Source organism: Leguminivora glycinivorella, chromosome 2 (assembly GCF_023078275.1).
Source record: "Leguminivora glycinivorella isolate SPB_JAAS2020 chromosome 2, LegGlyc_1.1, whole genome shotgun sequence".
NCBI lineage: Eukaryota > Metazoa > Arthropoda > Insecta > Lepidoptera > Tortricidae > Leguminivora > Leguminivora glycinivorella.
This window is the reverse complement of record NC_062972.1, coordinates 9,799,289-10,026,665: the sequence shown is the minus strand read 5'-3', so window position 1 is coordinate 10,026,665 and position 227,377 is coordinate 9,799,289. Positions and strand designations below refer to the sequence as shown.

Below are 227,377 nucleotides of genomic sequence, written 5' to 3'. Positions count from 1 at the left end.
TAAAAACAGAGTCGCACCATAAGGGTTCATTTTGGTACGGAACCCTAATAAAAGCTCGGTGTCAAGTTTTCTCGAAACTGTTTAAATTGTATTATCTTATAATATTTTAGTGGTTTCGTTGCCATAAACAAGGCAGTTAGTCTGCCAGATTCCGCCAGCTTAGCACCAAGATTTTTAAAGATTCAGGAGATGCCCGAATACTATTGGTTGAAGTCAGTTTTGTAATTTGGAAAAAATAATTTAATACCGTGCTTATTGCAATACATCATTTTATACACCATAATTTCATAATTAGTTCACAATTCGAATGAAAATTTATTTAAACGATATAAGCTTGACCAATATTCGTATCTCAAATTAAATTGCCTGATCATTTATAAATATGTATGTAAATATTAAGCACTATAGACGCACCACGCCAGTACGTCAGATGGCGACTGTATAAGTACCTCCCTATCAAATAAGTAAAAATAAGATGGATATCGATTTGACATAGCGCTATAGCGTTATTTATTTGGATATGAAACAAACGGTCATACAAAAATATTCATACAGTTTCTTCTCTTTATCTAGACATATATTTTCCATTTTTCTTTAACAAATCTTTATAAAAAGCAAAAAGAATACCTATTTAACATATATTAGTTATAAAAGAATTTAATACTCACGTCTATTTTACCTGTGTGTGGGCAGAGTTCCATTCGTATTTTACTTATTTCCACATCTGACAGGCTTTCAAAACTTTACCTATTCCGTTTATGATTATTGAAACTGAACCTAAATATTTGAATTTTATCTGAAATTATGAGTAAGTTAAAAAAAATGTTATGTTAAAAAAATACATAAATATATCATTATTATTTCAGGTTTTGGATGATGCTCATGTAGGTATATTTTGGAGTATAAACCGCCTGTGTTGTGTCTAAACTAGGTATGTACTAAGAGCAAGTAATACACGTATGTATAGGTAAGCGAGCACATAAGCAGCATTTATGTATAGACTTTATACTTGTATTATTATTTAGAAAGAGCGTTATTAGATACGCGGACAGTTTCGGGCGCTTGAGTGTTGTTATTATAATTGAAATCTTCTTTTACATTGTAACTACCTATCTCCGCTATAACGTTCAGACTGAAGGATTTTTGACAAAGAGTGGCGTGAAAAGACGGAGGCATGGTATTGCAGATTCACGAGTGAAATGGCACATCTGTTACCGGTTCCCTCGCTCCCCTGACTTGTAATAATGGAATTAACGAGCTGGTTATGAACAAACGGCGTCTTCATTTCCAGCAGCCCGTTTATTCGTCCTTTGCCCTATTTCACTGCCACTCCATTTCACTGAATAAAATAATGGACTCGACATTGAGTTCATTTCAAAGGTCTCCTTCACGTCTGCGAAAAGTAAGTGCCAACATTAATACGATAACAATATACCACCTCTGTAATGCGGCATAGGCCGACAATTTGGCTTTGAAGTTCTATCGGAAATGTTCATTTCGAATTCAGACTCCGTACTTCATCTGCATATAGCTACATAATTTACGCACACCGCAACAAGCTATTCTGTGAAAATAACACGTAATTTACCAAAACAATTCCAGTTTAATTATGTTTACAGAGAGATATATTAACCAGAAAACAAATCGAATTTACGCTGTCACAGGGACAAAATCCATTCACTAAATAGCCCCATCTCGTATAATGGGAGCGACCCCGTAATCCAATTAATTAGCAGCGAGATGAAACTACACGCTAGTTGCACAATATACATCTCCGGGCCGTCCGCTGCCGCCGCCGCCGCCGCCGCGCCTCCCGGCTCCTTGCACCGGCTTCTTAGATAGTGTAATGGAGGTGCTCAAAAGTAACATGACCTGTTTCAGGCCACTACGATTCCCTTGCGTGTACTGGCACACGACATAAAACCAACACGTTACAATGAGACGAAAGAGCTTGGGTTAAGAAATATTAATTTTTATTAAAAGTTCTCCCTCATATGTGTGTGATCTCCTCCTCATATGTGCTATGTGACAGTGAATACTATCATAAGCAGATATTGTGTACCTGCTAAATTTCAACCGTTACAACTGTAAACAACTTTTTACCGGATAGAAGCATATTTTTAACAGACTACTATGTAAGGTTAACATTAAAATTTAACTTTCTTTTATTTTATATTGGTTGGAATAACCAAACCAATAATAACTAACAGTCAAGCAATAAATTGAAATATGTATTTACTACGGTAGCAGCTTCAATAAGCTCAGAAGGCCTACTCAAGTTGGTTTCGCAGAAAAACAACGAAAAGCTCTCTATCTCTATCAGACTCCCGGAAAAGCGATAGCGATTGTCACTTGCTGCAAACGGTTGTCATCTTAACCAAGCCCCCAGCTGAGTTATAGATCGTTTAGCGCAAAACTGTAAATCAGCGTAATCCGGCAAGTGTTCGACAGACGTACCGCGGGCGGCTGTTTGTCGTCGATGTCCTTCAATAAATCACCGACCCTTGTCCGCGAATACACAATGGACAACGAGTCAAAATGTCAGGCAAACCCAACAGATCCTGCGGCCGGGTGTATTACGCAACAATGCAACAAACACTTGACAGTCTTTGTAAACCACGCCACGTCGGTGCTGGAAACTTGATTGCTGCCAGCATATAAATATCGATTTCTTGTGTTCGTCTAGCCATACATCATAATCATTTTGCAGAAGCTATCTATCATGCCTGAAAACTGTCAGAGATGTTGTAGGTACATCGAATTTATTGAGTTTGCTGCCCGCGTGAAAGTTGTATTATCGAATATACACTTGTGTAAAAAGTCGGCCTTCATTTGTAGAATAAGCAAAAAATATTAAACAAGTTAAATAAATGTTTAAATAATTATATAAATATGTTGTAGTGAAATTACAACTTTTTTTAAACAATACATACTAGAATAATCGTAATCCATCAACATTTAAATATAAAAACCTTTTTTTTAACTACGATATTGTTCATTTTGTTTTTGAAAGTTTATCTAACACAAATCTAACATACTGGTTTAAAACTAACATACCGCATTTTGATGGATGGCTTTTTCTAACTAAGAAGTTTCTAAGTCTTCGGAGTTTTGCTCACTGCTGAAGTACGCCGCTAAACTTTCACTGCACTCAGCGGTTCTTGATACCGGGAGGGTTAATCGATTGTCTTTGTCTAGAATTAAGTGTACCAATAATTAGAATTGATAATTAATCACCGATTCATAAAACATAGGTTTTATCAATTATAGGTAGCAGTAAAGTTACTGCTATCCGAATGCCGTGGTGATTATGCGCAATATTGTTTTACTAATGTTCGCTTCCACTCTTCACTGTTATTTTGAAATATTTTTTAACCCGACGTAAAAACGACAGGGTGTTATAAGTTTGGTGTCTGTCTGTCTGTGTGTGTGTCGGTCTGTGGCATCGTAGCTCCCGAACGGATAGAGGATGAACCGATTTAGATTTTGTTTTGTTTTGTTTGAAAGCTTAATTAGTCGGGAGTTTACTTAGCCATGTTTAATGGAAATCGGTCTACTACATATGTCGGTTATTTTTTATTTAAATTTTGTGGTTAGGGTAATAAACATGGAACTAACTGTACATATGCTTGTTACCTAAAAATGCCTACCGACTCGTGTCACTAGCCAAGTATGCAGCTCAGCAGAAAGCGTGCAGTATAAAATATTTATAATTCGTAGCAGTTTGAGCCGTTATAAATTGAGTGGCAGTATTGTGAAGGGAGTTACGGCTGCACTATATCCACGGAGCCAGCGCTTCACGCTTCATTGGCTCGGGCGGACTGCGGCGCACTGGAATCTACCTATCGCACAACGTGCCCTTGCATTTTCATTAATGTTGATGTCATAATACCATGCACAGGGGAGCTGGAATTAGTAGCAAAATACAGATATCTTAACAAAACGTCTGGAATGATGACTTTTAAGTGAAGGCTTAGTCTTTGTTATAAAATAAATTAATTAGGTGGGTACTATCTAATTTTAAAAAATGGAACGTATTTATAATCCAACTCGACGTTGGCAATATATTTCATTGTCACAGATTTATTTGATAGTATCAATATGGTAGTTGACATTATCTATTCCTGAGGGTTTTGTATTTTACAATCGAGATGATGAGAGAGTTTAGGGATATTTGAACAATGCTTGAATGTTCATATTGTAGGTACTTGTATTTAAGTTAAAAATGAAAATAATTCACAAACATTCTTGATAAAACAAAAATCTAAAGAATCTGGTTAATTACGTATATAAGAATAAATGTAATAGCTATTCATTTTCCAAGCTGTTTCTTTTATCTCAAGGAATAATTAACCTACTCCAAAGTTAAGTCAATCACGAATGTTTAACTCGATTTTCTTTTAAGGGACCTATTACATGCCGCAGGGACCATTTTGGGGCTACAATCTAAATTGCTCTGAGGTAAAACGAGTCAATTTAAATGTTAAAAGAGATTCATTAAAAAAAAATTGACATTTAAACGACTGACCAAAATTTTAATTTCCCAACTTGGACTAGACGATAAAACTAAATGTGCGCATATTTTAAATTAGATTTTTTCTATGTTGATCATAAAATTATTTTTTTTTTGAAAATACACACGACACTAACAACTGACGACTATTTAACAACTGCACGCAAATCCACACGATTAAATTCACTTCAATGTCGATGTACAGTCAGCATCAAAAGTAGCGGATCAAATAACGCTTTAGTGAATAACTACCAATCTCTAACAAAAAGATTCGTGTATTCGTTCTAACAAAATGTATTCAGGATGCCAAATGATATTATACGAATAATGACAATAAAAAAACACAGCTGCGCATAGTACCTACTTATACATATTACATAATTATTTTAATTTGTATCAATATTTTACTCGTTATAAGGTATTCAATATTTCTCGTAAACGACGACGAAGAATTTTTCCTCTCGGGTTTCTGGGCAGTTCGGGAACAAACACCACGCCGCCTCTCAGTTGCATGTACGGCGATACCTACACATTAAAAATGTTAATTTGATGATATAAAAACCTCTTAATTCTTATAGGTATATCTTATGAAGAAAATTTGGATCACAATTAATGTATGTATTTAAAAATAAACATATGTCTGCTTTTTACAAAAATAACAACTACTCATTCATTTAGGAATCAAGAAAAATGAATTGTTATATTTGAGGAATATTACTTTTGGGTCTGGGCGTCCGTGCACTATTAATTTTGCCTTATATGAGCAGCTATATGATGAAGCCTGGGTTCTACGATTCGGTTCCTGCGCTGTCCTACTTAAAATAATGCAAGAGGTAAGTATCAAACCTCTGCAGACACGTAGTCGATGAGCTCCTGTTCGGATACGCTAGCTCCGGGTTGCCTCACGACGAAGGCCGTGGGCTCCTCGCCGATGTCGCCCGCCGGGTTGCCCACGACGCCCGCCTCACGGACGCCCGGGTGTAGTAGCAGGATCGTCTCCAATTCTAATGGAGCCACCTGAAAGTTGATAATCGAGGAATATTTTATATTTTTTATGCCAAGAAATTATTTGTCCAATAGGTGTTACGAAGGGTAAATGAAAGACGAGCCATCCTGAAAACGATTGAAAATAGACGCGGAAAAATTATCGGACATTTGATGCGACACGACCACTTTTTTATTACTATTCTGGAGGGACGGATTGGACGTAAGAGAGGTCGAGGAAAGCCCAAACGCAGCTACATGGACCAAATAAAAAAAAAGTAGGGGCCGTGTCGTATCAAAGTGTCAAAGAGCTGGCACAGGATAGAAAAAGCTGGAAAATACTCCACCGACAAGAGATTAACTCTTAAGTTTATGATGATGATGAATAAATTTTAGTTCACTTAAATGTGTAGGTTCCTTAAATTTTCTGTTTTTGATTCGAATTTAGCAATTTGACTCGAAACCTCCAGAACCGCTGAAATTGCTAGTTTGTTAGGAGAAGCTACGCGATACCAACGGTAGACTGGTTTCATTATTAAGGTAGGACGAGTAGGTGTACTCATAGACTGAATCGGGAAAAGGAATATTTATTTGGGCTATGAGGTTATCTGAGGATACTAAATCTCTTTTGGAGAATGCGTAGTTCATAGTTTAAGGCCAACCACCACTAGTTTAAATAATTTACGAAATATCAAATTTATTTAATAAATTTAAAAGTGGAAAATGTCTGCCTTGGGTGAGACTTGAACTTACGGCCTCTGGACCGATACTCCAGCGCTCTGCCAACTGAGCCACCAAGACTTCAACCAAGCCAGCGAAATTTTTCACCACTAGTAAATGGGACCCGTAGCGACATCTACCGTAAGAGTGTTAAACTTCTTAAACGGCAACCGGAGTTCCAAGTCATATTGGAAATTCACCAGTTACGATGCGCTAACCATGCTAAATTTTTAACTTCTGATTAGCAGAAACGTCTGCAATCGATGCCACTAGGCTTTGAATAAATTTAAAAGTGGAAAATATCTATCTTGGGTGAGACTTGAACTCACGGCCTCTGAATCGATACTCCAGCGCTCTGCCAACTGAGCCATCAAGACTTCAACCAAGCCAGCGAAATTTTCCACCGCTAAGGTTAATGGGACCCGTAGCGACATCTACCGTAAGAGTGTTAAACTTCTTAAACGGCAACCGGAGTTCCAAGTCATAATTGGAAATTTAGCATGGTTAGCGCATAGTAACTGGTTCAAGTCTCACCCAAGGCAGACATTTTCCACTTTTAAATTTATTCTAAGCCTAGTGGCATCGATTGCAGACGTTTCTGCTAATCAGAAGTTAATAATTTAATAATACCTTGTTTCCGTCATATGAGATTATTTCCTTCAGCCTATCAACAATGTAAAAATATTTGTCTTCGTCATAGTAGCCCAAGTCTCCAGTTAAGAAGAATCCCTGGTCATCCAGGTACGTCGAAGGCTCAATACCAATGTAACCTTTCATAAACACGGGGCCGCGCAGACATATTTCTCCTCGCTGGTTTGGGCCTAGTACCTCGCGCGTTTGTGGATCTACAACCTGTAATATTAAAAAATATCAATAAAACAATGAGGTTTGCTGCCAATTATAAGGCTTATATAGCTGTAAGTATTAGTATTTTATACAATCGTGATACAATTATACTTACAGAGCTTTTCAGTCGAGTACCATGTTTAGGGCACGAAGCTTGCTGAGTGGCCTAATAGTACGGTACAAGAGTGAACAGCTTAATTATATCACTATTGTATATAATACTTTTTCTATGAGTCATCATCTTCATCATCAATGGACGAACAATATCATCATTCAAGTTAAAATAAATGTTAATAGCGTCGTTCACCGTTGTATCAGCATCGAATTTCCTGGCAACCAATTGTTTGTAATAACTCTCTCTGATTGGTCGATAACGCGATAGATAAAAAAAATGTGTTTCAGATGCAGACAAAATTGCCAGGTATAGCAAATTAGTATAGAATTTTATGAAATTCTATTTTTGAAATTATTACAGTTAACTAAAGAGAACTGTAATGAGATATTATAGTTGACTAAGTGTCAAAGACTATCCAATACTAATACTTAAGTCAGCACTTATAGTTTAGTCTGTGGTGTCCTAATTGACAAACAAGTAGAAAAAAAGCTCCATCTTGAGCCGAACGGTATCGCACGCGACGATGGCAAGCGCCCCGACGGGATGACACTCATTCCATGGACGCAAGGAAGGACGCTTGTGTGGGACGCCACCTGTGTTGACACGCTCGCGCCGTCCCACCTACAGGTGACCTCCGTCAAGGCGGGAGCTGCGGCTACAACGGCAGAACGAAATAAGCGGCGCAAATATGCTGTCCTCGGCGAGGGCTATATATTTGCGCCGTTCGGCGTAGAAACTTTAGGACCGTGGGGGCCCAGCGCGAAACATCTTTTTAATGAGATAGCTCAGCGCCTCGTAGACGTCTCTGGTGACCAGAGGGCTGGCAGCTACTTCGGCCAGAGATTAAGTCTGGCCATCCAAAAAGGTAACGCTGCCAGCCTTCTGGGCACCATAACCTGTAGTGACGACTTAGGGAGTTTTTTTTATTTATAAGTTAATTTTAAGTTAGTACATAGTTTAGTTTAGTTAATGTATTTTCTTTATTGTATATATTTTTTCATGTGTTCTGCCTACCCCTTTATGGGATACAGGCGTGATTGTATGTATGTATGTATGTATGTTATTATTTTATTGAATAGAAAAAATTAAAGTCTTCGGCAAAAATTTTAATATTTGAAGCTAACATTTGTTTTAAGTCATGATGAACAATAAACAACAACGAAATGATTAAACGCCGTGTATTTAGACATCTATTATACATATTATACTTACACTGTGTGGTAAAATGTGTACTGATTTAAACTAACACGATTTGCACTCATAATTTTAGAACTAAGTGTTACGCGTTAAGTTCCGTTTAGCTCTAAAATTATGATGTGGTAAAATAATTATTGAAAAATGAGAAATAAATAAGTTTTTCATAAAAGACATGACTAAATTATTGTACGGTCCCTAAATAAAGTAAGGTACCTATGCTATACGTATTATTTTGCCAATAACTTCAACTAATCTTTGCTCATAAATCGCCAGTTATTTTTGTCGACTAATCTCTGACTCGATGTTGTAGGTAGCTATTAGTCGGCTTTTCCTACTAGTCGATACATATCAATACAATATCCATACTAATATTATAAATGGGTAAGTGTGCGTGTCTGTTTGTTTGTCCGTTCTTCATGGCAAAACGAAGGGACGAATTGTCGTAATTTTTTAGTGGAGATAGTTGAAAGGATGGAGAGTGACATAGGCTACTTGTTGTCTCTTTCTATCGCGAGCGAAGCCTCGGGCAAAATCTAGTTATCTATATGTCGCAGTAAGATAGATAAAGCCGTTATATAGTTATAACCCTAGGAATATAATTATACGTCGTAACATAGTTAAACGAAAGCGATTAATTGCTATCTTACTAGGAATATAACTATAATACGTTACTAGTTTAGTCATATACTTATATGACTGGATTCAGTTTAGTGAAATGATTGTAGGCAGGAGTGCGGCGGTGCGGCGGAGGTATAGTTATAACCCTAGGGATATAATTATATGCCGTAACATAGCTAAACAAAAGCGATTCCTTACCATCTTACTAGGAATATAATTATAATACGTTACTAGTTTAGTTATATAATTATATCACTGGATTAAACTTAGTCTAGGGATATAATTATAATACGACTCTAGTTAAGTAATATAGTTATATTACTAGATTAAGTTCAGTAGTATAATTGCGCCTTTCGCCGCCATAAAATTACCGGGATTTCCCGGGAACACAAGAACCGGGAAATACCGGGAGCATGCCCTAACTGTTACGTTTTAACTAATATAGCTTGGATTCGTTTGTTTAGTAACCAAACCTTGTGTACTATGTTCGATACAAAATAAACCTTGTTCTAACGTCAGTGACGGTGTTGTTATTCCAAATCGTCCCGCTATACGTATTATAAAACACTGATTTAAACTTTCACTATTTTTACACATATTTAAAATTGCAAACGGGACTTAATACATAGTAATACGCGATTAAGTCCCGTTTGCAATTTTAAATACCGTATTATAATTATATTCCTAGTAAGATGGTTATGAATCGCTTTTGTTTAGCTATGTTACGGCATATAATTATATCCCTAGGGTTATAACTATACCTCAGCCGCACCGCCGCACTCCTGCCTGCAATCATTTCACTAAACTGAATCCAGTCATATAACTATAATTATGACTAAACTAGTAACGTATTATAGTTATATTCCTAGTAAGATAGCAATTAATCGCTTTCGTTTAACTATGTTACGACGTATAATTATATTCCTAGGGTTATAACTATATAACGGCTTTATCTATCTTACTGCGACATATAGATAGATAAAGCCGTTATATAGTTATAACCCTAGGAATATAATGATACGTCGTAACATAGTTAAACGAAAGCGATTAATTGCTATCTTACTAGGAATATAACTATAATACGTTACTAGTTTAGTCATATAGTTATATGACTGGATTGAGTCTAGTGAAATGATTGTAGGCAGGAGTGCGGCGGTGCGGCGGAGGTATAGTTATAACCCTAGGGATATAATATGCCGTAACATAGCTAAACAAAAGAGATTCATAACCATCTTACTAGGAATATAATTATAATACAGTATTTAAAATTGCAAACGGGACTTAATCGCGTGGGACTTAATTTACTATGTCTTAAGTCCCGTTTGCAATTTTAAATATGTGTAAAAATCGTGAAAGTTTAAATCAGTGTTTTATAATACGTATAGCGGGACGATTTGGAATAACAACACCGTCACTGACGTAGAACAAAGTTTATTTTGTATCGAACATAGTACACAAGGTTTGGTTACTAAACAAACGAATTCCGCACTACACTGCTACAATTATACTACTGAACTTAATCCAGTAATTTAACTATATTACTTAACTAGAGACGTATTATAATAAAATTATATCCCTAGACTAAGTTTAATCCAGTGATATAATTATACAACTAAACTAGTAACGTATTATAATTATATTCCTAGTAAGATGGTTATGAATCGATTTTGTTTAGCTATGTTACGGCATATAATTATATCCCTAGGGTTATAACTATACCTCAGCCGCACCGCCGCACTCCTGCCTGCAATCATTTCACTAAACTGAATCCAGTCATATAACTATAATTATGACTAAACTAGTAACGTATTATAGTTATATTCCTAGTAAGATAGCAATTAATCGCTTTCGTTTAACTATGTTACGACGTATCATTATATTCCTAGGGTTATAACTATATAACGGCTTTATCTATCTTACTGCGACATATATATACAATATTATCTAAATTACAGCCGTTGATATCTATTGAATATATGTATAAATGCGTATTATTTAGGTACTTACTTTTAAAGTTATTCCAGGAGATGCCATACCGACACTTCCTACTTTGGGGCCCTTGGTACCCCAACTCTCTGACGTAAGTTCGCCTGATTCGGTCATACCGTATCCTTGTAATAATTTTTTAAGCGTCGGAAACCTATTGACAATAAAATTTTAACTCTTCTTGAAAAAACATAAAATCATGGTATATAATTTTGCTTATTAATTTTAGACATAGTACTTAACTCTTTTAAATATTCTACGGAGATTTAATTAATCAAGAGGATGTCCGACCGGCGCGGCGGTGATTAGTGAAAAGCAAGTAGCGTTGAGCGAATTTTTTTTACGCGCGCGAATGGTTCCTTCCAGAAAAAGGACTCACTCATTAGCGGTAAGCTATTAAAAACAAATCTTGTGTTTTAACGTAATTAACATGGACACAATTTGTTGCATGAAAAATATAGCCGGTTGCTACTTTCGCTTTCGCGCCGCTGGTCATGGATGTAGTTATAAAAATTGTTTCTGAATAAAATGTTGGTGACATTTAGATAGACAACCATAATGGAAATTGCGGTTCAGTGAATATTTTACTAGAATCACCTTCTTTTGATAGCTTCAATCGTTCTTCCATGCAGGGGTGATGAGCGACAGTAGATAATTTTTAATGAACTTATATCATACCGGTCTACTTGTTCTGCTTTAGATAAGTAACCAACGAGTGATGGTACCAACATAGTAATGTTTACCTGAAATTCATAATTTTTTTAGACTATCGTTAATACTAGTTTTCAAAATTACTAATAGTTATGGATCGGTGCACTTTAACAGATAATTTAGCCATAAAATGTTACTAGTGTCTACCGATTGGTACTTATTGTCCCAGAGCTGTAACCTCTTTTTGAACCTCTAAGACCTCTTTTTGATACATGACAGCGTCCACAAAACATAAACTCGTGTAACCTAATGAAATTTTAAATAAAATCCTGTAATAATATTTAAAAAAATCAAGTACTTAAAAACAATATTTCGCTTACTTTAAACATAATCTAACACATGTTACATTTTTGCGGATCTTCGTTAGTGAGTATTTTACGATATTAATTTATAACGCAGGATTTACTTATTATGTCATTTATCATTCATTTTTATTTTTAAACTAGTGCTGTGGCAGTCTGTCATTTCGATTCAAATGACATTTCAGTAAGTTAATAGAAATCGTATATTTGTTTAAGCGCCTCCTTGTACATAGGGCCTAATCGATTCAACCAATTCGAAATTAATCGTTAGATTTGGCAAACGATACGTCTTAGCCACATCGCAACATACTTCAAAACAAATGTGGCAAAAATGTGAACTTACAAATCCGGGACAATAGTAAGTAATGTATTACCTGACATTTCTGAATACTTTTCAAGAGGTTTTCAGGTGTAACACTATCCACGTAGACAACTCTTCTTCCCAAGGAAAGGAACTTGTAAGTCATGAAGGTGTCGTAATTATGATACCATTCTCCGAATAGAAACATAGTTTTTAGGGATTCGTCTTCGAAACTGTAAATAACAACAAAATACTTACAATATGATTTTCGTTCTTAAACTGGTGCCAAAATATTACTTCATCTGATTTGTACCAATCGCACCTTCTATTTCAAGTATTTATGTACTTAATTATTTACTTACTCTTTTGGTAAACTATTTAAGATGCAATTTAAATGTGTTAGTTGGACTCCCTTCGGCATACCAGTCGTACCAGATGAGTACAGGATAAGAGCGGTATCTGTTTGTCCTTGTACAGTAGCTGGCTCAAAAGTGCTGACATTTGTTTGTTTTGTAAGAAAAGTCTTCAAAGATAATTCGATATCATTGCTATCGTCAAAACAAATAAAATTTTCTATAAAATCCATTGTTTTCAAGACGTCTTCATATGTTTTCCAAAATAATGCAGAACAGATGAAATATTTTGGTCTGGTCAAATTCAACTTGTGCTTTAAGCCGGCTGAAAACAAAACAGGTCATTTAATAACAACCAAAACATCTTGTAAACCGTACAAAACTAGCCTTTTCTTAGATTGGGAGCCGACGCTAAGTTTTAATGATTATACTGATTACACGTTATACAAAATAAGAAAGAGGCATCAATCTCTCACAGAAATGGACATTAAAAACTTGTTCCATTTTATTTATTTATACGTCGAAACTAATTGAAATTCAGGTTTGAATTTCAAAATATACAAGTACAATGCATGTAGTATTAATTTTCTATTTTCTATTATTCTAGAAAATTAAAAACACAAAATAATGTAACATCTGTTATCGCGTTCTATTTTTAGTTATACCAAATGGTTTGTATAATTTTACCGACTATTATTTACCACGGTAACAAATGACACATATAATTGAAGATAGTAATCGTAGTATGCTGACCTCTTCCACTTTGTAAATCATATGGCGTATAAGCTGCCCCGCTAAAAACAACAGCTACGGCGGTGGGAATGAACAGTACTCGTTTTTCGCTGCCAATGCCAACAGTATCACCAGTCTTCACTCCCAAGTCTGTTAGAGCAACTGACAGGTCTACAGCATATTGGGTAAAGTCCTTGTATGTTATAGCCTCCCCCGAAAGAGCATTTTCCTAAAAAAATAAATAGACTATCTAGTTGAATTCTAGGATGAAACGATAACACAGGATTAAGTACAACGAACGGGATTATACACATTCATCATATTTACAAAATGTAACACGGTACTCTACGGTAGAGAAGTATAGGTACTGCTCGCTAGTCCCGGTTTCTTTTTTTTAATCATAAACATGAACATTCAAAGAAAACGTAACCAACTGAAATCACAACTCTACAAGATTATAGCCATTCAAAGTTGAGACGCTACGGGAGCGAAAATGCTAAAATGGAAACTAGAATAAATAAAATTATCGAAAAAAAATGTCCATTAAGAACAACTCAGTTAAAAGATATTGCGAAATAGTACATTTCAGTACAGATGGTCGTTTTTTTACGCACTAGTTCGAGAAGTGGTTTATTATATGCCAGGTCGAAACTTCGGAGGTTCATCTGTACTGAAAAACATCGTACAATACACGTGCGAAAAGGAAATTCGTAACTCGTGTCGATTTAAAACACTCCCTTCGGTCGTGTTTTAATTTATCGCCACTCGTTTCGAACTTCCTTTTTTACGCACTTGTATCGTAATAGTATCGTAAATGTGATGAAATAGTACATTTCGATACAAGTGCGAAAAAGAGGAAGTTCGAAACGAGTGGCGATAAATTAAAACACGACCGAAGGGAGTGTTTTAAATCGACACGAGTTACGAATTTCCTTTTCGCATGTGTATCGAACGACGTTTTTCAGTACAGATGGACTTCCGAAGTTTCGACCTGACATATAATGAACCACTTCTCGCACTAGTGCGTAAAAAAAACACCATCTGTACTGAAAAATCTTTAAAATCGAGGTTCCGTTCTCGACTGTTTCCTCCTTCAAAACTTATTTATACGGAACGAAATTTGAGAATCTGAATAAAAATGAAATAATCTGTGAAGGACCGTTTAGATTTTATGGCTGATTGTTACCGATCTTGAGTATCACCACAGAATATATAATAGTACAAGTAGTATCACACCTTTTTAACCGCCGCCTCAAATCTCTCAAGGAAGGTGGTTTTCAATTCGTCTGTATGTTTTTTTTTTATGTTTGTTCCACGATATCTCCGTCGTTACTGGACCGATTTAAAAAAAAAAAATTTGATTGAATGTATATGCATACAGATTGGTCCCATTTTTCTCAGATTCCAGTTCTGATGATGGGATCCTGGAGAAATCGAGGGAACTCCTCAAATCTGAAAGGCACACATATGGTGGTTTTTGTGTTTTTAAAGGAACAGCATGCATTTACGTCCGGAACAGTGACATTTGGTGCAGTGGAACTGCTGATGATGGTCAGAACGGAACTCCTCAAATCTGAATGGCACACTTATAGTGACTTTGGTATTTTTATAAGAACAGCATGCACTTACGTCCAAAACAGTGACATTTGGTGCAGTGGAACTGCTGATGAAGATCAGAACGGAACTCCTCAAATCTGAACGGCACACTTATAGTGACTTCGGTATTTTTATAAGAACAGCATGCACTTACGTCCAAAACAGTGACATTTGGTGCAGTGGAACTGCTGATGAAGATCAGAACGGTACTCCTTAAATCTGAACGGTACGCTTAAAATGACTTTGGTTTTTTTATAAGAACAGTTTGCGTTTTCGTTCAGAACAGTGACATTTGGTGCTGTGGAACTTCTGATGATGATCAGAACGGAACTCCTCAAATCTGAACGGCACACTTGTAGTGACTTTCGTATTTTATAGGAACAGCATGCATTTAAGTTCAGAACAGTCACATTTATTTGTTAGGATATTTGTTCTCTTTGTTAATATGCTTACATATTGAGTTTTCAAATTTTGTCAAGCTCGATTTCTTATAATCGGATATCGGATTCATGAGGAATTGAGGAAACTCTTCAAATCTTAACGGTATACGTATATTCATTTGTGTTTCCATCAAATAATCAAAGATTTATATTAAAATCAGTTTTAAAATATACGTCCACATTTCTACATAGTCCAACATTCGCAAGTACCTTTCACCAGAACCCCAAAAGCGGCGGTTTTTTTCTTAAAAATTATATTTTTAAGTATTCTGTTGCGTCATACTTACTATTTTTTTAAATAGTTTGTCGTAGATAGTTTTTTCGATTTTTGTAATTTCACTCTTAAACTCGTTAAATTTCCTGATTTCCTTTAAGTACCTAGGTAATGTAAATTTTCTTAAATAAAGAACTAGGTGTCTTACTTATAGACTTACCACGGCCACTTCGTTAGTTTTATACGCTTGTTTTAGCCTCTCCAATATGTATTTGCCGAAATTCAAGTGCGCCGGTACTTGAACATTTTGATCTCCGTAAACGTAATTGATGTTATACGAGTACATTGTGATAAAATTTTAATATTTAAAGAATTTATTAACTCATACAGTCTGCGAATGCAACTGCAGTTGATAGAAATATATTATAACAATACTTTCGTTTGCTCCTTTATATATTTATTCGTCTTAGGACGATAAAGAAAATATTATTATTATGACCAGAGGTATCTTATTCATTAACAACTTGTTATCTCTGTATAAGTCAATAAACCTTTATTGTATTCGTTAATTAATAAGGTTATATGTAGGTATGCGTAGGCGTATTTTGCTTATAAAATTTTATACCGGAACGAATCAGGTTTGTAGGAAAACATGTCATTGTTACAACAACCCGTTATCTTATTTATTTTGAGAGAGGTATTCATGTACCTACACTGAGAGAAAATACAACCAGTTTTCATGTTCGTTCAACAAGTTTTTTGGTTAAAATAGCGCCTACGTGCTCTTTGGTTCAAACAACAAGCTACTTGTCATTTGAATCGGCAATATATTTGAATCAACAAGTCGATTTTATAAAAACAACCTGACACATATTGTTTTAAACATACGTTTGGCTGATTCAAACGGATAAACCGCAACAAGTCGAACTTGTTAAATTCACAATGCAAATTTCTCTCAGTGTAGAAATAAAAAAGTCGTATTGTAACAAATCCGTCACGGATATGAGTGTGTGGGGATAAGTGATACAGAACTTGTCGCCAACGGGATCGATATTGCGAGTGTTGCAAGTCCTACTATTGACAATGATTAATTATATATTTGCCTACCTACACATAGGAATTTGTTCAAAAATTTACAAAGCGATAAAGGCAACTCGTTAGAAAATATTGCATAAAAATTCTCTGAAGTCGGGGTTTTGTACACGACCAATTCCTTGTCAAAACTTGATATTTACTTACCACTGCTACTTCCCTCCTTTCGGATGCTTCTTTTAGCCGCTCCAAAATGTATTTGCCAAAACTCAAGTGCGCCGGTACATGAACATTTTGGTCACCGTACACGTATAAACTGTTGCTAAGCATTATAGAAGGTTGCAGAGCACAAGTACGTTGTCAAATGTATACTGAAGCAATAGAATACTACGCTTTATATTACAAGTACATATTTCTGCCCATCGAATGTTAACTAATTAAGAATGATAACAATTACTTATTGAGATTCATAACAATTTGTCTAATGTTGTTCATTTAGAGACAAAAACAAATATTTCAAATCTCATTTGTTAACTATACCTAGGTACCTAATTAATGACTGGGGTTGGCAACTGTCTAGGTTTGTTTAGATGTTGCCATCATATGTTATTAACCGGCTGAAGAAAGCGTTATTTGCCTTCTGTAGATAGGGTTTCAAAATAATTAAAATGAATATATGTAATATACCTAATGCCCTTTTTAAAATTAAACTATAACATTTTTTCTAAAGTTATTACTCAATTTAACTATTGCAAATCACCTGGGTACCTACACATACAGATGACAGGATTGAGTGAAAGAAGCTAGTGAAGGCCTCTGTCCAGCTTTGAGACACTAAAGTACTAAGGCTAGTAAAAATGGACAAATTTGTCTGGGTGAGCCTTTAGAATCAGAACTGCGTTCCAAGCTTAAGGACTCCGCTTTGATTCGCTCGCTTGGTTTATCTTTGCTACTTTAAGACAATAAATAAATAATTTGATAATTTAGAAGTCAGCCTTTAGGTACTGCAAATAGTATTTTATACAGTTGTGTTATAATAGTGAGCTTTCCAGTCAAGTACCGTGTTTAGCGTTCAGCGTTCTTAATACAAGGATAACTAAACCATGGATTACCAACGAGTAAAAAAATACGAATAAAACGGATTCAACTTTTAAAGCCGTAAATTGCTAAGTATCGATTGGCCCAGACAGTAAAGGGCACTGCACCGAGATTGTTCCATGTTACCTATTAATGGGAATAGCGGTCTCGGTTCTGTTCGAGTAGTTACTCGTTCACATTGTCAGACGTGAGTAGAGTTGGCAAAATAACATGCTACGTCACTTATGTGGTGTTTAAAAGACCATATTTTGTTACAGTATTCACAAGCTTGATAAAATAACGGCCGGTTACAGGCCAATTAAGACATAAATTAACTCCAAAACGATATTACAAATATAAGTCGACATTATAACGAATTACCTGTGTGGTGACGGGCTAAGAATTTTACCACCCCCTTTCTTCCCGTGGGTGTCGTAGAAGGCGATTATGGGATATGGGTTAAATTGTGGTGTAGGCGAGAGGCTGGCAACCTGTCACTGCAATGCCACAGTTTCGTTTTCTTTTAACCCCTTATTTGCCAAGAGTGGCCCTGAAGCTTTAGTAGTTTCATGTGCTCTGCCTACCCCTTTATGGGATACAGGCGTGATTGTATGTATGTTGTATGTATGTATGTATAACGAATTAACCACTTTAAACTGTGAAGTTTTGTACATGGTCATGTTTACATTCACTAGGCTAGACCGGTAAGCCCGGGTTTTTCTGGAACGTCATCGCTTCGGACTTCTGTGAGTCAAGCGTCGGTCTAGTGCAACCGGGCTGAAAGTTTGGAAGAATGGTAAAATGATGATGTTTTCAACAGACCCGCTACATTATATTCTTGGCGTACCAATAAAGTTAACCTTTCCTATTTATACACATACATTCTGGTTTTATGTGCTGTTTGTAAATTAAGAAGATATTAACGTACGGACGAAATCCTATTTCCTTAGTTTGATCTCTACATTCCGAAGAAGGTTTTCACTCAGTTGATTAATATTTATGTAGAACAAATAAAAATCTTTGAATCTTTGAATCTTTTACTGACACTACATATTTTTTTACTATTGTAAAAAATTAGGAGCAAAAATTCATTGCACGCATAAATAAAAACTCCTTCATGTTAGAATCGCTCATCCACTCTCCTCTTAACGTAAAGCTCGATTTCAAGTTGTAAGTATATTTAGCATATACAAACTGTTTTCAAAGTAGTTTTACTTAATTGTGGGTAGATAAATACTCCAAAGTTCTTAATTACACAGGGCAAGGTAGACCAATTAGTACCTAAAATTATTTATAAGAACTATAATTATGTCAACACGAGTAAGTGAAAACCATCATTATTTATTGACATCAATTGACATTATGTTGAATTTTTTCTTGCATTTTCTTCTTTATTATAGAATCTCGTACAAGCTTATGAATAGTTTAATTAATTAAATACTGATACTTTAAAGAAAAAAACGTCTTTGCCTTTGGCTAGTCTGTGGTCAAGAGTAAGCCCATTTATAATAATAATAAAAAAAAAAATACAAAAAAAATGTCTTGAACAAAAAATATTAAAAAAGACCTATGACGCTGGGCATTGGGCAATGAGTATACCTAAATGTCTCGCACTTAAAGCATTTGATTGGTTGACAAGCCATTTGTCTAAGTGGATTCCCTTTGTGGGCAAGTGGAGAATGCTCGCGTGCAAGAAATTCTAGCTCGATAAATCTGTCTCTATAGTACAGACACATTAGTGGACTCTAGATACAGGCTGCTGTGGCAAGCGTCCAAAGGCACCTTACTTCTCATTAGCAATTTTCAATTTAGGTACGAAGAAGATAGTGTTAAAAATATTAAGTACGTACTTTTTACGAAGAGAATTTTCTGAGTCTTGTTGATATCTGATTGATATATGACACTTTGACCATTCATATTTTAAGTTTCTCAACCATATACGTACAACCTATCATATTAGTTACATCTATCATCTCTGCATTGGATACTTAGAATTTTTAGTATCAACCTATAAAATAAATTAAACATGAAAACTCGGCTACCGACTATATTTAATTATTTCTAAAATCGAAGTATTATATGTACCTATATATTAGAGGTCTTCTAAAACCATTATATAGACGATTTCACCTTTCAAGCTATCTACTGGACTTTGAACTTTACCTGTAGACCTTTGACGCTACTGTTTAAACATCTGTTATACTCTGCGACTCTTTTTGCTGGTGTAGGAGCTCAGAAAAGGTCAAATAAGGCATTGAATGAACAAAAAATTGTATTTATGGTACATTATAATTTGTTAAAAAAGTCTTCTAAAAATAATTTTCATGTCCTTTAGCACAATTCATCTTTATGTCCTTGAGGTGTAAATATTTATAAAGTGGAAGAATCTATATTTTTGAAGCAGGTAGGGGTGTGGTGGAGTGCTAGGTTCAGTTCAACGATGTTTAAGGTTATTAATAATATTAATAACTGTTTAAATTTAGGTTCTCTCGGGAGGTTCTCCCTCAAAATTGACATCTAAAATTTTGGTGTCTCTCTTCTTAAATCCATCCTTGGGACCTTAAGACCAACCCTGAGAATATCTCTTTTTCACGCCACGCCGTATTTTTAAACCTACACAGTACACTATCTGGTACATAATATATGTCCTCCAAATACTGATCTTTACTAAATACTGAACGAACCTGTAAATTTAATTTCTATTCAATTTAGTGTACTAGATACAGTCAGCTCCGTTATGATAGTTTAATTTAGTAAACAATAGTTGGAAAGTGTGATAAATTAAATCCGTTTTCTGTCAGGCATATTTTATTTAATCATTTTGGCAGTTTTCTTTTAGTGATTATATTACAAAAGTCTAAATAAATTAACTAGACAGCAGTTTCTAATTATTCTAATACACATTTACATTAGAGCCAAATATGAACATAATCCGAAACTGCATAATTAAAAACATAACATTTACACAAGTCTACTAAAGCGAAGAGCGGTAGGATATGTAGGCACAGACAATATTTCCAGAGTTCAGTGTTAATACTACTTCTTCAATGCAATGTACTTACTAAAATCTATTACCTGAAGCACTTATGTATTGTATAGGTACAAATTGTCGTTGTAGTTCAAAGCATTTATACAAAATTGATTATTAAAATTAAACCTACAAGCTACCACACACACATTAACATGTTTGATCACAGCTCACGTGGGTGTTATCATTCATTCAGGTCATGACACTTACTTTAATAAACAATAAGTAATGTCACATAACAGTATGATTTATCATTTGGACAGTAACATAACAAAACAAAATGGGCGCTTAATTAAATTATTAATAGACATAGGTACTTGTATGGGATGAGCAAATTGTCTCACAAGGAATGTGTTAGCCGTGTAATTGGAAACACGTCACTTTATACGGCAATTTTCGGGAAATCCAATCCATTCTCATCGATCTTGAATGTATTTATATCTCACGTCAAACTTTGTTATACCTATACTAACCAATGTGAAAAGCTTAAACTGGACGCTCGCTCGTTAGTGGCCTAGGTTCCAATTGGTTGACTGTACTTAAACATATGTACATACGTACCTACTTCTGTAAGTATAGATAGAAAAATCGCACAGCTGCACTTCTAACTTTTCTTTGCATAGAAATGTTACTGTATATTCATGAAGCTTGTATATAAAGACTGTACACGATAAAATCCGGCCATACATAATATGGCAAATCTTATAATAGAAAGTTAATTTTCAAGCAGGACCGTTTCCATATAATTTGTGGATATCAAATATCAACCTACAAATTAAAGATATAAACATACCATAACGTTAGTTGGTCTATGAATTTTAGCAGTGTATATCTCATGGTACCAATATTTTTTTGTACACTGTCTTCTGGCAGTCTTTACAAAACTTTCCTGTTAAAAAGATTTTTTAATGTTTAATTATATTAGCCAAAATATACCTGATGATAATATACTGATTCCACAATAGTAAACATTTTTCTGATTGTAATAAGATTATGAAAGTTCTGAGGTTTTCTAACTTTGCTGACCGACTTTTTGACACTTTTTGGCTTTCCCATACAAAAACTACTTTCAGTGCTTGGAGTAGAAAGCCTTCCTGACTCCCAAATGTCGAAATGAGTTACAATAACTATTTTTTTTGGTATGATGACATTCTAATGCGTGTAAAGCGGCTTTTAAAAATATAACTACTATTGTGAAAAGTGGGATAGGAAGCCTGTGAAGAGTGTCAAAAAATGCTGGACAAAAAATGAAATGTACTATGGACTGTATTCGGCGAAAACTCACACATACTCATGCATTACAACGAATAGCTACTATTATTACACAGTTTAAGATATACTGGTTAATAAAAGTACAAACATTACTTCAAAATGTGGATTGGCCGGATTTTATCGTGTACAGTCTTTATATCATCGTCCTGTCTAATGTGATTGTAAGGGCCTATTACATTTTTTGCAAGTTATGAACAAAAGCCTGGATCTAAGGTGTCTAAGTTTAAACTGAAATTTTTTTTTAGGGAAAATCTACCATAATATCCTATAACGTCGCCGCGCGTGCAAAATTCGCTATGTGATTTTTAACGATTTTTCGTTTTCAATGCCATTTTAAACCTTATTTCCAAATACATATGCTCCAAAAACAGCGTCGAGCTCATTTCAGTATTACAGGTTTTATCAAAAGTAGGTATGTGATGCCCATACATTGAATGTTCCTCCTATAATCGCTAACTGCAATAAATCACATAACTACATTATCTTCTTATAACAGCAGTTTTGGAATTGCGCCTGCTATGTGCCTTATGACACATAGCTAAATTTATGGAAATATTGTATAAAAAGATGTGTTAGATGTTTGTGCCCGATTTGTACAATCTCATACACAGCGATAATTTTGTACTATTTGTAGAAATCGTGAATGTTTCCAGATCGTGTGTTTTGCGTCACATAGCAGGCTTTTCTTATAAAAATCTAGCCTACTCTCTTAAAACTTGTTTAAATGGTGTATGGTAGGTGGGTTTGTAGTCAAGTATAACCTCTATAAATGAGACAGAGAGTGTAGTTTCCCTTTTTATTGAGACAATTTATTAGTGTTTAGTATAATGACAAATTTCGTGTAGGGTTCAGTGCGTGTAAACGTATATTACAAACTATCGAAATACGATAAAGTTATGCTAAGTAACTTAAAAAAATAGCAATTGATTTAACATTGCATTGGTAAGACATCGTTTTGTATGAAATTTTGTGTGATAAGATCTATCTATCCTTTCTGGAAACATTTTAAAATAAATAAATGAAAATAAAATGTTTGATAAATGAAAAAAAGCTGACTTGAGAAATCACACAAAGTTTTGAGTGACAAAGATTTTTTATCGTTTTCGGATAAAAAAAGAAAAATGGAACCCTTACACAATTATGTACTTTCTTGTCAATCCGTTTATCAATTTGTCAATATTATTTATTTCGGAAAAACCCTATACTCAAGTGTACTGTACCGTTCCTTGAAGCTGTAAAAAAACCTTATTTCTAAGTAAATACAACATAGGTTAATTGAGTTGAAAAAAAATCTACACTCTCAAGGAAGTCAAAATTAATAGGGTACTTCCGTTTGACCTAAACTATGAAATTTGGAAAATAAATCGTCTTACACCATACATGATTATTAATATAGTTGTGAGAAAAAAAATAGTAAAATATACACGTAACCTTCGGTGTTCGAGCCAGACTAGCATTATCCGGTTTTTTTAAGTTAAAAAATGCATATTGAAATCCTATTCAATACATAAATGTTTACATAATACCACATTGAGCAACTTTGTAACTGAAATAACCTCCTTTCATAAAAATTAATGGAAAAAATATATTATTATAGTTGTAATATATTGGTAGTAATATATTAATTTAATCGAGTTTTTTATTATAGTATTGTGTATTAAGCTTATAGTATTAAATCGTGTTTTTTCTGAAATAATTAATTCGAAAATGAATTGCTAAATTACAAATAAACAACAACATAGTTAATTCAAATCATATGATTAAATAACCATGTGACGATAAAGTGCACAAATTGTATTTTGTTCCTTAAGAATAAAATCTAGTTAAGTGATTGTAAGACACATACCGGTTTTTTACGACTCAAATTATAATAGCTATGTAACATATTTATGAAAAAAATATTTTTTAACCTTATAATAACTGAAATAAAATTTCAAGTTATTTCTTAATGTATGCAAAAGTGAAAATACTTATGCCATAAAAATATTGATTTATTTATGTTCAATAATTGCCGAAATAAACAGTTTTTTGTGTCTCCTGTAAAGTAGGTTAAAAACACATAGCGAAATTTGCACGCGCAGCGACGATAAATACTTCGTTTAAATTTCAATGGCCTACACGGAATGTGGTGTGCAGAACGAGGACAAACTTCTTTGGCACACTGTTTAATCGAATTGCTACAAATTATGATCTGTTCAGCGCATTTGTTTATCTTTTGGATATAAGCTTTCCACAAACCATTTTTTATAAGAGTTAGTTTTTCTTCCTGCTATTAATAAACTCTGAAAAGAGCATGTTAAGAATTTATCTCGCACACTGTTTTAAAAAGCTACCCTTTTGTGGTCGTAGTTCTGCGCACATTCTATTCGGTATTTTCTCTCCTTACACATTGTATTTTTTTAAATTTTTGGACATTTTGTTTGAAAAATGTTTTTGGCGCGATAATTTTGCATTCATTATTAAGTATTTAAAACTGTGTGTACGTTTACACATATAGGTATACACATATAGGTAATAATACGTGGTGGAGGATTTTTTAGAGGGATTGTTTAAAAACTTTCTCTCGGTAAATAATAGGTAATGGAAGGTGCATGAACTGTTAACCATAGATGTTAACTAGGACTACCTACTGGGAAACGAAGACGCTGGCAACCTGTATTTATAAAAAACGTAAACGTGGAATAGGTAAATATTCAATTAATAAATTAATTGAATTTTAAAGCTTAATCGTACAAAATTCGGCATTACGTTTAAATTAAGATCAAAACTGGAAAAAGGTGTGTGTTGAATATGTTAATTAGATAAATGTTATTACAGCAGCATCCCAGAGCTCCTTTAAACTTTCAATGGACATCCTGAAATATTGATACGCACGTATCCAATTTAGGTATAGGTATATCGAAAACAAAGTGTAACTGTGTACCATAAGTATAAATTAACGAAATACAATACGTACTTATTGTCTGTTCAGCTCACGAGAAAAGAGACAAAGATTTTTACGGTTAATTTAATAATGTGAAAGTTATAGTTATAGCTGTTTAAGTACAAATGAATCATCAAGACAGTTTACAATTTCTTAATGTGTTCATCAGGTGAATGAAACAAATACAAATAAATACGTAAATTATACTGCTTCTCCAGACATTAGATGAGCTTTCTTCGTCACCGAAACCTGTCAAAAATAAAACCATGTTAGAATCACGTAAAATGTTTCTCATATGTCACGGTAATTTTAATTCAATTGTCATCATCCTCCTTGCGTTATCCCGGCGTTTGCCGCGGCTCATGGGAGCCTGGGGTCCGCTGCGACAACTAATCCCAAGATTTGGCGTAGGCACTAGTTTTACGAAAGCGACTGCCATCTGACCTTCCAACCCGAAGGGTAACTAGGCCTTATTGGAATTAGTCCGGTTTCCTCACGATGTTTTCCTTCACCGAAAAGCGACTGGCAAATATCAAATGACATTTCGCACATAAGTTTGGAAAAACTCATTGGTACGAGCCGGGGTTCGAACCCGCGACCTCCGGATTGAAAGTCGCACGCTCTTACCGCTAGGCCACCAGCGCTTTTTAATTCAATTGTATGTTATAATATTCAAAAGAGTATAAGATACAAGTTTTTTTTTTCAATCATAAATGGGCTTACTCTTGAAAGCCTATAAGGCAAATACGTGGCCTAAGATGGAATGAGCTCGCCCAAAAGATCACCTGTTCACCCTAGATTTGAAGGTTGCCTTATGGGACGGACGGAAGGTTATATTATGGGCTCGGACATATAGCAGCCGGCAAGGAATTCCACTCTTTGGCAGTGCGCATAAGAAAAGGAGAAGCAAAGCGCTTCGAGTGAATTCGCGGAATATAAGTAAATGCCCTTACGGAACTAACTTGTTCCGTTTATTGTCCTTTGAGTCGTCGGCAACCCGAACCCTCCTTAGAACTTGCACACTCCTTTTTACTGTGTACTTAACACAGCAAAAGGGAATGTACAAGTTTCTAATGGGGTGGCAACGCGTATGTGACACTGTTTGAGTTGCAGGCGTCCATAGGTTACGGTGACCGCTTTACATCAGGCGGGCCGTATACTTGTTTGCCACCGACGTAGTATATAAAAAAAAAAATGAAAACATATGATCTTTATATTTAAATTTTCCTTTGCATTGTAAGTTTATGAAAAATTGCTTAGCGTGATAATTATCGCACTAGTGCGGTAAAACACCGCCATATATACTGAAAGATAATAATTACCATATGTCCGTATTTGTTCACCGTAGACTTCTCCTTGAAAGTTGGAACTTACAGCATCATTGGAAGCAGAGTTTTCTTGACGTCCTGTAATATAATAGTCCATTACGATACTAGTGCGAAAAAAAGGAAGTTCTAAACGAGTGGCGATAAATTAAAACACGACCGGAGGGAGAGTTTTAAATCGTACAAGTTACGAATTTCATTTTCGCACATGTATCTTACGACGGTTTTCAGTACAGATGGCCCTCCGAAGTTTCGACCTGACATATAATGAACCACTTCTCGCACTAGTGCGTAGAAAAAGCACCATCTGTACTGAAATAATACATTACGATACAAGAGTGCTAACTCGGTCATCACACACTAGGCAACATGTATGTCTAAAGTCCTAATACTCGCGGCTTCATCGCCTTACATATATTAGCAATTAGATATAATCTTAACTCGATTGTGTGTAGTATCCTAGAATTCCTACATTATGAGTTTAATAGCAGTTTAATATTATCACGTCAAATTATATATCACGTAATGCTTATAATATGATACCTACCTTTTTTCTTGAATGTTTGGTTGTCCAAAATTACTTTTGGCGTCGTGGAAAACGCTGAAGGTGGCGCCGGTATTTCTAAAATACGAATAGGTAAATTAAAATTAATTATGAAATTCCGCCATAATAATCTACTAATTAACTTAAATGTTCATTTACCGTCCAATTTAATAATGCCGTCAGTCTCTCCTAGAGAATTCTTGGCTATACACTTGTAGAAGCCAAAATCTTCCTTGGTAATGTTTCTTATCTTGAGCATCATGAACTTGTTGTAGCCGCTGTCCATGGGAAAAGCTTCGTACTTGCCACCTATAATTTCCATTTCTGCTTAAATGGTAAATCTCTGTATCTTACAATTTTGATGAAATTCTAGGAGTTTGTGTGATAGTATTGGGTGTATTGTGTAATCATAGTTGAGTATGGTAATCACTAATCATAAATGTTAAACTGACTTTGATAAGAAAAGCTTCAGTAACCTTCCATCTACCGTCTAAACAAAACGTATGCATTTTACTTCATCAGTATTACGACTTTAACTGCACCCACAGAGAACAGTTTGCTTTTTAACTACCTAGTTTTACATTTAATCAAATTGTTTGGTGCGGGAAATATTCCAAAAAGTTCCTATGTGTCGATAAAGCGCAATTCACAGTCGTATTTCATTCAGTAACTTTCTATTCAGCACGAGTGAATAAATTCGGGACGCTTCGATTCAGCTTCCATCGATACAAGAGAAACTATTTTCATTATGAAGCCATAAATCAAGAACACAATCGCGCCATATTGTATTTGATATACTCGTATCTAAATGACAATATGTTTTATACGAATAACGTGGGGTTAATTTAGATATGCACGAGTGGAAGCGTGTGATTTCAGAAGCTCGTGTTTGTATAGCGGCGTGTATTACCAGATATGATCATATCTCCCCGGTCGGTGGTCCAGTAGTTTATTGAGGAGGGGTATGCTTCGGTGTGACACTCCAGGGTAACATCTTGACCTATGTATGCTCCTTCCAACTGGTTTGGTATTGATAACATCGGTGGAACTAAAAATATAATAGAAAATTAGTAACCGGTAGATTATGTACAGAAAGAAAAGAATCATGTAAGTAAAACATATATTTTCTTTGCATATAGTTTCTATAGATAGACTATCGTATCGATCGTTCACGCGATCGAGCATTACTATCTTAACTTGGGTACTATCCCAGTAATTTTAGGGATCAAAAGCATGGCGAACTGAATAATCACATAATAATTCCTTCATGAGACTTTAGTATAGGAATGACACAGTGAAATTGTTCCGAAAGGGTCGGAATATACTCACATTGCACCATTAGCATAATTCGCTTGCTTATGGACGGCGGCACCCCGTTCGATGCTATACATAGATACGCCCCCATGTGGAGTCGAGACACCTTGGCTATGGTTAGGGTTTCTCCGTCCACAACGCTTACTGTTGACAAAATCATGATTTGTTTTATGAAACAATATTTTCGTTATAATTGTTTTGTTTGTACATTTGACCAACACGATAAAGTCTCTCAACTTTGTCTTGTTTTTGTTGTTAATAAAAGTAAACATTTATATTCTTGTAAACCCATATAATATTGTAAAGGAAGAAACAATAAAAAGACATCTAGGTACGTATTCTTTATTATTGTTCTCCTCAGGCAGGCAAGCATGGTCACGCGATAAATGATAAAACATCAGGACGTCCCTATCGCACTATTTGTAAGTGCAATAGGGACGGCCTGATGTTTTATCGTTTATCGCGCGACCATGCTATCGGTGCTGATAGACAAGCACGGTCGCGCGATAAATGATAAAACATCAGGACGTCCCTATCGCACTATTTGTAAGTATGATTGCCTGCCAGGTTTTTCTATTTAGTTGTTGGTGTAGGTACACAGCCCGTCATTAAAGATGATTTTTGTTCAATTATTGACTTCTGGATAGTTACATTTCATTGGGAAAATTTGCGAATCGCTTGTTACGGGTGGCTAAATCGTCGCCTTTATTTGTGTGTGCAATGATATTGTACTTTCAAACATGTACATTTCTAACTTGCCTGGGATATGTACTAAAATTAACTTGTGCAACTTTGTCTTGTGACAAGCCATAACGCCCATAATGTTTCAATTTTAGAACACATAGATAGGTACATAAAAACCATCTGTAATTATCACAGGTTACAAAACAGCTTAGATGCATTGTTTACCTGATTCTCCATTATAATTGAAGTCCTGGCCATCTTCGCGGCGCCACATGACGTAGGGCTCGGGGTAGCCGCTGGCGCGACACACCAAGGTCACGTCGGAGCCCTCACGCACCACCATGTCCGTCGATGTCATGTTGTCGATGATTGATGGCGGCACTAAACAATAACAAATTGTCTAAACCTCACATAATTACGACAGAAAACCGATGATAAAGATAAGACATTGAATGTCGTTTTTGTGTTTCAGTCACACAAATAAAGTTATTTATGCTGTTCATAATTACTCCTGATATAAATCTACATGGTGACGGTATTTTAATAGACATTTAAATAATAGCCAATCAGAATAAACTAATTAGTGAATAAAGATCTTGACCACGCTAACTTTGCAGCATGAGAATTCACACAAATCTCTCTAAACTCCATACAGGTACACGCACCATTTTCCATGAAAACTTAGTGCAGTACGAATCGAGAATCGTATACAGATGTAGTAGGAAGAGTACAAGACGTACTGACACTGTCTGAACAAGCAAGACAAATACGAATATATCCGGAAAAATACGAAGAAAAATCTGTTCGCACTATATGTTTACATAGATCTTCACGAGGCCTTGTCATATCATTAAAGGTAAGAAAATTGACAAGTACTTATGCAAGTCATTGACGTTATCATACATTACGAGTACACCGTTTGTACAAAGTAACGCGTGGGTTCATAAGATGGGACGTAGGTTTGCAATTAGGGAAACTTTAAAGGCAACACCTAATCTATTAAGTTTATTAAAACTTTTACATGTAGTTTTAGATGTGACAAAAGCAATGTCATTCTTACATAGATAGACTGATTTCCAATAAGTAATAGTATATTGTGCAACAAGGGAGGTAAGGGGGATTTTGTCAAGGAGTGTTAATAACTCGCGACAGCCGCAGGCTGGAGAGAGTAATAGACACGAGTTTACAAAATCCTTACCTCCTGAGTTACAGACAATATTTTTTATCACATTTGAGAGGAAAACACAGAAAAAAAAATCATAAGGCAAAACCTTCAATGAATGGCGGTGTTGTGCTGCTCGTTGCTATGGCAACGCGGTCAAGCGCAAATCGAGATGGCCGTCACAATTTCCTGCCAGATTGCAAATTATAACGATTTATCTACGTGAAATTTACGAAATAAATGTAAAACACACTGAAATAATTGTAAAACATAAATAAAATGCATTTTTCATAACGTATAATATTTTTTTATAGCTTAATAGTCAAATTTTAGTGGTGCAAAAAAAAATCCTTGGCTGATTGACACATCCTTTGCCTGAAGTATTATACGGATTGTATTAATTTTTAAAACTAAATCCATTATTCCCTTGGGAATAAAATAGTACATTATTCTTCAGTACGTAGACGCAATGAGACCTTTAAACAGCAAATGTGATGAAATAGTACATTACGATACAAGTGCGTAAAAAAGGAAGTTCAAAACGAGTGGCGATAAATTAAAACACGACCGAAGGGAGTGTTTTAAATCGACACGAGTTAGAGAGTCGAAACTTCGGAGAGCCATCTGTACTGAAAAACGTCGTTCGATACACGTGCGAAAAGGAAATTCGTAACTCGTGTCGATTTAAGACACTCCCTTCGGTCGTGTTTTAATTTATCGCCACTCGTTTCGAACTTCCTCTTTTACGCACTTGTATCGAAATGTACTATTTTCTACTTGTCGACTGTAATCTGTCAATTAGGACGCCACAGGCTAAACTATAAGTGCTAACTTTTCAGTGTTGGATACTCTGTGGCAGTTCCGACTCAATTATAATAAGCTCATTATAGTTGACTTTAGTTAACTGTAATAATTTCAAAAATAGAACTTCATAGAATTTCTATACTAATTTGCGATACCTGGCAAATTTTCCTGCATCTGAAACACATTTTTTTTATCTGTCGCGTTATCGGCCAATCAGAGACGGTTATTACAAACAATTGGTTGCTAGGTAATTCGATGTTGATACAACGGTGAACGACTCTATTACCATTAATTTTAACTTGCATGAATGATGATATTTCCGTCCATTGATGATGAAGATGATGACTCGTAGAAAAAGTATTGTATACAATAGTGATATAATTAAGCTTTTCACTCTCGTACCGTACTATTAGGCCACTCAGCAAGCTTCGTGGCCTAAACATGGTACTCGACTGAAAAGCTTTGTATTATATCACGATTGTATAATAGTACATTACGAAGGGAGTGTTTTAAATCGACACGAGTTACGAATTTCCTTTTCGCACGTGTATCGTACGACGTTTTTCAGTACATATGGCACTCCGAAGTTTCGACCTGGCATATAATGAACCACTTCTCGCACTAGTGCGTAAAAAAACACCATCTGTACTGAAAAATACTATTTCATTACCCTCACACACTAAATGTGCTAACAAGCAGGTGGAGCGTGAGTTATAGAAAAAGCGTTCTCTAGTTATGAAATTTCTAGTACTGTACTTTTTTTATTCTACGTCCGTGGCAAACAAGCATACGGTCCACCTGATGGAACGCGGTCACTGTAACCTATGGACGCCTGCAACTCAAGGAGTGTCACATGCGCGATGTCAACCCATTAGAAACTTGTACACTCCCTTTTGCTGTGTACAAGTTCCAAGGAGGGTTCGGGTTGCCGACGACTCAAAGAACAATAGACGGAACAAATTAGTTCCGTAGGTCCTTCCGTCACCGTCACCAGTACACCGCACCTTCGTTGAGTTCTGGCAGCCTTACTCACTGGCAGGAACACAACACTAAGAGTAGCTAGGTATTTGGCGGTCTTCTGTAAGGCGGAGGTACTTCCCCAGTGGGCTCTGCTCTAGATTCGATCGATATGATATCCGCTGTGCTGTGCCCTACCACACAAAGCGGTACTTAACTTTTTACATCTATATAGATAGTTTTTACATTGTGTGTGATGAAAAACATCATGTAACTTGGGGCGTAAGAATATTGCAAACTCGAATCTTTAAATCGCGACGGCTTGCCGGAGCTCCTGACTTCCTCTGGTTAGCAATATTCAACTTCCACCTCTTGTTGCACAATGTACTATTTTTACAGGCGTTATTCACTTGTGCCTTGTAACAGGATACTTAGTGAAAAATCAAAGCTTGAAGGATTTTAACATCAGCTTTTTCTATGGTAACTGTATTTGAGTAATCCACTTCTTATATATTAAGAAAGCAAGTCTAATATTTATAAGCATTTTGAATTAGATATATATTAAAATATATTTCAGATTTAATAATGATTACGGAATCTTGGAATTAATTTTAGCTTATTAGAAACTACTCAATTACGCATATTAGGTACCTAATGGAGTAATATCAAGTTGAGGTTTAGTGTTGGAATTTTCATAATGTTGTATTTTTGTGTATACCACAAAAATACAACCTGTTTTTATTGATTTCCGTTAACTTTAAGGGAAGGTGCTTTGCGTCAAATACAATTAATTACTCTAAGAAACTAGTGTCTTAACTCGTACTGTTAGCTAGTTAAAAAAAATCCTATTATAATCCTAGTATTATTTGTTATGACATGTGCCGTCAGATACTTGTCACTAACTTCCATTTTATTCTTAATGATTATGATTGTATGAAAACGATAAAAATATACAGGGTGATTCATGAGTCGAGAGCAGGAGTGAACAGGGTACTGGGGAGGGTCACACTGAGCAACTTTCATAATGGGGCAACACTAAATTGTGATATATTTTTTTCTTAACTATGACTTAATTGATAGTTAATCATCAATTAAGTCATAATTAGAACGTAATTGATAATTAGCTATCAATTAAGTACTTATCAATTAAGTCATAGTTAAGAAAAATAATCACAATTCAGTGTTGCCCCATTATGAAAATTGCTCAGCGTGACCCTCCCCAGTACCCTGTTCACTCCTGCTCACGACTCATGAATCACCCTGTATATGTATATTTTTTAATTTAACTCAAACAAAAAAAGTGATATACCTGGAGGTTCCTGATAATGATAAATAATGCACTTAACGACGTATCGAATTTAACGAAAAATTAAAATAGAGCACGATGCATAGTTATATTTAATGTGTTCTAAAATGCATGATTTTTTTCTTTTAACGCGAAAGCAATATAGACAATGGTTTTCTGACTCTGGGTAACCGAACTGGCAGACAACATCGTGTGTAATATTACACGAACTATTTGGAGCCTCTAAAAATAGTAAAACAAATATTTAACATCAATTTAAATACTAAATCAGTGTTAGAAGTTAAATAGGCCAAATCATATTCATACAAATATGTAATTATTGGTAAATTTTATATGACAATTTTACTATTGGAAAGGTACACTATTTGTGAAACCCTTATGGTAAAAAATAAATAAATAAAATGTTCTCTGTAAAACTCGCCATGATCCTGTTTTTCACAGTTTTCCGCCATTTCATCTTAATCCTTAAATAATTAATAGTAAATCATAATACTATTTTTTTATTATTTATTAAAAACTAATAAACAATGAATAGTAATTAAGTAATAAATGTGACTTTGAATAGTTACATATAATTTACATACTCATTTAATGAACTTATAAGCTAGTATTATGAAATTCTGAACGCTTAAAAATTCAAAAAGAGGTGCTTAGCATGCGCGTTCGCTTCGGGACCAAAACATTTGACGACCGGTATGGCCCAGTGGGTCTAAAATCTTGAATACTTCATTCGTGCTAGAGAAATAAATATCTAGGTATAGTCATGAATATATCTTCATACTAAGAATCGTACCTCATTTTTTTAGCGCCACCTATTAAATACTATCATAACTACACTGATGATGCCTACAAATTATAATTTTTTTCAAAATGTGTATTGACGTCATAATATATCATGATATTAAAATCAAGAAGCATGTCATTTGTTCTTATAAAATATAAAAACACGCAAAAATGTTTAGGAAAAATATGATTTTGGCCATTTCCAGGCTGCAAAACAGCGCCAGCTAGTTTTAAGAGGGCTTTCATGTGAAAAATAGTGAAATCGCAACCGAGCGTTTAATCAGCTTTCCGAGTAGTTTACAAATATATAACATATTATAGGACTTTTTCTACTTAGTCTAACATAATATAAGAAAATGTCCAGAAGTTGCAATAATTGCGACGGGGAAGGCTCGTTTTCAAAAAAATTGCCAAAAATATAAGGCATAAGAGCAATTTTAGTAAACGTTGCAGATTAATTTTGTACGAAAATAACTCCGATGTGATGTAGATTTTCAAAGAAATTGTCACTTAATGTTAGGTAATTTCTGAAAAAAATTTAATTCGTCTTAGCCTTGTTTACTCTTTTTTAAAACCTTATAATAAAAATGTAGTCTGAGAAGTTTGTAGTACAGGATATACGTATTATAAAATTACCAGTTTCAGTATTCCAAATTGTCCAAATTTTACAAATAAGATCGACTAATCCAGCGCTATACGCGGGTTTTCCTAAACGTGCATCAGAGAAAAATTCATAATTAATTTACTGAGTTAGTTTTCTAAAATCCAGTCTGATAAGCATCAAGATGATAAGATGCTCTAATTGAAACTTGAATTAAATATATCTATTGGAGTCAGAAACAACTGACAAAAAATAAATATCTACAATATTGATGGAATTATTCGGATTCTTGGTTTAGCAAATGCTTGCGTAACAAATGCTTAAATGAAAACTTACTTGGCTTTGTCTGTCTTGGTATTATATCATCCTTTATTATACATTGTCTGTCCCACAACACAAGCCTTGAGCTTAACGTGGGGCGTAATCAATCTGTGTAATGATATCCTACAATATTTATATTTATTTATTGATATCCTTACCGAGACGTTGTGCTTTTTTGTTAGTTTTTTTAAGACGTTAGCCAAAGAAACAAAAATGTCAAATATTTACAAAACAACATTGTAGTAACTAAATTAAAACTAAAAATGCTCCAAAAGCTAAGCTAAATTAAAGTACTTATCTAAATTGGCCCCATTTATAGTTATCACTGAACAACACACTGAACGGAAGAGATAGTTGCAAAATAATGAACTTCAATCCATGACCGTCCTCATGATATCCGGACACTATTCATTGCAGTATAAATATAAGGGGGAGGGTCCAATAAAAGTTAGTTTCACTTTTTTCAAAATAACACTAGGCACAATTTACTAACTAAAATTAATTTTAATCAAAATATGTAAAAAAATGTCATATCTTCAATTATGGAACCGATAAAAGGAAAATAGTGACGACATTTTTATGGAGAAGCGGCTGTCTCCAAGTGCTCAAATGCGCGTTTTTAAGATTCTTAGCAAACAACTTTATTATGATGTGTTGCTGTCCAGAGGCAGAGTCTTATTTCGCCAGCAGTGTAGGAAAATCTAGGCTTTGAAAATATATGTAGGGATGTACTTACCAACGACCTGCAGGTATCCCTTCCTGGAGCGCATGGGGTCGGTGTTGATCTGGCACATGTACAGTCAGCTGCAGAGAAAAGTAGACCCCCTTGCATACAAATTTGTATGGCAGGGAGTCTCCTTTTCTCTGCAGCTGACTGTACCAGCCGCGGTCCACCTCCTGCACGCTCTTGATGTGCAGGTACCACGAGCGGTGGTCGTTGTACGACAGGCTGATGCGCGGGTTCTGCGTGATGATGTTGTGGTGGATGCTCAGCGTCGTCTGCGTGTCAACGCGGACCCAGGCCACCTGCCATGGTTTATATATACAGATATACTCACCAACTACCTGCAGGTATCCCTTCCTGGCCCCGTAGCCGAATGGCATTTCTCCGACGCCAAACGAAAGCGATACGCCGCTGGCTCTGTCGCGCCAATACGCAAGCGCGATAGAGATAGATATCTACTAGCGCTTCGTTTCGTGAGCGTTTCGTGAGCGATTGTGCCATTCGGCTAGCCACCCTGGAGCGCATGGGGTCGGTGTTGACCTGGCACATGTACCAGCCGCGGTCCACCTCCTGCACGCTCTTGATGTGCAGGTACCACGAGCGGTGGTCGTTGTACGACAGGCTGATGCGCGGGTTCTGCGTGATGACGTTGTGGTGGATGCTCAGGATCGTCTGCGTGTCAACGCGGACCCAGCCCACCTGCCATGGTTTATATATGGTTCCCCTTGTTTTGGCATAATTTTACAATCGAGAATTCTTTTTGGCATAATCTATATTGGCATAATTCACCTTTCGCATAATCTGTTATGGCATAGTATAGTTACGCATAATTTGTCTAGGCATATTTTTGTTTGTCCGAATATATTTCATGCATAAAGGTTATTCGCCGAATGGTTTTTATGCATAAATTATTTCTGCATAACATGGTTTAGTGGAAATTTACTACGCAGAATTTTTATCATGGGTAATACTACTATATTAATGTTGCAGTTCTAACCTAACCGAAATTCTTGACAAAATGTTTTATTTGTTGAGGTCGCAGTTCTAACCTAACCAAACCGACTCTCTTAACAGCATTTAGTATGGGTGGATATTCTGATTTTAAGAAATATGCCAAATACAATTATGCGAATTAATTTTATTCATAAAAACAATCGGCGTAAACAGAATTATGCGAACTTATTTTCGGACAATGTGTTATTCGTATTATTTTCGATTATGACAAATAAGTTTTCTGCCAAATTAACATTCGGCGAAAATCGATTATGCGAAGTCTGTTATGCGAAAATCGTTTCGGACAATTAAAGTTATGCCAAATAGAGGGAACCCGGCATATGTACCAGCCGCGGTCCACCTCCTGCACGCTCTTGATGTGCAGGTACCACGAGCGGTGGTCGTTGTACGACAGGCTGATGCGCGGGTTCTGCGTGATGATGTTGTGGTGGATGCTCAGGATCGTCTGCGTGTCAACGCGGACCCAGGCCACCTGCCATGGTTTATATATACAGATATACTCACCAACTACCTGCAGGTATCCCTTCCTGGAGCGCATGGGGTCGGTGTTGACCTGGCACATGTACCAGCCGCGGTCCACCTCCTGCACGCTCTTGATGTGCAGGTACCACGAGCGGTGGTCGTTGTACGACAGGCTGATGCGCGGGTTCTGCGTGATGATGTTGTGGTGGATGCTCAGAATCGTCTGCGTGTCCATTCGGACCCATGCCACCTGCCATGATTAAATAAGTCAGAGACTTTCACTGGGTGATACTTATTTCTACCTTGTGAAAGATATCGTCACTATACTTTAAAAAAAAACTTGTATCTTCGTTTGTCAATGAAAAGAAAATTGTAGTAAGTATGTATGGAATGCATATAGACATACTGCGTTTTAACTTTGAGGAGCAGCGTGAGATACGAGATTTTTTCAAAGTAGTGACGATATACAAGTACATTCTGAAATGGACGCACTCTTAATGGTATGTGGAAATAGGATTATTATCACAAGCCAAATCTTACTCTATTTTAAAATACGGGTATTACCTACTTCAAAATTAAAGCACTGTTAAATTTTCTTACATAACAACAACAACAACAAATCAAAATATTTGTTATAAATAATATAGTTGCGTTTGTTTACATAAGTTATGACCGTTAGGCCTGATTTAGACGGCGTGCAAACTCGCATGCGATTTTAGTTACATTGCGGGCTGTTTAAGTTACATACAATTTTGCACAGCCGTCAATACCGCAATGTAATAAAACTCGTATGCGAGTTCTCGTACCGTCTAAATGGGCTCTTAGGCCTGATTTAGACGGCGTGCGAACTCGCATGCAATTTTAGTTACATTGCGGGCTGTTGAGGGTACATACAATGCCGTACCATGTCATAGAATACGACTTGACCAATGACCACCTAGACGCGACACTTTCAGTGTAGACTTTAGACCTTTGTTTTATACTTTTTGTAAAATACTAATAAGTTTACTTTTAGCACTATCATACATTGTGTTTGTTATGTTTAAGTTCTTATTATAGATTTTTTTTCATAAACTTTAATTGTCCTAGAATAAAATCATAATTATTGTATAAAACTATCGATTAAAACTCGTATTAGGGCGTTTTCAGAATTTGGGACCCCCCAATTAGCGTATGTTCTCAACAAAAATTAACTCACTGTCAGTTTTGTGACGATAATTAAGCATGAAATTTCTATAAAAATATTGTTTTTGTGTTAATTACATAAACTTTGAGCGATAATCTACATTCAAAATGTGAAAAAAGTAAATTTTAGTCATATTTTATGCTCAATTGTCGTCACAAAACTGACAGCGAGTTAATTTCTGTTAACAACTTACGCTAATTGGGGTGTCCCAAATTCTGAATATGCCCATTAGAAGTGTATGTTCATAACTATAACGTGTAATAAACATTTATCTTTTATGTATTGAAAACAGAATATAATCACAATTCATCATCCTCCTCCTTGCGTTATCCCGGCATTTGCCACGGCTCATGGGAGCCTGGGGTCCGCTCTGACAACTAATTCCAAGATTTGGCGTAGGCACTAGTTTTACGAAAGCGACTGCTATCTGACCTTCCAACCCGAAGGGTAACTAGGCCTTATTGGAATTAGTCCGGTTTCCTCACGATGTTTTCCTTCACCGAAAAGCGACTGGCAAATATCAAATGACATTTCGCACATAAGTTCCAAAAAACTCATTGGTACGAGCCGGGATTCGAACCCGCGACCTCCGGATCGTAAGTCGCACGCTCTTACCGCTAGGCCAGCGCTTATTATACTTTATTACAATTATTACCTACATGGCATGTCTGCGCGATAAATCTATGATTTCGTTCGACAAAATGGCGGCGATAGCATCGCGTTTGAGGAGCGCGTCCCTTCATTAAAATAATTACTTTAATGAAGTTATATCAAAATGGCTTGTCTACTATCCGATGAAATGTGACACTATCACTTTTTAACCGTCGCCTCAAATATCTCAAAGGAAGGTGGTTCTCAATTCGTCTGTATGTTTTTTTTTTTTTATGTTGTTCCACGATATCTCCGTCGTTACTGGACCGATTTTGAAAAAAATTTTTTTGATTGAATGTATATGCAATATGCATACAGATTGGTCCCATTTTTCTTAGAACCCAGTTCTGATGATGGGATCCTGAAGAAATCGAGGAAACTCCTCAAATCTGAAAGGCTATGGATATGGTGATTTTGTATTTTTTAAGGAACAGCATGCATTTACGTACGGAACAGTGACATTTGGTGCAGTGGAACTGCTGATGATGGTCAGAACGGAACTCCTCAAATCTGAACGGCACGCTTATAGTGACTTTGGTATTTTTATAAGAACAGCATGCACTTACGTCCAGAACAGTGACATTTGGTGCGGTGGAACTGCTGATGATGGTCAGAACGGAACTCCTCAAATCTGAACGGCACGCTTATAGTGACTTTGGTATTTTTATAAGAACAGCATGCACTTACGTCCAGAACAGTGACATTTGGTGCAGTGGAACTGCTGATGATGGTCAGAACCGAACGCCTCAAATCTGAACGGCACACTTATAGTGACTTTGATATTTTTATAAGAACAGCATGCACTTACGTCCAGAACAATGACATTTGGTACAGTGGAACTGCTGATGAAGATCAGAACGGAACTCCTTTAATCTAAACGGCACACATATAGTAACTTTGGTATTTTTTTAAGAATAGCATGCATTTAAGTTCAGAACAGTGCCGTTTATTTAGTTATGTTTGTTAAGAATATTGAGTTTTCAAGTCAAATTTTGTCAAGCTTCGATTTCTTGTAATCGGATTCATGAGGAATTGAGGAATCTCCTCAAACACGCAGAGACTGACTGAGACAATATAAGTCCATGGACTTGTTCGCAGCGTCCTCTCTAGTACATTATACCTCAATGCCGTTAATAAAAAAGTTTACAAAAAACAAAGAGTTGTAAATTTATTGTAAAGAAGCCGTTAAATGAAAAAGTTTTGCGACAAATTTCAATGGTTTTTACAAAGCCATCTAATTTTAAACTGTTTATCACGTTGCACCTACATAGATGTCACGTTTTTATTTAATTATACCAAAGAGGATTGAGTATTATAGAGAGTTACTGTCGAAGTAAAATGTGTAATCACAGTGCATAGACTGCCATCTCTTGACGGCATCTCTTGTAATTTTTCCTCAGTCACCCGTTGACCACGAACGCTGTAAAGTATTCGAAACGTCGGGATGAATTGCAAATTCATTATACGCGATTTAATCCGTTTCCATAGTTTTATTTCATTTGTAAAAACAATTAATAAGAACTTAAGAATAAATACTGTGTTCTCTCAAGAGACCTTTTATTTACTACTACATACAAATTACTCGCTGCTATTAATAAATTCACTAAAAATATAAGTATTCTTTAATATATGTGAGAGTGTTGGTTAGAAGCTAGGTTAGCATTCTTTCAATACGTATGCATTTTTGCTTTCAAGCGACCACTAACGACTGATACGGAATCACAAAAAGTGGTAGCGGTTTTTAACCGACTTCAAAAAAGGAGGAGGTTCTCAATTCGACTGAATGTTTTTTTTTTTTTTTTTTTTGTATGTATGTTCCTCGATATCTCCGAGAATTGTGGACCGATTTTCAAAATTTTTTTTTGATCAAACGGGTATAACTCCGAGATGGTCCCATTGGCACCAAGTCAGGGTCTGATGATGGGATCCTGAAGAAATTGAGGGAACTCTTCAAATGTTATAGGCACATGTAATGTTTTTAGTGTATTTTTCAAAGGTAAACCAGTATTTACGCCTGATGGTAATAATTTTATGTGGCTGAGCTGATGATGGAAGGTCAACTCCTCAATGGTTAGGAGTTAAAGGATAATTCTTTCACTAGTGTACATATATTCGGACTGATACGTATAATATCAATAGGAACCACTAAAAATCAACAAATAAATAAACTTTTTTAACAAAAAATAAAACCGCCTTCAAAAATAAGCGCGTTACAAAACACGGAGAAACTAAAAAGCAAAAAATAATAAACCTTTGAATTCAGATTTCTTATCGTATTGCAATAATCTAAACATCTAAATTATAAACAAATCAATTATTTTTGGAGTCGGTGCCAGCCTGCGTATGGTTGGGTGGGGCAAACAGGCAATAGCAAGGCGACGAACAGGTCTGGTATCGACTACAAAAATAATTGATTTGTTTATAATTTGGATGTTTAGATTATTGCAATACGATAAGAAATCTGAATTCAAAGGTTTATTATTTTTTGCTTTTTAGTTTCTCCGTGTTTTGTAACGCGCTTATTTTTTTATTAATTGGATGCTCGCTTTCTCACGTGACAACTTCCCTTGACATACTTCATTTACAATTACAGTCTGGCTAAAAAAGAGTAGAAATTAAAAAGTGGCAAGTGGTAAAACATTTGTGTCTCATCTCATCCCTTTCAAATCAGTATTTGAGAGAAAGCGGGACGACATTACGATATTGCCACTTTAAAATTTCTGCTCTTTTTTGCCAAGTTATAGTGACAACCATGAGTTTTTAATATCAGAATATATATTATGATATTACAAACTCATTATCAATATTAATAAAGTTATTTAAAAGAGTAACGTCAGGAGAAATTACAATGTTGAGCGCCGCGAAACGGTTACATTCTAGAACCAAATTAACCAAAAATAACATATCTACCTACATTCTACGTGAGTTTTATTTACACTATCGAGAACGTATTATAAAACATCAAATACTAATGATAGAAATAAATCCAACCCCTTTTTGCCAAGAGTGGCACTAAAACTTCGTAGTTCTTGTGCTCTGCCTACCCCTTTATGGGATACAGGTGTGATTATATGTATGTATGTGCACTAATGATAGATGCTGTGTCTACAACACACTCTAACATCAGTCGTGACTGGTTTGAACTATTAACCTTGACATAAAAACGGCACCTACCTTAAACCCTCGTAAGTTATCGACGACACAGGCGAGCAAGGCGTCTCTGCCTACTGTCACCGTGACGTTCGGAATTGGCTCGGCGAACCTCGGATACATGGATTCTGTAAATAAAATAATCAAGTGAGACTAGGTAAGAGATAAGGTACTCGTGACAATATTTATATACTGTTTAAAATATCCTGGGGATGATAGGCGATAAGACGAATATCTCAAAGCTATTTAGGTAGTTAATTATAATACCTACGACTAAGTGCTAGTTGCAAGTTTACCCATTCCCACTGGGCTGAATGATGTTTACGTCAAATTGTGGTTTAAGGACAAGAAGTGGACATGCCTTAAAGCGTGGTAACTACTAACTTACTAAAAGTTTTATCACTACATAGTAATACTCCCAGTATTATTATATTTTTGGATTCCTCGATACGCTCAAGATTTCATTATAGAATCGTTTGCTTCGTTCAGGATTTAATGTAGGGTAAAATCGGGTTAGATGACGCGAGGGGATACGTGCCCCACTACCTAAAAACCTAACTTCCAAATGTCGCATCAAAGAAATAATACTTTTAAAGGAAGCGCGGAATGCACGCGCGGTGACTGTGCAATGACCGCACATAGGGGTATTTCACTAAAAAAGCTGGCCATTAGTGGATATAAATAAGTAAAAGTAAAAATAAATTAAAATAGCATATTTTGATTGACACAATGGAATTACTCATAAAAATGTATATAAATAATTTTGGCCAGCTTTTTTAGTCAAATACGTGGACTCGAATATGTGGACCGTTTAATATGTTCGAGACGCTCCGAGCGTTTCGAGTCGGAGGAAATATAGACTCGAGACGCGACGAAAACATAGGCCAAAGTTTCAAACTTAAGTATTTGATGAAGCATAACTTTTGAAATAGTTATAATTTTAGTCCCGTTTTGAATTATATCGACACACAGGTTAGTTAACTACATTTCTGGGTGTTTTTAATTGCTTTATAATGTTTATTTTACACACAGGTGACAGGTTACGGGGACTATTTGCGACGCCCGGATGCTTCTTCGATTGAAGGGTAAAATTTATAAATCCATCATCAGACCTGTCGTCATGTATGGATCAGAGTGCTGGGCCCTAAAGGTGATGGATGAAAAGAGATTGCATGTAACAGAGATGAGAATGTTAAGATGGATGTGTGGCGTGACAAAAATGGATAAGATAAAGAATTAGTATATAAGAGGAAGCCTGAAAGTTGCACCGATAGTAGAAAAAGTAAGAGCGAATCGTCTGGCATGGTATGGGCATGTGATGCGAAGGGATGAAAGTCATGTGACGAGAAAGACATTGCGAATGAGTGTGGAAGGAAGTAACGGGAGAGGAAAACCGAGGAAAAGGTGGATGGATTGTGTGAGATGATATGAAGCGAAAGCAAGTGAATGATGAGCAAGGATCGGACAAACGCCCGTCATTTCGAAAATGTAACCCTGTTCCGTACAGCAGAGACTTCCTTATGTTAATAAAAAAATTGTAAGTGTTTTATAAATTTATTGGACCATATAATTTATATCCGTTTATTGTCGTGAAATTCACACTATTTCCTGTATTTTGACGCAAAGGTTTGCACAGTCAACTCAGCTACCCAAAGCCTTCCCGCGCACGCGTGCAGTATCGTTATGACAATGCGTTGCCATGGTTACAAAGCCAAACGATGCGTTTTCATTTTTTTCGATACTGCGCGCATGCGCGGAAAGCCGGCGGACGCTAGCTTTGGGGAATAGACTTTTATGTAGGGTTTTAAAGATCTATGCACGACCCTGTAAATGACGAATAACAGTTAGATGACTTTCAAACTCTACCGACGTTTTTTATTGTTTAACATAAAACGCTTTTTAATCCATACAAGAATTTAAAACATTTACCTAGTTATTTTAAATTGTTAACTAGTTTTCTTAATTTTATATTAATTATTTGAAATGTACTGGATTTTATACTTTCACGAACTGTCACGTCACTGTACTGTCACGAAAATATTTCTAGTTTCTACGTGCATGCTGATAAAATATGCTGTGTTAACTCCCACATTTTCAATACCTTATTCTTGGAAATTCATAATTATAATAATTTAAATGGAAGGTTTTTACTTTTGTATAGATGTAAGATGGTGTGGGTATAAATTTATTTGAGTTTCATTAATATAAAATCGTATTGCGGTTTAATAAAACGGTGCGCTCTTAGCTGGGCGACATATTTTATAGGAAGAAGATGTATACATAAATTATAATAACAACTAAACCTTCAGACACTTGAAGCATTGTACTTAAACAATTTTAATTTACACATATTTCTTCTCCATTTCATTGTCACCTTCAAGTATCAAGGTGTTTATTAAACTTGATTTATTTGCTATCCATTGAACTATAGAAGTTTTATAAAATAAAACTTAATAACCTAATTAATTCAGTACCTATACCTAGGTTATAAAAGTAATTATAAGGCACCAAGTTATTTCTCTGTATCCAATTACACAATAAAACATTCTGAAACAGTTTTTTTTTAAATAAATGTGGTGTTTACAAAATAGTCTCTTTCAGTCCCAAAGGAAAGAGTCGAAAGATATCAAGCGATCGCCCGGACGCGTTCACATTATGAGGCGGGAGCGTTTGATATTAATTTCCGTTTTCCGACGATTGATGAAGTACAAAAGTTTAGCACGTGCATTCAATATTGAAGCAGGCGTACAAATATTTTTGTATTTAACGTACAATTTATTTACCACCTACTGAATGGGGATGAACTAGAAGAGGCGATGGCATATTAAAGCCAGTGACAACCAACGACCCAGTGGCACCTGACTCCATTCTCAAAACTATATTTTGCCGATGCAAGACTGGGTGTGGGGTGCGATGCGGCTGCCGAAAAGCAGGAATTGCCTGCTCCAGTGTCTGTGGTGTATGCTCGGGAGCATGCACTAACGGAGCTCCCATCGAAGTAGAGACGGAAGATAGTTAGGATTTTTATTTATGAATTTATCCCATCAAAGCAATACTGGGCGGTCGTGATGCTTTGCTCGTCAAGTCAGCTACAATGTGATCGGATCGCTGCGCGAGACAAACTGAGCGAGCGCTGCTGTAATGTCGTTCAACACCCCTGCTGGGGTGTGAGTAGCCCCTTCCGCGCTGGGCGCTGTGAGGGCTGTATCTGGTCGCGCCCCATCCTTGTGGGGCGGTCTTACGTCGACGTTTTGAGGACGACTGGGATGAGCGAGCGCCGGCCGCGCGGAGGCTTATAAAGGGCTGCGCGCGCGCGCGGGGTAAGTGCGTTGTTTTCACATTATCCGATCCGATATCGGAAGTAGGACCGATATCCCGTACATTTAAGGCGCCGTCTTGGATTTTTGCCTTTGAAATCCTTCCGACATCCGATATCGGATCGGATAATGTGAAAACGCAGTAAGGCGGGCTGCTAGTACCGGGCTTATTGAGGAGCGCTTATAGCTCATACTTTTACTACGCGCGTTGGTTTCTTTTTACGTTGCATTATAACACGTTTATGTGATATAGTTTTTGAGTTAGAAGGGGGTCAAATGTGGCTCCAAACGGTTCGTGTAATATTACACACGGTGCTGCTTGCTACTTTTGTTACTTGAACCTGGCTTGACACTCTACCGCGTCTCTATAAGAATAAACGTATTGTTCATAAACAAATGAGTTTATTCCTTTATTGTCCATCTTTTCCCTTCCATATCTCATGAACGATTGGTCCCAGATAAAAAGTGTATAAGACTTTTTTGTAGAGAATTTTATGAAGATTACTTGTGTTTCAGAACATTTCTTGCTATGTGCCACAGTTTAAGAGTTATTCGCGAAAAACTAAAAAAAGGGACCTTTACACCCCCCTCCACCCGTTAGCTCCTCCCCTACCCATCAGTACTTTGAGTATGTGGATTAGAACACCATTCCCTACAACTATGCCAAAATTCGCCTATACACGAATTATTTCCGCCGACGGACAGTTAAATGTCTTCGTTAGGCGTGCTACGGTATTGGTATAAGTATCCGTGACTAATTTAGTAATTTAGTGACTAATTTAGTAACATCTTTTTTAGTAATTTCATCGCTAGTACCAGCTATGTCTACTGCTTAGTTTAAAGTCTTATAGTGTGTACAGTGTCTTATCCTTAGTAGGTTAGTCTCTGTAAGGTACCTATTTATCAAAATTTATTTCTTTAATACTATTTATTGATTTCACAATATTTATTGATTGATTGATTTTCTATTTATTGTCACAATTTCGTTTTCTTTCAACCCCTTTTTGCCAAGAGTGGCACTGAAACTTGAGTAGTTCATGTGCTCTGCCTACCCCTTTATGGGATACAGGTGTGATTGTATGTATGTATTTATTGATAAAGATACCGCCAACTATACTTTTCTAAATCATTTGTGTTGTTGTGCCTTATAATTGGCCGCGAAGTATGACGTTTCAGGTGCAGCTAGGACAAGAGGTCGATGATGGAATTTCACACAAACATTGCAGACCTAGGCCGGCAAAGTCCTCTTTTTAGGGTTCCGTAGTCAACTAGGAACCCTTATAGTTTCGCCATGTCTGTCTGTCCGTCCGTCCGTCCGTCCGTCCGTCCGTCCGTCCGTCCGTCCGTCCGTCCGCGGATAATCTCAGTAACCGTTAGCACTAGAAAGCTGAAATTTGGTACCAATATGTATATCAATCACGCCAACAAAGTGCAAAAATAAAAAATGGAAAAAAATGTTTTATTAGGGTACCCCCCCTACATGTAAAGTGGGGCTGATATTTTTTTCATTCCAACCCCAACGTGTGATATATTGTTGGATAGGTATTTAAAAATGAATAAGGGTTTACTAAGATCGTTTTTTGATAATATCAATATTTTCGGAAATAATCGCTCCTAAAGGAAAAAAAAGTGCGTCCCCCCTCTAACTTTTGAACGACATGTTTAAAAAATATGAAAAAAATCACAAAAGTAGAACTTTATAAAGACTTTCTAGGAAAATTGTTTTGAACTTGATAGGTTGAGTAGTTTTTGAGAAAAATACGGAAAACTACGGAACCCTACACTGAGCGTGGCCCGACACGCTCTTGGCCGGTTTTTTAATTTCCAGTCACTGATATTTGTGACATTTAAAAAATAACTATGCCATTTATACGTGCGGGGCCTAATACAAGTTCGACAGACTCTAATTCTATTCCCTCTATCCCTTTCACATCGTCATATAAAAGAAAGAGACAAAACTATTTAAATGTCATTTAACTATATTAACGGTTTAATAGACCCTTGAATCGATCATCACACAGAACGCGCCAGACCAAACCGCCGTAGCCGCACCTAAAACGTTCGCGGCAAGACTGAGAAAATTAATTTATTTTGTATAATTGCACTCACACAGCGTGCATCATGGTGAAATATATGAGACACACATACACATAATACATATAAAGTTTTTATTCTTGTTGGGCCTTCCAATTTCCAACAATTTAATTTATTCTTTTTGGGCTCAATCGTTTCATATTGAGCTTTTATCTAATAGCTTTTATGTAGAAGTGAATAATAGACTTGTAAATTTGTTACACACTTTTTAAAACTCTTATGATTATAAAATTGTATAATCCAAACCCTATATAAATAAGTCATCAAAACACACTCGTACATCAAATCGAATTGTGTAAAGATACAGTGAAACCTGGTTAACTGGGACCTGGATAAGTGAGAAACCTCTTTAGTTGGGACCCAAGGTGCGGTCCCGACACTTTCGCACCGATTTACCTCTATTAGTGAGACAAAACAGACCTCTATAACTGAGATTAGCCTTTTCGATTTTATAGTCACATTTCCCTCTATTAGTGAGACAGAGTGAGTATTTTACCTCTGTTACTGAGACTATATTTTAAATGTATATTAACTTAATTGTTTGTTAAGAATTTTATAGGAATTTACCTCTGTATCTGAGATACAGTCAATCTATGACCTCTGTAACTTGGACTTCATTGAAAATCTACTGCCATATTTTTGATAATTCTTAGACTATCTTTAAATTACGCGATTGATCCTTTGTGTTCAGGTGAGTTTAAGGGTTTTCTTGGTTATTTTAGGTACTTAATTAAAACTAAAATCTCGATAAGTAACATACAAATAAAAATACTTTCATAATATGTACCTGTAAAAGTTGTAAGACACAATGACGTTAGTCGTATATTTTATTTAAAGACAAGGCTTCTTTACTTTAAGCAGTATGCAACTAATAATAACCATATGCAAAACACCTTATTTATTACCTCTATAACTGGCATACCCCCTATTCTGGCCTCTATTAGTGATACCCTCTGTACATGAGACAAACATTTTATTCTGCCTGTCTAACTGAATACCTCTTTAAGTGAGATAAATTTTGTCGTCCCTTGAAGTCTCACTTATCCAGGTTTCACTGTATTATCAATAATGATAAAATTTATCCACAAAGCAAAACGGGACTTATGCCCAACAGTAGTTAACCTACGAATACTAAATTGGTCCAGTCTTTAGTACCTAATACCTATATGTTTCATGGTATATAAAATATGCACAAACCAACAATCCTCCAACACTAATTCTGGTGTTTCGGGTGTCCATGGGCGGCAGTGATCGCTTACTATCAGGCGACCTGTCTGCTCGTTTGCCTCCTATTTCATAAAAAAAAACAAGTCGTAGCGGGTAAGTAATACGAGATATAAGAACGTATCGTATATTACTTATAAAATATACGCTCACTTTGTATAAGCTTGTTCAGCATAACGTTCACTGGTTATAATGCTCAAAATCGATAATAGCAAATAATCTAATTTCGAAGTGGATAATGTTTATTCTCTATAATATCAGTGTATATAAAGATTAACGTATATAACGTTAGGGAGACCTAATGTTTATAAGATATATTAATCAATTATTCTAACATCAAAAGGTGTAATGTTCATAATATCTAAGATCTATGTTTATAACGTTTGGGATACCCAATATTAATAACATATATTTTTCAATTAATCTAACATCAAAAGGCGTAATGTTCATTCTGTGTGTAAGATTTTAAATGCATAATAACCTAACTTAACCCACTTTCTTAGCAACAGTTTTGTGTGCGGGTCGCAGTTCTAACCTAACCTAAACCTACTTTCTTAGCAACAGTTTTGTGTGGGGGTCGCAGTTCTAACCTAACCTAAACCTACTCTCTTAGCAACAGTTTTGTATGGGGGTTGCAGTTCTAACCTAACCTAAACCTACTTTCTTAGCAACAGTTTTGTATGGGGGTCGCAGTTCTAACCTAACCTAAACCTACTTTCTTAGCAACAGTTTTGTGTGGGGTCGCAGTTCTAACCTAACCTAAACCTACTTTCTTAGCAACAGTTTTGTGTGGGTTCGCAGTTCTAACCTAACCTAAACCTACTTTCTTAGCAACAGTTTTGTGTGGGGTCGCAGTTCTAACCTAACCTAAACCTACTCTCTTAGCAACAGTTTTGTATGGGGGTCGCAGTTCTAACCTAACCTAAACCTACTTTCTTAGCAACAGTTTTGTTTGGGGGTCGCAGTTCTAAACTAACCTAAACCTACTTGCTTAGTAACAGTTTTGTGTGGGGGTCGCAGTTCTAACCTAACCTAAACCTACTTTCTTAGCAACAGTTAAATGTTATATATGGAGAACGGTATGGTGTATAAACTGATATTAAGCTAATATTATAATCGTTATATTAAGTAATGTTATTTATGGTGGACGGTATACTTAGTGTATGGTATCTAAACTGAAATTAGCTAATTTAAATATTATATTAAGAAATGTTATGCATGGTGAACGGTATCCGTTGTGTATGGTATATAAACTGAAATTAAGTAACGTAAACGTTATACTAAAAAACGTTATGTGAAACTAATATTATGGCAATTCAGCGTTATTTCTTACAAAAGTATTGATGTTGGTGTTATATCTAACGTTCATTATTGCTGCTGAACGTTAGTAACATGAAATTATATATATTAACGTTATATCTCGTGGGACGCACCCGTCGTAGCTATTCAAAGTATGTAAAAAAAAGTCTCTCGCTGACGCTTGTCGCGAACGCTTCGCTCATGGGCACGGGCGGACGGGGCCGCGACGCTGCCGGCGCGTCTGCCGGCGCCAGCCCGCTCGCGACGGGCAGGGGTGCTTGATTTATGCTCGGCCCGCCAACGACAAATAGCGGTTTGTCGCGATATCACTCTCTCACTTCCAAAATAACGAATCACAAACATCACGCTAAAAAACTCACTCAGTCTGAAACATTCAGCTTAAAATTATTAAGCGAAGTGACCCTCTGATTGAGACAATAAGTAGACCTCTATATTTTTATTCACAAGTAGGTAGCATTGTTTGGAGTGCGCTATATCTCACATATTTTTTATGTTCTATTATCGGAAGTCCTTTATTGACCTGAAACTCTACTAAGTACTCTTAAACTCTGACGCTCACAAAACTGCACTGATACCAGAAAAATTAAGTAGTTAGGTTTGGTAGGCACCCAAAATGAACAAAACTAGAAAAACATGAACAAAAAAGTATGGGCGATAAATTTTGTATCTAATAAAATTTTCAATAAAAAACATGAGTCTTATGACAGTTATGACTCTTATGAGTTACATTGGTAGTAGTAAAAAAATATTAATCAAATAGTATGAGGACAGAAATTATGAAAAGTGATTATTATGAATAATTAATTACAAATTATTATGTAGTTTAAAAAATTAGGAATTACATTTTGAAGGTTATTTTGTTTGTTTGTGACCCCCTTGTTTGTTAGGACTTAATGGATAAGTAAAGCGTGCCAACCTACTTAAAATCTGTTCTCTCATCTGCGTGCAATAAATAACAATGTGTGTGGGAACACACAGGTGACGTATTCACTAATGCGTTGAGCCGAGCGGGATTTGTGATTGGAACATTTGAATATCTGATCTTGAATGGATTGAACCCAGTTTTATAATCGATTTTCAAAGAACTTTATTTTCTGCCTTTTTCATTGTTTAGGTACTTTATCAAGGCAAAAGTTCTGTCGCTAAGTTTTGATTAATGAAATTTAATACAAAACTTTTAATAATGAAATATAACTGTTACTTGAATGGTTGTTTTTACTTACCAAAAAGTAATAATAATTTGCTTTTAGGTCACGAATTTATTTATAATAAAGTACCTATTACTTTAGAGTTGTCATTAGACGCAAATACGCCGCTGGATTGTAATAAATGTATTTTACAAAAGGGAGTTAAAATAATCAAATATTCTATTATATATTTAATTATTTTGACAAGTCTCTATCAGCAAGATTTGACAAGTTTTTTAGAAGATATATTAGATAATACCCATCAAACCTACTGGTACTAATTAGTACCTGTCACTTTCTGATTTGAGTTAAAAGTAGATTTGGTTTTGTTTTGGTGGTTGGTTTGGAGAAAGTGGATAAGTTTGTTTACCTGGGGTCGCTTATTTATAATGGTGGTGGCAATATACAAGAGATATGTCGACGTGCAGGAATGTCCAAAGGTGCAATGGCTCGATTAGAGAAGCTGTGGAAAAACCGTGGTATTAAGATGCAACCAAGGTACGGCTGGTGCAAGCATTGGTCTTCTTCATCTTTATGTATGGCGCTGAAACTTGGAGCTTAAAAACCCTAGATAGGAAAAAGATTGATGCTTTTGAGATGTGGTGCTGGAGACGGATGCTCAGGATCCCATGGACTGCTTTTATAACAAACGAGTCAATACTGCGAGAACTGAATATCACCAAGCGGCTCTCAACTATTTGTCATGAGAGAATACTCAGGTTCTTCGGGCATATCAGGGTGATTCTTGAAACTGTCAATTTTTTTCCATTTTAAAAAGTACCCGTGACACTGAAATAGATCATCAAACTATTTTTTTATCATTATAGTACCACATAATCTAACTGGGGCATGAATGCATTTTTATTTAAGGTTAGTAGAATTAACTTTTAAAGAAAATCAAAGACCTGAAACATCATTACCCTGGTGCATCCATTCGTCTTTTTTTGAGTAAACTACTACAAAAAGAATAAGTCAGGGATTGAAATCAACTATAATTTTAAGTGAAATCGTTACAGCATTAGTTTATGATTTCAATAAAAAAAAATGGTTCCTGTGTTTACTGTATTTTCTTGAGCATCTGTAATGAAAGGTTTGTCCGGAGCTTAGCAGTCATTCCCTTGGTGCCTCACTAAACAACGTGCATACCCCTACTTAAACACTTTTCTAGGCTTTGAGCCCACCGTGCCTAATAGGTAAGCGTCCGTAACGCTCCCGACACCACTGGGAGGGGACATAACAAGTTGTAAGAGTTCTGAGCTATGAAGGTAATTATATCATTTCCCTGGCTGTGGTTCACTATGATTAGCATTATCCTGTATTTTTATATAAAATGAATTACTTGCAATAAGCTTAGCGTCTTTAGTGATAATGATTGTATATGGATGACTGCATGTATTGATTATTTAGCTATCTTCATATTAATTACAGTTTCTGCAAAATCGACAAAAACATAATTTTTTTCTTATTCCCCTGGTTCTCATTCCCTTGGATTTTAAACAGGGTACTTATAATTTTCCTAAGCTTTTTGAACTAAATTAATTAAAAGTGATGCCTATTCGATAAATATGCTTATTATTAAATATAATTTCATATTTTATTACAACTATAAAGAAATTTGTTTAAATAAAATACGCCAAGGGAATGACATCAAGAATCGAATTCTCAAGAATGACCCATCATGCGTTCTAAACAGCACACTTTCCAAAGGAACATTATGCTCGGCAAAGTCGAAGGCCGACGCTCCAGGGGTGGAATACCGCTAAGGTGGGCTGAGACCGTGAAGAAAGCTTGTGGTTCCATGCAGATGGCAGTCTATATGGCCCTAGACCGCGTCAAGTGGAGAGAAATCACTGTTGGTCACGATCCTCAGCCATGAGGGAACGACTGAGAAAGAGAGATTTGGTAAAACGTGAAGGTACAGTAGCAACAAACTCCGTTCAATTCACATGTATTTTTATGATAAAAAAAATATCCCGCTTTTGCGTTCTACACGATTAATAAAAGCTACTCAATTAGCGTGTAGGTATTTTCGTACCTATTTAAATTATTACGTTTTCAATATTAACTTGAATTTAGCAACAAATTATGTTTAATTACAAATATGGTAACTAAATTATTCAGAATTGAAAGAGCTTTTAAACAATATACATAAATAATAAGAATTTTGTATTACAACCAGGGAACAAATCAAATTATTTTATTGAATACTTTTTGATTTGTTTTACAATTTATATAAGATGTATAGATGGCAGCACCATCTCTCTCGCTAAATCGTAATCCTGCAAAGGATTCATATAGGAGGTGCAAGCACTAATTGCTCGCCCTTAGAGTTGGTCATAAGGCGCCTAGCCTTATCAGAGATAACATACACTTGAGAAATTTCGTCGGGTACCACGGCAGGCGGGTGGTCTAGTGGTAAAGACGTTAGCCGCGTAAGCTGAAGACCCGGGTTCGATTCCCGGCTCGGCGACCAGTGGGCCTTGTCGTTTTCTCTTTCGTGTAATTCAATTTATAATTTTGTATTATACCCATAACTTCATTATCAATAAAAACCTTTTTAGCAAAACCTAATTGTGTAATCTAAGTATAAAATAATTCCTCTTATGTGCCCCTATATCGATTATGTACATATCAGAAAATTGGACTTACCGTCGGGAACTTCTATAGGCGCTACTGACACTACATTTTGCCCGGTAGGTAATTCCCGACCTGCAATTAAAATTAAACTATAATGGCACTGATAAATAACGGACATTTACTGTTATTACGGGTCAATTTCAGTTTGGTAGTCAGTTAGCAGATTCCAAATACAGTTAGTCACGTTCAAAAGTAGTTGGAGCATTTAGGGACATTATCCAATTAAGAAAATATTACAATTTGGATAATTTGTCGAAGTATAATAGCGTGAAAAAAGCTATCGTTATAAGTTTCAATGTAACCACCATAATGTGTCACAGTTAGAAAGTTCAGTACAGACATAAAGCCTGTTTTATGACTACGTGCAGTAATCAAGTTTATAATGGTACCTACTGTCATTACTTTTAATGAACTTTGGTGTTTCAATGTTGCTAAAGTAAATAAGTAAAATGTTGTTACTTTCCATCATACTCAATTTGCTTGAGACGCAATCAATTATTTAATAGAAGGGATTTGATTCAAGAAATATTACATTATTAATAAATTTATGTACTATATTTTACATTGATTGGAACAATGTCTTACAAGAACATAGAACTTGTTCGAGGACCACAAAAACCGACGTAGACTCCATTGAAAAGAGCCATGCTTTTAAATTATGATAATGATTAAGAATAAAACAATATAAGGTACAGCGGGGCAAATCTCGACTGGGGGGCAAATGTAACTGGTAAATTTTTCCATGTTTTACAATGTTTGCATTATTAAATAGAGTGTCCACATCCTTACTCAGTAATGATTTCCCGTCTGCTAAATCGACATGTGAATTAGTTTGACGATAAATAAGAAATTCTCGACGTGTTACGGAGGCATACTAGGTATACATAATTATTATACGTCATTTACTGCGCTTATAAATTGATAATTTATCATAGAAAATGTCTGCAATCATTCGATTTCTGTCCAGTTCCTAACTTTAGAACGGATATACAATGACGTATATTTTTATGCAAAGTACACCATTTCAGAATGGCTTATTTTATTTTTACAATAGCTTGCGTCAATATTTTTGATTTCTGTTCAATTTCTTGAAAGGATAAAAACACGTTGTTGGAACAAATTATTATAATACACCGATGTTGACATAAGATACACCGAGCACTTAATATTTATTATTTTTGTTGATCGATAAAGTATAAATAACAAGTCGATCACTAAGCGTGTTCAAGTGTTAATGGTGAACTATGTATGTCTAAAATAGGTTTATTGAGGCACAAGGTAATTGTTACTGTCATCCCCTGCTATTTTAGGTACCTGATATGGTTTTCGTGGGGGAGTACTGAGTATCTAGCCAACGTCACAAGCGTTTATGCTCTCCCTTTCGCTTTTCTGTAGTGGCGCGACAGAGCAGACAGCGTGCCGACCGCCACGTGGCGTCAACGATTGTCAGTGTGGCTAGGCCGGCAGCGCGTATCAGAACATTACGGGTACCGCTGACAGGCTCACTCGGCGCCAGCGACAGGATTGTTCCATTATCGTCGAACGGATGAATAATTGACACTTGCAACTATGCTTTCTGGAGGAGACGATACATCTTCCGAAGTGTATACGTATATAAAGTACATAAAACATTTCACAGACTATGTTTTGTCGGTTGCAAAAAAAAAATCAATTTTTTAAAGCAGTAGGTATATAAAATAGTAGTTTATTTCATTAAAATTGTATGCCTCATATTCGTGTTATCGTTGTAAATATTGTGATCTTGTAGGCATTTTGATAATTCACAGAAAAATTATCAGGTTTTGAAGATATTAATAAAATTCTAAGTTAGCATGTAATAGGTTGACACGTTTGCTATTTTATTAGGAACGCGCTTCGAAAACGTGGCGATCGTAAAACCGCTTAGCGCCATAAATATTAACGATTATGCCCCAAGTCATCAGTAACGAGTGGGAATTAATAACTTACCACAAATGACGACGGAAAGTTAAATGAGGGGTCCGTTCCATTACATCAAGTTCGGTGCAATTATTCTGGTGCTCTATGGTCGGCAATTAATTGACCACAATTTGGCTTCAAACAGTTAAATTTTATTGGCATACAATTAATATATTACTTGGATATATTCAGTTGCACTTCGATTTATGGAGAGCAACAAACCTCTGCGCCTTAATAAAATTAGATGGACAATAATATGTATGTATGTATGTATAAGCTTTATTGTACATAAAGGAAACAAAAGAGACACAGTTACAGAGTCAGTAATATACAATGTAGGCGGACTTATCCCTTAATGGGATCTCTTCCAGTCAACCTTTGAGGAAATGAGTAGAAGCGAATTAACGATGAGTGACGAATTCAAAAATGTACAACCACTAAAAGAATTAAATGCAAATTTTGTATACACATGGTAACAAATATATACATATACAATTACATTAATACACCAATATATACATATATAATAATATAATAATAAATAAACAAATACTCATAAAATATATATTTATATAGGTACTTAGACCAAAAAGTATATGGATATTAATTCGAACCACAAAGCAAGACGACAATAAAAAAAAAATAGATAAAAATTAAAGAAAAAGAAAAAGAGAGAAAAGAAAAAAAAAAACAATCCGATAAAAAAAAAAAAATTAAGTGTCGGAAAGCCATAGTTTTTAAGGTTATTCTTGAGTGCTGCTACAGATTGGGATTGCCTCACGGACACCGGTATCTCATTCCACAATTTAGCGGCATAGACAGAAAAGGATTTTCTGTATGTCCGCGTCTTATTTGTTTACATGTTGTAGCTGGGCTCCACGTCACAGCCTTGCACGGATATTTAAAGTAGGGAGGTTTAAAAATCCCCTACTGGCAACACTCCTCAGTTCCCCGATCCATACCGTGTATCCCGATATTCATATTCGTTAAAAGCTTTTTTTTTTTTTTTGTATGGGGTGGGAATTTATTGGGAGGGTTATTAATAATCGCGTCGAATGAAGCTACTCATATAATTATGATCGAACTTCACGTACAGGTAAGTTCGTTTGATCATTAATTATATTTCCTAGCTTCATTCTTAGCGATTTGTTTACATGTTGTAGATGTTGAGAGAAATAATATTAATACAAAAAAGAAAAAATATTTCAACATTTTATTTCGAAACGAAAAAATAAACTAGGTATCTTATTTATATTTAGCATTATTAAACAATTTTAATTAGTGTGTGAAGTACAAGACAGAACTGCTTGAGCAAATTGATTTTTGTGGTCGACTGCAATTTCCCTATTATAGAATTTAGCAAACACGGAGGAGGACGGAGTCCAACCCGCCGTTTTTCGAATCACATCTAAGCTTATGCCGAGCGAGTTGGCTCTGGATGTAGCCGCGTGCCGGGTGCTGTGTGCACCGAATATGGTGGTATCTAAACCACTCTGTTTTAGTGTGTCCAATGGCTTAGTCGCTGGGATGATAATTTCGAGTGAGGTCTTCTGTAACTAATGAATAAATTGTCATGATCACCTGACCGCAGAGACCTGGTTTTGTTAATGTAAGAAATCAAACATCTCGCTGGACATATATTTGGATTTTGATCAAAAAATGGCAATTTTAATAAAGGTTGTGTTGAATTTAAGCGGGATGTTTTTATTAGATCTGGTATCCTAATTAAGACCTCTGTATTATCTATAATACTAACATTATTTAATTTAATCAAGGTCAAAGTTTGCACTCTATGTGCGGTTACAAGTGCCAATAATGTTGACAACTTTTTTGATAAATTTTCTAAATCAAGTGAATCATTCGGCCCTTTATTTGATAAATAACGAAGAACAATACCAGGGTCCCAAGTTAAATCATATTTAGGGGCAGTCGGTCTTAGACGAAATACACCTTTCATGAATCTTTTAATTCGCTCGTCTTCTAGATATGCCGGACCTAACAACAAAGAAATCGCAGACTTACTTATGCGAATTTATTGTACCATATTGAGCACCATTTTCATAAATAAATGCTAAAAAATTTATAACATCGGTAACAGACGGCTTCAAATAATTTATACAATGATTATTGGAGTAAATTAACCAACTCTTTAAACAACTGTCATATTGCTTGTAAGTATTTTCTGAAAGGGATGACATTATAATCTCTATGGACGTATCGTTCAATAATTTCTGTGATAACGATTTCCGGACAATTTCACGGCAACCAATGTAAGCGTCTTGTTCAAGTTGTGGGACAATCTGAAAGGAGATTTTAACAAGTTAGGATTTGGTTCAAAATGTATGAAACTCGACGTGGCAATTTTTCTCAAAATTGGAAACCAGGGCTGAGTAGGCCAATATGGCACAACCAAAATTCCTACGGCTTTATCTAATATAATTTTCTGTAAGGTTTTTAATATGATGGAAAAAGGTGGAAATGCGTAGAAGAAGGTATTATTCCACGTGATTGTAAATGCGTCTACTGCCCAGGCGTCTGGGTCGTTCTTCCACGACACATACCGGCGGCACTTAGCGTTGCTTCGGCTAGCGAACAAATCTATTGTAGGATAGCCGTAGGTATTTACAATCACTTGAAAAGCATCATCACATAACTCCCATTCTGTATCAGTAAATTTTTTGCGCGAAAGATGGTCTGCCTCTATATTTTCATGAGTATTTATATAAGACGCAAATAATATTATTTTTCTGTCTTCACACCATTGCCAGGTGTCGCGACATATGCTATTTAAATGTGGGTATTGAATACTGCCCATGCGATTAATACAAGAAATGGCAGTAACATTATCAATCCTTAGTAACAATTCACAATTTGACACGTGTTTTGCAAATGTCTTTAAACCTAAAAAGGCAGCTATTAATTCTAGGCTATTAATATGCATGTCTTTTTCATTATCTTTCCAAAAACCGTAAACTTCCTGACTATTACAAAATGCTCCAAATCCGCTTAAAGAAGCGTCTGAAAAGATCTCAAATTTAAATTTGTTAAATCTAAAGGGATTGTTGGACCCTACATTGTCAATCCACCAATTAAAATCATCTTTAAATTTACTAGGCAACGAGATTACTTGATCGTAATTTGAGTTTTCTAAAAGGCAAAGATATTTATGTCTTTCAAATTGTTTAGTGTACAGCCATCCATATTGGACGGCTGGGCAGGCGGATGTCAGGAGTCCGATAAACGCGGCAAAGTCGCGTAACTTGCATTTTGTAAGTGATTTAAACTTAATTGATTGTTCTAGTATTTTAGCTTTCTTATTCTCTGGGAGACTAAGTGTCATGTTCACTGAATCAAATATAAATCCTAAGAATTTGCATTGCTGTTTTGGTGCCAAACAGCTTTTCTCAACATTAATTATGAACCCGAGATTTTCAAGCATATTTTTAGTAAAAGTTACATTCTCCTGACATTCTAAGTAAGTTCTACCAAAGCAAAGTATATCGTCTAGATAGATAACTGACATGTAACCATTTGATCTCAAGTTTTCTATAACAGGTTTAAGCAGTTTAGTGAAAACATATGGCGCAGTACATAAACCAAAAGGAAGTACATTAAATTTATATAACTTATTGTTATATTTAAACCGAAGAAACCGTTGGTGATGTTCATGTACAGGGATTAAAAAATATGCGTCTTTCATATCAATAGATGCCATAAAACAATTTTTGGTTATTAGTTTTGACGCTGTCCTATAATCCTCCATTTTAAAATGTTGAGGTTTTATAAATTTATTTAAACATTTTAAATTTAAAATAAACCTTTTGTCGCCATTTGGTTTTGGAACAAGAAATATGCTTGATAAAAATTCGTTATCTACGTGATCACATTCTGAGATAGCCTGCATTTTTAACAATTACCCTATTGCTTTAGAATATTCAGTATGCTCAGTATCTGATTTCGGATAAACACTTGGAGCATCAGGACGAAAAGGTGTACAAGTGAATGGAATTTTATATCCTTGTAACCATGATAAAACTGTCTGATCGTCCGTGATTTGTTCCCACTGTGAAAAGTAATATCGAAGCCGGCCGGCGTACGCTACCTCTGCGTCTATCGTCTCCTGCTCCTCCAGGCCGGGCGCTCCGCGGTCCCCCGTCGTTGAGAGCCGTGGCCGTGGCGTGGCTCGCTGCGCTGCGACTGGCGACTCCTCCCGCTGTACGAGTAGTCGGCTTTCGGCCTTATTTTCCGAGGCGTCGTCTTCCAGTTTAAACGATTATTGCCATTGTAACGATCCGTTTTCACGAAGTTATTTATGTGAAATTTGTTGGAACGAAAATTTTTTGCTTGTTTCAGGTCGGCTCCGGACTGTTTTATTGTTTTTGCAGATTTTAATTTCTCGGATACATTATCTCCAAACAAAAACTTGTTGCGCTTGGTTTCGCTAAGTACATCTTTCATATCAGGGTTAATCGCTGAAATGACGAATCCGCGCCTCGTCTTAGTATCCGAACAGTGGCTATCACACAGGAGCCTGCAAGCGTCGCTAATCGGTTTCAAGATCTTGGTGTGTTGTTCTTTAGCAATTATTAACTCGGCCGCTTGATTAAGAGCGGCAATCGCTATGGCGATCTGATTTTGTTTCATCATAATGGCGTTGTCTCGTTTTACCAGATTTTCCGCTAACGCCGTTCTCACTTCCGGATTCAGCAATGGCGCAACTAATAAATCACAGTTTTCAGGAATAAGATAGGATTCAGTTAATTTATCTTTAGTCTCTTTGACTAACCCTTTATCTAGAATCTCTTGCCATCTCGATGCTAAATCTTTATGTGTCGGTTTCCCCATTTTTATTTCTGATTTCGGTGCGTCGCCTAACACTTCTAGAATCTCATCATCGAGATCTGTAGAGTCTTGTGTGTTCACAGGATCAGAAGTCGAAGGCGCATTAGTGACAGTTGGCGGCGCGGGCGCGGGCGCGGGTGGCGGCGGTGGCGCGGGAGTCGATGGCGGTCGAGGCGCGGGAGTGGGCACGGGCGCGGGCGCGGGCGCCGGGCCCGCGCGACGCGCGGCGGGGATGCGAAGGCACATAAATCACCTCGATCGAGGTTTTCTGACACATCGCTATCTGATCCTAAAACAATTAGTCTGTCTTAATACGCGTTATGCGACATCAGTTCTGTATGTATTTTGTGAAAGAGATAGCCCTGATGGCGTCTCGCATCACACATACAAAGTAGGGATTAATCATTTAAAATATATGACAGAGATAGCCCTGTTGGCGTCTCGCATCATAATTGGACATTTTTGCGTGAAAGAGATGGCCCAGTTGGCGTCTCGCATCACGAGTGAACACTAGCAATTTCAATATGTGCAGGCTTGTGTAGCTTACGAGCTACTTACACACTTAACATCATTACAAATTACTTTATACGATATGTATAATATAAAAAATAAAATATCACCATTATGAGGGTATCATAACATATAAAAAGAAAAAAATATTTTTTGAGGGTAGGTTATTGACAAACTCACCTTCATTTTCGTGATCAGAATGAATCATGATTCTTTGTCGCTTGGAATTTCGTAGTAATTGTAATTCCAGTAATTTAATCTTCCTCCTGATGTTGTCATTTTCTTCACACATTTTTCGTTTCGACATGGTTGATAACAACCAGCTAACAGTTTTTAAAATAAAATCGTGTGACGTGCGAAGGCTATGAGCACGGAAGCACAGAATGAATATCGGGATACACGGTATGGATCGGGGAACTGAGGAGTGTTGCCAGTAGGGGATTTTTAAACCTCCCTACTTTAAATATCCGTGCAAGGCTGTGACGTGGAGCCCAGCTACAACATGTAAACAAATCGCTAAGAATGAAGCTAGGAAATATAATAAGAAGTACGTAATACCTGTCTTAAAACAGATTAATGTAAAAAAAATCTGTAGGTAACTTTCCCTTCTTAAATAATTGGTAAACAAGATAAGTAGGTATCAAAAATTGTCTTAATAATGTAATTAACACTCCTAGAATAAGTATGTTTATATTATTTTAAAGTGTGACTTATGAATTGTCGTACATTGGCCTACTCTATGGTACTGTTTTTAACGTGCGAATGTTGTTTCTGTATGAATTGCAGGTCGCAAATCGAAGGGCATCCCTCCGGCCTGACCGGGTCACCAAGAGGGTAAACAGCGCTTTCACTTCAATTTCCAACTTGTCCATAAGTATATTAAGTTTGCCGAACACCTATAATCACGAGTGGATAGTTTCTAGTCTTGAGCATTGCTATTTATGATTACATTCAAAGTTTGACTATTCCCATTTGCCTGTCTTTTGAAATCTTAGTTTGAAAAGTGATGTTTGAAAAACAACCAATCGTGTAATGGCAACTATGAAAATGAAGTACTTAGTAAGTATAGTTGCCACAATATTGTTAAGTGTTTTCCCTCCCTTTTCCCTTGCCGAAATTTAAAATGCTTCTCTTACATTAATTCACTCACTGTGTTAATTTATTACTATGTTTTATGTGAGTATTTTTAGATCAAGTTTATACATATAGTGTTACACACTAAAAAGAGAAACGTGAGCACTTAATGGACGTATATGTTGCTTTGGCTATGGTGACAATGACTTTTCAGCTTTATCTTAGACAACGTCGCTTAGACGGTTTGTTTATATCTTGCCTCAAATCGAGTTCATCTAGCGCATATTCAATGAAAGCCTATTCTTATTTATTTATTTAAATTTTATTGTACAACCAAAGAAACATGTACAAATGGCGGACTTAATGCCAAAAGGCATTCTCTACCAGTCAACCATTGGGTTAAACAGAGACATATAATTATGTTGGTGCAGGAGAAATAATAGCTAACAGAAACAAATATAATCGTGACATCAAACATAAATGTACAAAACTAAGGTTGAAGACTAATACTGTATATTATATTCTTACTGCTGGGAATTCCCCTTTTTCCGATGAGAAGGTAAGAAATAATAGATCTTGCTCTGCCCTTGGGTTGCCGCCATTCCAGGTATGTATTCCTTTTGTTAAATTTGTTTTTACGGAATTAGGAACATGAAAGTTTGGATTTAATTCAATAAAAGGTGATATGATTGTTATTTATTATGCCGCTACACGTCGTAGCTGATTAGCAGAGTAGTAGTAGTAGTAGTAGTAGCTGAAGCTGAACCTATCGAAGAACAGACAGGTCATAATTTTAATCGTGTATATTGTTGGACACAACTTTTTTATCAATATGTACCTACTGCTAATAAAATAATTTAACCTTAAAAAACTGGCATTTACTTATGAAAAAATATAGGCTATTAAGTTAGGACAGCTTTATTTAAATAATTTAAAGACCGCTGCTATTACAGCGAACTGATTTATGAAAAAAGTTTTACAATCTTCAAACCAATTTATGAAAAGTTTCTTTTTTGTTTTACGTGCCGAGAAAGAAAGCCGGACAAACTGACTTCATTAGGACGGGCAATACACTCTTTGGAGTAATTAAGCAGTCATTGATTAAGTTCCGACCACAACTCTGTAATAGACCTAGAGGAATTACCGTCCTTAATTTCTAATTATTTGACACTTTTACACACTGGTTAAAGGTACCTGACATAGAGACTTGACGGGCTACTATTTTATGTGATACTATGGTCGGATTAAGATAATTTCGAATATTTGTATGTATTAAGATGTATGATTTGCTTTGTTTCATAAGTAAAGGATTGTAAACGTTGCGTTAAAGTTTGAGTTGAAACCTACTGTAGTAAATGGGACTGGAATCGCACTGCTCGGCTCAAACTTCCGTACCGTAACACTGTTATTTAGAGTTGGTTATGGTTTTTAAGGTTCCGTACCAAAAAGGTACAAAAGGAACTTTATGGCGCCGCTCTGTCTGTCTGTCTGTCACATTAATAAATATCTCGAGAACTACGTATGATATCGCTTTGAAATTTGGAATACTTATGAACATCGTTAACCTCTACAAATTGATAGTATTATTTTTATAAATTTATTAATATTAATTACAGAAAATGGCCAAAATGAAAGGGGGGCAAACTGTAAATTTCAAGTAACTAGGTCAAATGGGGTATCGTTAGAAAGAGCTCAAATTGTACATATCAAAAATATTTTTTATAATTTTTTGGTTGTGGAAAAAAATGTTAATTGAAGTAAAAAGTAAAAAAAAAAAAACAATTTCAACACTCTTGTGTGTTTATTGTACCTATATTTTTTAACAAAATAACAATAAAATTACCTGGTTTGAAATAGAGGCAAAATGGTTAAAATCGCTTCACGCAATAAACAATTATTTAATAAATAGCATCTTCCATACTAGCTCGCGCGCATTAGTTTACTCAATTTGCCGATAGATGACGCTGTACGTTGAACGCTCATTTCCTACATCGCGTTTTTCCTGATATAATGAGGTCGGTTTAGGAGCGTCCTTGCGACATGTCGTAAGTCGTAAACTATTGAAGTCGAATAGTCTTGATTTTATTTGGACGTTGTCTAACAATAAAATTGTATATTAAAATATTACTTGTTATGTGGGAAATTGAGTCTTGAGGGATTTAGTCAAGTCTGTAGAGTTCTATGAATAACATTTTGATGATTCAACCATTGAAAGTTTGTACGGAACCCTCGGTGAGCGAGTCCGACTCGCACTTGACAGGTTTTTTTTTATTTAAACACTCTCTATCTGACCCGGAGCCGACATAGTGTGGTCACCCTACATGATACATTTGTATGAGAAAAGTTATGTCTGAATATCTTTAAAACCAGACAACGAATATAAAATATTAGATGGTGGATATTTAGTAAAAAAATTTACTAAATGTTGAAGTACTTTCGAGTGTCTGTGGTGCTACAAATCTTAAGATATTTACATTTTTAACATTCTCAAAACGTGTGGACTGAGTGAGCACTTACAAAAATTTATTATAAAAAAACCCACGTTAGTGGTTCGTTTTGTATTTTACAAATTCCCATTTCACTTTTACTAAACTATACACATATAATAGCGGTCTAAATCTTATGTTTTTCATCAAAATTCGGCTTTTCAAAAGTGTGAGGATTGAGTGAGCATAAGAAACTATTTGTAAAAAATTAAATACGTCACTAGGTGATCTAAAATTTATAGAGGTAAGTTGGCATATTTTTTACTAAATGTTAGTATATAAATATTATATGTTAAATGAATACATTCACTGTTTTCGTTGGTAGTTTGTGAGAACTGAGTGAGCACATGTTAATGACTGTATCTTTTGATTTATCTTTTTACAAATTCAGAGATTCGTTTTACAATTGTTTTAGAACTTTTACTAAATGATCAGCATATTTTTTTTTATTTTCGGAAGGTGCTCACTCAATCCACACGCACACCTCTCTATTTAGGTCTACGCAGTAAATGAAATAAGACCTATTTATCATGCAGAGCAATGTTTACTTTCCTCAGAATAGTAAGATTTTATTATAAAGATGCACCTATAAATATTGCCAGGCACTTTTAACGTATTTTGCAATATCAATTTATTTTATTATGATTTATGATGTATATGTTCATACATCTTAAGAAATAGATAGGTACAGTACAGTAGCGGAAAATAATCTACAGCATTTAAAAAAATACTATTTGGGCAACTTAAGGTTCATTTTTAAAACAATTCGTACGCCCGAGTTATGCAGGGTAGCTCTGTGGGCCTCAAATAGTAAAATAATGACTGAGTGTTCGTTATGTGTAATGTCTCTAATCCGCATCAGGTTCTCGTGGCTCCCCACGGGCCACGTGCAACGAGTCCTAAGACTCGTAAGTATTCAAATATATATTTGTAATGATGATCCAATAAGTAGGTAGGTCAAACGTCGGTCGTAAATGTATGCCTCATCTCAGTAACTTATCTGTCTATAAAATTTAATCAGGTATGCATTGTTACCGTAATAGCATAACAAATTAATTTTCCGGGTTGACAAAACCTTAAAATTAAATTATTATTTGTTATCTCAAATTTTAAACAGATCTATTAGCATTATAAACATCGACGTCTTGTGAGAATTTAGATTTTTTGTACGAACAAATTAGTTGGACAGTTTTTGTAAATCATTTAATTTATGACATTCGCGATAAACAATGTTTAATGAAAAAAGTTCTTAAATATTTTTTTTTCACGTATAGCTGATAAAAAAGATTAGAGAGAGATTATTATCTAAAGTTGCAACCTTGTGTGTTGCCTTTGATTTAAAATACTTAATCCATCATCATAATCCTCCTTGCGTTATCCCGGCATTTGCCCCGGTTCATGGGAGCCTGGGGTATACGTAAAATACTTAACCCATAAATTTAATTTTCTTCCTTAAATGATTTCGATCGCGATATGTCTCATTATAGCATATTTTATGAGAAAAATTACAACTTTCATAGTAATTATTAACATTAATATTTTTATATCAGGTTAATCAGGTAAAACCATATAGGTAGGTATTACTTTGTTATTTCATCACATCTGCAAAGACACCTGAAAGACGTGTCTCATCTCTTGAATATCAGACACGTGCAGTCGATATTTAATTATACTATAAGTACCTACCTATGTATTGTTTCTATAATCGTGGGTGTCTATTAATGAATGCTTTGTCAAAAATTAATTTCATCAGGGCTTTACGAAGTAGGTATTAAGTTAAGGCACTGACAAAACCGATATTAAAATTATTTGAATAACGTGGGTGTAAGTATATAGAAAGTAAACCAATATCTTTTGTTTTATTTTTACCTAGGTTGCTATTTATAGACTAATTAATCTCTGAACATTAGAAATTGAAGAAAATCTAATCAGTCTTGTCAAAACTACTAAGGAAGATCAGGAGGGCGATTTTTGAATCTCGCATACGGGATTTTGTCACTAAAATACCGGTTGAAAACGGTGACTTGCTTATTATTTTCACTGACAATTTTCTGAATTCGAACGCGTGAGACTCAAATATCGGCCCGCTGGTATTAAATACTCTCATAATATTATGAAAGTGTGTAGAGCGAAAGTGGTTTGTCAGAATCGTAGTAAAATGGAAATCCGTAATCTCTGCCTACCCCCCTGGGAAACAGGCGTGATTGTATGTATGTATGTATTTTTTATTCTATTGCCCGGATAAACTACGGCTGTTAGGATAAATTCGGTCGGACACTGGCATGAACCAGACAGGCGTTGTCTGACCACACTTTTTTAGGGTTCCGTAGTCAACTAGGAACCCTTATAGTTTCGCCATGTCTATCCGTCCGTCCGTCCGTCCGTCCGTCGGATAATCTCAGTAACCGTTAGCACTAGAAAGCTGAAATTTGGTACCAATATGTATATCAATCACGCCAACAAAGTGCAAAAATAAAAAATGGAAAAAAATGTTTTATTAGGGTACTCCCCCTACATGTAAAGTGGAGGCTGATTTTTTTTCAACCCCAACGTGTAATATGTTGTTGGATAGGTATTTAAAAATAAATAAGGTTTTACAAAGATCGTTTTTTGATAATATTAGTATTTTCGGAAATAATCGCTCCTAAAGGAAAAAAAAGTGCGTCCCCTCCCTCTAACTTTTGAACCCTATGTTTAATAAAAAATATGAAAAAAATCACAAAAAAAGAACTTTATAAAGACTTTCTAGGAAAATTGTTTTGAACTTGATAGGTTCAGTAGTTTTTGAGAAAAATACGGAAAACTACGGAACCCTACACTGAGCGTGGCCCGACACGCTCTTGGCCGGTTTTTACTGTCTTCGATAACTTCTATCACACTGCAAGTTTCCTAATAATCAATGTGGTAATTTTTAATGACATTTTCCACCACGTTTATGCCAGTTTGAAAAATTGGTCCCTTTAATTCCGCGGCTCATCAAGGGCACTTGTATGAAGCTACTTAGTGGTTTTGTCTCTTCACAGCAATCATTTTCTATCTTATGAGGTAGGATTTCATGCAGTCGGCCACCGGACCATTAGTACTACGAAATCATTCTGAAAAACACATTGCCTCATAAATAATTTATATCAAGGCCGTCAATGGCGACTTCAAGTCCACTTCTTTAAATGGTGAATATAATCTTATGGTATATGATATGAATATTAGAACAGAAAAATATACATAGGTAAATAATACCTACATAAAAAATTGTGTCATACAAAAAAAAGGTTAATACTAAGTATCAGTATCAGTACCTACTAGTGGCAGTATTTATATGAATAAAATGCTATACACATAACAACTAACAAAACATCAGTGGACGAATATATAAACCTTAAATTTTATGTATGCACATAATATGCTTATTTCATTTATAAAGACATATTGACCGGGATATAAACCGTGATTACCTTTTCAATTTTTTATTGAGGTCCCGATATTTCGACACTATTGCATGCATCACTATCACGGGAAACTGAAGACGGCGGGTGGATGTAAAAAAATCAAAAACCTAATCACGGTTTATATCCCGGTCAATATGTCTTATGAAACTAACCGTGAATCATTTAAAACTTTTATTTATAAAGTTGATGACTTTCTGTGACCAACTCAGTTACATCCAAAGTCCCCTTCGCGAAAACCCCTAATATTTTGTCTAACTCGATGCGTCAATCAGAATCAATCCCCTAGCATATCTGAGAAGCAGAATTTTACCCATCGCTAATGTTTATTGCAAAGATAAAATACATCCATAACTGTCATGGCCGCTAGGGATGACTCCGGATATCCGTCGATGCGTCACGGCTAAGCCGGCCCCCGTACATTCTGTTTGTGATTCTGCCCCTTGTTAACTGAGTTATGTTATAGAACACAAGTGCTTCTCGTCTGCGACCCTCTGAATAAATCTTATACTTGAAGGAGCGCGGAATTTATTTCCTTGATAATGTTTGCTTAACCAAGAGCAATTTTTCTTGATTGCTTAATATATACAATGCAGGCTATATACCTACTATTATAAATACTACACAGTCAGAATAATAATTAGGTAGTTATCATTTTGCAAGTTATGGAATTCAGATTAAAAAGGAAATTTATTAAAATATGACCAGTGCCAGATCAATCCAATGATGTAAATTCACAAAGGTGTGGTGTGACCCTATTTTACCTAATTCTTACTGAATAGTAATTTGTATACTATATAAACTCACACCTAAATGTAGGTATGTTCCACAACGAATTTATATGCACAATTAAGATAACAACTAAGAGGAAATAAAGAAAAGAAGAAGTAAGGGTATCAGTACTAGTTGGAAGATTGCCCATACAACTAATAGCACAACTATGCGGCGCCAGGGAGGCTATAGGTTTATGTAAGCATTTTTCGTGTCGGTTATATTTTGAACAAACATGACAAGCTTAACAACTGATTATTGATGTTACCGTTCATCATAAATATACTTTAATTTCCCATCACCATGAAAACGAATTGTGCTTAATATACCTAACACTGTATGCCAACATTTAAGATTGACTTTAAAATGATAATATATCTTAGTTAACTTCTAGGTATACCTACTTATACATATATTCACTAGTTTGTATATACGAGATTACGTCTTTGTTGTTTGAGCTTCCGCTTTTTTATTTATTTTTCTAACTAGTGGTAGGTAAACAATAGTTGCGAAGTTGTTCTTTTGTCTTTTATCATTTTTCGTTACAAAATAAGATGATTCCTACTTTTCATTACCTTTTAAAACAATTCCATTTAAACTTTTTACAAGTTGTCGGTAAAACTCAATAAAAATGCTAATTGCAACTCACCTGTCGTGCTGCTGCATGAAGTCAATAGCGCTATCCATATGACACAATATAAACGTATAAAAAGAGTCATCTTGGCATTCACATGAGTGGTAGTTGTCATCGAATTCATCTATGTGTTTGAGTGTAAGCTCGTGTCGTGGTCGTGGTAGACGGTAGGGCGGCGAGCGAGCGTCCCATCTCTGGGAGGGTTCGGGAGGCACTGCCGCGGGGTGCCGTGCCGTGCCGTCGCTCCCGCTGTCGCCCGGCACCCGGCGCCCGCGCCCGGCACCCGGCACCCGGCACCCGGCACCCCAGCAGATAAACAAGGGCGCGAGAACCGGGAACAGGCAGACAAGCCGTCTCGCTAGCCATCCAACGGAGATTTGTTCTGGACCGAATATTGTTATAAGACAATGCGATTTATGTTAATTCAATCATTGAATTTTCTTGAATCCCGTGACTCCTTTTCGAGATATTTACATGAAAAGTTAAAATAAATGCACCTTCATCATCATAGGTATGTTTTAAAGAAGCATTGAGAAATGAGATCCAAGTTTTATATTAAGAACATGCAACTTAGTAGACTTCCGCGGTAAAGAACAGAAGGATTTTAACCAGGCTTTTCTGAGACTAAGTTCTGAGACTATTAGTTTTTAGTTGTATGTTATGTTTTCTTTAATTTAGTTTGACGATGCATTTTAGTTTGACGATGCAAATAACTATTCGTAACCAAGTTATAAAAATATAGCGTTAAAAGTGGAACTGGCACAAGATGATAAAATTAAAGAAACCCATAATATTCCTGTTAGCTGGATATCATCCACCACAGCTATGAATCCAGCAGCCTGCTAAAGCCAACGCTCTTCAAATCGGGTAAAAAACTTAATTTAACGAAGTCTCATAGTATTCACCTATTAACCGGAATGGAGGGGTAAAGGGCTTTTAAAGGAGGGGTAAAGGGCTTTTAAAATTAATATTGATTGGAGAAGAAAATACGTTCTTCGCATTCGCTTTTCTCGTCATATACATTTTGGATGCCAATTCCTGGTCCACACCTCCTCGTGGTCCCTCCGGTAACTGGAATGAGTAGTAGATGAACGTATGTTGGTTTACTACTGATTCCAGGCAAACGTGGCAGGAAGATAAACTCGCCAAGACGCACTGGCCAGCGTGGCGTTTTAAGGCTATAACCTCTTCATATATGAGAAGTACGCAAAGGACCCGGCCCTCAGTTCCCAGCGGCCTCTCTATCTCAGGATCCGGCAGCAATCCTGGTAACGGTTTGGCAGGGGGTGCTAAGAATCTCTGGAAGAGATCCGGCTGCCACTCAAACACTAAATCGACGACCCTGACCCTGGCGTGTTACAATGCCAGGACGATGCGAACGGACGACCGATTACTTCAAGTGCAATTGGCACTGGACAATATCAAGTGGGACATGATAGGATTGTCGGAAGTGAGAAGAAAGGGTGAAAACTTGATTAAGCTCAGTTCTGGTGACCTATTCTATTACCGAGGTCCCGAAGAACGTTGCTATGGGGGCGTTGGATTTCTTCTGCACAAAAATATTTCTTCAGCAGTCAAAAATATAAAGAGTATCTCTACTCGCGTTTGTTTTGTAGTACTAGAGCTCAACAAACGTTACTCCATCAAGATTATCCAGGTATACGCTCCCACCTCAAGTCATCCTGATGAGGAAGTAGAATCGTTTTATGATGACATAGAAAAAGCCATTGAAGATTGTCCGTGTCAATACTTCACTATAATAGGCGATTTTAATGCGAAGGTTGGACAACAGCTGTTTAGTGAAAAATCTATCGGAATGTTTGGTCTTGGGCTCCGTAACAACAGGGGACAAACCCTAGTTAATTTTCTTGAACGAAGACATCTTTACGCAATGAACACTTTTTTCGAAAAGCGCGCATCAAGAAAATGGACATGGGCGAGTCCCGACGGCAAAACTAAGAACGAAGTTGGCTACATTGTAAGTTCTCGCAAAGATGTAGTCACTGATGTGACCGTTCTAAAAAACTTCAGAGCTGGGAGTGACCATAGGCTGGTTAGAGCAACGTTGAGGTTTAATCTAAAGAAGGAGCGCGCAAAGATGATTATCACTCCTCCGAGATTTTTCAGGAAGGACACCGCTCTTCTTCAGGAATCGTTCCGGCTAGACCTCCAAAACCAATTTGAGGGGCTGGAAGAACAGAGCCTCGACGTTGACCATATTAGTAGTCTGTTAAGTAAGGCATTAGTTGAAACAGCCGATAAACATCTTGGAAAAATACAGAAGAGCCGGGAGAAAAAGCTGTCACCTGAAACGCTAGCGCTGTTGGAAGAAAGAAGGCAAATGAGGCATGCAACCATGCTAGACCAGAAACAAATTGAACGCATCAGTAAAATAATCAGTAAAGGTATAAGAAAAGATTTACGTAAATATAAAACTAAAATGATTGTCAGTACAATCGAAGAATGCAGAGGTCCAAAGGTATTTAAAAGGAAACTAAGAACAGGTGTCAAGGAGATAGTAAAATTGAAAGATAAGGATAACAATTTGGTAACGGACCGAGACCAAATTATTAAGGTTGTTCAAGATTATTATGGCACACTATATTCATCTTATTCAGACGCATTGCACATACCAACACTTGATCCTAGAGCACCCCCGACTCCATTTAATGATAACGAAAACATACCACCAATAATAGGCAGTGAAATTAGAAAGGCATTGTATCAAATGAAAGCCGATAAGTCTCCTGGTGAAGATGGCATTACATCGGATCTCCTTCGCGCCGGCGGTGACCCCGTCATCAGTATCCTTGTAAAACTGTTTAATCAGGTTTTGCAAGGTACTCGCTCACCAGAATCCTGGAAAACTGCCACAGTCATCATTTTACATAAAAAAGGAGATATTTCGAAACTCAGTAATTATCGCCCCATAAGCCTCCTTTCTCATACGTATAAACTCTTCGCAAAAGTCTTATGTAACCGTCTAACCCGTAACCTCGACGAATGCCAACCTCCCGAGCAGGCTGGTTTCCGGAGCAGATATTCTACGATCGACCACATCCACGCAGTAAAACAGTTAATGGAGAAGAGCCACGAGTACAATCGGACCCTGTGCATGGCTTTCGTAGATTACGAAAAAGCCTTCGACAGTGTCGAGCACTGGGCCGTGTTTGACTCTCTCCATCGCTGTTCAATCGATAACCGCTACGTGAATGTTCTCCGGGAATTATATAGCTCGGCAACAATGCAAGTTCGGCTTCACAGACTCAGTGACCCAATATCCATCAAAAGGGGGTGCGACAAGGGGATACCATTTCACCCAAGCTTTTTACGGCGGTACTGGAAGACGTCATAAAAACGCTTGCATGGGACAAAACTGGTATCGATATCCATGGTGTCTTCTTGTCGCACCTGAGATTTGCCGATGACATTGTATTGTTTGCCGAGTCCCTGGAAGATCTCCAAGACATGATTGAAAACCTATATCATGCTTCTATGAAAATAGGTCTTAAGATGAACATGTCCAAGACCAAAGTTATGACGAACATCTCTGGTGAATCGATCCCAACTATTATGGTGGGGAACGAAGCGCTAGAGATGGTCAAACAATACGTGTACCTTGGACATGTTATATCTTTTGACAAAACACTTCAAGAAAAGGAGATCTCCAGGAGAATCCAGCTCGGTTGGGCGGCATTCAATAAACTTGCGGATATCCTCAAACCCACTGACATTCCACAGTGCTTGAAAACCCGTCTCTTTAATCAATGTGTCCTGCCCACCATGACCTACGGTGCCGAGACATGGACGCTCACTAAGAAGGCTGTGCATAGGATACAAGTAGCACAGAGAGCCATGGAGCGCGCCATGCTCGGTATTAAGATGCAAGATCGAGTAAGGAATACCGAGATCCGTCGTCGCACTAAGGTGCAAGACGTAGGTTTCGTTATTACTAAACTAAAATGGAGTTGGGCGGGACATGTTGCTAGGCAGAGTGATGGCAGGTGGACCAAAATGTTAACGGAATGGTGGCCGCTAACAAATAGAAGAAGTGCCTGGCATCCGTTGGCTCGTTGGGTCGACGACATCCGAAAAACTGCGGGTCACAACTGGATGAGATTAGCCCAGGACCGGGAGAAGTGGCGTACTAGAAGAGAGGCCTATGCTCAGCAGTGGGCGATAAAAGGCTGATATGATGATGATATGATGAATAGATCATTTTTACAGGGTTAATTTATTTTTTATCGTATATAACTTTCTGTATAGAAACACAGCTTTTTTTATCGCATAGAACGTTTTGTGCCAAAAAACAGTTCATTTTTTTATAAATAAATAAATAAATCATAAAATGATTTTAAGAAAATATTTTTAATATCGTAAGGAAATATCAAACCTGTTTTTAACCCCCGACGCAAAAACGACGGGGTGTTACAAGTTTGACGTGTCTGTGTCTGTCTGTGGCATCGTAGCTCCCGAACGGATGAAAAAATTTAGATTTAGTTTTTTTTTGTTCGAAAGCTGAGTTAGTCGGGAGTAATCCTAGCCATGTTTCATGAAAATCGGTCCACTATGTTGGGGGCTTTTTCAAAATTGTTTGTTCATCAAAACATATTTTGTCCATCTTAGTTACCTAAGGTGCCACATTTCAACTTACTAGGTTACTTATGTTTTTATTTAACATAATTAAAAAATGTTATTAAGGTCAGTGCGGGAAAGACAGGCATAGTTTATTTGAAATAAAGTTTGAGTGAATTAACAAATATTAATTTAGGGCCAATCAAAGAGGGAGATGGAACCTGGAGGCGCAGGAAAAATAGAGAGCTGGAAGAGCTAATGGCGGCACCTAATATAATTGGCGAGATCAAAGCCACACGACTCCGCTGGCTCGGCCACCTGGAAAGGATGGGAGAGGATCGTGGTGTGAGAAGAGCATATGTGGGCCACCCGGGTGGAAAACGTCCGCGTGGGCGTCCCAGATATCGCTGGTGCGAGGAAGCCCTGAAAGACCTGTCCGCACTCGGTGTACCCAACTGGCGTGAAGTGCCGCAAAATAGGGCAGAGTGGTGATCTCTTGTGTCGGAGGCCAAGATCCTTTTTGGGTCGCTGAGCCAGTGATGTTGTTGTTGTTGTTGTTGTTGTTTATATTTTAGCTTTTATAATACTTTGATCAATTAAAGTAAACTTATGTAATAAAAATCACTTTTTTAATGCTCGGTGGGTTGACCGTCCCCATGCGCCGAGTAAGGGAAGACCGTCTAGTGCTCGTTTTCGCGTAATTTCATATGGGAATAAATATCAAAATCATGTTCATTGTTATACAGGACGGCCCAAAAATTCGTTGACAAACGTTTGTATAATTATTTTTCTGTCTTTACACGAATGATTGTCCTACAAATGAAAATGTGAAACCTCAATAATTTTTGATTTTTGGGTAAAATTGTGGCATAGGCGAGAGGCTGGCAACCTGTCATTGCAATGCCACAATTTGGATTTCTTTCAATCCCTTTTTGCCAAGAGTGGCACTGAAACTTAGTAGTTCATGTGCTCTGCCTACCCCTTTATGGGATACAGGCTTGATTATAGGTATATATGTAATAATTTTTGACCAAGTACATCGAATTGTCTTCAAAATATCCTCCTTTGGCTTTGAAGTACAAACGCAAATATTAGAACAAAAAAATAACGATATGCCGCTGCACCTCTAGTATGACTTTCGTCTAACTTATTGCACGTATAGCTTGTAAAATATTTTAATTTTTAATCAATAAACGGGCTAGCGTTTTCAGATTGATTACAAACCATAATAGTTTTAAGTTAGGTGAATTTACGTACGGGGCCCCGATTTGGGCGGACCGGCTGTCGAGCGAGAACAAATCCCTGCTCCGGCGGCCGCAAAAAGTAGTGGCCTTAAGAATCATTAGGGCCTACTCGACGGTATCTCATGCGGCGGCGTGTCTCCTTGCCTGCACTCCTCCGTGGGAGCTCGACGCCCAGGTCTTGGCGGAGCGGTACACGATGAGGATGGAGGCACGAACTCGAGAAGAACACTTGGACCCAGAAGTGGCAGAGCGGGCAGACCGAGAGGCTAAGCTCAGGCTCCGAGAGCTATGGGAGGCCAGTCTGGAGGATAGTCCGTATGGAACACACACCATAGGGGCAGTCCTCCCATATATAGAGGAGTGGCTGAAGAGGAAACACGGGGCCCTATCATATAGGGCAACGCAGGTGATGACCGGCCACGGCTGCTTCGGTCATTACCTGCACAAGATAAAGAGGGAATTGGGGCCCCAGTGTCACCAGTGCGGCGACCCTGACGACTCGGCCCAACATACGCTAGAGGTGTGCAGTCGCTGGGAGCAAGAACGCCGTGCTCTCACGACAGCAATAGGAACGTCAGACCTCTCGCTGCACAGCGTCGTTGCGGCCATGCTCCGCAGCGAGAGGAACTGGAAGGCCGTCATCTCCTTCTGTGAGGACATCATCTCGCAGAAGGAGACAGAGGAGCGAGAACGCGAAAATGCGGCCGACGCGCCTCCGCATCGGCAAAGACGTAGAGGGAGAAGACGCGCGCAGTTTGCAACAAACAGCGCTCTCCCTCAATAGGGCCAGTGGGTTGGGGCCCACACTGCACGGCCTTACACGACTGGGGGGAGAATCAGAAGCGTCCCTGATTATCCCTTCCTTGGTGCGGGTTTTCCGGCCTAATGCCGGGAAAGACGGGGGACATTACGGAAGAATGAATGTGCGAGCCCGTAATGTCCCCATACAACGTCTGAGAGGGTGCGACGCCGGAGTGGGGTTTAGTGGGTATTCTCTTTCCTCCCTCTCGCTAGGAGAGGGAGCTGAATGAGTGAGTCCCACATACCCTCCCCAACATGGCCTTCCCCACGGCCGGGGAGAAATGCGTAAAAGCATTCCCCACTCCGTCAAAAAAAAAAGGTGAATTTACGTAAGTACCTGAGCTGCAACGTATCGAGCTTATGAATCTGGAAAAAATGTCTTTACACAATTGGTCTACATTGCAAAACTTACGAAATGGACATGAATGCTGTTGAAATATCCATGGTGAACGTAGAAATATACAATATATATAGGCCCAAAAAATATTTTCGGTAACTTCGATATTTTGGTTTATTTCAACATTTCCCTTTTCTTTGTCAACGTAATTTTGGGCCATCCAGTATTCGGTGGGCAATGTGATAGATGTTAAAATAAATAACGTTGATATTTTCAACATATCAGCATTTTCTATTTATAAGGCAAGACCGTCATATCGTCACTACTTTTAAAAAAACTTGTACCTTCGTCTGTCAATGAAAATAAATTGTAGTAAGTATGTATGGAATGCATATAGACTTACTGCGTTTTAACTTTGAGGAACAGCGTGAGATACGAGATTTTTTTAAAGTAGTGACGATATGTCCCTTAGATGAGGTTGATAAGCTTCTTTTTTCAGGTCCAGACAAAAGCAAAGCCGAAACTTACAATTAAAATTAACCTACAACACCCGTTTACACTCACTCGGCTTATTTCCCATAAAGCCTAAAAAAGGTAGGCACCTTTTTTAGGCTAGGTACTCTTATATCTCGTCGGTCTTTCCGACTAGGCACAATTTCGAAGTTACATATTTCAGAACATAAAACAATAAATTAAACGCTTTTTAAGAGCATTAACCCTTAAATGCATGATTTTTTTCTTTTAACGAGATATTAATATATGTGATAGACAATGGTTTTCTGACACTGGGAAAAAAAAATTAAGATCGATTTTTATACTAAATTAGTGTTAGAAGTTAAATAGGCCAAATCTTATTAATATAAATATAACGTAATTGGTAAGTTTTATTTAAAAAAAAATACTACTATTAAAAAGGTACACTATTTGTGAAACATTTGTGATAAAATGTTAGATCTTTCCAGAGCCAGAATCACTAAATGAGGTATTAATATCGATACAAAACCTCGAATCGAGAACATCACTAGTGTTGTTGATTTTCATAAAAAATATGGCGGGGCAATTAAAACTACCAAATAGTCGAAATTAGCCTCCATCGCAATTTAAGGGAGGCAATTTAAACTATCGCTTAAATACTATTAAAACATGAAAATCAAAAGATTGAAGGACATACCATACAAACATATTTAAAACAGTTTATAATTATGCAACTAACTGTAGAAAAAAATGTTAAATCACATTAAAACCATATTTTTTATGGAATGTTTGAGAGGCTGTCTCTCACGCGCCTATACTACCAATTTCATCGAAAACTTCACGGTCGTGTAGATCAGAGATCATTAGGACTATCAACACCATCTACGGTGAAATGATGAAAGAGCTTATACGCTATCTGGACATATATGGAACTACAGTAAATGATGTAAAATATAGAAGATATTTCGATTAGTTACAATTGCCCCGTAGTTACTATTACCCCGACTGACCTTATGGAAATCGCCCCCATTCGGGAACAAATATTTGAATGTACACGGAAAGAAATCACTTCAGACAACACATACATTTATTACGGTTTGAAAGGAGCGATATCTGTAATTTTAGTAACCACACTGACTATTTTCGAGTACATGTTTTTTTAAAGTGAGAACAAAATTGGTTACATTCATAAATACGACGATAATAGAATATATAGTTCATTAAAAGCTCTACTTTTGAAATTAAATTTCTATTTGGGCCTATCATTTGCACAGGATCATCGGCCGAACTAATAGCTAAAATCCGTGTGTGCCAAAAATACCGATATGTTTAATCTTATAAGTTGTTAAACTGGTAGAGATTTGTAAAATTTTGGGTTATAGTCTGCTTCATTTAAACTCCGAACAAAATTTCATAAGTTTTTGTTTAGGTGGATTTTGAGTTTCTAAAGTGTCTCCAAAATCAATGGTCAACGACATGGCTGCTGCGTCACGAGTTCCATGTTTCTGAACTTGTCTAGATATGAAAAAACCGGCCAAGAGCGTGTCGGGCCACGCTCAGTGTAGGGTTCCGTAGTTAGTAGTTCAAACTAATTTTCCTAGAAAGTCTTCATAAAGTTCTACTTTTGTGATTTTTTCATATTTTTTAAACATATGATTCTAAAGTTAGAGGGGACACGCACACTTTTTTTTGCTTTAGGAGCGATTATTTCCGAAAATATTAGTATTATCAAGAAACGATTTTATAGTAAACCCTTATTTTTAAATACCTTTCTAATAATATATCACACGTTGGGGTTGGAATGAAAAAGAAATCAGTCCCCACTTTACATGTAGGGGGGGGGGGTTAACCTAACAAAACATTTTTTTTCCACTTTTATTTTACCGTTATTTTACCTGTCGGCGTGATTGATAAACATATTGGTACCAAATGTCAGCTTTCTAGTGCTAACGGTCAATAAGATTATAAAAAAAAAAAAAAATCCGATGACGGACGGACGGACGGACTGACGGACAGACAGACATGGCGAAACTATAAGGGTTCGTAATTGACAACGGAACCCTAAAAACGGCGTAAAATATATCTCAAGATTGCATAGTTATGCGACCAGGTACGCTTTTCTTGTGAATAATTCTACTATACACATCTAAAGTCCAGGATTTCGTGTAGCTAATGGAGTAGGTATGTACCTACCTCCACAATTACTACTATGTAGGTTCAAGTTCATACTTACTAGTCGGTATGTAGGTAGGTGCCGGGGGAATAAGAGAAAGTCCTTTGGAAGGGACATATCGCCCCTGGCACTGAGCCTTCGAAAACTATCCCCCTGTTACTATGTAATTTAGTAAATATAAATAGGTACATATTGAATAGTATTTTGTGCAACAGGTACCGTATAATGCATACGAGTGTATAAGATTATTAAATGGAAAAAAAGGTTTGCGGGGGCAACAGGGAAAATAATAACAAACGTTATAATAGTATTTTTTCTACTCGTCGACTTTAATCTGTCAATTAGGACACCACAGACTAAACTATACGTGCTGACTTTTCAGTGTTGGATAGTCTTTGACACTTAGTCAACTATAATATTTCATTACACTTCACTTTCGTTAAGGTCAGGTGGCGTAAGGGAAACATACTTCATTTTTAGGGTTCCGTAGTCAACTAGGAACCCTTATAGTTTCGCCATGTCTGTCTGTCCGTCCGTCCGTCCGTCCGTCCGTCCGTCCGTCCGTCCGTCCGCGGATAATCTCAGTAACCGTTAGCACTAGAAAGCTGAAATTTGGTACCAATATGTATATCAATCACGCCAACAAAGTGCAAAAATAAAAAATGGGAAAATTTTTTTTATTAGGGTATCCCCCCTACATGCAAAGTGGGGGCTGATATTTTTTTTCATTCCAACCCCAACGTGTGATATATTGTTGGATAGGTATTTAAAAATGAATAAGGGTTTACTAAAATCATTTTTTGATAATGTTAATACTTTCGGAAATAATCGCTCTTAAAGGAAAAAAAAGTGTGTCCCCCCCCTCTAACTTTTGAACCATATGTTTAAAAAATATGAAAAAAATCACCAAAGTAGAACTTTGTAAAGACTTTCTAGGAAAATTGTTTTGAACTTGATAGGTTCAGTAGTTTTTGAGAAAAATACGAAAAACTACGGAACCCTACACTGAGCGTGGCCCGACACGCTCTAGGTCGGTTTTTTATATTTTATATGAAGCTCTAATAACTTTATTTTCCCCTCACTAGCTCGGAAACGAGCTAGCTGAAAAACGAGCAAGTGAAAGGATTCTATAGTTGAACCACGAGCGAAGCGAGTGGTTCGAGAATAAAATCCTGAACTTGCGAGTTTTTTAACACACGAGAAGTAAAATACATTTGCACCCGAGTGTAACACAAAACTTTTCCCCTCACTATAGCGAGGGTTTCGAATAAAAAATGCGTTTATCACTACTTCCAGTAGTTCCACAGGTGGTAAATCATCTTTATTACTAGATTCACCTACTTTATCAATTTTAAAGCAGTTAATTTGACTTTATTCAAGGTCAGATTACTTTACCCACTAGTGGATAAAATGAGTTTTTACCCGCTGGTATTAAAGGACAAAACACGTGTTTCCGAGCTAGTGAGGGGAAAATAAAGTTATTAGAGCTTCATATAAAATATAAAAAATGAAGTATGTTTCCCTTACGCCACCTGACCTTAACGAAAGTGAAGTGTTAATGAAATATTATAGTTGACTAAGTGTCAAAGACTATCCAACACTGAAAAGTCAGCACATATAGATTAGTCTGTGGTGTCCTAATTGACAAATTAAAGTCGATGAGTAGAAAAAGGAACATTATAAAGGGAGCTGTACCTAAATAAATTCCTGACAAATAAGTAGGTATAATATATTTAAAGCGTTAGAACTAAACTGTTACCTAATTAAAATTAAATATATAGATCAAAACATTTTAACTTACTTGTATCTTATCTATAAACTTTCAGTGACTTAAAAATAAACTTAGCCGATAAGTTGATTGAGTAAATCCGCAAATCAAGAGCAAAGACATAGTAAATAGACTCCTTGACCTAGTTGCCTGAGTGGAAACTGCGGCCGAGAAATGGTACTTTATTCCCGGATAGGTAACCGACGGAGAAAATAATGTTTTCTTTTTACTTTTTCTAGGAATATATACTGAAAGATAATTGAGGAAAGATTAAATTTCGTGGTAAACTGTTTAGAATAAGAAATAAAAATCATATTAACCGTAAAGAAATCTAAATTTATAATGGAATGATTCATATACTCGTTCTTACTTAAAAGAAGATGAGTATAAAATATGCCAAGTAAATCCCGAGAGGTTTTTAACCTGCACGAAAGTAGGTGAAGTTAATTTACGTTGCAAACCATCCATCTGAATAACAAAATAACAATACAAGAAAATGATAAACACCACGGATTGTTTGTGGAAATACAATCGTTTTACATTACATAAAGGAATATAAGCATTGCACTGCATAATGGGTGTCTGTGGAGTGGATGTTGAGTGTTATTGCGATATCATGCAACGGTCGCCAGTGTCGCGACACTGCTCTCGGACGCTTGACACAACTGTTGTGGGACCACTGCATTGCAATAATGCTCTTCTTAAGTACAGTCCCCTTGCTAGAAGATTTTTGTCTCGTATTACTGGACTGTACGTCGAAGGTCTACTTTAATCTGTATAATTATTTTTTATTAAAGTCAAGGTATCAATTTACAAAATTAAAGAAGGAAGTCAATTTTATTACATTTTTGATTATGTTTGATTGCATTCTTTCATCAATGTCACTCCCATGAGCTTTAATAAGTTACTCGATATCAAAAACGTCACAAATTACTTTCATTATATGGAAAAAGTTAATAAAAACCCCAAATTGTTACTTGATTATAAGAGCCAAAGATTACACACATTTTCCGTGGTAGCCAAAATAACGGAAAAGTAATGTTTTCTGAATTTGAAAGTGATTCTACTAATTATACCCATTATAATTACTAATATGTGTAACGGTAAGAAAATATAGAGTCTAATAATACAATCAAATGAATAAACAAACATAGCCACTCTTTGGAACTCTTCTTCGGGCCTATATATACCTAGTATAAAATTTCGAATGGTTGGATTGACCGACTCATACAGATTTTTATTGTCTACAGGATACTAGGGCAAAAATCTTGGCAATCTTTATGAATACGCTTTATTCTCTGATCAAATAGTGGCTGGGGGGTCATCCGGCTGCCAAACAGCCACTGAGTCGCCGCCGCCGCCGCGAAGTCGCGTCGCGGACCGGTTTGTTCACCCCGAAATGTAGGATAACGACGTTTGTTACGAGTGTTACTACCACTCTGCGTCAGCCTTTTAACGTTGTTTTGCAGCAGATAATGTGTTTAAAGGAATAGCACGTTTGTGATTAGTTAAGTTTATATGCAATTAAAAACGAGCTCGAGACATGTAGTTAAAAAGCAATGCCTTCTTAGGGTTACAAACACAGAAAAAACAGCAATTAAGATGAGCTACGAAGAACTTCCGAACTTTGACATTTTATGATGGGGACTATTTTGTGTTATTACCCATAATCTATTTTAAATATTTCAAAACATAACTAACCCCTGAAGATATAAATATAAATATTGATACCTGTTGAATATAGCCACGCCACGGAGTACATAATTTGGCTGCTCAGAGTTCATTTACATAGCAGCTTTTATCCTAAAACGGATTCCCGTCACGTTCACTCCATTAGCTGATTTACAATCGGAAATGGCCAGAGAATAAATGCCGTATTTAAGAGAAAAATTTGATTCCTTCCTTCCATTTCAAGGAACAACAATTTGCTATTATTCATCTTCATTGCAGAGTACATTTATGTTTGCGGATGATGACAAGGTGCCAGGCGGAATTATGTTTACATTTGAGGCGAAGTAAAAATCCGGCAGTGTTTTTACGTCAAACATAATCTTTCACAGAGAAAAACGACTTACTTAACATAATCTTTTAGAGAAAAAACCGACTTCTCTAAACAATCTGAAGATGCTTGTTTTGTTGATAAAAAAACACCTACCAGGTATACCTAGGTAGGTAGGTATACCCATCAGGTATACCTTCAGGTTTTTAAGAGTTCCCTCAATTCTTCAGTAATCAGAGCTAGGTTTTGACAAAATCGGGTCCTATCGGTAAAAAAAATCATAATCGGTCCCGAAAAGGTGGACATACTTATTATGGAGTACCTAATAATCATTCTTAACACTAAACTACCGTTAATATAAGTTATAACTATTATGGTTACTAACTAACGCAAAGCAAAGTTACTTAAATAAAGCAAAGCGACAGCGCTACCTACCATAATTGTGTTTGAAATTAGATAATACGTTTTTATTATAACTATAATATTTCACTTAAATGAGTAACTTAATATAACTTTGAACTATGACCAATCGGAATCTCCTTTTGATTTGCTTGACGTTGATTAGCTTTTCAATCGGAATTCAATGCCAACAGCAATTATTATTAGTTTACTATTCAAAGACATGTATTTACTGAAACTATTGCACCTACCTACCGACACTATAATTAGATCCTTTCAAAATGCAAAACGAACCGAGGTGCCCGAAACATTCTAGTCACGTGAAACAGGGCCCGCTCAGTTGTTAATTTTCCTGAATGCGTCTCACTCGTGTCGGTAATCGAACTCGAAACTTTATGAGTGTGCTATCAAATACACGTGTCTATGGACGACGGGAGTGGATAGTTCTACAACGAAGTTACCTATACAAGACAATAAACATCCTTGATTATGTAGCTTTCAAGTCGTATATTGAGAGACCACTCGACTAGTGGAAATGGAGATACACAGTTATTTAACTGATTGAGAACTTCGTCGAAGAAGTCGTGGGAAGTGTGAGCTATCATTTAATTGGGATGATATTTGAGATGTCACCTGTAAGTGATTTTAAAATCACTTACAGGTCTAAAGCGATTAAATAATTATCATTATTTTACGACCTTTCGCCAGATTGCACAGGCCGTGAACACGGAAGACTGATATCCTAGCCCAGCAAAGTGTCAATAGAGATTAAATCTCTATTGACACTTTGCTAGGGTAGGTTTTTGTTTTTAAATTTTAAAAACAAAAACCTACCCCATATGACGTGACGACCGGTTGCCCGGACCGGGATTCGAACCCGGGACCCGCCGCGGTCCCGGGTTCGAATCTCGGTTCCTGAGTCATGGATGTTTTCTATGTATATAATATATAAGTAGTAATTATATATATATATCGTTGTCTGAGTACCTGCAACACAAGCCTTCTTGAGCTTACCGTGGGACTCAGTCAATCTGTGTAAGACTGTCCTATAATATTTATTTTATTTATTAATTAATTTAGTTTATACACCGTGGGCCTGAATAACCCGAAAGATTTTAACAGTGTATTTCTGGCCACATTTAGAGACTACATTTAATGTCATATAAACTTTTTAGAATATCGCCTAGTTTACGAGTCATTACCAATTGAAAAAAAAAAATGTTCGTATTGTTTTACTCAGTACTAAAAGCCTTTTTAACGGCGTTGATGAAATTATGGAGAATAGCCTCGCTATGCTCATTGATAAGTAGTGTCAAAAAGTGAAAAGTAAAAACTTTCAAAAATGAGGTTTTTAGAAAAAAAACGTTAAAATTCATTTTAAAGGCCAGTTTTATGAATAACATTTACTTTTTTATGTGAAAATACATTCAAAAACAGTAAAAAAAATTTTTTTTCCAAAAATTCTAAAGTCATTTAATACCTATGTATTCCTTGTTTGTTTTTACATCAAATATGCCTGGTTAAAATGTTTCGGGTTATTCAGGCCCACGGTGTATAAATGTGCGCCTTAGACAAATAAAATGGCCTACCCTTTTCAGTTTAGTGCTTTTGTTAGTAACTTAAAACATGTGTGCAAAACGAGAGAACTTAAAGTCATTATTGGAGTGAGTTAAAAATGTAAGTACCTACTTACCTACTAGTATGAGGGAAATTTGTATGGTTGTGAATTTTAGATGAGCTTGCGTTGGTCCACAGTTTGTCCTCAGGGTCACACCCAAGAATTCCTATGAAAGTCTGATAGGGAAGGGAAGGTAGGCCCTCTGCTCTCCTCTAATCCATATTGCAATTCGAGTGGATATGACGCCCGACTTTTAATCCGGGGATCACGGGTTCAAGTTCTGACTTGCCTTGTGATATATGAGTACTTATTTCGAAACTTAAGTGCAAGATATAATTTGATTAGTTTTCAGTGAAGGGAAACATCGTCAGAAAATCTGCGTACGCCTGAGTAGGAATTCAAAGGTGATATCCACTATCCGCATTAGGTTAACGTGGGGAATATAGACCGAGCCCTTTCATGCACGAAACGAGGCCTGTGACCAGGCCTGTAGTGCGATTTTTAAAGTAGCCCTCATTTAAGTTCTCGAGCGCGATAAATACTCATGTTAAAAAAGAAGATACTTAGACATAGACAACCGTATCGTAATTTTGTAACCGTATAAAAATTTCAAACTTAATCGAAATAGGACGAGATGGCCAGTAATAAGTAATTCCTATAGTTGGTGGAACTTCCGTCTACTAAGTTTCCATCCTGTATGAAAGTTGGTAAATCAGCAAGAAAATGCAGATTGAAGGAAAGCTATTTCCAACAAAACGCTCCGCATCGGCTCAGAAATTGGTTCCTCTTTTCGCTTCACTGCCCGAAGAAAGTTGCTGCGCTACAACCTATTTTTATTATTTCGTTCCTGTTTCTGTTGTCTGATAGATGTTTGATTTTAATCTCCGGTACAATTTATTGAGGTATGGCATGAGAAAAAACGGCTTGTTCTAGAAGTATGGACAGTTCTCCGAGTCTTCTACATTAAACAATAACAGTCGCACTATGTTATGACAGTAGGGAGCTTTAATTACTTACATATTATCGGAGATAGTTGAAAGGAATGGCGAGTGACAAAGACTACTTTTTGTCTCTTTCTAACCCCCCACTTCCCTAAAATAAGGAGTGGAAGTTTGTATGGAGCATTCCGCAATTTTCGAATTTAACGCGCGCCGCGGGCAAATGCTAGTACATACTAAATAAATATAGGTGTGTTATTATTTATTGCATGTGGTTAAACAGAGAAAAGCTAGTAATAAATGATCAGGTAAGCTAAAATGCGTTAGCACTGATTGAGTAGCATGTTATCATAGCAATATCATTGTTTTGATAAATATTAAGCAGCCTGAATTTATTCATGTGTTTTGCTTAAAAGGAGAATGAAATATAAAATTGTCCCAACTCAATTTCGTTGTTCTCTTGAACAGACGAAAACCTTATCTCTCTGCCTTTATTATTTTCCAAGTCCGTCCGCAATATTATGCGAGACGGCACGGCAGATGGATCAGAAAACATAAATCTGACGTCTAAACATGTTTGCGCTGAAAACGCTTACTCTTAGAGGATTTTTCTGGCCTCTCCGCATTAATATTGCCGGTTTTCCTGTCGCTTTGGCACTCGTTACACTAAGTGATATCGACTGTAATTTACCATTCACTTAATATCTACATGGAAAAGAAACCATGCAATCAATCGAGAAGCAATTTTTGCCATTATAATATACCAACTTTTATTTTACTACTTATAAGTGGATGGTGATAAGCAATAATGTGTCAACCCACAAAAACTAAAAAAATGAGATTTTAATGCCATGTTATAGCTGGATTTTTAAACTTCAATTTGCAAAAATGACCTTTTCGTTTTGAAAATTTTCACAATCCCAAAAGTAGAAAAATAGGTTAACACACTTTAATGTGTCAAGAACCTTAACTTATTATAGTAATTGGCAGAAGACATATTTAAATTACAATAATGTGTTATGAGGGTTGACTCATTATTGCGGAAATCACATTCCGCTAGTTCTGTTTTAGCACAAGCGGTGTAAAGGTAGGTGTTCCTAAAAATAGTGTTTATAATAAGTAAACAAGTAGTAATTAAACAAATTATTAGCAAAAATATATTCATTATTGCGGTTTTCAAGTGTTAAATACTACTGGTGATAAAACTGCGGTATTTATAAGGTGTAATCATACTTTTTTTACGGAATACGTTTTGAGGTCAGTTTTCCAAAAAACATATAGTAAAATAGCTTATTTCTGTCTTTTTTTGTCATGTATTCATTTTAAATGCCAAATGCAATAATTTACATGTATTCACATTCAAAAATAATGTTATTTCTATAATTAAAACGATTTTAAATAATTTTTTACACTTGACTCATTCCTGCAAAACGCAAAAAATGTCATAGTTACCCACTATGAGACTTGAATGATTATTGCAAAATGATATTTTATTAGTTGTTTTATGCTACGACCCGTGTTATAAAACATAAGTCATTATTGTTAAATTATATTAGGGTCATAAATTGTTCGTTTTTTGGTGTAAGTACCATGACACTATATTGTAAAATATAACTGTTCATATTAATTTATGTTTGAATAAGTTATGACTCAGTCAGTTAGTATATTTTTGCACATTAATGGTAACTTCAGTACGAAATTTAACATTTTAAGTCATGAATGTACATATCCGTTACTATAATTTCCATACATTTTTGCTATACGTGTTTATATAAAAATGTAATATAAGTTACTAAATAGATTATGTGCCTTTATTTGGCTACCAGGGCGGTTACCATGACTTTTTGATATTTTACTGTCACGGTGAGGGTTGCGGAAAATTATTATATATTGCGGATATTTTATTTTTTGTTTTTGTACAAGTCATGAGTTATTCATGATTTAAGAGCCCGTCACGATGGGTAAAAATTCAGTATCTGTCAAATTACCCCATTTACACACACTAACGCACGTCACACTCACCAACATACTTTTCGCACACTACTGCAATTTACTGGAAGAGGTCAGTGACCTAAGTGAGAAGAACTTAAGACAGGTCTATAGTTTCACTGAAGATCAGTTGTAACGTTAAAATCCCATCAAAACCAAAAAAGGGAAATATGAGCCAAGTTCAATATTACATATGCCTTGGTTGTTGGCGTCAACGACAAAAGCAGTGAGATCTAAACGGGTGCCAAGTTCAATGGCAGTCCTCAAAATGTTTTATGACAATTGATGACATAAAATATCATTTCTTATAACTTTTATAATAGAATAGAATAGAATTAATTTATTCGTTAACACACACACAAAATAAACGTTACAAATAATAAGACATAAACAAGAAGGAGATCCAACGAAATGGTCTAATCTTCCGATCAGACCATCCGGTGAAACAATCACGACAGGCACATATGTATGTCACAAATATCAATATAAGAGCCAAATTTAAGACGTTTATGTGAAATAGTTTTTGTTGTGAGGACGCCCATAGAGGCTCCAAATAGTTCGTGTAATATAACACACGATGTTGTCTGCCAGTTCGGTTACTTGAACTTGGCTTGACACGCTGCCGCGTGTTTAGATTGCGGACAGTGTCAATTTAGTGTTACTATCTCACACGAATTGACTCCGATTATTTTTCAAAATAAATTTGTGCAAACACCATATAAAATCAAAACAACTCTGGTGTAAAAAACAGTGCTTCGTTTATTCTAATTATAAATGGTTAAACCCTTTTCCGAATGAATTAAAACAATTCACTGTTCCTGATCGGTTTAGCCATTATAACATCCGTTATAAATGCACTGAGACAAAGGTTGAGGTTATGTATGAACAGAGGTTGACAGTCAGTTTACATGTAAAATTGTTGCCATATATAGAATTCATCATTAAAATAATAATTTTCAAAATTTAGTTAAAGTTGTCTGAATCTAAGGTTACGTGCCCCGTGTGCAAACACCATTTAAAAATTATATTGAACGTAAGAAGTTAAGTCATACAGAACAATTTTGTGATAAGATAATATATTATTACAATTAATAATTTCGCCATTTACGTAAATAATCGTTTATAGAATATAATTATAATGATTAGTTCTGTTAGTTTTTTCATACGCCACACTGAATGTCTCTTCGCGAAAGAGAATGTTACACACACTGACACACTAAATAATGTGACCAGTATAATGAAAATTAAGTCCAACGAGTTAAAATTAATTTTAAAACTCTTTCATTTTAATAAAGTTTAGAAGACAAAAAATACCTATATTTCTTATCATTGTATTAAAGTTACATATATTTTTTTATTTCTCAACAATAATAAGTAGTAAACAACACAAAAAAAAAACGATTTTAAACTGAGACTCTTTTAGACGTGACGATATTTATTTACCTTATTACTTTTGAATACATTCATAGCACTGGCAATCTTTTTGTATCCGTATATGATTTCCAGTGTCAAAAACAAATGTCATTGGAGCAAATTTGGCGACACGTCTGCTCCGAACGAGCCCGATCGGGCGTCTGACTCAATAGAAGCTGTTCGCAGTTTTGACGTTTGTATGGAAAATTTACGAAAGTTTATATTCAACATTGATTTTATTCGTTCTCTTTGTAAGGAAAAATATGAAAAGGTAATAATTCTGTAGTCCAGTTATCTAGCTTATAAAATAACATTTGTAGCACAGCCTTAACTCCCTACCCAGACGTGTAGACACACCCTCATACACACGTCTGTGAACGCCTTAACATTCATACACTCACCATTCATCACATTCACTCAACCAATCATTCACACACCTCGCGTGCGCCATATTATTTCAGTCCGAATCCGTTTGCCTTTGAAGAAAGATGTAAGGTCGCGACCTTACAACTACATGTAAGTGTCCTTCTCCTAGTTGTTTTGCGTAAATCACGGGACCCCTTTGACCATCCCCGGTTATACGTGGCGCCCAGCGTTTGGATTCGTGTTGCGAAATAATTATCGGGAATCGCGTATTACAAAATGCCACCCAAAAAAGATATGGCCGCCGCCGATTCAATTTTGGAATCCAGTTCGAAAACAAAAATTTTGCCTTCGACGTCAGAGTCAACATTTAATTTAACAATGCCGCAAGAATACCTAACAATATTGTTGCAACAAATGCAACAATCGCATAACGAATTATGCGAGAAGTTAGTGACGGCAACTTAAGCGACATCATCGCATCAACGCGACAACACTTCGCCGGTTGCAAACTCAGCTTTAGCGGAGCTGAAGATTCGGTAGAAGACGCGTTAGAAGTTTTCCTGGACGGCATACAAACATACAAAGACTGTGCAAACATTTCTGATGAAAATGCACTACGCGGATTGTCATTTTTGTTCACCGGACTCGCTGCAACATGGTGGAATGGCGTACGTAAAAATGTCAAATCATGGGACGAAGCCATTACCGACTTGCAACACGCTTTCGGCAAACGAAAAGCCCCTTTCCTCATACTTCGAGAGATATTTCGCGAAGAACAAGGCGATGAGAAAACAGAGATTTTCATTTGCAAAATTCGTGCATTGATAGCTCAGCTGCCATATTCGCTCGAAGAACAATTTCAAATTGACATGGTCTATGGTTTATTAAACCGTCGGATACGGAAACGAGTACCCCGCGATGACATAAAGTCGTTCAACGATCTATTACGAAAAACTCGATCGGCCGAAGACTCACTAGCCGAAGTGAACGAGAAGAACGGAACGACCTCCGTGAACACATCGAACGTCAACGCTGTCAATGTCCGAACTGTCAATCGAAATATTGGAAATAACGACCGGCTTTCTGAAAATAAAACAACGTTTGCTGATAATAAACAATTTAAACCGAAATCCAGTGCGCGACAAAACACTACCAGTGAAAATAAAGTGCAGAACAATACGAACCTTGACGCGAAATCCAAACAAAGTCGTTTTTGCAATTATTGTAAGTTATTCGGACATAATAAAGAAAATTGCAAATGGTTACTCGCGAAACGTTCTGACGCGCCAGTTTCTCCTTCGGACAACAGTGACAATACAAAAAGTGAAAAGTTTTCGTGTTACGGATGTGGATCACCCGGCGTGGTTCGCGCCAACTGCCCGCGATGCAAGCAAGATTCGGGAGCTGCAGGAAGCAGCACGAATGCCGCATTCTGCGCATTCTCAACCGAAGATCCAAGCGCTGTGACGGAGCCTACACCTGTCGATATGTGCGCGCGCGAGACACACACACACATTAACACACTTTCAGATACATCAACTGATGAACTTCTACGGGAACAAGTCGACAAACCGCGACCTATTCTTCCCATTACCGTCTGTGGACGTGAGGGTCGTGCCGTCGTCGACACGGGTGCGAAGAGGAGTGTTGCAGGTGAAACCTTGTACAAATTAATGAAGAACTGCGGTGAGTCATTTACCTCTTCCACTTTGAATATTAGATATGCCAAAGGGCATTCCGAAATAGAAGATATACTATCTGTAAACACTATTGTCACGTTAAAAGGTAAAGCCATACCTATGAATTTTATAATTTTCCCTGAAGCTACCAACAATGAAACTTTGTTAGGCATAGGCATGGACTTCATTTTCAAATCAGGATTACAAACTGATTTTGATAACCATACCTGGAGCTTCAATGGTGAACCTGATATCCAGTATGAACTGCAGTATGAACGCGAACCTGTAGCCATAGCTACATGTAAACCAACCGAGACATCTCAGGCACTTCGAGATAATGAAGGTACTTCACTCAATAATGAACAACGGGACAGATTGTCTTCACTCCTTACCCATCACCGGGATACTTTCAATCTAGGGGGAGAGCCAACCACTTATGCTGTCCATCATATTGAGTTGATTAACAAAAATGTAAAACCTATCTCTGTACCACCTTACAGATTACCAGAGCCTAAGAAGGAGGCCCTGCGAGTGGAACTTGAGAAGATGCTGAAGGATGATGTCATCGAGGAGTGTGAGTCTCCATGGTCCGCTCCCGTGGTTTTAGTACCCAACAGTGGCGGGGCGTGAAAATTTTCATTGGTAAAGCCGGAGGGGTTTTTGGAATCTGTTTTATATGGACTTCTACAGATACTAGAGAATTTTAGGGAACCCGTTGGGAATCGAGTTGTATCGACGCTCCGCCACTGGTACCCAAGCGTGATAATACTATCAGAGTCTGCATCGACTATAGGAAACTGAACCAAGTCACCAAGCCTGATAGATACCCACTTCCGAGAGTGGATGACATACTACATAGTACTGGTAAATTCAAATACATATCAACCTTAGACTTACGAGCCGGTTACTGGCAGGTACCAGTCGCAATGGAAGACCGTGATATAACCTCTTTTGTGACACCACTAGGAATGTACCGCTTTAAGCGTATGCCTATGGGATTAAGAAACTCTGGAGCTACATTCCAAAGACTGATGGATAGATTTCGGTCCAACCTTCCCAATGTAACAATACTGGCTTATCTTGATGACGTCCTGATCCTCTCAGATAGTTTTGAGAAGCACCTCCAAGACCTGGAAGCTGTTTTCCAGAGACTCAAACTATTCAAGCTGCGAGTGAACAGAGAAAAGAGTACATTTGCCTGCGAATCAGTGAAATACCTCAGACACATTTTGTCAGCAGAAGGGATTCAACCTGATATCGACAAAACTAAAGCCATCAGTGAGATGAAGGAGCCACAGAATGATAAACATCTGAAGACTTTCATCCAGACTTGCTCCTGGTTCAGAAAATTTATACCAGACTTTGCGAAGATAGCAAGACCACTGACAATGTTACTTAAGAAGAACCAAAACTGGATCTAGGGAGAAGATCAAGCCAAAGCTTTCCAAGAGTTGAAGAAACGCCTGACATCCGCACCAATACTACGGCAAGTTGATTATACCTTACCTTTTACACTTAGAGTTGACGCGAGCGGATACGCCTTAGGAGCTGTGCTGCTCCAAGGAGAAGGCTATGACGAACGACCAGTGGAATATGCGAGCAGATTACTCACGAGCGCTGAACGGAATTATTCGACTACAGAACGCGAAGCTCTTGCAGCCATTTGGGCCCTTGACAAGTTCCGTGGGTACATCGAAGGCTCTGAAGTTACCCTTGCCACTGACCACCAACCATTAAGATGGATTTTGACTCTTAAGACACCTACAGGACGCCTTGCGCGATGGGCTCTGAAGATACAGGCCTATAACCTGAAAATCGAATATCAACCCGGAAATAAGAATGTTGTTGCCGACGCTTTGAGCAGACCAGTATGTGATGACACTACTAAGGATTCCTGTAATTTATGCAGTGTTATAGTAGATATACCACACATGTCACCTACCGACCTACGGAGCACACAAGCGGAAGACCCAGAAATTTGGAAGATTGCTAAAGATTTCGAAAACAACAACATAGAAGCTGCTACACACTGGACTGAAAAAGGTTATTATATGTCACAGGGAGTGTTGTATCACTTTAACCCTGACGTTGAGAGCGAAGATCCTCAACTTGTCATACCACAGTCCATGAGAAAGGAGATTTTGAAGGAATTACATGATGCTCCTACAGCCGGACATAACGGAGTTGAAAGAACATATCAGCGAGTGAGTCAAAGATATTATTTCCCTGGTATGAAGAGATATATAAGCGAATACATTAGAGACTGTAACGAATGTCAGCGCTACAAACCATCCAACTTGAAGCCTGCAGGGTTACTACAGACACCTGTACCAGCTCAGAGATTTGAGGTACTAGCAATAGACCTATTTGGACCTTTGCCTACTGGAAGTAAGGACGAACGATGGATTTTTATTATAGAGGATACTGCAACTAAATGGGTAGAACTCTTCCCATTAACTATAGCAACTGCAGAAGCTTGCGCCAAAACCCTGGTTGAAGAAATTTTCCTCAGATATGGTTTTCCCAGGAGAGTAATATCAGACAATGGTGTACAGTTTGTGTCACAAGTCATGCAGAAAGTCATGCACACCCTAGGAATAGAGCAGAACTTGATACCTCTATACCACCCAGAAGCGAATCCGGTCGAGAGGAAAAATAGGGATTTGAAAAGTCAACTGGCTATCATAGTTGAAGGGAACCACACTAACTGGCCTAGCGCACTACCTGCTGTACGCTTCGCCATGAATAGCGCCGTTACTCAGAGCACCGCGAAGTCGCCTGCTTACCTCGCCTTCGGGAGAGAGATGCGATCACCGGTAGAGAACAGACATGACCTGCGAGCTGTTATCCAGTCAGAGAACTTTATACCTCAGATAACACCCTACCTGTTGAAGCTCAGCGATGATCTCATCAAAGCTCAAGAACATAATCTACAACAACAGGAACGCAGGAAGACTTACGCAGATCAAAAGCGTAGACCCCATGAAAACTATAACATAGGGGACAAGGTCCTTTTAAAAACACACGTCTTAAGTAACCAAACAAAGGGCATAACTAGCAAATTTGCGCCCCGACGTGACGGACCATACATTATTTCTAAGATAGTCAGCCCGACTACTTATATATTAGCAAACAATGGCGAAACTGTTGGTAAATATCATGTGTCAGACTTGACTACATACCATCAGAAGAGTGGTGATGAACCTGCAGAACCCATCATGCCACAAAGGAAGAGAGGTAGACCGCCCAAGCGAACACCTACTACCCCTACTACTACTCCACCTGCAGCTGGTGAGAAGAAGAGAGGCAGACCACGCAAGAAGCAACCTGTGTGTCGGCCCATGGGCGAGGACGTCCCCATGGCCCGAAGGGGGAGCCTGTAGCACAGCCTTAACTCCCTACCCAGACGTGTAGACACAGACACACCCTCATACACACGTCTGTGAACGCCTTAACATTCATACACTCACCATTCATCACATTCACTCAACCAATCATTCACACACCTCGCGTGCGCCATATTATTTCAGTCCGAATCCGTTTGCCTTTGAAGAAAGATGTAAGGTCGCGACCTTACAACTACATGTAAGTGTCCTTCTCCTAGTTGTTTTGCGTAAATCACGGGACCATCCTTTGACCATCCCCGGTTATACATTATTTTAAAACTAAAACACGGTCGTACATATTCAAATTTATGAAGATGCCGACAGGGGCCGACCGCATTTTAGTTACAACTTTAAGTAAGTATGTATCTTAAATTGGAAGTGTTTCCTGATTTGTATTACACACTATTTTGCTTACACATACTTAAAGTTTATAATTATCAAGAAAGCCTTTTGTAATTGCCATTTCATTCGAAGTATTTTTAGACAAATATTGATGTCGTTTCACTTCCATTTACTGTATTTTAGTAGCATGATAACACACATGTAAACTACTGAATTTTTAGTTTAGGATATAAGTAATGCGACATCAATTTTAGCAGCCTAAAGTATACAAAATTGAGCTCAGCTCACTCAAACGTGAGCACTATTTGCGGGTTTTCTTAAACTAGCGTCAGGAAAAAAATCATAATTAATTCAGAGAGTAACTTTTCCTTGATGTTAACTACTGATTTTGTAGATAAGAATACGCGCTGTTTAAAACAAGTGCTTTTCTTATCAATAAGTATATACTGAAACTAAAACCGGACGTAGAAAACTACCAATTTTACGATTTTCTACTTTTTGATATTGACGGCCTCCTGAGTCCATTTCTTAGCGTAAAAAATATTTTGATTAATATTTTTGATAAGTAGTTTATTTTTTCTGGATAAAAGATGATTATTTAGTTTTTGTAACGATTTTTTGTTGAAAAAGCACAGATAATTTAAATATCTGTCTAGAAATGATCATTACTCTAATAGTTAATTTATAATATTTTATGCAAAAGGCGTTTAGAGGAGGTCAAAAAGATGAGTGGCGTGGGTAAAAATCTGAGGCAAACCCGAAATTTGTTATTAAGACGCCACGAGTATTTTTGAGTCAGTTACTTTTACAACGACCATGCACTTCGTTTTTAATAGTTTTCTTGAATAGCTCTCGTGAAATTCACACCGTTTCCTGTATTTTAATGCAAAGCTGCCCAAAGCTTTCCTGCGCACGCACGCAGTATCGTTATAACAATGCGTGTTCATGTTTACAGAACCAAACAATGCGTTTTCAGATTTTTCGATACTGAGTGCACGCGCGGAAAGCCAGCGGACGCTGGCTTTGGGGTATAGACTAGACTTTTATGCAGGGTTTTAAAGATCTATGCACGACCCTGTAAACGTCGAATAACAGTTTGGGAGTAGAAAAAAATAATAAAGGTTTGATTAACAAATATAGTGGGGAAGTTTATCGACAAAAAGAGGCCAAACCTTTTTTTTCTTGACCAAAGCATGAAACTTGGCACAGTTGTTCCTTATATCAAAATAAGCCGATTAAGATCGGGAGCCTTCGGGAGCCTCCCCCCTGGGGCTCGGGAGGGGGGGTCAAAGTACCGCTTCACCCGGCTTGCTTTGAAAAATTCTAACATACCCCGTTTAGTTCATAGGTCATGTTTGGTATCGTTTTCGAGTAAATCAATAACGTAGAATTCGTTTTTAGTACTAAAATTATAATTTAATGGTAAATAAAATAAAAAAAAATAAAAAAATTGAAATTTTCATCCATGATTTACAAATTCAGTTCATCATAAATAACAAACTGTTTGCTTTTTCTATAAATAAAAAATAAGAATTGATAGCCTATTTAATATAGATTATAAAAAATATAACTTTTATCCACCTTTACTAACGTTAAGTTCCACAAAAAAATTACTTTAAGACGCGCGGCGTCGGGACGCCGCGAGCGTAATTTTAAAATGCCTTTATTTTAAAAAACTCTATTAGAACCCGTTTAGCTATTAGGTCATGTTTAGTATCGTTTTCGAGTAAATAAATAACGTAGAATTTAGTTTTGGTACTAAAATGACCATTTAATGTTAAATGAAATAAAATAAAAAATTCTGTGAGTTGCAAATTCAAGTCACCATAAATGTCAAACGGTTTGCTTTTCTATAAATATAAAAATATGATATTAAAGCCTATTCACAAAGGATAGTACGCGTTCACCTACGCGAGCTTAGACTGTGTGCGGGGAACGCGCCTCTTTCATATATTTGATCGCCAGTTTCAGAGGTGTGTTAATGCATAAATAGAAAAAGATTCATTATTATTGACTCCGGTGTCGACAACGGCAACACTCGGGTCGGACCACACGATCTAAAGACCGACTGTACCTGTTATTTATTCATTGTAGTGAATCCTGTAAGAAATTTATATAATAGTATTTTATACAATCGTGATATAATACAAAACTTTTCAGTCGAGTACCATGTGTAGTACGGTACTAGAGTGAAAAGCTTAATTATATCACTATTGTATACAATACTTTTTCTACGAGTCATCATCTTCATCATCAATGGACGGAAATATCACCATTCATGCAAGTTAAAATTAATGTCAATAGAGTCGTTCACTGTTGTATCAACATCGAATTACCTAGCAACCAATTGTTTGTAATAACCGTCTCTGATTGGCCGATACCGCGACAGATAAAAAAAATGTGTTTCAGATGCAGGAAAATTTGCCAGATATCGCAAATTAGTATAGAAATTGTATGAAGTTCTATTTTTGAAATTATTATAGTTAACTAAAGTCAATTATAATGAGCTTATTATAATTGAGTCGGAACTGCCATAGAGTATCCAACACTGAAAAGTTAGCACTTATAGTTTAGTCTGTGGTGTCCTAATTGACAGATTACTCATACTCATACTCATACTATACATTCCCTTCACAGAGACATAGCTGGGTACATATGGAACTGCATAAAGAAGGCTCTACCCACTTTATGCAGTTGCATCGGTGTTTGCAACCTGATTTACATTTACATCTTTTAACTTCTAAGCATATACTGGCCACTTCAGTATTGCCTGACTGGGATGGAAGGAAGAAGGAGACGAATGGGTACCACACTACCCATTCGTCTCCTTCTTCCTTCCATCCCCAAGAAGACGGACTTGGCAAATTTTGGTGTGGCACCAACGCCTGACTCCAAACAAGAACGCCCTGAGTCCCATTTCTCAAAACTGAAAGTTACAAGTTACAAGCGGAAGTCTCTTTGCAACTTGTCATATTAGACATTGACAACCAGTTGAAAATTGTAACTTGTAGCTTCGAGAAATGGGCCCCTGGTACACTGTGCGCAGTATATGCTGATGCAAGGCAGCCTCTGAAGGAGGTATGTGCTCCAATTGTCGATCTTTTTTGGTACCTAAAGAGGTAGGTACTTCGACCACTCATTCACCGTTACGCAACGACTTGGTCTGAATCTGAAACAATATGTGCATTATCATTTTAGAGTCTACAACTATCAAATTACAACTTTTTGGTGGATCACGTAACCTTCAGTATTACCCACTTACGTTACGTATCATACAAAATTATTACAAACTTTAGTAGAATCTGATTTGCCTCTGATATTGCTCCATCTTGTAATAGTTTGACACCTTGGGTGGCCTGGCTAAGCTTCAAAGCCAAAAGAAAACGTTTCTAGATTAGACATAGTATGGGATAGGTACGATAAACGCAGCTTGAAACGATCAACAAAGGAGAAACATGGCCACCCAAGGCTTCAAACTATTACGAGATGGAGCAATATCATAGATAGGCTAATCAGATTCTACTAAAGTTTGTAATTATTTTGTATGATAGGTAAGTGTGTAATAGTGAAGGTGATCCACCAAAATGTTGTAATTTGATAGTTGCAGAATCTGTTTAAATAAAATGACAATGCACATATTGTTTCAGATCAAGGGTCCTTACGCAGCAGTGAATGAGTGAAGGAAGAACCTCTTTACTAGAAAAGATCGACACTTGGAGAACATACCTCCTTCCGAGGCTGCCTTACTTCATCATATACTGCCATTTGTCTAAGACTGGGGCTAAAGACATGCCAACCACACCCTTGCTGCCGACGCATTAGGACACCACGGACTCCACTGCCAGTCTAGTGCTGGCCGAATTTTGTGACACGCTGCACTTAACGATTTAATCCGCAAGGCTCTCGGCACAGCGAACATACCGACAACCCTCGAACCTGTCGGCTTGTCAGCAGCAGACGGAAAGCGGCCTGATGGTTGCTCGCTTTTGCCTTGGTTTCTGGGACGACCCTTGGCGCGTGACCTGTGTGGATACCTTGGCTCCGTCCAACGTCTAACGTTCGGCCCAGAAACCAGGGACTGCTGCTGCAAAACGCCCAGTTTAAACGCGCAAATATGCATTTTTAAAAAACAACTACATATTTGCGGCAATTGCATTTGAAACATTTGGACCATGGTCATCAGACACCAAGCAGTTCGTGAAGGAAGTTTTCACCAAACTTGTCTGGGTGTTTGGTGACATACGCATAGGCTTTTACATCATATTTTTTATTTAAAGAAAAAGCAAACAGTTGACATTTTTGTTGACTTGAATTTGCAAATCATAGATGAATATTTTTTATTTATTTATTTACCATTAAATTATAATTGTAGTACCAAAAATAAATTCTTTGTTATTAATTTACTCGAAAACTATATCAAACATGACCTAATAGCTAAACCGGGTCTAATAGAGTTTTTAAAATAGAGGTATTTTAAAATTACGCTCGCGGCGTCCCGACGCCGCGCGTCTTAAAGTAATTTTTTTGTGGAACTTAACGTTTGTGAAGGTGGATAAAAGTTATATTTTTTATAATCTATATTAAATAGGCTTTCATATCATATTTTTTATTTATAGAAAAAGCAAACAGTTTGTCATTTATGATGACTTGAATTTGTAAATCATGGATGAAAATTTCAAATTTTTTAATTTTTTTTAATTTTACTTACCATTAAATTATAATTTTAGTACCAAAAATGAATTCTACGTTATTGATTTACTCGAAAACGATATCAAACATGACCTAATAGCTAAACGGGGTCTAATAGAGTTTCTAAAATAAAGGCATTTTAAAATTACGCTCGCGGCGTCCCGACGAAGTAATTTTTTTGAGGAACTTAACGTTAGTAAAGGTGGATAAAAGTTATATTTTTTATAATCTATATTAAATAGGCTATCATGTCTTATTTTTTATTTATAGAAAAAGCAAACAGTTTGTTATTTATGATGAACTGAATTTGTAAATCATGGATGAAAATTTCAATTTTTTTATTTTTTTTTATTTTATTTACCATTAAATTATAATTTTAGTACTAAAAACGAATTCTACGTTATAGATTTACTCGAAAACGATACCAAACATGACCTATTAACTAAACGGGGTAAGTTAGAATTTTTCAAACCAAGCCGGGTGAAGCGGTACTTTGACCCCCCTCCCGGGCCCCAGGGGGAGGCTCCCGAAGGCTCCCGATCTTAATCGGCTTATTTTGATATAAGGAACAACTGTGCCAAGTTTCATGCTTTGGTCAAAAAATTTAAGGTTTTGCAATAAACTCCCCAGCTATTTTCTCAAAATGGTTGGCGTGTGGGTTGACACATTGTTGCTTATCAGCATCCAAGTTACATTTATATATGAAATAAAACTATGGAAACGGATTAAATTGCTCCGCGGTAATCGAAGACAATATTATACATTTATATAGTATATTTTTATTGGAACATTAAAAGCTCAATTGCATACTTATAACATCCCTAGACTATAAAGGGTATTTTGCACTTTGTCAAACGATGCGTAACGTTACTGAAACTCCCCCAAACTCCATTTCAGGCGCATTTTATTTCGCTCCAAAAGAACTTTAAAAAGGAAGTGAACAACTCATGCATTCATTTTATCACCTCCCCTTACGTATTTATTAGCCTTCATGCTCATAACGGCAGTTCTCACTCTGGGGGTTTTGTCAAATCGTCGGCATTCCTTGCCCGCGCCGCGCATTCTTCGCACGTGCCCGCGCCGCCGGCGATACACCAAGTCCTCGATACAATTAAATATGCAAAATATTACTAACTTCTAATATCTAAATAACCCAAAGTAGATTGTTCTTATTCTATGTATTGTTAAATTCCTGTATTTTAACCAAACCCTGAGTCCCTACTCACAGCAGAATCATACATCATCACGTAGCTTGAGAAATTAGGATAAGTTAGAAAGACTTTCAAGCGTCTGGAAGTTACGGCTGGAAGAAATGGTCAGGAAATGATACTTATCAATTCCTAATATTATTTTATAACATATACACCGTGTTTTTTTTTTTCGATAAATTCGACACGTAGTTAGGTTCATTATCAGAAACCATCCTGTATATCACTTTTAGTTAAATTCGCAAAAAAATTGTTTTCATCATTTTCATACATAAAAAATGAATTAATCAGTGTGAGAGGCCCTTAAGAATCACAATCAAGTCAGTGTCAAGTGATTGATGACGGCACATATCAAAACAAATAACATTACCAAGTGGTAAAGGCTGTCACACACCTATGCAGTAATTATTTTTAACTCGATAACCGTAAGAGTTAAGATGCTAGTTTCTTAGAGAAATTAATTGTAATTGATCTAAAGAAGCTTCCCTTAAAGTTAACGGAATTCAATAAAAACACGGTGTATATATATATATATATATATATATATATATATATATATATATATATATATATATATATATATATATATATATATATATATATATATAGAATTCAAGGAAAGTTCGTGTTTAAAAAAATCATATAGCAAAAACCGCCGACGGGCCAAACTAGCTAATATGCAGACATTGAACGTCGATACGAACTCTACATTACCTATCCCAAAGTTTCATCCTTTGTTATTAGGAGTTCACTTTAGGTAACTGTAATAATTTCAAAAATAGAACTTCTTACAAGTTCTATACTAATTTGCGATACCTGTCAATTTTTTCTGCATCTGAAACACAATTTTTATCTATGGCGCACGTTATCGACCAATCAGAGACAGTTAAGTAATTACAAACAATTGGTTGCCAGGAAATTCGAGGCTGATAGAACGGTGAACGACGCTATTAACATTAATTTTAACTTGAATGATGATATTGTTCGTCCATTGATGATGAAGATGATCACTCATAGAACAAGTATTGTTTACAATATACAATAGTGATATAATTAAGCTTGTCACTCTCATACCGTACTATTAGGCCACGAAGTTTCTGGCCTAAACATGGTACTCGACTGAAAAGCTCTGTATTATATCACGATTGTATAAAATACTAGTTCAAAATGTTCACTTTAGTAAACGGGTGAACAAGGCCAAAGTGGCTCAACGCATCACAATATCCATAACAATTTAATTTCTTCAAGAGCAAATGCAAATCAGCGGGTAAAGATACAAATCAGTAGGGGAAAATCGCATTTTTTGCAGTAAATCCAAACAACGCAGAACACGCAGTTAGTGTCCGTGACGAGCGGGAACGAATGACGCCGCATTTTTCTCGCTAACTCCCGTCGCCTCTGCAATAAACAATTCATGAAACCAGAATGCTCACCGCTAGTAGGGAGCGGGTTGTCTGAAATCGTTCGGAACGATAGATTTTTTAATTGTTCCGTGACATTTATAGTTACAGCATTTATAGGTAGGTATTACTAAATATATTATTTATAATATAATAATAATTATTTTTTTATCAAACAGAAACAAAATGTTAATGTAGATAATAAATAATTAGTAAATAAATCATTTTCACCACACCAAACTGCTAAAGGTAGTGTTGTTATAAGACTAGTCTTGAAGACTTTTAAACCTTAAAGACTTGCAAACCCTAAAGGTTCACGCTTTAAAGACTCAAGCGTTAAAGGTTTTAGCTCAGAAACGGTTCAGAACCTTAACGACTCAAGCTTTTTATGAGCTCTTAAGAGTGAGTCTTTAAGACTCGGGCTTCATAGAGAGCTCAAGCCCCCTAAACCTCGAAGGTCTGTGTCAAGCTTTAAGAGCTCAAACAACGAGCTTTATAGGCAGATAGTATTTATTTTTAACTCTTAATTTGACGTGTCGGTTTGGTAGATTTTAGGGTTCCGTACACAATGGGTAAAAACGTAAGTCTATTACTAAGACTCAGATATCCGTCCGCCCGGTCACGTCACCACGCTGTATCTCATGTATCTCAGGATACTAAAAAGTACGGAGCTCTTAGTGGGTGAGTCCGACTCGCACTTGGCCTGTTTTTTTACTTCTGTTTACCTTAGGATCTAGTTTATTAAAAGCTCTTAAGACTTAAATGCTACAAACCTTATAGACTTAAACCTTCAAAGCTTAGGAGTCTTTAAAGCTTGAGGACTAAAGACTCGAGGATTCTGTGCTCGTAAGCAGCAACACAAACTTATAAGGTTGAGGCTTATTATGGTCGAGGCTTTAAGCGTTAGGGGTTCGAGGCTTTAAGACTCAGAAGTCGCGACTCGAGTTTTGTAGTTTACGCCTCAAAGCTTAAATTCACAACACTAGCTAAAGGCCCTCTTAATACTTCGAAAACAAATAACAATTAAAACTGGCCGGTAGAATGTAGGTATATATAAATGAAAATTTTGAATCATAAATATTTAATAAATTGATGGATTTATTTAATTTGATGTATTACAGTTAGTATTTTATTTGTGTTGGTGTAGTGAAAAATTTTGTGTTTCACTCAGTGTCAAAATTTATTTAGCCTTGAAACCCTTGTAACACTTAAGATTCCACATTTATAATATTAGAATATTTCGCTTACACAGATATCAATATTGGCACGTGCGGTTAAACAACAACTTTGCGTCTATGTAAATCAAATAACTATTCAATATAAGTAGAGGGAAAATGAGGATGAGGTTATAAATATTTCTGCGAAATCTGTCTGTACAATTTCATTAATTTTTTATATAGTTTTAGTAAATAAGTGTGTAAATCAACTCGTTTTCAACTTGACCCTGTTATAGTCTGACCAAAAAAAAGAGTAGAAATTAAAAAGTTGTACATCGTATCCCTTATGAGCAGGGCAAACTTTCATGCCGATGACATCAATTTGACATCACGCTGCTTATAGGATGATTCAAATAATTTTAGTGTAATAATGAATCATTATTCATTAATCAGTTTTTATCATGTACAAATGACTTCAAAAGTAAGCTATTCATACGTGGAATAATTAATACCTACTTGATACGTGAAACGAAAAGGAAACAATTTGTTTTGTTTTAATAATTTATTGAAATATAGTAACAAACATAATTAATAAAATGAATGTAAAAAATAATCAAATAATTTAATTTACTTCCACGTCTCAAGTAAGTAGGTATTAATTGTTTCACGTATGAATATATTAGTTTTGAAGTCATGATTAAAATGATTGATGAATAATGATTAATTACTAAATAAAACTCTTGAATAACTACTATATGCAGCGTGACGTCAAATTTATGTCATCGGCATGAAAGTTACGGGCCCTGCTTATGAGGAAACGCAACGACACTACGATGTTGCCACTTTTTAATTTCTCAAAACTCTTACTCTTTTTGGTCAGACTGTAAATAGGCCAATTGTTAACAAAAATTAACTCGCTATCAGTTTTAAGTGACGACCATTAAGCATAAAATTTGTCTAAAAAAACCGGCCAAGAGCGTGTCGGGCCACGCTCAGTGTAGGGTTCCGTAGTTTTCCGTATTTTTCTCAAAAACTACTGAACCTATCAAGTTCAAAATAATTTTCCTAGAAAGTCTTTATAAAGTTCTACTTTTGTGATTTTTTTCATATTTTTTAAACAAATGGTTCAAAAGTTAGAGGGGGGGGGGACGCACTTTTTTTTCCTTTAAGAGCGATTATTTCCGAAAATATTAATATTATCAAAAAACGAACTTAGTAAACCCTTACTCATTTTTAAATACCTATCCAACAATATATCACACGTTGGGGTTGGAATGAAAAAATATATCAGCCCCCACTTTACATGTAGGGGGGATACCCTAATAAAGCATTTTTTTCCATTTTTTATTTTTGCACTTTGTTGGCGTGATTGATATATATATTGGTACCAAATTTCAGCTTTCTAGTGCTTACGGTTACTGAGATTATCCGCGGACGGACGGACGGACGGACGGACGGACGGACGGACGGACGGACGGACGGACGGACGGACGGACGGACGGACAGACAAACATGGCGAAACTATAAGGGTTCCTAGTTGACTACGGAACCCTAAAAATTTATTTTTTTCACATTCTGAATGTATATTATAGCTTAAAGTTTATGTAATTAACACAAAAACAATATTTTCATTGAAATTTCATGCTTAATTATGGTCACAAAACTAACAGAGAGTCAATTTTTGTTAACAATTTTCGCTAATTGGAGGGTCCAAATTCTGAAATTGCCCAAATACGATCGTTTTTCCAGTAGTGACTTTTGTAATGTGAATAAACACTACGATAAAATTCATCTTACAGAAATAAATGTTTGTCACGAATGTTTCTGAGGGTTTAAGGAGACCCGACACTTATCCATTGGGGTGCACAAGCGAACTTATGGTAATATATCGTTGGTATTGACTGAAATGTTTTCTTCTAGGAAGTTTATTCTTATTTTAAATACAAGTTATTATTTTGATCTGGATGTGTTGAGGAACTTACTGATATATGAAATTAAAAGTGACCCACAATTAAAAGTCAAATTAAAAGCAGGTAACCCGCTGATGAATTGAATCATAAACTAATTTATGCAATCTAATTGTACGCATCTGTTGGGCTTCCGTGCCAATATTGGCAGAAGCTATTGCACGGGCATTCCAAATAGTTTTTGGTTTGAGTCCTGCCACCTTTACCTTATTTTTATATTTTTTCTTTAATTTTTATATCCAGATCAAATTCATAATGTTAGATATTTCTAATTAATATACAATTGAATTTTGCATAGGTATATACAGAAAAAAACTATATTTTTTATACTACATTTTTTAAATTAGAATAATATTTATTTTAATATTTTCAAATTAAACGCAACGCAAATGAAACAGGGATATTTCATTTTTTAAAATCAATTTAAATGTTATAGATTATGTCAAATGTGTAGGTATTTAGTAACAGGATTTTACGACCACGCTAGAGATCAAAATAATAATAATATAAATTTATTACGTAGGTACGAAACGCATGTGGCGGAGGGGTGGTAAACCATATAAAAAACCGGCCAAGAGCGTGTCGGGCCACGCTCAGTGTAGGGTTCCGTAGTTTTCCGTATTTTTCTCAAAAACTACTGAACCTATCAAGTTCAAAACAATTTTCCTAGAAAGTCTTTATAAAGTTGTACTTTTGTCATTTTTTTCATATTTTTACGCACTTTTTTTTCCTTTAGGAGCGATTATTTCCGAAAATATTAATATTATCAAAAAACGATCTTTGTAAACCCTTATTCATTTTTAAATACCTATCCAACAATATATTACACGTTGGGGTTGAAAAAAAAATCAGCCCCCACTTTACATGTAGGGGGAGTACCCTAATAAAACATTTTTTTACATTTTTTATTTTTGCACTTTGTTGGCGTGATTGATATACATATTGGTACCAAATTTCAGCTTTCTAATGCTAACAGTCACTGAGATTATCCGCGGACGGACGGACGGACGGACGGACGGACGGACGGACGGACGGACGGACGGACGGACGGACGGACAGACAGACATGGCGAAACTATAAGGGTTCCTAGTTGACTACGGAACCCTAAAAATGGGTCTCCCTACTGCAAAACATCCACAAATACATAGGATTACAGTTGGCGCGCGTGCTTCGTTTTGGGTTCGAGGGCAAAAGAAATTGAAAGGTATTCTGCGTTCCTTTTCACAGCTCGCGAGAACTTTAAAGCAAAGGAAGGTACACACAAACGTAATAGACGTAGGTTATAAATATTAAATATAAATATTATTGGGGTGCTACTCGTATACTTGGCCTACAAGCTCGACTCGACGTTGCTCTCGTACTCGTCGTCTCGTACTGTATAGACATAATTATCTTATTTCAATGGGTAGTTGCTTACGAAGATTCCATTTTGCATTTGTATTTATTCAGTGTTTTGAATAAGAGAGAAGGAGAGCACTTAATCAAGTTAATGGCAGCAGAATTAGATATAGGTAGAATGCACGGATCGAAGAGCGCGCCTGAAGCATTTTTCTGTGACATCTTATAAGTTTAGTGACATTATTTTGTTTCTATGTGGCACAGTTTGGAAGTTTTTAAATTGGCTGCCCACCTTTGTTGGTATTAACTTGACAAACTAAAATGGACATAAATATCAAACAAAAGATTTATGAAGCGCTCCACTTGTGAAATTAGTCACTCTACCGCTACGAGTATTTAGTCCAGTACGAGTAGTTTATCCAAAAGAATTAAAGTAAAAAATTCAGTCAAAAATATTCCACGAATCACATAGCATACAAAGCAGATGTACTCGTAAGCGGGGTATTTGAAACTGAAAAAGAAACTAAAAGGAATGGATGATTTACAAAAAGTTTTGTAAATTTGTGATTCCTCTCACAAAGTAGCTTGTTTGCTCGTGAAAACGAGTAAAATGTACCAAATGAAGGCGGTCAGTGCTCGTTGCCGTTGGCCGCCATCCAGTGCATTGATTTAAATCTGTAAAAGTAACCTGACTACACTCTAAATTTTCATATAGGTTTGTAGTGCTTATGTAGGTAGACGAACTTAATATTAAAACAAACGCATTGCCAAAATGTAAAATCAATAAACTATGTTATTTATGTTTACGATAATGTTCGCCATAGTCTTAGACGTAAATATTTACTTGGTATACCAATCCCTTTCTCTCTTCCAACTAGTGTGTGCCATATTGTGGTGGGGTGAGGTCTGCTTGCCGTGTTTTTCGCCTCCACTTCGCCCTATCCTTGACGTCGTCATCGGATACTTTGCACTCAAGCATATCTTTCAGCAATACGATACGATGTAGCTACCTACTTAATACTCGGTACCAATTATGATAATTATATTTTTTTTATTTATTAAGTAATTACACTTAACTACTACGAGCTACAAGTTAAGGTTCATATATACCTAGCAAAAATTATACGTAGGAGTAAGTAAACATAACTTTATGGACCATATTTAGGCGACATATAATGTAGAACCTCACCTAGGTACATACTAGTACGTATAGTCGTATACGTACATTACGCTACGTACTAGTCATGCGCAAGTTTGAATTTTACAATTTAAATCCCCAGTGAGGTTTTATTAATATTATTGTAAGAATCAGACACCGTGTCATTCTCATTAAAGCTATATAATGATATGTTCATTACTTAATGTGCAAGCTACGTTTGGTGTTCCTCGTCTTGAATGAAGCCAGGTATTCACACCTTTCCTTTCTCTAATGATGTTGAACGATGCGACACTGTCTGGATAGATAGTAAAGGCCATCATGTCCGTTATTAAAAAAAGCTGGCTTCCCCATTCATGGCTCCTCGCGGTATAAAAGCATCCTATTAGTTATTCAAACAGTTTTGTACAGGCGGTTCGACTCGGCGTCATTGAAGCGGCTTGGATAAATTATCTACAGTGATAGCAACTTGTTAGACTGTACAAGATTTGCATTAGATATCAAATTAAATACTTGTAACACAAACATAATGTAATGAAGCATATTTATTTCGTAAAAAAAACTTATTCCCATTTTATTTTCCACTACCATTAATACACGCATATCTAGAAATGAAATCCTTCCCATCGATTTCGACCACGGTCACTTTGACTCCTAGTCATTTCAGCGCGCATGCGTACGAAAATAACTATGAGCTCTCGCGCACACTATTGGGGGCAGTTGCGGACACTATATTAGCCACGAAGTTTAAGTGGCGGGCTTTCAGCTCGATGTTTAGCATAGTTTATAACTATAATGTGTACATGCTATTTTTCAATTTCCGAAAATATTGTGCATGTCTTTTTTTAACCCAGATAACCCTAAATGCAAAAAATCTTACCCCCGGATTTTTTGGGATATTTTGGTATATTGTCACTTACCCACTAGAAAAAAAAAAATAAAAAGAATCGGTTTTATAACACCAGCCCCTCTAGCACAACTTGCCTTGTCGCGCGCGAGTCCATACATGTAGTCGCGCTTGATGTATGGACTAGCGCGCGACAAGGCAAGTTGTGCTAAAGGGTCTGGTAGGGTTAATTAAGCGGAAATGAATCGAATGTAATTGTGAGCGGCAATATTCCAGATAAAATACTCTCTACTTACTAAAATACTCTCTAATGTCGGTGCATCAATTTAATAAAAGTGGAATGCGTATCAAAGTGAGTTGCGGAATGCGAACGGCTATTTTCTCTAGCGGCAACAGTCAAATGAGCCCTACTCTTTTGTGATAATATTATTCATTAATTGTGGTCATTAGTCAGGAACCTAGTGGAAGATATAATATGACCATCGAACAGGTTTTTTTTCGTACTTACGTTGTTGGCAAACAAACATACAGCTGCAGCTTACCTAAGGCGGGCAATGGCTAAGCTTAGGCCTATGGACACTCCAACTCCAACACTCCGCACCCTCGTTGAGTTCTGACAATCTTAATCACCAGCAGGACTGCGACAATACAAAGTTGAATTGTGCAAAACGTTGTAAATCTGAGTATTATATTTACTTCTGTAGACTTAACACGCATTTGATAATAACGTTGTTTATCTGAGTACATATATCTTACTTTCTATATGAAATTTCCGCCCACTAACATGCTAATACGAGCGAGATGCAAGGTGGATCGCGCACATGCTAGCGAATCACGTCACCTTATAACAAAGTTAGCTTTATCTTTTAAGGAAAACTTAGGTACCTACAATGTCCAATTTTATGTTTGGCAGTGGCACCCGAGTGAAGCCGGGGCGGGTAGCCAATTACCTATAAATGATAATAGACAACGTTTCAAAATTTTCAATGCCCCTAAATCGAAAACCATTTCGAGATATATAGGTACGCCTGTAGATCACAAAAATATATTTTTTAATATTTATTTCCGCAGTATTAGTAAAAATTCTTAAAAATAGTTTAAAGGGGAAGTGACGTCACATAGCTGATTAAGAGCTGCCACAATAATCAAAAAAATCATCCGGTTGGGATGTCACTTGAGTTTGTACACTTCACTTGACTGTGACACTTATCACCGCTCGTAGTATGGAGATTAAAGGTAAGGAGCGAAAGCTTTAAGTATCAGAATTGCACATGTAAAACCATAGGTGGCGCTGCAATCGCAGGGTTTGACAATCTCTTAGCCTTCGCGGTAGTAACCTCGCCTATGAAGCTGAGGTACCGGGTTCAAATCTTGATGAGGGTTTTTGTATTTCTTTCTACAGATCTTTTTTCCTTATTTTATTATCATCCAAAAATCTTGTTTATTTAAAATTAAATTTATGAGAAAATTAAGGAAATTTCATTCTCAAAACTTACAACATTACCTAAGGTGGGGCAAATAATATAAACGGGCTTATCATGAATAAAACATTAACTAAACACAATTAACATATATAAAAAAAATGAAAAAATTAAAACAAAAAGACCACTGTTCAGCGTCGAACCTGATAACATCTGCATACGAAGCTAGCGCACTACCACGGGACGACGTCTTGACTTACTCAACTTGACAAAATCAGCCTACAGTCTCAATAACGTGTAATGTCATTTCATGTCCCTAGCGACATTTCCTAGCGGAGAAATTTGTAAAAGATCAGTTTACCCCTTACGGCCGGTCATTTTTGCGACTGTTATACTTCGACAGATTTGTTTCCTTAAACTTCTACGATCCATAGCTCGTAGTTATACAATATTTGTCGTTAGTGACACTTGAGAGTCGGACATCTCGGACTGTTTAAGCTTAAAACTTTTTTTTTAGGAATTATTTTGTCGTTTTCTTAGGTGTATGAAACAACACATGTGACGTCCTTTAGTTGATTCTTGACTTTTGTAACTTACCCTCTTTCTGCTCGAAGTAGTAATAAAAAGGGATTTTCACATTAAAATATGTAGCAGGTTTATGGAAAAATAAAAAAAATATGTGTATCTTTTAATATTGAGTTAATAGTTACCTAACAATAATAGTCTATATTCGTATTATAAATAGCCTATCTTATGACTTAAAATAAGTAAAGAGAATAAAAAATATGAAAGGTTGTCAATTTCACATATTCAATTATTTTGTGATTCAAGTATGAACGTTATAAATAAAATAAGACTGCAATTACTGGAAAACTCAGTAAACAAACACGCCAATCAATATCGGCCAGGCAGAGCCTTCACAAACAATCTTCCGATAATAATAGGTAACTAATATCACGGGAATGGATACACTAAATCGCTTCGCTCATGCCTGCGTACGGTCCAGGAAAATAATTAGACTTTCGGGAAAAATATAAATAAAAAAATATAAAGTTTTTGTTTCCTATATAGGTAAAGTTAGGTGCAAAACTGAACCGTTTTTTACTTCTTTGAGATGTATCTTAAATTTATATTTTTTGTTTCCTATATAGGTACAATTAGGTGCAAAACTGAACCGTTTTTTACTTCTTTGAGATGTATCTTAAATTTTTATTTTTTGTTTCCTATATAGGTACAGTTAGGTGCTAAACTGAACCGTTTTTTACTTCTTTGAGATTAAATAGTCGTAAGTAAGGTAATATGTTAACAGTATTTTTTTTTTCGCACAACGTATCAGCATTGCGATACTACAGCGAGGAAATGTCGCCAGTATCCTTGGTACAATTATTTTAGACATTAGTTAGCTTTTAAGTTTAGTCTTAGTTTCTTATACATATAATTATGTAAATATGTTCATGTAAATTGTTTTTTTACACGTTAAGGATAATTTTTGTAATCGAGGAATTTTAAAATAAGATTTGTTTTTATTATACCTAATATATGAATTAGGTCTGCACCACCTTCTATGTTTGGGAGGTATTAACATAGAAGGAGAAGACTTTATATGTATGTTTTTTATTTTTGTATGACTTTCCCATGACGAAACAATGGTGTAAAAAAATTCCCACTTTTGTCAATTTGGGAAGACTGCAGTGCATCAAATGTACGCGTTAGAGCAATCAATGTCTTAGCTACGACAGCAGTTTAAAATGATGATCTTCTTAATAAAAACCCGTTTATAAAAAAGAAAAACAACAAAATCACGTGGCCGGTTGGCTGGATATCTGACACGAAACTAATTCCCACTATATTTTAATCCGGAAAATACAAAGGAGCCCAATTTGCATAAACCTCGACTGTTTGTTTCATGCCAGAGCTATATCCGCTTTACTGGGGACTGAATTCTGTACGCAATTTATCTGTTTGCAACACGCGGTGAAGCCTCTTTTGATAGCACTTTTTGCTATCACGAAACTGTAGGCTTAACAGAGTTCTATCCAGCCAACCATCGTGCAACGTTTATTGCCTCAGAACAACAATGGAACGTAGGAATTGATTTTATGTTGATACAGATATGATAAATAGGTATACTACCTCCAAAAGTATTGCATTACTAGTGGTTGTTGCTGGGTCAAATAACGGACATAAAGAGACCTGTCGGACGTTCAACTTTATGTTTTCATGATTCTTGTAAGCGGGACATGAACACTTTTGGCATTCAGATCCTAAGAGAAGACCTGAATGGCGTCATGACATTAATGTCGTTATATCGCATCAGGACAGTAACTGGCTAGAGAATCTAAAGCATTCTTCGTGCGCTACCACCTTCTGCAGACTCACGTTTTGCGTGTGGCTGTTGTGGCAAGAAGTGCCGCGCTGCTATAGGACTAGCTCTATAGCCATCAACAAACGCACAAGCGCTGCCAACAAACATTCACAAGAAGTGCTGTGGCCAATTATGATTTTTACAGTTTACGAGTATATTGTGTTTTGTAACCTCCTGTAATTTACACGACCTTATCCAATTTTGTAAGTTAATGTTCCAGCTAAATGTCACAAATTGCCTGACTAGCTGTTGCCGGCAACTTCCGTCTCGTGGATTTAACTCCCAACACGATTTATTTCCGGGTACGAATGAATTAATATGTTAATAATAAAACGATCCCAATACAAACTTTCATGCCTCTTTTATCCCCCTTAGGAAATACATTTTCAAAAACTCTTTATTTATTTTTCAATTAAGTATTTGTATCTACAATTTACGTAGTTTCTTCCCCTTTTTAATACCCTCAGGGGACGAATTTTTAAAAAGCCGAAAACTAGTTTTCTGTATTACATATTTACTTAAACTAAACCTTCTTTTCACGAAGTTTCAAGGTCTTAGGTTAAAATAAAACTTATTCCTCGCACAAACTTTCATCCCCTTTTAAACCCTTTTAGGCAAGGATTATATTATATTTTTCGTAGTTTCGGCTCTGTGGATAGTCATCAAGTCTTCACTAATTACATGCCAGGCCTAGCCGAAGTGACAATTGTTAACGCTACGTGTCTGAGCAATACAGGAAAGCCAGCTATGATAAATTGACGAACCGTAAGCGATTGTGACGTTGGCTAGGTACTCTGAGCTACTATGCGTTTTTGATTGAAGGAGAGTCACTATTTACTCTGATAGTTCCGATGTTTTCGTTTCCACAGCACTTTAGATATATTTAACTTCGAATCAGGCCGATTGTGAGCTGCGAACTGAAACGATGGATAGTATTTAAGTATAATAAATTAGATTTAATTATTGATCAGATAGGTACATCTTAGAAATTATATATAACCCAATAGTAACCGAGGAACAAGACAGAAAAATATATTTTATTAGGTGGGTAAACCTACAAAATATCCACCGATATACAAAGAAAATGGGTCGGATTGAAATCAAAAAACTTCTGTCGTATTTCAAATCTTTTAGAATTTCTATCGTTGTCATTTAACACGCGATATAAGAGTTGTTTGGACGTGAGGAATCCCGAGGCGTTTGTGAATATTCATGTTTCTCGACAAACTTCGTGAAACTTGAACGAGAACTTTTCATACCTACTTTGTTTTGTTGTGTCATCCACAACTACGGCTATGATAACGGGGAGCTTTTTTAGATGTTTGATTTTATTACTATCTACATAAATTGACGCCTTTTATACCTTTTATATCTATCTACCTCTTTTATCCACTGCATTACAATACATTATAATATTTATAATTGACGAAATAAAAAACTTAATTATTTGTTACTAAATTGATTATTCGAAAATATTCAATATTTTTGACAGTATTTGTTAAAGTATTCTTATTCCGTCCACTTGCAACTTTTAAAATAATCTTTCTAACCGTAGGTAAACCGTAAATCCTAATAAATTGTCTAGATGTGGTAACGAGTTCGCGGTGCAGTCTCTGCGGATACCTATTTTATTAGATTTACTGAAGCGTTTATCTGCTAAAGGATTATTTACTACCATTTTCTTGTTACTAGCGTACCTAACGCGTTAAAAATCACATGAAAATAAAATATCTGGACGATGTTAATAGTAGTAATGGCGTATTATTACATAAGACGGGAAACGGTTATTCGCTGCTGAGTGATTTTGTCGGGAAAAGAGAAACTAAGTTCACTCCAATCCCGTTGAGTCATATACCTAACTTTTTTTTAGAGTTCCGTAGTCAACTATAGGAACCCTTATAGTTTCGCCATATCAGTCCGTCCATCCGTCCGCGGATAATGCTGAAATTTTGGTACCAATATGTATATCAATCACGCCGACAAAATGGTAAAATAAAAAGTGGAAAAAATGTTTTATTAGGGTACCCACCCCCCTTCCCCTACACGTAAAGTGGGGAGTGATTTTTTTTCCTTCCAATCGTAACGTGTAATATATTGTTGGATAGGTATTTAAAAATGAATACGGGTTTCTGAAAATGATTTTTTGATATTGTTAATATTTTCGGAAATAATCGCTTCAAAAGTTTAAATTTTTTTAAATTAAACTGAAAATAAAATAAAAACACCTACTTATAATCAAGCACCTACCCGTGCTAGCCTAGACTCAGAATTCGACGTTTGAAGGAGGAATCGAATCCATAGGTCTTCACATTCAAGCACTAATGATCCTTTTTGTGTGCGGCACGGCAATGTAGTGAAATAACCGTTTGAGAAGTAATAAATATGTGGACATTGATTTATGATTTGCATAGATTATTGTAACGATGAAGCATAACGTCGCAGCGCGTGCAAAATCCGCTATGCGATTTTTAATTATTTTTCGTTTTCAATGCCATTTTAAATCTTATTTCTACATAAAATACATAATTAATATACTTTTAAGGGAAACAATTTAATACAGGGTTTTTCGTAAAATGTCTTCCTGGTCAAAACTGTGCTGTATAAAATGATTGTTTGTAATTTAAAACTGAATCAAAGTATTTGTATGTAGATATGTAGCTAGGTAGGTACTTAATCGTTTTAAATACGATAACAAGGTATACAAACAAACACGGTATACTTTAAATTCAAACTTTGATTCCTTTTGACTTTAAACTCACAAATAATCCATAACAATTTCATGACAACATTAATAAGTTCGTTCTACCGTCCTATTCTCACAGATTCGGTATTTAAATCTGACCGTAGTTGATAAGGTTGCACCGACACAGTAGCCCGCTGCGCTGGCTCGTGTCAGTCGCCATCAAGTGGTAGCCTGCAATTATTCAAGCCAAGCCTTCCTTCCCCACTGACCTCTCTCGGCATCTCCGAATACGAGCGCACTAGCAAATACTTATTCGTATTATATCATGATACTTCTTACAATAATTATCTATGAAAATAAATGACATACTCTTAAGTAGTCGTAGCTTTTTCAAAGATCCCTATGTTTACGTCACAGATGTGACTACTAAATGCGTGGCGGGATTCATGCAAGTGAAACAAATTACGATTGAACGAGTCATTAAAAATGTAGTTTAGTAGTTTTGGTAGACTATTTTGTTTCAGATGACTCTTGATGAGTGACTGTTAAAAAAAAGGATAGTCATCTATTAAAGTAATAATAAATAATAATTTAAAGTTTGTTTATCACGAAATTAGTTAGGTCACCTTCGGTTTCATCATTTTCTTATCTTTTAATATACCTAATTTAAGTGCAAGCCATAATTTTCTAAGAAATATAATAAAAGATATATAATAAATTTTCTATAATTTGGATCTTTTTAAATCAAAAGTGAATAGACATTTCTTGGGTAAACATGCTTCATCCTCTAGGATGCAGTCTACTACATCGGTACTCTCCATTAGCTGGTGAGATTGTGGTCAAATGATTATTTACCTGGGGGCCGATTTTTGAATCTCACGGCGTTCGAATTCAGAAAATTGTCACTGAAAATAATAGGCAATTCACCGTTTTCAACCGGTATTTTAGTGACAGTGAGACTCAAAAATCGGCCCCCTGTTCCTCTTATAAAAAATAAAAATAAGAAAACGTTAATAAATATAAATATTGCATTGCCACTCGTTTTCTATAAATTTTATTGAAATTTCAGCTCAATAAAATATTTGAAAATGAGTTTATTTACTTAGCTTTTCAAATTTGATTACACACACATAGGACTGTAACTTTGTTAACTTTATGAGCTAAGAAAAAATATCGACAAGTACCGGAATTTACTTTTGTTTACCTACATATTTACTTCGACGAAATCCTATATTATACCTCCGTGAAATTTGATATTACAATAAAATATGGTTTATGTAATACTTTTCAGATTGCTATACCTGACTGCGACCGACGGTTAACCAGATTTAAAGTGAACTCGGCGGGAGTAACGCGTACCTATAGGATAATTAGTATCGCTACCTCGCGGCATCTCATTTATCGTGCTCCGCAGGGAGGTGGGTCAGCCAGCAGTAAATCTACCAACCTGAGCGCTCTTGTCTTTGTAAACTTGAAAATCTAATTACATTTACAGCTCCGCTTTAGTTCGCCTTTCCTGCTAAATTTGCATTCTCCCTTGATTTTTGTTCGCTTTTTCAGAGATAAGATTTCTTCCTTTAGTTGTTTTAGAATTACTGTATTAAATGTCTTCTAAAGCAATTAAAACTTTGATTCGACCGGTTTCTTCTCCTCGAGAGGCGTACATGCTTAAGGCGGGTGCGTGGCAGGTGAGTGTTTGCCAAACTGTCGGTTTATCTGCTCGAACAGGCTCAATAAAGAGCGCCTCTATGTAGTAAAGGCGTTCCAAATGCTTATTTGCATTCAAGAAAGCTCCCCGAACGGGCCAGCAAGTGTACGGGAACGGCTATGAAACGTTGGTACCCGGTTCGAAGCGCTAGACGGAGAGCTCCCCTGATAGTGATTAGACGATGCTAATACCATTTACTTTCCAACTTCCCTGACTCACCGACCGTTACGTGAACACCCGCTATTTATTTTAGTGCGCTTTTCAAATCATCTTAAACGTTCGATTTTACGGCCCATTCTTCGGAAAAATGTTATTATTGACTTTAGATATTACAATATTCAAATTCAAATAAAGAACAGTTCATCGTGAATTTTATATTAAATGAATGTCCTACTTGAATATCTTTACAGGTATAATTTATCAATTGCCATGTGGTTTTCGAGTGTGTCTGTTTCGAACGATCACTGGACACTAAAAGACTATAGCCATAAAATAAGTTCCATTTCTCCACGTTAGAAATTGAGCCAACATCTCTTAAAGTATCTGGCTTTTATCTAGAATAAGAAAAATCCACGTTAAGTTAACCCCGCACGCTTACCTAGAATACCGGCGATTATTAAACGCGTCAGCGAAACCCCGCCATGAATGCATGTAGAGATATTTTCACAGACAAAACCTGAATTTTGCACGAAAAAATAAAGGTGTAATTTGATGTGCGCCACGCTAGCGTGTAGTGGCCCTCACCGGAGCTTCGACCACGTTAAAACTGCAACCATAAAACTTTAGGCTGCCGGAGTTGGTCCGCTAGCGACCGCGCGCCGGAACTTCCACTGCATTACGAGAAGTAAACCTGCAGTTAAGTGTTTACTTCGCACATTCCAAGGCATTCTGCTACCAACTTGAACCATAAAAACATGCTGACTCCTACTTCCTTGTTGTGATAGTTTAGTGCAAGGCAAATGTTTAGTCTCATTAACAGATTAATGGATACAATAAATAGACTTCGGAAAAAAGGATTTTAAAATATTTCCTAATATTCAGTGATGAATATGTGTATGTACCTATATATTGTATATTGAGACATACTATATGTAGAAATGGCACAGAACACAGAGCTCTAAAAAGTTACATCGTTGTGACCATTCTCCACAAATAGCGTTAAAAATAAACGAACAAAGTTACATACATGCCACTAACAGAGAGTCTATTGTGTAACTTTAACTGTAATTCTCGCCACAAAAATGGCACAGGAAACCCGTCGCGGCCGTTGGCTATAAAAATGATACATAGGTATATTTATTAAAATTTAAAAGTGCAATAAAAATAGTTACCAGTTTGACGTACCTAATATTTAAAACGAATTCATAACAATATAAATATTTAATTCACACGCCTATAATTTAAAAACGCTGGAGCTAATTCATAATTCTTGACGAAGTTGAAGCTTGAAATAAAATGCCGCTGCCAATTAACCGTTAACAAGTTCATTAACTCAGTTCATAAGCCAATATCTGAAACTTGAGATCGGAAATACTAAAAAGGGGTGGCAAAGGTTTAGTAATTCACTCCCTGATCATCGCTCAGTTGGCTTGGCAGTGATTGCAGCAATTATTCAGTTCGCCGCTTCCCCCTTGGCAGCCGCCGCGCCTCGCGCCGCAGGTAGCACCACAGATCGCCCAACGCAGATGTTTCGTGCACCGAACGCGATTGCGAATCCAGATTTATTGACGCCGTTTGGTGGCCAATGGGATCGAGTTGATGTGCCTTACTTATGTTCTTATATTCGAATTTATACAATGGGAGCAAAAGCTATATTTTATAATCTCTGGAGTCTGCTTAAATACGTAAGTAACAATAGCTATCATACTTACTAAGACTCAACTCAAACATAACCAAATAAATGATGGTTGACTATAACTCTTCTTTCATTAATTATTAGTGAGTAGGTATATTTTAATTTCATTTTATCTGCAGTTGATTTTTCTAAGCTTACGTTACGGTTTATCTAATGCAGCCGACCCAACACATACAGACCGTCATAAAGTGGAGTCATCCGGTCTAATTTGAACAGGTTGTTTATGCAGTGATACGATATCGATAGCTGTAGTATGTTTGAATTTTCAGTGTCAATAGTGACATTTCTGTTATCATTGACGTCACTTTTGAATATCACGAATAGGCCGCTAATAATTGCTCTAGTTTAGCCATTACTAACGGCCTATAATGAAATTAATGAGTCACATAATTATCGTAACGTTATCTGTAAACAACTATAAATCGCTAAATTAGGTGGGTATGTGCCAGTCAGCTATAGATGTGTCGGTCGGAGGCTGCCAAGCGCGGTAGACCCTTGTAGCCACGTGTGTGACGTATGTCCATTCAATATTATACATAACAATCAGTTTAGTTTTAGTTTAGTTTGGAGGTAACAATCAGTTTCATCTAGTATAATTAATTCCATGTCGTTAATCGTTTGAGATGACGGACGATACAGATATAGAAGAGAAAGACATGCTGCGCCGACCCCAAGTGGCGGATAAGGGCAAGCGAATGTTGATGTCGTCAATCGTACCAGTTTTTTTAGACACTGCTAAAAAACTGGTACCAAATTATCTAGGTACTTAATCTTTCTGGTTTATCCCATTGGTTGTCTTGTAGCTAATGCTTTAAGGCATTAAGACCGCCATTTATACCTTATTTTATTGTACAATAAGATTAAACAAATAAACTAATATTATATGCAACTTTGCAGTAAAATTTATCTTTATTGTTTAATTGATAATGCCAATATTGACTAAAACTGATGAATAATTATATTAGGTATTTGTCCAGTGACCTGAGCGATTTACAAATACAGTTTTGACACCTGTTTAATGCGCTTTAAATATGCAATGTATTTCGAATTTAGTTGTGTTTAAATCGGTTGACAAATAACATCAATCGGGGGAGTTATCCTGATGAATTGACGATGCAGTACATTGAAAATAATATTTTTAACATGAATGGAAATATAGAAATCTAAAACTGCATACAAAGTATTTACTTTAAAACATTGAATGCTATGTTCGCAGTCGCTTTCCACAACAGACCGGAAAAATGCTGAAGCTCAGAAATCTAATCTAATAGCCTCTGTTCACTCAGTTCACCTACTTCGTCAATATTAACAATCTAAAGAATATCCCAATTCTTCAATAACGCTTTCAAAGCGAAACACCAACAAAAAGCCTGCACGAAAAAATGGCCGTACTAAGTTTGTGTCTCATCAACAAAATGCTTTTTCGGGCGAATACAAAAGGGAAACGAATACCAATCCATAAAGTGTAATAGCGATTTCCGACAAAGTGAACAACGTAACGAAGGCAACAAAGTTTGCGAAGTAGGAAACAAAGCAGACCACCTCCATGGTAACAAATGTACGCTCGGATATAATACTTAACCTTACTTTATCTGCTCAGTATAATGATATAAGTAGGGAAAATTTGAAATAAAGTGGTTAACTTTATTAACACTCTAACTTTGGTAATTAAACATAATTATTTTTACAGAATGTATAAATATACTGCACACATGACTAAGAATGTATTGAACTTTGAAAGCATATTTACATTTAAGCATTTATAATTCATACATATGTCTGTATATAGTCGCACCTGTTTCCCGAAGGGGTAGGCAAAGGTCACGTATTTCCATTTGCTATGATCTTGACAAATTACTTCAGCTTCACTCATTTTCATAGCGTTTGTCATAAATGCTCGTCGGTTTCGAGTAATAATTTATAATTGATTCAAATGTAAATTATGTTCCTACTCGTAAATAAATAAGTAAATTTTCACAGAACAAATTCTCAAACCTCAATTTGAGCTCCTCCGTAATTATTTCGTAGTCTAGTTTTGTATCAAAACCAAATTCTATAAACCATCCTTATTACGAATTCCTGTAGCAAAAGTATTAGCGTCACCTGGAATCCTCAAATTGAGGGAAGTAATTGAAACAGTCAGAACTACAAGCACAACTATAGTATGTAAAACACAGAAATTCAATTAAAAGTTGTCGTTAACTAACTCTGTACAATGTTGTACCGAGCACGCACAACAGAACAACAGGATTGCAAGCTGTTCGAAGCTCTCAAGAATAATCAGGTCGTCAAGTAGATATCGATGTTGCTGCGATGTACCTAGGTGAATTCGAATAACGAATTAACCTATATACAAATCAAAAAAATCGGCCAAATGGACCTATTTAAGTTTTTGCCGCATATAAGAATTTTACATTCGTAATGGGATAAAATGACGCAAAATTGATAGTAAACCAACATATTTGGTGTAGGAGGGTAAAAGCTGTAACAGATATAAAATGAACAAGAAATGACTAATACATTGTACGGTACGATGAAACGAAACGAAACTTTAATACCTATTTTAATTGCTATGGGGTAAAAAACTAGTTTTATAAATTTTATTACAATGTTTACTTCCGAAACAAAATATAAAAAAGTTGAAAGTACTTAAATAAAAGTCGGTAAGCTATACAGGAATACATTCTAGTTCGTCTTTCTAACATTTTAGTTTGGCAAGCAAGGCAAGCAAGAGTAGGCTTTTGTAATGTAAATTACTTGTAGCTAATAAGTACATATGTATAAGGGTATAATGTCAGATAACTGATTTATATTTTCTGTTTTTTTTTGGTAGGACCGAGGCTTGAAATATCGAATATTTTAAAAGTATTCTTTAGGGTGTCCCTAAATACTGATAGTAACTAGCACCCACACAGCGAGTGGCCCGTCAGCCACTTCCAGCGGCGACGGTTTCGCGGCGCGAACAGGTGAGCCCGCGGGAATCGCTATTTCGCTCACGTTCGACATCCGATAAAAGTTTCCGCCACAATCACCTAAGAGCTCAGCTGTCAGGGAATAACCGTATATCGGTTTTGTTTCCCGCTGCATCCCTGAGCGCCCAGATCCGTACATTACAACAAAATTTCATTTCATGTTCTTACAGCGCTTCGCGAGTGATTCGCCACTCGCAGCTGTATTCAATTTTAGCGTGCAGTGCTTACTGAGTAGCTACAATCAATACTAATACAATGTAGCTAAGAAACTGTTCGGGCAGTTCAGCTTTGCAACGTTTAAAAGTTGCAAAGTAAAACCTTATTGTATAATACTCGTACAGGTGAAATTTATTTATGAGAAAACAAGGAATGCACAGTATCTGACTCCTTTGATAAGTCTTTCAAGAAAGCAGGGTCATTTAGCTAATGAGCTCTCTCTAAAGCAAATAACTTGAACAAAGTCTACGTCAGTTGGAAACCAACATCTGAACAACATTATTTTACCTCCCTCTGATATTTACGGATCTTTTGAGTCACAGTAACATTAAAAAATAGACTTACATATTTAACTAAAATATTTCTGTTTTCCGATCTTTACAAATCTTTCTGTGAAGTTTAAAACATGACTGTTTTAGCGTGATTTGTAGAATCAGGTTTATTATAAACTTACCTGTTCTCTGTACTTGTGTACGTTGCTTGATGGGTATATACAGGGTTATACTTTGAAACATACCTTGTTGAGCTTGCAATGTGTGTAAGAATGTTCTCTAAATATTTGTTTATTTATTTATTACCTTTACATACACTATATTATATCAGTCTAATTTGTCGATACGTCACTTTCGGATATATCGCATCGCATCCATAATATCTAGAAGATATACGCAGTTAGAGTTTATTTTTGGAATATCTCAAACTTTGAATCGGGCCGGAGCAGTCTCATTAAAGCCTCGGCCAAACATAGGGCGTTTTGATAGCGTAGCGGAATGCGCGATGAATGCGAGCGTATTCGTACCGATCCGCTCTGAATGCGCTCGCGCGGTCACACATAACAAAACACAGCGCGCATTGTGACCGAACTTGTCTGAATATGGATTAAATGTTAACCATTTAGCAAATTGTTTTATTCCAAAATGTTGTTTTGATTTCTTATGTGTCATTCAATACTTATTAGATGTTTACAGTTGTAAAATATTAGGCTTAGAAGGCATGTGCAGAATGCGCGCGTGCGCCGCCGATCCGCTTTGAATACGCTCACAATCTGCTCTGTCCGGCGTATCGCCATCATTGCGCTCCGATAACGCTGTGCTCTCAAAACGCGCATATGTGGCCGAGCTTCAAAGTTGGTTTTAGTTAAAATAATGAATAAAAATTCCGGTATCAGATAATAATTATATGATGCGATAAAAAATACTAGTATAATATAAGAATTTAGAACATGATAATAATAATATGTTCTATATTTTTATTCCTTAACTAAAACTTATCGTGAGACAGTGGAAACAGGGGGCCGATTTTTGAATCTCACTGTCACCAAAATACCGGTTGAAAACGGTGACTTGCCTATTATTTTCAGTGACAATTTTCTGAATTCGAACGCGTGAGACTCAAAAATCGGCCCGCAGGTCTGCAATTTTATTACATGATTTGTCATAAAAATGATTTGATTTTAAAAGTGTTGAAGTGTGCTTAAAATTTGCAGTAGAGCTACGGGATGGTTTAGTATTCCGCTCACGTTTGCACCCTGAGATAAGTTTCAGCCACAATTACCTGAGCGTTCAACCGTCAGGAAATATATTGGCACCTTCTGCAACCTCACCGCCCCGGCTTGCGCCGCGCCCGGTTCAAATCAACTATCTACAATCAGATCACTCAACAACTACGAAAACACTCATAAATGAATTGCAAATACAGCCTAATTTATTTTGAAAAAATTCATACAGATATAACTTAGAGTTTAAAGGATGGGGGCTATTCGTAAAAACACATTTAATAAACAGACATGAAAACAAAAGACTTGCATGATTAATGATTATTTATTTATCAACGAACCAGAAAGTTCTTTATTGCAAACTTTGTAATAATTGTTAAAGTATATAATGGAATCAAAGGACAACTTTTAAAAGGTCCCTAATGGACAAAAGGTCATCGATCAATATGACAAAGAAAGTTTCTCTCAATACAAAAATCAATGGGTTTGGAATTTATTATGGGCGCGTTTTTTCTCCGCTCTTTTGTGTCACTTACGTGGATTGATGTCTGGGTCGAAGGCATTCGAAATCGTATTGTTTAATTTGCATAAATGTCGGCTGGGAGCTTTTCATTTCAGGCTAAATAAAGTAAATCAAAGGGCGTCCTAGTGCCGTAACGAAATGTTAGTAAAAGTAGAAAGGGCTGTTTTGGGTGGCCGCAATTTCGGGACCCCTCGATATCGGGATGGAATACTTTGGGCGGCATTCATTCGATCGCAATCTCTATGCTAACAGCTTGCGATTCTGATCTTCGTTTAGCGGAATGACCGCAGTCACCCCGGTTCGTGTGCGCTTATTCCTTACACGTTCACTCCCCAGAAGTTTTTATGGACGCACTGAACACTCGCCCTTCCATTAGGTATGATTTTCCTTGGAACGTAAATATTAAATCCAAACATTCAATGTAAAATGTTCACACCTCATGTTTTTGGTAAAAAAAGGTACCTATATAAACAAACTAAAAAGTGAACTTTCATTAACTTAGCAGCCCAAATAGTCACCTAAAATGTTTGAAATTATCTTTTATGCGATTTCATATTGGAAGCCTGTTTCGTTTCACCTAGAAAATATAGCATTTATGTAGTGCTTTGGAACTTAATTTCATGCATAGCAATAAAATGCAAATTGTTACAATTAGGTTACGCTCCCTTCCCTGCAATGGAAGCGTTTCGAACAAAAATATTGAAACTACCGTACGGACGGGCAGCTAACTCAATAGCATTGACAAAACGAGCGCGCGCAAAGCATATAAGTACTTATATGCAGTGCGGGTTTGAAACTCAAGCTGGGTCAGTAACATGTAAGATTTCTGCAAATCTTCCACTTGAAGCTAGGTTTAAGAGACCTGTCTCTAGCATTTCTATACAAAACTCTTCAAGCGGAGAAAATCCACAACAATATAAATATACACTAAGTAATAATAAAAACTGTAGATGTCTTGAAAGCGGCAAACATTTAAGTATTAAGTACCTTGCCCCCGCGTTTCTTATGTACCTACTCGTAGTCAATTAATTTCTCTCGTGTAAATTAGTCAACTCACTTTTCTAACCTCCCGACTATTATCGCTCAGTTTTCTTTAATTACATTGGTACTTAGTGGCAATGGCAATATACGAAGGTACTAATACTACTAATACAATTAAATTAATGGAAACATAAATACCTACTTAAACTTCTCCGGAAAATACTGTGCGATTTATGTATCAAGAGAAGGCTAATATTTTACTTAAACAGAAATAATTCCGGAGACAAAAAGAATGAGGGGTCAAAAGCAGATGGTCCGCTTTTATAAAATTGTTGGAGGGTTGTGAAATATGACACAGTGTTATTTCTTCGCACACCCGGTCAAGAGTTATTGCATTCCATTACACGTTTTCTCTATCTGGAGGAAGCAGTTTTCACTAAAGAACTACCAAACTGTCTAATCTATCGTAATATTACTCACTGAGCCTCCGCTAGCTATTTACTATCCACTAGATAATACATTGTATTTCATATTCTCATTGCAGAGAAATGTATACTCAGTTTTAGTGTTGGCGACTGGTCGGCATTCGGCATGGAACTTTTATTGTACCCACATTTATGCCAAGTTTATCGTAGGTACTTCTTGTGCGTTTTTTTTTCATTGATTGTGTCAGTATTGACAGTTTGAATGAAATTTTATCTTATACTTTTAAACGAGCAATTCTTGTATATTTATTTATTTATTTATTTATATATATATTTATTTACACTGACGATCTCGGAAACCGCTCTAACGATTTCGCAGAAATTTGTTATGTGGGGGTTTTTGGGGTGAAAAATCGGTCTAACTTATCCTTAGGTCCCGGAAAACGCGAATTTTCGAGTTTTCATGCGTTTATCTTCGCGCGCCATCTTGTGTGCAGTAGTTGTACTGTTAAGACAGAATTCTTTCGATGTAAGTACTATTTATTGCAAACACTAGATGGCGACAGTCAAAGCTGAATAGAAAAATACACATTTGAGTTTTTGTGGCATTCTCATTACTAATTCTTTCGCTCGACTATTCATTTTTGAACTAATGGCGACAATGTCAAGGATGAAACGAACCGTTCACTATAATATAACTTATTTCTAAAATACTTATTATAATAACAACCTGCAGGAGCCGACCAGTATTGGACCATCATTCTTTACTAATGACTTTTAAACAATTTGAACGGTTCACTATTATCTGGCTGAAGCTTTTTACGCATTTATTTGATTCGTATAATACTTCTTGGCAGAAGTCACGTTTGGCAGAAACACCTTACGCAGGATATGCTTTGGCATAAATCATTTCGCAGATTTTTATAATACCGAATCGTTTATGCTAAATCAAAGTCGAGCAAAGTAATGTTCTGTAAAACAATATTCTGCCAAATATGTCTTATACGTGGCAGTAATAATGCCAACTAAGTTTTCTGCAAAATTACCATTCGACTGAAAGTGTTTCTGCGAAACATGTTATGTGAAGTGTGTTTTGGACTAAAATTATTCTGCCAGATGAGGGTAACCCAATTTGAACATTACAGCAATTATCATCTAGTTTATTGTAGTTTATAAATTTTATAATAGTTTATGAAAGTAGTACCTAATAGGATCTCAGCTTTATTTCTTTTACTAATTAACATTCACATGATTTCATCATCACAGTCCATACGGTGCACCCTAAGCTGTCAATTATGCATACGTATCTTGTGTATTATGAAAACAACAATTTTGATCCAATACGTAAAAAAAGGTTTTAGAATTCAGATTTATTATCATGGTGAAAGAAAAACAAGTTTTTCATTAACATAATCTTAATAAGAACCAATCGATTTCCAGAGTAGTTTATTGTATTACTATAATTTAAAGAAAACTGTTACAAAATATAAAACCAACAAGGTTTTTTATGACATGCTTTATTCGTGGCTTAGCGGCGCATCAAATGGAATCCACGATGAATATGTAAATAGTGAGTTATACATAACTTCAGTTTTATCTTATTCGTAAGTTATTTTCATACGAATACATAGTTATACACTATTTGTTATGTGAGCTAGTAAGAAAACATGCGAATTGGCTGAAGTTTATCCAACTCAGGCAATCCACGCGGGATGATTTGTACAAGCCTGGGCTCCTTTTCACCACGCCGCGCAAGATTGACAATGGGGCCAGTGGCTTGGAAGGGCACACCTTATCTTTACTACATTGTGCCCTGTGTCACGTGGATGCGAGTGCCCCGGCTATGAACGTTTCATATAATGAATGTATACGGGTTCAGCAACACATCCTTATTTGGACTATGTTGTTAACGATGTAAAGATGTAACTTTGCACACTACATGCTGCTCTCTAATTTTGTTTATCTCATGTAACATATATCACAATTAGCATTCTATTATATTTAGCTATTTATCTATTGTGGTTAAATAAAAAATTCTGTCCAATATCAGTAATTTAGCGTACCTACATAATTAAAAATTAATAACATAAAATCCTGTACTTAGGTAAAAAAATAAATAAATAATAAATAAATTAAATAAATAAATATTATAGGACATTCTTACACAGATTGACTGAGGCCCACGGTAAGCTCAAGCAGGCTTGTGTTGTGGGTACTCATACAACGATATATATAATATATAAATACTTATATACATAGAAAACATCCATGACTCAGGAACAAATATCTGTGCTCATCACACTAATAAATGCCCTTACCGGGATTCGAACCCGGGACCGCGGCGTAGCAGGCCGGGTCACTACCGACTGCGCCAGACCGGTCATGTGAGTCATGTCATGTTAGTTTTCCCAGTCCGGCCAAGGGAAATGTATGGGAAAGCCACTGACATTACTTAATACAAAATAAAGCTAAATCTGGCGGACCTTCCGCCACGGAAAGAAGCACATAAAGAGAACTTAAAAAGGTGCTCTACGATTTCCTCAAGAGTTCTGGATTCTATTTGGTTGGGAAAGAAAACGGTTAGATTGTGACACACAGTTTTATTGTCTAGATGGACACAATGCAAGTTATAGCCAGTAAATCATTATTTCAAGCTTAAGCTTAGAACCTTATCTTAAAATATATTGCCAGACGGTAGAGCTGGGCCGTGCAATGGTTCTATTCTAAATGATTTACAAGCATTCCTAAATTTTGTTAGTCCCTAGTTATCAGTGCCAACATAGATAATAAGAAATCTTTATTTAAACTAAGGTAATCTTGCCTTCCAGGTAGAAAGAAAATGACACCAACCTTCAAGCAGAAGTTACCGCTATTACATCGAGTAAGCCTTCCTTCCTTGAGCTGAAGCAGGTCGCCCCAGGCGCTGTGGCACAATGAAGCACCTCCGCAACCGACGCATCAGCAAGTGGGAAGCATCCTCTTCACCTGGATAAGTTCGACCCCGAAACAAGCTATTGCACCATCGACGCTTGCGATTAAATTGGAGTTACCGGACAGACCTTCCGGCACCCTTTATGGCGAAAACATTACTTTTAAATCTGTAAGACCCGTAGAACCTGGAGTAAGCCTAAACACAATAAGCGTAATAAAAGTTAAATAACGTGTAAGGACGGAAAAATTCTCTAATAGGCATTGTTAGTCAAATTCATAACAGTAACAAAATAAATCCATATTTAAAACTGACAAATGCCCGCTAGCTTATGGATTATTAAAAACCTATAATTCATTTTGCATGTTTTATAGCAAACGTAAAATTTAAAGACATGCTGTTTTTCAGTTTTATCATTATCATAAACCTTCTCACACCTCGGCACGGGTGTTTTATTTTACCGGTAAGCTACCGAAGCTACCCTAAAATGTGCTTTATGTTTTTATTAGCCTACGCTCTGATGCGGAACGCTATAAATGTAAAGAATCCTTATATCGTTCACCAAAGTGCCCACGGAAACAAATTTACGTGGCGTTCACCTTTTTATCGAGCTAACTGTAGTTTGGCAGTCGTTAAGTTGTCAAATTAGACCAACTCGTCCTCGCTGTCATTGGAGGAAGAAAAAGTGCAATTTTCTTTTATAGCGTGACCTGGAAGTTTTGATGTTATGGTGACGTTCCATCGTTTTCTATATAGGAACTTTTTTGTATATGTTTGCGTAATCTTTACCGCAAGCCTGTATTAAAGAACTACGCCGTTATTTTTTGTGTACATTATTATCAGGTTACAAGAAGTCCAGAAAGACAAAAAAACAGCTTTAATTTTAACACACAGAGTAAAGCGTTTATAGGCACAGAATAAATGTAACCATATAACATACGAGTACAACAGTGGCATTAACAAGTCCAACCGAAGTGGTCTTAAATATGCATACCAATGTTTAACTTTGAAATCGATCCATTTCCCTGCCTCTCTCCATACAGACACATTGACACTGAAATATTGGGGCCTTCCGCATCACGCCTCATTCTAACATTTTTAATTGCTTGCCTTTTGTGCAATGCCAAATGTTACATAATTATTATTATATACAGTACCTAGGCAACCGAGCTTCGCTCGGAGTTTTATTCAACCGTATTTTTCACCCCCGAAAATTCCACAAAACAAATTTCAGCGCAATCGTTAGAGCTGTTTCTGAGATCGCCGGTATAAAATATATGAATAAAAAATAAATATAAGAACAATAATTGCTCGTTTAATAGTTATATATGAGTATTTGTTTTACAAGCGAGCAAAGTATATTGATACCCGAGCAAGCGGTAGATTCCAATATTGAACCGCGAGCGTAGCGAGAAATTTTTCACCATACCAACACGAACAAAATACTGACTAAAAACATCAAACTAAATCCAACCCGTCGATTTATTCAATATTTATGATTCAAAATCAAATTATACGTACCTAATTCTACCAGCAAGCTTAAGACATTAAGTTAAAATTTGTATGATACTACTTTGCACTATTATTGTGGATAAAATGCAATTTTGCTATCTTTTTTTGAATAGCCTTTACTTGGTGTGGTGAAAAGGTATTTATACAAACCTACGGACCAAATTGACAGGTAAGTGTGAACAAATGTTGCCACAGTTTAGCCAGTGTCGTTCTCATCGATATTAAAATCACTACAGAAAATCAGAACAGCTCCAGATTAATATGGGACCACCTTTGAGGTAGCTCCTTTCAAACAAAAAAAGAATTATTGAAATAGGATCACTGGTCTCGTAGTAATCGGGTAACATACATAAAATGAACCCGAATGTATAACCTCATTCTTCTTTATTTTCAGTAAAGAAGACGGTTAATTAAATATTTTCAGGAAAGAAGTCGCGAGTCGGTTAATTATTTTCAGGAAAGAAGTCGGTTAAAAAGTAAGGCCGGACGGGTAAATTGCTTAGCAATCATATAGAAAAGTTTTAAAGCAGCTTATATTCTCATCGATTAGATAGATACCTAATGTTATGTTTACGAACTTAGGCAATTGCGATGTCAAGGGTCGAGACGAGTAAAAAGTAAGAGTACCTAACTTTAGTAACAGACGATATTTTCTTGTCCAAATTGGAATTGAGGTCTACAAGTTTTTAGCAAAAGTACTTTTGAAATATGTTTTAAGTACTTAGCTAACAACTTTACAAACAAGTACCCTTTAACAATATCTGTAGGAGATATTCTGATCATCTATTATATGTTTGTGTACCAAATTTACGTATCCTTTTATTTATTAATACCGGGCAGGGAAAAGGCAATTCGTGGGCCAAACTCGATTTCGTCAGATGAAATAAACGAAGCAAAGCTGGGTCCAACAAGAAGACTAATCCACGATTTTGCTATTTCCACAAATGCATCTGAATGATATTCTACATAATAATTTAAGTATCAAGTACCTATCACGGGGGACGTTTTACTATCTTTAAAATAATAAGAGCATAAATACTAAAAATTACTAGCGCGTCCTTGGTTTATGAAGTAATACCAACTAATAAAACGATTGAGTTAGTTATCACAATTGCCTCCTAGTTAGTTATCGAACCCAGGAAAGCGCAACTGGCACTAAGTGTATCAACAACATTAGCACGAGTCTTACCCAACTTTTCTTTAAATATAAGTAGATAGATACCTACTTAATTTAAAAGAAATAACTTAAAAATATAGTGTTAAATTAATTTAATTATAGGCACACGTGTTTGACACCATTAAAGTTCTTCATAAAAGTTTACACCAGAATATAAACTAAAAAAGGTAGGTACCTACCTATACCACACTTCAAACATTTCTTTATAAAAACGTTTTATTGTACACAAAGACGACGATTTTATTAAGTCATTTGACTGGTATGCTTTAGTAACTCGTTTAGACAAACTAATACATGCTTACAGTTGTATTTAGTCTTGGGATTTTACTGTATTAAGTATATTTGTGCATATTTGCAACCTGAAAATACGATAAGTCTAATGCGTTGTAAAAGTTATATATTTCATAAAAGAATTTTAAAACGGAACACCTACAATATTTCAGCGTTCAAATCTCAATAAATCGTCTAGGCGTGGTAACGAGCTCGCTGCGGCGCAGTCTCTGCGGATACGTATTTTATTGGATTCACTGAAACGTTTTTCAGGTCCAAAGGATTATTTACGAGCATCTGGTCCTACTGCAGAAATGATGCAGATGGACACTGAATGTATCCTCTCTAGCGCCGGTCTCGACTTCAGAAGCTTTCATTACGTGTACAACTAAACTGGAATGTACGAACGTATCATTTAGTAGCTGCGCTTCGATATTTTTTATAAGGCAAATTGAGTGCATTGATTGATTTTGAACATTGATGTCTACCTATCTTTGCAGTGGGTTTGGAACGATTACTTACTATTTTAAAATTGGTTTAAATATTTTTTTTTGCTTTAAATTCTAACAACTAACTTTCTGCGAATAACCTTGAAGTATGCACAATGCACATTGCACAATTGCACATGTCAAAGAGCCTACGCCTTATGGCGCAATTTCATTAGTAGATAATAGGGCCCGCATGCGGGGTACGAGAAATTTTTTGGAACGCGTGCCACATGGCCCGCATTCGGGGAAACGTTTTCATTAGGCGATAGGGTCCGCATGCGGGGTACGAGAGATTTCTGTAACGTGCGCCACAGGACCCGCATTCGGGGAAACGTTTTCATTAGTCGATAGGGTCCGCATTCGGGGTACGAGAGATTTCTGTAACGTGCGCCACAGGACCCGCATTCGGGGAAACGTTTTCATTAGTCGATAGGGTCCGCATTCGGGGTGTGAGAGATTTCTGGAACGCATGCCACAGGGCCCGCATTCGGGAAATTAAATAGTAATAACTGTTCTAGTAATTGGTTGTTATCTCGCCTGCGGGTAGTCCCCGTATGTTGCATAACGACAACGACCAATCAATTTGCACCACTTTCATTGGTTGTTATCTCGCCTGCGACGACTCCCCGTATGCTGCTTACCGAACGAGTTAACGACCAATTAAATGGTTGTTATATCGTCTGCGGGGACTCCCCGTATGCTGTATACCGATCGAGTTATCGACTAATGAAATTGCGCCAAGTGACATAAGAAGTTCGCCATTACGTATATATCGCTCAAAGGTAGAAGGCTGAATTTAGGGTCCCCCCACATCTAGCGTCTCGCGAACGTCGACGCCTCTCCAACGCCCGCTCGGCGTCGACGCCGCGCTTCCACTGCGCCGACGCGACGTTGCGGCGCCTCTCCAACGTCGACGTTGACGTTGCAGTGACGTCTGCGCGGCGTCGGCGGTGCGTTAGCGCCGCGCCTCCTCGACGTCAGTGGCGCCCCTTGTCGGCGCCCACGCAGCGTCACTGCGATGGACAGAGCACACAACATACCGCGTCTCAACAATATCAGTTGAAAATTAGGCACCAAATAGGATACACGTACTTACTGTTCGAAATTTGTCGCGAGATTTTATCAAATAAAAATCTTGGATTCCGACGAAGAAACACTGCTGTTAACGTTACTGCTGAAACCGAAATTACGTAAAAAGAAGAGAAAATATTGTCGTCCATATTGGCAAGACCCTCTATGGAGTTCTGGTATTCATGAAAGTGACTATTTTGTGTTGTATAAACGAGAGAAAACGAGTGTTGTATAAAAACGGTGCTTACGTAAAGACATAGTCAAGTCAAGTAAGACGCGGTGGGCAGCGACCGGGGGGAGAGACGCTGCGCAGGCGCTGACTGGACGTTGGTAGCCGCTGGCGTCGCAGAGACGCTGCGCGGGGGCGGCGTCGGCGCGGCGCTGACGTGGCGCCGACGCCGCGTGGACGTTACTGCGGCGTCGACGTTGGAGAGGCGTCGACGTTCGCGAGACGCTAGATGGGGACCCTTAAGGTTTGCCAGTGAGAAACGGAGGGTAGATGTCAAAACATGGACCGATCCGGACACTACCCTGCACTCCAAAACACGCATTAGTGACGTAAAGAATGACTATCAGGCTGAAATGAGAAACTAGGCGAGCCTGCTTCTTGTCTTCGGATAGTTGGGCTGATAGTGCCACCAAGTGGATGTCGCAAAACAAGCAAGGACGTGGAAGGCCTGAGCCTGAGCGAAAAGCGGGATGACTTGAACGCTTTTATCAATGACTGTCTGGAAAAACACAAACAAGGTAGTCGGGAAATAAAGGGGAAAGGCCATTGCCCCGCAGAAATGGGACACTAACACAGGATAATTAAAAAATTACTTGTCAAGTTTATAAGTAAGTAGGTATGTTTCATATAATAACCACACATTTAAACACTAAGAGCCAACAAGAAATAAATTGCTTAAATTAAGGATTAGACACTAGATTGGACTTCCGTTAACTGCATCAAGCTACTTACCCACTTTTTCTTAACTACGCTGTTACTTCTTAATGGTGTTTTAACTTAGTGCAGTTTGCTTTTAATAGTTATCGCGCTAAACTCCTTTGATTAAATTTCACACGGAAATGGCTGGCACTGATTGACTTTGTACCCCCGAGTCATTTACTTTTCAAAGCCGCACCGATAGAAGGTTGCGACTTGGGGAATGCCAACTGCAAAATACATAGAGGTACGAGTAAATTTTGGAGGTTATCGATTAGGAGAAGTATCTTAGAGGTTTACGAAATATGTGAATATTACACCTTTAACACAGTAGCAGGTCTATACTTTGGAATGTGTATTTATTTAAGAAACACACTATAACAGATACTTATTTTTCTTGTAATTGGTTAGTATATAAGTAAGTAGGTACCTATAGATCCAAATCTATCGATTATTACTAGTTAGTCCAGTCAAAAGGAAACAAATTAACGATGTCGTTAACCCGCATTAGGTACGATACATAAACGCCTTCATAAAGCAATTTCTCATTGTGACAAAGAATCTGATATGTCCTCAGTTTAATTGGTGTATTTGTAGTGGCGGCGATATTAGAGTGCAGTCGCAGGTGTGCCGCGTGATTTATTGGCCCAGGGAGCCGAAACGATGCGCTCAATCTATTTATTGGACTCGCTAACCAGCGCTATGATGAGAGTAATACGTTTTATTTTTTATTAGTAAAGTCTGTCATGCTATTTCTGTCACTAAAAAAAAGCGGCAAATTTAAAAAAGTGTATGCGCGAAATGTTAGCGTTCTATATAGGATTTTGATTTCGCGCATTTTAGTGACAAACTTGTTTGACCAGCTATAATTATTAGATGGTTTTATTTCATGAGTACCTAACAATCGCGCTTACCGAAGATAATATAAGATAATTCTGTATTTTATTTTTAAATCTTTTACTAGAAATTACCTCTATTTACTTACTGATTCATCTACGCAGAGCCGAAACCACAAAAGCTACAAAATAAAAATTTGGACACAAGTTTGCATTTATAAAGAGCACAAGAGCTAAATAGGTATCGATTTTGAAAAAAAAATGCTTTTTAAAAGAGGACTAAAGTTTATGTGGGGATCAAATTTTATTGGTGTATTCCATAACTGAAAATAAATTTATTTTGGGAAATAACACAAGAAATAGGACAAGCGAGAAGCTGGTCCGGGTTGTGACTATGACTAGGTAGGTAGGTGGGTCGCTACTCTTGAGAAAGGTTCTCGAAATTGAACCGAAACATGTCGAACGCTATATCGACTTAATACGTGAGTAACCCGCTTAAAATATTTTTAAATATGACTAGGTCCATACCTAACGTCATAATCGTTCAGTCAGCGGTATAAGGAAAAAAATATTTTTAATTTCTACCAAATGAAAGGGATTGGTGATTTTAAAAGTGAGTTCACAAAATAGTATTATGTTTTAAACCGTTGTTTACCGTCGTTATGCAACTACAACAATTCAAAGTCCATTATGAGTATATTTTAGAACGTTTTCTTTGTTAGACTAAGTAGAGAATGTGTTATTAGTATGTATATACACATAAATTTTTGTCCTACATATATTATAGTAGGTCGTTATTGGTATTTTTCTTGTTCAGTGGCAAAACATTTTATAATAATTTCAAATGCTGAAAACTTTAAGGCTGAAACTGAAACTGCTTGCTCAAGTAAAAAAACTTGTGGCATTGCCTGGGCTTTACTGCCGACGATAAATAAGGCTCGGCTGCCCAAATATCCAGGCAACAAACTAATTGCTACAACACTTAATCCACCGAAATAAAATGGGGTTTGGAATTAAACATACCTACAGTCTTTAACGACCACGGATTTAAATGCACGTACTTATACTTATCTATTACTACACTACTCTTACTTTATCTACCTTAGTTACGACTATCAACATCCAAAATCTGGAAACCTTACAAACAATATTTAAGTATTTGTATTCAGTTTGAGGTGCATATAAGTAAGTAGATTCCTTTTACATAATAACATAAAATTATAAAATACTAAAAGATAAGAAATATATACAATAAAGAAAATACATTGACTAAACTAGACTATGTCCTAACTTAAAATTAACTTAAGTATAAATAAAAAATACTCCCTAAGTCGTCACTATATGTTATGGTGCCCAGAAGGCTGGCAGCGTTACCTCTTTGGATAGCCAGACTTAATTTCTGGCCGAAGTAGCTGCCAGCCCTCTGGTCACCAGAGGCGTCTACGAGGCGCTGGGCTCTATCTCATTAAGTAAGTAGGTTGATGTTGGAGATAATATTATATGTACAATCGAATATATTTCTTTTTTTTTCAAATCTGTAGTATTTTACATATAATATATTAATTAATATAACTTTAAAGCCAATGTCTTAAATTGTTTTTTCTACTCCCGTGTTGTTATTCGTCATTTACAGTGTCGTACATAGATCGTTAAAACCCTATATAAAAGATGCCCGCCCCCGCCCGGCGCCCCGTGCACCCACGCATACGATATAGCTCTTAAAGCATTGTTAAGTAGCCTTTAAGGGATATAGCGTGGGTGCGCGGGGCGCCGGGGGCTGGCGGCGGCGGCGCGGGGGAGTGCGAGCGACAGGGTGAGTGCAGGAACAGAGGGGAGGCCAACGCGTCAAAATACAGGAAATACTTAGTGCGAATCGCACGAAAGTTATTCTAGAAAACTATTAAAAAGTAAGTGCATGGTCGTAGAAAAAGTATTGTATGCAACGGTGTTTAACTGAGTCAAAAAATACTCGTGGCGTCTTAATAACAATTTTCGGCTTCGCCTCAAATTGTTACCCACGCCACTCGTCTTTTTTGACCTCCTTTAAACGCCTGTTGCATAAAATACTATTAAAGAGGTATTCAATTACATATTGTGTTTATCATTATACTGACACCCTGTGCTCAATATTTGTATACAACCTCAGAGGTAAAGTCTTGCCAAACCAGTAAGTTGTGTCAAAAAGTACTTGAAAGCATTCATTTCTAGTGAGGTAATTTGGTAATATGTTAAAAGCTAAACAAACACTCCACTTCTCGTTTAGAGAACGAGGAAATTAAAATACATTTATATTTACAAAACATTGCTAAGTGTAAACGTTGATAATATTTCTGGACATAATTTATACTAACATGTTTAAGTTATGCAGCCAAAAAGAAAGTATACCAAAGTTTTCATTATTGTCGAAAGTAAAATATTTGATACAGCGCTCTTGTAATTAAACTGCCCAAAATCAGGAATCTATTACTTTCAGCCCAATTCATAGTAAACCAATGTTCCACTTTTCCTTACAGGGCATGGATAAATGCAAAATAAGTAAAAGCACATATACTTATTATATATACATATACATGGTATGGTAGTGATGGTATGGAACTTCTAATTAAATATAAAGTAGAATACATATAAAAATTCTAAGTACTCTTTAGAACAAAAACACTACCTACGCTTCCTGAAATTCTATATTTACCTACCTAATACAACCACTCAAAGTTAAAATCCTTTCCGAAAAGTTCACGAGACATGAATAAATATGTATATATTATTAGGGCGGGCGGTCCGGCTCCGACGCGCTATAAATAGCGGTGGTCTCCGGCGATTAATCACGCCCACCTGCTCCCGGTGCACCTGCACCTGGAACGCATGGAAGAAACCTGCGAGTAAATCACGCGCCGCAATAATGACGGCTAAACATCACGCCCCATCCGCCGCTCAGCCGCCTTTTTCACTTTCAACTTTGTTTCTGTTTATGGTCTATTTTTTCCAAAGTTTTCAAGTTGTTATATTTTATTAAGTATATTTATAATTATCTGTGCCAGGCATAATCACAAATGGTTTCTTCTTTTAATCGGGTAATTAATATGGATACATACATCATAACCGACATGTCACAAATGATATCATAATGCCATTACAAAGAGCGTGAGCTTTAGGCCTGATTTAGACGGCGTGCAAACTCGCATGCGATTTTAGTTACATTGCGGGCTGTGGAGGTTAAATACAGTCAGCAGAGCCATCTAATACCGCAATGTAGTAAAACTCGTATGCGAGTTCTCGTACCGTCTAAATGGGCCCTTATTGAAGTGAAACTTCTAATGCGACTTCCAACTGACAGCGCGTAACACTCAGTCATTGTTACATTGCGTGAAATGCCACTCACTCAGCGCGTAACATTCTGTCAGTGTGCGTAGCATTCGCTCAACGCGACTCACTCATTCCATTCATTCACTTATTCACTCAGTCAGAGACAGAACAGATTGCCTAGAATGGTGGAATGGTTGGCTGAAATGTGTGTGTTTTATATTTAGATAAAAGTAACTAAACGCGAAAACGTGATGGTCACTTGACAAAATGGTTGGAATGTGCGACTTCTGGTTCGAGTGCCATCTTAGTGGTCTCGCCTAGCGAATAATTCATTTGTTTTACTCATTAACTACCGGCCCGTGGCGTGTGTGCGTGTTTTATATTTAGATCGAGTGCAAAATGATTTGAGCAAATAGCAATGTAAAATATTTAAAACAGTAAAAGATGGACGTAAGTAAACGCAAAAACGTGATGGTTACTTGGCAAAATATTTTTGAGGTTATGTTATGAAGTTTCACTTGTTCCGCGCGGAGGGACTCCACGCACTGTTTTTTTACTACAAGTTTGTTCACCGCTTGGTAAGTTGTAAAGCTCGCATGTGTAATTCTTACAGTTAAGTTATAACAGATTTAAAAACAGTGTAATAAAATTATCACATTATTAAATATACTTATGATCTCAATTTAATTTTTTTTATTAATATTGTGCTTGGTTGTTATAGAAATGTAAATTTAATATTATTAGTTTAGAACAATATTAAGGTATCCAATTTACATTTTGTAACCTCGCCGTAATAATAAATAATAGTTATTTGTTATACAAGGGGGCAAAGTTGTATTTTAACGCCGAGTGTGGAATTGAAAAACGAGCAAGTGAAAGGATTCCATACTTGAACCACGAGCGAAGCGAGTGGTTCGAGAATAGAATCCTGAACTTGCGAGTTTTTTAACACACGAGAAGTAAAATACATTTGCACCCGAGTGTAACACAAAACTTTTCCCCTCACTGTAGCGAGGAAACTACAACGCAAAAAAATGCGTTTATCACTGCTTCCAGTAGTTCCACAGGTGGTAAATCATCTTTATTACTAGATTCACCTACTTTTATCAATTTTAAAGCAGTTAATTTGACTTTATTCAAGGTCAAATTACTTTACCCACTAGTGGATAAAATGCGTTTTTACCCGCTGGTTTTAAAGGACAAAACACGTGTTTCCGAGCTAGTGAGGGGAAAATAAATAAATCTGGTGTTTTATGACGCAACCTGCTTCTGAACACCTGCAGTATCGGCACCTGGAACGTATGGAAGAAACCTGCGAGTAAAGCACGCGCCGCAATAATGCCGGTGAAACATCACGCCCCATCCGCTGCTCAGCCGCCCTTTTCACTTTCAACTTTGTTTCTATTCATGGCCTATTTCATTTTCAGGTGAAGGATGCGAGAAGAAAGCCTAAAAACTTCATAATATTTTATTATTATATCTGCATTATTTATATGCGTTTTATTAAGTATTTGTCTTTAATCAGGTAATTTATCATTTTTTCTACTCCCGTGTTGTTATTCGTCATTTACAGTGTCGTGCATAGATCGTTAAAACCCTACATAAAAGATGCCCGCCCCCGCCCGGCGCCCCGCGCACCCACGCATACTATATAGCTCTTAAGAGGATACGGTAGCGAAAATGCTAAAATGGAAAGGAGCCCCCCTTTGAACTTAGGAGTTTTAGTTAAATATACAAGTGTTATTAACTAGATTTATCGAAAAAAATTGTCCATTAAGAACAACTCACTCAAAAGATATTTCAAAAAAATCTTAAAAATCGAGGTTCCGCTCTCGACTCTTTCCTCCTTCAAAACTTAATCAATCGGCACGAAATTTGAGAGTCTGAATAACAATGAAATAATCTATGACGGACCGTTTAGCTTTTTTGGTTAATTGTTACCAATCTTGAGTATCACACGTTTTTTTGCGCCACAGTGGAAAAGGCCGTTTTTGGAAATTTTTGATTGGCTCTAGAGTCTTTAAAAAGCAGAATATCAAATAAATCAAAACGGTCCGACACAGATAAAAATAAAAACAATCTGTGTTGAAAAAATCATTGCTCTATCTTCAAAAACCAGGGAGGAAATAGTCGAGAGCGTTTGTATGGAGAATTGACCCCTACTGTATCGTCTTAAAGCATTGTTAGGAAGCCTTTAAGGGATATAGCGTGGGTGCGCGTGGCGCCGGGGGCTGGCGGCGGGGGGAGAGTGCGAGCTACAGGGTGAGTGACAGAGGGCAGGCCGACAAGTCAAAATGCAGGAAACATTGCGAATTTCACGAAAGTTATTCTAGAAAACTATTAAAAACTAAGTGCATGGTCGTAGACAAAGCAACAATGTTTAACTGAGTCAAAAAATACTCGTGGCGTCTTTATTAACAATTTTCGGCTTCGCCTCAAATTATTACTCACGCCACTCGTCTTTTTTGACCTCACTTAAACGATAAAATACTATTACATGTATCACATTACTGCAAATAACTTTATGAAGTCATTGCGAAGAGCGTTAGCTTTATTTTAATTAACATTTTGTCCACCACTTTGGTAAGTTTTAATCAACCATCGATTAACTGCTTCATTGCACCTGCACCTGGAACGCACGGAAGAAACCTCCGAGTAAATCACGCCCAACAATAATTATAAGTTGTTTATAAGTACTTACCATTAGTGACAAAATTAATGAAATTCAAGATGTCAGTAAATAAAAAAATATAGTTTATATAGAAGCAACTAAATTTTATTAGTTAAAGTAATTAAATTTAAATTTGACATTTACATTTAAAGTTATTAAGAAAATCAAAGAACTTCAAATGCTCCTTTAGCCAGCTAAAGTTGCAATTGAATGTAAGAACTTTGCTCCACTTTGCTCGCTCGTTCGGCATTCCATAAGTATAAGTAGGTGTTATATTATACTGTCTTGTCTTATCTTGTATATCGTTGATCCTTAATTTACCTACAATATTATAATTATTTATACATACCACTCTAACCACTTTTCGTCACTGCAAGAACCTGTGTATAAGAAACTAAATATATAGTTCACGTATGTATTTCTCATTTTAAAGTGGTTAAAAACTAGGCCAGTAGTTTTATTAAAAAAAAAAACTCGGACAGCTGTTTCAATATTTTTGCATAGATTTACTCGGACGTATTAAATAAAATTTCTTATTGAGTGGCTACATCTATTCTGTTTTATAATACAAGAAAACTTCGAATTAAGTATGTTCTTTACCCAAGTTAGAGCTATCAAGAGTGTATGTGTGATTAGGTAGATTGAGTTCAGTTGGACAAAGTTATGCTATATCAAGTATCTTGAGCGCGTGTAAAGAGAACCACATTTGACGACGGTATCACATTTGAAAGCCTCCGGGAAGTAATTAACTAATGGAATACACACATCGCTGGTTTACATCAAATCGATGCAATATCTCTCTGAATTTCCTGCCTTTGGATATCCAAGATCCTAGGAGATTCCTGTCATGCATATGATATGCTATATGAACATGAAGGAACACGTCCAGTATACCAGTCTGCTTTCGTAAGGAACGAGTAATTGGTCTGTAACAGAAACTAAATAATAACGAATATTCGGATTCTATAAGAGAAAACGGCTAGTTTGTGCAGAGAATTTCAATCGCCATCCAAAACTCGAAAATGCTTGGTAGGATGCCTAGAACGCTGCCTGCTTGATAGGCTACCAAGGGGTCAATATTTTATGCTTCCAAATTATTAGCTTCAGTCTTAGTTGTAGTTAGGTAGGTATAGATAAAAAAAATATGTTCAACTTTTAATACCTATAAGTAAATTATAACCCTCCATAAATATTTCGTTTAATCGAGATAAAAAAGGTCAGAAAATCACGCTTTAGATGTTCCTGAACACAAAATCACATATTAATTTTATTATTTTATTTCGAAATAGTTATACAGCATGACAGTATTAAATACTATGTAAATCACTGCAAAACTAAAAACAAGTACAAAAAAATAAATATATTATACATGATACCACGTACCTACTTACCTACATATAAAGTTCATAACACGTACACGTACATATGAGGTGGCAAGCGTAAAGTGGTGGGAGCAGTAGCTGTCAGTGGTTTATTTCTATATTAAACATACCATGTGGCTTGTGTGTGGGGTATCAATGTGTGCTTGGTGTGTAGATTATATAGATGTGCATAAAATATTTCTTAGATTTAAAATTCTGCATTAAAAAATATCCTTAATGCGATTCTTGTTACATAACATATATTTGCATAACTCGACCAAGTGAAGACAGGCCTTGAAATGAAAGAAGAAGTTTAAATCACATAATTTTTCATTTCTAAACAAAGTTTGTATAGGTACACAGATGCGAAAATCCAATATTAGTAGGGGAACGACAGAGGACTACCCCTGAAGGGGACGAATTTCCCTAAAGTATTAAAACTCGACACAAAAGTCACGCAATACAAAATTCATCGATATTGCCGATTTCAAATAACAAACCGAGGGACATTTTCAACCGTAGCTATTCATATTTCGACGGGACGTGCCTCGGAAGGGAGGTTTTATAGAAGCTTTAAAGTTTTGAATTAGGGGTCGTTATTTGAACTTGTGTATATGCTCATTTCGTTTACATTTAAACACTGTTATACGTCTTTGGCAACTGTATAGACATAAAGGGGCTCTTAGCATGTAATAAATGTTTCCTTAGTTGAATAAAGTAGGCCAACTGCAGTAAGCGCGTCGAGCGTCGTGCCGGCGCGGCGTTGCGACGATCTCACTGCCTTCATTATACTTACTGTACCTATAAACTTAGTTGGCCAAAATTTGTTTAAATTAATTAGAAATTGTTTCAATTGAGGATTTTAAAGAGTGTTCACGAAGTTTTTGCCGATTTGTTTAGAAACTAGTTTATTTAATCATAAGGAATTTTCGTTACCGATTTTATTCAAAGTACGTAGTGTTGTTCTGATAACCAATTATTATTAATTACTAAAATACTATAATTGGTTAGGTTTGTTTCTTTGACATCAGACGACAAATAAGTCATTCTGAGAGGAAATTCTAAGTAATGAAATCAAACAGAGCCTCTTCGCATTAATTTCTAATTTTGAGAACTTGTCGAACTTATGGTTGCTGTGTTTCTGCTTGTGTCTGGTATTTACTCATTGCTTCATGCATGACATATGCTTTTAGTCAGTGTAAACTATATGTATATCTCTGATACATTGAATATTAATTATGATGCCTGGGCAAACGAATACAAATGTCACTTAATTTCGTTTTAATAACAATTATGGCTCCCCTATTAGGTTGAAAGTTTGGTGTCGGACTCAGTGACCAGTTGTCCACAGCCGTCCCTGAGCGGCTTAGCATGTTATTGTACGTCAACAACAAACCCAGATGTAATTTGAACATCTAAAGGGGCTTCTATTACGGGCCATTCGCATTCTATACGAAACAATTGGTGTCTCTCTTACATATTAGAGAAATACACCAAAATAGTTGCCGACCACATAATGCAGTGAAAACATGGCCCATTTAGAAGCTTCTAAATGAAAAGCCAGATTTTTTAAACAAATATAATGCATTCCATTAATTTTCATTTTATGATATCGTAACATACCTTCAAAAAACCTAAAAGCTTATAGGGTCACTTTGTTGTCCGTCCGTTCTGGTTCTACCATCCGTATAATTGTCTGCCTGTCTTTTGAATGTTTTAGCTCGGGAATACGTGGACGTATTGAATTGAAATTATTACACTGATAATTCTAGATGTATCCTATATATTATGTCAACTGGTTTGACAACTGGCTTGATACCTTTATCCGATCTACAGGTTGGGTGGGATCTACTTGTAATAAAAGTAAAATATTAAACTGTAGTTTGTACTCCTTAAGTAACCAACATTTGTTCAGCGCCTTTTAAACATTATGAAGTCTTAAATTTTTCATATAAAATAAATATTACCTTCAATGTACGCCATTATTGTTGTTATTGACGTTGTCTGTCACGCTTTAGACTTTACAGAATTAGCAATACATTAGGTACCTTTTTGGGAAACTTTCAATGGTAGTAAAAATTAAAATACAAGGTATTTTTAAAAGTAGCTTTAAAATGTTAGTCAGTATAAAGAATATAGTCTACAGTTTTATTTTTTGCTTTTGTTACAGGGCCCACCCGGTATATCGCATTTAGAAATTATTTTATGTATCTTGATTTTATCTTAAAGATCGAATTGGATGTTGGCATGTGAGGAATTAAAGACAATACATATAAAAAAAATACTAAACATGCTACCTATTAATTTTCTCATTGTAAGTGAATATTAGGAAATCGGTTTATTAACCCTTAAATGCATAGTGATGTATATATGCATCATCTATTTTTGACTCTATTGACAGCATGTCAAAATTCAAATTTGAATAAATCTTTGTCAAGGTCATGCATTTAAGGGTTAAAGTTTCGTAGTTAAAATTAAATGTTTGTAAATATCTCGATTTTTTTTCAGCACATATCTACATACATATATCATAATAGACGCACTTGGCCTAGAATGACCCTTTAAAAAGTAACGATAATGCAACAAAATATTTTCTAAATCATATTTCACAAAAACTTTGCGTGAAATGTTGTTGCTGGAACTTATTTTAGGCTATCAAGAAAGTTACTTAAAAAGTTTTATCGTGATGATTTGCCCAACGATTTTCATATCAGTTCAGTTGTATCTAAATGAATATTATTTTTTATTTCGTTGCATTAGGGAGGCGATGAGATCACCGCAGCTGACGGCAGAAATTGCCGCGAGTTAAGTCACTTCATTCAAACTTTTGCCAATTTTAAGAGCAGCTCTTGTTTAGAAACAAAAGTTAGTATAAGACCTCTTTGTTTGTAAAAATGCGGTGTTATTGCGGCTAATCATAATCTTGTTCAACTTCAGTTGAGCGGGTACAGACAAGACACCTTACCTCAGTCTTGAAATGCATCCACTTACGAAATTGAGAAGCATTTCTTAAAATAATTTTTAAGAAAAAAAAACCGCCTTCCTTTGGGGATCTGGTGATAAATACTTTCAAATGTTGGATTATGTTATCAATTCGTCTGTATATTTTTTAATGTTTGTTATTCGATATATCCGTCATTTCTGAACCAATTTTGAAATTTGGATGATTCTGAAGTACTTACAGATGAGAATGATTATCAGAACGGAACTCTAACCAGGGGCGGCTCACTCTTCATCAGCAGTTCCACTGCACCAAATATCACTGTTCTGGCCGTAAGTGCATGCTGTTCTTCTAAAAATACCAAAGTCACTATAAGTGTGCCGTTCAAATTTGAGGAGTTCCGTTCTGACCATCATCAGCAGTTCCACTGCACCAAATGTCACTGTTCTGGCCGTAAGTGCATGCTGTTCTTATAAAAATACCAAAGTCACTATAAGTGTGCTGTTCAGATTTGAGGAGTTCCATTCTGACCATCATCAGGAGTTCCACTGCACCAAATGTAGTGCATTCCATTCCATACGTAAATGCATGCTGTTCCTTTAAAAACACAAAAATCACCATATGTATGCCTTTCAGATTTGAGGAGTTCCCTCGATTTCTCCAGGATCCCACCACCAGAACTGGGTTCTGAGAAAAATGGGACCAAACTGTATGCATATACATTCAATCAAAAAAAAAATTTCAAAATCGGTCCAGTAGCGACGGAGATATCGAGGAACAAACATTAAAAAAAATACAGACGAATTGAGAACCCTTCCCTTGAGATTTGGAAGGCGGTTAAAAATACGAATTACGCTGCTTTAGGGGAAAGCCAAGTTTATCTTAGAAATTCGGACATTAACATCAAAAGGAAGCACTCCGCCGCTGGGTTAAATAAATGAAGTGACTAATAATTAATTGGACTTCCACCCTATTTTCCGTTAGGTGACAATTAATTTCCGCAACGGAGGAGAAAAGAAAACCTTTATCAGAAGCGGTTCGCACTCTCCGCACTAAAGTGACAATTAGAGCGTTGCGATCTCTGACTCTCGTGAAATATATTTATCCATTGTGGTTGACTGGAAAAAACAGGTGTTTGTAAAAGCTCAGCATTCGCCATGCAAGACAAATCGAGTAAAGAGTTTAGGGAAATCGTTTGGACACGACATGGAGTCCCCGGCAGCGAGCAATTTGTTATATCGCCGCGACAGGCGCGTTAGGTCGTGATCCTGTAAAAACATATTTAAGTCGGATGGAATACAACTTCATAGTGCGAGTCATTTGTGCTTAAACAAAGCGTCAACTGCAGAGTTGCTGGACTTGCTGGTAGCAATAACCGGGGATCATTTTTCATGTGGTTCATTCGGGCGGTCGAGGAAAGCGATATAATAAATCATTGTTGCCAGCTTCACGACGTTATTATTTAGTCCGGTCGGTTTTATCCGTGCATAATATAATACGTCACATCTTTCTCAAATTCCTGAATTTAACCCTGGTTTCCGCAACCGTGTTGCCTGATAAGTATTTGTGTGAGTTAGAGTAGTTGACAGGGAATATTTAGAGTCGTAGATATTTTAGTATTACACGGTGTTCTCTTCAATATCGATAATTTCAAGGATTATTCATCGATTAATCATAACTATTAGATCTTGAACATATTTTATACGTCAAATAATGGATTATGTTTACGAGGACGTTCCACAGAATAGATATGCACTTATTAAGTAGCCTACGGGCAACGAATAGCATCAGTCTGAACAGCTCGGCTATACATACCTAAGAAAGTTCGCTCAAATGACGACAAAACTGTCCCTTTATAGCAGTAGTAGGTATAATTAAGCGCATTTTGCATTATAACACTTAGACGGAATCTTATTATTAACACTTGTCACAGATTTTATGTTCCATTTCCTTTCTTTAAGTATCCTTGTAAGAAAAGCGGAGAAAATGTGGTTCAATTAACTAATGGACGTTTAAATTCAGACGTCAGAATGAATAAGGGCAAAACTCTTTGAAGTCTGTGTAAATTAAACGTCTTTTCAAAATATACAGGTACAACTTCTATTATTCATAACACAAAGAAAGTGGCGTTCAATTTACGCATTGTTTACGGATCAGGTGTGTATTGTTCGATATTGAGCAAGACAAAACGGTTAATTTAGATTGTAGGTAGTGTTTTTGGTTTTGTTCTGTGTAACCACATTAAAGGCACGTGACGCGTAAGGTTTCAGCGGTCGCGGGGCAACCTCAATCTTCGCAAGTTATTTTATTTTACCGTTTCAGAGTCAGAGTCGACCCCATTTGTCTTTGTTCTCCGTTTCCTATATTTTTGCACGCAAACTCCATTATCTAATTTAGCTCTGGCTGAATGCCAGGTCGGCATCGTTGTTGCGTTCTTTCAGAAAAGAGTTTTATTCCTTTACAATAAACACCCTAAGCACATTTGTTTTAATTACGCGGTTCCAAATGAGGTAAATTCTCATATACCAAATTTTCCGTGGATTGTGGACTAAAGCTCGAGTCGGATATACGAGTATTTTTGGGCAGAGTTAAGGCAGAACTCGCTTTGTTGTACTTTACCTTGAAGCTTTACAGACGTCAACCAACCTTTAAAAAAAATATGAATCTTAATAATTTTTAAGAAAAAAAACCGCCTTCCTTTGGGGTTCTGGTGATAAATACTTTCAAATGTTGGATTATGTTATCAATTCGTCTGTATATTTTTTAATGTTTGTTATTCGATATCTCCGTCATTTCTGAACCAATTTTGAAATTTGGATGATTCTGAAGTACTTACAGATGAGAATGATTATCAGAACGGAACTCTAACCAGGGGCGGCTCACTCTTCATCAGCAGTTCCACTCCACCAAATGTCACTGTTCTGGACGTAAGTGCATGCTGTTCTTATAAAAATACCAAAGTCACTATAAGTGTGCCGTTCAGATTTGAGGAGTTCCGTTCTGACCATCATCAGCAGTTCCACTGCACCAAATGTCACTATTCTGGACGTAAGTGCACGCTGTTCTTATAGAAATACCAAAGCCACTATAAGTGTGCCGTTCAGATTTGAAGAGTTCCATTCTGACCATCATCAGGAGTTCCACTGCACCAAATGTCACTGTTCCGTACGTAAATGCATGCTGTTCCTTTAAAAACACAAAATCACCATATGTATGCCTTTCAGATTTGAGGAGTTCCCTCAATTTCTCCAGGATCCCACCACCAGAACTGGGTTCTGAGAAAAATGGGACCAATCTGTATGCATATACATTCAATCAAAATTTTTTTTTCAAAATCGGTCCAGTAACGACGGAGATATCGAGAAACAAACATTAAAAAAAAAATACAGACGAATTGAGAACCCCTTCCCTTGAGATTTGGAAGGCGGTTAAAAATAGGTTATCATGGATCCTATGTATTTACGTTACAAATTAGCTAGCTAGCGAGTCTAGCAACTCGCCACGGTTCCGCACGGGGAATAAAGGATATTGATATAAGTGAGTATGATAAGCTTTCCGCTAGGCAACACTGAGCAAAAAGAAACCTACCTTAACACTAGGTACTTTACTAGTAGACAACTTTAGGCAAGCCTGTGGGAATCGGCTTGTATGGATCAGCCGCTGCTGATACAGGGTGTAATCGGTAAGTGTAGCCAGGCGATAATTCCGTAAATTTCAGAGATATCAGTAAAGTTCCATTTGATGTGTAAACTGCATTACTCAATGAGTAAAATTACATTAGTAACTCTTCAGAAATTACGTAAATTCAGAACTTCGCGCAATAAATTCAAGCGAGCAATGCATTCCAGCATTTGCAACGGTAACCATGATGCCTAGGGTTGCCAGGTGGTTGGTATTAGGCGAAATTTTCAAGATTTTTTGCACGACGTCCCGACTATGCATTAATAAAAAAATGGCAGACAAAAAGGTGACGTCCGTAAGACATGTCAAATTATTAAAGTATAGCTCACCCTGGTCGGTTTGTTTATGGTGATAGTGATAGTGACAGTATATTGATATGAGTTTAGTGACAATAGAGTGAAGATAATTTAATATAATAATATGCGTTTAGTACTAAAATGAGAACAACATATTAGTAAATAAATAATATTGGTATAATCCATATCTTAATGTTTAATGGTAGTTATTTACAAGATTATACTACTAATGTCCTACTTATAGTGGACAGTTAATCAGATTATCTATTTTTTATGGTACCTACACAATACGCTTCTACACACAAAGCTCTATTACAGAATGGAACCGTGAACTACGTACCTATATTGCAATACATTGTATTGAGAGATCACCCTCCATAACTACGATTTTTCCAACCATTTTTAAAATGCAGTCCTACATTATTATATACGAAAAAAAAAACATAGTCATGAGTAGGTGTAGGATAACGCTGTACGAACACATTAAAGAAACCACATTTTATACATAAAACACAACGCCTGAAATGTCTATACAGTACTAACAATGATAAAAGTGACGTTTCCTCAAAATAAAAATGTCTTATGGCACTGACACAATCTGGAACCATATGAAGTGGTCAGTAGGCACGGATAAGGGGAAGTGTGCCTAGCTTTCATATTTGGCCTGATTAAACTAATGATCACTTGATCAGGGTTTATTGAGAGTTCATACGTTTACCTCTAACTATGTGTAGCAAGTTTTTGTATGAACTCGCAAAAACACCTGTGACAATAAGTAAAAAGTAGATTTAGGGCCATAGTTTAACCTGTGAGAAACGCGCAATTGAGGGTCCTCAACAGTCTCGTCCTCGGCAGCCGCCGACTGTCTTTGGTAAAGCTGGAAATGATTTGTGACCAAGTAAATAGATTAACACTTCGAAGTTATGATTCTCGGCGGTTTGGTACTTATCGTGGTTCACTGGGCTGTGCCTTGTTGCAGTGGCATTCCAGTCCCCGGCCAGTATAATCGGTGTAGTAGGAGTGATAAGCTTTAATAGATCTCGAACAAGTGATCCGACGACTTGAATTAGATTGTAGACTGTGTATAACCGTAGGATGAGGCCCAAGATACGGAAATCGGCTGAACCATAGGAGTCGATAAAATTCCACCGTACGATGGACCCCCGGATACGCCGGCAAGGCCGGAGGCCCCAGTATGTTGTGATATTTTGTTGGATCTCTTCTTTATACAACACAACATACTTGGGAATCTTGAGTGTGGTACTTAGGAGCGTCTCGGACACCAAAATCGTAAGGATGGCCGCAGCTACCCTATCTTTGAATGCAGCTCCTGCCGATTACATTCTCTAACGCGCAGCCTATTGCGTGTGTAAGGCGGCTTTGAGCGTCGGAGCTTTAACAGAAGAGCGGCAAGATGGGAAATGGAGAGTGCGCGATGCTGGTGGCTTCGGGGCAGTGGTAGTTGAGGGTGCTGCTTGTAATGTGGATGTGGCAGGATATTAGCCAATATTTCAGGAATTAACAAGTATGACCCAAGATATTTTATCAGGTGCAATGTGATTTGGACATGGAAGATTTACCGAATAAACGTAGGTAATCCCGAAGTAAGCAAACATTACATTTTAACAATAGGTATATTGATTTAAACTAACACGATTTGCACTCATAATTTTAAAAATAGATGTTACTCATAAAATCTAGGTTTTATTTTACCGTAGTTCGTGTTTTTAATGACACATTTATAAACTAGCCCCTATTGGCTCTGTGTCGTACTGTTTCTCACCTACTACCTACTTAATTGGTGGTTAAAGCTGTAATTAAGGCTATTTTGACAAAACCGTTGGTTGTGATGATATCGGTCGGTATATAATACTCGTAGTTCCTATCAGTTATTATCTGACCGATACTACTTCCTACACTTCGCTTTCAAAAGGTGAAAAAAAAATGTTTATAGACGGTCAACCAAATCTTGGCACTAAATGAATAAAAAAACTGCCATCTTTTGGGGTTCCGGTGAAAGATACTTGCGAATGTTGGATTATGTAGAAATGTGTTTTTTTAAATATACAAAGTGTAGAAGAAAATGTTATGTTAGAATGGACTCATTTCAGACTTTCCATTTGACTGGAAAAGTTTCGCGTGTAATAAATAAATACATTTACTTGCATATGACTTTACAGCAGTTCAGTTGATTTAATAACTTAGATAGTAGGCTTCGGCGCATCGAGCGTATTGATTTATTTAGGAATTTAGATAGGATTATAGAAGAAGACGAAATGGCAAACAATGATTTTAATGACATTTTTAAAGCCCTTAAGGTTGTTCCAGAATTTGATGGAAATCCTAATGTTTTAGTTAGATTTATAAATATATGCGATCAGATAATTGCTAGGTATGTGAGAGCAGAGGCTGAAATGAATTAAATAATTTGTCAGTCTTAAATGGGCTATTAAATAAAATCACAGGTTCCGCAGCGAGAACCCTAACAAATAACGGAATTCCCAGCACCTGGGCAGGGATTAGAGATTCCTTAATAAATAACTTTTCCGATCGCAGAGACGAAACAGCACTATATACAGATTTATCTATGATGACGCAAGGTAGGGACACACCACAGGTGTTTTACGAAAATGTCAGCACATGCTTTGTACGATAGTGACTTATGTCCAATTGCACGAAAATATAGAAACCACTATAACAGCAAAAAGAGATTTGTACAAAAAGCTCACATTAGAAACATACCTGAGAGGTCTAGCTGAACCTCTTGGATCTCGATTGAGATGCATGAAACCCGACTCTATGGAACAAGCCCTCGAATTTGCACAAAAAGAACTTAACGTCATTTATTTACAAAATAAAAATAAAAACTACGAAATTGCGCAGAAATCTTACCCTACTAACAAAAAACACAGCTTTTCACCGAATGCTAATACTTATCCAATTAACTATAATCAGCCGCAGTATCAAAATCAGCAGCAGCAGCAGCAGCTGCATCAACCTAATAATAACACCTATCAATTTAGACCTTCCACTAATAATACTAACCCACAGCAAGCTGGCCCGTCTAGGACCCAGCAAATGCTCCGAGCGTTACCTCGCTCAAATATGTCTACAGGATTTAGGATTCCGCAGAGAACACAAGTTCAGCAGCAAAATAATCCTCAACCAATGAGCGGTGTAAGCCACCCCGTAGCTCGCACTCTAGCCCCAACTAGAAACAACTGGAATCAACCCTCTCGTAATAACAATACAGCCGAGACGAACATGCACGAATTACAATCTTACTATGACTACGACTATGACAATAACTATGAGTGTCAACCCCCAGAACAATTTTGCCATCGGCAGGAAATTTTGAAATAGAACAACCGCAAGAATTTGACCCCCATTCCGATAGTATAAATGACTCGATTTTTTGCCAGGATCTTGTGAAAAACTCACCAAGATAGAAATTAATATTCAAAATCAACAACAGTTACCTTACATACAGATACGGAACCCTCCTCTTAAAATACTGATCGACACGGGCGCAAATAAAAGTTTCCTCAGCCCCAAAGCCGTCAAACAATTTTACGCTCAATACTCATTACAATACGATCCATTTATTGTTACCAACGTACATGCTTCAACTATCCACAAACACTCAGTAACAATACCTTCTTTCCGGAACTTAACAATGGCGAACCATTGAAGTTATTTGTGTACAAATTTCATGATTATTTTGATGGTCTTATTGGATCCGATTTACTTGATTTGTGCAAGCTGATATAAGCTACAGAACCCGTCAGTTGATAACCCCATTGTCTACCAACCCTATACATATGTATACATCCGGAAATGTCAATTTACTCGAAACAATAATACCGGCTAATTCGTCACAATTAATTGAAGTACCAGTAAACATAACAAATGGTGATATATTCGTGGAACAACAGGTACATTGCAATTGCATCGTAAGTAATTGCATAAGTACTGCAAACAATAACATAAGTACAGTCGAAATTTGCAATAATTTCTCACGCGATATGATATTCACGCTAACTCAGCCGATTAGCGTTGAGTTATTCAATTCGGAGACTGAGTGCTACCGTAGCGGTGACTCACAACAATTCTCACGTGTCGATCATGTACTTCCCGATTGCGCACAGATCATTTAAATACAGAAGAGACAGCTAATTTAAAACGACTTTGCACTAAAGTTTTATTTTACCGTAGTTCGTGTTTTTAATGACACATTTATAAACTAGCCCCTATTGGCTCTGTGTCGTACTGTTTCTCACCTACTACCTATTTTGACAAAACCGTTGGTTGTGATGATATCGGTCGGTATATAATACTCGTAGTTCCTATCAGTTATTATCTGACCGATACTACTTCCTACACTTCGCTTTCAAAAGGTGAAAAAAAAATGTTTATAGACGGTCAACCAAATCTTGGCACTAAATGAATAAAAAAACTGCCATCTTTTGGGGTTCCGGTGAAAGATACTTGCGAATGTTGGATTATGTAGAAATGTGTTTTTTTAAATATACAAAGTGTAGAAGAAAATGTTATGTTAGAATGGACTCATTTCAGACTTTCCATTTGACTGGAAAAGTTTCGCGTGTAATAAATAAATACATTTACTTGCATATGACTTTACAGCAGTTCAGTTGATTTAATGCGCTGTAAAATTAATTAAAAAAAAGTTATGCGGATCCGAACTCGGCACCGGAATTGGGTTCAGGTAACGTCCAGGTCTAAGCCAGTCGGTTGACTTGCTTAACAATAATATGGCAAAGATTTAAAGGATCTTATCTTCTAATCATCATCATTATCAGTTCTGCTTCATCAAATACCACTGTTTTTAAATCTTTGATTATTTGATAGAAATACTAATCAATATACTTATACCGTTAAGGTTTGAGTTCCCTCGATTTTTCATGAATCCCATTATTAGAACTCGAGCTTGACAAAATTGTGACTTGAAACCGCAACGTGCTTCAAATATAACGAAGAGGACAAATCTCCTAATATGAGTTATGCGTCGTTGAGGAGTTCCAACCTGATCATCATCAGCAGTTCCATTTCATCAAATGTCACTATTTGTGATGTAAGTCCTTGATATTTTAACCATAATACAAAAATAACTATAAGTGTGCCGTTCAAATTTGAGGACTTCCCATGATTTTTTCTGGATCCCATCACCAGAACTCGAGCCTGACCAAAATGTGACTTGAAAACTCAACATGCTTCACAAACATAACGAAGAGAACAAATTTTCTAACATTTCTAACAATTCTAACATGACGTCGTTGAGAAGTTCCGTTCTGATCATCATGAGCAGTTCCACTGCATCAAATGTCACTGATCTGATCATAAATGCATGCTGTTTTTGTAAAAATACCAAAGTCACTATAAGTGTGCCGTTCAGATTTGAGGAGTTCCGTTCTGATCATCATCAGCAGTTCCACTGCACCAAATGTCACTGTTCAGAACGTAAATGCATGTAGTTCTTATAAAAATACCAAAGTCACTATAAGTGTGTCGTTGAGATTTGAGGAGTTCCGTTCTGATCATCATCAGCAGTTCCACTGCACCAAATTTCACTGTTCTAAATGCATGCTGTTCTTATAAAAACTTAAAAATAACTATATGTATGCCTTTAAGATTTGAGTCGTTCCCTCGATTTCTCCAGGATCCCATCATCAGAACTGGGTTTTGATAAAAATGGGACCAATCTGTATGTATGTATATATAAACATTCGATCAAAAAATCAAACTCGGTCCAGTAATGAAAGAGATATCCAATAACAAACATAAAAAAATAACCCGACGAATTGATAACCTCTCCCTCCCTTTCCTCCCTTGAGATATAGAAGGCGGTTAAAAAAAGCAGCAAATTTGAAAAATGTAGGGCTCGCCGGCTTGTCTTCATAAAACGGGTGGCTTCCTAAACCTTGACGAGCCATTACACTTAAAAAATATTAAAAATGTAGGGGTGAAGTTTTAATTCCCATAGAAAAATTGAATTTCGCGCCATTTTTAGTGCCAAGATTCGATTGACCGTCATAGTTGACAGATGTCAAAAATACAACCTTACCTCTTTAGTTTTCTAACAGATGGTGTTAGTTATACAAAATAGGAAACGATGTTTTCTTACTCCTTAGAGTTCTAATCTAACAGATGGCGTTAGTAGTACAATATTGAATACAAAACTGTGTTTTATTTAATGTTTAAAATAATATTTTGTTTACAGATAACACATCTACATATGAATATAAATTACTATGTTAAAGTTCAACTTTATAGGCTTGATAGTTTTTCCGTAATCTGTACCACAAGGGTCGGAAGATTATCGGATATAGGAGGGCTTCGCTACGCTCGCCCTGATTACAGCTTAATATACCAACAAAATAATAATTAATTCATTAGTCACAACTCTCATTAGGTATTTCGTGGGTATTTCTTTTTAAATTTCAAAACGAATAACATCTTGTTTAAAAGCTAGCATAATTTCAACGTTACGCAATTACATGACATACTCGTAGGTATCATAGCAAAGTTGACCTAATTAAATTTTCCGCTAAAAGGATCCGTATAGTTTTGTATAGTTCCAGGTGGCTCAAAGTAAGATGTTTTAATTAAGTCTAAGACCTCGCGATAAATAACTAGTCGGTGGGACGGCCGGGCCAACACTAATTGCTAGTATATTTAATCCGGTAAAATACAACGGACCCTGATTTCCATAAGCTTCAATTGTTTGTGCCCCCTGTACCTGGATCCGATTTAGTTGCGACATTTCCATTTGTGTTTATCTTTCGGCGACGAACACTGAATAAGTTAACGAGGTTGTAATTAATTACTTACGTGTACTAAAGACTTACGAGTATCGTATTTTGTAGGTGTTGTATATTAAAATTTAAAGTTTTCTTTAAGTACCTAGGCAAGTTTGTTTTTCAAGCAACGGTAGGAAACCAAACAAAATAGTGACGAAGATACGAGTAAGTCTGAACTTAGTAATCCAAGGATTTGATTTTATTATTACGACATTTTTTGCGCATCATGCGATTTTAGATACATTGCGGACTGTTGAGGCCACGTACAATTTTGTGCACCAATTGAATATTTACCGCAATGTAGATAAGGTGCTTTGGGTTAACTTCGACATATTTTTAGGTGAGTGTAGAGTATGTCAGGGTTTAACCTCGTAAGTCGCAATACTCGCAATCTAAGAAGTATGCCTTCGAAGTAGTGAAATATTTGCGAAATTAGATATGTTCACCAACGATTTCTTATACGTTGGTATTAATACGTTGCTTTATATTGGAAAAAAATGTCAGTAAAAAATGAAAATATTTTGAATACCATTTTTTAAGGTGGGGGTAAATTCGAAACCCAGTGGGATAGTGTCGAAAGTTTGTAAAAATGACTCTAATGCAATATGCGTTTAATGATCATATTTATTTTTCATTCTAATTTACTCCCCTTAAAAATCCCGCTGATAAATGGAACAAATAACAGGAATTTAAAAAAAACGCACAATCTATTTTCGAATTTACCCCGTGCTGTGAATTTTAAGATCAGTGATTGTCAACAGTTTTTTTTTGAAGAATCAAGTTTTAAAAAATGTTTAATAATCTATAAGACTGTGTTTAGACAATTAAAGAATTACGACTCTGACTGATAGACCGTAGTAGTATTAGTACATTCATTCGAAATTTCCCCATGGATTAAATTCGAATGCTTTTTTAATAAAAATAGAGATAGGCCGTTATGATGCACTTATTAATACAGCGAAAATGACAATCTAACTGAATAACAAACGAACAATGCTTTAACTTATCAGGTTCCGGAGTTATGTAGTATGGGGTAATTTCGATAAGGCAGTAAATCGCACTTTTTTCATTTAATCGACCGCAGCACTCGTGAACTTACGAGTAGTGACGCACAGTGAATTGCAGCGGGGGAGTAGATAAACAGTGCGTCTTGACAAGTACTGCCAGCGTAGAAATTGTTCCCAGTTTAGTAGAAATTTGTCATTTTCGAATTTGAGGAAAATTCGAAATTACCCTAAAGCACCCTAGGTAATAACTTGCATGCATTTACGTACCGTGTAAATATACCCTAATTGTGTTTGGTTTTTAGGTATCAATTTTATTTACGAGTATATCAATGATAAAAAATTAAACTTACCCAGGTTATGGACATTTTGATTCTAATATCTAACGGATGTCTTAAAATAACAGAAGACCAATTAGCCAAGCCCACTCGCGTTGACAGGAAGTCGTCTGTGCTCGATAACGACGAGTATAGGCTAAGGTATTTTTTCACTGATGCTCAAGTATCATACTGTTTCTGAATTACCTTAATCCATGTTTTCTCACTTTGAGAAATTAATACTTAAGTATCTTGAATTAATAATGATTTTTAGAGAATATTTTAAAATCTTCGCTAAAAATGTTTTAACTATTTTCAGTTCGATATCTCAGCAACGAGTGGCTTTCAACATTTTTTGATATTATTTTTATAGTTTCTTATAAATATATTTTTAAGGAGAGAGAAAAGCAGACAAGTTTTGTTACAAGTGGCCGGGACGGAGCAACGCAACACACTTGCTCGTCGACGGATGAAAGCGGCTCAGTCTTTTTAACGCTTTTTCCTCTCAACATTGTTAGCTTCATAGACTTGTCTACGTTATACTCTAGCATATGTAATCAGTATTTTTTTTTTCATTTTATGTAGTGAAGGGACTCATTTACTTTTACTAAAATAATTAAGGAACTCATTAAATAAAACTATGAAAATAAATATGGCTTTTAATAGTTTGATTTGTTGTATGACTATCGCGCTAACCGAACACAATGTTATTTAAAATATAAGCAGTTCAAAAAATATTCTAAAGTTATGTGATGAAGGACCTTCTTTATAATACTTAAGTACAATATATATTTATCGATGTAGGGAACAAATCAAATTATTTTATCATTTTTTTTTTTAAAGTAGTAACACTACTATATATACCTCTATATAAATTATAAACTGAAATAGATACCATACACTAAAGAAAAAGCGATCAAGCCCACTGGTGGCGAAGCCGGGAATCGAACCCGCCTTACCCTTCAGAGATAACATGTTACACTAGAGAAATTTCGACGGGTACCTCGGCGGTCGGGTGGTGTAGCGGTTTATCACGTCAGCCGCGTTAGCTGGAGACCCGGGTTCGAATCCCGGCTTCGCCACCAGTGGGCTTGATCGCATTTTGTTTGTGTATGGTATCTATTTCAGTTTATAATATATATTTATTCGTAAATTTTGAAACATATCCCTATATAATTACTAATAATACAAAATTATTTATTCAATAAATAAAAGTTACTAATATGTATTAGGTACATTCTTAAACAAATAAAATATAAAAATTAAAACTAAACTACCTTAAAAAATTTAAATAAAATTAAATTAAAATATATAAACTAATCAAAAAGACCTCCGTGAGCTGTACCGGGTGCAAAGGTGCCCATCAAACTTGCCGCATTGCCACGTTGGATGGCAATTACTAATTAAATATTGACCTAACTTTCGTGTTACATTGAAATACTTATTTATCTTTAATATGTAAGCAATTCCGTGCCTTTGGACACGCGATTTTAACTCTCATTCGGTTATTTTTGAAGATTTCCAGAGAGCAGAATGAAGGTTATTTTTCATGAGGATTGCCGTATCTAAAGCCGACTAAGCTAAATTTATTTTCGTTCAGTACATTTCTTGTTTACTATCAATCATAATTATTGTTGAGAACCCGCCGTCCTACATATCGTGTTCGATTCTAGTTTTCTCTCAATACTCTCAACAAGACGTAACGTAGATCGTTTCATTATAGTTGTATCAATTCCTGAACGGGAATGGTTTCGAAGCAATTTCTTAGTGTATTTATACTTTTCGCTTCTGAATAAGTGATAACAATCTGAACACAGGGGAAGTGTAGTAGTGTCTGTTGTGACGATATCCCCGCTACAGTAAACGTACCTATCTAAAAGGGTTCTCTGCAGTTAGTGCCGATCGAATTCCTAACAAAAGTGCTATTGGAATGGTGTAGGTAATGGAACGTTGTAAATCTTTTACTGGACAGCACGGCGTGGCGTTTACTACAAAACATTTTTTTCCATTCATCCCAATGGGACACCAATTCCATTTCGTACGTTCAATACAGCGCCGCTTACAATCACATTCTCTGCACACGGGATACTGGACACCAGGAATGCATAACCAACATCAAAAAAGGGGGTATATGTATACCTATACTGTATTTTGGTAACAAAGTCATTACACGGAATTTAATAATGCTAATACTTACCGACTGCAATAGTAGGTACTTCAATTGTCCAAAACAAATGACGACATGAAACAGCCCGAGGCTTACATCGCTTTAAGTCCGTGTGAAGAAAATAGTTAGTAATTTTATTGACATGTTTTATCATATCACGTAATTAGTGTTACCTCCACCAAACAGTCTTTTAACAAGAATGAAACAAACGAGGAGCAGCTGTTTTAGGAGCCATTTTATAATTTAAACACTCCCGATGCCCACATTACAAACCACGACGAGTTTTTGGGAAAACTTTTTTGTTTCCGAGCTGCGAGGAAATGTTTTACGTTATTAATGAAAAATGTTTTATTTTTATTGTCGTCTACAGTCCTATTTCAGATGTGTTTACGTTACTTTACCGAAAACCATAAATTTTGATAGTATTCATGAAGCGAAAGAATGATGATTTCTATGATAGTTCTTCCAAGTCGTTTTTTGACATAGTCTGAGCGGTGACATTTTTTTTGTGATTCACTCGGTGGTAAAATTTGTTGCCTTGATCCTCGCAACATTTATGATTTTTCTTTTCAAACCCCCGCTTCTGTTTCCTTTAACTTGGTCGGTTATCTATATTAACATGAGGGTAAAAACGAATTGTTCTGACCTATTAGATTTTTATAAGGCGAATATCGTTTGATAGTGTAAAATAATAAACGCTTCAAAATCTAAACAATATACCTAATACTTGACGCTACGCTAGAACGGGTTGGAATTCGAAGTTAGTGAAGCGTTCTACGTTAGGTAAACGGTCTGATTTAGGTGCTATTTAAAGTACGGTGGCTAACTTACAACTACCTCACATCGCTGTTTAAATCGATGGGTATTAAAGGGATTCACGCCCAGAACGAAGGCGATGTGATCGTGTGTAACTTACACTAAGAACAAATTAAATTATTTTCATATTCTATTATACTATAAACATGAAATACATTTATTTCATGCGTATGTAACTTACTTATAATTTCTCAGTTAATGTAGAATCCCGAAATAATATAAATAAAATATTACTGGATATGTTGTGAAACGGAATAACATAAAAAAAGGTCTGTTTAAAATTAAAGTTAGATATATGCATAAGAGCAGACGATCGGTATATGACTAAGCGGACGGTCCTGGGTTTGGATCCCGGAAAGGGCAATTATTTTTTTTATGCCATGAGCATAGATATTTGTTTCTGAGCCATGAAAGAGTTCTGAGTATTAAAGTATTTCTAAATTTTAGTTCAGATGTCGTTCTCTGTGTACCCACAAGTCAAGCCAGAATAGAATGCATAATATGATATTTATGTTTGTTTAAGATGAAATGACTTCTTGGCAATATGACAAAAAATGCATAACAAATTTATCCTAAAATGTAACATCAAAATCACTAAAACTGACCATCATAATAACTCCAAATCTTCATTCGTAAGTCCAAAAACTAAATAAATATATAATAGAGTCAACTTTACGTCGTTAAGACATTACGTACTGAATTAATTCTTGATCACGAGCCACCATTATCATTTAGCGGTTAATAAATGTGAGGGCGAAAGTCGAAGGCAGCAGGAGGGTTCAAAAATCGCAGACATAACCGTAAAAAGTTTGCGAGTAACGTACGTGCCCTGAATTGGTAACTCAGTCAAATGATCCCGTCGTTAAGGAGCGGGCGTTTGTGACACCGTTTAGCACTTGTTATCGTTGATTAGCGATATCGCTAACATTTTAAATAATTTTTAAGGTCTTCACGACGCTGTTGAGATGACCTTGACGCTTTTGACGAGTACGGAAAACGGACAAGACCGGGATCCGTGGAAGGAGAGGAGCGAAGTTTTCACCCAGCAGTGGGACACTCTACACTAGATAAAAATAAATAAGGTACAGCGGGGCAAATCTCGACTGGGGGACAATTGTAACTGATCTATTTTTTTCCATTATTACACTATGATGTTCAGTTCTACATGTATCCTCTGAACATGCCTACCATATATAACCGGTAGACACTCTATTTAATAATGCAAACATTGTAAAATATGGAAAAATGGACCAGATACATTTGCCACCCAGTCAAGATTTGCCCCATTGTACCTTAAACAAGATTAGGAGCACTCGTATCATACCTGGTAAACAATCATGTCGCCGATAGCGCCGATAAACGTGAGTATAATTGTGTTTTTCAATATTTAAGGTTTACAAATGAAAAATCTGCTCTCTCTTCTTACGTACCTAGTCAATTTGTTAGCGATAGGAAACAGAGAAGACAATGGAAAGAACCTGTCTACGCCAAACATTTAAATACAGTGCAATATTATTCTGTAAATTGAGTATTTAATATGCTTACGGCCTGCTTGATGGTAAAGTCAACGTGGCCTACGGATGCCTGCAACTCAATGGGCCTTCAAACAGGTGTATATTCCTTTTTTTTTTGTAGAACCCCGAATTTTTAGTTACTAATTAATATTAATTACAACTAGGGAACAAATCAAATTATTTTATTGAATATTTTTTTATTTGTTCTTTTTTTTCAAGTAATCACACTACTATATATAGAGGTAAATTATAAATTGAAATATCATACACGAAAGCAAAAACGACAAAACCCACTGGTGGCCGAGCCGGGAATCGAACCCGGGTCTTCAGCTTACGCGGCTAACGTCTTTACCACTAGACCACCCGCCCGCCGCGCGCGCCCGGCTCGGCCACCAGTGGGCCTTGTCGTTTTTTCTTTCGTGTGTAATATCTATTTCAATTTATAATATTAAATAGTTATTAGTTAGTCACCCATCTTAAAGGCCGGCAACGCACCTCCAACACCTCTGGTGTTTCGGGTGTCCATGGGCGGCGGTGATCGCTTACCATCAGGCGACCTGTCTGCTCGTTTGCCTCCTATCCCATAAAAAAAAAAAATTTTGCTTAGGACGTAATCATTTTGTATTTTATTTTCGTTTGTATTTAATTGATGTTTTGCGAGTCGAAAATATAATCAAATTCGCACCTACTTTAGAATTGTACCTACCTTACGTAAGTATGCATGTTGATAATCAATTAATAATAAACCATAAACTCCTAAAAATCTAGGATCTAAATAAATGAATATAGAATAACAATAGGTTCCAAATATATGTACGTTATTAACAAAACAATACTATTGTTGTAGGTAAGCAAAATTATTTAAAAGTTTAAACATACAGAAATACGTATCAAGAAGAATACAATTTTAAAGAAACTGTTTAACTTATTTATGAAACAAAGGTTAAGCGATACGTGTATCGCAAAGGGTAATTTTTCCTTATCAGCCTTATCACTCGTATCTTAAAAATTCCAATTTGCATTTGGTACGACTGGATCTTCCCGACGGTGAACCTTCTATGCTGGATTTATACAACATAAGCATAGAGTCTTCTCTAAACGATGTTGTTAGCATAAATAGTCCTTTACTACGTTAACATATTTTTGATACACAAAATTTAATTCCACTTTTTATTTCAAAAGTATCTACCTACCGAGTAAAGGCCATGCCAGGATAAAACTCGCCGTCAATAGAAATTGTCAACAATGTAAACAAACTTTTATATAAAATATCAATATTTTAGCACAATTATAAAGGTTGAGGATCATAATGTGAGATGATTTCATTAAATAACCATGGATTTAGCCAGTATCGAGTTTTGGCTTAAAGACATTTTGAATTTTTTACATTGTTCATTGATTCGTCTTTGTATTAGTATCGAGGCAGCCGATTTTGACGTGCGTCACGTATATTGTGCATGTAGGTAGGACAATTATATGATATTAATTTTGTGTTATATTGCCATACAAAAACTTAAAAAAAAAAATGTTTTTTTTTTTAAGTATTATCATGCAAGCAACACTTCCAGATTTTTCATCAAAGTAAGCCTCTTTAATAAGCTACCAAATGAATATAAATACTTAATTTTATCTGTGGTAGAACAAGATGTTTTTTTTAATTGAATACATCACAATACATTTTACTCCCATACACGCTCGTTAAGAGGCCTTATTCCTAAAGACGAGCGTTTTTTGCAAAATAGAACCTTTTTCATTCAAAATTATAAAGAAACTATAAATGATTATTAAAAAAATGATAATGTTCCTAAAAGTACATATCTTAAGCTAGAAAGTCAATTGGTACTACTTTAAAATATGTCTTTTTATACTTCCGAAAAATCAGTTTTTTTGGGAAGACGTTTTCAAATTTCGTAGTGGGATAGCTCGTTTAGAATCGTGATTGTGCTGTTAAGAATGTTATTTGGAGTAATAAATGATCACAATCCTATTTGTTATATCCTGTACGAGTTAGCTAATACATTGACATTTTAAGATTTACTTGAAATGGTGGATAAATAACCTTCCGTATCCTCCCCATTTTTTCGATAAAAAGTGGTTTACATTATGTAGTTTTCCTGCGATTCCTGCATTTTTTGTAACTCTTAAATAATATTATCCTAAACTAGAACTTCTTATTGACCTATAAGAAAAAAATCATACATATAAGACATACCTTTCTGTCAATAGATATGTTTTTAAAACACCTAAAATTCGAATAAAAGACACTGTGCTAACGTGAGCCCGCTCAGTCTGCGCCGAGCGCTCGAAGACAACGGACCTGCGTTTGATCGTCCGGCGCACCTAGCTTTCGTAAGCAGCTCGATAGTTCCGAGAAGTGCCGTAAACTGCGACTAAACAAATCTTGATCCTTTTTACACCTTATGCAATTTTAGCATTCGACATGCTTTTCATATGATTTTGGATTTTAAGTTATACGTGATGTTTGTTGAGAGTTTGAATTATTATTATATTTTGGGACCAAGATGAGGTTCTGGTTCTCATGATGATGGAGTCAGGCAGGAGATGTTCAACAGAACTGCTATTCTACTTATCATAACTCCACCATGTTTGGGCTCATTAGATTTGGGCTGATGAGCACCATCGATCTAGATGAGGTCCAAGGTCTCATGATGGAGTCAGGAGGTGGTCAACAGAACTGCTATTCTCCTCATCATAACCCCATCATCTTTGGGCTCATTAGATTTGGGCTGACGAGCACCATCGAACTAGATGAGGTCCAAGGTCTCATGACGGGGTCAGGAGGTGGCCAACAGAACTGCTATTCTCCTCATCATAACCCCATCATGTTCGGGCTCATTAGATTTGGGCTGACGAGCACCATCGAACTAGATGAGGTCCAAGGTCTCATGATGGAGTCAGGAGGTGGTCAACAGAACTGCTATTCTCCTCATCATAACCCCATCATGTTTGGGCTCATTAGATTTGGGCTGACGAGCACCATCGAACTAGATGAGGTCCAGGGTCTCATGATGGAGTCAGGAGGTGGTCAACAGAACTGCTATTCTCCTCATCATAACCCCATCATGTTTGGGCTCATTAGATTTGGGCTGACGAGCACCATCGAACTAGATGAGGTCCAAGGTCTCATGACGGGGTCAGGAGGTGGCCAACAGAACTGCTATTCTCCTCATCATAACCCCATCATGTTCGGGCTCATTAGATTTGGGTTGACGAGCACCATCGAACTAGATGAGGTCCAAGGTCTTATGATGGAGTCAGGAGGTGGTCAACAGAACTGCTATTCTCCTCATCATAACCCCATCATGTTTGGGCTCATTAGATTTGGGCTGACGAGCACCATCGAACTAGATGAGGTCCAGGGTCTCATGATGGAGTCAGGAGGTGGCCAATAGAACTGCTATTCTCCTCATCATAACCCCATCATGTTCGGGCTCATTAGATTTAGGCTGACGAGCACCATCGAACTAGATGAGGTTCAGGGTCTCATGATGGAGTCAGGAGGTGGCCAACAGAACTGCTATTCTCCTCATCATAACCCCATCATGTTCGGGCTCATTAGATTTGGGCTGACGAGCACCATCGAACTAGACGAGGTCCAAGTTCTCATGATGGAGTCAGGAGGTGGTCAACAGAACTGCTATTCTCCTCATCATAACCCCATCATGTTTGGGCTCATTATAAATATGTGGAAGGTCGTTAATAATAATAAATGTTTTATTAGGGTACCCCTACATGTAAAGAGGGGGCAGATATTTTTTTTTCATTTCAACCCCAACGTGTGATATATTTTTAGATAGGTATTTAAAAATGAATTAGGTTTTACTAAGATCGATTTTTGATAATTTTCATATTTTCGGAAATAATCGCTATAACTTTTGAACCATATGTTTAAAAATATGAAAAAAATCACAAAAGTAGAACTTTACAAAGACTTTATTTGAAAATTTGTTTTGAACTTTATAGGTTAGTTTTTGAGAAAAATACGGAAAACTACGGAACCCTACACTGAGCGTGGCCCGACACGCTTTTGGCCGGTTTTAATTTTATTTTAATACTTTTCTGTGCTATTCATACATAGCCAGCCACCCTAGGGGATTCAGTATTGACAGCTTCTTTTTTCTTTCTGCATATATTTCTTTCCGCTTTTACATATTTTGATTTTCACCCTTTAAAATGTTTCTAAGACGCAATGTTTTGCAAATTTGGTCACGTCATGCACAGTTAAACTGTGGAATGAATTGTCGCCAGCGGTATTTCCGGACCAATGCGACCTTCAAACCTTCAAGAAAAGAGCGTACATCCATCTTAAAGGCCGGCAACGCACCTCCAACACTTCTGGTGCTTCTGGTGTCCATGGGCGGCAGTGATCGCTTACCATCAGGCAGCCTATCTGCTCGTTTGCCTCCTATCCCATAAAAAAACGTTTAATATTTTTTAAGAAAAAAAAAAAACCGCCGCCTTTCGGGTTGTGGTGAAAGCTACTTGCGAATGTTGGATTATGTAGAAATGTGTAGGTATTTTTTAAAACTGCTTTTAATGCTTTAATTTTTTGATGGCAACACAAATCAATATACGTATAACGCTAAGGTTTGAGGAGTTTCTCAATTCCTCATGAATCCGATTATAAGAAATCGAAGCTTGACAAACTTTGACTTGAAAACTCAATAATTATGCTTAACAAACATAACTAAATACCTAAATGTCACTGTTCTGAACTTAAATGCATGCTTTTCTTACAAAAATACCAAAGTCACTATGAGTGTGCCGTTCAGATTTGAGGAGTTCGGTTCTGACCATCATCAGCAGTTCCACTGCACCAAATGTCACTGTTCCGGACGTAAGTGCATGCTGTTCTTATAAAAATACCAAAGTCACTATAAGCGTGCCGTTCAGATTTGAGGAGTTTGGTTCTGAGTGTTCTGACCATCATCAGCAGTTCCACTGCACCAAATATCACTGTTCTGGACTGGACGTAAGTGCATGATGTTCTTATAAGAATACCAAAGTCACTATAAGTGTTCCGTTCAGATTTGAGAAGATCGGTTCTGATCTGACCATCATCAGCAGTTCCACTGCACCAAATGTCACTGTTCTGGACGAAAGTGCATGCTGTTCTTATAAAAATACCAAAGTCACTATAAGCGTGCCGTTCAGATTTGAGAAGTTCCGTTCTGGCCATCATCAGCAGTTCCACTGCACCAAATGTCACTGTTCCGTACCTAAATGCATGCTGTTCCTTTAAAAACACAAAAATCACCATACGTATGCCTTTCAGATTCGAGGAGTTCCCTCGATTACTCCAGGATCCCATCATCAGAACTGGGTTCTGAGAAAAATGGGACCAATCTGTATTCATATACATTCAATAATTTTTTTTTAATCGGTCCAGTAACAACGGAGATATCGACAAACAAACATAAAAAAATGAAAAAAATAAATAAACATACAGACGAATTGAGAACCTCGCCTCAAATCTCTCAGATTTGAGGCGACGGTTAAAAAGTGACACATCATGAGCAGTTCCAATGCACCAAATGTCACTGTTCTGGACGTAAGTGCATGCTGTTCTTATAAAAATATGAAAGTCACTATAACTGTGATAATTTCCGAAAATATTAATATTATCAAAAAACGATCTTAGTAAACCCTTATTCATTTTTAAATACCTATCCAAAAATATATCACACGTTGGGGTTGGAATGAAAAAAAAATCAGCCCTCACTTTACATGTAGGGGGGTACCCTAATAAAACATTTTTTTCCATTTTTTATTTTTGCACTTTGTTGACGTGATTGATATACATATTGTTACTAAATTTCAGCTTTCTAGTGCTTACGGTTATTGAGATTATCCGCGGACGGACGGACGGACGGACGGACGGACGGATGGACAGACAGACATGGCGAAACTATAAGAGTTCCTAGTTGACTACGGAACCCTAAAAAACAGAAATCACTATTAAACTATTCTCTAATTTCAAGTTCCTAACTAAAACTTTCCTAATAAAAAAAAACAAATTGATCCCGCTACAAACTTTCACCCCCTTTTTCCCTCTACTAGGGGTGTAAATTTTCATAATCGATTCTTATCTCTTCGAAATTTTGTTAATGCAATCTATACAAATTTCGACTTTCTAGCTTTCGTAGTTTCGGCTCAGCGGTGTTGGTTGTCAATCAATCAATTAGGAAACCTGAATTTATATATGTACATGTAGACTAATACTATACTTTTACTACATTCATATACCTTATTTACTACTACCATACCATGAATATGAAATTAAATAAAGAGTCCCCATATAAAATTGAAAATTATGTTATTAGCAATTTAATTCAAAACTATCAAGATTATTCGTGTCTGCGTTGAAACGCGCGTTGAGTTGCCGGTGCTCGCGTACCGAGCGCCAACGCCATCTATCGATGGCCGTTTCGTGAAATTGATGAGCGCTCTAAGGAATAAGGGGTCTTAAAACGAATCGCTGACAAACTCCAGAGAAACGTGCACGTTCGTCATAAACACTGGCCACTAATAAAATATATATATAGCTTAAGTTTTCATCGGGCCCTGCAGTGTCGTGCCGGAAAATAAAAGTATGGCTATTGTATGCAACTAAGTGACCACTTCATTGTATCATCTTTATTTATTTATGATGCAAAATAAAGTGTTAATTTATTTCTTTTATATATATATATATATATATTTATGAAAAATCGCTTGCCTCAGTCGGGACTCGAACCGGTCATATGTGACAAAAATAACGTTAACGTTCTCTAAATAACAAATACAATCAGAATAATGGAAGGCCATGAAAATTTCTTCTTAATTGCGATGCATTTCACGCGACGGGTGAGATCAAATTTAAAAGGTAATTGTTAGTTTTCATGGCCTTCCGTTATTCTGATTGTATTAGTTATTTAGAGAAAAATTAACCTTACCTAACCTTTCAATCTGCATCATAAAATACGGCACGTTATTTTTTGTCACATATGACCGGTTCGAGTCCCGACTGAGGCAAGCGATTTTTCATAAATCCTTAAATGCAGAATTTATTGTTTTTAAAAACAAAGGAAAGTCTCCCTTACACAAAATGTGCTATTTACAATATTTAAGGTAGTTGTCATCCATGTGGCATTCGATTTTTCCACACTGTATTTATGTAGATAAATAAAATTACAGGTTATATTAAACTTTTGTATACAATATCAAATAAAGTTCACGCAAAGGCCATGCCAGGATAAGCTAAGTAAATCTGCCCCCAGCGAGTTTTGGCTTGAATTTTTTTATTGATTCGTCTGTGTATTAGTATCAAGTATGCCAAATTTCAGCTCCCAAAACTTTATAGTTTGTAATTTAAAAAAAAAAACGAAATTTGAACTTTCTTCGAATTTTTTTTTCTGGGCAGCCGATTTTGACGTGCGTCACGTATATTGTGCATGTAGGTAAGACAATTATATGATATTAATTTTGTGCTATATTGCCATACAAAAACTTAAAAAAAATATTATAGTGTATGATATGTAGATATCTACAAAAATTAAACTATTTTTTACAAACAGTTTCTTTGATGCCAATCGATTCCATTCTTATCCAGTATCAATACTTGCTTTGCACTAAAAACCAATCAATGGATACATTTTCCATACATTTTGTTATGGGGTAAATGTGGAAAAAGTTTTCTTCAATTTGTGGCTCTTTAGTACATTACCGCAAGTTGAGCTCAAAGAAACTTTCGATACTGAATAGGAATGGAATCGATTGGCATCAGAAAAACACCATGTGAAGGCCGGCAGCCGGAAGGCCATGAAAATTTCTTCTTAATTGCGGTGCATTTCACGCGACGGGTGAGATCAAATTTAAAAGGTAATTGTTAGTTTTCATGGCCTTCCGTTATTCTGATTGTATTTGTTATTTAGAGAAAAATGAACCTTACCAGTAACTCTTTCAATCTGCATCATAAAATACGGCACGTTATTTTTTGTCACATTTGACCGGTTCGAGTCCCGACTGAGGCAAGCGATTTTTCATAAATACTTAAATTCAGAATTTATTGTTTTTAAAAACACAGGAAAGTCTCCCTTACACCAAATGTGCTATTTACAATACTTAAGGTAGTTGCCATCCATGTGGCATTCGATTTTTCCACCCTGTATATACATAATAGCAGAAATTTTCTTATTTAAATTTATCTACATAATTAATAGCAGAAAAGTTTAAAAAAGAAGAGCTTAAACTTAGGTAATTGACTCGTATTAAAAGGGCATTAAGAGGCAAAATTGCACACTGTCATTTCGTAACACAATTTTATTTTTTACTAAAGAAATATAGCTTAAGCTTAACGTGCTACAACTTAATACAAACATTGTTCGGACTCACTAAAGATCCGCGAAAATCTGCAGTTCCAAGCACAACCGAATAAAACAATATGAAGTTGTCCATTTCGCTGCGCCTATTTACTTGCCTGGTTTTTGTTGGCCATCACTCAAGTCTTTGCAAGTTCACTCATAAATATGCAAGTCCAGAGTTGTTGGAGTACTCGTCGTATTTTACCACTTTTAGTTGGATTTACACAATAGAGCCCATTGCATAGGAACTCGCCTGTGAAGTTTCGCCGAGTTACAATATCCGAACGTCATAAATATTCACAACAATTTATACGCGGCTTCCACCACCTTTATCAACAATGTTTAATGTCGTTTTATAGCTATTTGCTACCGATTGTTGCATAGAGATTGCTTGAATATATTATTGAAAAGTACTTGAAATGTTGAAAATTAATTTTTACTGGAAGGTTCTTTCAATGTTTACAAATCCCATTTATGTCTCAGCGCTCAGAATTTTTTACCATTTTTTAGCGTTTATAAATCAAACCAACGTAACAAATCTGTTCTAAACATGAGTATAACAAATGAACCTCACAGTAAATTAGACTAACCAAATTTCCCTTCGTTCACTGACTACCAACATAACGCACTGGTTTTTTCTACGTAACGTCAGCTGTTTTTACCGCCGGGGATTGGAAACGTTAGGACGGGACAGGCGTGTTAATCTCACGGTGTCGGGAGCACGTGACGATATTATTTTTCTCGGCATCATATTGAGTGATTAATAATGTTCTCTCTGCCATAATGACGTCTCTCGATATCACTCTGTTTTTACACGACTTACTTAATGGGTTAATTAACAAAAGATACTAAACTACCTACACATAACAATTATTTATAGTAATTATTCCAATCAATTTCTACTAGAAAATTTTACTTGTTTGTTGTCTTGTTACTTAGCAACAGATCTAGTTGTTAATCAAAGTTCATTTGGGAGCAATTATCTACATACAGGTGTTGATATATTTAAGTGACGAATCATTATTATATTATGTACTTAACAAGAACTTTATCACGTTTTCGTAAGTTTAAAAATCCGACTTGTCGATGTCGGCGTTGTTCCAGTATTTATTCTCGGACAGGACCATAAATACCTAAAACGATTTAAAAAATTGATTGCTAAAGTCGGTGTTTAGTATAATAAAGTTATTTTACTTAAAATACTAGTACGAGTACGCGCTAAGGTTGTACGATCGTGTTTCGGCGCCATGTGGAAGCGAACAAACTCGATGCCTCGCGATTTATCGAAATCATATTTCAGGAACGTGAGGAGGACGGCGCGGCGGGGCATACCTTTTTGTAATACATTGTCAATAAGCCACATTTACACTGGCGGGAAGGCAGCATGAGAAAGTTGCTTGTCAATTATCTTGATACAGTGGAGGATCCGAGGGCGCGCTTTATCGTAGTTATTGTGTAAGAATGACTGTCGAGAGCGCGGCTCTCTTATTCATAGCCATGAGAATGAACGTCATACGAAGCATTGTTTATGCGCAGATGGTTTGTCATGGCAATTATCATGGCAGTTTTTTTCTGTACCAATAAGTTATCCGTGGGCCTCGGTGAAAACGCGTTTTCATTTATTAGAATTATTCTTCTGTAGGTAAAGGCTGCGTCGGATTTTCATTCAAAACAAGGTTTCGAGAAGCGCCTCGTTAAAACTAACTTTAATAAAATTTATTGTTTAATTATATTATATATATTTAATTTATTCACTGCCAACATTTTCACGTCACCGCTTCCAGCGTTTTCCCGCATTGAATAGTAAAAAAAACTATCAACAGGCAACACGTCGACCAGGTTTCCAGCACTCAATGTGTTAAAACTTTATCTAGTTAAACGTTTTTTTGCTAGTTAAAACTAAGTTTGCACCAAGATACTTTACAAAATTTAGTTAGGTAACTAGGAAAAACGTGTATAGGGACCTACATTAAAACAAGTTTTTAGTTTCTACAGTAGGTAACACATATGTACATACTCATATCATCAAGCTTTTAAACAAATCAATCAACGATACAACGATTACTTAAAGAACAACGCTCAAAAATATTTTACTCTATTGTTCACTAGTGGTAGTAGTATACAGTAAAATATATTTCATATTATTAAAATAATAAGTATACCTAATCTCATTAAAAAAACCTTAAAGATTTACAAAAAACTAGCTCTACTAAGAAGTACAGAAAAAGTGACCAAAGTCTGCTTCTTAATTTTATTAATTTGTAACCTATTTAGTTGTTATATGTATAGAGTACCTATTTCTCTATGGTTCTTAGTATATTCTACAAAACCATAAGTATTCTTTTGATAAAAAAAAATAATTATTGATGTCTCAATTCAAGACACCACTCTAAGAAATTAAGTTACTTAGAATTAAGAAGATTTGGAAGAAAAAGTAGGGTCACCGACGACAGTTAGGCCTATTTTTTTAATCTGTAAATCAGAAAGAAAATGGTATCTTAGTTACTTAAGTACCGATTATTAGTAAAATGTTGTCATTTTCACGCAGAGTTCATAAACTCTTTTGTTTAAGATTGTAACGTGTTAAGAACCAAGTGGCAAGCATTTTTTCAGTGTAAACGAAGCACTTCCCTTCGCTAAAGTATTGTCTATATCACATTGTCACGAGCACGCGGTGACACAAGTTATTCGTTGGGATATTTCTTTACTCTTGTTATATTTTATCCCGAGTCATGTTATCAAGTTAAATAGAGCAGTTTTCTTATATACCTATATGAAATATTTAGTAGCTAATACATCAATTTGCTTATTTTTAATTTAAAGTGCATTTATTTTCCAACATTCAATTAAAATTTCATTTTACTCCAAGACGCGAAGTAAACACAAATTGTATAACAGTTGTCTAGTGCACATGGCCAGGTTTCCCCAGGTAGGTGCAGTGGGCGGCTGGCCGGAGCCAGCAGACCCTCGTGTTTGAGCCGAGATGCACCGAGGAGGCAGGCAATACTCGCTCCCGGCCCGTCCACTACGATCCCTAATGAGAGCGCCTTACTCGTTAAATAAATTGGATAAAGACGTTCGTGATCTCTCAAGAACAACTTGAACCTCTTCACTGTGACTAGCAATTAACTAAATTAAAAGATTGTTCGTGCACTTACCGAAATGTCTGGAACGTAGTTTTTATGTCCCTTTTGTAGTTAATTCTTTTTTAACTAGCGACGTCTATTCACATTTTCCATTTCATAGTTCTTTTTACTTAAAATATTCTTCGGTCATTATTTTACCGGCATTAATTGAATGGTCTCGCCTGGCTTTCTCATTTATCGCTTTGTGAGAACTGAAATGCCTAGGCGGATATTTAATCGCGCTATCGGCCGCCGGCAGATTTCACTAATTATGCACAACCCCGAGCACTGACGTTATCAATACCAATAAATTACGTGTTTGTGTGTCAACCTGATAAAATAAATCAGTCAATAACTTAATGTTGTGTACAATTTCATTTATATTCTGTGATTGCGGAGAGTACTTATCCAGCTTACATACGATATAAAGAGGCGGTTTGCAGGTGGAAATGGAGGGAGCTGAATTTAAAAGTATTTTTTTATTAATAATGGCACATTATTGTTTTTTATTTTGTGTGTGTATTAACAATTAAGATAAGTGGTATCTAACAATTGCCATAAATCCCTATCCTAGGAGTTCACATAAGTTACCTTAAAAATTACTTAGCTAAACTGATTAGATTGTCCGATAGGATAAATCAGTGTACGGCAGGAGGGAGCGCACATATGACGCGGCGATTTAACGGCAGAAGGAACAAAGGCTGTGCCCGGTGTCAGGCCCGACCCGCATCAGCGGATTAACTGTCTGTAACACTGTGTATCAACCGGCCGCGCCAAGATTTACGCTTCCATTTTTAATACAATAAGAATAACAAATATCTTTGAACTCAGATGCTTATGGCAGGCATATTCGTTAGAACTAATGCAAATAGAATATTAAATTAGGTGAGCTATGAGGTAACTAACCTATGAAAGTTTCTAAACAATGTTACGGTCATTTCTCAGTTCGTTTTAAATATATGTCATATACTCGTAGTTTTACTAAATGGATGATTAACTTAATTAACTAAAACTTTTATTTGTTTAAGTATCGTATTATAGCCGCCGGGCAGGACTAGAATAATACGCAGCAGAATAATTACCTACTTGATATGTAATGAAGCGGAATAATTATAATTTTTAGTTCATTTTAAAAAGGTTACTGATAAACAGCTTAAGTGTTGAAGTGGTGGTGGATAGTATGAATGTTGATGAAAAATTACTAGCTAAACTAGCTTTAGTAACCTAACTAATGTCTTGTATTTTGTGTAGGCGAAGTGACAAGCACGCGCAGTTTATTAGTTTTTCTGCGATCAAGAACTTAATGCCGCGATTGAAAAGTCAGGGCAAATATATAATAAAAATGTAACTTAAATATTGTGAACTCTTTACAGCCTGATGAACTACATGTATTCACGAGTATTAGAAAGTCTCGCTTCTCAACAATCAGTTTCTACAGTTACAAGTGTTAGAGTAATTATTTATTAATGCCTTATTTTGATTTATCTTACTGTCATTTATGATGAAAGTATTAAAGAATATCAATTGACTAATAGTAGTCACTGGGTTTCCGCCATGTTGGAATGTTATAAAAATGGCGGACAAGCAGTGACGGGGGCCAGTTCGAGTACAGACGAGTAGTAGTGAAGAAGTCTTGAATTATTTATTGTAAATTGGTTGTTAATATGTTTGTTATAAGTGAATAAAGTAAATGTGATGGTACAAGTAATAGTTTTCATCATCAACCTGGTAATATCCCCAACAGTTCAGAAGTTGGACGAAACAAAAATCGATAAGATTTTTGCCACGCCGCACAAGTGTAAGGTTTTTTTTTTTTTTTTTTTAGTCAAAATAATGTAACGGATTTATTTAACGAAACGTGCATTTAAATTGCTTTGGTAAGTGAGACATGTATTATATTTATTTCTTAAAATTAAACTTCATGTTCTGAAACTGGTTTGATAATCTACCCTCATGGCAGTATAAATTGATGAACTCTCATTATTGTTTTATTTAAAAGATGACTTACTTTTGTACCTAAAAATCTTTTTACAAAAGGTGTGTAACATTACATTGCCCATTAGTTATTGAAACACATAAATCTGATAACTATATGACTAGTATATTCTGGATACACAATAAGCGCCGTCATATGATACGTCATTCAGTTTGTGACAGTAAAATTTCATAAATTAATTGGCATAAGGAAATCGTGGAATTATGAGTAAAGTAAATTTGTATTTTATCAATAGAAATAAAGTTCTGATTAAACGACTGCTTTATTTAACGATGCCTCGAGTTGTTAAACACAAGCCATTTTATGTTGTTTCCGAAAAGTGGTGTAATTTATTCCAACGAGGCAATTGTCCTGCTGTTGTATTCTGTTATTATAATATAATTATACATATTCGAGCTTATCAAGTTATACAGATCAGATAAACAATTAAACATTCATGCTGAATGAAATACGCTGTGTAAAATATGTTCTCATAAAGTACTTCAATAATTTAATCCCTCGTGTCCGGTAACACAAGATTGGTAAAAATTATGTATACTTATGAAAAGTTGATCTCAATTCAAACTGAGAATTATAATGCAGTTCTTAATTTTGATATTTAATGCTTTAAGTACGATTTTGAACAAAAACGATTCCTGTTCATTTGCAAATACATATTTAATAGTGAATTTAACATATTATATTAACCGTTAAAATTGAAGTTGTGCAATTGTGGGTAGTTTAATTCTGTTAAGTACTGAATTTAAATAAACAACTTTGATAATAAGGTTGCCAATCCCTGGTATGAATAATGGAGAGTAAGTTGTATCTCTAATCATCTTCAGATATTTTATGATAACTCGTTATAAAAATGTTTAGCGTTTTAAAGTTTTAAAACTCAACGAATTGTAATGTGTTGTTTTTCAACGTTTTATTTCACGAATTGGACTGATTGATCTCATTTTGATTGTTGACGGTATGCTACCACATTTATGAATACTATTTTATAATGGCCAGTGATGGCAGAATTATTTAATCAAAGTAACGTATAAAACAAAATTCTTCGCATTTTACCATGGTGATCATGAGTGATAATTCGATGGGAAATCGAAAAATTACATCTATGGTGTGAATAAATATCATTAAGACATGTTTCAGACTATTAGTAAATAAAGTAATATCTGTTTACTTCTTAAGAATAACGATTCAATCTTGATATGCTTATATATTATGGTGCATGTGACATGACATGGGCGATGGTCACATGTAGTCATATGTAGAGTCATATGTAGAGTCATATGTAGAGTCATATGTAGAGTCATATGTAGAGTCATATGTAGAGTCATATGTAGTCATATGTAGAGTCATATGTAGAGTCAGTCATATGTAGAGTCAGTCATATGTAGAGTCAGTCATATGTAGAGTCAGTCATATGTAGAGTCAGTCATATGTAGAGTCAGTCATATGTAGAGTCAGTCATATGTAGAGTCAGTCATATGTAGAGTCAGTCATATGTAGAGTCAGTCATATGTAGAGTCAGTCATATGTAGAGTCAGTCATATGTAGAGTCAGTCATATGTAGAGTCAGTCATATGTAGAGTCAGTCATATGTAGAGTCAGTCATATGTAGAGTCAGTCATATGTAGAGTCAGTCATATGTAGAGTCAGTCATATGTAGAGTCAGTCATATGTAGAGTCAGTCATATGTAGAGTCAGTCATATGTAGGTCATAGAGTCATATGTACGCGTAAACTCGAGTATTTTGGCCCCAGTATAAAATAATGACTTGAGCCAGGGTATTGCACAATGAATCGTATCTTGTGGAATAAATGGTTGACGCACGCGGATGGACGTGCGGGATTTAGAGCGCGTGGATGAACGTGCGAGATTTAAAGCGCGTGGATGAACGTGCGAGATTCAAAGCGCGTGGATATACGTGCATAACATTTAAGCACGTTGATGAACGTGAAAGACTTTCATTTCAACCTTTATAAATACATGAAACATGAATATAAAAGTACAACATAAATGACTGTGCCTTAATATCAGAATGTATATTATTTGCGACTTTTGATTGGATAAAGCAGTACAGCAATAATTACATATTTATCTTTTGGCTACGTGTAATACGTGTATCCAGTTCTTTACATGTTTTATAGTCTTAGGTGATCAAGAATAAAGTAACAAAAAAGAGACTTTATTGATAACATATAAAACTTATTACCTAGCAGGTTTAGCTCGTAAAATATTAAAAGTGAAGTACTTAAACTTTGTATCGGTTATGAAGAGACCTATTAGATTTAAAATAAAATCGTTACTAACGACTAGTTTCCCTTTCATAGATAAAATAAATAAATTGAAAATGTGCAATTTGAAATCTAGAGAGCAAACATTAATAATCTTTTGTCTTTAAATTCGCGATAGCTCTTCATGAAAAGAAAATATATACTTGCTTTATGTGTGAATAGATCTTTTGATAATTAAATGAATTGCTTACCACTTGCGGCTTGTAATCAGCGCGAATAAAGATACGTCGGATATCGTATTTGGTTTTTCATACGACACGGTATTTATAAAAAAAAGAGATTATGTATATAATGTCTGACGGGTGTCGCTATTGTTGACCTGTAACCTAAATAGTATATGTACAAAGAGTTTTTCTATTTCGGCATACTATTGCATCAATCTTAGCTAGTACCTAAAATAATAATAATAATAACAGGATAAAAAAAATAATAATAAGGACCTACACCGTAGTCGTGTACTTGCGATTAGTCTTAAATGGTTACGTAATATAATATGTTTACGTTACAAATGGTAAATATTAACTAGGCGCGATATTTTATTGACAGGTCATTTGAGTATTTAAAGATTCTGTAAATGTGTATGATATATACATCTGAAAAATCTTGAATATAATTACTCAGTATATATAAACAGTAGATATATTAATAGGCGATGACAATAATTTAATTAATCATAACGACTATCGATACATTATGACTTATTGAATTGATTACCGAACCATAATCGTTTTACCATAATTTCGAAGACAGTCGAAATTATGTTCCTAAAGAAAGTGTTGCAAGTTTCAGATCAAGGACCGAGGAGCGTCCAGGTGAAAGGGCCAGGGTCTGGTATTCGTTTACCACCCAGGAGTGCCCAGGTGAGAGGGTCGGGGTGTAGATTCACTTCCGACCCAGGAGTGCCCAGGTGAGAGGGTCAGGGTAAAGATACCTCTGTTTCGATCGTCCACCGTGGGTCCTCATACGCTGGCATGGTATGCGAGCTTGCGTCTGGCGGCGCAATGTCCGGCGTCCGTGATGAGCAGCATCGGCAGCACTATCCAGGCTGACAGAGCTTGGGTGGCCCATGATGCTGTTGCAGCGGACGGGTACATCATGTTGCCAAAGCCCGTGGCGGCACGGGAATTTCATTCAATCGTGTGATGAGGTGGTGATGTCATAAAACCGTGTAAATGTGTTCTTTTTGCTTGTTTCGCGAGTGAAGTGTGAAGTGAAGTGTTGCATTGTTTACTTAAATATGTTTATAACTTGTGAAATTAATTTAATTATCATAATTTAATTAGATGTAATGAATTCAATTGGATGTAATGAATTTAATTAGATGTAATTAATTTAATTGTATCGAAGTTAATGTTATTCATATATTTATTTTTCACGGGCCTATATTTCTTGATAAGATTTATGGAAATATTTAAAAATCCATTTTATAGGATATCGTAATTATGGGGTAAAGGTATCGGTATGAAGTGAAGTGATGTTTTGTGTTTCTATTGTTTAAGAATTATTTCCAATGCATATTATACTACACTTTTATAATCTTTTTCTTGTATAAACTGATATTGTCTTTCTTTTGAATTATTTCACATTAAGTTTTGGCGAAGGGTCTCGCCTCGAACAGGATGGCCGAGCTGTTAGAGTAATTATTTATTAATGCCTTATTTTGATTTATCTTACTGTCATTTATGATGAAAGTATTAAAGAATATCAATTGACTAATAGTAGTCACTGGGTTTCCGCCATGTTGGAATGTTATAAAAATGGCGGACAAGCAGTGACGGGGGCCAGTTCGAGTACAGACGAGTAGTAGTGAAGAAGTCTTGAATTATTTATTGTAAATTGGTTGTTAATATGTTTGTTATAAGTGAATAAAGTAAATGTGATGGTACAAGTAATAGTTTTCATCATCAACCTGGTAATATCCCCAACACAAGAATAAAAGTTTTATCTCTTTCATTTTATAGCGTCAATATATTATTTATCATTATTTATTTATAGAAAAAGGTACATTTATACAGTAACACGTGTTCCATAAAACGGTTTACTCAGTTTGACTGTGGGATCATAGTCTCTTCGCTAATAACTAAGAATAGAATAACACTTACAAAGTATCAATTAGAAACTTAAATAGTCTTCTTTTGAATATATTTCTATTGGCCTCCGACCTGATATCTGCAGGCAGACTGTTTAAGATATATTACGACATTTAATAAGTACGAAAATTTATATGAATATGAGACCTTGTTGTTATTGTAACAAAATTAATACATATGTAGACACACATAACCCGTGCGTCATTGTGTATACATAAAGATTAAGAAGTTTATATTGTTGAAAATTCCATTTAGATATTGACATGCAGCGCGAAGTTCCCGTTAGGGCAGGCTCATAATGGATCTAGCCGGTTCCATACCCACAGCCGCGGACTACGAGTATAAGCTTTTAATCTCTGCATTGCGTCACACCAAGCGGAATGAGGGTTATCGGTTTCCCTGCTGATAAACACAAACGAATGAGCTCGGGTCCACAATCCTGCCCAATAATGGTACCCATCCACAGGATAAAAATTGATTGTTGCGCGCACTCCAATAGGTATTTTTTCCGGTTCTGTTGGCTGCCGTCTCGCAAACGCAATTGAATAATTGCTTTCCATTTTCATTATTTATTGTGGCGGTGACGGAATTTATTGGTTATTAGCTGACGATTAATTGCCGATCGGTGTTATGCTGAACCGGGGCGCAATCACTTTAAGCAAAATCCCAACGCGTGTTAACAACGTTACTACAAAATGAACAGCGCGGAGCCGTTAATACTGATGTGAGCGCATGGCTTACCGGGGTTAACCTTGCCAGCTTCATGACAAATAAGTGTACCTACACAGATAGGATTACTGAAAAAACAGCGACTCACCTAACGCGGTCCTGACTAACGATGTATAAAATTTCCATTGTCATCAATCTCTGACGCCAAGCGGAGGATACGCAAACTCTTCACTAATTGCAATGCGAACAAAAAACTTAAACGCAAAGTCATCACGCTGCAATTTTTTCGCGCCGCGATTTCTAAAACAAGTCGAAATAGCTGTGTAAATTTAAAAACTTAAATAGCAAAAGAATGGAATCGAAAAAGTAAACAAGTCAGTCAGTTTATTTTCAATTCTATGGCTGTTTCTTAGTGGAACATGTCGTCGAGCGTTGTTCTTATTCCTTTCTATAAGTACTTACTTATTTTTAGTGAAGGTAATCATAACTAATAACCGTTCTTCAGTTTAAAAAATATGTAGCCATAATATCTAAGAGAAAATGAATTACAGATGATTATTTAGATACAGGACGTAGAGATATCCAAAAGTCTGTGAATCTCTGTATTCCAAAAAATTACAGTAAAACGTCAAGTAGTTCCGCTCATTACATCTATGTACAGGTGCAGTAGCTACATCCACAATTTAGGGCATCAGCTTAGCAAATAAGCATGTTTTATTTTTCAGGCATCTTATCATAAATATTTTATAGTTTGTAATGGTTGTATCTGCGCTTGTTGAAGTAACAAAAAATCATTAGGTACTTCGTAAAAATACCGAAAACCTTGCACCTGATCCTCTGAAAGGTCTCATCATGTACCGGAAAGTCACGTAAATTAGGTGGGAATCGGTGGGATGTGTACTAATCCCGAGATAAAACGTTTAAGCTGCCGTCGTAACGTCTCTCGTGTAAGCAGCTTTATTTGTTGTAAACATTTGCGTCCTTACTTTAAATAATAGAAGCATTTCTTAACACTGCTCAACGCTTATCTCAAATATAACAATAGAAGTACACAATTACACATGTATTACATTTCGGGTTTGCACTAGCTTTTCTTAATCCAAGATTGTCGGCGTGTTCCGTGTGTACAAGTATTAACTTACCCATCACATAAATAGTAGGGTGGATCAAAAAAACACTTTTTTGGAATTAGCAAACCTAATAGTTATCAATCAATGACCCTTAGTCTATGAAGCCTTTGTGCAAAATTTCAGCTTTTTTAATCAACATCTTCAGCCCCCGCATTAGGTTTGAAATTTTGAGAATCTCATACAAACCTGAAAATTCAACTTTCAGATAAAAAAAACTTTCGGCACTATTATGTTCAGTATACATTATTGATAAAATTATTGATAAGATGTTGATTAAAAAAAACCGGCCAAGAGCGTGTCGGGCCACGCTCAGTGTAGGGTTCCGTAGTTTTTCGTATTTTTCTCAAAAACTACTGAACCTATCTAGTTCAAAACAATTTTCCTAGAAAGTCTTTATAAAGTTCTATTTTTGTGATTTTTTTCATATTTTTTAAACATATGGTTCAAAAGTTAGAGGGGGGGGACGCACTTTTTTTTCCTTTAGGAGCGATTATTTCCGAAAATATTAATATTATCAGAAAACGATGTTAGTAAACCCTTATTCATTTTTAAATACCTATCCAACAATATATCACACGTTAGGGTTGGAATAAAAAAAAATATCAGCCCCCAATTTACATGTAGGGGGGGTACCCTAATAAAACATTTTTTTCCATTTTTTATTTTTGCACTTTGTTGGCGTGATTGATATACATATTGGTACCAAATTTCAGCTTTCTAGTGCTTACGGTTACTGAGATTATCCGCGGACGGACGGACGGACGGACGGACGGACAGACAGACATGGCGAAACTATAAGGGTTCCTAGTTGACTACGGAACCCTAAAAAGCTGAAATTTTGCACAAAGGCTTCATGAATAGACTAAGGGTCATTGATTGATAACTATTAGGTTTGCTAATTCCAAAAAAGTGTTTTTTTGATCCACCCTAATAAATAGCTTGGTTGCCGCTGACCCCCGCTGAGCTGAACACGGATTTCACACTCACGAATATCAACAGGCCGCGTCCCAACCTCTTCAGCTGTTCCAAATTTAATTTTAATTAAACATACCTTATTTATTATTTATTATAGTATCAGGGGCCCATTTCTCGAAGCTACAAGTTACAATTTACAAGCGGTTGTCAATGTCTAATATGACAGGTTGGAAAGAGACTCCCGCTTGTAACTTGTAACTTTCAGTTTTGAGAAAGGTCTTAGACTGCAACTGAATCAGTTGCAGATGTCTGCAACTCTTACATACCTATTAGTATATTACCTATAATTAAAAAGTTAGATGTTTGCACTGCTTGAAAGAAAACGAAAGTATTTTTTCCCCTCACTAGCTCGGAAACACGTGTTTTGTCCTTTAATACCAGCGGGTAAAAACGCATTTTATCCACTAGTGGGTAAAGTAATTTGACCTTGAATAAAGTCAAATTAACTGCTTTAAAATTGATAAAAGTAGGTGAATCTAGTAATAAAGATGATTTACCACCTGTGGAACTACTGGAAGCAGTGATAAACGCATTTTTTGCGTTGTAGTTTCCTCGCTATAGTGAGGGGAAAAGTTTTGTGTTACACTCGGGTGCAAATGTATTTTACTTCTCGTGTGTTAAAAAACTCGCAAGTTCAGGATTCTATTCTCGAACCACTCGCTTCGCTCGTGGTTCAACTATAGAATCCTTTCACTTGCTCGTTTTTCAATTCCACACTCGGCGTTAAAATACAACTTTGCCCCCTTGTATAACAAATAACTATTAACTCTCTCTGTAGTTTTTTCTTTGTTTGTAAAGTTTATTTTTCTCAAACATGCAATGAAATATTGTCTTTACGTTCCTTAAAATGGGCTGGGAAGTATCTGTAATGTACTATTAAAACAAGTTTTGTAACAATAACTCTTTGTAATACCTGTTCAAGTTACTGACGGTAATTGTTTAAGTATGTACAGTGTGAGTATTATTTTACACTGTTTGTTTTTCCTTGAAACAAAATCAGTAAGGTTAAAATTGTCTTGTCAGATTAGTATCGAATCTGAATATACCTAGTCTTTTTTGTTTTTTACCTAAATACGCACGTAAACAATCAGTCCGCTCTACAGCGCATCTAAAAACAGTACTTACTCAGAATATATTCAGATTAAAACACCTCAACATGTCAATAAATATATTGGCAATAAATAAACCGCTGAAATATTGCCGTTTAAGGTCGAAGTCAATTTGTATCCCCTATCTTGAGTATTGGGAGATCACGGATACTACAACAGGTTTTTGCGCCATGATTTGTGGTGCCCCGGGCGGGCTCGCTTGATCCGACACGCGCCTCCCCTTGTCTCAACAACTTGTTTTAAACAAAACAATGTTCGATGTTAAATCAATGAAAGTAAATAGCTGCAATCACCTTTGTACTCGCTTAAACTGTGGCTTGGCTTGGTTTCTTAATAACACATTCATAATAGTTTTTGGTTAGAGATCTAAGGTGTGTTAAGACTATGATTCTTACTTAACTTTTCTATTAATTCTGGGGCACACGGTGTAACCCCGAGCTACATAAACATTTAGGGTTTGACATTAACCAAAAAAATATGAATAATGGCTTGATTAAAATCCTAATGAACACAAACGTATTAAATAAGTTTAACATGTTTTAACTATGACATATATCCGATCCATAGGTGATTACCTAGTTAGAGCAAATTTTAGATGAAAAATATCAGACATGGATCATTTACGTATATCGGTACAGTCACCGGCATAAATATGTGATGATTTCTATACCTTGTCACAGTAACGTCTTATTTTAAATGTCAAACGATTAAAGCGACAAGGTACAGAAATCATCACTTATTTATGCCGGCGATTGTACAATAGGCTACTTGACCCTTTTTTAAAGTTTATTTTATATTATTAATTACTGTCCAATTAACACTTTCGCTCCAATTAAAGCGTAGCCGAAAAAACCCGTATGTAGCGAAAATGCCGTAGCGCCGCGTAGAGCCCGGTTTCGAAAGTGTTAACGGAAAAAATATCACTATAATTTTAGTATGACTTAAAAGCCCCAAAAATATTTTTAAAGTGAGGTACCTACAGCGGGTCAATTAAGACTTTGGGCGGGGGCAAATGCAACTGATCTGTTTTTCCATATTTTACAATGTGTTCATTATTAGAGTGTCCATCGGTTATACATATATGGCACGCGTGTTCAGTGGATACATGTGGAAGTCAACTTAATAGTGTAATAATGGAAAAAATGGATTAGTTACATTTGTTCCCCAGTCCGGATTTGCCCCGCTGTACCTTATACTTTTACGTAATCAGGCAAAAAAATCATCCATTTCATCTATAGATTATCTGTGAGTGAAGTAATTTACTTAGTACGAAAACAACAATTTCTGACATTTAACTACGAGACATAAAGGGCATTATGTCAGTAATTGATTCGACATGAAGTTGCTTCGTTTTCGGTGGCTACTCACATTTTTAATTAAAAATACGTAGTCATCTTACACTTTTAATACCCAAAATCAATAAATATTGGTTTCTTATGTCAAATATTACAGAAGACAATCATTTCTTGTGCCAAATTAGATATGAGTCTAGTATGTAGCCTATAATGTATATGTATGTTGCGAGATAGAGACATTAATAATAGATACAATACTTAATACGTATTTAAGGCTGTAGCTATTGTATAGGCCCAAGTTAAGGGCGAAGTTCTGACTTGTACAACTTTTGCAATAAATGCTTAATTTCATTTAACGATCTTATGAGACATTTTCAACTTGTGACCGTCTAGACGAGCAATCAGAAGTTTCACATCTTCTTTCATGTTATTGGTTATATTATGGACTTTTTGAGCTGTTTTAACTAAGTAATTGTATTCTATTGAAACATAAACATATTACCTAATAAGCAGTGATCGGGGATTTGGATGCCACACCGCGGGATATCAAGTAGAAACAGTGATATGGATATGCCGTCCGGCCCGTGATAATTTTTCTTATGTCATAGTAGACAAATGATCAGACGGATCGCCTGATGGTATACTACTACCGTAGCTCATAAACAATGAGGTTACAAGTAACTGGTCGAAAAATAAACGCAATTCCCGTGTAGGTAATAATACATATTTATAAAATAACGATATTGAATAAGCAAGTGTTGGTTATGATATACCTAGGTAAATAGGCATGATTATATAAAAATAATGAAATAGTACAGAAATTTAGGCATTATTTACATGTAATAAAAAAGGCAAATTTCTTTGTCACTAAGAAAATAATATAGTGTTCATTTTGCACTAAATTATTTATTGATAATAAAATGATTTTTTATACGCATATTTTATTATAATTTGAGGCCTATACTAAATTAGTATATTAATTAAGAAAAATAAATTCAGCAGTAATAACAAAGATGATTTGATGTCGCATTTAAAATATTGACCCCTAATAGCAATAAATTGATAATATAAAGGTAAATATGTACATAATATTATGATAAAAAACTATCCTTTTTCTAACCACATAAAGCGTGGAATCCCGCGGCATATCCATACTAGCATAATGTTTGAGGTCATTCACCCCATGTAGCATCCCAATCCCCAATCCCTGCTAATAAGTATAGCGTTCTATAAAGCATTATAATTGTTTACCTGATAAAATGACCTTTTATTCATCATCCTCCTTGCGTTACCCTGGCATTTGTCACGGCTCATGGGACAGCTTTTAATGTAATTATTAACTTATCATCTTATAATATCTACTGTAACTGTAATAGTCTACTATTACAGTTACAGTTTGACATAAAAAAAAACAATATTTATAGATTGTTGGTATTAACAAGTGTATGATGACTACGTATTTTCGATTAAATGTGTGTAATTTTTTATTTATTTTGGCCACCGAAAACGCTGTCAGCGATGTAGTGACGTCATCGAATTCGAACCTTACTGCATGTCAAAACAATCATTGACATATTGAACTTTATGCCTTCATACTTAAAAAGTCAGAAAATATTGTTTTCGAGTAGAATGACCTGATGCACATATCATCTATAGATTAAGATGACTGTGTTGTTTTCGCCTGATTACGTAAAAGTATATTTTACAAATATTTTTTGCTGTTTTTAAGTCATAATAAAATATGGTAATATTTTATTTCGGTTAATTGGACAGTACTTAATCATATAAGACAGACTTTAAATAATTTTTAAGAAAAAAAAAACCGCCTTCCTTTGGGGTTCTGGTGATAAATACTTTCAAATGTTAGATTATGTTATCAATTCGTCTGTATATTTTTTAATGTTTGTTATTCGATATCTCCGTCATTTCTGAACCAATTTTGAAATTTGGATGATTCTGAAGTACTTACAGATGAGAATGATTATCAGAACGGAACTCTAACCAGGGGCGGCTCACTCTTCATCAGCAGTTCCACTGCACCAAATGTCACTGTTCTGGACGTAAGTGCATGTTGTTCTTATAAAAATACCAAAGTCACTATAAGTGTGCCGTTCAGATTTGAGGAGTTCCGTTCTAACCATCATCAGCAGTTCCACTGCACCAAATGTCACTGTTCTGGACGTAAGTGTATGCTGTTCTTATAAAAATACCAAAGTCACTATAAGTGTGCCGTTCAGATTTGAGGAGTTCCATTCTGACCATCATCAGGAGTTCCACTGCACCAAATGTCACTGTTCCGTACGTAAATGCATGCTGTTCCTTTAAAAACACAAAAATCACCATATGTATGCCTTTCAGATTTGAGGAGTTCCCTCGATTTCTCCAGGATCCCACCACTAGAACTGGGTTCTGAGAAAAATGAGACCAATCTGTATGCATATACATTCAATCAAAAAAAAAATTTCAAAATCGGTCCAGTAACGACGGAGATATCGAGGAACAAACATAAAAAAAAAAAACATACAGACGAATTGAGAACCCCTTCCGTTGAGATTTGGAAGGCGGTTAAAAAGGGTCAAGTAGCCTATTCAAACAGTAATTGTACTAGCTGCGCTTTCTTCCAATGGCACATCGAAATAGTGTGTTCGTTTACAGTCTGACCTAAAAGAGTAGAAATTAAAAAAGTGGCAACATCGTTGTGTCGTCCCGTTTTGTCACACATATTGACTTGAAAGGGACCACACTACAATGTTACCACTTTTTAATTTCTACTCTTTTTGGTCAAACTGTAACTACCTGTAATAATTTACACAATTACACCAAGCAAATTACGGAAAATTGTCTGTTTCATGAATATAGCTAACATTTTGGCTTCCTGCGCTGTGTGTTGGTCCCGTAGCAGAAGTTGCTTAGTATGGCCTATGTACCTATTCGTATCATAAATTATAGCAGGTGTAAACACCCTCAAAAATATAAAAAAACGTAAATTTAAAAAGGAAATAAAATCGAAGTGTTGTACACAACACCATTATTCCACCCCGCTACTCGTATTTTATCCGAAGAGACGCAATTCTTCCTTCTAAGCAACGCTCATTCGGCACCTATCGCCATATTAAGATAAGAAAAGGGATGTCGTAAACTTGGGAGTGGAAACATGCTTTTTTATTTCGGGGATACGGCGTAGGCCACAGCTTTTTAAACAATTTTATTGAGGTAGCTAATGGGATGATCAGATGTAGTACAACAATAAGTACGAAGGTTGTCGACATAGCTCAGAGAATCGCCAGGCTTCCTGGTACACCCGTGAGCGGGCCATATTGCTCGTGGAACCGATGGCCGATGAGGCAGGAAGGTTCTCGAGGTGCTACCACGAACTGGAAGACGCAGTATGGGAAGGCCCCAGGCTAAATGAAACGACTATTAGGTTAAGGTCTCGGGAAACGGTTGGTTGATTGCGGCGAATGACCGAATCGGTGTGGAGATCCTTGAAGGAGGCCTTTGTCCAGCAGTGAACGTCTTTCAGCTGAAATTACGATGATGATAATGATGATGACAATAAAATACCCAATTAATTTATTCAATATTTTCAATACGAACAGCTATCCTCATAAAAACCATCTTGTAGCTAACTAAATAGAAAATACTTATTAAATGTTTAAGCAATTAAGTTACCTTTGTGCTTATCTTGATAATTAAAATAGCGGGAAAAACATAACAGAAATATTTTCCACGTTTCATGTGTAAGTACATAATGGTAAGTATCATAAATATCATTTTACTGCTACAACTGTGTCAAACACTCAGGATAATAAGTATTTATAAGTTAGGTATAGTACGTTTGTCGTATATCAAAATTACATTTCTGTACGTATGTATTTTCGCAGAACTCTGTTGCCCAATTTAAAATAAAGTTACTTTTGCAAGCTCAAATAGTACTAAGAAACACAGTGAACATAAATTTTCACAAAGCGCAATTTTGGCACGTTATGCAAAACCTTAACCTGCCGTTCGAATAATTTGTGATAGGAAAATGGAATTGTATGCAGAATAATAAAATCCTTCGACCCTTCGATTCGGCCTCATAATAAATTTTACCGTTGTGGTTTCCACGGATACGTTGTTTTGATCTCAATGAGTTATAGCCGATGCCTGATACCCTATAAGTGAATTAAAAAAATATATTACGTGGAAAAATGAGATTAAGACAGACTTAACGAGTGCCGACACTGAATCATCAATATCATCATCATCCTCCTTGCGTTATCCCGGCACTTGCCACGGCTCATGGGAGCCTAGGGTCCGTTTTGACAACTAATCCCAAGATTTGGCGTAGGCACTAGTTTTTACGAAAGCGACTGCCATCTGACCTTCCAACCCGAAGGGTAACTAGGCCTTATTGGAATTAGTCCGGTTTCCTCACGATGATGTGCCGACACTGAATATTATCAGTATATTGAAACGACCACGTATGTAACTCTAAATAAGTTATTATTATTATTTAATGTGTCTGGATCTCTTTTCTATGGACGTCCCATTTTTAACGCGTATATTTTTTTTACAGGACCCCGATTTACGTCAATTTAATGTTTAAATCCATGGACAAAAAGCTAGGCTCGTTTGTATGTTTCAACTAAACGTTCTATATGCTAAATAATACACTCAACCGCTATTGTACTAAAGCTCCTAAAGTCCGCGCAGGAGTTGTATACGGGCACTACGAGTCGCAGCATACTGACCTCAGGATACTATTACTAGCTGACCACAGCGCGCATCAATATTGCGAGCACGTCGGAAAACTTTCTGCCACAATTACCTGAGAGCTCAAGTGTCGGAAAATATATTGGTTTTGTACGTCTCGGGCCCAACTATTGGGAGCATCGATTGTCTAACGAATTATCCTTATCTGAAAATAACATAATATCTTATCAGCATTTGTGTACGTATTACTCGCGTAATATATTAATCGTACGTGTAATAAACAGTTTTGATTAACACTAATACAATCTTAATTAATTTAGACACGTTAAATTTAATTCAGGCTTAGTTATTGTTGCATTTGTATCATCAGTCAATGTGTAGGTAATTAATTAATTAATACTCTATATGACAGAAATATACAGGAGCTTACAAAACGTTTAGTTAAACAACTAAATCTGTTCCTAATAATATGAACACAAACATTTTATCATTCTAGGCAATCCTGTGACCAATATATTTTGGAAGGCATATAGGATGTACTAAAATATTTTATTTAACAGTTACATGGAACTGTTTTGCATTCAGCAAGCTGTTCGCAATCTCGTTTAAACAGGTCAATGGATCTGCATAAAATTTCACGTAAATATGAGGAAATTCTGGGATTATAGCTAAATGCTTTATTTAGACAAATTGTTTGCGTTATTTATGCTTCGAATAAGATTAATATGATATTGGGCTTCTAATTAAGTAATATTTGATCACCGCTTCAATTTCATCGTGTACAATTTTCTTTCACTAAATAAAATAGTGCAGCAATAATTAAAGATGCATTAAATAACCATAAGAGATTTTATTGTTATCCGTCTCTATAGGTATAATATACTTATTTGTTATAGTTATAGCATCAAAAAAGTATTGACGCTATCATCAAGTAATTGCACGAGAGAATGCTCGCAATGTCACTAATTTAATACTTTGAAATGCTTCTTTTACCTATAAATCTCGTTTACCGGATTACCAAAAATCGATTCATAATAAACGTCAAGTCCTGTCGGACTCTGATATACGAGGATAAAGGAAATATTGTTTCATCGGGCAATGGTTAGTTAGTAGAAAAGACCGGTTATGTGTGGCCCAAATAATAACCCGCAGGCCGCACCAGTGATTTATTGTTTTGGCTTTGCGGAACCTCACTCGGAAGCTTGATAAAAAATGATCGCACTTATTAACACCGCCGCCGGGTGAAGTAGACTTTATTAAGTTTTGCCAATTCTCGCAACACCGCGTTTCTATTTGGGACACTTGAAAATATGTTGCTTGTCTATTTCTTACTCTTCCGGTATAAGTTGCGATATATCAATTGTGTTTTCATTAATTATTTAAGAACTTGTTTTAAAATGAATAGGTACTTTTACTGCTATTGAGTAATTATCCAATAACAAATATAAAAGATATCTTATAAAGTTTTGTTACTGAATTTTTGATGACACCTATTTATCATGGACCTAGTGGTATCTCTATTCTAATAATAGATTTCGAACCTAATATAAGAAACTTAGCAGAGACCAATGCCAACATTTTTTTTATTGTATATACTTAAGGTACATTGCTTATAAATTATATTATTCGACGGCATAAGTAAGTTGTGTGTGCATATGTTTAACACATTACAATATGCTATGCTATACGCACACATACACCGCTGAGCTAATGTCGGGTCGTAGCGCTACGCCGTCGTAGCTGATAACATGGATTTCCCCTTATGCGAAGATGAGTAGTAGAGAGACAACCTGTCGTGATTAGCACTGAACGGGTTAATAAACAATATTAATTTGGAAAATCCAGCCAAAATGTTACGCTTACGAGTTAAATGTAAACAATGGCTCTCGTTTGAAAATATTCGTATTGCTCAGTGTAACAAACACGGCCATATTAGCCACTCAGAATATTATTTGAAGTCATGAAATGAATACACCCCCAAAAGTTTTCAAATATTACCACCATTATTTCACAAGATGACAGAGGTTGGGCACATATTAGCAAAGTTTGGGCTAGTCGTTTCATGTCACTGGCTTTATTCAATTTTAAATCGATCTAACATTACCGAATACACGTGCAGCTTTACCCAATAGTAGGTTCATTTGTATAATATTTCCATATATTTTCGACAAATAGGGGGTACAGCATACAGTTAGATTTTGGAGAGAGAGAGAGTTTATAAATTACAATTGGCCAATATCTATACAGAAAGAGGCTCGGGTATAACTACGAGGGTACTACTAGCACGCAACTTCAACTATCGTGTGCCCTAGGAAGAAGCCTCAAACTATCGCCATAAGTATATCATAGTTCATTTAAATATACATACACTGCGCCAACTGTTGAAGAGAACAGAAGAAGTTAATTTCGCGTTTATGATGACTACTTGTTAATAGAGAGAGTAGGAATATCGGATTGTTAGGCAATTTAAAAAAATTATCAAAAACTTTACCTATCCAATTCCTTTATAAAAAACAAACGTGTTGTAATGCAATATGTATAATTGAATTGCGTACCTGTGAAATATCAAATATCGCATACCAAACTTCGTTAATGTTGTTTGTTTACACATTTTACACGATTAATTCAAGGGAAGTTTAAAATTCGTAAGTGAATTGTGCTTGCTTCATAAAGCAGCCATATGATTAGCTAAATTTTATGAAACCTCGTAGGCTCATGTCTATATTCTCCCAGCCGACTCACGTGTAGTAATTTTACGAAAGACCGCCAAAAAGTCTCATTTCATAAACGAGCAAATTAATTTACATTTCCACGTTTACATAAATTAGAGACCATATTGCCATAGGTACATTTGTGGCTGGCAGCGAGCAACGCACCCTCAGCCCTCTGTCGTTGGAAATGCTAATGTGTAAATATGAGGCCGACAAAAACTGCTCGCCTGTTCACCTAGGTGCTAATAATTTCAACTTATACGGCTTTGCGTGCCAAATTATGTCTACCCGGTCACCTCTTGTATCAAAGCAAGCCTGCAGTGGCGGAATGTATTGTTTTCATTTAATTACAACAGTACATAAATGCTATGCTGTGTTTTGTTAGCTGGTGTATCTACATTTTGGTTCTTTTGTTATGCAGTTACATAGTTTGTTTCTGGGCCCTATTAAAGCATCATAAAATAATAAAAAAGAAACAGGATATAGAACAATGAGTTGGCTGTCATTCTTATTATACTTAAACCAGTTTTACACGGCAAAGTCCAAAACTTTGTCGAATCTCAATCTTTACCATGAAATCTGAAAGTAAATTGAGAGGCTCTGCTCATTTTCTCGTTGTTAATGACTATAATTTAAACTTGATAATAAAGACGGACAACTCGCTTTGTTTGTTCTCCAAAGGTAAAATTTCGTGCACCTAAATGAATACTAATTAAGAAATGTGAGTCGAAGATATAAGGCAAATTGAGGTGCGTGACATTTTAAATGTCTGATATTTTATAATTATAATTTATGAAGGTACTTTTTAAATATTTTGATGACGTTATAAAAAAATACATTTCTTATATTATTTTACCCATAGTATAGAAATACTAATAAGTACGTAACATTATACGATTATCTGTGTTGCGGTTGTCAATGCAATATTGAGGCAGTTATTTGTCACGTTTTGAAATTAACGAATGAACTAATAGTTACGGTATAAGGATATTACATTGTATTTATTACATTACAGGATATGTATTGAACAATCTTTATTTCTATGCTTAAAATGCATGTAAGAATAAGTGCTTTCGGACGATGATTCAGTGCGCGTCGCGGGGTAATAAAAAGTCGTATGCGGTTTTAATAACATTGCGGACTGTTGATATTAGAATTCAGCAGACCAATCAAATACCGCAATGTACCAAAACTCTCATGCGAGTTCTCGCGCTGTGTAAATAAGCCCTTTAGAGTATTGTCTTTTATTTCAAGTTTGAATCCATACTAATATTATAAATGAGAAAGTGTGTGTGTCTGTTTGTTTGTCCGCCTTTCACGGCTAAACGGAGCGACTAATTGTCATGATTTTTTAAGTAGAGATAGTTGAAGGGATGGAGAGTGAAATGGGCAACTTTTTGTCTCTTTCTAATGCGAGCGAAGCCGCGGGCAAAAGCTAGTACTTAATAAATAGGTCATACCTAAAGTTTACAGCATTCTAGGTAGCTATTGCACTACATCCAACTCGGGACGTATTTGCGATTGCATTACACGAAACGTCACATGTGAGCCAAATAGCTATAAATCCAAATAACATGTCATGTGCCATGAGATAATAGTACTCCAATCACTGGGTTTTCAATAATTTCTTTACACTAAAAGCTTCAAAGCGTAAAGCGTAGCTTATGTAAGAGGTTTCGCATTCAGAATGAAACCTTTTACAGCAGTCATGGTCGCTGACTGGCAGTCCCTGATTTAAAATTGGAACAGTATAGGAACGTCAAGGAAAACAGACACTTCAATGGGGCATTCATATAGAAGCAGCGATTGAGAGTGAACGGTTGTACTTAGCTCCTAAAATATAAAAAAATATTGATTCAAAGCGTTGTTTAAATGTTTGGATGCTCTCCACTGATAGGCCGACTCTCTTACATGGTGGAGGCACTAACGTCTGAAAGTTTCCCCTAGTTTCGGTTTCAGAGTTTTCAGACAACGAACCCCGACCTCACAGCGCGAGGAAGCGCATGCCAAGCGATAAGCCAAACGCGCTTTAAGAAGAAGGAAAACAAAGTGACCATCGTCGCCAATACGAAGAGCTATTCCGGGTGATATACTTCTTATTATTTAATACTCATTATCACCCATTCCGTAGTTAAAATATAGCTGTGCAGAATTGACGTAAAAATGGAATGCGAGACATTCAACAGAGCAACGGGCGCTCAAGATTGTGTTGTTCAAGAAACTCTACGACTCCTCTTCGGTGACCATGGGCGTCGACGCAAATTGCGTGAACATCAGCTCTATCATACCTATATACTTAATCATACACATATGCAGTAAATCTTCCTAGATATGTAGGTTACATTAGATAGGCAATGTAAATTTAGTTTCAATCTTTTAATTATACATTATATTGTAGAACTTACGGAATAATTGTGATTAGTGAACTAAAATGTACATTATTTCAAAGGAAAAACGACTTGTGACAGAAAATGTCATTTGCCTATCCCTAATGTTAAAAAGGATAATTATTTGTAAATAACCACATAGAACTAATTATTTTGGCGCAATATATAACATGTAGAATACTATACATATTATTTATGCAATGTTTATATTAGAATAAAAACTATTTGATAGGCTTATTTATTCCATAATGTTTTCCTATAGCTACCAATAAGGTTAAGTTATATGAAAATATGTAAACTGTGGAATAAAACACACCCCAAACTGTAAATATTTAATAAATAGATATAGTTGTTTAAAGTTATAGAGTAATACGTCACAACACCCTTATAATTTCCTGACTACAAAGAACAATGTTCATACACATTTCTTTTACATGTATCAAGACAAGGCCGACTAGATGACCAGTTGATCCAGCTGTTCACGGTGTGGCGAGATGGCTGGCGGTCATATGCAACCCCCACTTCGTCGTCATCACCAACGTGCAGCGCACTGCAGCTGCAGCAATCTTCATGAGCCGTTCGGGCTCCACTTCACTTCGCAACCGGCGCGGCGGGAAGATTGGCGGCCATGAGAAGCCCCCACTTCAACGCCACCGCCAACAAGAATCGGCATCTTCAAAATTTATTATGTTTTTTCATGTGAAATAAACGTTTTGCCTTGTTTTTTTACTTGAAGTTAGGTGAATTTGCTAACAGCTGTCATGTCAATGTCATCTAGTCATGGCCACAGACAATTAGCTGTCAGAAAGTTCAAAATAAAAGGGTTTAGTCGATGGGCAGGGGTTAGGTTTTTGCCATTGGTTTTCCTAACCATAGTCCATATCTGACTAATTTGCGAGGACCTTGGCTATAGTCCAACTATCCAAATTATGGCGGTCTCAACCGTGGACTAGGCAACCACGCAAAGAGCGTTAGATGTTGGCTACCTTGAATGAGGCTGTCACTATCGGGTGTTAGGAGATTTTTTTTTTTTTTTTTTTTTTTTTTTTTGTGTAGGGGGGCCTGGCTTAGGTAGGGCCAACCGGTAGTTAGGGTAGAATAGGATAGGATAGGGTGTAGTATTGTGAACAATGGCTGCTTCTAACATAAGGGGGAGGGATATGTAAGAGGTTTCGCATTCAGAATGAAACCTTTTACAGCAGTCATGGTCGCTGACTGGCAGTCCCTGATTTAAAATTGGAACAGTATAGGAACGTCAAGGAAAACAGACACTTCAATGGGGCATTCATATAGAAGCAGCGATTGAGAGTGAACGGTTGTACTTAGCTCCTAAAATATAAAAAAATATTGATTCAAAGCGTTGTTTAAATGTTTGGATGCTCTCCACTGATAGGCCGACTCTCTTACAGTATGCAGGTGAGAATTTTCCAAAAAAAGGTACATCACACACATTGTCTTCAGAATATTGGCTCAATGGAAAGGAATGGAAGTTTTCTTTGTTATATGAACGTGACGTAGTACGACTTTGTTATATACAAGAACAGAACGGGGATTTCCGTGATAATGATGCATGCAACTGCGTCGAAATATTAGGAGCTCGACAAAAATCAAAAAGGTAATCATGGGCATATTCCGGTCCATGTAAGTTTATATTTTTAAAACTGCAGAGTGAACCAACCAATGTGCACTTTCATTTTATGGGATTAGGGGAGAATAATTAGAGAATAATCATTAGTGTTTTGAAACAATCACCGTTACACACATTACTTTTCATAAATAAATCTCAAAAACGCGTCTTAACATCGATTAGTAGACATATTATCACCGATTTAAAACCGATTAAAATAAAAATCCAATATTTTTGCCCACGTCGTTGATCGGTCTAAGCTGCGTGGCGCTGTGCGCGCAGAGAAACCTCTAATATCCGATTTGTATTCACGGTCGCGTTGTTTATGGACCATTGAAATACGAGCACCCATTGACCAGGCCATTTACACGAATCTCACTTTTGTTCGAAAATACTGAGCCAGCCGCCTACAATCTAATTATATTTTGTTTCATATTGAGGGCGATTTTGTTTATTAAGTAGTTTACTATCTGCTGTTGTGTCACAAATAATAATTTAGGATAAAATAATTCAATTACGCTCAAAATTAATTAATTAATTATTTAATTATTAATGAAATTCAATTACGCTCCAAATATCAATTACATAAATGCTTCATGTCAAATGTTTGCGTCAAGAACGTCACGTCTTACACGTGGAAAATGAAAATAATGATAGTGACATAATTATCGTGAGGGGATTGACGTATCAAATTTCAGTTATTATTTTCTATGAAGGTAACTATATACCTAGCTAACTATAGGTACCTACCAGGTGTTTCCTGTGACACGAGCAAATAATTAAAACATAATTATATGTACTCATCAAACGAAGATAGTTTTGTTCTGTTACCTTAAAAAAATATAAGTTTTGAGATTTCCTGTTTTATGTAGGTAATTTGCCTAGTGAAATATAATGTACCTATTGTCCCAGATTTGTAAATACCTCTTTTTGACACATGACAGCGTCCACAATAAGTAAACTCGCGCAACCTAATGAAATTTTAAATAAAATCCTGTAAGAATATTAAAAAAATCAAGTACTTAAAAACAATATTTCGCTTACTTTTAACATAATCTAACACATGTTACATTTTTGCGGATCTTCGTTAGTGAGTATTTTACGATATTAATTTATCACCCAGCCGGCGTATCATGCTGCCAATTTTATCACTTATCCACGTGGATAAGACATCTGTCACGCTTTGGCAAGTATGTCAGTGCGAGAGTGACAGATGTATTATCCACGTGGATAAGTGATAAAATTGGAAGCATAATACGCTGGCTGGATTTACTTATTATAGCCTGTCAACCAAATTTTGGCAGTAGCAATGTACATCAAACTAAAGTATGGTATCCCTATGAAAGGAACAAAAACCAGCAATGTACGTCGAACAGCCACAGATATATTTTTTTCAAGGGGCTCGCTCCTTCCTTACGAATTAGATAATGTATTAAAAAGGGACGGATATGTGCTAGTTATTTCTCTTTTTGGTAGGGTGGAGATTTCCACAGATAAGATACAAATGACACGCGAATTTCCACCGATTTTCAAAACTAGTGTTGCTAGCCCGCGATTTTTTAAATTTGCCGCATTTTTCTAGTGACAAGATTTGGTTGACGGTCTATATGTCATTTATCATTCATTTTTATTTTTAAACTAGTGCTGTGGCAGAGTCTGTCATTTCGATTCAAATGACATTTCACTAAGTTGATAGAAATCGTATATTTGTTTAAGCACCTCCTTGTACATAGGGCCTAATCGATTCAAGCAATTCGAAATTAATCGTTAGATTTGGCAAACAATACGTCTTAGCCACATCGCAACATACTTTAAAACAAAGGTGTCAAAAATGTGAACTTACAAATCTGGAACAATACGCAAAGAGTTTTTGTAATAATTGATGTTGCCAGTTACACTTTAAACATGGCACAATTAGAAAACCTGTAAGAGGTGACAAATAATTCAAATTATTTTTTTACGTTATTTTTAAGACGTTGAAAATTATTAGTTGTATTGTATTGTAACACTATTTCACTTATTGATTTTGTAGTTCTGGATTTCATTAAACTTATTTAGGTCTGAGCTACTATGATCATTAGAATTATTGAAAGCTCATTGAGTAAAAGTTACGATATATTAAACATTATTTATACCAAAAAAGAGGTGACTTAAAAAGGTGTCACGTGATAGTAAAATTATTTCGACCTTAGGTGTTTACACTTGAATCCCTCGATAAATTCAGGATTATATTTTAAAGTCCCGCGCTATGCTAAAGGAATCAATTATAATATAATCCATCGCGTTTAGGATTTAATAAACGCCCTCGCTGTAAATATGATATTTTGCTGCCTTGTGACAGTTTAGGTAGGTAGGGTGCATTAGGGTAATTCCGAATGACAGAAATGCTCTGGTAATTCCGAAAGGGGGATCTTGATATGATGAAAATAATGGTGGTTTTTATGCGACTTTCGTAATTAGACGACTTTCGGAATTACCCTAATGCACCTTACATACAATTTATTTTGAATGAATTGACCTGTAATGATATCAACTAATTACTTATCCTCATTATTAGTATATTACTATAAGTACTATTTGTGTCAAATGACAAATAATATTTTATTTATAAATTAAAATACTCGTATGATATTATCGTCTACATTATTTCGTGCTTTTAAACTTCAGATAAGAAAAGCCTGTTTGAAATATGGAAAGTGCAATCTCTGTGAGTTAAATTCGCCTCATTAAAAGTTTGAGCCTGACGATCGGGGTATAATATCGGCAAACATATCTACCAGTATGTACGTCTCGATTGCTCTCGAGATGCGCTTGAGAGAATAAATCTAGCTGTAGCAGTAGCTATTAACGGATAGAGGTTATGACAATAAATAAGCTCTTAAGCTCTGGTTTCCTACGTACCTACTTACATCCTACTAGTACGAAGTATGGAGACTGGAGACGGCCGCTATATGAAGAAACCGCTATCTTACACAGCCGGGCCAGCCGAGCTTTAAAATACGGTTTATCTGCATAACATTGCCTCCCTCTTCCCTCTCGCCTTTCCTGACACCAGTCATAGTCACCTAAACCATTGTCGAAACGAGGTTATTTAAAACAAACAACAAGAAGTCTTAGTAAAAATTATACCTTTAAAGGTAAGAATAACTTATATAACAAGTAAAAATCTTTGCCAGTTATGGTTTCTCTTATTATCGTTTTGGTAATTAATATCCATCTTGAGAATATTTTAGAACTTTTGCAAAGTGAATCAAATTACCCAAAGCTTTGCTTGTTAATTTAAACAAACGGCAAAATAAGAGGGAATGATTATTAAGCTTTAAGCACCTGACGGTTTCAAATTGTACGAGTTCTGTACAGATTCTATTGTGATAATATTACAATTTTCAAGTACTTTATTTTAAGGAAGATACTCTATTGTTTTATGCCAGGGTGTCTTCTGACGTTTCTAAATTAGTAATTGTTACACGAGCCAATTTAAATATTCTTTTTCCAAAATTTGAGAATATTTCGCATTTGTTTTTTTTTTATATAAGGGAAGGTTTATTATGATTATTATGAATAATATCGTTACAAATAAAATATCTACAATTTTGTACATAGCTACAATTTGTTACAGATGAAGCATCACTACGCCCTGGAACGCTGTGTTCTGACGGACGAGATTGCATTATACCAAACTCGTGGTCCAATTATCATAGTTCGCAGTTCGCGTAGAATCTAAAGTTTCTGTTATTAAGGTACATAACTATTGTCTCGGTGCATAAGTTTAAGACAACAGTCTGATGGAGGTTACTCTTAAAACCGTGAGTAAGGTGATAAAAAACACGTGACACATGCTATTATTGCTTTCAGGCTCTTTCAGCTACCTATTTCAAACGGCAATTTAATCGAACATTTTTTTCATACAAGGAATATCAATATCATTGGGTAAACTTAAAATAACTTGCCAGCCATTATTAAAAATTAATCTCTTAACCTGTAAACAGAGTTCATTATTAGTACAAGGTAGCCGTCAGATAATATTGAAAAGGGGCCTGTTACTGTCAATTTATACTATACTCTGTCCTAATCCTAAATAAAGTAAAGTTGTTTTTACAGAGAAGTCGTGCTACCAACAAGAGTATATCTTGCTTTAAAAAATATTGTTTTTATTTACGCGATCGATCTTATCCCGATAAAAGAATGACCAAATATTTTGGTTTGTCCTTTGGTGCGTATTTGAATTGAATGAATAAATAACACCGGTAACAGCCTGTACAGTGAGCGTAACGAAGAGACCTGGAGAGCGCGGCAAGATCCCGTCGAGAGGCCATTAAGACGCCCTCCGCCGCGCCAATCTTCTTGAGCATCACATCTAACTCTTAGAACAGATGCTCAAAATGGAACTATGTACACATTTTTTTTAATTGTTCAATAAGTTATTAAACATTATGGCGTTTAAACATACGTAACAAGTTACCAGTAAAAAATATTCATTTATTACTCGTAGTTAATGGAGAGCACCTACATCTACAAGCTTAGGTACTTCAGTTTAACTTATAAAATCTAATCTCTCGAAAATCTAAATATGCGCACTATTAACAATTATTTCTTTGCTTAAATTAAATTTGAAATGTGCTTTTTATCTAGTGAAACATTATTTTAATAAAACAATTCGTACCTACATATTATATTGTTATCTGAAAAGTCCAAGCTACGCTTTAGTGTAAAAATGTAATAGTTATCTACTGTAAAAAAATACTTAATTAAATCTGAAAAATACCCATGCTGCACAAAAAAACAAAGCGCTCACTATATTATATTTGTATTCGGCCCCATTTCATTATTAAAGAGATATACGAAAACGGCGGGTGAGTACGTATTGTTATATAATCAAATTTGTTATTGGATTAAGTAGAGAATGTGCAGATGGCGCCGGCGAGTAAGTAAAGAGCGAAGTGATAGGGTCTCGATATACGTGTTCCGGTTACTGACGATCACTTTCTTATTTTTGATATTCAGATAGAGCAACCACTGGGAACAAAAACCCGAGTTAACGTCGCGATATTGAAAGCTTATGGATTTTCGATGTTGTCGGCCATGGAAGACGTGTTTTGATTGTCACAGCACAGAATAGGTACCGACCACTTGAAAATATTGAGGTGCTATATTGTCATCATTCATTTTCGTATCGACCTAGGTTGATAGGCATACCTGCCATTATTAGGTGTTTGTATACTATCACTATGTATAGACCACCCACTACGGTTAGACCAGAACAGTTTGCGGTGCTCAAAGTACCTAATACTTGTAAGTAGGTAATTAGGCAATACCTACCCATTTTTACAAAAAAAAAATCATAATTGCCACATTAAAATTCAATAAATCCTAAAAATTTCACACTGCTAACACATTCCGAACGCTGTGTTTGGTCGGCAGCCAATTTTAATTGAATGAAAAAATGATCGTCTATGCATTTTTTCGTTTTGGTTGATGGGTTAATGGAAATTGGCAGTGGTCTCGGCTGCCACCCGTGCCAACTTTTGCGGAGCCAGCTATCGCTACGCTCCGGTCCGATGCTACGGACGAGATATATCGGTACGATTGAATAATGGTCTCATGGCAATTGCCTTCCACTGTCCGATTTAATGAAATGAATTGCCTTTTTTCATCCTTAATTGAATAGGTACTAACGAGCCTTAGGTGTTTAACGATTGTCCTAAGTATATGAAACTCATGAGTCTTTCTGCAAACAAAATATCACTTTAAAAATTATATTGTAGATCATTATGCCAGCCAAGCATTAGCATTGATTGTAATGGACCAATCACAACACGATAAAATACCATTATCATACCGTGTGTGTGTGTTAACGGTGTTAACTAGGTACAATAAATACGATGTGTCATACCATAAACTTAATTATAATATATTATGTTACTTATAGTAACCAAATCAATAGTTTCAATAGACGGTATGTAATAACAATATTTTCGGTTTGACAATTTTAGTTTTATGTGGTAATGTAATGAAATATAAATTGAATAAATTTGCAAAATAATTAAGAAATTAAATCGTATCGTCCATCTGATAAGGCAAGAACTACTAACTCTAACCAATACACATATGGCTCAATACCAACACCGTTATCGTTGTATAGGTAATTATGTACCTAATAATCATTAGAAGCGTTCATTTAATTATTTTAATGTTCAAATGTCAGGTACCTACAATGTTATTCCCAATCCTTAATATAAATTCTGTTCCAATAAAAACCAGTACACCGACAAGTGCACCCATTCGATTAATTTCCGTCTGTCTTGCCTTATGATTTAACTCCTTAGAGAATTCGTATTGAATTCGTAGTAACGTTAAAATCTGACCAGGTGTCCTTTTCGGTGCTAATTCCATGCTAGCTGATAGGTACGTGACGGTGACAAATAATTCCCCCTGGGTTCTCTTATTTATCGCCGAAAATTGTATGGCCGAATAACACTTCCCAACTCACCTTTCGCGAAATTTTATTCCGCCGAATGTTCATTTCCCAATTTATCATAATTGTTTTGTTTTATTTGCCAATGCCAACGTCATATTTACCAACTTAACATTAAAGGCCATGCCAGGATAAGCTAAGTGAATCTGCCCCCAGCGAGTATTGGCTTGAATTTTTTTTTATTGATTCGTCTTTGTATTAGTATCGAGTATACCAAATTTCAGCTCCCAAAACTTTATAGTTTAGTAATTTAAAAAAAAAACGAAATTTGAACTTTCTTCGATATTTTTTAGGGTTCCGTAGTCAACTAGGAACCCTTATAGTTTCGCCATGTCTGTCTGTCTGTCCGTCCGTCCGTCCGTCCGTCCGTCCGTCCGTCCGTCCGTCCGTCCGTCCGTCCGTCCGTCCGTCCGTCCGTCCGTCCGTCCGTCCGTCCGCGGATAATCTCAGTAACCGTTAGCACTAGAAAGCTGAAATTTGGTACCAATATGTATATCAATCACGCCAACAAAGTGCAAAAATAAAAAATGGAAAAAAATGTTTTATTAGGGTAGTAGGGGGGGCCCTACATGTAAAGTGGGGGCTGATATTTTTTTTCATTCCAACCCCAACGTGTGATATATTGTTGGATAGATATTTAAAAATGAATAAGGGTTTACTAAGATCGTTTTTTGATAATATTAATATTTTCGGAAATAATCGCTCCTAAAGGAAAAAAAGTGCGTCCCCCCCCTCTAACTTTTGAACCATATGTTTAAAAAATATGAAAAAAATCACAAAAGTAGAACTTTATAAAGACTTTCTAGGAAAATTGTTTTGAACTTGATAGGTTCAGTAGTTTTTGAGAAAAATATGGAAAACTACGGAACCCTACACTGAGCGTGGCCCGACACGCTTTTGGCCGGTTTTTTTCTGGGCAGCCGATTTTGACGTACGTCACGTATATTGTGCATGTAGGTACAATTATGTGATATTAATTTTGTGTTATATTGCCATCGTAAACTAGAACGGTCCGTCAGTCAGGTCAGTTGCGAGACTTCGGACCGTCAACATCAGCTCCTGAGGATGCCTCGTAGAGAGGCGAAACACGTATCGAGTTTTGTATTTTTGGTGGTGGGTTGTTATATTTATTTGCGTATTTATTTTTATTTTTGCAGTGGGAGGGTGGGAGAATTAATTGCATGTAAAAAATACGCAAGTAATTATAACAGGTTAGCACTGATTGACTTGCACGTTATCTATTCGCGGATTAGCAAAGGAAAGTTCTAGTTTACGATTAACATGGATTTCCGCAAAGTAACGCCTGATTCCATCGATTATTTATATTGCCATACAAAAACTTAACTGTTTTTTAATTTTTTTTTAAAGTATTATCATGCAAGCGACACCTCCAGATTTTTCTTCAAAGTAAGCCTCTTTAATAAGCTACCAAATGAATATAAATACTTAATTTTATCTGTGGTAGAACAAGGTGTTTTTTTTTTGTTTTTTGAATACCTCACAATACATTTTACTCCCATACACGCTTGTTAAAACGAATCGCTGACAAACTCCAGAGAAACCTGTATGTTCGTCATAAACACTGACAACTAATAAAAATTAAAAAAATACATATATGAATATGTTTTTTTATAAAAAAAGTCACAAATTGCGAAAAATTTTTCTTATACAATTTCGTCTTCCGTCGGCGTCGGCGACCGTCGCCCACGCAAAACACGGCGTTAGATGGATTATAATAATCGGCTTTAAAATAATTCTACCAATTGAAAAGTTGCCATACAAAACTTAGTTGCTATACGTTAGTTGTCAAAATGAAACTTCGGCGAAATGTTGGTTGTCAAATGAAATTCAGCCAAAAATAGTTCTGCAAAAAGGCAACACCTTAATTGTGAAAACGGGCCTCCATTACGGTTGCCTATTGCTCCAGCCTGCTGACTCATTTTTTATACCCTGCTTACTACTATGATTCGAGGCATAGTGGAGTTGATTCGTCGTTTACCTTTATGAACAACACTGGCCTACCTATACCATAATATCTGTAGTCCTATACCGAACAAAGCCATATGATGCTTTTATGCGTTTGAATATACGTATATTATTGACTGGTAAAGTGATTTCATCCGTCTTTTCAATGGGAGCTCGATCGAATGTGTTCTAAATGGAAGTATTGGCATGCAAAGCCTTGTGCAGTTTCTATCGAATTGTAAATTTAAGTCTGAGATCGGGTTGCGGTTATCGCAGTTTCAACTAGATCGTTAAGAAAAATCACCATCATTATGAACCTAATTTACACAACACCGTTTATCGTCTTTAAATATTGTTTCTAAGAATAATTTTCTTGGGATCGCTAATTATATTTCTACTCATATTAAACCACTCGATACCAGAAGCACCTTTTGTGAAATTATGATTCGATAAGCTAAACATGTTTTTATTAAATACTTTATTAATTGAGAGCCACCAAACTTATTGAGCCGTGATCGGTTCGAGCTCGCAAGCACTCCATCTGCGGCGCGAGATTTAATGAGTGCGAAATTTTCATGTATCGTTAGGGCCAGCGTCGAAATCAATCACGATATTAACGACATGTAAAATAAATTGAACGAGTGGGCTCGCAACGAGCGGAATATGAATGGTATTGAATTCACGCCGTGTATGTTTTTCTGGTACACAATTTATCAGGGTGTGAGATTTATCATCAATTTAAAGAATTATGGATTACAGTTTTAATATTTAAAGTAAATACGTACATAATTGCATATATTGCGAAAAGTGTTGTAAGTAGGTACATATATATATGTAATATAATAATATTATGATTAGGTGTATCTTTATGCTGATTTCAAAAGGTTACACATTGTCGCTCTTTAGGTTTCCGTGCCAAAAAAGGTAAAAAAGGAAGCCTTATAAAAACACAACGACGTAGACATGGTTATTCGTATAGACCATCGTATTATCTAATGGTAAGTGACAATGTGAGGTAGGTACATTTTACTTGAAAATGACACATTTTAATACTTACTTATAAAACATTTAGTCATAGTCATGGTCATAGTACTTTACTCATAAACAATATAACATTGTGTCTGAACATATAAAATAGTACATGAAAAGAAAGAGGAACAAAAAACACTTCCGAATCTAGGTATAACTATACAAACAGAATATTCAAAGATAAACAATACTTAAAACCACACAAAAACAGACAAATCAACACTTAAAATCAAATATCAAATATTTCCTCTATGGAATAAAAACACCCTCTCAATAAAAACTGTTTCAATTTGTATTTGAATACAGTATATTTAGTAATAGTTTTTAACTCTGGAGGTAATTTATTAAATATATTAACGGCGGTGTCTTGTGCAATGCTCCTCTATTTTTGACAATCGACAGACATTAACTTTTAAATTTTTGGTACGCGACAATTTACGCACCTCTTGCTCTACGTCAGTTTAATATCTTGTGATATGTTTTACAAGATCTGTCAATAAAACTAGCACGCACAGACTAGGTACCGTAAGGATACCTAGTTTTTCGAAGTATGGCCTGCAAGATGAATGCGGAACATTATTCTGATAGCTCTTTTTTGAGCGATAAGAGCTCTATTTATATTATATTGGAAGCTGTTTCCCCATAGCATGATGCTGTATCTCAGCTTGGACTCTATTAAGGCATAATAATCTATTTTGAGATGTTCTATGTCAATTTCATCTCTGAGCGTTCTCAGGGCGTAACAAGCTGAGCTAACCGCGTTCTCAATAACATTTTGTACTTACCTGCAGAAGAATATTACTTACAACAAACACATAGATATTTTAATTCATACATAGGTGCGCACGAGTGACAAAATGAAAGTTTTTGATGTACCTATTTATGATTTATATTTCAATTCGTTCGCGCTGGACACAATGGGAATCGATTCCTATGTGGCAGGAAGTGATCACTTCCGTGACTTCCGTCTGTCTTGCCTTATGATTTAACTCCTTAGTAAATTCATATTGAACTTGTGATAAGTATTGTAATACTGTAGTATTAAAGATTTTGACGTTAAAATCGAATAATAATCACCTTCTCTGTGCTCATAACTCTTATAAGTAAATATTTTGCTTAGTCTGCATAATATTCCTGCTGGTAAGTACAGGTATTAACAGTGGCAAACATACCGGTCAAAATCATAACCCTCCATTAATTGAACAGGATATCGGAAAGGAAAAAATCGTGTTAAAGCCTTTTATTTTACGACAGTATTGGAATAGAATGGAAAAGCACGGGTAGTCATGTCTCGTCCATTCATTTTCAAAACAACTGCCAGTTGTCAAACGCATTCGCAGGCCCTATTTCAAAAGGCGTGCTCCGTGATACCTATTATTTTATCACGTACGTAGGTACAAACTTTTTAGGGTTCCGTAGCCAAAATGGCAAAAACGGAACCCTTATAGTTTCGTCATGTCCGTCTGTCCGTCTGTCCGTCTGTCCGTCTGTCCGTCTGTCACAGCCGATTTACTCGGAAACTATAAGTACTACAGTGATGAAATTTGATGGGAATATGTGTTGTATGAACCGCTACAAAATTATGACACTAAATAGTAAAAAAAAAAAGAATTGGGGGTGGGGCCCCCCATACATGTAACTGAGGGATGAAAATTTTTTTTTCGATGTACATACCCGTGTGGGGTATCAATGGAAAGGTCTTTTAAAATGATATAAAGTTTTCTAAAAAACATTTTTCTTAAAGTGAACGGTTTTTGAGATATCAGCTCTCAAAGTCGTAAAAAGTATGTCCCCCTCTATTTTTATAACTACGGGGTATAAAATTCTAAAAAAAATAGAGGTGATGCATGCTAATTAACTCTTTCAACGATTTTTGGTTTGATCAAAGTATCTCTTATAGTTTTTGAGATAATTGACATAATAAGTTTATTATATTTGCTGCTACGGAACCCTTTGTGCGCGAGCCCGACTCGCACTTGGCCGGTTTTTTATATTTTTTTACTTCTTCTTTGTTTGAATCATAGGAACATATAAGTATGTACCTATATACGTGCAAAACATTAAAAAGTTCACCACGCACCACGCCAACTGGTAAAAGCTGCCTTGCTACGTCAAATTACTTGTCATGTCGACACTTCAAAGGGCGATTACGTACTGTAAAATATCGTACGAAACATGTGTGAAGAGGAAATTTGTGTGGATTTAAAACACTACCTTCGGACGGATTTATCGCCACTTGTTTCGAATTTCCTATATTCCGCAGTTGCATCGAGATGTACTTACTTACCTCTCTTTAAAGATGCATATATGATTGTATGCTTTTATGAGTATAAATAAATTAAGTCGTTAGTTAGGGTAAATATTTGATTCCATCGAATAATAAATGCGTCACGCCACTGTCTCAAGATGTTGATGTCGACCTTAGCCAGTTTTAAAAAGTTAGAGATTAATTTGAAAACGTACTCAATTAAGTTCCGTATCACAAATTATAATGCATAAAAATCGTGAACGTTTAAGAGGGCTTTCATGTGAAAAATAGTGAAATCGCAACCGAGCGCTTATTCATACCGTGCGTGGTATCAAATTAAAGAACTTTCCGAGTAGTTTACAAATATATAACATATTATAGGATTTTTTCTACTTAGTCTAACAAAATATGAGAAAATGTCCAGAAGTGGCAATAATTGTGACGAGGAAGACTCGTTTTCAAAAAATTGCCAAAAATATATAATAGAAATTTATAGTTACTAAGGCATAAGAACAATTTTAGTAAACGTTACAGATTAATTTTGTACAGAAATAACTCTGATGTGATGTAGATTTTCAAAGAAATTGTCACTTAATTTTAGGTAATTTCTGAAAAAAATTGAATTCGTCGTAGCCTTGTTTACTCTTTTTTAAAACCTTATAATAAAAATGTAGTCTGAGAAGTTTTGAGTACAGGATATACGTATTATAAATTTACCAGTTTCAGTATTCCAAATTGTCCAAATTTTACAAATAAGATCGACTAATCCAGCACTATACGCGGGTTTTCCTAAACGTGCATCGGAGAAAAATTCATAATTAATTTACTGAGTTATCATCAAAATAATAAGATGCTCTAATTGAAACTTGAATTAAATATATCTATTGGATAACGGAAAGTGTAGTATTTCACCGACTAAAACTATCAATTTTACATTATTTTGACGTTTTTCTCGAAAGCAGCCTTAAACCAGTGTTGATGTCGATATTTAAATAAACATCTTACTTTACTGTCGTATAATAATTAATTCAGAGCTCTAAATATAAGACAAACTACGATTCAATTAAATTAATCACTTTAAAACTTTAAAAAACTTCTTATTTTAAGACGGAGGGAGCTGAAGACCTATGTGAACTTGGCGCCCGACCTTTTTTTTTCCAAATAGAGGTTGGTAGTTTGTTTGTTGGATAAACAAATAGTGATTAAAAATCGACACAGCTGTTAAAAATCCTTTGGGAGATTAGTGTATCTCCAAAAAATTCTGTTATCTTCAAAGGTTCAACATCCACCGACTGTTTATTGAAAAAAAAATGCTGCGTCGAGTATTCGTCGGCAACAGACTCGTGGATCTGTCAGGCGCGCGTGACCGCAGACTACAGAGAGCTTTTACTCGCAACGGGTTTCGAACACGGCATCGCAGGACAACAAATATAAGTGCAGCCTGTGAATACGCTTAATGTTGACAGGTCCACAGGTCAGATTATACTGGGTAGCTCCCTACAGTGGAGACAGAAAAGTTGGTGAATTGATGCAGCATTTGATGACGAGCGATATACCTTCTACCTGCCCGCTGTCGAAATATCATTGTTTCAATCTACATCAATCTTTTCTATTTCTATTTTGAACAATTCGTATCACATCCCTATGTTTCTAATGTCTCTGTCCATATGAAAAAAAATATGCAAGCACATGCATCACAGATTTTCGTAAAAACTACATGGATTATCCTATATAATATGCAAGTAAATATTTAAATTTGAAAAGCTTATTTAGTTGAATTGAATAGAGTTGAAAAACAGATAGCACTTTACTGAAATGAATGCTGTGCATTCAGTTATAATCCTCTTAGTACTGCTGTCAATATTCACTCTATTAAGTAAAAAATATTAAAATTTCTAGAACATTTAAAACCAAACAATATAAAATTTGATTAATAAATTCCCACGCACAGATCCGTATACAATGGGGTTCAATAGGAAAACTGACGTTCCTTTTACTATAATAATATAAGTAGTAAGACTAGTAAGTAGATATAAGATATGTAAAAATAAGTAAAAACTGTGACTTGTAATACGTGATTACCAATAAATGATGTCTATTTCTATATAAACATTTCTTCTATGGACTAGGACTATTAAAACAACAATTTTATTCAGTCTTAAAAAATCGCCATAAAACTCATATTAGATACCTAATATGCTATCTGTAAAAGAAAATTTGATATCTCGAATGGTGTTATAATTCGGTGCCATTTGCGCCCGCCTGCTCCTTCCGACCAGTACGTGCATATGTGTGAAAACTTTTTAGGAGACTATAAAGAAAATTCTTTCTCTTGAATTTACGATTTCCCTATCGCGCTTAAGCGGCGAATCATGGCGCGGGATGAAATATATCGTTCTTAGGATACGCGCACGTGTACTGTGCTAAGTCGACTGGTGTAAAGCTTGGTCGAGATTTTGCATCCGTTTTCGCCCGCATTCAGACTTTGCCATTTCTTTTTCTAAACGACAATTCTGATAGTTATTTGATTAAGCTTTGGAATAAACATATTTTTAAAAAACTCAACTCGAACATTTACATGCGTTAAAATATATTTTAAATTGTTATTAGGTACTTCCTAAACAATTTATCAAAATGTGATAATGTTTTCATGAAATAAATCATTTTAGTTGAGAAGCTCCATATGTGTCATTTATTAGACAAGTAGAAACGTCTGCAAACGACGGCATTAGGCATAGAATAAATACAAAATGATAACGGAATGGAATGATACTCCAGCGCTCTGTCATCTATTCCACCAAGCCTTAACCAAGTCCGCGAAATTTAAAAATTGTTATGCTCTTATTGTAGATATCGTTACAGGTCTAGTAACGTACGTGGAAAGTTTTGCATTATTGGGTGCGGTCTTTTTGATTCGGATAGCAAATGTCGTGAGTTCAAGTCTCACCCAAAATCCTAATTCTAATAAAGTAAAGAAGTAGTAAGTTCAAATTTATTCTAAGCCTAATAGCAATTAATAACAGATAATTAATAAACTTTAACTCTCTAAAAACATTTAATTTTCCTCTTCCAGTCCAGTCAGTCCAAAATCAAGCAAAAACGTAGCCCAATAGCATCCTTTTGAATAATTGCCGCTACGTAGCTTAGCTGTCAAATTTATTCATCAATATCCGACGCCTCAATTTCAACAAAAGCTTCCGAAGAACATGAAAATTCATCAAAACTTTATTGAAGCTGAAACAATACATCAAGGCGCTAAAACATCTTAATAGCCGAAAGATTGATCGTTCGATCGGGCCAGCTAGCATTATCTCGGAAGGTATTGTTTGCGCTATTTGTGGCTACTGGTTATGCGCCGTGTCCGCTTTAACAAAACTTGCTTAAAACTTTTTAACAAAAAATAAAACCGCCTTCAAAAATAAGCGCGTTACAAAACACGGAGAAACTAAAAAGCCAAAACTAATAAACCTTTCAATTCAGATTTCTTATCGTATTGCAATAAGCTAAACATCCAAATTATAAACAAATCAATTATTTTTGTAGTCGGTACCAGACCTATTCGTCGCCTTGCTATTGCCTGTTTGCCCCACCCAACCATACACAGGCTGGTACCGACTCCAAAAATAATTGATTTGTTTATAATTTGGATGTTTAGCTTATTGCAATACGATAAGAAATCTGAATTGAAAGGTTTATTATTTTTGGCTTTTTAGTTTCTCCGTGTTTTGTAACGCGCTTATTTTTGAAGGCGGTTTTATTTTTTGTTAAAAAGTTTATTTATTTGTTGATTTTTAGTGGTTCCTAGTGATATTATATGTATCAGTCCGAATACATGTACAGTAGTGAAAGAATTATCCTTTAACTCCTATCCATTGAGGAGTTGACCTTCCATCATCAGCTCAGCCACATAAAATTATTACCATCAGACGTAAATACTGGTGTACCTTTGAAAAATAGACTAAAAACATTACATGTGCCTATAACATTTGAAGAGTTCCCTCGATTTCTCCAGGATCCCATCATCAGACCCTGACTTGGTGCCAATGGGACCATCTCGGGGTTATACTGGTTCGATCAAAAAAAAAATTTTGAAAATCGGTCCACGATTCTCGGAGATATCGAGTAACATACATACAAAAAAAAAAAAAAAAAAACATTCAGTCGAATTGAGAACCTCCTCCTTTTTTGAAGTCGGTTAAAAATGCTTTTCAATTCACCGTCTTTTGACTAGAAGTACTTCCATAATATACTACATCTTATATACCTACCTAGTGTAAGTGCCCTGACCCTGATGTATTACTTACAGAGTGGGTGTGTACGAGTATACAAGCAAATTCTGTGTTCTTATGTTATTTAATTTTATACTTATTTTATTTTTGTAACCTAATAAAAATACTGTCAACAATACGAACAGCACACAATAGTCCTTATTATACAGTATGAAAAAATCGAATGCCACATCAATGGCAACTACCTTAAATATTGTAAATAGCACATTTTGTGTAAGGGAGACTTTCCTTTGTTTTTATTAAAAACAATAAATTCTGCATTTAAGGATTTATGAAAAATCGCTTGCCTCAGTCGGGACTCGAACCGGTCAAATGTGACAAAAAATAACGTGCCGATTTTATGATGCAGATTGAAAGGGTAACTGATAAGGTTCATTTTTCTCTAAATAACAAATACAATCAGAATAACGGAAGGCCATGAAAATTTGGCACATTATTTGGCACGTTATTTTTTGTCACATTTGACCGGTTCGAGTCCCGATTGAGGCAAGCGATTTTTTATAAATCCTTAAATGCAGAATTTATTGTTTTTAAAAACAAAGGAAAGTCTCCCTTACACAAAATGTGCTATTTACAATATTTAAGGTAGTTGCCATCCATGTGGCATTCGATTTTTCCGCCCTGTATAAATACTTGTAAGGGTGCGCGCCCACGGGCAACAAAGTTGCTTGGCGACTTACGTATTTGTATGAAAAGTTGCGTCGCTTCGTGTGCGCACTTTCAAAGTCGCCCGTGGGCGCACCCTCTAAGTAATGCAAGTTTCAAGTTGGTGTTATGAAACTTACAAACTTTATATCGTTATTATCTGAACGCGTCATGTAAGATATTTGCAGTATCATCATTATACGTACCATTGGAGCTCTCATATGCAAATCCGTGTAACTTTTGCGGTTATTATTAGCATGACACTTAACATTGCAGAGCAGTTCCACGCTTCAACCCGCATTCGCCGAGATGCAACGCTTCTCAGTAAGTTCCATAATATGCTCGCAACTATGTGTGAAGTAGGTAGTGGCATAATCCTATTATTTTATAATGTACAGTATTTGCATTCTTGATTTTGCATGTGAATAAGTTTGAAGTTTTAATACAACTAAAAGCTTAGGGAAAGATGACGCTAATGTCTTCAATATGACAAAAAATAATTAAGTAGTTACTGCTCACACATTTATATAAGTAAAATGATACAAGCGCACTTTTGTTCTAACATAATAGTTTTAAAATGATGTAAGATGGAAAGCGAGCTTCGAAAAGAGATTGGCATGATGTCGATACCGGTGCGCGCCGCGTCAGTAGGCCGGGCACGTCGCGCGACCCTATCGCGAGCTTCATACACTGGCCGGCGACATCTGCACATTCCCGGCGTTATCGACTGAAGGACACATTTTTATAGGAACAAATTTAATCTAAGCAGAAGTAGGGATCAGTCTCGGGAGTGCCCTACTCGCACGTGTCCCCGGGACGTGAGCACGGGCTAACGATTTTTCACAGAACGTTATTATGTGTCCGATAAAAGGCTTTATCTTGTGACTGCGCCTTAGGCGTCAGGTTTAACCTCTTTTATAGCTCTCAAATTTGTGCTGTGTGGTCTGTGTACTGCATTATTTGAATCTACTAGTATGACAACGTGAATCTTGCAGGCATAGTCGAAGCGACGTTTTCATCTAGGTACACAATTACACACATTACTTTTGACACCAGCAAATCGCATTACTATAAAGTACAGACCAAGAACTAAAATTTTAATGCGCCTTTCTTTCAATCGTCAAAACATCGAGGATGATGAGACAGTACCCAAATTTGAATTGCAATAAAAAGTTTTGGTCCCACCTTAATATTATTAATCGTAAAGTATAGTAAAGGTACCGAACCATGCGTGTCTAAGCATGGGTTAGGTAGGAAAACTGACGATCCTTTGACCATAATCACCATACACAAAACATGTTCTCTTTTAAGAGTTAACCCGTGGAGCGACCTCCCGCCAAAATTCAAAATGGCCGTAAGTGCCCAGCGAATTTGAGCAGCAAACTTGAGGTTACCTTTTGATACATCATTTGAATTTGTGCTTATGTTTTATAATTATATTACATATGCCATACATCGTTAGAAAGCTGCATAAATATGCTATACATGACAATTAGAAAAATATTACTGACCTGTGATTATCAATCCAAAAACAAACATTCATTTTCGAGTTTCATTTGTTTGTGATATTTTTTCATTTGTTTGTGTCGCTCATTAGAACACTGCCTTTTTACACAACTTGTTCAAATATTTCACATTTGTTACGAAAGTATTTTGATCGTTATAAAATTCCGCGTCGATAGATAACATTGGTTTTCACCAAGATGCACTATGCACACAGATGTCATATAAACCATAGATCAAGCAAACGTATCTATTTAGCGTGTCAAATGAACTCAGTGAAATCCACTGAGTTGTCCGTCTTTAATCGCAGCTTGCAGCTTTCGGGCGTCAATTTTTGTAAGTTGAAGTCAACAAAAACATTAAAAATGCCTCGTTACATGATATTTAATTGCAACAACATAAAACTTATCAACACTCAAGGGCCTGAGACATATTTAAAATCACAGGCAAGTAACAACTTCAGTACAAAATCTGACACGCTCGGCCGCCATACAAATAAATGAACTCGTTTCTTCTATCTAAATCTAATTCTGTGACTATGCACTACACAAGAACTATTTATTTACACAGTGTTTACGCGCGCTCATCGTGTCACTGTGCGGCCATTACAAGGTCACGTGTCAGAAATTTATTATTTTTGGTGCCTTGGATTCAAGTAAAATGCCGAATATTAGCATTTTTATGTTGGTAGAACTGTCTCACACTGATTTTTAATCTAATCGGGAGCGACAACACAACCGAATCTGTCAAAGAAGCTCACCAATAGCAACACTACCCTTATAGACTCGGTGTGTCTATAGGGCGCTACCCGCCAAAAAAAGTTATGGACACACGGTGTCTATAGGACGCTCCACGGGTTAAGGCAATATGTTTGTAGATACGCAATTTTACACATGTATATAGACGCGTTTACACTTCATACAGTTTTCTTAAATATATTACTCATAGTGGTAATAGGGCTGTCTTTTTTCACACCACTTATTCCAAAAGGGCGCTATCACATTCGGCGAGATGAAAGCGGGGCCAGTGCGTTCGCTGCGAATGCGCCTAGTACTTTTGAGCGAGTTCGTTACGCGCCTAGTATTCTTGAGCGACTTCGAACGTTACGCATTCGCCGCGTGCCTGCCTCGCTTTAAATTTGCTCGCGACTCCTCGAGTGTGCTAGCGCCCAAAAGGACTTTTTCCTGAGGCATCAAACTGACACCTTTCCTCCTTGATAGGATAGATTCAATCTTTGCTGTAGTAGGGTAAGTTTTTTTACCTTTATTTGTTTTTGCTTACATAATGTTTGCGATGAGGCTACGCGCTACACGGCGTGAAAATTTAAAATATTGCTCCACCGCCCAAGGAGTTATGTGGGTGTTTATCTTTACCTATAAAATTGCAATCTACCTTTTGAAGTGGCGAGATTCTAAGTGACTTAAAACTACACATACTGTTCGCTTTATTTTCTTTTGATGAAAATATGGTTATATTTAATCAATACATATATAATTATGTGAAATTAGATTTATCTGATAGGTGCTAAATTTTAAGATAAAATTATATTATCTAGGAATTGAAGACCTGCGTAGGTACCCCATTGCGCTGCTCGAACAAAATTTCCTTAGAAAAACAATAAATTTTCTGTGAGCTACGCTCGAGTGAGTTTCGGTGTCGCCGAAGTGAGAGCACGCTCGCCATAATATATTGAATTTGAAACGAACAAAGTTTTACGTTCTCCTTGCCGCATGTAAAAAGATTTTCTCCAAATGTTTACAACACAATAATTTTTCGACATAAAAAAAACGACGATATTAGATTTTACTTTTGCGACTAAGCCTAAAGAAAACACCTTCACTTCTTGCTAAGCGAGGCTTTACGGAAAACCTCGGCTTACGTATTTATAAGATAACAAATAAGTCTATATGAACCGTAATATTCCTTATGTTGCAATTTTCCACATTTCATATATTTTCATAATAACTACTGAAGTAGAATGTGTGAAATATTATAGCCTTTATTCTGTTTACGTTCAAATGACTCCTTCGAAATCAAATTTAGTTTCTCATGTGAGTTAGAGAGATACCCATGTCTAGCTTACAAAAGTCATTAATAGTAACATAGTATATTTCACGGGCATTTCCCAAACTCGCAGCCATTCTTATCTGTAAAACTAAGGTAACCTTAATCGGCGTAATCTGATTATAATAATAGGATATGAATTTGATCAGGATTAACTAGTTATGAATATAATCTGCCAGTGTGTATAAGTTGACACTTTTTGCCTCAATCAAAAAAAAACTTTTTTAACATAGTACAGACAGAATAATAGGGACCTGGCGAAGTGAATATTAAATTCAGTGAACATTCAATAAAGATTATTAATACTATTTTTAAATATCCTAAACATACATATATGTTGAGCTACTTAAACCGTAAATACGAGTATATCCTTATGTTGAAGTTATTAATTACAGCTTATTTAAATACTTCAATAAATTTGATAAGTTGGATTCGCTATATAGCAAATTTATTTCTCTTTATTGTTGTTTCAACGTTATTTTCTTCAATACCGTGATCGTCGTCAAAACATTTTGTATCAGTAGCGGTTTACCTTCCGTTAATCCGCAAAAAATATTGGCGAAAAGGTGCGAGCGCGCCGGGCTTAATCCTCGACGATTTGCGAAGACGAAAAAAGGGTTCCCGAAGCTTCAACGGCCCCTTCTTATGACCGACCCCACTTCTATCCCTCTTATAATTCTGCCACACGACGTAAGTGACATTCAAACATTCACTCAAATATTTAATTTATGTTTGCGAAATATAATTCAAATTCGAATGATTTTCCAATGTCACTTACAGTAGTGACGAGACAGAACATAATTCCTCTTTCTTATATTCCGCTACATTAATAAATAGTGTTAGGAATTAAACCAATAAAAAATATTTTGTAAATTTATTTTCGATAATGCTACGTTAACCTTGTATTTCGTCGAGTACCTGGTACAATACAATACATATTTATCCTTTTAATCGTCGAAACTTCACGGAACCCATGTACAGTGTGTATTTTGATATTACCACATATTTAAAGGGTTATTAGTTTAAGCCTAAAAATTAATTACGCTTAATAATAATGTCGCTTATCAAACCAGAAATAGACACAGAATTGTCAGTGTCGTGTCAATGTCACTATGGTAAAGTTACGCTTTGGTAGTTAGTATTTACATATAAATACTGGTTGTATGGGTTCTAAGCTAGCCAGCGGTTATACAAATATACATATCGAAAATATACGCTGTATATAAAGATGGAATTGGTAACTTGTGTTGATTTAAAAAAAACATACAGACGAATTGAGAACCACCTTCCAGAGAGATTGAAGGCGGCGGTTAAAAAACTCTCCTCGGTTGTGTTTTTTTATTATTTTTCGCCACTCTTATCAGATTTCCTCTTCTTTCGAAGTTGTATATAATAAAATAATGTATTATTTTAATTAGCTTACTCAGAAATACACCGTTTACGTAAAATACACCGTGTTTTTTTTGTTTTCCGTTAAATTCGACACCTCGTTAGGTTCATTTTCAGGAACCATCCTGTATATCACTTTTAGTTAAATTACAAAAAAAACTTTCCATCATTTTCATACATAATAAATAAATTTATTAGTGTGAGAGACCCTTAAGAATAACATTCATGTGATTGACGGCACATGTCAAAACAAATAATATTAGGAATTGGTTAAGGCAGTGACACACGTGTTCAGCAATTATCTTTATTTTTTTAATAACTGATAACCGCAAGAGTTAAAACGTTAGTTTTTTAGAGAAATTAAATGTATTTAATGTAATTAATTTTCCCTTAAAGTTAACGGAATTCAATAAAAACAGGGTGTATAAGTACTTTTATTTGCGCTGTTTAGCGTTCGTAAAGTTGTTTCTTGCGAACTAATACTTTTTACAGTTCGAAAGGGATTGAATTCTAAACAGCATGTTTTTTTATTTATAAGGCTAAGCGACTATTGAAAGCTTTCTGAAGATTAACCAATTTACAAATGAATACCCAATGCACGTAGGTATACTTTCTCTTTTTATATCCCTTCTGCTTACGTTAAAAAATATTTTACAATTTTGGTAGTATCTCTATTTAATGTTTAATATTACGTTTTAACACTGATTATATGAATTTATTTTATTTGATACGATACTTTCTAATTAGTAATAAATTCCATTTTTAACCTCCGACGCAAAAACGACGGGGTGTTATAAGTTTGACGTGTCTGTCTGTCTGTTTGTCTGTCTGTCTGTGTGTGTCTGTCTGTGGTATCGTAGCTCCCGAACGGATGAACCGATTTAGATTTAGTGTTTTTGTCTGAAAGCTGACGCCGTGTCTTGCGTGGGCGACGGTCCCGATACTTCCATATCGATACCCAACTAACAAAAATTAGTCTTATAGTGGCTTATAATGCCAAAAATAGTACTCTTATAATAACCTTGTAAACCCTTTACAAGAGGGCATTTGGGCACACCTTATAAGGCCAAAAACCTTATATCCCCCTTGTAGTTGCTATATTATTAGCTTTCTTATCTTGTACGTGCTTTATTATGGCATGCAATAAGAAAGTTAACCTTATAATGGCAAGAAAAGTGCTTTTAAAAGGCTAATGTACTAATAAGAATCATATTTAAAGCTTTAATAAAGGCAATTATACTTGTAAGAATCATATTCAAAGCTTTAATAAGGGCAATAGCTCTTGTACACGTTTTGTGATCATCAGGTATAAGGGAGTAAAACTCATAACGGCGAAACAGGATGCTGTTTTAAAAGTTTATTGTGCTTTTCGTAGTGATTTATGTGTACATCATCATCAAGTCATCCATTTTGCAAGTTAGTAAACGGTAAGTTAACTTTTACATATTACAATTATTTGCTTATTTATTATGAAAACTGTGTGGGAATCCAATTTCATGGTGAAATGTGATATAAAATGTGTTGTATTATTAATGCGCCCTTGTATTTCAACGGTTTTGTACTAAAAATGCGGTTAATTAATTTTGACATGTCTTGAGCAAGGCTGTTATAAGAGTAAAAGCAGTAAGCACATCATTTACAAATACTCTATAAGAGGAAAAACTTTATAATAGCCACCGGTGTTACTTATGATTCGCCATTTTATATATCTTTAGGGTTCCTTCTCACAATTAGTGAAATCCCGAACCTTACCATCTAGTTAAATATTTGTAACGGATACCAGTTAAAAATTCATAACGTTATCGTTAGAGAGCAGATTTCAGGTAGCGATTTAAATATATATGAATATGACTCGCATACAATATTTATTATTTTTTCTACACACGAAAAAATGTATGGGAACATAAAAGTAAAACCCTTTTTGGATGCTTTTGTGAATATTGGGCAAAAATTATAATGATAATAAATAAAAATAAAAACAATATTTATTTATACTTATTTCTTTAATATTTCTTCTGCGCATTGCACAGTAAAAACTTCTATTATGGCTCAAAGAATATAAAAATGAAAATAATTCGCTTCTTATATATATTTAAATTGAAAGTCCATTATTTAGAATAAAATACTTTTTTTTAAATGTAGTTTGTTGAAAAAATAACATTAGTTTAATCTAATTATTCTGTGAAGTTTGTGGTGTGCGATGTAGGTAATAATAATAGATTATAAACCACATGACATGTATTTAAAAACTTGCAATAGTCATATCCATATTAATATTTAAATCGCTACCTGAAATCCGCTGTCTAGTTATCATGTACTTGGCGCAAACCTTTGAAATTGCATTTTTGTTCGAAAGACCGTTCTTTTTAAACCGGTATTTTGGGGAACGCTTTGATAAAGGTTTGGTTCGATTAACCGGCATAGAACAAAATAAAACCGTGTCGTCCGCAGCATGTCAGGTAATACTGATATTTTCAATATTTCATTAGGAAGTTATACCTAGAATTTTCAATTTAAAACAAACTTGTGCTTCGGAATATTTAATCTTCTGGTGCCTTATTTTATTACTTCCTATTGATTTATTGTAAATGCTGAGTCAAATACTCTATTTGATATTTATTATTATCGTTATTGTTACAGAATCTGTGGATGAGATACATAGTCAGCCGTTTTTAGTGACGTGAAGATGACAACTCTTCTCCTCCTCTTAGTAAGTAAGTGCTATTGAAAACAACAGACGATTTCAGTACCGCCATCACAATGGACTTTGTGTCGATAACTATAAACAGCCTAGCCTAAGACTTCAAATTTTTTTTTTTTATTACAGATGAACTACAAAACGGCACATATTCTGATGGAGAAAATCAGTCACAATCATTACTTACACCCAAAAATAAGCCCGGAGTGGTGGGTCAAAAAACATGCAAAATGGAAGAGGACGCAGGAAATAGTTTAGGTTGTAAGAAAATCACACCAAACAAAGATGGCACTGATAATTCAAAACAAGAAAACGAAAATCAATATATCTTTTGTGAATTTGATGAAGACCTCGATAAAAGAAACTACTTATTATTTTGGAAATTTACTGATAGGTTAATTACAATTTCTACCACCGCGTAGGCGCTCTGAAGAATATATTAATATTTTGAAGTATGTAGACTCATTGAAACAGCAACATCGTGAGCAATAGAACTGAAAATATTAATCTTATAAAGTTACTTGTATCGGTTTGGTTTCGTTGCACATAAATAAATATCTTAAAAACAGTGAGTTTGTCTTTATTTGTCCTCAATTTTAATCTGTCTTAGTCCCAAAAGGACTACATATAAAATCGGTTTCTTCTTAATATAGCCGAACATTGTATTCACTTATTCAGATCGTCCAACATTCACAATGATAATCCGCAATAAAAGATTTTTTTTTTATTTCAGACCAAAGTCCATAAAGTAAGGAATACACTTTTGGAACTTATTCTAATAAAGTTAATCTTAAAAATTAATATTAGTAGGTACTGATGGATATAAAAACTGAGTGCCTTGGTAATAGTCTCTTATACGCTCAGTTATGTATAATTGGCCACCTCCGAGTACATGCTAGTCTGGTATAACCGGTGGACACTCTATTTAATAATGTAAACATTGTAAAACATGGTAACAATGGACCAGTTACATTTGCCCTCCAGTCGAGATCTGCCCCGCGGCCCCGCTGTATATACCTTAACATTTTTCACCGCAGAGCTACGGACACCCTAAATAAGAACAAAAAATATAATTATTAAGCTAAATCCAAACTCAATTCATCATTTAACGATATACCTGTATTACTGTCACTGCTGCTTGCCTGCATATTCTTATAATTATTCCATAATGGCATCCTCTACGGAACCACTAATCGATAAGTTGGGATCAGATTGTTCACATTCGCTGGATTTTCAAAATGACGAATCAAGTTTTATAAAAACTTTTAATACGACACTTTCAAGAATAATGCCTTTATAATTATTGTATAAGAGAAAATGTATTGCTTTAATTCTTTTAAACACTTTATAAAATGCTATAATTTGTTTGCTGGATAGACGTTTTATAATATGCTCCTATGAGGCATAAAGCATCATAGTTATCTTATGCATTACTTTTATAAGAATAATTGGCCATAACAAAAGCTTTTATAGTGCTTTGAATATTATACAGCGAAAAGGCATTTTAAATGGCTTCTATAAGAATACATATTTTTAAACCCTTATTGCAGTCATATAAATTGGACTTATTAACGTGTACATGGCCAAGTTATAAGAGTAAATGTACTATTGGCCAAATCCTCTTATAATGAGCTACTATAAGAGTAAATATTTTTAAACCCTTATTGCAGTCATATAAATTGGACTTATTAACGTGTACATGGCCAAGTTATAAGAGTAAATGTACTATTGGCCAAATCCTCTTATAATGAGCTACTATAAGAGTAAATATTTTTAAACCCTTATTGCAGTCATATAAATTTGACTTATTAACGTGTACATGGCCAAATTATAAGAGTAAATGTACTATTAGGCCAAATTCTCTTATAATGAGCCACTATAAGGAACTCTGGCATAATGAATGCTATTTTAAAACTACTATGAGTGTTTAGCCCTTATAGATTGATTTTATAAGGATATTTTGTTTGTTGGGTAAGGTTTGATTTCGTATGCGTCGCATCGCCGTCGCGCGACCATCGCGCGACCGTCGCCCACGCAAGCCACGGCGTGAGTTAGTCGGGAGTGTTCTTAGCCATGTTTCATGAAAATCGGTCTACTGTGTCGCAGTCGGGGGTTTTTCAAAATTTTAATTTTGTGGTTATTGTAATTGTGTTGTACTGATATTCGAGTTTAAAAAGTAAGTACATTATTACCGAACCATTATAATTGATACCTACCTATATAATGTTAAATAGTATATAGTTAAATACATTTTTAAGTACTAAATATTATTTTTGGTGATTAAAATACACATCCATTACTAAAACAATATCTTAGCAATTCCTAATCACATTGTTTCTTAATTTAGTGAAATAAGACAGCCCAAAGATAATTAATTACACCGTAATTTATCAGCAATCTCGTTAGCAAGTATCTGTTGATTGGGCGCGTATCGCGTTTGTCTACATTTCAGAGGTCTCTATTAATTATTAAGTTAACGGTAATTATTCAGGTATCTCCCACCTAAGAACGTTTCGGCTATACGTTTGTGTGTGTAATCTATCTTGAGGCCGATCGGCGATCTTACTCATTAATTATTATTTCGCACCAACATTATTAATGAAAGGCTTAGAACAATACTCGAGGATAGATCGTGATATGGTATTTCGTCTAAGGCATCTGATTGATTATGCAATGAAAATGAACAAAATATTGTTTATGAGAACCAGTACCTCTTACTCGTCCCATATAACCATAATCGGTCGCCGTTCCTACGCAAATCCTCCTATTTTGTGTACACACAGATCTTCGGGTCTCAATGCTTAGTCGCAGTACGGTCGACGTTTAGTCGCGGCGACCCAAATGGGGACGATTGGTAACAGGCACAAATGGTCACAGAAGTGACAGAAGTGTGCACTACGCGTGCACACACTGTTACCGTTTGGCGACTACTTTCCCAAAATCATTCGTTCATTTCATTCTTTTCAAATGGCGACTGTCAGAGACGTCAAAGTAAAAAAGAAATAAAATCATTTGACATTAAAATGTAATGGCGTAAGAATTTGTTAAAGATAAATATTGTTTGCATTTGTAATATAATGTGGGCTAATTACCATGGCCAATTAAATTGCTCGAGTGATTTCATAAAATAAGTCTAAATTTATCAACGCGCCATCAATTTACCTCAGTTTAACCAGTAATAATATTATTGACTACTCGGTGTTTGCGTGTTATGTATATTGATTGGTGAAGTTTTAGTGCTCCGGTGCATATACTATACTGAAATAATAAAAATAATGCCTAGAAAACCAATAAAGTTGTTAAAATATGGATTAAGACGGTAATATTCCATGTAAAAAACAGTCGCCAAACGGTCACCAAACGGTCGACAAAGGGTCGCAAAATGGTCGCAGCGTACACGCCTGACCGAAAGCAGTGAATATTTATTGGATTTTCAAAATGGCTAATGTATTCATTTTTTCCAGGTATCCTCAAACTTTATAAACAATTAAATATGCCGTCGTACTCAGTTGTCCTCACTAGAGAAGATTAAAAAAAAATTGTAACGTGCGTACCGAGCTGCTGGGTTGTAAAGGATCGGGGATCATATTATTATGGTCTTCTATAGAGCAACTAGTATTTTGCGGCATTTCACAATTGACACTTGACTTGTTGAAGTAGTCGTCATTAATATTACTATCAACATTAATTTCAGCGATCTGTACTTCTTTTGTCAAGATTTTTGTATAGATAAGTGTCCACAAATTTGTAATGTTAAAGAGACATAAATAAAACGTAGTAGAGTAAATAATGTGTTTTTTTTGTAACCCAAACAAAATACTTGTAGATACGAGTGCGGAAAAGAGGAAAATCGATACAAGTAGCGATAAATTAATACACGAACGAAGGGAGTGTTTTAAATCGACACGAGTTGTGAATGTCCTTTTCGCACGTGTATCGTACGACGATTTTCAGTACCTAAATCTAAGCTAAGAGTTTCGACCAGACAAGAAATGAATCATTGCTTGATTTGCTCGCACTACTGCGTTAAAAAAAGCAGCATCTGTACTGAAAAAACTATCATTGCGCAACAGAAATTCTATTAATATCACAGTAAATACTCTATTTCATTTGATTCCTACTTTTATTGTGTAAAGCAACACTACACTTCATTTTTATCAATAAGAATTAAAAATTATATATTTAATACATTAAGTAACTATAAAGTGCTTATCTATTTGTATAATCATTCTGCACTTTTCTTAACTTTCCCACATTTCTATAAAATGTCGAAGAGTGCTTAAATGGTCGTCGTTGTTTATTATTATTTAATTCGCTCATATTTAAATGATTCAAAGCAACCAGTCCACAACTTCACAAGACAGTTTGAGAAACCTTCGTATTTCAGATTGTCATTTGCGGATACAGTGGTTTAGGAGCAGTTCGGTAATCAGACCTACACATGTGTGTACAAATTCTGTCAATGTCACTGTCAGAAACCGTTCTGACAGTGACAATGACAGCCACAAATTCGTCCACATGTTGTTACCGTTATGTGTGCAAACGTCGACTAATAAAGTGTCGTTAAAAGTCATTCTGACAGTGACATTGACAGCCACAAATTCGTACACATTTTGTTACCGTAACGAGTGCACACGACGACTACATTTTGTTATTGTATCAATACGGTCGCATTGTTTGCACGACGTTACCACGCGTTATGTCACATTTGACAGTTAGTTACTGATTTGAAGATTTTGCGACTGAAATGGTTGTATGGGGTAACAGCATCAGTAATATCAGTATTAAATAGTTACTGACGAAAATGCTACAATAACTTTATTACTTATAATTATTATGAGTCAATGTACCCTATCTAAAACATTCAAAGTCAGGATACCTACCATGTCAAATCTATAACCCGTTCTATTTGGGGTGCGTAACAATCAATATAACTTTTTTTGATATATTTTTAGTCGTAATAACGAGCATTTGGGTGAATCAACTTTTCTTTGCCAGCAAAATTTCGCATACATGTGGTCAGAAAATTTAATTGGGATTTAGTCTAATTAATGTATACTTATTATATTAAAGACAAATATACTAGCTACGCAATACAACATGTAATTATAGGATTTCCTATTTTATAACTTTGTTTCGAGCAGTGACCCAGTGGACATAGCTGTCCCTCACTTTTGTATGAAAAAAGTGTCTCTTCCACTGGGTCACATATTGTTTTAATTAAAAATGAATCGTTTTTAAATTTTTCCCTAATTGGTATACGTGAAATAAGGCTCTTGATTCACGATGGTAAGGTTAAAAATGACAAAAGTAGACCTAATAATAAGTAAGGGTAATTCTTGCAAAAAGCAAGAAAAAGTTGATTCACCCATTTGATATAATTATTGAATCATATAACAACAAATAATATACTAAGGTCAGTGTCGGGAAGACCATCTACCCAGAAAGACCGTCCACTGAATATAACTTTTGTATTTATGTATCTATCACTTCTCACACCTCTGAAGTTTTTCATCCTTAATCCATTGGCCTCCTGTAGATACCCCTAGGACGAACACTAGTTAACAAAAAACTTGATTCGTGTTTCAAACTCGACCATCGAGTTCAACAAGGTTACGCAAAAAATGAAAATAAAATAGAAGCAGTTGGAATATTTGTGCATCATGTATGTAACGTGAATTTAATAATCGTTCTTCCTGTCTAGTACAATTAATGGTCTTAAAACGCGTTCAATTTGTTGTTTTATGTCCTGAAATATGTAACTTCGAAATTGTGCCAAGGCACCTTTTTTAGGCTTTATGGGAAATAAAGTCGAGTTTGAACGGGTGTTGTAGGTTAGTATTAAGTTTCGGCTTTGCTTTTGTCTGGACCTAAAAAAATAAGGTTATCAACCTCATTTACGGGACATATGACGGTCTTGCCTTATAAATAGAAAAATGCTGATATGTTGAAAATATCAAAGTAATTTTTTTTTTTTATCACATTACTCCCTGTTATTATAGGATATAACAATGAACATGATTTTGATACTTATTTCCATATGAAATTACGCGACAACGAGCACTAGACGGTCTTTCCTTACTCAGCGCGTGGGGACGGTCAACCCGCCGAGCCTTAAAAAAAGTGATTTTTATCACATAAGTTTACTTTAATTCACCAAAGTATTATAAAAGCTGTGTAGAATATAAAATTTGCTAGCCCATAGGACCATGCGGATCACTCCAGACTACTTTAATAGTCTAGTTTTATGCACTCAAACTTTATTTCAAATAAAGTATGCCGGTCTTGCCCGCATTGACCTTAACAAATTGTATAATCAAATGAAAATTTTCGAATCAAGTTTATTATAACATACTTTGAGTATAATGCTAATTTCCAAATAAATTATATAACACTAATTCCTTATAAAGCACAAGTTAGAATTTTAAAAAATGTACAATAAATTAAGTAGATTAGGTTAGGAAAATCTATTTAACCGAAAGATAACTTTCAAACAAAAAAGTTTAATATGGTCTATTTGATTACATTCCCAATTTTATTCTTTTGATTTGTCAAGATTTTAAAATACAATTTTAAATGACTTTTCTGCATAAATTTTCCTTTTAGAATTCATTGTGACTTCCTTAGTGAAAGTGTCATACTTTTGGCCATGATTCCATTGTGGCCTAAGAAACTCAACGTAATTAACTTATTTGTATTTGTATTAACTAGTTTGTAGAAGCAAACATTTGTAAAATTTAAAAACTTATCTACGATGTGAATTTATTCATCAAATTGTATTAATAGCAAAGTGTTTCTCATATAAGTGAAATGTAAATTTCTTTTTGAGAAATAAATGATTCTTTAACCCGAACTTTCATTTAAATTAGAGATAATTCTTGGGAAAAAGGGAAGTTTCTCCGCGCTGGTATTTAACGTCGCACCTGCCCGAGGCGTCTTAGCGTGGTGGTATAAATTAATGCGTCGCGAACTCAACAAAAGTCAATTACACTTTATTAAAACCGTCTCCATTTATATCAATTTGACGCAAACTGTTACAAATACTGGTAATGTTCCGTCATTTCATCCGAGATTGAGGCGGGGCTACGCTTGCGCCGGCGGGCGCTCGGCGTCAGCGTCGGCGGTCGGCGCTCACGGTCGGAACAAAGCGCGGCCCGCTCCTCGAACGAAGCTACGCGGTCAG

At 36.0% G+C, this 227,377-nt stretch overlaps 2 protein-coding genes across 7 annotated transcripts; both read right to left on the bottom strand.

The window, feature by feature from the left end:
- Positions 1-4,768: 4,768 nt before the first annotated feature.
- LOC125241177 (luciferin 4-monooxygenase-like) lies at positions 4,769-16,033 on the bottom strand. Of its 2 annotated transcripts, XM_048149530.1 has the most exons (9): positions 15,849-16,033; positions 13,400-13,607; positions 12,656-12,971; positions 12,367-12,526; positions 11,577-11,722; positions 11,001-11,133; positions 6,848-7,069; positions 5,360-5,530; positions 4,769-5,038 (listed from the first exon to the last, which is right to left on the bottom strand). In XM_048149530.1, exons 1-9 carry the CDS (start codon positions 15,972-15,974, stop codon positions 4,925-4,927), a joined length of 1,596 nt encoding a protein of 531 aa, XP_048005487.1. In that variant the 5' UTR covers positions 15,975-16,033; the 3' UTR covers positions 4,769-4,924. The 2 variants fall into 2 exon arrangements, with proteins under 2 accessions (XP_048005487.1, XP_048005497.1); XM_048149540.1 differs by lacking the exons at positions 11,001-11,133; positions 11,577-11,722.
- Positions 16,034-24,129: 8,096 nt separating this feature from the next.
- On the bottom strand, positions 24,130-173,026 carry LOC125236427 (lachesin-like). Of its 5 annotated transcripts, none has more exons than XM_048143253.1 (11): positions 172,951-173,026; positions 53,740-53,799; positions 41,973-42,076; positions 37,004-37,211; positions 29,053-29,208; positions 28,159-28,287; positions 27,740-27,877; positions 26,989-27,153; positions 26,833-26,907; positions 26,283-26,366; positions 24,130-25,209 (listed from the first exon to the last, which is right to left on the bottom strand). In XM_048143253.1, exons 3-11 carry the CDS (start codon positions 42,069-42,071, stop codon positions 25,094-25,096), a joined length of 1,170 nt encoding a protein of 389 aa, XP_047999210.1. In that variant the 5' UTR covers positions 42,072-42,076; positions 53,740-53,799; positions 172,951-173,026; the 3' UTR covers positions 24,130-25,093. The 5 variants fall into 5 exon arrangements, with proteins under 5 accessions (XP_047999210.1, XP_047999189.1, XP_047999197.1 ...); XM_048143232.1 differs by lacking the exon at positions 172,951-173,026 and adding an exon at positions 69,441-69,652; XM_048143240.1 differs by lacking the exon at positions 172,951-173,026 and adding an exon at positions 69,441-69,652 and having other exon boundaries at positions 26,989-27,138.
- Positions 173,027-227,377: the final 54,351 nt, after the last annotated feature.

Coding starts and splice junctions, on each gene's coding strand:
- LOC125241177 (XM_048149530.1), bottom strand. CDS start 15,974: ATGTACTCGTATAACATCAATTACGTTTACGGAGATCAAAATGTTCAA. Junction 11,134..11,576: donor ATTGAAGCTATCAAAAGAAG/GTGATTCTAGTA, acceptor TATTGTCAATAG/GTTTCCGACGCTTAAAAAAT. Junction 5,039..5,359: donor TCGACTACGTGTCTGCAGAG/GTTTGATACTTA, acceptor TTTAATGTGTAG/GTATCGCCGTACATGCAACT.
- LOC125236427 (XM_048143232.1), bottom strand. CDS start 69,549: ATGAATTCGATGACAACTACCACTCATGTGAATGCCAAGATGACTCTT. Junction 53,800..69,440: donor TTCATGCAGCAGCACGACAG/GTGAGTTGCAAT, acceptor TTTTAATTGCAG/GTCGGGAATTACCTACCGGG. Junction 42,077..53,739: donor GCCTATAGAAGTTCCCGACG/GTAAGTCCAATT, acceptor TTTTATTTACAG/AATCCATGTATCCGAGGTTC.